Source organism: Oncorhynchus mykiss, chromosome 32 (assembly GCF_013265735.2).
Source record: "Oncorhynchus mykiss isolate Arlee chromosome 32, USDA_OmykA_1.1, whole genome shotgun sequence".
Lineage (NCBI taxonomy): Eukaryota > Metazoa > Chordata > Actinopteri > Salmoniformes > Salmonidae > Oncorhynchus > Oncorhynchus mykiss.
The window spans coordinates 16,469,621-16,757,978 of record NC_050572.1 but is presented as its reverse complement, the minus strand read 5'-3'; the positions used below and the strand labels follow the sequence as shown (position 1 = coordinate 16,757,978).

The following is a 288,358-nucleotide window of genomic DNA, read 5'->3' as shown; positions in this document are numbered from 1 at the left end:
AAGTGGGTGGGGTTATATCCTTCCTGTTTGGCCCTGTCTGGGGGTATCATCGGATGGGGCCACAGTGTCTCCTGACCCCTCCTGTCTCAGCCTCCAGTATTTATGCTGCAGTAATTTATGTGTTGGGGGGCTAGGGTCAGTCTGTTATATCTGGAGTATTTCTCCTGTCTTATCCAGTGTCCTGTGTGAATTTAAGTATGCTCTCTCTAATTCTCTCTTTCTCTCTTTCTTTCTCTCTCAGAGGTCCTGAGCCCTAGGACCATGCCTCAGGACTACCTGGCATGATGACTCCTTGCTGTCCCCAGTCCACCTGGCCGTGTTGCTGCTCCAGTTTCAACTGTTCTGCCTGTGGCTATGGAACCCTGACCTGTTCACCGGACGTGCTACCTGTCCCAGACCTGCTGTTTTCAACTCTCTAGAGACAGCAGAAGCAGTAGAGATACTCTCAATGATCGGCTATGAGGTGCTGACTTGTTGCACCCTCGACAACTACTGTGATTATTATTATTTGACCATGCTGGTCATCTATGAACATTTGAACATCTTGGCCATGTTCTGTTATAATCTCCACCCGGCACAGCCAGAAGAGGACTGGCCACCCCTCATAGCCTGGTTCCTCTCTAGGTTTCTTCCTAGGTTTTGGCCTTTCTATGGAGTTTTTCCTAGCCACCGTGCTTCTACACCTGCATTGCTTGCTGTTTTAGGCTGGGTTTCTGTACAGCACTTTGAGATATCAGCTGATTTAAGAAGGGCTATATCTCTGCTGCCCATGACTGGAACGAATTGCAAAAATGTCTGAAGCTGGAGACTCATATCTCCCTCACTAGCTTTAAGCACCAGCTGTCAGAGCAGCTTACAGATCACTGCACCTGCACATAGCCCATCTGTAAACAGCCCATCTATCTACCTACCTCATCCCCATACTGGTATTTATTTATTTATTTTGCTCCTTTGCACCCCAGTATCTCTACCTGCACATTCATCTTCTGCCGATCTACCATTCCAGTGTTTAATTGCTATATTGTAATTATTTCGCCACCATGGCCTATTTATTTCCTTAACTTACCTCATTTGCACTCACTGTATATAGACCTTTTCTTTTCTTTTCTTCTACTGTATTATTGACTACAGTGCCTTGCGAAAGTATTCGGCCCCCTTGAACTTTGCGACCTTTTCCCACATTTCAGGCTTCAAACATAAAGATATAAAACTGTGTTTTTTTGTGAAGAATCAACAACAAGTGGGACACAATCATGAAGTGGAACGACATTTATTGGATTTTTCAAACTTTTTGAACAAATCAAAAACTGAAAAATTGGGCGTGCAAAATTATTCAGCCCCCTTAAGTTAATACTTTGTAGCGCCACCTTTTGCTGCGATTACAGCTGTAAGTCGCTTGGGGTATGTCTCTATCAGTTTTGCACATCGAGAGACTGACATTTTTTCCGATTCCTCCTTGCAAAACAGCTTGAGCTCAGTGAGGTTGGATGGAGAGCATTTGTGAACAGCAGTTTTCAGTTCTTTCCACAGATTCTCGATTGGATTCAGGTCTGGACTTTGACTTGGCCATTCTAACACCTGGATATGTTTATTTTTGAACCATTCCATTGTAGATTTTGCTTTATGTTTTGGATCATTGTCTTGTTGGAAGACAAATCTCCGTCCCAGTCTCAGGTCTTTTGCAGACTCCATCAGGTTTTCTTCCAGAATGGTCCTGTATTTGGCTCCATCCATCTTCCCATAAATTTTAACCATCTTCCCTGTCCCTGCTGAAGAAAAGCAGGCCCAAACCATGATGCTGCCACCACCATGTTTGACAGTGGGGATGGTGTGTTCAGCTGTGTTGCTTTTACGCCAAACATAACGTTTTGCATTGTTGCCAAAAAGTTCAATTTTGGTTTCATCTGACCAGAGCACCTTCTTCCACATGTTTGGTGTGTCTCCCAGGTGGCTTGTGGCAAACTTTAAGCGACACTTTTTATGTATATCTTTAAGAAATGTCTTTCTTCTTGCCACTCTTCCATAAAGGCCAGATTTGTGCAATATACGACTGATTGTTGTCCTATGGACAGAGTCTCCCACCTCAGCTGTAGATCTCTGCAGTTCATCCAGAGTGATCATGGACCTCTTGGATGCATCTCTGATCAGTCTTCTCCTTGTATGAACTGAAAGTTTAGAGGGACGGCCAGGTCTTGGTAGAGTTGCAGTGGTCTGATACTCCTTCCATTTCAATATTATCGCTTGCACAGTGCTCCTTGGGATGTTTAAAGCTTGGGAAATCTTTTTGTATCCAAATCCGGCTTTAAACTTCTTCACAACAGTATCTCGGACCTGCCTGGTGTGTTCCTTGTTCTTCATGATGCTCTCTGCGCTTTTAACGGACCTCTGAGACTATCACAGTGCAGGTGCATTTATACGGAGACTTGATTACACACAGGCGGATTGTATTTATCATCATTAGTCATTTAGGTCAACATTGGATCATTCAGAGATCCTCACTGAACTCCTGGAGAGAGTTTGCTGCACTGAAAGTAAAGGGGCTGAATAATTTTGCACGCCCAATTTTTCAGTTTTTGATTTGTTCAAAAAGTTTGAAATATCCAATAAATGTCGTTCCACTTCATGATTGTGTCCCACTTGTTGTTGATTCTTCACAAAAAAATACAGTTTTATATCTTTATGTTTGAAGCCTGAAAAGTGGCAAAAGGTCGCAAAGTTCAAGGGGGCCGAATACTTTCGCAAGGCACTGTATGTTTTGTTTATTCCATGTGTAACTCTGTGTTGTTGTATGTGTCGAATTGCTACGCTTTATCTTGGCCAGGTCGCAGTTGTGAATGAGAACTTGTTCTCAACTAGCCTACCTGGTTAAATAAAGGTTAAATAAAATAAATAAATAAATAAAAATACATTTGATTTGATTTGACGAGTATCAAAACTGTCTCTTGTAACAAAACGAAGGGCACTACAGTAAATGGCATCCAAAGGTTTAACAGTAGTAGCAGGTGCACTTTGATAAATAATATCACCATAAACCACAACAGATAACAAGGTTGACTGAATAATCTTCATCCCACTGCTTAGAGAAAGGTACGATCTGTTTCTGTAGAAAAAGGCAACTTTAAAACGTAGCTTCTAAAGCGACTAATCTATATGTTTTTTAAACGTCAAATCCATATCAATCCAAATGCCTAAGTATTTATATGCGGGAGCACGTTCGATTGGAGAACCATCTAATGAGTGAAAACATACACAGACACAGTTCTGCAGCGTAGAGTTTTAAGCGAATCAAACTCCTCCTGACATTTCATTCTTCTTTTCTCTCCTCTGTTTTATTAAGCTGTCGCTTGCAAACAGTTCTGGCTCGTTGGCCTCTTTGAATAAAGCCAGAGTGGCACTTTATCAGTGGGTCGTATAATCTCCTATTGAGTCTAGAGAGTTTGATCACGTGTTACAAACGTCAAACAAGGGAGCTGTTTTCCCTCTACCAAACACTGTTAGATATTGCCTAATGAATATCTAACTCTGTTAAAGCTCACATCAGAAGACTGTTGTTACACAAACTAGCACAGAAGCTGTATGTCGTGTGCCCAACTCTTCTATGGCTTAACGAGTGATGGGGCTACAGCTTATACAGTATGGGACAAGGCTAAGTTGTATCTCATACAGATTTAGAACATGTATTGACCCAAGCCAGTGTCCAGCTGAGATGCCTGGGATGCCCCACATGTGCGTTGTGTGTTTGGGTCCTTCCAGTGCGTGTATTCATGGATCCCAAGGGAAGGAAAACATTTACCAAGAAACAAATAATTTAATATTTTGTCTCTCTGTGTTTCATACATTTCCTTAAATTCGCAAGAGGCTGAATGAATCTCACCGGAGAAAGCATCCGAGCGAGTGAAACAGCGCCTCTCTGTCTCTGTATGTGTAAGCCATCTGATGTTGTCTGGTCAAAAATAGTATGCCATTGTTGGCCTAAATCCAATCATAAATTCATACATTGTGCCCCTGGCCTGGAGGATGGAAGTTCAACATGTTCCTAGATTTTTATTTTATTTTATTTAACCTTTATTTAACTAGGCAAGTCAGTTAATAAGAACAAATTCTTATTTAGAATGATGGCCTAGTAAGCTAATGTTAACTAATGTTAACTAGCTGGCCTGGCACATCGTTGCCCATGAAAAGAAGTCAGGCTAGCGAGCAAACATTTTAGCCAGGTAGCCTAGGACAACAAAAGTTAAAAGTGTGTACTGTTTGACAGTCATAGATTGTTTAGGCAACATGAAAGAGGAGGATGTCATCGGTGTTTCTCTACAAGTAGGGTGAGTCAATATGATTTTTCTACTTGCACGCACACACACACACACACACACACACACACACACACACACACACACACACACACACACACACACACACACACACACTCAAATCACTACCATGGACTGCCACATCATATTTAGCTGATGTTGATTGGACTAAATTGTTCTTGGTATATTTTAGTTGTCACTTTAGACTAAGCAGAGATGATTCGATGATGTTGAAGTGTTGAAGTTGAAATGGTACTGGAATAATGGAGGCAGCTCTTGTTTTCTTTGTGACTTGTGGTAACTCTCCGTGGTTTTAAATCAATAGTTGTTTAACTTGCTTGACCTTGCTGTAGGTAATGTAACTGTTTGTTAAATGCTGGACAGAGGTTGCTCTCCGGTTCTGAGATTAAATAACGGTGTGGTTAAATTTATTCTGCTACTGTGTCTTATCTTGGTGTTGGGCCAATATATCACGGTCACAAGGCATATGAACTAACAGGTTATAAAGCACACAATGCAATTATCACAACCCAGGTTGTAATATGGCTTTTTTTATTTGGCTTTGCTTCCCCAGTGATTTTAACTACGCACTGCTACTGGGTCCATCTCTGCAGTATATACAGTGCATTCGGAAAGTATTCAGACCCCTTGACTTTTTCCACATTTTGTTACTTTACAGCATTAATTAAAAATGGATTAAAAAAATATACATACTCAATATATACTCATCAATGCTTTTACACCAGTGCCATGATTACTGTATATATGTGATAACCTTTGTATGCTTGCAATGCGCAATGGTGGAAAAGTACTGGGTAAATGGAGATGTACTGCTTTAGTTCTCAGACTGAGAATTGTCTGCACCTGCTGACAGTGACTATCAGCAGTCACAAGGATGCGATAGTAGAGTGAGAAACCACAGTCTAGACATGTTTTTCTCATCTTACATACTTTGTGTCTAATCCAGTGAAACAATGTTAAGATATGATTGACGGTAGGTTGTCCACACCAACTAGTATAAGGAGCGTTGTCTCCTGTTTCATTCACCACACAGATCTTTACTATAGACTACTGAGGTATTCTGTATGTTAATCTCTGTCTGTAATTGCATTTTATTACTAAAGAGTTTTATACCAAAGTTCCTGTGTCTGTGGCATCTATCTGGAAGACTGGTTGTTAAAGGAAACGTACATCACCCCATGCAAAGGACCAGCCAACAGTGCTTAGGGTCGTTGTCCCGTTGGAAGGCTAACCTTGGCCCCAGTCTAAGGTCCTGAGCGCTCTGGAGCAGGTTTTCAACAAGGGATCTCTCTGTACTTTGCTCCATTAATTTCTCCCTCTCCTGACTAGTCTCCTAATCCCTGCCGCTGAAAAACATCCCCACAACATGATGCTGCCACCACCATGCTTCACAGTAGGGGTGGTGCAAGGTTTTCTCTAGATGTGACGCTTGGCATTCAGGCCAAAGAGTCTTTGTTTCACCAAACCAGACAAAATTGTTTCCCATGGTCTGAGAGCTCTTTCAGTGCCTTTTGGCAAACTCCAAGTGGGCTGTCATGTGTCTTTTACTAAAGAATGGCTACCATCTGGTCACTCTACCATAAAGGCCTGATTGGTGGAGTGCTGCAGAGATAGATGGTTGTTCTTCTGGAAGGTTCTCCCATCTCCACAGAGGAACTCTGGAGCTCTGTCAGAGTGACCATAGGGTTCTTGGCCAACTCCCTGACCAAAGCCCTTCTCCCCGAATTGCTCAGTTTGATCGGGCAGCCAGCTCTAAGAAGAGTCTTGTTGGTTCCAAACTTCTTCCATTTAAGAATGATGGAGGCCACCGTGTTCTTGGGGACCTTCAATACTACATTTTTTGGTACCCTTCCCCAGATCTGTGCCTTGACACAATCCTGCCTCGGAGCTCTAGGACAATTCCTTTGACCTCATGGCTTGGTTTTTGCTCTGACATGCACTATCAACTGTTGGACCTTATGTTGACAGATGTGTGCCTTTCCAAATCATGTCCAATCAATTGAATTTACCACAGGTGGACTCCAGTCAAGTTGTAGAAACATCTCAAGGATGATCAATGGAACAAGATGCACCTGAGCTCAATTTCGAGTCTCATAGCAAAGGGTCTGAATACTTATGTAAATAAGGTATTGATGTTTTTTATTTTGAGGAGGGACTGAATACTTTCCGAATGCACTGAATAACGATGCAATTAGAAATGCCAGACGGGCTCATTTTTCTAACTTGATCACTATTATTCCAAATAATTTGAGAGTGCTCTTCACGACCATTGATGGCCTGATAAATCCTACCAGCACAAACCTATGTGAAATTTCCTCCACGTCTATTTAACCAGTCTAGAGGTTTTTGTCATCCTTGGTGAACATAAGTCATAGAAAATACATATCACGTGGCGTTTTCACAAAGTTCGATTCTGTTTTTTATTTTGAATACAATAACAATTATAAAAACCTGTTTTTTCTTCGTCATTATGGAGTATTGTGTGGTGATTGATGAGGAAAACATTTTATTTAATCCATTTTAGAATAAGGCTGTAACGTAACAAAATGTGGAAAAAGTCAAGGGGTGTGAATACTTTCCGAATGCACTGTATACAAACACACACACACACACAGATGTGTTTTGTGTGTTTGGGTCCGTCTCTGGAGGATATATAAAGACATCAGCCAACTGGACTTCACAGCCAGGATCGTAGAATAGCCAACGGGATCATCCAGATTCTTCAGGTCAAAGGTCATTTATAGGTTATACACTAGGATTTTGATTGTACTTGCCTTACTGTAGCCACACTGACTAATACAACACTAAGGGCATTCTGAGGTGAAGTTAGATAGGGCTGTATTGCTATGTCACAGGATATGGAGAGAACAAGGCAAACAATTTGTGTTGATACCAAACATTCAAAGTCCTTGAATTATCTGCCACCTCCCGTCAGTTGACTGGGCAGCTTCCTGAGACGTTAGATAAAGACGGGTCAGCTTTCTCTTGCCATACTCCTTTCCATTTTTAACATTACCAGATCCTGTTCCAGGGAATGGTGTTAGCGGTCGTGTAGCGCCACCGAGTGGAACATAATATGCTGCTGACACGTCTTCAAAAGTCCATCATGACCATGACAATCTAAACATCAATATGGAGAGTGGTTACAGAAAGCAGACAGAAACACAGGATACAAACGATAAGTCAATAAGACTTACTTTGATTACTCATCAACATGATATTGGTTCTTCTGTTGTGTTTATTTAAAAAAGATTTGGAAGGACACTTACTTGACTGAAATTTGACTGAGATCAATTGGACTTCTGTCATTCCCTTCCACACACAGTAAATATATAACAAAATACAACGTGTTCAAATAATGGAGATCATTCTGCTGTGTTTTCTTCTTTCTCTTGTTTATTGGATTTTTAACCAGAAGAGGAGGCTGCTCTCTCACTCATGGAGTCTGAGATACGGAGACCAGTCACTCCCAGAGTACTGGTGTTCACAGCGCTGCCTGCCTGCCTGGCCCTGGCTCTACCTACCTGTCCCTGCCTGCCTGGCCTTGGCTCTACCTACCTGTCCCTGCCTGCCTGGCCCTGGCTCTACCTACCTGTCCCTGCCTGGCCCTGGCTCTCCCTACCTGTCCCTGCCTGCCTGGCCCTGGCTCTACCTACCTGTCCCTGCCTGGCCCTGGCTCTACCTACCTGTCCCTGCCTGCCTGGCCCTGGCTCTGGCTCTGCCTACCTGTCCCTGCCTGCCTGGCCCTGTCTCTACCTACCTGTCCCTGCCTGGCCCTGGCTCTACCTACCTGTCCCTGCCTGCCTGGCCCTGGCTCTACCTACCTGTCCCTGCCTGCCTGGCCCTGGCTCTACCTACCTGTCCCTGCCTGCCTGGCCCTGGCTCTACCTACCTGTCCCTGCCTGCCTGGCCCTGACTCTACCTACCTGTCCCTGCCTGCCTGGCCCTGGCTCTACCTACCTGTCCCTGCCTGCCTGGCCCTGGCTCTGCCTACCTGTCCCTGCCTGCCTGGCCCTGGCTCTGCCTACCTGTCCCTGCCTGCCTGGCCCTGGCTCTGCCTACCTGTCCCTGCCTGCCTTCATGGCTTTGCCTACCTGTCTCTTCCTACCTGGCTCTACCTACCTGGCTCTGCCTACCTGGCTTTGCCTACTTTGCCCTGGCTATGCCTGGCCCTGCCTACCTGGCTCTGCCTTCCTGGCTCTCCCTGCCTGGCTCTGCCTACCTGGCCCTGCCTGTCTACCTGGCTCTGCCTACCTGGCTCTACCTACCTGGCTCTGCCTACCTGGCTCTGCCTACTTTTCCCTGGCTATGCCTGGCCCTGCCTTCCTGGCTCTCCCTGCCTGGCTCTGCCTACCTGGCTCTGCCTACCTGGCTCTCCCTGCCTGGCTCTGCCTACATGGCTCTGCATACTTTGCCCTGGCTATGCCTGGCCCTGCCTACCTGGCTCTGCCTTCCTGGCTCTCCCTGCCTGGCTCTATCTACCTGGCCCTGCCTGCCTACCTGGCTCTGCCTACCTGGCTCTTCCTTCCTGGCTCTACCTACCTGGCTCTGCCTACCTGGCTCGGCCTACCTGGCTCTGCCTACTTTGCCCTGGCTATGCCTGGCCCTGCCTACCTGGCTCTGCCTTCCTGGCTCTCCCTGCCTGACTCTGTCTACCTGGCTCTGCCTACATGGTCCTGCCTGCCTGGCTCTGCCTACCTGGCTCTGCCTACCTGGCTCTCCCTGCCTGGCTCTGCCTTCCTGGCTCTGCCTACCTGTCTCTGCCTACCTGGCTCTCCCTGCCTGGCTCTGCCTACCTGGCCATGCCTGCCTGCCTGGCACTGCCTTCCTTGCTCTGCTTACCTGGTCCTGCCTACCTGGCTCTGTCTACCTGGCTCTGCCTACCTGGTCCTGCGTGCCTGCCTGACTCTGCCTACCTGGCTCTCCCTGCCTGGCTCTGCCTACCTGGCCCTGCTTACCTGGCTCTGCCTACCTGGAGATGCCTACCTGGTTCTGCCTTCCTGGCTCTGTCTACCTGGCTCTGCCAACCTGGCCCTGCCTACCTGGCTCTGTCTACCTGGTCCTGCCTACCTGGCCCTGCTTACCTGGCTCTGTCTACCTGGCTCTGCCTACCTGGTCCTGCCTACCTGGCTCTGTCTACCTGGTCCTGCCTACCTGGTCCTGCCTTGCCATATCTGCCTCCTGACACAAAATTCTTCACCTTGCTGCTCTGCCTGGCTGGAATCACAGCTCTGGATAGGAGAAGGGACTAATTAAACAACACAGTCAACACACACACCAATATACACAGCTACTGTTAATTCCTAATGTTGTAGCTATAGGTCTTAGGTCTTTAGTTACACAACGGGCAAAGCCAACTTGTCATTTGAGGGAGAACTTCATATGGAACGCAAGTACTATAATAGTCTAGCACAAAAGCCCTTTGTTGACAGAGTAATGTCAAAAGTCTTTGTTTCTCACTCTTCTGAGTCACTGTTTGGTGATTTTCTTTCATTGTTTCTGTAATTTTCTACCTCTTATCCTCTCTGTTTATAGAAACTGTTCACTTTTTCCCCATCTCTTTTTTTTTTGTCTGATGAAATTTTTTGGGACGGACCAAGAATAAGCTGTGGATTTGAGAATGCTTCACGTTGAGGTTTTTAGTCATAAGCAGTGCGCATACTGTTTAGGTGTCTGCAACCTTAGTTGAGGCATTCTTTCGTACAGATATCCATCTAGATATTGTACTGTACTTACTAAGCTTCTGTTGCTAAGATTCTGTTGCTAAGCTTCTGTTGCTAAGATTCTGTTGCTAAGCTTCTGTTGTTTTTCCAAAATGGCTGCTCTTGCGTACAACCCTACCCATGTTTAAGCATGCTTTAGGTTAGGTTCCATTCCATCATGTTTTCATGACCCTGGAAAAGATTTACAAGCATTATTGTATATTTGACATAAATTTAAAAATACTTGCTGAAAGTTTTCTCTGAGGTGCTTTCATGCAGGCACGTGCACAGATAGGGTTCAACCGCTGACCTCTGCAGAGCACATGCCTCATTGCTCTTTCATTCCCTAAAGTACCCTTTTGTTTTGGGTAAAAACATTTAAGTCGTTGTTAAATTATTGTTCAATACGTTTAATTGAATTTGCCGTTAAGATATGGCCATCTATTGCTTCTATGGAACTAAATAAGGTCTAATAAAAGTCAGAATTGCCCAACGAGTCTGTGACCACGTTTACCTAAAAATATTTTTGGGGTGCCCTGTTTTGGGTTTGAGTACCTGCCTCCCAACAGGTCTGGGTACGACCCTGCTTTCATATGTTTCTTCATTGTTGCTTAAGAAATCCTTGAACTTCCCCGTTTCAGGGGTCATTAGCACAGAATATTGAAGAGCATGCTGCAATAGATAGTTACACAGAGCAAATGAATTGAAGAATGGAAAGAAAAGAAAGGAGGAAGCTGTCCCCTCAGGCTTGCTGTTGTTGACAGGCAATATCTCAGCGCTCTTAGGTGAGCAAATCACACAAAAATGCACCATGTTTCATTAGCTGAATCTATTTATTTGCACAGAGAAAGTGCAACATATGATTAAACAGAAGAGCAGAATACAGGTGAGCTAAGAAACTCTAATGGTTCTCAAACACTAAAGACTAGGATAGTAAAAGTAGAGTTTTATTGTGACTTAAAACAAACACCATAAAATAGGTGACCTCTAAACATTTGAGTTATTTGCTAAAAATAAAATGTTGGATATTTTATCCAAGCAGGTACTTAAATATATCATGTGACCTACAGAAGCCTTCAGGCCGTTGCTATGTTTCTGACTGCACAGGTATGTAGACAAGTTTGGACAAAACAGCAACCATATTGTACGAAGAAAAACCAGCCACAATGGAAGGCAGTGGAAAAGATTGGCCATATACTGTACGTGCACAATCATTTCACATACAGGCTGTATGCATGTCCCAATTTAGTTTTGTTTACAACATATAGTAGGTGCAGTGTTATATGTGTCAGAGCTCGCGTGAAAGAGGTCTTCTGATCTCACTGTGAGATCCTAGTTATGTAAAGGTTAAATAACCACACAAAACGCTATTTGTACTATTTTGGAATGCATTTGCTGCATGGTTTCTGTTTTTGTTGGTGGTATGCATGTACATCTTACAGAGTATGAGTATATCAACTATTTAAATGTCTCTTTAGAGAGAATGTGAAGACTCGACATGGGAACAGGTGAAGGTGCCATTTTACCTTGTTGAAGTCTCATATGACAGTGAAGCAAGGAGTCGAAGGACCTGTGACTATAGTCTAGTACAATGTTTTCCAACCCTGGTCCTCAAGTATCCCGAACAGTAAACATTTTTACTGTAACTCTGGACAAGCACCCTGATTCAACTTGTCATCTAATCATCAAGCCCTCAATGAGCTGAACCAGGTGTGTTTGTCAAGGACTACAACTAAACTGTGTACTGTTGGGGGTACTGGAGGACCAGGGCTGGGCTGTTGGGGGTACTGGAGGACCAGGGCTGGGCTGTTGGGGGTACTGGAGGACCAGGGTTGGGCTGTTGGGTGTAATGGAGGACCAGGGCTGGGCTGTTGGGTGTAATGGAGGACCAGGGCTGGGCTGTTGAGGGTACTGGAGGACCATGGCTGGGCTGTTGGGTGTACTGGAGGACCTGGGCTGGGCTGTTGGGGGTACTGGAGGACCAGGGCTGAGCTGTTGGGTGTACTGGAGGACCTGGGCTGGGCTGTTGGGGGTACTGGAGGACCAGGGCTGTTGGGGGTACTGGAGGACCAGGGTTGGGCTGTTGGGGGTACTGGAGGACCAGGGCTGTTGGGAATACTGGAGGACCAGGGTTGGGCTGTTGGGGATACTGGAGGACCAGGGTTGGGCTGTTGGGGGTACTGGAGGACCAGGGCTTGGAAACACTGGTCTAGTACACACAGCAAAAGTGAGATGTGTGACTTTCATTTCTTTATCCAAGTTGTGTCCCTCCAGTAGGGCAGTTTGACCGTAGGTCCTGTCAGTGACCTTCATGCAGCCGGCGCACTGTGGTTTCCAAGATGGCATTTAAGTTGTACTGCACACAGGAAACAACTCAGTTACACTGACCCTCCCTTCATCCCTGCAACAACCACATCATACACCTCACACTGCAGCAAGGGATGGACTACACAGGAAGGGCTGGACTACACAAAAGAGCTGGACTACACCGAAGGGCTGGACAACACAGAAGGGCTAGACTACACAAAAGGGTTGGACTACACAGAAGGGCTGGACTACACAGAAGGGTTGGACTACACAGAAGGGCTGGACTACACAGAAGGGCTGGACTACACAGAAGGGTTGGACTACACAGGAGAGCTGGACTACACAGAAGGGCTGGACTACACAGCAAGGACTGGACTACACAGAAGGGCTGGACTACACAGAAGGGCTGGACTACACAGAAGGGCTGGATTACACAGAAGAGCTGGACTACACAGAAGAGTCGGGCTACACAGAGGGGCTGGACTACACAGAAGAGCTGGACTACACAGAAGAGCTGGACTACACAGAAGAGTTGGGCTACACAGAGGGGCTGGACTACACAGAAGAGCTGGACTACACAGAAGAGCTGGACTACACAGAAGAGCTGGGCTACACAGAGGGGCTGGACTACACAGAAGAGCTGGACTACACAGAAGAGCTGGACTACACAGAAGAGCTGGACTCCACAGAAGAGCTGGACTACACAGCAAGGGAGAGGGAAAAGAAGAAGACAAACTCTGAGGGAAACGGGGAGCGAGAGAATGAGGAAGAGGCAGAAAAGAGAGAGAGAGACACGGAGGAGAGTGAGAGTAAGAGAGACAACGTGGCTAGATGTTTTTTCAGTGTAGTCTTTGGAGAGGGTGAGAGGACGGTGGGGTCATGTGAGGTAGTGGAGGAGCGTTGTGTACATGTACAGTATAATCACCTCGAATAGAGTGTAGGCCTGCTGTATTTACACAGCTTTTAGACATAGTAATCATAGGTGTATTTATATAGGCTATTGTATTCAGTACTGTTTCCTACTCGTTATGCATATATTATGTTAATCTGTATGTTATTATATGCTATGTAATACTGTAACACGTCTCTCAAGGTATGTTTTCTTTCGAGAGTAAGTATTCTGAATGATTGACTTTAAGCCAGTATATATGATGATCATAGAATTACATTTACTAGAATGTTAATTCTGACTATATCGCACCATTGCTATTGTCTGCACAGCAGAGGTGTTTATGTGTGCTAATGAACGCAGCTCTACTGAACTGACTAGAGCTCTCTGGTGGTTAGTCTTTACAGCCTGAATATATCACTGCTCTGCTTGCCCATGCCTGCCTGCCTGCCAAGCAGAGTTTCCTGTTTACGGACAAATAAGTGGCCTTGTGGCTATAGTGTCCGCCCTGAGATTAAACGGTTGGGGGTTCAATTCCTAGTCGAGTCATATTAAAGACTGTAAAAATGGCCCCCCATGCATCGCTGCTTTGAACTCGTGAAGGAGAAGACAGATATAGACTTCTCCTCAACCAACCTTCCAATGTACACGTTTATTACCACCAAAATGGTGGGGTTCTCTCAGCATGCAATTATGTCTCACGTGCCCATAAATAGCAGGTCAGCCACACTCTCGCTCAAGATGTGTAATTTACAGGTGTGCCCGGGCTAGGACAGAACTGTGTGTCTGGATCATCTAGTCTACCCTGGAGGCCTGGGGAGCATGACAACACTGTCTGACTCGAGTGACAAATATGTCTGCTTTACAAAATTGAGTCTATCAGTATTTTGAAAGTGTTGTTAGAGCTTTATTAATCCAAACCACTTTTAGGGAAATGGTTCCTCCCCTCTTTCAATGTATGTTATGTTTTCCCACCTCCTAAATGTAATACAGTATGTACATGTCACATGTAATATTAGATGTTCTGGACTTATTATCTTTGATAGGTTGGAGATATGAGATTTCAGCAGAAGCCAATAGGGTCAAGATTTCAACCAGTAAACCTCTCTTCCAATGGCGTTGAGCTTTTATCATATTTTCTGAGAGGTGGGAAAAGGAGAGAAAGTGCAAGAGAAAGAAGGATTAGGTGGAAATAGGAGGAGTGTTATAGGCCGTATGAGAAGGAGGAGTATGGAAGGGTGGGAGAGGAGAGAGGGGGTATGGAAGGGTGAGAGAGGAGAGGAGAGGAGGGGTATGGAAGGAGGGAGGGGTATGGAAGGGTGAGAGAGGAGAGGAGAGGAGGGGTATGGAAGGGTGGGAGAGGAGAGAGAGGGGTATGGAAGGGTGAGAGAGGAGAGGAGAGGAGAGGAGAGGAGAGGAGAGGAGAGGAGAGGAGAGGAGAGGAGAGGAGGCGTATGGAAGAGTGAGAGAGGAGAGGAGAGTAGGGGTTTGGAGGGTGAAAGAAGAGAGGAGAGGAGAGGAGAGGAGAGGAGAGGAGAGGAGAGGAGAGGAGAGGAGAGGAGAGGAGAGGAGAGGAGAGGAGAGGTATGGAAGGGTGAGAGAGGAGAGGAGAGGAGAGGAGAGGAGAGGAGAGGAGAGGAGAGGAGAGGAGAGGAGAGGAGAGAGAAAGCGAGAGAGGGGTATGGAAGGGTGGGAGAGGAGAGGAGAGGAGAGGAGAGGAGAGGAGAGGAGAGGAGAGGAGAGGAGGGCTATGGAAGGGTGGGAGAGGAGAGAGAGGGGTATGGAAGGGTGAGAGAGGAGAGGAGAGGAGAGGAGAGGAGAGGAGAGGAGAGGAGAGGAGAGGAGAGGAGAGGAGAGGAGGTATGGAAGGGTGGGAGAGGAGAAAGAGGAGAGAGTGGGGTATAGAAGGGTGAGAGAGGATAGGAGAAAGAGGGGTATGGAAGGGTGGGAGAGGAGAGAGAGGGGTATGGAAGGGTGAGAGAGGAGAGGAGAGGAGAGGAGAGGAGAGGAGAGGAGAGGAGAGGAGAGGAGAGGAGAGGAGAGGAGAGGAGAGGAGATAGAGGGGTACGGAAGGGTTAGAGAGGAGAGGAGAGAGAGGGGTATGGAAAGGTGAGAGAGGGAAGGAGAGGATTATGGAAGGGTGGGAGAGGAGAAGAGACGAGAGAGAGGGGTATGGAAGGGTGGGAGAAGAGAGGAGAGGGAGGGGTATGGACGGGTGAGGGAGGAGAGGAGAGGGAGTGGTATGGAAGGGTGGGTTAGGGATGGGTATGGAAGAGTGGGAGAGGAGAGGAGTATGGAAGAGCAGGAGAGGGAGGGAGAACTGAAGAAGGGTGGAAGAGAGATTGTAGATTAGATGGGTAAGAGATACCAAAGTCTTTCACTCCCTTCGTTTCATCAGTGAAATTAATTCACCCATGAAACAGAAGCCAGCTCTCCACCCCCTCCGTCTCCATCACTTCCCCCTGCAATGGGTTTTCCCCTCAGGCCAGGGATAGGATCCAATAAACCCCTCTAACACTGCCCAAGTAGTTCAGTCCTCAGCCTCCAGCCTGGACTCTGACCACAGGGGTAGAGACCATGGGGAGAGGATGGGGGATGATGGGAGGAGAGGAGTCACAACCAGGATCTTCTCCTCTTACATCCAGGCCACGGGATTCAATTCCTCTCCATTCCTTTGCTCTGCTCTGTTTTTTCCAGAGGCTGACATGCAGCAGGCTGACACAGTCCAGCAGGCTGACATGCAGCAGGCTGACATGCAGCAGGCTGACACAGTCCAGCAGGCTGACATGCAACAGGCTGACATGCAGCAGGCTGACATGCAACAGGCTGACATGCAGCAGGCTGACATGCAACAGGCTGACATGCAGCAGGCTGACATGCAGCAGGCTGACATGCAGCAGGCTGACATGCAGCAGGCTGACATGCAGCAGGCTGACACAGTCCAGCAGGCTGACATGCAGCAGGCTGACACAGTCCAGGAGGGGTGGAAGCGATCGCTCTGAGGGTGGGGGAGAGGGCGATAGGGGAGGGGAGGCCTTTTATGGGCTTTTAGATGTCTGTGGAAAATGAATCACAGAGGCCTGCAAAGGGGGAACGAGGAGAGAAGTAGAAACACATCTGGCCCTGAAAAACAAGAAAATAATAGTAATAGGAGAGCTTTGGATTTGTTCTGTTCCTAAGTGTGTATAGTGTAGGGCTCAGACACATCTGTATACTGTAGGGCTCAGACATATCTGTATACTGTAGGGCTCAGACACATTTGTATACTGTAGGGCTCAGACACATCTGTATACTGTAGGGCTCAGACACATCTGTATACTGTAGGGCTCAGACACATCTGTATACTGTAGGGCTCAGACACATCTGTATAGTGAAGGGCTCAGACACATCTGTATACTGTAGGGCTCAGACACATCTGTATACTGTAGGGCTCAGACATATCTGTATAGTGTAGGGCTCAGACACATTTGTATACTGTAGGGCTCAGACACATCTGTATACTGTAGGGCTCAGACACATCTGTATAGTGTAGGGCTCAGACACATCTGTATACTGTAGGGCTCAGACACATCTGTATACTGTAGGGCTCAGACACATCTGTATGCTGTAGGGCTCAGACACATCTGTATACTGTAGGGCTCAGACACATATGTATACTGTAGGGCTCAGACACATCTGTATACTGTAGGGCTCAGACACATCTGTATACTGTAGGGCTCAGACACATCTGTATACTGTAGGGCTCAGACACATCTGTATACTGTAGGGCTCAGACACATATGTATACTGTAGGGCTCAGACACATCTGTATACTGTAGGGCTCAGACACATCTGTATAGTGTAGGGCTCAGACACATCTGTATACTGTAGGGCTCAGACACATCTGTATGCTGTAGGGCTCAGACACATCTGTATACTGTAGGGCTCAGACACATCTGTATACTGTAGGGCTCAGACACATCTGTATACTGTAGGGCTCAGACACATCTGTATACTGTAGGGCTCAGACACATCTGTATACTGTAGGGCTCAGACACATCTGTATACTGTAGGGCTCAGACACATCTGTATACTGTAGGGCTCAGACATATCTGTATAGTGTAGGGCTCAGACACATCTGTATACTGTAGGGCTCAGACACATCTGTATACCGTAGGGCTCAGACACATCTGTATACTGTAGGGCTCAGACACATCTGTATACTGTAGGGCTCAGACACATATGTATTCTGTAGAGCTCAGACACATCTGTATAGTGTAGGGCTCAGACACATCTGTATAGTGTAGGGCTCAGACACATTTGTATACTGGAGGGCTCAGACACATCTGTATACTGTAGGGCTCAGACACATCTGTATAGTGTAGGGCTCAGACACATCTGTATAGTGTAGGGCTCAGACACATTTGTATACTGGAGGGCTCAGACACATCTGTATACTGTAGGGCTCAGACACATCTGTATAGTGTAGGGCTCAGACACATCTGTATAGTGTAGGGCTCAGACACATCTGTATAGTGTAGGGCTCAGACACATCTGTATAGTGTAGGGCTCAGACACATCTGTATAGTGTAGGGCTCAGACACATCTGTATTCTGCAGGGCTCAGACACATCTGTATAGTGTAGGGCTCAGACACATCTGTATACTGTAGGGCTCAGACACATTTGTATACTGGAGGGCTCAGACACATCTGTATACTATAGGGCTCAGACACATCTGTATACTGTAGGGCTCAGACACATCTGTATACTGTAGGGCTCAGACACATCTGTATACCGTAGGGCTCAGACACATCTGTATACTGTAGGGCTCAGACACATCTGTATACTGTAGGGCTCAGACACATATGTATACTGTAGGGCTCAGACACATCTGTATACTGTAGGGCTCAGACACATCTGTATACTGTAGGGCTCAGACACATCTGTACAGTGTAGGGCTCAGACACATCTGTATACTGTAGGGCTCAGACACATCTGTATACTTTAGGGCTCAGACACATCTGTACAGTGTAGGGCTCAGACACATCTGTATAGTGTAGGGCTCAGACACATCTGTATACTGTAGGGCTCAGACACATCTGTATACTGTAGGGCTCAGACACATCTGTATGCTGTAGTGCTCAGACACATCTGTATACCGTAGGGCTCAGGCAGGTCTCTATACTGTAGGGCTCAGACACATCTGTATACTGTAGGGCTCAGACACATCTGTATACTGTAGGGCTCAGGCAGGTCTGTATAGTGTAGGGCTCAGACACATCTGTATAGTGTAGGGCTCAGACACATCTGTACAGTGTAGGGCTCAGACACATCTGTAAACTGTAGGGCTCAGTCACATCTGTACAGTGTAGGGCTCAGACGCATCTGTATACTGTAGGGCTCAGACACATCTGTATAGTGTAGGGCTCAGACACATCTGTACAGTGTAGGGCTCAGACACATCTGTATAGTGTAGGGCTCAGACACATCTGTAAACTGTAGGGCTCAAACACATCTGTACAGTGTAGGGCTCAGACACATCTGTATAGTGTAGGGCTCAGACACATCTGTAAACTGTAGGGCTCAGACACATCTGTACAGTGTAGGGCTCAGACACATCTGTATAGTGTAGGGCTCAGACACATCTGTATGCTGTAGGGCTAAGACACATCTGTACAGTGTAGGGCTCAGACACATCTGTATACTGTAGGGCTCAGGCACATCTGTATACTGTAGGGCTCAGGCACATCTGTATACTGTAGGGCTCAGACACATCTGTATACTGTAGGGCTCAGGCAGGTCTGTATACTGTAGGGCTCAGACACATCTGTATACTGTAGGGCTCAGACACATCTGTATACTGTAGGGCTCAGGCAGGTCTGTATACTGTAGGGCTCAGACACATCTGTATACTGTAGGGCTCAGACACATCTGTATACTGTAGGGCTCAGGCAGGTCTGTATACTGTAGGGCTCAGACACATCTGTATACTGTAGGGCTCAGACACATCTGTATACTGTAGGGCTCAGACACATCTGTATACTGTAGGGCTCAGACACATCTGTATACTGTAGGGCTCAGACACATCTGTTGTCAGGTGTGTGGGAGCTCTCTTCCCCTTATTGTTCACCCACATAACCTGCAAAATCTATCGCACTACGTGGAACAAAACGGAGAGAGTGTGAGACAGGGAAAGAGAGAGGGAGGGAGAGAGAGAGAGAGAGAGAGAGAGGGAGAGAGCGAGAGAGAGAGATAGAGAGAGAGAGAGAGAGAGAGAGAGAGAGAGAGAGAAGAAAAGGAAGGATACCATATCCACTGTCATCCTTGGTCTATAATGCTATGTTATTCTAGGCTCTCCCTAAATTCTGATCCTTTTCCACAAAACCCGAGGAAGAGGTGGAAGGAGACGGAAATGCAATCTACAGCTGCCAGGTTCCAATCCATTCTGGCTAGCCGAGCTTGTCATTATGATTTTTCCCTTTTCTTTCTGGAATGGTTTGGAGGGACTTGCTACAGACCTTGTTTTAACCGAGCCACGTCATCTAACAGCCTGTGTGAACAGAGAAATCCTCTTGAGGAGTTTTTGTTTTGTAGTATCTTTTAAATTCATATTAATACTATTACATGCTTGAGAAAATACTCAGTGTCATATGTATAATATCACAAACTTGATTAAAGAAGAGGCAGTGAACCTTTTCCATGTGGTTTCAATGTGGCACCTATAACCTATAAATTAGATTATTTGCAATCAATAGCATGTGCAGTCATGTGCAGTCATGACTTTTTGTTTTTCAAAAAGCGGTATTTTTCATACTTGACTCAGCAATATGACATAGATGCAGAAAGTAAACAGTATAGAGGGTCAATCTTCGCAACAACTAAGAGCTTCTCAGCTGTTTATATAGCCGCGGGGGTGCTGAGGGTGCTGCAGCACCCCCTGATAAACACAAATAAGTAAATGTATATAAAAAGGTTTATAATGTTTCACAAAATGAGTGAACTAGGCCTGTATGAGCGGGCAGCAATACCGTATCTATCTGTGGTGCAGCTCTTGGCAACATCGCTGAGTCAACCTTTAAGAGAGGAAGTGGATTAAAGATAGCTGAATAAGGTGACACGTGACAGATAAAGAAATGGAGGACAGAGAGAAGAAGAGAGACCGAACGGGAGAGGGAAAGAAGGAGGGAGCATTCCAAACATAGAATTAGGAAGTAGAAGACTAGTAATTTGAAAAGATCTCTATGAAACTAGGCAGAACTTTGCTACTGCTGAAGAGAACTCGGTTGAATTTTGAGTTCAGAACACTTGGAGCTCTCTCTCTCTCTCTCTCTCTCTCTCTCTCTCTCTCTCTCTCTCTCTCTCTCTCTCTCTCTCTTTCCGTCTCTCTCTCTCTCTCTCTCTCTCTCTCTCTCTCTCTCTCTTTCCATCTCTCTCTCTCTCTCTCTCTCTCTCTCTCTCTCGCTCTCTCTCTCTCTCTCCATCTCTCCCTCTCTGTCTCTCTCTCTCTCTCAATTTCAATTCAATTCAATGTGCTTTATTGGCATGGGAAACATGTGTTAACATTGCCGAAGCAAGTGAGGTAGATAATATACAAAAGTGAAATAAACAATACAAATGTACAGTAAACATTACACATACAGAAGTTTCAAAACAATAAAGACATTACAAATGTTATATTATATATATATATATACATATATGTATATATACAGTGTTGTAACAATGTACAAATGGTTAAAGTACACAAGGGAAAATAAAAAAAATGTATTTATAATGGTGTTTGTTTTTCACTGGTTGCCCTTTTCTTGTGGCAACAGGTCACAAATCTTGCTGCTGTGATGGCACACTGTGGAATTTCACCCAGTAGATATGGGAGTTTATCAAAATTGGATTTGTTTTCAAATTCCTTGTGGATCTGTGTTATCTGAGGGAAATATGTCTCTCTAATATGGTCATACATTGGGCAGGAGGTTAGGAAGTGCAGCTCAGTTTCCACCTCATTTTGTGGGCAGTGAGCACATAGCCTGTCTTCTCTTGAGAGCCATGTCTGCCTACAGCGGCCTTTCTCAATAGCAAGGCTATGCTCGCTGAGTCTGTACATAGTCAAAGCTTTCCTTAATTTTGGGTCAGTCACAGTGGTCAGTTATTCCGAGGAAACAGTCCTGATTATCTTGGTACCTCTGGACACACAGTGGAAACAGATATGATTATCCTGGTACCTCTGGGACACAGAGGAAACCGTCCTGATTATCTTGGTATCTCTGGGACACACAGAGGAAACATTCCTGATTATCTTGGTACCTCTGGGACACACAGAGGAAACAGTCGAGATGATCTTTGTACCTCTGGACACACAGAGGAAACAGTCTGATTATCTTGGTACCTCTGGACACACAGAGGAAACAGTCCTGATTATATTGGTACCTCTGGACACACAGAGGAAACAGCCCTGATTATCCTGGTACCTCTGGGACACACAGAGGAAACAGTCCTGATTATCTTGGTACCTCTGGACACACAGAGGAAACAGTCCTGATTATCTTGGTACCTCTGGGACACACAGAGGAAACAGCCCTGATTATCCTGGTACCTCTGGGACACACAGAGGAAACAGTCCTGATTATCCTGGTACCTCTGGACACACAGAGGAAACAGTCCTGATTATCTTGGTACTGCTGTGTGTGTGTGTGTGTGTGTGTGTGTGTGTGTGTGTGTGTGTGTGTGTGTGTGTGTGTGTGTGTGTGTGTGTGTGTGTGTGTGTGTGTGTGTGTGTGTGTGTGTGTGTGTGTGTGTGTGTGTGTGTGTGTGTGTGTGTGTGTGTGTGTGTGTGTGTGGACAAGGGGTGAATGGTACTAGGAACTCTAAGCTCTATCCGAGTGTATGCATTAAAATGTGGAGGGTCAGTGTGTTGTAAGGGGAAAATCGTGGACCAGAGGCTCAGTGTGTTGTAAGGGGAACATTGTGGACCAGAGGGTCAGTGTGTTGTAAGGGGAACATTGTGGACCAGAAGGTCAGTGTGTTGTAAGGGGAACATCCTGGACCAGAGGGTCAGTGTGTTGTAAGGGGAACATCATGGACCAGAGGGTCAGTGTGTTGTAAGGGGAACATCATGGACCAGAGGGTCAGTGTGTTGTAAGGGGAACGTCATGGACCAGAGGGTCAGTGTGTTGTAAGGGGAACATCATGGACCAGAGCATCAGTGTGTTGTAAGGGGAACATTGTGGACCAGAGGGTCAGTGTGTTGTATGGGGAACATCATGGACCAGAGGGTCAGTGTGTTGTAAGGGGAACATCATGGACCAGAGGGTCAGAGTGTTGTAAGGGGAACATCGTGGGCCAGAGGGTCAGTGTGTTGTAAGGGGAACATCATGGACCAGAGGGTCAGTGTGTTGTAAGGGGAACATCATGGACCAGAGGGTCAGTGTGTTGTAAGGGGAACATCATGGACCAGAGGGTCAGTGTGTTGTAAGGGGAACATCATGGACCAGAGGGTCAGTGTGTTGTAAGGGGAACATCATGGACCAGAGGGTCAGTGTGTTGTCAGGGGAAGATTGTGGACCAGAGGGTCAGTGTGTTGTAAGGGGAACATTATGGACCAGAGGGTCAGTGTGTTGTAAGGGGAACATTGTGGACCAGAGGGTCAGTGTGTTGTCAGGGGAACATTGTGGACCAGAGGGTCAGTGTGTTGTAAGGGGAACATTGTGGACCAGAGGGTCAGTGTGTTGTAAGGGGAACATCCTGGACCAGAGGGTCAGTGTGTTGTAGTGGGAACATCATGGACCAGAGGGTCAGTGTGTTGTAAGGGGAACATCATGGACCAGAGGGTCAGTGTGTTGTCAGGGGAACATTGTGGACCAGAGGGTCAGTGTGTTGTCAGGTGAAGATTGTGGACCAGAGGATCAGTGTGTTGTAAGGGGAACATCGTGGACCAGAGGGTCAGTGTGTTGTAAGGGGAACATTGTGGACCAGAGGGTCAGTGTGTTGTAAGGGGAACATCGTGGACCAGAGGGTCAGTGTGTTGTAAGGGGAACATTGTGGACCAGAGGGTCAGTGTGTTGTCAGGGGAACATCATGGACCAGAGGGTCAGTGTGTTGTAAGGGGAACATCGTGGACCAGAGGGTCAGTGTGTTGTAAGGGGAACATCATGGACCAGAGGGTCAGTGTGTTGTAAGGGGAACATCATGGACCAGAGGGTCAGTGTGTTGTCAGGGGAACATTGTGGACCAGAGGGTCAGTGTGTTGTAAGGGGAACATCGTGGACCAGAGGGTCAGTGTGTTGTAAGGGGTCAGGTAGATCAGGTAAACACTGAGGAATAAAACGGTCATCTGAAAATAATTTATTAAACGTCCAAATGTATTCCCAGACTGGGAGACAGCTATAACTTTAATTTTAATGAAAATACATTACAATTTCAAACAAACCAGTCTATGCATTATTTTCGCAATGAAGTAGGTACTTAAAATGTTAAAGTTTCATTCACATACAGTATATGGTGAATTTATACTGAACAAAAATATAAACGCAACATGCAACAATTCCAACGATTTGACTGAGTTACAGTTCACAAGGAAATCAGTCAATTAAAATACATTCATTAGGTCCTAATCTATGGATTTCACATGACTGGGCAGGGGCTCAGCCATGGGTGGGCCTGGGAGTGTATATGCCCGCTTAGTTGTGAACCAGGCCCAGCCAATCAGAATGAGTTTTTCCCAACAAAAGGGCTTTATTACAGACAGAAATACTCTTCAGTTTCATCAGCAGTCTGTCTGGTTGTTGGTCTCACACGATTCGGGCAGGTGAAGAAGCCGGATGTGGAGGTCCTGGTCTCACGTGGTTATATCTGGTCTGCGGTTGGGAGGCTGGTTGGACATACTGTCAAATTCTCTAAAACGATATTGGAGGAGGCTTATGGTAGAGAAATTAACATTTCATTCTCTGACAGCAGATCTGGTGGACATTCCTGCAGTCAGCATGCCAATTGTACGCTCCCTCAAAACTTGAAACATCTGTGGCATTGTGTTGTGTGACAAACTGCACATTTCAGAGGGGCCTTTTGTTGTCCATGCACAAGGTACACCTGTGTAATGATCATGCTGTTTAATCAGCTTCTTGATATGCCACACCTGTCAGGTGGATGGATTATCTGGTCAAAGGAGAAATGCTCACTAACAGGGATGTAAACACATTTCTGCACAAAATGTGAGAGAAATAAGCTTTTTTTATGGAACATTTCTGGGATATTTTATTTCAGCTTATTAAACATGGGACCAACACTTTACATGTTGTGTTTATATTTTTGTTCATTATAGTTAGCATGACTTAGATAATCAAGTTACTATGACTACTGTGAGTGTTTCAATAACCTCTACTCAGTTCATTTCGTGACTTACTGTAGATGGTCATGTTTTAAAGTGCAGTGAATCTGGTCAAAAAGATTATCAAAGATGGTCAAACAACACCTTGGTCAAGTTTGTGACTGAGCTTTTATGATCAAGGCTGAAATAATATGATCCTCCTCACCATTGACCCTGCAGGGACATGTATTTCATATAACAGTAGCAAATCACAGCACATTTTAATCCCTCAACCATGACTGGCCAGCTACATAGCCACAGCCTCACCACAGCTAGCCTGAAATGATCTCAAATGAAGGACTGTGAACGAGAGATTGCTGGCGAGGAAGAGGAAGAGGGAAAGAGAAAGAGAAGGAGCGACGAAGGGAAAAAAGAAGGAAAGAGAGGGAAAGAGACAGAGCAATGAGACCACTGGATCTTTTGAAGTGATGTTAGATCACAGTTTTTATGCCTCTACCATCCTGGCAGGTATTACTAAAATAGTTTCAAAGTTTCTCTCCCAGTCTTATAACTTAACAAAAATATGAAATAGTTTGGGAGCCAGAGGCAAATTGTTAATTAGCGGTATAACTCTGCATGTGGAGCTATGGTCTCTAATAATGGTCTAGCAATTGAAGGGAGCGCCATACTTTTACTAGTCTCAGAGGATTCTAATGCTGGTCCTCCATGTGGTATTATATACACTGAAATACTGCGTTCAGTATAAACAGATGACTAAGAATTCAGGTCAAGTATGGAATGCTTCAACCTAAACTACTGATGCCACATACTGTACCCATAGGCTTATTTTTATTTATTTATTTTATTTCACCTTTATTTAACCAGGTACTCTAGTTGAGAACAAGTTCTCATTTACAACTGCGACCTGGCCAAGATAAAGCAAAGCAGTGCGTCACAAACAACAACACAGAGTTACACATGGACTAAACAAGCATACAGTCAATAACACAATATAAAAAAAATAAAGTCTATATACAGTGTGTGCAAATGGCGTGAGGAGGTAAGGCAATAAATAGGCCATAGTAGCAAAGTAATTACAATTTAGCAGATTGACACTGGAGGGATAGATGACCAGATGATGATGAGCAGATGATGGCGTAAGTAGTGATACTGGTGTGCAAAAGAGCAGCAAAGTAAATAAAAAGAATATGGGGATGAGGTAGGTAGATTGGGTGGGCTATTTACAGATGGACTATGTACAGCTGCAGCGATCGGTTAGCTGCTCAGATAGCTGATGTTTAAAGTTAGTGAGGGAAATGTAAGTCTCCAGCTTCAGAGATTTTTGCAATTAATTCCAGTCACTGGCAGCAGAGAACTGTAAGGAAAGGAAGCCAAAGGGGGTGTTGGCTTTGGGGATGACCAGTGAGATATACCTGCTGGAGCGCGTGCTACGTGTGGGTGTTGTTATCGTGACCAGTGAGTTGAGATAAGGCGGAGCTTTACATAGCAAAGACTTTTAGATTATCTGGAGCTAGTGGGTCTGGCGGCGAATATGTCGCGAGGGCCAGCCGACTAGAGCATACAGGTCGCAGTGGTGGGTGGTATAAGGTGCTTTGGTAACAAAACTGTCATGTATTGTCATGTTGTGTCCTGTTCCTGTTCTTTCTCTTCACCCTGTCTCCCTCTGCTGGTCGTATTAGGTTACCTTTTCTTCCCCTCTTTCCCCCAGCTGTTCCTTGTCTTCTCTAACTACCTCGTTCACCCCTTTTCCCACCTGTTCCCTTTTTCCCTCTGATTAGGTCTCTATATCTCTCTCTGTTTCTGCTTCTGTCTTTGTCGGATTCTCGTTTGTGTTACTCATGCCTGAACCAGACTATCGTCGTGTTTGCTGCAACCTTGTCCTGTCCTGTCGGAATCTGCCTGTTCATCTAACCTTGTCCTGTCCTGTCGGAATCTGCCTGTCCATCTGAGCCTACGTGTGTTTCGTCATTAAAGAAACTCTGTATTGTTAATTCGCTTTTGGGTCCTCATTCACGCACCTGACAGAAGAATCCGACCAAGAATGGACCCAGCGACTTCGGATCCTCTCCACTCAGCCGTCGAGATCCAGGGAGCGATGCTAGGCAGACACGAGCAGGAATTGTCTGCTGCTCGACATGCCGTTGAGACCCTGGCCACCCAAGTCTCCAACCTCACAGAACAGGTTCACCATCTCCGCCTCGATCCACCGGCCACTTCCAGGGCTTTCGAATCTCCAGAGCCCAGAATCAATAACCCGCCGTGTTACTCTGGGGAGCCCACTGAATGCCGCTCGTTCCTCACCCAGTGTGATATTGTGTTTTCTCTCCAGCCCAACACTTACTCCAGGAGCACTGCTCGTATCGCCTACGTCATATCTCTCCTTACGGGACGGGCTCGTGAGTGGGGCACGGCAATCTGGGAGGCAAGGGCTGAGTGTACTAACCAGTATCAGGACTTTAAGGAGGAGATGATACAGGTTTTTGATCGATCTGTTTTTGGGGAGGAGGCTTCCAGGGTCCTGTCTTCCCTATGCCAAGGTAATCGATCCATAACAGACTACTCTATTGAGTTTCGCACTCTTGCTGCCTCCAGTGGCTGGAACGAGCCGGCTTTGCTCGCTCGTTTTCTGGAGGGTCTCCGCGCAGAGGTAAAGGATGAGATTCTCTCCCGGGAGGTTCCTTCCAGCGTGGATTCCTTGATTGAACTCGCTATTCGCATTGAGCGACGGGTTGATCTTCGTCACCGAGCTCGTGGAAAGGAGCTCGCGTTCTCCGTTGCCCCCCTCTCCGCATCACTACCATCTTCCTCTGCCGGCTCGGGTGCTGAGCCTATGCAGCTGGGAGGTATCCGCATCTCGACTAAAGAGAGGGAACGGAGAATCACCAACCGCCTCTGTCTCTATTGCGGTTCCGCTGGTCATTTTGTCACTTCATGTCCAGTAAAAGCCAGAGCTCATCAGTAAGCGGAGGGCTACTGGTGAGCGCTACTACTCCTGTCTCTCCTTCAAGATCCTGCACTACCTTGTCGGTCCATCTACGCTGGACCGGTTCGTCAGCTTCCTGCAGTGCCTTGATAGACTCTGGGGCGGAGGGCTGTTTTATGGACGAGACCTGGGCTCGGGAACATGACATTCCTCTCAGACAGTTAAGGGAGCCCACGGCCTTGTTCGCCTTGGATGGTAGTCCTCTCCCCAGGATTCAGCGTGAGACGCTACCTTTAACCCTCACTGTCTCTGGTAATCATAGCGAAACCATTTCTTTTTTAATTTTTCGTTCACCTTTTACACCTGTTGTTTTGGGCCATCCCTGGCTAGTTTGTCATAATCCTTCTATTAATTGGTCTAGTAATTCTATCCTCTCCTGGAACGTCTCTTGTCATGTGAAATGTTTAATGTCTGCTATCCCTCCTGTTTCCTCTGTCTCTTCTTCACAGGAGGAGCCTGGTGATTTGACAGGGGTGCCGGAGGAATATCACGATCTGCGCATGGTGTTCAGTCGGTCCAGGGCCACCTCTCTTCCTCCACACCGGTCGTATGATTGTAGTATTGATCTCCTTCCGGGAACCACTCCCCCCCGGGGTAGACTATACTCTCTGTCGGCTCCCGAACGTAAGGCTCTCGAAGATTATTTGTCTGTAGCTCTTGACGCCGGTACCATAGTCCCCTCCTCCTCTCCCGCCAGAGCGGGGTTTTTTTTTGTTAAGAAGAAGGACGGGTCCCTGCGCCCCTGCATAGATTATCGAGGGCTGAATGACATAACAGTGAAGAATCGTTATCCGCTTCCTCTTATGTCTTCAGCCTTCGAGATCCTGCAGGGAGCCAGGTTTTTCACTAAGTTGGACCTTTGTAACGCTTACCATCTCGTGCGCATCAGGGAGGGGGACGAGTGGAAGACGGCGTTTAACACTCCGTTAGGGCACTTTGAATACCGGGTTCTTCCTTTCGGCCTCGCTAACGCTCCAGCTGTCTTTCAGGCATTAGTCAATGATGTCCTGAGAGACATGCTGAACATCTTTGTTTTCGTTTACCTTGACGATATCCTGATTTTTTCACCGTCACTCCAGATTCATGTTCAGCACGTTCGACGTGTCCTCCAGCGCCTTTTAGAGAATTGTCTTTTTGTGAAGGCTGAGAAGTGCACTTTTCATGCCTCCTCCGTCACATTTCTCGGTTCTGTTATTTCCGCTGAAGGCATTAAGATGGATCCCGCTAAGGTCCAAGCTGTCATTGATTGGCCCGTCCCTAAGTCACGCGTCGAGCTGCAGCGCTTTCTCGGCTTCGCGAACTTCTATCGTCGTTTCATCCGTAATTTCGGTCAGGTGGCAGCTCCTCTCACAGCCCTTACTTCTGTCAAGACGTGCTTTAAGTGGTCCGTTTCCGCCCAGGGAGCTTTTGATCTCCTCAAGAATCGTTTTACATCCGCACCTATCCTTGTTACACCTGACGTCTCTAGACAGTTCGTTGTCGAGGTTGACGCGTCAGAGGTGGGCGTGGGAGCCATTCTTTCTCAGCGCTCCCTCTCTGACGACAAGGTCCACCCTTGCGCGTATTTTTCTCATCGCCTGTCGCCGTCGGAACGTAACTATGATGTGGGAAACCGCGAACTGCTCGCCATCCGCTTAGCCCTAGGCGAATGGCGACAGTGGTTGGAGGGGGCGACCGTTCCTTTTGTCGTTTGGACTGACCATAGGAACCTTGAGTACATCCGTTCTGCCAAACGACTTAATGCGCGTCAGGCGCGCTGGGCGCTGTTTTTCGCTCGTTTCGAGTTCGTGATTTCTTATCGTCCGGGCTCTAAGAACACCAAGCCTGATGCTTTATCTCGTCTCTTCAGTTCTTCAGTAGCCTCCACTGACCCCGAGGGAATTCTCCCTGAGGGGCGTGTTGTCGGGTTGACTGTCTGGGGAATTGAGAGGCAGGTAAAGCAAGCACTCACTCACACTCCGTCGCCGCGCGCTTGTCCTAGGAACCTTCTTTTCGTTCCCGTTCCTACTCGTCTGGCCGTTCTTCAGTGGGCTCACTCTGCCAAGTTAGCCGGCCACCCTGGCGTTCGGGGTACGCTTGCTTCCATTCGCCAGCGTTTTTGGTGGCCCACCCGGGAGCATGACACGCGTCGTTTCGTGGCTGCTTGTTCGGTCTGCGCGCAGACTAAGTCCGGTAACTCCCCTCCTGCCGGCCGTCTCAGGCCGCTTCCCATTCCCTCTCGACCGTGGTCTCACATCGCCTTAGATTTTGTCACCGGACTGCCTTCGTCAGCGGGGAAGACTGTTATTCTTACGGTTGTCGATAGGTTCTCTAAGGCGGCTCATTTCATTCCCCTTGCTAAGCTTCCTTCTGCTAAAGAGACGGCACAAATCATCATCGAGAATGTTTTCAGAATTCATGGCCTTCCGTCAGACGTCGTTTCGGACAGAGGTCCGCAATTCACGTCTCAATTTTGGAGGGAGTTTTGCCGTTTGATTGGGGCTTCCGTCAGTCTCTCTTCCGGCTTTCACCCCCAGTCTAACGGTCAAGCAGAACGGGCCAATCAGACTATTGGTCGCATCTTACGCAGTCTTTCTTTTCGCAACCCTGCGTCTTGGTCAGAACAGCTCCCCTGGGCAGAATACGCCCACAACTCGCTTCCTTCGTCTGCGACCGGGCTATCTCCTTTTCAGAGTAGCCTCGGGTACCAGCCTCCGCTGTTCTCATCTCAGTTCGCCGAGTCCAGCGTCCCCTCCGCTCAGGCTTTTGTCCAACGTTGCGAGCGCACCTGGAAGAGGGTCAGGTCTGCACTTTGCCGTTATAGGGCACAGACTGTGAGAGCTGCTAATAAGCGTAGAACTAAGAGTCCTAGATATTGTCGCGGTCAGAGAGTTTGGCTCTCCACTCAGAACCTTCCCCTTAAGACAGCTTCTCGCAAGTTGACCCCGCGGTTCATTGGTCCGTTCCGTATTTCTCAGATCATTAATCCTGTCGCAGTGCGACTTCTTCTTCCGCGATATCTTCGTCGCGTCCACCCGGTCTTCCATGTCTCCTGTGTTAAGCCCGTTCTTCGCGCCCCCGCTCGTCTCCCCCCCCCCCCCCCCATCCTTGTCGAGGGCGCACCTATCTACAGGGTCCGTAAGATTTTGGACATGCGTCCTCAGGGCCGTGGTCACCAGTACCTAGTGGATTGGGAGGGGTACGGTCCTGAGGAAAGGAGTTGGGTTCCCTCTCGGGACGTGCTGGACCGTTCGCTGATCGATGATTTCCTCCGTTGCCGCCAGGTTTCCTCCTCGAGTGCGCCAGGAGGCGCTCGGTGAGTGGGGGGGTACTGTCATGTATTGTCATGTTGTGTCCTGTTCCTGTTCTTTCTCTTCACCCTGTCTCCCTCTGCTGGTCGTATTAGGTTACCTTTTCTTCCCCTCTTTCCCCCAGCTGTTCCTTGTCTTCTCTAACTACCTCGTTCACCCCTTTTCCCACCTGTTCCCCTTTTCCCTCTGATTAGGTCTCTATATCTCTCTCTGTTTCTGCTTCTGTCTTTGTCGGATTCTCGTTTGTGTTACTCATGCCTGAACCAGACTATCGTCGTGTTTGCTGCAACCTTGTCCTGTCCTGTCGGAATCTGTCTGTTCATCTAACCTTGTCCTGTCCTGTCGGAATCTGCCTGTCCATCTGAGCCTACGTGTGTTTCGTCATTAAAGAAACTCTGTTTTGTTAATTCGCTTTTGGGTCCTCATTCACGCACCTGACAAAAACGGATGGCACTGTGATAGACTGCATCAAATTTGCTCAGTAGAGTGTTGGAAGCTATTTTGTAGATGACATCGCCGAAGTCGAGGATCGGTAGGATAGTCAGTTTTACGAGGGTAAGTTTGGCAGTGTGAGTAAAGGAGGCTTTGTTGCGAAATAGAAAGCCGATTCTAGATTTGATTTTGGATTGGAGATGTTTGATATGAGTCTGGAAGGAGAGTTTACAGTCTAGCCAGACACCTTGGTATTTGTAGTTGTCCAAGTATTCTAGAGAGGTTGAACAGACTGGTAATAGGGGTTGCAACAATGGCGGCGGATAATTTTAGAAAGAGAGGGACCTGATTGTCTAGCCCAGCTGATTTGTACGGGTCTAGGTTTTGCAGCTCTTTCAGAACATCTGGATTTGGGTGAAGGAGAAGCTGGGGAGGCTCGGGCAAGTAGCTGCGAGGGGTGCAGAGCTGTTGGCCGGGGTTGGGGTTGCCAGGAGGAAAGCATGGCCAGCCGTAGAGAAATGCTTATCATGAATTTATCGGTGGTGACCGTGTCACCTAGCCTCAGTGCAGTGGGCAGCTGGGAGGAGGTACTCTTGTTCTCCATGGACTTTAGAGTGTCCCAAGTTAGAGTTAGAGTTAGAGCTACAGGATGCACATTTCTGTTTGAAAAAGCTAGCCTTTGCTTTGCTGACTGTGTGTATTGGTTCCTGACTTCCCTGAACAGTTGAATATCGCGGGGACTTTTCAATGCTATTGCAGTCCGCCACAGGATGTTTTTGTGCTGGTCAAGGGCAGTCAGGTCTGGAGGGATCCAAGGGCTGTATCTGTTCTTAGTTCTACATGTTGTTAATGGGGAATGCTTATTTACGATGGTGAGGAATTTACCAGGCATCCCCGACTGACGGGATGAGGTCAATATCCTTCCAAGATACCTGCGCCAGGTCGATTAGAAAGGCCTGCTCGCAGAAGTGTTTTAGGGAGTGTTTGACAGTGATGAGGGGTGGTTGTTTGACCGAGGACCCATTAAGGATGCAGGCAATGAGGCAGTGATCGGTGAGATCCTGGTTGAAAACAGCAGAGGTGTATTTGTAGGGCAAGTTGGTCAGGATAATATCTATGAGTGTGCCCGTGTTTACGGATTTAGGGTTGTACCTGGTGGTTTCCTTGATAATTTGTGTGAGATTGATGGCATCTAGCTTAGATTGTAGGACTGCTGGGGTGTTAAGCATATCCAAGTTTAGGTCACCTAACAGAACGAACTCTGAAGATAGATGGGGGGAAATCAATTCACATATGGTGTCCAGGGCGCAGCTGGGAGCTGAGGGGAGTCTATAACAGGCAGCAACAGTGAGAGACTTATTTCTGGAAAGATCCATTTTTAAAATTAGAAGCTCAAACTGTTTGGGCATGGACCTGGAAAGTATAACAAAACTTTGCATGCTATCTCTGCAGTAGATTGCAACTCCTCCCCCTTTGGCAGTTCTATCTCGACAGAAAATGTTGTAGTTGGGTATGGAAATCTCAGAATTTTTGGTGGCCTTCCTAAGCCAGGATTCAGACACGGCAAGGGCATCGGGGTTGGCGTAGTGTGCTAAAGCAGTGAGTATAACAAACTTAGGGAGGAGGCTTCTGATGTTGACATGCATGAAACCAAAGCTTTTTCGATTACAGAAGTCAACAAATGAGAGTGCCTGGGGACACGCAGGGCCTGGGTTAACCTTCACATCACCCGAGGAACAGAGGAGGAGTAGGAAGAGGGTACGGCTAAAGGCTAGCAAAACTGGTCATCTAGTGCGTTGGGGACAGAGAATAAAGGAGCAGATTTCTGGGCGTGGTAGAATAGATTCAGGGCATAATGTGCAGACAGGGGTATGGTGGGGTGCAGGTACAGTGGAGGTAAGCCCAGTCACTGAGTGATGATAAGAGAGGTTGCATCTTTGGACATGCTGGTTATACTGGGTGAGGTCACCGTATGTGTGGGAGGTGGGACAAAGGAGGAATCTAAGGCATGTACAGTGGGACTAGGGGCTCCGCAGTAAACTAAAACAATGACAATTATCCTAAACAACAGTATACAAGGCATATTGACATTTGAGAGAGACATAAAGTGAGGCATAAAGCAATCACAGGTGTTGATTGGGAGAGCTAGCTAAGTCAACAACAGGTAAGACAACAACGGTTAATCAGCTAAGTCAACAACAACAGGTAAAATGGTGATGAATGGGCAGAGAGGGTCGGTTAACTTTACACAGGGCCTGAGTTCAGGGCTAGGGCCGACAGATAAACAAAGGTAAACAAAGTGGAGTGCCGTGATAAATGAACAGTCCAGCAGGCATCAGATCAGCAGGCATCAGCTATGTAGCCAAGTGATCATAGGGTCCAGCTAGCTTCGGGGCTGGGACACTCAGTGGCAGCTAGCTAGCTGTGATGATCAATTGTCCAGGGTTTACAGCAGGAATCGGGTATTGTAGTGGAGAAAAACAGTCTGAGGCTGGCAGGTATTATCCAGGTTAAAAACACAGCTGGTGCCTGAGCAGAGGGTAAAGGCTCTGATGACTAAATACCTAGTAACTTAGCTAATTAGCTGGCTACCTTCTGATTAAATTTTGGCTATAGGGTCTAAAGAAATAGCGGATCCGTGTCACATTGAGTGAGGCGGGTTACCGGAAGGTATATTTAATTTAAAAATGGAAAAAGAGATTGAAAAATACATTGGAATATATACAAAAAAGACGAGCAATACAACAAGTAAACGAGAGGACAACACTGCTACGCCATCTTAAATAAGACAGGGGATTCGAATTCAACATGCAAAGGAATAAGTACAATCCAGCATGCAAAGTCAAGGTACGCGGGGCAATTTTCATGAAGAAAATATTTATAATTTCACACGGTACTCCCTATGCTGGGGTAGGAAATGGATAAACCACAATACGTAGGTAGGAAGTCAATGTTAACATGTTTATACAGTCCACCTAAGTGTTAAAAGACCAATGAGGTGCTTTAAAGTAATTACTGTAGTTAAGGATCCCTTTGAATTTGGGGTGGTTCACTACTAACCCATAACCTGGAATGGTACACCTCACACTCAAATGTCTCACGTTTCAGAAGGGCCCTCCAATATTAATTTGAAGCCAACCACAACCTTCAATTGAAATGTATAGTTCAGCAATTACATCATTTCTATGTTTGGAAAGAAAATAATTCAGCAAAAAGGCCATGATAATCTATGAGTGAGGTTCTGAGAAAGAGATGAACAGAGCGAGAGCGAGAGAGAGAGAGAAACAGACACAGAGAGACATTTTGTGAGAGCGGAAACGAGAGAAGTAGAAGTGAGAGAGCAGGGGAGAAAGTGCAACGTGTGTTCCAGGCTGCAGCAGCACCAGTCAGGGCCTGTCCTCTTCTCTCCACACACTCTCTCTCTCTCATCTATCTCTCCTCTCTTTCACTGTCTCTCTCTCTCTCTCTCTCTTTCACTCTCTCTCTCTTTCACTGTCTCTCTCTCTCTCTCTCTCTCTCTCTCTCCCTCTCCTCTCTCCTCTCTCTCCTCTCTTTCACTCTCTCTCTCTCTCTCTCTCTCTCCCTCTCTCTCTCTCTATCTCTCTCTCTCTCTCTCTCTCTCTCTCTCTCTCTCTCTCTCTCTCTCTCTCCTTCCTGACTGTCTATCTCACTCCATGACCTGAGGCAGCTGGAGCCCGTTAACCTCTGCTCTCCCAGCTTCCCGCCTGCCCTCTATCCCCCCACTATTTTCCTTTACTTACGTCTTGCAGGTCTCACTTGGAAAATAGGTTTGAACCATATTAGACTTCCTGGTTTAAATAAGAGTAAAACATTTTCAGGTTTAATAACGGTTAAATATATGTTACAAAAAACAACACATCTGTCTGGTTCATCTGAGACAGCAGACACACACCCCACCCTGGAGATAATGAGCAATGATTACAGTTTGATAGAAAATGAGTGTTGTGCTCTCAGTATCTCAGTCTTCATACCCCCAAATCCCATGTTGACACAGATACATAATGTATTATCATGCCAGCTGTGTTGCCATAGGTTACCATCCGACTTCTAACTCTCTTCTTCCTTATGGCCGTATCGTAGTAAGATCCAACAAAAGCGAACACTGTGTTTCCTCTGAACGCATGCCAGTATAAGGATAACAGATGTATCCCAATGTGAATATGAGAAACAATGATCGATAGAACCCAGGGTTTTCTATTATGATAATCATATTTGCCATCAAGATGTCTTCAGCACCCCTTCATTAAAACGAAATGTTCATTACTTCATTAACAGTCGGTTGCGTTAGGCAGGAGTTAATCTTGGTCTGGTCTGGTGAGACAAATTGCAGTATTTTACCCCTCCTACAGTGTACAGTAATGCACACGTGGAAGAAACATAAATTCACCAAGGTTTCTGATTCGGAGGGAAAAGGAAAAGTGGAAAATAACATACATTTAACACAGGCTCCACCTCTGCAAACACAAGCTCCGCCTCTGCAAACACAAGCTCCGCCTCTGCATTGTGACTGCTTCCAAATCCATGTGGTCAACAATCCAAAACTGAAGTTCGAAGGACACACCCTAAATCTGGGAAGAATGAGTAGTACTCTTTGATTTGGTATGAGAGAGAGAGATTTAAGAAAGCATGCACTTTCACATATTGAAAGTCTTGCTTATGAAAACACTTATTTAGCAGAATGAGTTAGAGAGCGTTTAGAGGAATTCAGGGGTTTGAGAATGACTGCAGTCGGAAGACAGCGCTCATACCCTTTTTCTTCATTTCAACATGGACTAGAAATGTGCCTGTAAGAACAAAATAGACAGACTAGCAGAAATGTCCTTTAACGTTCATTACTCAGGAATAATGACAACAACTGTTGATTACATGTGTTATTTCCACAAGCCTCAACATTAAGATGGCAAGTATTTTTTTGTGCAAATGAATCCCTCTGTTTCCACGTCACATCTGTTGCAATTGATATTGTCTCTGTTTGTCTTTGTTGGTGAGAGAGAGCGGAGAGGAGGAGAATGAGAGCAGGAGATTTTAACCAGATGCAGCCACAGTTTCACTTTGGACGGCAGCCAGAAAGCATGAACTCATGCTGAAGCTATGTCATGGGCAGGACTAGTTGCTCTAACCCCTCTCTACCTCTTCTCCTCTTTCCATCACGTTTCCAGTTCTCTTCCACCCCAACTCCCTTCCTTTCCTACACAGCCGACACAAAGGGAAAGGGGTGATGGACAGTGTCATTCAGATATAGAGGTGCCAACACTTCTTCAACCTTTTATTAAACAGTCCCTGGGGGCTAGGGACTGGGGGCTAGGGACTGGGGGCTTTGAACTGGGGGCTTGGAACTGGGGGCTTGGAACTGGGGGCTTGGAACTGGGGGCTAGGGACTGGGGGCTTGGAACTGGGGGCTTGGAACTGGGACTGGGGGATAGGAACTGGGGGCTTGGAACTGGGGGCTTGGAACTGGGACTGGGGGCTTGGAACTGGGACTGGGGGCTAGGAACTGGGGGCTTGGAACTTGGGGCTTGGAACTGGGGGCTTGGAACTGGGACTGGGGGCTAGGAACTGGGGGCTAGGGACTGGGGGCTAGGGTCTGGGGGCTTGGAGCTGGGGGCTAGGAACTGGGGGCTAGGGACTGGGGGCTAAGGGCTAGCGTTGAAACAAAATCCAGACATTATCTCAGTTAGAAACCTCCTCAGTTAGAAACCTCCAGGCAGCCAGTCTGACCAGTGATTATTAGTAATGTATCACACAGCCTTAGAAGACATCAAGAGGACCATGACAACCACAGGTGATGATATCACCAGATAAGTCCAAACACTGTGCCTACAGAGGGGTGCTCGCTCTGCTAATGACTAAAATGTGGTAAAGGCAGCTCCACACACACGCACGCACACACACACACACACACACACACACACACACACACACACACACACACACACACACACACACACACACACACACACACACACACACACACACACACACACACACACACCTCTTTAAGACTCAATGTGCCAACCACATGGTTCTACATGGTATAATGTGTTCCAGATGCGGTGGGAGGTGTGTTAAGGGTCCCGGGAGGGAGCTTAGGACTCCTGATCTTCAACTGGGTCAGAATTTACAGGCAAATCCATGGGGTCTCCCACCCCTCACACTGGATAACCTGATGAACACTGATCAACCATGGAGAAGCACAACAGTTTTGTAAATACCAATACAACACACACACATCTATACCTGTACATATTCTCACGGTACGCAGAATTCAGTTGAGACTGCATGTGAGTACACAAATGATTGTCCAAAATGTTCCTGTAACACTGGCTATTTCCTATAGCCAGAACAAAGTGACTTTTCACATAGGTAATAGTGAAATGTGGATTGTTTGGTAGACTCTGAGGGGTAGACATGAAAAATAAAGCATGTCTAGCAGGCCGTTGAGTCATGTGGAGTAGCAGTGTGTGAGCTTACTGGAGTGTCTGGTTACAGAGGAAAACATACATCAAGTTGGAGCAATTAGCTAATTACACCAACCTAGCCTCACCATGGTGCCCCATACTGTTCCACTATTACTGTAAGACAAAATGATTAGACCACTTAATGAACATGGCTAGTCCTGTATGGCTACTTTCTTTTCCCATCACGTGAGGATGAGAAACCTGTAAACCTATGCCATAACCAAAATGGGAAATAAAGCTATCCTATTCAAACATACAGTGCCTTGGGAAAGTATTCAGACCCCTTGACTTTTTCCACATTTTGTTCCATTACAGATTTATTCTAAAATTGATTAAATTGTTTTTTCCCTCAAGCTACACACAATACCCAATCATGACAAAGCAAAAGCAGGTTTTTATTATACATTTAAAAAACTGAAATATCACATTTACATAAATATTCAGACCCTTTACTCAATACTTTGTTGAAGCACCTTTGGCAGCGATTACAGTCTTGAGTCTTCTTGGGTATGAAGCTACAAGCTTGGCACACCTGTATTTGGGGATTTTCTCCCATTCTTCTCTGCAGATCCTCTCAAGCTCTGTCAGGTTGAATGGGGAGTATCGCTGCACCTTTATTTTCAGGTCTCTCCAAAGATGTTTGATTGGGTTCAAGTCCGGGCTCTGGCTATTCAGAGACTTGTCCCGACGCCACTCCTGTGTTGTCTTGGCTGTGTGCTTAGTGTCGTTGTCCTGTTGGAGATCTGAGATCCTGAGCGCTCTGGAGCAGTTTTTCATCAAGGATCTCTCTGTACATTGCTCTGTTCATCTTTCCCTCGATCCTGACTAGTCTCCTAGTCGCTGCCGCTGAAAAACATCCCCACAACATGATGCTGCCACCACCATGCTTCACTGTAGGGATGTTGCCAACGTTTCCTCCAGATGTGACGCTTGGAATTCAGACCAAAGAGTTAGATCTTGGTTCATCAGACCATAGAATCTTGTTTCTCGTGGTCTGAGAGTCTTTAGGCGCCTGTTGGCAAACTCCAAGAGGGCTGTCATGTGCCTCCGTCTGGCCACTCTACCATAAAGGCCTGATTGGTGGAGTGCTGCAGAGATGGTTGTCCTTCTGGAAGGTTCTCCCATCTCCACATAGGAACTCTGGAGCTCTGTCAGAGTGGCCATTGGGTTCTTGGTCACCTCCCTGACCAAAGCCCTTCTCCCCGATTGCTCAGTTTGGCCAGGCTCTAGGAAGAGTCTTGGTGGTTCCGAACTTCTTTCATTTAAGAATGATGGAGGCCACTGTGTTCTTGGGGACCCTCAATGCTGCAGACATGTTTTAGTACCCTTCCCTCTAGAAACAATATGTTCAACCTCAAGGCTTGGTTTTTGCTCTGACATGCACTGTCAACTGTGGGACCTTATATAGAAAGGTGTGTGCCTTTCCACATTATGCCCGATCAATTGAATTTACCACAGATGGAATCGAATCAAGTTTTAGAAACATGTCAAGGATGATCAAGGGAAACAGGATGCACCTGAGCTCAATTTCATGTCTCATAGCAAAGGGCCTGAATGCTTATGTAAATAAGGTATTCATGTTTTCACTTATGGGGTATTGTGTGTAGATTGATGAGGGGAAAAGGCATTTAATCAATTTTAGAATAAGGCTTTAATGTAACAAAATGTGTAAAAAGTCCAGCAGTCTGAATACTTTCCAAATGCACTGTATACACCTATGCCCTCTGGGATAATGAAGTTATTTATTGATCTATTCTATTATATTATATTCAAACAAAAGCTAGAAAATCTTGGCGATTTAATTGTTTATATCGGGCAACATCTATTTTGAGTCCAGTGCAATGCAGTGCCATCCATCATGTCAGTCAGCACAGCAGCCAGCAGCCAGCAGCCAGCAGCACTTACCTGTAAACCACAAGCCACCAAGGGGCTATGGCATCTCTGCCAAGTTATACACAAAGACATCCCTGGGCAACCACTAATTTCTACATAAATTACCCCTGTCTATACATTTGCCCAGGCCATAAACCTGTAATATAACACTAACCCTAACCCTAACCCCTAATCCTAACCGATAACCCTTATCCCTAACCCTAACCCTTACCGATAAACCCTAACCCTAACCCCTAACCAATAACCCCTAACCCAAACCCCTAACCCTAACCAATAACCCCTATCCCTAACCCCTAATCCTAACTGATAACCCCTAACCCTAACCCAAACCCAAACCCCTAACCCTAACTGATAACCCCTAATCCTAACTGATAACCCCTAACCCTAACCCAAACCCCTAACCCTAACTGATAACCCCTAATCCTAACTGATAGCCCCTAACCCAAACCCAAACCCCTAACCCTAACTAATAACCCCTAATCCAACTGATAACCCCTAACCCAAACCCCTAATCGTAACTGATAACCCCTAATCCTAACTGATAACCCCTAACCCAAACCCCTAATCCTAACTGATAACCCCTAACCCAAACCCCTAACCCTAACTGATAACCCCTAACCCTAACCCAAACCCCTAACCCTAACTGATAACCCCTAATCCTAACTGATAACCCCTAACCCAAACCCCTAATCCTAATTGATAACCCCTAACCCAAACCGATAACCCCTAACCCTAACGATAACCCCTAACCCTAATCCAAATCCCTAATCCTAACCCAAACCCAAACCCTAAACCTAAACCTAACCCAAATCCCTAATCCTAACCCAAACCCTAATCCTAACCCAAACCCCTAATCCTAACCCAAACCCCTAATCCTAACCCAAATCCCTAACCCTAACCCAAACCCGTAACCCTAAACCAAACTCCTAACCCTAACCCAAATCCCTAATCCTAACCCTAACCCTAACCCTAACCCAAATCCCTAATCCTAACCCAAATCCCTAATCCTAACCCAATTAGACTAGATGGTAACACCGGTGAATACATACCAGGGCATCAAATCAAATCTAATCAAGTTTTATTTATTCAGACACATTTCAGACATGGAGTGCAATGTGCTTTACAGGAAAAAAACCTAATAAAAATAATGAAAATAAAAGCTGAAATATTTACTACACAACAAACAAGATAAAAAATAAAATAATGACACAAATTGAACAACTTAAAAGCAACCTAAGGAAAAGCAAAGCAAAAAATGTGTTTTAAGATCTACTTAAAACATTTCCACAGTTTCGGCACCTTCGAGTTCTCTGGCAGGCTATTCCAAAGGCTGGGGTCATAGTAACTAAAGGCTGCCTACATGCCTCTTGGTCCTAGGATTTGGGATAGTTAAAAGGACAGTGCCAGAGGACCTGACGGACCTACTGGGTACATAACTTAAAAGCATGTCTGACATGTATTGGGGTGCACAATCGTGGATTGATTTAAAAACCAATAGAAGACAAGTAATTCTACAACTCACAGGCAGCCAGTGCAAACCCCTTCAAAGCATGTAATCTGTGCTCTCCGCCTGGTCTTGGTCAGTATGCGCGCCGCAGCATTCTATATGTTTTGCAATTGTCCAATGGCTTTCTTGGGTAGACCAGACAGGAGAACATTACAGTAGTCAAGACTGCTTGTAATAAAATCAGGCTTGCAGGCTTGTAATAAAAGCAGTCTCTATGTATAAGCCTGAGAGAGAAACGGCCACACCTTGGCAATGTTCCTCGGGGTATAAAGCTGTTTTTGTCACATTCCTAATGTGTGATTCGAAATTTTGTTCAGAATCTAAAATAACATCTAAGGTTTTTACCTGGTGTTTTATCTTTTTTGCCTGTGAATTCAATGTGCGGCTAGATTCTCTCTCTGTCCTTTGGCTCCAACAATAAGTACCTCGGTGTTGTCTTGATTTAGCTGGAGGAAGTTTTAAGCCATCCAAGTGTTTAAATCACTAATACAGTCCAATAATTTATTAGTGGAGCTAAAATCCTCTGGTGACACAGAAATGTAACACGGAACCCAAACCGGCTGCACGCGTGTGCCCTTGTGCGCCATCGTGCATAAATGTATTTTGTCCCACCACAACAAACGCGATCACGACACGCAGGTTAAAATATCAAAACAAACTCTGAACCATATTAATTTGGGGACAGGTCAAAAAGCATTAAACATTTATGGCAATTTAGCTAGTTAGCTTGCACTTGCTAGCTCATTTGTCCTATTTAGCTAGCTTGCTGTTGCTAGCTAATTTGTCCTGGGATATAAACATTGAGTTGTTATTTTACCTGAAATACACAAGGTCCTCTACTCCGCCAATTAATCCACACATAAAACGGTCAACCGAATCGTTTCTAGGCATCTCTTCTCCTTCTAGGCTTTTTCTTCTCTTGACTTTATATTGCGATTGGCAACTTTCCTAAATTAGGTGCATTACCACTACCGACCTCTTTCATCTTTCAGTCACCCACGTGGGTATAACCAATGAGGAGATGGCAAGTGGGTACCTGTTTCTATAAACAAATGAGGAGATGGGAGAGGCAGGACTTGCTGTACGATATGCGTCAGAAATAGAACTGATTTATATTTTAGCCCTTGGCAACGCAGACGCTTGTTGGTGTGCGCGAGCAGTGTGGGTGCAATAATTGAATAACATAGATTTCTAAATATATTTTACAACGCTCGCGCACGAGAGGCGAGCGGTGTGGTCAGCCTATAAGGTTGTGTATCGTCTAAGTAGCAGTGGAAATCAATGCTGTGCTTTCTGATAACGCTGCCAAGGGGTAACACATATAAACTGAAAGTACCGGACCCAGAATTGAACTGCCACGTGATATGTATTTTCTATGAGTTATGTTCACCAAGGGTATAAAGGTTAAATTAAAAAATAATAATAATAATTAAGATCCTAAACCTAATTAGAACTGGACTGGAGAGGCCAATCTACCTCTCCAGTCTGTCCAGGAGGACATCATGGTCAACAGTGTCGAATGCAGCACTTAAATCTAAGAGTACAAGGACAGAGAGCTGTTTGGCATCTGTGTTGGCTCTAAGCTCATTTATCACCTTAACTAAGGGTGTCTCTGTGCTGTGGTGGGAATCTAGATTATATTATATTCTCATCATGTCTTGCTTGACTGATTTCCAGCCTAATGTTCCAGTCTAATCTTATCTCTGAAATATGCCGCAAACTCATCAGATTCAGAAGTGGAGGAAATTTCACATAGGTTTGTGCTGGTAGGATTTATCAGGCCATCAATGGTCGTGAAGAGCACTCTCAAATTATTTGGAATAATAGTGATCAAGTTAGAAAAATGAGCCCGTCTGGCATTTCTAATTGCATCGTTATTCAGTGCATTCGGAAAGTATTCAGTCCCCCCTCAAAATAAAAAACATCAATAACTTATTTACATAAGTATTCAGACCCTTTGCTATGAAACTCGAAATTGAGCTCAGGAGCATCCTGTTTCCATTGATCATCCTTGAGATGTTTCTACAACTTGACTGGAGTCCATCTGTAGTAAATTCAATTGATTGGACATGATTTGGAAAGGCACACACCTGTCAATATAAGGTCCCACAGTTGACAGTGCATGTCAGAGCGAAAACCAAACCATGAGGTCGAAAGAATTGTCTAGAGCTCAAAGACAGAATTGCGTCGAGGTACAGATCTGGGGAAGGGTACCAAAACATTTCTGCAGCATTGAAGGTCCCCAAGAACACAGTGGAAGAAGTTTGGAACCACCAAGACTCTTCCTGGACTTGGCCACCTGGCCAAACTAAGCAATCGGGGGAAAAGGTTATTGGTCAGAGAGGTGACCAAGAACCCAATGGCCATTCTGACAGAGCTCCAAAGTTCCTCTGTGGAGATGGGAGAACCTTCCAGAAGGACAACTCCACCAATCAGGCCTTTATGGTAGAGTGGCCAGACGAAAGCCACTCCTGAGTCAAAGGCACTTGGAATTTGCCAAAAGGCACGTCAACAAGATTCTCTGGTCTGATGAACCAAGATTGAACTCTTTGGCCTGAACGTCAAGCATCACGCCTGGAGGAAAACTGGCACCATCCCTACGGTGAAGCATGGTGGTGGCAGCATGCTGTGGGGATGTTTTTCAGGGGCAGGGACTGGGAGACTACTCAGGATCGAGGGAAAGATGAACGGAGCAAAGTACAAAGAGATCCTTGATGAAAACCTGATCTCCAAATACAGGTGTGCCAAGCTTGTAACATCCTACCCAATAAGACCCAAGGCTGGAATCTCTGCCAAAGGTGCTTCAACAAAGCACTGAGTAATGTGTATGAATACTTATGTAATTGTGATATTTCTATTTTTTTATACATTTGCTAAAATGTCTAAAAACCTGTTTTTTCTTTGTCATTATGGGGTATTGTGTGTAGATTGATGAGGGGAAAAAGCTATTTAATCCATTTTAGAATAAGGCTGTAACGTAAAGAAAATGTGTAAAAAGTGAAGGGGTCTGAGGACTTTCCGAATGCACTTTATATGCCAAGTTGCTTTCCCAGAATATCATACTAGACCTGCAACTTTGACTTTCTCCAATTCCGCTCTGCCTTTCTGTATTTTCTCTTCAATTGATTAGTTTCCTCACCCATCCAAGGGCCTCTCTGTTTGGATGTGGCCTTTTTCAACATTACTGGAACTATGGCATCAAGGGTTGCCCTTCATTTTCTATTAAAGTTATCATCTAAAAAAATGTATTTTATTTATTTATTTATTTCACCTTTATTTAACCAGTAGTCCAGCTGAGAACAAGTTCACATTTACAACTGTGATCTGGCCAAGATAAAGCAAAGCAGTGCAACAAAAACAACTTAGAATAACACATGGTATAAACAAACGTACAGTCAATAACACAATAGAAAAATGTATATACCGAGTGTGCAAATGTGGTAAGATTATGGAGGTAATGCAATAAATAGGCCACATTGGCGAAATAATTACAATTTAGCATTAACACTGGAGTGATAGATGTGCAGATGCAGATGATGATGATGATGATGACTACCTGACATGATGACTCCTTGCTGTCTCCAGTCCACCTGGCCGGGCTGCTGCTCCAGTTTCAACTGTTCTGCTTGCGGCTATTGAAACCTGAGCTGTTCACCTGACGTGCTACCTGTCCCAGACCTGCTGTTTTCAACTCTCTAGAGACATCTCTGAATGATCGGCTATGAAACGCCAACTGACATTTACTCCTAACCTGTCGCACCCTCGACAACCACTGTGATTATTATTATTTGACCCTGCTGGTCATCTATGAACATTTGAACGTCTTGGCCATGTTCTGTTATAATCTCCACCCGGCACAGCCAGAAGAGGACTGGCCACCCCTCACAGCCTGGTTCCTCTCTAGGTTTCTTCCTAGGTTTTGGCCTTTCTAGGGAGTTTTTCCTAGCCACCGTGCTTCTACACCTGCATTGCTTGCTGTTTGGGGTTTTAGGCTGGGTTTCTGTACAGCACTTTGAGATATCAGCTGATGTAAGAACAGCTTTATAAATTAAATCAAATCAAATGTATTTATAAAGCCCTTCTTACATCAGCTGATATCTCAAAGTGCTGTACAGAAACCCAGCCTAAAACCCCAAACAGCAAGCAATGCAGGTGTATAAATAAATTTGATTTGATTTGATGTGCAAGTAGAGATACTGGGGTGCAAAAGAGCAAAAATAAATAACAATATGGGGATGAGGTAGTTGGGTGGGCTATTTACAGATGGGCTATGTACAGGTGAAATGATCGGTAAGCTGATCTGACAGCTCATGCTTAAAGTTAGTGAGGGAGATATGAGTCTCCAGCTTCAGTGATTTTTGCAATTCGTTCCAGTCATTGGCAGCAGAGAACTGGAAGTAAAGGCGGCCAAACGAGGAGTTGGCTTTGGGGATGACCAGTGAAATGTACCTGCTGGAACGCGTGCTACGGGTGGGTGTTGCTATGGTGACCAGTGAACTGAGATAAGGCGGGGCTTTACCTAGCAAAGACTTATAGATGACCTGGAGCCAGTGGGTTTGACAACGAATATGAAGCGATGGCCAGCCAACGACAGCATACAGGTCGCAGTGGTGGGTAGTATATGGGGCTTTGGTGACAAAACGGATGGCACTGTAATAGACTACATCCAATTTGCTGAGTAGAGTGTTGGAAGCTATTTTGTAAATTGCCGAAGTCAATGATCGGTAGGATAGTCAGTTTTACGAGAGTATGTTTAGCAGCATAAGTGAAGGAGGCTTTTTTGCGAAATAGGAAGCCGATTCTAGATTTAATTTTGGATTGGAGATGCTTAATTTGAGTCTGGAAGGAGAGTTTACAGTCTAACCAGACACCTAGGTATTTGTAGTTGTCCACATATTCTAAGTCAGAACCTTCCAGAGTAGTGATGCTAGTCGGGCAGGCCGGTGCAGGCAGCGATCGGTTGAAGAGCATGCATTTAGTTTTTACTTGCATTTAAGAGCAGTTGGAGGCCACGGAAGGAGAGTTGTATGGCATTGAAGCTCGTCTGGAGGTTAGTTAACACAGTGTCCAAAGAAGGGCCAGAAGTATACAGAAGGGTGTCGTCTGCATAGAGGTGGATCAGAGAATCACCAGCAGCAAGAGCGACATCATTGTTATATACAGAGAAAAGAGTCGGCCCGAGAATTGAACCCTGTAGCACCCCCAAAGAGACTGCCAGAGGTCCGGATAACAGGCCCTCTGATTTGACACACTGGACTCTGTCTGAGAAGTAGTTGGTGAACCAGGCGAGGCAGTCAATTGAGAAATCTAGGATATTGAGTGTGCCGATAAGAATGCGGTAATTGACAGAGTTGAAAGCCTTGGCCAAGTCGATGAAGACGGCTGCACAGTAATGTCTTTTATCGATAGCGGTTATGATATCGTTTAGTACCTTGAGCGTGGCTGAGGTTCACCCATGACCAGCTCAGAAACCAGATTGCATAGCGGAGAAGGTACGGTGGGATTTGAAATGGTGGTCGATATGTTTGTTAACTTGGTTTTCGAAGACTTTAGAAAGGCAGGGCAGGATAGATATAAGTCTGTAACAGTTTGGGTTGAGAGTATCTCCCCCTTTGAAGAGGGGGATGACCGCGGCAGCATTCCAATCTTTAGGGATCTCAGACGATACGAAAGAGAGGTTGAACAGGCTCGTAATAGAGGGTCCAGATTGTCTAGCCCAGCTTATTTGTAGGGATCCAGGTTTTGCAGCTCTTTTAGAACATCGGCTATCTGGATTTGGGTGAAGGAGAAGCAGAGGGGGTCTTGGGCAAGTTACTGTGGGGGGTGCAGACCTGTTGGCTGGGGTAGGGGTAGCCAGGTGGAAAGCATGGCCAGCCATAGAAAAATGCTTCTTGAAATGATCAATTATCTGAGATTTATCGGTGGTGACAGGGTTTCCTAGCCTCAGTTCAGTGGGCAGCTGGGAGGAGATGCTCTTATTCTCCATGGACTTTACAATGTCCCAAAACTTTTTAGAGTTTGTGCTACAGGATGCAAAAAAAAGCTAGCCTTAGCTTTCCTAACTGACTGACTGTGTATATTGATTCCTAACTTCCCTGAGAAGTTGCTTATCGCGGGGGCTATTCGATGCTAATGCAGTATGCCACAGGATGTTTTTGTGCTGGTCAAGGGCAGTCACGTCTGGAGGGAACCAAGGGCTATATCTGTTCTTAGTTCAGAACAGAACAGAGCATGACAGAACTCTGCAGACTATCTCTGCAGTTGATCATCACAAGGGGAAGGCAGAATAGGTGGTGCAGTATTGTTCATACGCTCAACAAAATCTGTAGCAACTTCATGTAAGAGAGTGTTTCTTTATAATGCGTTCAGTATTACCTTTGCTATGGGCAAGAAGGTAGTAAAAAATATGATAAAGCAACATCAACAATAGAGGATATGTCAATAAAAAGCCCCTTGGTTATAACAAGGTCCAGATTAGTGCTGCGGTTATGGGTGGGCCTAGTAACATGTTGGATAAAGTCCATAGAGCTCAAAAGAGTCCAATTCAGTGACCTTGGAGTCAGTCTCTTTGTCAACATGAATATTAAAATCACCCAACACAATGATCTTTGAATAGTTCAGGTAAATCAGTAAAGAAAGTGTGGCAGCTCTTTGGTGGCCTATACAGGGTTATGGCCAGCACTGGTGGCTGAAATTTTAACAGTGTCGCATGACGCTCAAAAATACCCAAAGTCGCCAAATGAAATGCCCTTACAGCTGAGAGCATCCCGCTATGAACTCACATCTTTTACTAAATGTATTTATCTAAACTATCCCATAAATGTTGAGCCACAGATCCCAAGCAAGGAAATTGAAATGGTAAAAGAGACCAAAAGTTGCTGCACTTTTTATTTGGGGATTATTTATTTGGGGATACTGTAATTAGCTCACCATTTGTTTCCTCTCAAACCCAAGAGGGGAGGGACTACAGGCCCCATATCTGATTGGCCCAATCCCATGTTATTTAGAAGGAAAAGCAGCAGCTCTCCCTTCTCTTCTTCTCTTCCCACACATGGTATAAATGGATGGTACCCAAGCATGCCACGTGTTTCTGCCTTGAAACAAAGCACCGTATACTCTTATTAAGTGCAACAGAGTTTAGTCTTCAATCTGCACCTCAAACTATACAGTGCAGAGGGGGTAACAGACTCCGCTGCCAGGGCCTCATTCAATCTTTTTCCTCCCTCTGCTAGCCTTGGCCCTGTAGGTTGTTTTTCTCTGGAAGCCAAACTCTAACATTTGGACTGGCTCTCCAAAAGCAAAAGATTCAGACACGTTGAGCAGTAGGGAAGGAAGAAAGACAAAGGCAACGGAGAGAAGAGGATAGATGGTTATGATATTCAACTAGCATCTTTGAAAAAGTTAAATGCTATATTTATAGGGTGAGAAAGAGACCAAGGAAATCAATGAGAGAGAGGATAGAGAAAGAGAGAGGGGGAGAGAGAGTGAGAGAGAGAGATAAAGGGAGGGAGGGAGGGAGGGAGGGAGGGAGGGAGGGAGGGAGGGAGGGAGGGAGGGAGGGAGGGAGGGAGGGAGGGAGGGAGGGAGGGAGGGAGGGAGGGAGGGAGCGAGAGAGCGAGAGAGGGGGGAGAGAGGGAGAGCGAGAGAGCGAGAGAGGGGGGAGAGAGGGAGAGAGAGAGAGAGAGAGAGAGAGCGAGGGAGAGGGAGAGAGAGAGAGAGAGAGAGAGATAAAGAGATAAAGAGAGGGAGGGAGGGAGAGGGAGGGAGGGAGGGAGGGAGGGAGGGAGGGAGGGAGGGAGGGAGGGAGGGAGGGAGGGAGGGAGGGAGGGAGGGAGGGAGGGAGGGAGGAGAGAGGGAGAGTGAGAGAGCGAGAGAGGGGGGAGAGAGGGAGAGAGAGAGAGAGAGAGAGAGAGAGAGAGAGAGAGAGAGAGAGAGAGAGGGGGGAGAGAGGGAGAGCGAGAGAACGAGAGAGGGGGGAGAGGGGGAGAGAGAGCGAGAGAGAGAAAGCGAGGGAGAGGGAGAGGGAGAGAGAGAGAGAGGAGAAAATAAAAGAAAAAGAGAAAATAAAGAGAAAGAAAGAGTGTGTATGAGGCAAATGATAGCAGTAACCCTACATGCACCCACAGCTTCAACCCTCAACACAAACCCTCCTCTTCCATCTGGCTTACAGGCTGGAAAAAATGACAGAGCAGCAGAGCAGACACTGGTGGTAACTCCTCACAGACTTCACTTCAGAGACTCTTCAGAGACTCTGATACTCATAGACTACGTACAGCAATCCTTAAACAGCATTAACAGTATAGTAAAACACTGAAATTGAAAAAGCATTACTAAAAAAAAATGTATGCCCCACACAGTTTTTCTTCCAGCCCTATAGGTCAGGCCTCTTTTACAGATCTAAACTCATATACACCTCCTTATACAAATAAACTATGCATTTCATCTTGACTTTTAAAAGGCATTGTTGACGCTTGAACGTGTTTTTAAACACTACAGTACATAGTTTTCTTTCTAGGCCTGAAGATTTTGTTTGAATGCCTCTACACTTCCTCTCCAGTCGGAGACAGAGAACAGAGACGTGAAGGATAAATAAAGAATCACATCCTTGACTGTGAAACCAAAACGTTCAGACGAACCTGCAGGCGTAAAGACAAACTGAGACAGACAGATGGGAGCTGAACTTCCTCCTCTATTGAAACAGATGCAGATACAACCACACATGCCAAGCTTGTCTTTGGGAACAGCACATTTTCAATGGAAGAAGATTATTGTATCAAAGAAATGGGGTCACAATTACAAAGTGATCCAGTGACTTCGCAGTGTATGAAAGCTAATGACTGAGGAGGACAACGTTTGGGATTACATGTGGACAGATTTGATCTGAGTCAAATATATTTTTTCCATACTCGGTTTAGGTAGGAGCTTTAGGTATGTACCCTGTGGGTCAGTTTCCTGGACAGAGATTACTCCTGGAATCTCCATTGAATGTGGTTTTTAGTCGAGGACTAGGATTAATCTCTGTCCAGGAAACTGCCCCTGTATGTTTACCAATCATTTGGTTATCACTATCTTGACACCAACATACCTGTGCAAGGCATTTCTCATAAAAATATCAAACAGGTACAATAGCTAAAAAAAAAGCTAACAACAACTTGCTAACAACAGTAGCAATGCTAACAACAATACACTATTAGAAAAAGGGTTCCAAAAGGGTTCTTCGACTGTCCCCATAGGAGAACCCTTTTTGGTTACAGGTAGAACCTTTTGGGGTTCCATGGTACTACACAAGTCTGCACTGGATCTGTCTAAGTGATAACTTTATCACAAGCTCAGAGATGTTTAAAACCAGAGTGTCCTCAACAAGTGCCCTCACAGGTTTTATATAGCTAGCAGGTGAGGGTTTGATTTTAAACTGGCAGAAGACGTTGGAGCTTCTAGTTTCAGCCCATAACCCTGAAATGGAGGGTCAGATGCATTCCAAACAGAGGGTTAACTTAAGCCAACTACACTCCATATGTCATAGTAATATAACAACAATTCGTCATACAATCAGTACAGACCTGGGTCTTCCCAAAACACCTGTGCCTGTTCCAGAGTGAGTGGTACTACCAGGGGTCTTTCCCGTTCATATGTCTCATTCTTGAGAGGCCATTTTCTTTCCCCCATCTCCGTCTGTAAAACTACTCACGCAGAGAGAGAGGCCTGGAGGAGTCATTTTCTTCCTGGGACGTAGGTGGCTACAGCAGGAGGCTGGATCCTCAACCCTCGGGGAGGGATACACACAGACTGCAACAGGAAACCTGGGATTCTTAACATTAATAATAGTTAGAAAATATACATTTAAGATAGATTGTGTTCAAACAAATCTATGTCTGAATTCCTTTAATTTGATAAATTGGTGAATTTGTGGTGATGTTGGATATCACTCTCAGCACTTTCAGATGGAGCTGGTGGAAAACAAGTAGAATTCTCTCAACTGTGGTCTTTCCAGTCTAAGCCACAAATTATACTTGACTTTTCTATAATGTTTCCTATGGTAGAATAGGAGTGAAGGGTGATGTGCTCCGGTCCATTCCAATGAAATCAGATCGCAACAGACAATAGAGTTTCTTCTCTGACTCCATTAATTATGCATGCAGAGTTTGACATGCTGTTAGATTGTGGGACAATTGATTAAATGACATCTGAGTGAAAAGGAAGAATTTACTCTAGATGGGATTGGTTGCTCAACCAAGAGAAAGAGAGAGAGAAAAAGAAAGAGGGGGAAATAGAGAGAGAGAGAGAGAGGCATGAAGAAAGCACAAGATGAGGGAGTTTATTTTAGGGTCTCCACGGTCTCCACGAACCCTTCAGTTGTGAACAGGAAGTTACAGAAGGGTGTCGGAACGTGAGCTGATGCAGGGGTTTCTTGTTGTTGTTTTTTCTCATCTCTGACCTCCCCTCCATAACTCCTGACGGTGACCCACCCTCTCCAGCTGTTTACATCTGGGTGCAGAGAAGAGACCCTCTGTGGGGGTGGGGAGCAGATTTGGTGTGTTTGCGTGTGCATGCTTGCGTGTGTGTGAGTGTGTGTTGGGGAGTGAGAAAAGATTAGGCTTTGAAAGGGGATGATCCTGAGACACCCCTCTGCTTTCTATTTTTTTCACGAAGGTACATTTTCACCATATTCCAACATTGTCTGAAGTAAATACGGGACAGCAGGTAGCCTAGTGGTTAGAGCGTTGGGCCAGTAACAGGAAGGTTGCTAGACCGATTCCCTGAGCTGAAAAGGTAAACATTTGGTGCCCTGCCCCTGAGCAAGGCAATTAACCCACTGTTCCCAGAGTGGTGAAGACGTGGATTTCAATTATGGCAACTGAAATGTGTCTTCTGCATTTAACCTAACCCCTCTGAATCAGAGGTGCCTGTGCAGAAGATACATTCAGTTAGACAACTGACTAGGTATCCCCCTTTCTCTAAAGGCTGAGTCTTTCCCTAAAGGGTCAGCAGCACTGCAGTTACAGTTGAAGTTGAGGAAAGGATATTATTGTGGTATGTGTCGCTGAGACGGCAACAACATTTTCCATATTGTAAAAAATAGAGGGGAAAACACTTAAACTCCATGAAAAGTGAGCCAATGAACAGACACACATTCCAGACACATGAAAAGAGAGCGGAGAAACCAAGGCAACCACTTAAAGGGGGAGGAGTTATCAAAGAGAATGAATATGAGGAGGCAAAGAGCAGGTTCTCAGATTCCCATCAACATTAATATGAATGATGATGCCATCTTTCCCTCTCATGATGTTTTGCGTACAGACGAAGAAGGCGGAGCCTGATGGCAACCTCCCTTCTACCTTTTATAAAAGACAGCACAGTTGCTGTGACACAACCAATGAGAACAGGCCCTTATGACTCATCCTAACCCCCTTAACAACCTCACCAGCTATCACTACCGCCCACATAATATTGGATCACAAATGGATGTAATTTAGCAAGTTTATGGAGTTCAATACAGTATTAGTCACTCATTTACAAACATCTACTTTACTCTACTCTTCTATGTCTATTGGACTTATCTTTTCAGCTCGAGATTATTTTTCATAAAAGCTGGTTACGGATAGAGCGCATTGTCTCTTCTCTCTCCTGTGTCTTCCAGCCCTATTGCCAGTGAGAGTCCGTGATCCAAATGGCACCCTATGTAGTGCTATGGGTCCTGGTCAAAAGTAATGCACTACATAGTGAATAGGGTGCCATTTGAGACGCTTTCAGAGAGACGCTCCAGACAGCTGGACTCACTTAAATCTGTTCCTCATGTGTGCCGTAATATGGAAAAAATGTCAGCGTTCGACTTCTCTCACACTGCCTTGGCTTGACTTAACCCTTTCATGGTACTGCAGACACACACCTATTCCATACCGAGGCCTATGTACAGTAAGTATATCCTACTGTAACCTACATTCATTTGACCATCCATTATAAATTGACTCATGAACAGACTCCTAATATTCTCCGAATTGCCAGTATTCCTCCAATAATTATTTCATCTCTTCCAGATGAAATAACTATATTCCATATCCAAAAGTTATTTCCTCTCTGCCAGCTGGCTATATCATGTGTGTAGTAATTAATGGGAGACAACAACTGGTACAATTGTTTGAGATTTTTTTTAGTATAGCCTATATGAAGGTAAAAGTAGCAATTTGTTTCAAGCAGCAACGTTTTACATAAACTTTTCTATGAACTTAAACTGTATCATTGACATGAACTTAAACTGAAACTTAAATGGTAAGCCAACAAGATCTCACGGTTTAACCAATTTGACTTCAGATCCAGACGTTTTTTACATGTTTATCCAAAAGTCACATTTTGAAGTTGCTGCAAATGTCAACATTTGAATTGTTTTAGACACGCTGGGTTGCTGCCCTTGTTGCAGCAGCCCCCTGGGTTGCTGCCCTTGTTGCAGCAGCCCCCTGGGTTGCTGCCCTTGTTGCAGCAGCCCCCTGGGTTGCTGCCCTTGTTGCAGCAGCCCCCTGGGTTGCTGCCCTTGTTGCAGCTGCCCCCTGGGTTGCTGCCCTTGTTGCAGCAGCCCCCTGGGTTGCTGCCCTTGTTGCAGCAGCCCCCTGGGTTGCTGCCCTTGTTGCAGCAGCCCCCTGGGTTGCTGCTCTTGTTGCAGCTGCCCCCTGGGTTGCTGCTCTTGTTGCAGCAGCCCCCTGGGTTGCTGCTCTTGTTGCAGCTGCCCCCTGGGTTGCTGCCCTTGTTGCAGCTGCCCCTGGGTTGCTGCTCTTGTTGCAGCAGCCCCCTGGGTTGCTGCTCTTGTTGCAGCTGCCCCCTGGGTTGCTGCCCTTGTTGCAGCAGCCCCCTGGGTTGCTGCTCTTGTTGCAGCTGCCCCCTGGGTTGCTGCCCTTGTTGCAGCTGCCCCCTGGGTTGCTGCTCTTGTTGCAGCAGCCCCCTGGGTTGCTGCTCTTGTTGCAGCTGCCCCCTGGGTTGCTGCCCTTGTTGCAGCTGCCCCCTGGGTTGCTGCCCTTGTTGCAGCAGCCCCCTGGGTTGCTGCTCTTGTTGCAGCAGCCCCCTGGGTTGCTGCTCTTGTTGCAGCAGCCCCCTGGGTTGCTGCTCTTGTTGCAGCTGCCCCCTGGGTTGCTGCCCTTGTTGCAGCTGCCCCCTGGGTTGCTGCTCTTGTTGCAGCAGCCCCCTGGGTTGCTGCCCTTGTTGCAGCTGCCCCCTGGGTTGCTGCCCTTGTTGCAGCTGCCCCCTGGGTTGCTGCTCTTGTTGCAGCTGCCCCCTGGGTTTCTGCCCTTGTTGCAGCAGCCCCCTGGGTTGCTGCTCTTGTTGCAGCTGCCCCCTGGGTTACTGCCCTTGTTGCAGCAGCCCCCTGGGTTGCTGCTCTTGTTGCAGCTGCCCCCTGGGTTGCTGCCCTTGTTGCAGCAGCCCCCTGGGTTGCTGCTCTTGTTGCAGCTGCCCCCTGGGTTGCTGCTCTTGTTGCAGCTGTCCCCTGGGTTGCTGCTCTTGTTGCAGCTGCCCCCTGGGTTGCTGCTCTTGTTGCAGCTGTCCCCTGGGTTGCTGCTCTTGTTGCAGCTGCTCGGGTTGCACCGCTTCTGTCACTCATTCCAAATGGTTGAGTTAAGAGTTAAGGTTTGGGACAGGTGTTACGCTCATCGATGGAAGGATCGGACCAAGGTGCAGCGTGGTAGGCGTACATCTTACTTATTTCAATGAACACCAAAAAAACAACAAATACAAACGAAACGTAAGGTTTAGTAGTGCTAAACAGCACAGTACCAAAACAAGATCCCACAAACTACAGGTGGGAAAAAGCTGCCTAAGTATGATCCCCAAACAGAGACAACGATAGACAGCTGCCTCTGATTGGGAACCATACCCGGCCAACAAAGAAATAGAAAACATAGATTGCCCACCCTAGTCACACCCTGACCTAACCAAATAGAGAAATAAAAGGATCTCTAAGGTCAGGGCGTGACAATACCCTCCCCCCCCCAAAAGGTGCGGACTCCGGCCGCAAACCTGAACCTATAGGGGAGGGTCTGGGTGGGCATCTATCCTCGGTGGCAGCTCCGGTGCGGGACGCAGACCCCGCTCCGCTCGTGGCTCCGCCAACTTCGTGGTGCCTCTGGTGCGGGGATCGCCGCTGGAAGCTCCGGACTGTGAATCAACGCCGGAGGAATCGAACCGTGGATCATCGCCGGGGACTCCGGATCGTAGATTGTCGCCGGGGACTCCGGACCGTAGATTGTCGCCGGGGACTCCGGACCGTAGATCGTCGCAGACAGATCCGGACTGAGAACCATCGCTGGAGGCTCCGGACTGGGGACCGTCGCTGGAGGCTCTGGACTGGGAACCCTCACTGGAGGCTCAGGACTGGGAACCCTCGCTGGAGGCTCCGGACTGGGCACTCTCACTGGAGGCTCCGCGCCATGGATCATGACTGGAAGCTCCATGCCATGGATCACCACTGTAGGCTCCGAGCCATGGATCATCACTGTAGGCTCCGCGCCATGGATCATCACTAGAGGCTCCGGGCCATGGATCATCATTAGAGGCTCCGGGCCGTGGATCATCACTGGAGGCTCCAGGCCATGGATCATCACTAGAGGCTCCGGGCCATGGATCATCACTGTAGGCTCCGCGCCATGGATCATCACTAGAGGCTCCGGGCCATGGATCATCATTAGAGGCTCCGGGCCGTGGATCATCACTGGAGGCTCCAGGCCATGGATCATCACTGGAAGCTCCGTGCCATGGATCATCACTGTAGGCTCCGGGCCATGGATCATCACTAGAGACTCCGGGCCATGGATCATCATTAGAGGCTCCGGGCCATGGATCATCACTGGAGGCTCCGGGCTATGGATCATCACTGGAGGCTTCGGGCCATGGATCATCACTGGAGGCTTTGTGCGTGGAGCTGGCACAGGACGTACCAGGCTGGAGACACGCACTGGAGGCCGGGTACATGGAGCTGGCACAGGATATACTGGACCGTGGAGGCGCACTGGAGGTCTGGAGCATAGAGCTGGCACAACACGTCCTGGACAAATGACCACCCTCGCACAGCAAGTGCGGGGAGCTAGCACAGGAGGCACAGTACGCATGGCCGGTGCAGGATATGCTGGGCCGTGGAGGCGCACTGGAGGTCTAGAGCGTAGAGCTGGCACAACGCGTCCTGGACAAAGGACCACCTTCACACGGCAAGTGCGGGGAGCTGGCACAGAACGCACCGGGCTGTGGATGCGCACTGGAGACAGTGCGTATCACCGCAAAACATGGTGCCTGACCGGTCACACGCTCCCCACAGTGAGTACGGGGAGTTGGCTCTGGTTCAAACCCTGGCTCCACCACCCCCCCCCCCCCCCCCCCCCCCCCCCATCCACAAAGCCCTAGCAAAACCAAAGCGTACTTAATGGTAATAGCTCTCAATGTTTCCCCTAGTGGCCCGTTTTGAAGGCATCTCCCAAAGTCCTCGAGACATGGATGGACATCCAATTTCGAAGTGAATCTTGAGCAACCTGGCTGAGGCTATAAGTGAGACTGACATGCTAATTTATGTTTTTGTGTCATGCCCTGACCTTAGTTATCTTTGTTTTCTTTATTATTTTGGTTAGGTCAGGGTGTGACGAGGGTGGTATGTGTGATTTGTCTTGTCTAGGGTTTTTGTACATCTATTGGGTTTTGGTATGTCTAGGTAAATGTAGGTCTATGGTGGCCTGAATTGGTTCCCAATCAGAGGCAGCTGTTTATCGTTGTCTCTGATTGGGGATCCTATTTCGGTTGCCATTTCCATTTTGGTTTTGTTTGTTATTGTCTATGTGTAATTGCATGTCAGCACTCGTGTCATAGCTTCACGTTCGTTTGTTTAGTGTTCTTCGTTTAAATAAAGAAGAATGTATTCATATCACGCTGCGCCTTGGTCTCATCAATACGACGAATGTGACATTCTCACAACCTGTAAGAATTTGGATTGATAAAATTGTAACATTCTATCTAGTGCGGGAACAAATCAAGCAAACTACCCTTATATCCAAAGAGTATGTGAACTTCATGTCTGTGGATGTACAGCAAGACAATAGTAAGGCTTTGAACCCTTGTAAAATCATTGACAGTCTTTGAACTTGAACTGAGACGCCCTTTTTGTATTTGTTCATGACCGCTAGACTTTTATAAATGCATCTTTTATTGGACAATCCCATTATGCGTTGCAGGTTTTCTCTCTGAAACCACAGACAGAGCTATCCACCAATTTGCCTGTTGCTCTGGACTCCAGTGACATTGTGTGGGGATATTTCTGTCACGTTTATTATGCCTTTGCTGACCAGACCATGAGTCATGTGGACACAGAGGAAGATAACTACGTGTTAGGCAGAACCAAGGGTGGTTCCCAACTTTGATTTTCTTTCACGACACACACGTTCTCTCACTAAAATTCAACTCTCACAGACAGGGATAGGGATAGGGATAGTTAGCATTTTGTTGTTGGATCACCATTGGATACCCTGGGTGGTATTTTGCCCAATCAAAGTGAACGATTTTCTCGATTTCACAGAAAAGCAAGCAAAGCAATGAGCAAAAAATCAGACAGCTGCAGGGCTCCGAGAGCCCTCTTAACATTGGGGAGGAATAACAACTGTGTTCTGAGCCTCCAACGGGACAATCAAGTGTTCCCAGTCCGCTCTCACCCATGTTTATGTATGTTGACTAATTTTTATACTCACAGGCCCTACCCCCACCTCATCCTACGGTAATAACTCCTCAATAACCCCAACCCCCCCACCCACTTAGAAACAGCGCTCTGAAGCATTTTAGAGAAATATGTTCCACTGGAACAGCCTGCAGATGTGGTAGCCACAAGCAGCAGAGAGAGGGAGAGGGAGAAAGAGAGGGGGAGGGAGAGAGGAGAGAGAGAGAGAGAGAATTGGGGAGGTAGAAGAGGCCACTTATGGACTTAGAGTAATTTGAAGCGTATTTGAATTTGAAGCGTATAAAGTAAATGAGCGCTCTTTAAAATGTGTGGCGTTTTTTTTACTAGTTTTTAACCCTGGTTCCTTCCTTCCTGGTCTATGTAGGTAGAGCTGGGAACAGAATTCCAGTGGCCCCAGCATTCTGATATGCGCTCAGGCCTGTTGGTCTAATGCGTTGAATTCTTTGACACACTGTTTGAGGTGCATGTGCCAGCAACCTCCTACAGAACAGTAGGTACGTTATCAGAGGACCTGCCTTACTGAACGGATAGCAAATGAATGCTGGGGAATATTGTACAGCTGATAATCTATTAATGACTTTTGGTCTATCTTGGGCAAAGACAACAAATCATGGTACAGTATAACTGTTAATTTAGACTTAAGTACCTAAAGTTGCATCTTGTTGAAATGTCATGCATTCTACAGTGCATCCAAGTACTGCCAAAAAGTTGCTGCCAGAAGAAATTTGAATGAATATTGCTTCAATACACAGTTTCACAGTAGACGCTTCCTTGCAGATTCTTGTCTTCAATATATCATATTGAAAGTTTATCACAACAATGTCCAGAGCAGAGAAAGATAATATATGTCTTGAAGCATAGCCTGGCATTTATAAACCTCAGCTGCCCTGGTTGTTTTTTACTCTCTCCCTCTCCCTCTCCCTCTCTCTCTCTCTCTCTCTCTCTCTCTCTCTCTCTCTCTCTCTCTCTCTCTCTCTCTCTCTCTCTCTCCTGCTCTCTTTCTCTCTTACTCTCTCTCCCTCTTGCTCTCTCTCTTTCTCTCTCTCTCTCTATTGCTCCAGTTCTCTCTCTCTCTCTCTCTTTCTCTTTCTCTCTCTCTCTCTCTCTCTCTCTCTCCTGCTCTCTCTCTCTCTCTCTCTCTCTCTCTCTCTCCCTCTTGCTTTCTCTCTTTCTCTCTCTCTCTATTGCTCCAGTTCTCTCTCTCTCTCCCTCTCAAGGCAGTGAAATAAGTCCATCATTATGGGAGTGTGTGCTCCTCCTCTTTAATCACTGACTCTCTCTCTGCCCTGTGTCTCTCTCATCACCCTCCCCCTATTGCGAACTTCTTTTCAGGACCAGAACTACATATGTGGTCCGGACCTCGGTAATAATAACAAAATGTTTTTAGGAACTCAGTCAGGGTCTCAACTTACTGTTGAGAATTAGAATAGTAGAATAAACATGGTACAATTTTGAAACTTAGTTTTGCAACAGCAGTTTTCCTCTTGTTACAGCCACTTAAAATTCCGAACCCTCATTGGTTTGAATGGTGCCAGCAATTGTTATCTTGTATTCCTTAACAACATCAATTGGGGATATTTAGAGTACTCTATGGGTATAGAACATTGAACAGAACAAGGCTACGCCAATAACTACATTTTGACAGAAATGCAGACAGAACCTTATAGTCTCAAGTTCTCGAAATGGCAAACAATGTGGGCTCAAAGGAAGAAATGAATCACACAATCAAAATAACTGTTCATGCTTTCTTTCATCCATTTCTTCTGAACATTGTGTTCTATGCATCACACATTTCCCCCAATGTGAAATTCTATTTTCTATCAATCTTAAACCAACATGATCTCACAAAGTCACTGCTATACACTCTTATCTAGAACCTAAAAGGGTTCTTCGGCTGTCCCCATAGGAGCACCTTTTGAAGAACCCTTTTTGGTTCCAGATAGAAACCTTTTGATTCCAGCTGCTCCTCTCTCAGACATATAGGAAGGGAGGGGCTGGGTGGGGTTATCTTGTTACCTTCCACAGGAAACAAAAACACAGTTTAACTGGTGTGTTTAAGACAGGCTACACTATTAGAAAAAATAGTTCCAAAAGGTCCCATATGAGAACCCTTTTTTTTACCTGTGGAAGGTAACAAGATACCCCCACCCAGCCCCTCCCTTCCTATATGTCTGAGAGAGGAGCAGCTGAGCAGCGGATAATGGTTCATGGGTTCATTAGGCATGCCTCCTTAGGGTGTGTCAATGAGTGTCAATCCCAGTGCTTAGAGGAAGGAGTATACAGGGGATACCCCAGGCTAAATATTCACTCTAACAACACAGTCAGGTTCAGGAACTAAGAATCAGCTCTACTGGCAGTCTTAAATAGGCCCCCTGCAGGCATCCTTTGTGAGTATGTCTTATGTGTGTATGAAAACATATGGGTGTTTCTAAACACACTATTGTATCCATTGTCAAGCAGAATGTGCTTTAAAACAGATCATAGGTTGATGCCTTGTTTCCTTTTACTAATGAAAGTTTGAGGCTGCAGAAGAAATGTTCCTACCCAATTAACCAGGTTGTTTTAGTAGATGCATATCAACGAGTCCAATGTCTTGGCATCCAAGCTACATCATCTAAAACTGATGAAAGTAATGTCTTATAAGATTTTCTCTAGCTTCTTTCTCGTGTCTCAACTGGCAGGTGTACAAACACCACTGACTTGGAGGTATTCATCCATCCCATAATCCTCAGCGCCTGCTTCTGGATCTGTGGGAAATATGAGACACCGTGATAGGGGCCAGCGAGACGAGAATGCTAGCCAATCAGAACACAGAACATCTGGAATCTGACTACAGGCAGTTCTGGCAAGCCTGACACAGAGATAGAGGTTGGAGGCAACATTGGAAAAGAAAAATAAACGTTTCAGCAAAACGTCCGACAGCAAGAAGAATAGAATGAGGGAATTCTCGATGTTAACTTATAGTAGGAGAGAATGTGGAGTTTAGCCTGGAACTCTTTAGCTAATCAATTACATTCAAGTGATCAATTATGTGCTACAAGGGGAAGAAGATCAGAGGGAGTTTTTCACCCATTCAAATGAAAGGGCAAAATCTATACTTTAAAATATATAATTTATACTGTGGACATTCAATTCCCATCTGTGACCAACATGTACCACACCCGGGAATTAAACCCAATGTTTAGTTTTCATGGGTCAGAGAAATCTTCACATACTCCTCAAACACAGACTGGACATAGTTGAGGGATGACTGATTGTTGCATTAATGTTTGAAGGGAAACAGTTGGGAATCCTGGGGAGATCTTCAACTGTGTGATAAACTCTCTGGCCCTCAGGATACCTCACATTCCAGTGCTTTAGGCTGGACCAGACAGCCACTATCCACTATCCAATAGAGACCTGAATTCAAATTCTATTTCAAATCTTTTTTTTAAATTCAGCGTTTGCTTTGGCTGCCTGGTGCCAGATGAGCGGGGTTTAATATTTTGGGACTATTCTATTGGACCATTAAGCCAGGAAAGCCCAGATAAGGTATTTGAAATGATTTGAAATAGTATTTGAATACAAGTCTTATCCACTAGTCCTCTGAGAAAGACTTTTGTCTGAACAACTATCAAGCCATGGTGACTCACTATTCGAATTTCACTATTGTTGAAAATAAATGTTAAGGTGCATTACCACCTATGGTGACTCATATACAGTACATTAGGTCTTGACTTAGTCCTTTATGAGCATCTCTTGATTCCACTACTGGATGTTGATGCTTGATGTTCAGACGGGTCAAACACTACACATAGATATCAACAGAACTCTTGTTCTAAGTACTACTCAAACGAGGAGTAATGTTTTTACACATAGACCTGTAATTGTTGTCAACTGCGGTAGAGTCGTAGCCACCATTGTTGTATGTGTCATAATGAAAAAATACTGGAGTCTTGCAGGCAGGGAGCATCTTTCATTTCATATTCATGGATGCAGCCTGGTCTCAAAGGAGTTCAAGATTTCCAGCGTCTCAGTCAGAGAACATGAGCCATGTTCAGCTGCAGTGCATTGGGCGTGCAGCCATCAACACATTTCATCCCAGCAGCACTCGCCCCTCCCCTCTCTGATCTCTCCTTTCACTCAGGGAGAGAGAGTTGAGTGTGGGTTGTCTGGCTAGTCCAGTGATGACTCATTTTTTTCTGGCACTGCTCAGGGAGGAGAGGGGAGGCCAATGGAGGAGGCCCACGGAAAAAGAAGAGCAGCGCTTCGGGCATTTTGAGGCAGACTAGGCAACTTCACGAGCTAGATTTGGGCCCCAACACTCATACCCAGTTAATTTTCTCTGTTTTAAGACTGTTGGCATCATTACAGTGCATGGTCCACATCTTCCTATATTGTTAGCACTGCCTGGGCTCATTAGGGATAGCACAGATATCAGAGGAGGTATTCCTAATTGAAAATAGGGCATCTTGTAAATTATATCTGCTTGGTTGAAAAAATAACTGTGTTCTTGTTTGACTTCTGGTTGAATAACGGTTTAACTGCATGAATCAATACATGAACACAATGAATAAACCAGCACATGAAAATACAAGTGGAATATTGTCAGGTTGGAGAAAGGCCACGGATGTCATCAAGAGAGAGTCAGGATATGGGCCGACACTTGTAAAACATATAACTGCCAAACCGTTGGCAACTGTGGTTAGTTAGATCAAGTTAGAACATATGAGTATTTCTAATATGAGAATCTGTGTAGATGTTACTGTAATCATTTTCCTCTCTGGTGAAGTTGAAAATGACGGCCATACGAAGTATTCCCTCATTTCTCTGAGGGGACATATGAAGTACATGAAGCCTTCTTTTGATTCTTTCCAAACTACATTAAACTAAGTATGTTTTACTTTACAGGGTATGCAGCTTCCATAAATGATATACATATATAGACTTTCACAACTTTGATGTCGAAAGGACATGTCGGTCTTTATAGTAACCACGTATTTACTATTCAATGTAAGATAATATCAACATCTTTAATGTGCAAAATCTTTAAAGAGGCCAAGTGACTGTGAGAGGTACAGATAGCAATATTGAGGTAGTAATGTGACTACTGACATGTCTGGTCATGTGGCCATCTGAAATTAGATCCCTCTCACCTGCCCTTTGTATACTCCCATCTAAGCTGTCGACTACCTCCATTTCATTCCATAGCAATGCACAGGCTCTTCCTAAATACAGGGCTTAGTACCTTTTGAGTACCGGATCCACCAACACCTGTGTTATAATGTATTAATTCATTAACAGATGTGTTATAATTTATAGCAGCAAAACTCATATACTCTACTGTAATGAATGTTGCTTGGGGGTGATCTGTCATTAAACATGGGATTTTATTCACTCAGATATACATGTCAAATGTTGGGAAACTAAATGCTATTCATACATTTTCTGTTTGGATTAGATGAAATTGCTTTGTTTTAGGTAGGAGTCATTTAGACCATTTAGGGAAGCTTTACAATGTTGTCAGGCAGGGAGAGGCCTGTGTGTGAAGTCAGTTAAATGATTGTGCAAACAGTAAATAGTGATTATAATAAACAAAACATAATTTAATTAAATAAAGTGAATACAGACGGCTTTTGTGGAAAATAAGTCAAATATAAGCTAAATCCGCGGTAAAGTACAACTTGAAGTAGAAACAGACCACTTCGACATGAAATGAGTTATAAAGAAAGAAACATCTCTTGCATCCTCTCCCTGTATGGCATTTGCTTCTTTAAATCCTATTGAAAGAGATGCAAGGCCCCGATGCCCATGCATTCCTGCGCGCACCCCACTGGACATAATACGCACCAGACCCGAACCGGGCAATGCGCAAGGTGACAGTCGAATGCCCAACGCGCCCTCACTCAGCCGCGACGCACTGACTGAACTTCCCTTTCCCTCTCGACTACACGTCCAGTGAGATGAACCACCTTACAAAAAGTCTGAAAAAATGCAGGTCTTGCTCCTTTTAAAACGTCTACATTGTCCACGTCCTCAAGAATGGATCTAATTAAACCGTTGCACTCGTCATCATCGCCGAAGCATTGCCAACGTTTCTGAGGGAAGGCTGGAGATGAAGGACCACATGACTTATTGGGGCTGGGATGGGATGGGAGTCATAGGATTTTACTTCTCCTATTGGTCCAGGGGCTAACTCTTGACACGCAGACAAAGGAACCTCCTGCCATATAAATAGGACTGATTAGTCTTTATTATTCTAGCATCACGGCAGCAGGTTTCCAAGCTTGGAGTTATTCTAGTCACCACAACTGTATGCCTGCTTGAAGTAGTTAAAACAGGGCACTGCAGCACAAGGAGTCTGCATGTCTGCTTAGACATGCTCAGCTTTGTGGATAACCGGATTCTGTTGCTGCTTGCAGTAACTTCATTGCTAGCATCATGCCAATGTAAGTTTGATATCTGCTTTTTGTCTTTTACCGAGGATTTTTGGTCCCGTTTTAAGAGTTCGGGAGGACTCTTATGCTTGGGTTTTTATTTGGAACTTACTTGGAAATCAACCCGAGGACAGCTAAAAGTTCTTTTGAGGGCTTCCCTCTGGCTATCCCGTATAAAACCGACCGGATCCTGGTCATTTCGGTGGATTCTTCATTATTCTTCCGTGGATACAATTGTCAATTTGATTAGTCTCAGAGAGAGAGAGAGAGAGAAACGCCCTGATGAGAAAAAAACAGCCTTGAAGGAAGTTGTTAATTTAGTGATTTTTGAATAGATTTTAGCACAGTGGAACTACCAACATTTAGACTACAAATGGAATTTATCTGTAAACTCCTAGTATGAAAAGTTTGGGGCGTTGTACATATTGTTTCAGGAGTCCAGGGAATTAACTTTTATTATAGGGAATTGAAAGGCCGCCCCCTAGTGGTCATATTGAACAGGATCCCTATTGGCATCAAGCCTCTTCGATATATTTTCTATAGAAATACATACAGATCTTTACAAAAATATAGATTTTCGATCCCATAATTATTTCTACATATTATTGAAGTTACTTAGTGCAATGTATGGCTTATTTTCTGGGCATTGTGGAAAATAAGGTTTTGCATAGTTAGGGTTAGGGCTAGGGCTATTTCGTTTAAAAAGTTATTATCAGTATTATAAGGATATAATGCATTAGTTTCAAGCAATACATGACATTTGATTTATATTTACAAGTAATATAAATTGAAACAATATTTTCCATTATTATTTTATTTTTAGTGTTCAAAGGCGCCTCTTAGTGGTGAGGGCCTGACACCGCAGTATTTCAGAGGAGGTGCAATGTCACTCCATCATCAGCAGGGCAGGACCAAATGTAGAATAAATAACCAGTTGTTATGCCACATCAGATTGAGGACACCACTGAGGCTTAGTCATTTAGACCAAATTGAACTCCAAAAATGAAGGTATTGTAAAAAAACAACTTCTCACTTGAGTTATAGTTGTGCATCCACACCTAAAAACACAATACTTTTTTCTGGTCTCTCCACCACAATGCCAAGTTGTTGTCCTTATGGGATGTGGCAGTACAGACCTGTGTTCACCTGACTGTTTGCTCGTTAGCTAGTGTTCGATTCACACTGAAATGAACAGTCAGTGGGATGTTGTGAACAATGCAGAAGATTCTAATGGTTTTTAGATACATTCCTGAGAGACAACTGCTGTTTAACTGTAAAGGCTAGTTTATTAGCAGTGTGTGTATTGAGCCAATGCTTACAGTACTATGGGCCCTAAAGAAAACTTCAGGCCTCCTGAAACCCACATGTGTTGACTAACTGAATTAGCACATGTATGTGGCCAGCTTCGATATCACTTTCACTTGTTGTTTATTTTGTCAGATAGGATTTTAGATGCATCTAATGTTAATCTTTATTCATACATTTTGATATAGGCTAATATCAGTTCCCTTGTATTTCATTGATTAGATCCAGTTCTGTGTATATTATACAGAATTGATAACAGTAATTTGCTCTGAAGGAAAAGAAGAGGGCAACTTGAATTGAACAAATCGTTGGAACATAGAAAGTGGATAAAAATGTAGACTGCTACAAAAAAAAACGATTGTACTTCAAATTTCAAACATTTGTTTTTCCTAAAGTTATCATGTTCTAACTGAGTATCATTTTTCCCCCTCTCCTCCTCTTCCTCCTCTCCTCCTCCTCTTCCTCCTTATTGCAACATCACAGCGGTTAGTACATGTGCATGATATTATCTATCAAGCAGCTTTTAGAAGATATTTTACCTTTTGCATCTTGTCTGTTCCAAATTCCAGCTGATATTCGGCGAAAAGATCCCTCTGTTGACAATTTGAGCGATCTCAACTATAGCAGACTGTTACAGTTTCATTTTAGGTTGTCCCTTTTTTATTCATTTTTTATTCACTTTCTGCCAATGAATAGGTGAGGGTCCTATTGGTCAGGGGTAGTGTCAGTGAAAGTTAAAACCGCCCGTGCTGGTGCTGCTTTACCCATGGGACCACTGGGCACAAGATGTCCTTTAATAGGATCAGGAAGAGGTTTGAAAGCTAAACATTGCAGATACATTCCAGGCCCGTATTCACTAGGTCTCAGAGAAGTGCTGATCTTGGGATCAGTTTATCCTTTTAAATCATAACAAAAAACATTATGTGGACAGGGGGGGGACCTGATCCTAGATCAGCACTCCTACTATGATAACTTTATTTTAGACATTTTTTTACAGTATGAAGGACGTTTGGCCTGTTCAGAATTGCCTGGTGTAGTTGAGATTGCTACAAATTGCTCACCTGGATATTGTATCTCAGCAGTTATATTGGCATTTTGATGTTTTAAAGGGGCAGTGGATCTATTAGGTGAATTGGTTATGATAGATTAGGGTTGATTGATTGACTGATTGGCCTATCCACCTGCATAGCCTACTGTCATCCAACATCAATCTGGATTTTGCATTCAGCCAGTTAAACCAGCTCCACAGTGCTCTTTTAAACATCTCTCAGCAATTGTGAATAAGATAACATTAGATCTGTATGTGGTGTTATGTGTTTGAAATTTGTTGTAGATATCTGCACGAGCATGTGGCTTATAATATACATGTATGCATGCAATAATGTTTTATGACACTGCAAACTAATATGCTTTGTTGGCAAATAAGAGGGATGAAAAAAGCTGATCTATAGTAGATATAGCCTACACGTTGAATGACATAAGAAATGTGGTGGAAAAGACGGAATAAATAAATCTTATATTTATTTATCTTATTTTCTATCCAGGGGGGACTCAAGGTGAGCAAACATGTTCTTATGTGTCATTTACTAGTATAGAAAAGTGTGGCATATCTGAACTTTGTGGCTCGGGCTCAAAGGTCAAAGATCAAATGTTGAGGCCTAGTCAGCATGCACTGTTGACTCATACAGTAAAGTTAATGTGTGGGTATGCTTGTCCTTAAACCGTAAGGTCAAGTTTATGTACACATTACGTACACATACGTACACATTATGACACATATTGTGATACTACCTTCAAATGCTATAAATGTATCAACATTGATGCAATCATTCATTTGAGATTAGGGTCTATGACCTGCTCTGCTAGAGGCACTGATAAGCTTTTAAAACATATATTTCAGTCATCTGTCTTGTATGTTTGTCTGATTGAGATATTTTCCCACCATAGGGCCCAAGAGGAGCTAAGGGGCCTCGAGGTGACAGGGTAAGCAAATTAAACCCAGCTGTTTTGTGTGAACTTTAAAATCCTTTGACATTTTCCTTGTTCAATAATTATTGTAATTTTACATTGGTGTGTAGAGATTGTATGTTATGTGTCTGTAAGTCACTACACTTGTTTAAATGCACATTTCTGAGAGGGCTACCCCGTGTGGCCACACCCCTTGTTGTCATGGCACAGAGACCTAGATCCTCGATGTTGACAACAATATTATTGGATGTATTTTTACCCAGCTATATTATGAACATATTAGCAATTACATATTATTTTATATGATTTTAAATAAATGATACATTATGTAAATCATAACAATTGTGTAATAATTTTGCTTATGTAATATGATTTCCCATTTCTCCATCGTGTAGGAGTATAGCACTTACAGTATGTCGCAGGACAGTGCAATCACACCAGAAAACAAAACTGAAATTGAAAGTCAACTACAGAAATATGTATAGAATATAAAGTATTTTAGCTCAGACTTTCTTTAATAGTAAGTATTTATTTCTGTCTGATAGGGTCCCCAAGGTCCTAATGGAAGAGATGGTAAAGCTGGACTCCCCGGCATTGCCGGCCCCCCTGGTCCCCCTGGACTTGGAGGAGTAAGTTCACCTATATTATTATTTTTACCACAAATGTCCACAAAATACCACAAAATACAACAAAATATCTGACAGATCTGTAACTGAAGATTACCCTCATTTTCTCACTCAAAAAATTACTGACAGTTCTGTAACTCAGAAAATGTCTTCCATTTTTTTCACTGGCTGTAATTTTTCCCTCAGAAGATGGCAGACATTTTTCACCCAACAAACACCCTTCTGCTCTGGTGTGTTTATCAGGCATGGCACTTGGTTCCTCTTTCAAATCAGCCATGTTAAGTGTTCAAAGTGTGCCTTACTCACTAGGGATGGGTTCAATTGGGTAGTCTTGACCCCATAAACTCATGCCCTGATGAACTCATACCCTGTTGACCTTTGACCCTGTGGCCTATGACCCTTTGACCCCACAATGACCCTGTGGCACAGTAAAACATAAACATAGCTGCCAGTGCTGTTGTTACATAGTTACTACCATGTTATTACACACGACATGGTGATTGTAGGTTCAGTGAGTTTAAATTATGAGATTATTTCGTTTTAGACCAAAAATAAATGTTCAATACTGGTACAGTTTGTCAATATTGTTCATTGTGGTTCATCATGCTTGACACTAAGGACTACTACTCTCATGTCTCAAGACCCTCAACCGAACATCTGGGATTAACCAATGGAATTTATGACTACTATGCAATTATTATTTGTCACAATACATGTATATTATCATAATTACCTAGACATGGCTTTTACTCCTTGTTCATTTGTGTGCTAATGATTTGTGTCCCTTTTTTCTTTTGCCAGAACTTTGCTGCTCAGTTTGATGGAGGAAAGGGCAGTGACCCCGGACCTGGACCAATGGTGAGGCCCCAAATACAAGAGGGAGAGGGTGACCATGAATTAACCCCAAATTAAACCCTCACCCCTAACCCCTTGGCACTATCTTGTAGCCACCACCACAAGGCACCAGCCCCTGGCACTGTCCCTGTTTAGCCCATAGGCATATTCCCTTGGCACTAGTCCTTGCCTAGCCCCCGGTCCCTAGGCACTTGTGTGGATCTGATAAGATGGATGTAAGCAAGTAATGTTGTGAAAATTCCACCTGGCCTATGAGAGGGCAAGGTAGAGTTAGGCTTCTACCTATTCCTAATCTTCTCAGTGCCTATGGGTCTATATTGGAATTCAGACAGAAACAACGTTGTGGAATAGATCATTGTAGATAATGCACTGTTATGCCACTGATCATAACCTCTTCATCGTCCTGCATGGAGCAGCTGCCAGAATATTACACCAAACTCTGGACATGATAGGTGCACTGCAGTTATTTATTTATCTGCTGTGACCCCTCTCATAGCTAAGTGTTAACCAATAGATACATAGATAGCTAAGTGTTTACCAATAGATACATAGATAGCTAAGTGTTTACCAATAGAATACTAATTGGGTAACCAATTACCCTTATATTCTCTTCAAATTGTATTCCCCTTCCTCCCAAATCCTTTAAGATTTCATTTCAGATAAGATCTCATACATTTCATTTCAGATAAGACCTCATACATTTCTCGATTTTTATAGGCATGCGTTCCCCGATTTTATGCAAACGTTTTTGGGTTGCCATATTTCCAATTGCATTCCCCCATACACATATGTATATCTACATTGGATGTGCACTTTCATTGAACAGCATTGAAATGATGTAGATCTTATTTGAATCTGATTTGTCTTTCTCTCCTCAGGGTTTAATGGGATCTAGAGGACCCAACGGACCTCCTGGAGCCCCTGTAAGTAGTTCACTAATGTAATATGTCAAATGACTCAATGTTGTGTCTTTCTCTCATATAAACTAAACACAAAGGCCAGGAGGTCTTCTTGACTAAGTGACCTGGTCAGATCACATGGTCAGGATGGAATAACTCCTGGTTCTGCTCCTTACACCTAACTGATATCATTGTTTTATTTCTGTCTCATTTGGACAAAATGGCTCACTGATGTGTCTTCCCATCAACAGGGACCCCAAGGATTCACAGGACACGCTGGAGAGCCTGGAGAGCCCGGACAGACTGTAAGATGAAACTCTAACCTAAACTGGCACACCTAATTTCATTAGTCAACTAATCATCAAGCCTTTTACTAATTGACACTACTGCACAGAAAAGCTATTTATAACTTAGAACCTAGAACTTAGAATGTGAAATTGACCTTAACTCTGAACCCTGACCTGTGACCTCTCTCTCATCCAAGGGCTCCATTGGTGCTCGTGGACCCACTGGATCCGCTGGCAAACCTGGTGAGGATGTAAGTAAACAGTTAAAATCATCTGCAATGTTTTGGTCTAACTTTTGAAATAATTAACTGTGGCACTACTTGCCTACTGGGGCGATAAGTGAATGTGGAAAATCTACAGACTACAAATGCTTTCATGATAGTGGACCTACAGTATACACATCTAATGCAGCTTGTCTGTTCACTTGTAGGGTAACAACGGCAGACCTGGCAAGCCTGGTGACAGAGGTGGCCCCGGAACTCAGGTAAGGGCAATGTCCGGAGCTGACAGATTTGTTACCTAAATATACATTTGACACTAAATATGCATGAACCCACTAAGTGTTATCACTTAAAATATGCAGAGAAAGAGTTTTTCTAACCTCTTCTCTCCCTCTGTAGGGTGCTCGTGGATTCCCCGGAACTCCTGGACTTCCTGGAATGAAGGGACACAGAGTGAGTATTTACATAAATACATGCTAGGCCCTGCCACTCCTAATGTCTTCCCAACGCCTTCAGGTGGTTGCAATGCTCTGAAGGTTACAGATAGAGGTGACTTATAAAGAGCTGATGTGATTCCCTATTCCACATGACAGAGAAGCGTGTCTATTCTACATAATACATTTCTATCTGGATGTTCTGTAATGTTGCACCTCACTGAATGTGACCCTGTCATGTTCTGAAAAGATGTATCTCACGGTATCCCACACATCTCCACCTGCTTCCTCTTGCACACATATCTCTCATTTCAAATGACACCCTATTCCCTATTTAGAGCACTACTTCTGACCTATGTGGCTCCAGTCAATTGCACTATGAAGGGAATAGCTTGTGATATAAAGGTAAAACTGTGGTGATTATGGGAAGTTAGGAGGAGTTGTATCCCATGAGGCTGAGCGAAAATGCATCCCATATCAAATAGAATGCAAGAAGCAGAGATCTCTAGATAATGATCAACCCAAAAAAACTCCCTCACCAGTTAATCAATATGCTCTGAATGATATGGGGGACAAAATTTAATTTGATATACATATTTTACAGTTTTAATTGATTTTAGACTATAATAGTTGTGTATTGTCTCAGGATGCTAACCTGTTCTCGTTGTGCTCCAGGGTTACAATGGTCTGGATGGACGCAAGGGAGAGTCTGGTACCGCTGGTGCCAAGGTAACGTTGCAGCCACACCTTCCTCAATCACAGTTTATTCTCTTATCGCTGGCAAATCTAACATATTTCACAAGAGGTCTAATACAGAGGTGTAACAGAGATTTAGCTTTCATCTTTGTGGGCTGGTTTCCCAGACGCAGATTAGGCCTAGTCCAGAACTAGGAAACACTTTCAATGGAGAGATCCATTGTGCACGCTTTTTATTCCACATATAGGATTAATCTGGGTCCAGGAAACAGGCCCCGTAACACCTAAAAGTAAAGTGAGTTTCACATACAGTAGCACACGTTTAGTCTTGATCACGCTACGTTGATAGCAGTTACTCAAAGGTCAGTTCTTGTTTAACCACTAACATACATAGTACTACGTATTTTTTCTAAATCTCAGAGAATACATTTTTTAGGACACTCATGCTTACCAATCTAGATATGTCCCAGAGTTCAAACTCATCGTAACTTTCTACCTCCTATGAGTGCCTGTCATCTGAATACGTGTTCTTCTGCTTCTCACATAGGGTGAGACAGGTGCCCATGGAGCTAACGGAAGCCCCGGACCAGCTGTAAGTTCACACACCACATCACCCTTGTCTTTTCCCTCGTATTGTTCCCTAGAGGGAAATGTCAGCATCAGCATGTTGTCAGGTGCCAGGCAAGGCATATGTATATGTATCACTAATGAAACATGTCACCTGCATAGAGTCTGAATGTACCTCACAATGATTCTTTACCATTTGTCACATTCAAAAGACATTGCATTCACATAGCTGATTGCAAAGGACACACACAGTGGAGATGAGGACATCAATTGTACAACCAGGAATACATTATATACAACACATTCTCAGTACATACAGACACATTGCAAAATCCCAGTGCACTTGTCCTCAACCATTCTCTCTCTCTCTCTTACCCTCCCCCCAGGGTTCTCGTGGTCTGAATGGTGAGAGAGGGCGTGCCGGCCCTGCTGGACCAGCTGGTGCCCGTGGTGCTGATGGAAGCACTGGACCCGCCGGCCCTGCTGTGAGTCCGGCTCCCCCTTTGACCCAATAACCTCTGACCCCTTAACCTAATGGATCACATACATGTGACCCCTCTGTTGTGTGATATAATGGCAGATAGAAGTTACTGTGCCTTTAGGCCCAGATCTGACCCCTCCCCTAATCATAACCTAAATCATTACAGATGGAAATGCTAAAACTGAAGTTAAATCATCTGCTTCTAGGGGTAGCTTCATCTAACACCCTTTACTGTAACCCTTGACCTCTATTTAACTATGTCCTCTCTCTATTTCCTGTTTCACAGGGTCCTCTTGGAGCAGCTGGCCCCCCTGGTTTCCCTGGTGCCCCTGGCCCCAAGGTAAGTGTGATGTCATCATGGTCATCTCCAGAGCAGTTCTTCATTATCACAATCCTTAGTATATCATCCTTGGAACGTCACCTGTAGAATGTCATCTGTAGAATATCATAGACGTTATTAGTGTGGACACCAAGGAAGATTAACAGATTCCCAGTACTGGGAACTGTAAAGACACATCTAATAAGCTTTCTCCACACACAAAACATCATGACACTCTAATTTGTTATCACTATCCGGTAATCTGATTGGTTTACTGTAAAGGGACCAATCACATTGATCAAACTACTGATTCCAAACATAGTATTCCCATGAGGATTTATATACCATAAAACATCTATAAATATCATAAAACAGCCCACTGGATGATGTGACTCTATTACAGGGAGAGATTGGAGGTGCTGGATCCAATGGCCCATCCGGACCTCAGGGAGGCAGAGGAGAGCCTGGCATCAATGGAGCTGTTGGCCCCGTCGGTCCCGTTGTAAGTATACACAGATACCAATAAACCACAACATTCTCACAGTGTGAAACATGTCGTATTGAAGGCTCTATCTTGTTTTCTGGTTATCTTTTCCTGATGTACTGTATGTAGCGTCATTATTTTGCATCATGGTTTCTTGTCATCTTGGCACCTCCACACACTTGTCTGCAACACTTTCTTTCCTTCTCCTCTCCTTGTAGGGTAACCCTGGTAACAACGGTATCAACGGCGCCAAGGGAGCTGCTGTAAGTATTCTGGCCATAGTTGCATTATGGGTAGACTAGATTGACAGTTCAATGGTAATTTAGGGCCAGACAAGGGTCAAGATGTAAAATCTAGTTCACTTGATCCTTGAACTTGTACAGGGATATGAGTTATGAATGTAGCACAACAGCAAATATCACTCAAATAACATCAACAATGAATCACTTTAGCTTTGGAATTCATGATGTACAGAACTTATTTCAGTTGTTCCCACATTACATACATGTGATATTAGCCATAAGTAACTGTTATAGTGAAACCATTGGATGTTGGGTAATGTGATTAGGTAATGGTATGGTAATGTTTTGCAGTAGGTCCTTCAGCTGTCTCCTTACTCATCATTTCTTCCATTCTGTGTGTGTGTTCTAGGGTCTCCCCGGTGTTGCTGGAGCCCCTGGTTTCCCTGGCCCAAGAGGAGGTCCCGGCCCCCAGGGCCCCCAAGGATCCACTGGAGCTAGAGGCCTTGGTGTGAGTACCGCTGGACCTAAAAACCAATGCAACAACACTTAACTTTATTCACAGAACATTCACTTTATTCACACAATCGGTATGAATATTGAGTGATTTGATCATGTTTCTGCGTTTCTTTGAATGCAGGGTGACCCTGGACCCTCTGGACAAAAGGGAGATTCTGGTGCTAAGGGAGAGCCTGTGAGTATCCATACTACTGCTATTTAGTAGGTATGCTCTAGCATTATGTCAGTACATGGTGTGTGTTTGTGGCAGTCTCTAATGTCTCTGCTTTCTCCTTCAGGGTCACTCTGGTGTCCAGGGTGCCGCTGGTCCCGCTGGTGAGGAGGGCAAGAGAGGCTCAACTGGCGAGGTTGGTGCCACCGGGCCCGCTGGTCTGCGTGGAGCTAGAGTGAGTATATTATCCCAGACCCAGTTTACCAGACCTAGGCTAGGTAAATATTTTGTGGTGTGTTTGATATAAGTTACAGATGAGTGGTTATGGTTGAATAATGTCTCTCTCTGTGTGTGTCGTAGGGAGGTGCTGGAACTCGTGGTCTGCCTGGTCTGGAGGGAAGAGGTGGTCCCATTGTAAGTTACCAAAAATATGATTTACCATGATGACAATTGTTCAAAGGCAGAAAAAAAACAGACTTTTACCTTTTAATTTAGTGACTGTTTTGTACTCATGGGTTGCTCTTCCTCCTTCTCTCTCTGACAGGGTATGCCCGGAGCTCGTGGAGCCACCGGCCCTGGTGGTATCCGTGGAGCCCCTGGTGATGCCGGTCGTGCTGGCGAGTCTGGTCTGACTGGAGCCAGAGTAAGTGTCACACACACCTGTCAAGCAAAATATTTGTATCAGATGTGCAATGGATTCTCTGATTGTCTAATCTCTGAACCAAATATAGCATGTGTTCTCTAGCTGTGATGCTGAATGACTAACAAGTTATGTCTGTTTAAAGGGCCTCCCTGGAAACTCTGGACAGGGTGGACCCCCAGGCAAAGAAGGCCCATCTGTAAGTGATCAAACACGTCATCTCCAATATTGATCCTTTCAAATGCTCTACATCATTTAAAAAAAAGTATACAATAAAACTGGTGCCATGGTAATGGATTGGTTTAAAGCACTTACATTGTGTTGGTGGTACGGTTACCCACCCCATCCACCACCAATGTTAACACCCACCTGGTGGTGGTGTGTCATATCTGATCCCCGTTGTTTTGTGTGTGTCCTCTTCCAGGGTGCTGCTGGTCTGGATGGCCGCACTGGTCCCCCTGGCCCAACTGGACCCAGAGGCCAGCCCGGTAACATCGGATTCCCCGGCCCCAAGGGACCTGGAGTAAGTAGAAACTGGAAGTAGAACCAGCAAGTAAAACCAGGAAGGAGATCTGCTAGAGGATGACTTGATAGCATGAGATTGGATCGTGAGAGAGACAGCTAGGGTCTTGTTGCACTTCGCTATGGACAGATTATGATCTAAAGAGTAAAAAAGAAGTGATATTGAAGGATAAAATAAAATATGGACAGAATGATTTTAGGAGTAGAAAGAGTTGTACTTATCCTGATGATGGTCTGTACATCAACATGATGTTCATCTGACATTTCCATGCTCTCTTCTTCCCTTTCACCCTCCAGGGTGAGGCTGGCAAGGGTGGTGATAAGGGACCTACTGGTGCAACTGGTCTGAGAGTAAGTACCCCCGCATCCGACAACATTCATTACATTATCAACTCTCTACTGGTCTGAGAGTAAGTACCCCCGCATCTGACAACATTCATTACATTATCAACTCTCAACTGGTCTGAGAGTAAGTACCCCCCGCATCTGACAACATTCATTACATTATCAACTCTCTACTGTAAAAGGGAATTAATTTACTGTTATGGTAGATATCTCTCAAATTTGCGGTTGGTAACGCTGAGTATCCTAAATCTGTGACCTCGTAGGACTGACAGGACGCTAGCCAAACAGTCCAAACAAATGTATTACTTACTCTAGATTTTTCGTCAGTCATTACAATAGAGTTGTGTTTCCTCAAATCATGAGTTCCAGTATAAACTCTGACCAAACTATCATGGATCATTGATCATTCACCTACCTCTCTCTCCCTGTCTCTGCTTAGGGCGGCCCCGGTGCTGATGGCAACAATGGAGCTCCCGGCCCAGCTGGAGTCGTTGTAAGTAGTCTGCACTATTTCATTTAAATACACACATGTAATAACTAGAATCTTATCTTACAGTGAACTGTATTTGATTTGATTGAACTTGATGCCATCCTCTTCTACAGGGTAACGCTGGTGAGAAGGGAGAGCAGGGACCCGCTGGTGCACCAGGTTTCCAGGGTCTACCCGGCCCTGCTGGACCTGCCGGTGAGGCTGGCAAAGCTGGCAACCAAGTGAGTAACCAAACCTAAAACCTGTAACACAAACCCAGTGTACATCCACAAACCTTGACCTGTAACACAAACCCAGTGTACATCCACAAACCTAGAACCTTGATCTGTAACACAAACCCAGTGTACATCCACAAACCTAGAACCTTGATCTGTAACACAAACCCAGGGTACATCAACAAACCTAGAACCTTGAACTGTGTACTTACACAAACCTAGAACCTTGACCTGTAACACAAACCCAGGGTACATCCACAAAGCCATAACAAACTAACATCCACAAATGCATATATATTTCCACAATCACTAACAGCAAAATATGTTTTTGTTTATAGAAATGTTACCTCTTACTGTTTATCTCAGTCTATTTTATTTTAATAGTATTCTCACTATGTAATATTTTGCACTAACAAAGCATTGTTTTGTAATATGTTTAACTAACAAAGCATTCATCTCTCAACAGGGTATGCCCGGAGACCAGGGACTCCCAGGACCCGCTGGTGTCAAGGTATATCCACTCATGAATCCCTCTCACAGAACATTAAGTATGATATTCTAACAGCTGGTCAACCAAACACATGTTGCTGTTCACCCATTTACCTGTACTCTTAAGTAGGACGAAGGCCCTATATAGGCCTTAACTAGACCCTATTTTTATACACAATTCACATCCACACACTTGTAATGTGTACATACTGTGGTGTGCCCATGACAGAGCCCTGGAGCTGACTGTTGCCCTCTCTCTCTATGTCTGTACCTAGGGAGAGCGTGGAAACTCTGGTCCTGCTGGTTCTGCCGGATCTCAGGGAGCCATCGGTGCTCGTGGACCTGCTGGAACTCCTGGCCCCGATGGTGGCAAGGTGAGCACAGCTCTATGAAGGGCTTAGTAAACAAGGCCCAGAGTTTGTCCTGTTCACCTGGTCAGGTCATGTGGTCTGGAAATCCTCCTGGCCCTACAGTCGGTATAAACAAAATATATGAACGATAGATCTGATAGTACTGGTGTATTCTGTATGAGAAATAGACCACTGTTCTTTTAAGCACTGCAGTCAGATGAAGCTCCTAACCACTCATGGTCTTGCTCCATGAGTTGGATAGCTTATAGGTGGAACCATTCTTCACCAATGTCTCTGTTTCAGGGAGAGCCTGGTTCTGTCGGCATTGTTGGTGCCGCCGGACACCAAGGACCCGGTGGTATGCCCGGTGAGCGCGGTGCTGGTGGTACTCCCGGACCCAAGGGTGAGAAGGTAAGTCCCCCCAGAATATGCCGCCTGTAAACATATAAAAAAGTTACATTTCACAAGAAGAACAGAAATCATGTGAAAAGTTGCATAAAAGCTATAATTGATGTCAATTATATTTTCTGATATGCTGATGTGAAATGCAGTGCTTGATAAAGTTGTCCTACAGTACAAGAATTTGAAATACTGATTTTATCTGATAGACCTAGACTAAAAACAACTGTATATGATGGCTATTTTAAAGGAGTGACTGTAACATGTCTTTTCCCCCTTTCCAATCTAGGGTGAGGGCGGACACAGAGGACTTGAGGGTAACATGGGAAGAGACGGCGCCCGTGTAAGTTCCTCTCTCATCTAATGTGGTCACAATGTGGTCACAATGAAAACAACATCCAATTCATTGTTATTCTGTCTCTATTCGGTTTTAGTCTGACTTTACCTTGTGTCTCTTTCTAGGGTGGTCCCGGACCAAGTGGACCCCCTGGACCTTCCGGTGCTAATGGTGAAAAGGTAAACAGCCTGAATATCGGCTCCTTTAACTTCAACACATGAAAGGATATCTAAGGATGAAGGAAATACGTTGGTTCAGATGATGAGAAATATTGTGGGGCTCACTTAGGGAAGATTTGTCAACGATTGTGCATTTCCAAGACATCCAAGATGGAGTAGGCCTAATGTTCACTGACCTTCAGAGGTGCAATGATGTCCATGGCCATTTCAAGACTCTTTGGCTTGACCTTCAGAGGAGCAATGATGTCAATGGCCATTTCAAGACTCTTTGGCTCTCCACAAGTGATCAAGATATGGACTGGACCATATTGTCGAGTGTGGTCATTCTGAATATTTGGACAACTACAAATGCCTGTCTACTCCAGACCAAAGAGAAGGACTATGAGCACACCACCTGCCCACAGCTTGTGAAGCTAGAATCTCAACCTCGCCATCTGCTGGGCAGTTTGCAGTTGCACACTGCTGAGGTCACAACAGCTGATGTCATCTCCAAAGGATGGAAACCAGGGTCATGTTCAGGAGGGTACACCATACCTCTCACCCATATTTTTTTTAACATTTTGCATCGGAAAACAGAAAGTAGCATTTCTAATTGGACAAGCACCATCCTGTTTCAAAACGTTTTCGCTGGACATGAACCTGGCAGAAAGCACACTGCCTGGACACCTGCTCCATTATACATCATCATACTTCAAACTCATCTACCAGCATATGGCAGTTGATGATGGTAGTCATAGTAACAACTATTTTGCCTTTTTTTGGAAACAAATAGTCAATACACTTAAATACTGGATATTCTGTGGAACTTGAAGGTCTAGGGTTGACTGATCAAAGTTATACAGACTGGATTGATATTTTGGATTGATTCAGCCCACACATTCTCATCTTTGCTCTCTTTCAGGGTGAGTCTGGCTCCTTCGGCCCTGCCGGACCTGCTGGTCTTCGTGGACCCAGTGTAAGTACCTACAAACACTTATATAACACATTATCACACATCTATAACACATTATAACACATTATCACACATCTATAACACATTATAACACATTATCACACATCTATGACACATTATAACACATTATCACACATCTATAACACATTATCACACATCTATAACACATTATCACACATCTATAACACATTATCACACATCTATAACACATTATAACACATTATCACACATCTATAACACATTATAACACATTATCACACATCTATAACACATTATAACACATTATCACACATCTATAACACATTACAACACATTATCACACATCTATAACACATTATAACACATTATCACACATCTATAACACATTATAACACATCTATAACACATTACAACACATTATCACACATCTATAACACATTATAACACATTATCACACATCTATAACACATTATAACACATAACACATCTATAACACATTATAACATATTATCACACATCTATAACACATTATAACATGTCTGCTCATCACCCCTCATCAAATGAATTAAGGACTAACATGATCTAATATTCAGAATGTCTACCCAATATAGACGCTATATCAGTCAACACTATCATGTTGTTAGGTTCTAAACAAACAGAGTAAAAACTCAAACAGACGACTAGAAAAATCTCATACCAAGTTCATTCAACCCACTGGGTGCTTCAGTAATAAACACAACATACAAGTCACACAAGCATATTTATGCCTTCTGACTAGGCGGAGTCACCTCCTAGTATGTCTAAGATAAACAATCTGTCTCTGTTGCTAGGCAGGAACTCAGCCTGTTCCTCTTACTGCTGTTGTCATAGCCGTGTGTGTGTGTGTGTGTGTGTGTGATAGCCCACCTAACTACAGTCCTTCGGGGAGGGCCCCTTTGGCCCCCCTCCCAGAGGTTTCTTCTCTCCAACTGTTGACCTTATCTCGAGTTGAGTTCCACATCCTAGTTCTACAGAAACTGGCCTGCCTTTATCAGGAACTGAGACTAGACTGTTGCTCTTTACCTCCTTCTGTAGAAATATTCATTTTCAGCAATAAAATGTTTGAACAGACAGAAACTTTCTGTACTGCCCCTTGTCTGACACAGTAACTTTCTGTACTGCCCCTTGTCTGACACAGTAACTTTCTGTACTGCCCCTTGTCTGACACAGTAACTTTCTGTACTGCCCCTTGTCTGACACAGTAACTTTCTGTACTGCCCCTTGTCTGACACAGTCACTTTATGTACTGCCCCTTGTCTGACACAGTAACTTTCTGTACTGCCCCTTGTCTGACACAGTAACTTTCTGTACTGCCCCTTGTCTGACACAGTAACTTTCTGTACTGCCCCTTGTCTGACACAGTAACTTTCTGTACTGCCCCTTGTCTGACACAGTAACTTTCTGTACTGCCCCTTGTCTGACACAGTAACTTTCTGTACTGCCCCTTGTCTCACACAGTAACTTTCTGTACTGCCCCTTGTCTGACACAGTAACTTTCTGTACTGCCCCTTGTCTCACACAGTAAATTTCTGTACACAGAGTTCCTATTCACCCTTCATTGACCCCAACATATACATTTCTTATAGATGTAAAGTAATCAATACATTCTAGTATGGAATAAGTATATTTCAAGATAGAATCCAACAATGTCATGTTATATCAGTGTCTAGTTGATGCTTGATTATCTGTCTGGATTGTTGGATGGATGGATGGTTGGATAGATGGTTGGATGGATGTGTATATCTCTACTGTACATGGATGGGCTCCTCTGACCGTTTGTCTCTGTGTTCCTGCTCTGATTTAGGGAGAGCGTGGAGAGGGTGGACCTGCTGGGCCTCCCGGCTTCGCCGGACCCCCTGTAAGTACTCATTCGGTTGATACCCTGAAACCACACACAAACATGTCACATACATGTATGCATCTAAATATAGTGATGTTCTTTAACATGGAGACATACACACAAACTCACTCCTTCACTGACCGATGCATGGAAACACACACGCAAACACACACACTAATTCACTGTCTGACAGACTAATACACACACATACACAAACTTGTGTGCACACACCTTTACACACATATACACACACCACCTTGTGTTTCTGCAGCCTTTGTTCTGTGGGCTCTGTTCTGACCCATGTCTGTGCATCCCATGCAGGGTTCTGATGGTCAGTCTGGCCCTAGAGGAGAGAAGGGACCCGCTGGTGGAAAGGGAGATGTTGGCCCCGCTGGCCCTGCTGGACCTTCTGGCCAATCTGGACCTTCTGTAAGTCACTTACTTAGTTGGTCCTCTTAATTCCAGTGTGCGACACACGACCCATTCTTACCACCTACTTCAATGGGAATCCACTGAATCATTCACACAGACAATTATATGCAGTACATGGTCCTGTTTGGTTTAGGTGGTAGAGAATGGTGCTTGCACTGCCAGGGTTGTGGGTTTGATCCCGGGGCCACCAATATGTAAAATGTATGCAGGCATGACTAAGTCGCTTTGGATAAAAGCCTCTGCTAAGTGGCAAATGTTATTATTACAAGATGTACATCCTCACTGGGAATGATATCCTCTACTTGTGAAGATGATGTAAACTGACTTCCTGTGCTTGTCTAGGGTGCTAGCGGACCCGCTGGCCCTCCTGGTGGTCGTGGTGATGCTGGACCTTCTGTAAGTACTGTCACTGATATCACACACACACACAACGACACCCCATATCTCTGTGACCTTGGCTGCTTTCTAACCTTTGATCTTTGTGTGTGGTCTTTCTCTTCAGGGTCTGACCGGTTTCCCTGGTGCTGCCGGTAGAGTTGGAGGCCCCGGTCCCGCTGTAAGTGCGGCAGTAGTCTTAACACACACACACAAACAAACGGAGGTGCCATTTTGTACAGATGTAGGATCTTAATTTGATCACCCTGTTGCAGAATAACTTTTACACATTTAAAACGTGTGGTGTGTTTGAGGTTTAAAAAGGCTTCTTAAGTTTGTAATTTAGACTTTGACATTCCCTTACAAAGAAATTATCAACCTCTACAAAAATGTGCATTCATAATAATCCACATTTCCTGTTGCTGCAGGTTTATTTTCTTGCTATAGCAAATTGGCTCGAATTAAGAGCCTACATCTGTACTTGGAAGCAATATTAATAACTACATCATGTAGTTATTCAAACCCCTTGTGTTCATATTTCACTCATGTCAGTCTCTTATCAGAGATAACATCCTGGCTGATTCTGAACAAACATACACAGATACTCCTCCCACTTTTTATTCTCAACAACCACCTGTCCTCTTCCCTACACACAGGGTATTGCTGGGCCCCCTGGCTCCGCCGGTCCCGCTGGCAAGGATGGCCCTCGTGGTCTCCGTGGTGATCCTGGCCCCGGTGGACCTCAGGGAGAGCAGGGAGTTGTTGGACCCGCTGGTATCACTGGAGACAAGGGACCCAGTGGAGAGAGCGGTCCTCCCGTAAGTCATCATAACTCCCATTGAGGCCTCTCAGTAAGCTTCTCCTCAATAAAGGATTTATGCTGTGGTTTTCACTAGCCTGGTTCCAGATCTGTTTGTGCTGTTTTGCCATAGGACCATAGGAGTTGGCAAAACAGCACAGAACCATTCTGGGACCAGGCTAGCTTTTCATTAGGTCTCAAAGCGTTTTACATTGTTTGGGCTGCATAACAAAACACCCCATTCACCACTAATGGCGATGACGGGGGAAAGTGATTGTGTTTCTTTCTCTGTTCTCTGCTTTTCTCCACTCTCACCTCCTGATCTCCTGTCCCTGTTCAGGGTGCTCCTGGTACCGCTGGACCCCAAGGTGTGCTCGGACCCTCTGGCTTCGTTGGTCTGCCTGGTTCCCGTGGTGACAAGGGTCTTCCTGGCGGTCCTGGTGCTGTGGTGAGAACATCACACCTTCTGTTTCAAAACATTATTCAAACTACACTAGCAGACACATCCGGCCACAGAACAAACAAGAGGGCTCTGTAAAAATAGCAATTTGTCATATTTTATGGGAATGATTTTGATCAAATGGGGCAAATCACAGTTCTATTCCAGACAGGTGGAGCCCAGACAACCAGATTTGTTTGCGCTGCGATCCATTGAGTTATGGATACAGTACATAGTTACTTACTATGGTATATGTTTGTACTGTGTTGACCCTGTGATACTCTGTGCCATTCAGGGTGAGCCTGGTAGACTTGGACCCGCTGGTGCCTCTGGACCCCGTGGTCCCGCTGGTAACATTGGCATGCCCGGTATGACTGGTACTCAGGGAGAAGCTGGACGTGAGGTAAGGTTTGATTGTTTGATGTGTTAAACAAGTACTCAGAGCCTGTATTCTAGACACATGGCCCAAATCTTACATTTTAGTTCACCCACAGTTCCCATGGCAACACAATTAACATGCTATTGTGTCACCCCACAGGGTAACTCTGGCAACGATGGACCTCCCGGTCGTCCCGGAGCTGCTGGCTTCAAGGTACCCTCTCTGTCTGTTATGCTGTAGGGTGAAGTTGCCCTTAGACCCTAATCTGGGGTCCGTTTAGCATTTTCCCCTCTAATGGTTAAGGTTACGATTGGTAGAGGGGAAGCTGATCCTAGATTTTTACCTTGGGAAAACTTCACCCCGGAGTGTAATTTATACCTCACAGTACTGAAGGCACCGTTCACCTGAGCTGAATTCAGGACTAAATCCATCTTGTAGTGGAGTGGAAATGTTCCCTTTGGCTTCCATTTTACAAACTTCATCTCAGGAACATGTTAAGTTCATATGAATATCAGTTAAAACTATAATGTCTTGAACTTTCAACTTTGAATCTTTAACTTTGCCCCCTTGCAGGGTGACCGTGGTGAGCCTGGTTCTCCTGGAGCCCTTGGAAGCTCTGGTCAACCTGGACCCAACGGACCCGCTGGCTCCGCTGGCAGACCTGGAAACCGTGGAGAGTCTGTAAGTGCTCCCCCCCCTACCCGAATTGGACCCCCTGAACAGGGTTAACGAAGGGCACGTTTTACCTGGTTTCTAGAAGGAGGACGGTGGAGTCCATGTTAGCAATGTCATGGTGTTACAGTATTTCCGCAAGCTTTCCCATGAGAGGCTCCTTCTTCACATACCCATATAACCCCTGTAACTATTCCCCATTACTGGAAATGAGAATGTGTTAAATAAATACAACAATAATTATGGAAAAAAAGCATTCACATGAAACAGAAACATCACTTCTACTCTACACAGAAGAATGGTTCCTGTGGTTCTATCTCTAGCATACTGATGTGGATATATCTTCTCCCTCTCTGCCTCTATAGGGCCCCACTGGAAATGGTGGTCCCGTCGGTGCTGCTGGTGCCCGTGGTGCCCCCGTGAGTACCCTGTCTAACCTCATCTTGACTCGGACTGCTGAATTAGAACTCCACTAATCATTTCAACTCTCTTAGTGCATCACCGTAGCCTAGTTGTGCCTATACTGTAGACTATACTGTAGCCATAGCCTAGTTGTGCCTATACTTTAGACTATACTGTAGCCATATCCTAGTCGTGCCTATACTGTAAGACTATACTGTAGCCATAGCCTAGTTGTGCCTATACTGTAGACTATACTGTAGCCATAGCCTAGTTGTGCCTATACTAAATGTGAAATAACACACCTGTGTTATGGTTCTGTGTCTCCTTGTGTTGTAGGGCCCCGCTGGTCCCCGTGGAGAGAAGGGTGGCGCTGGAGAGAAGGGAGACAGAGGCATGAAGGGTCTGCGTGGACATGGTGGTCTCCAGGGAATGCCCGGACCTAATGTAAGTCATGATGACTGCTGTGACCATCCATTCTCCATCCATCAAGATCAATTCAATATGATCTAATCTCATATCCTTAAATATCCCGTCCCATATGCCCAAGTTTGTATTGACTTCACCATTTCATTTATAGACGCCTTATATCCACTTCACATAAATATCAGAATAATTTGCAGTACGACAATGTTCTTATGCTGTAGCTACTCCTGAGCTAACCATATCTCTCCCCTACAGGGACCAACTTCAGCTACCCCTGAGCTCTCCTGTCTAATCATATCTCTCCCCTACAGGGACCATCTGGCGAGACTGGCTCTGCTGGTATCACTGGACCTGCTGGACCCAGAGTAAGTAACTATTACTATCCACATCAAACGCTTCCTCCATTGTATCTTCTTCCAACTAGACAGATAAATGTATTTGACACCTCTCCTTGTCTCTAGGGCCCCGCCGGACCCCATGGTCCCCCTGGTAAGGATGGTAGAGCTGGAGGTCATGGTGCTATTGGACCTGTTGGACACCGTGGTTCCCCTGGACATCTTGGACCTGCTGTGAGTATATCTAGTACTCACATAACTGCCTCAGTCAGCCAGTCAGCCAAATGCCACAGAATTGGTGACAAAGGGGACTGATTGTTTAAGGTGTGAAAGGCAGACACTAGCTGTTAACATAGCAACTCTCTTCTCTCGCCCACAGGGTCCCCCCGGCTCTCCTGGACTTCCCGGACCCGCAGGTCCCGCTGGTGGTGGATACGACCAGTCTGGTGGTTACGATGAGTACAGAGCCGATCAGCCCTCTCTCAGGGCCAAGGACTATGAGGTGGACGCCACCATCAAGTCCCTGAACTCCCAGATCGAGAACCTGCTCACCCCCGAGGGCTCCAAGAAGAACCCCGCCCGTACCTGCAGAGACATCCGACTCAGCCACCCCGACTGGAGCAGTGGTGAGTTGGTGGCACAAACATCAGTCTTTCTCTTCATTGATAGTTTGACTCACCGAGTTGCCACAGAACCCTCACACTCTTTTTGTAAACTCTTAACCACTAAAATCTGTAGTTCATTCTAGTCTCAACACAGACTAACTTTCCATATCTTTACCTATCACCCTACATGTCACTATCAATACTCTCCTTGAGCGATCAAACCCATACAATAGACAGTATCATGTTGAATAGTAATAATAACCTGAAACTCAAAACGCAAACAACACCTAAACACACGAAAACCCCAGTGAAGTATTACTAATAGAAATAATGACATTATCAATGATAATCAATGTCATTCTTTCTTGTACTCTCCTGCAGGTTTCTACTGGATCGACCCCAACCAGGGCTGCATCGCTGACGCCATCAAGGCCTACTGCGACTTCTCCACCGGACACACCTGCATCCACCCTCACCCCGAGAGCATCGCCCGCAAGAACTGGTACAGGAGCTCTGAGAACAAGAAGCACGTCTGGTTCGGCGAGACCATTAACGGTGGTACTGAGGTGAGCGGACTGAACCTGCACTGATTCTAACGACAAGAGCAGACAGTTTGAACATCTGAGAGGAAGTTAAATTGATTTGATTGGTACACCAGTTTGATTCTAGCCATATTTTAATAGTATTGTATTGTAATAGCCATGTTATTGGCTTACATTCATCTCCAGCACCATAAACCTGATTGCATTGGTTCCATTTGAAAGAGATCATCAGATCTATGATTCTTCACCCAGGTTTTTCTCTAAATGCTTGCTACTGCACCTTGACACTGATCCTGTCTTACTTCCTCCTATGTTGTTTCTCAGTTTGCTTACAACGACGAGACCCTGAGCCCTCAGAGCATGGCCACACAACTGGCCTTCATGCGTCTCCTGGCCAACCAGGCTACCCAGAACATCACATACCACTGCAAGAACAGCGTGGCGTACATGGACGGAGAGAACGGCAACCTGAAGAAGGCTGTGCTCCTGCAGGGTTCCAACGACGTGGAGCTGAGGGCCGAGGGCAACAGCCGCTTCACTTTCAACGTTCTGGAGGATGGCTGCACTGTAAGTCCCCTTTCTTTTACACTGCAATGTCTGGAACAAGGGTGGGTGAACTCAGGCTCAGGGTAGTTTTCTGTAACTTCCTGGTTAGTGAAAGAGTTAGGAACCTGACTCTTTATTTAAAGTATCATAGGTTTCTACTGTAGGGTGTTATTGTACATTTTCAAGATATGATATACTGAGTGCACTATTCTGATACATGATTTCTCTTTTTGTCCTACCTCTGCAGAGACACACTGGCCAATGGAGCAAGACAGTCATTGAATACAGAACAAATAAACCATCTCGCCTGCCCATCCTCGACATTGCACCTTTGGACATTGGTGAAGCTGATCAAGAGTTTGGTTTGGACATTGGCCCAGTCTGTTTCAAATAAATAGACTCATGATAAATTAAAAAAAAGGGAGAAAGAAAGAAAAAAAGAATCTCTGCCCTTCTTTGTGTGTTTTTTTTTTTATACTGAATGCTCATTTCCTCTACGCATCCACTTGCTTAAGCTGGGCTCTATCGGAGAGAACCAATGGACTGAACGGAGCGTTGTGCAATGCAAATTAATACAGCAGCCCAAAGAGACGCGGGAAAACACCATGTTGTGGAACATGTCAACATTTTGTAAAAAATCTAATAAGTGTAATAAAAACGCTGAAAGTATGCATCACTTTGTGGTCTTTGTATATCTTCCAAAGAGGAGGTTTAAAACCACAATTTTTTTTTTTTATAAAAAAAAAAAGGTTGAAGCTACCTCATGCCTGTGTTTTAGAAAATTCTATTGAGAAGCTGTCTGACCCACAACGTAGATGTTACGAACTCTACGGCTTCAAGCTCTGTCCTGTATCAAAGGTGCTGAATTACTTGAAGCAGAGATCTATGGTGCTAAACATGCAGCTGTGGAAAAGCAGGAAACCACTCATTCTCACTGTGTTACTTTGTATTGACTTTGATGAGTCTTGCACAGGTCCCCCTGATAAACCCCATTTTAAGCAGGTGGAACTTTCCTAAATCTGGTCTGATGTTTGTCTGGTTTTGACTTTGTTTCTGGTTTTTTAAATATTTTTTTTTTGTCTTGGAAGTTTTGTTTTGTTTTTGTTCAGACATTTTACTCCTTCAATTCCCCCTATCAATGCAGTGTTCATGCTGACAGCACATTATTTTATCCATTTTTAATGGATTTTAGGCGGCCTCTCTCTCTCAAAACCAAAAAGTTTATTGTACCTATTTTGTATATGTGAGATGTTTAAATAAAGTGTGACAGTTCTGAAATAAAGCATGTCCAATGTTCCAAAACGACACCATTCAATGACTAAAGTGCTTTCATGTTTTACGATGATGATATTATTAAATGAGGTTGGAGTTGAAAGATTGTTTTGTGTTTTTGGTTATATATAGAACTTATTAACTCTTCCTTCCACATATCATCTTCACGACCAAGAGGAGAATACAAAGACCCTGCCAGTATGCAAGTAGCTTCTTTAATCATCATTATGTATTTTCTATCAGCAAACCAAACACCTTTTTTCAATAGATTAAGAATCAAATAGCCCAACAAGTACATGAAAACATGTCTGTTTACAAATGCAGTGTTCACCACAGCTAAAACAGGCCTACAGTAGGCTACAACATCCACCACAGCTAACACAGGCCTACAGTAGGCTACAACATTCACCATAGCTAACACAGGCCTACAGTAGGCTACAACATTCACCATAGCTAAAACAGGCCTACATTAGGCTACAACATCCACCACAGCTAAAACAGGCCTACATTAGGCTACAACATTCACCACAGCTAAAACAGGCCTACAGTAGGCTACAACATCCACCACAGCTAAAACAGGCCTACATTAGGCTACAATATCCACCACAGCTAAAACAGGCCTACCGGTACATTAGGCTACAACATTCACCACAGCTAAAACAGGCCTACAGTAGGCTACAACATTCACCACAGCTAAAACAGGCCTACAGTAGGCTACAACATCCACCACAGCTAAAACAGGCCTACAGTAGGCTACAACATTCACCATAGCTAAAAAAGGCCTACATTAGGCTACAACATCCACCACAGCTAAAACAGGCCTATAGTAGGCTACAACATCCACCATAGCTAACACAGGCCTACAGTACTGTAGACTACAACATCCACCACTCTTAATACAGGCCTACAGTAGGCTACAACATCCACCACAGCTAACACAGGCATACAGTACTGTAGACTACAACATCCACCACTCTTAATACAGGCCTACAGTAGGCTACAACATCCACCACAACTAACATAGGCCTACAGTAGGCTACAACATCCACCATAGCTAACACAGGCCTACAGTACAATAGAATACAACATCCACCATAGCTAACACAGGCCTACAGTAGGCCACAATATCCACAACAAACACAGGCCTACATTAGGCCACAACATCCACCACAGCTAACACAGGTCTACAGTAGACTACAACATCCACCACAGCTAACAAAGACCTACAGTAGGCCACAACATCCACAACAAACACAGGCCTACATTAGGCTACAACATCCACCACAGCTAACACAGGTCTACAGTAGACTACAACATCCACCACAGCTAACAAAGGCCTACAGTAGGCTAAAACATCCACCACAGCTAACAAAGGCCTACAGTAGGCTAAAACATCCACCACAGCTAACGCAGGCCAAAAACATCCACCACAGCTAACACAGGCCAAAAACATCCACCACAGCTAACACAGGCCTAAAACATCCACCACAGCTAACACAGGCCTAAAACATCCACCACAGCTAACACAGGCCTAAAACATCCACCACAGCTAACACAGGCCTAAAACATCCACCACAGCTAACACAGGCCTAAAACATCCACCACAGCTAACACAGGCCAAAAACATCCACCACAGCTAACACAGGCCTAAAACATCCACCACAGCTAACAGAGGCCTAAAACATCCACCACAGCTAACACAGGCCTAAAACATCCACCACAGCTAACACAGGCCTAAAACATCCCCCACAGCTAACACAGGCCAACAACATCCACCAAAGCTAACAGTAATATGGTTACAATGAACTCAACTATGGATTGCCATTGGATAATGATGATTATGTCATGGTTCCACCTGTCACCAGAGCGCGGCAGAGACCGTTCTAGAGACATTAACGACACTCAGGTGAATGCTGTTTTCTCTTGATTTCCCTGTTAAAAGAGGTGTGTTTTCTGTAGTCCTTTGCAGAAGCTTGAATTGTTTACTGTGTGTGGTTGTTTCTTGAGTGAGTTTTTGAGATGTGGGGTTTATTGTTTTTCAAGTGTACTGTGATTGTGTGGCTACCGTTTCTCATTCAAGTATTACATTTATCCTTAACCACTGATTTCCTCGTCTGGTCTCTTCTCTGTACCTGGGTCCAACCTCACCACATCACAGACAAATTAAAATGTCTGTGCTTTGCTCACATCACTAGAGTAGGGAATTGATAATGCTTGGTCATGTTAATAATCCTTGTAAGAACAATTTTCTATAAATTTGTCAAAAATGTGTGCTTATGCTGCACTGTCTGGCGTGAGCAGGGCAGTGAGTTAAATGAGTGTCTTTTGGAGTCTGTTCCGCCTATTGTTATTAATGTGACTATCTTGCATACAAAAAAGTGTTATTTGGCTGTCCCCATAGCAGAGCACTTTTTGGTTCCAGGTAGAATACTTTTTGGGTTCAGGTAGAACCATTTTGGGTTCTATGTTGAACCCTCTGTGGAAAGGGTTCTACATGGAACCCAAAAGGGCTATACCTGTGTCGTGTCTTTGGCTATGCCGGATTAAGTGATATGACATGCTATTCTATAAAATAATTTCTCTATATTACCTGATTAAGCTAATCATGTAACTGTAATTAACTAGAAAGTTGGGGCACCACGAAATAATGTTTATAGAGCTGTTATCTTCCAAATAAACTCTTAAAGACCTGGTCATCTTTTACATCAATAGCAGTCAATATTTAATCGTCGCCTTATTCAGCCTCATCTGAAAGTTGTAAATTCTTGGTTATCTTCACAAACCCTGGCCAACAAAATTAATCAGCAATACAAAATTTGGTTTAATTATTTATTTACTTAATACCTAAATAATCACACAGAATTACATCTACACAGAATGGATCATACATTGATTACAAATGATGTCATAAAGGAAAACGTCCCTAGCGGACGGAACAGATATGACAGCTGGTTACACAAAGAAAGGGGGTTGAGTTTTGAATGGAAGAGCGGGAAGACTGAGTAACAAAGGGAGAAGCTATGCTATCGGGCCGTAGGCAGCTACTCTATCGTAAACACAGAATCTTATGCATTCTAAATAACCGCCCATTTGGAACAGGAAAATGCAATAAATATTTACTCGGAGCTGCGCTTTGATTGGTTGGTCGTAGATGGAAGGCCGGTTTTTCATTTGAAGAATGTCTGGTGGTAGAACGGATACTTGGTAGTACCGTCATCGTCTGGTGGGTCAGATACTGTGTCCATCCTCTCCTAGCCCACGTCTACAGATGCTGCTCTAACGCAACGGCTAGGAGGTATCACTTCTTTAGTGAATAAGAGTTCAAAGTTCATACCAAGTTGCCATACTTTAAGCTCATGCTATATTCTGGCTGGTATCATCGAAATTCATCCAACTTAAGGGACCTTCCCAACAATGCAGAGAGAAAGAAAATAGAGAAATAATAGAAAAGTAGTAACACGTAATAATAGATACACAATGAGTAACGATAAATTGGCTATATACACGGGGTACCATTACTGAGTTGATATGCAGGGGTACGAGCTGATTGAGGTAGATATGTACATATAACTTGGAATAAAGTGACAGATAGTAAACAGTATATGATGAGTCAAAGTTAGTGCAAAAAGGGTCAACGCAGTTAGTACAGGTAGCTATTTGGTGAACTATTTAACAAACTATTTAGCAGTGTTATGGCTTGGGGGTAGAAGATGTTCAGGGTCCTGTTGGTTCCAGACTTGGTGTATCGGTATAGCTTGCCGTGCGGTAGCAGAGAGAATAGTCTATGACTTGGTATAGAGATCCTGGATGGCAGGGAGATCGGCCCCAGTGACATACTGGGCCATATGCATTACCCTCTGTAGCGCATTTCAGTCGGATATCAAAGCAGTTGCCATAACAAGCGGTGATACAGCTAGTCAAGATGCTCTAAATGGTGCATCTGTAGAACTTCTTGAGGATCTGAGGGCCCATGCAGAATCTTTTCAGCCTCCTGAAGGGGAATAGGTGTGTTGGTGTGCTTGGACCATGATAGGTCCTTAGTGATGTGGACACCAAGGAACTTGAAGCTCTCGACACGCTCCACTACAGCCTCGTCAATGTGAATGGGTGCGTGCTCAGCCCTCTGTTTCCTGTAGTCAACAATCAGTTCCTTTGTCTTGCTGACATTGAGGGATAGGTGCACCTGAGTGGCGCAGCTGTCTAAGGCACTGCATCTCAGTGCAAGAGGTCCCTGGTTTGAATCCAGGCTGTATCACATCCGGCTGTGATTGGTGTTTTAGTCCTGCGTGGCCACTTAGTTGTTGGTGAACAGGGTCCTTAGTTTAGTGATGAGCTTGGAGGGCACTATGGGGTTGAACAGCAATCTCACATAGGTGTTAGTTTTATCCAGGTGGGAAATGGCAGTGTGGGGTGCAATAGAGATTGCGTCATCTGTGGATCTGTTTGGGCAGTATGCAAATTGGAGTAGGTCTAGGGTTTCTGGGATAATGGTGTTGATGTGAGCCATGACCAGCCTTTCAAAGCATTTCATGGCTACAGACGTGAGTGCTACGGGTCGGTAGTCATTTAGGCAGGTTACCTTAGTGTTCTTGGGCACAGGGCCCATGGTGGTCTGCTTGAAACATGTTGGTATTAAAGACTCAGTCAGGGACAGATTGAAAATATCTGGGAAGACACTTGATAGTTGGTGAGCGCATGCTCGGTGTACATGTCCTGGTAATCACTCTGGCCCTGCGGCCTTGTGAATGTTGACCTGTTTAAAGGTCTTATTCACATCGGCTATGGAGAGCGTGATCACAGTGTTACTTGCCTCGAAGCAAGCATAGAAGTAATTTAGCTTGTCTGGCAGGCTCGTGTCACTAGGCAGCTCGCGACTGTGCTTAACTTTGTAGTCTGTAATAGTTTGCAAGCCATGCCACATCTGACGAGTATCAGAGCTGGTGTAGTAAGATTCAATCTTAGACCTGTATTTACGCTTGACCTGTTTGATGGTTTGTCAGAGGGCATTGCGGGATTTCTTAGAAGTGTCCAGATTAGTGTTCTGCTCCTTAAAAGCGGCAGCTCTAGCCTTTAGCTCGATGTAGATGTTGCCTGTAAGCCGGTGACTGAGGTGGTATACTCCTCAATGCCATTGGATGAATCTCGGAACATATTCCAGTCTGTGCTTGCAAAACAGTCCTGTAGCTTAGCATCTGCTTCATCTGACCACTTTTTTATTAACCGAGTCACTGGTGCTTCCTGCTTTAGTTTTCGCTTGTAAGCAGAAATCAGGAGGATAGAGTTATGGTCAGATTTTCCAAATGGTGGGCGAGGGAGAGCTTTGTACACGTCTCTGTGTGTGGAGTAAAGGTGGTCTAGAGTTTTATTCCCTCTTGTTGCAAATGTGACATGCTGGTAGAAATTAGGTAACAAAGATTTAAGTTTGCCTGCGTTAAAGTCTCTGGCCACTAGGAGTGCCTCTTCTGGATGAGCATTTTGTTGAGTGCGATCTAAGTGCCAGTGTCGGTTTGTGGTGGTAAATAGACGGCTACGAAAAATATAGATGAAAACTATCTATTTGCCACCATGATAAGGGAATTTATATGTTTAAGGTAATGACTAAAGAATTCCACCCTGAAACGTAATTATTAGATTATGTAACACGTATAAGAATAATTAGACTAATGTAATTATTAGACTATGTAAAATGTATTAAGAATAATTAGACTAAAGTCTAATAAGGTTTGGTCGAGACAAGTAAGGGAGAGAAATGTGTGTGTGTGACTAAGAAAACACAGAGGACAATTAAACTATACATGACCTGACCTGGTTGGAAATTTCAGACAGGAAAGAGACACTGTCAAGGTCCCTCTAATCTCGGGAGGGAGGGAACAGTATGGAACTGCCAGCTTGGTAGTGATATACGAGGAATGTGAACTGTGGGGAAAGATACATCCCACCTACTGTTTGTGTGTCTGTGTGTGTGTGTAAACCCCTACTGTTTGTGTGTCTGTGTGTCTGTGTGTGTGTGTGTGTGTGTGTGTGTGTGTGTAAGTAGGTGGGGGGGGGGGGGGGGAGTTATAAAATTACATCTTTGCATTTTTTGACTTTAGAATGTTCTCTGAATAAACTTTACGGACCTTTTGCTGAAGCTGAGTCTTTGCCTAATTATTATTAAACCCAGGGTCTTACAAACCTTGGTGATTGGTCAAAGCTCAGATATATTGTTCAGTTATCATCATTGGGATTGAAAATTCTCGTGACACACCACAAACCGAAGCTGGCAGTAAGACCGCACTCAACGAGCTTTATAAGCAATCAAGAATAAGCAATCAAAAAAATGCCACTGTATTAAACTAAGCATAGGTGATTTGATGATGTTGAAATGTGTAAGTTGAAATGGTGCTGGAATAATGGAGGCATAATACTGCTTTCTCTTTGACTTGCGATATCTCTCCGCGGTTCTAAATCAATGGTTGTTTGGTAGTCCGAAAACGTTGGAAACATGAACTTGCTTGGCCATGCTGTAGGTCATGTAACCAGGGGCGCAACTTTCACTGAGGATGGGGGGACATGTCCCCCCCACACACACACACACATTCTGAAATTGCATTTTTGTCACTCCAAGTTTTGTCATTGGAATGTGATACAAAACGAGCCAAAGTGTGCTTTAAGACCATGTGGACGTCTCCGAGCAGTCGGGTAGGCTGTTTGAAGTGTTTAAAAAACACTTCTAAAACATAAGTTGCGCCCCTGCATGTAACTGTTTATTGTACTTTGTGGACTTCACTTGACAGATGTGGCTCTCCTGTTTTATGATGAAAAAAAGGTGTGGTTGAATGTATTTTGCCACTGTGTCTTCTTATTGTCTCGACCTTTGGCCTATATATTATTGTGGCAAGGCATAAGAACTAACAGGTTATAGAGCAAACAATGCAATTATCACAACACATAGGTTGCCATATGGCTTTTTTTCCCTGGTTTTGGATTCCCCAGTGATTTTTCTGATGATATAGGCTAAATCAAGTGTTATAAAGTGTTGATCAAATGTTATGCTGCTGTGGCAGTACTGTTGATATTTAAACTAGGTAGCTACCTACACACACTCTACCGGTGACCGCATCTCTCAAGCCATTCATGTTTGGATACCAGGCGCATGCAATCTCTGTGCAGGGCAGACTGGGAAACAGGCGCAACCGGGCCGTGCAAGCTCTGTAGGCGCAACCAACAAACGGGCGCAACCAACGGATGGGGTGGTGAACTTGATGATGATGTCATGACAACTTGTGGGCTCTGAACAATGCGGGAGGGATTATACCTTCGCCCAAGATGGCCCTTTAAATACTAGAAGAGCAAATGGGCATGTGCTCAAATGGGTAGAGCCCTATCTGTGCACCACAGGAGGTTGGTGGCACCCGGGCCCGTGGTAATAGATGAAGCGACTGCTTATCTGCCACTGCTCTTCTCTTTCCATCACCAGGACATTCCTATTACATTACACTACAACACCTGTGAACCTAGAACAACTTGTCAAAAGAGCCATGAAACAATACAGAGGACCCAGCAACACACAGAGGCAGAGCAGCTGAAAGGTCAAACTACATGTATATTTCAGTGTGATTAGTGTGCATTCGTTGGTTATGAACATGAATCAGCTGGGAAAAAAAGATCTGTGAAGCACATACTCAGTCATACATACAGCACCATTAGTAGGCCTACAATAGAGGATGGAAGTGATTGTATATAATATTTTAACAAAACTGCAAGTGCTATGCTGTTGTGCTTATTTGTTGTAAAAAGTAAAATATGTGTGTACAAATGTAAAGCAAATCACCTAACCCTAATGTGGAGGAGTTAAAGGAAAAATCCACTCAAAAAATCTATTTAGGAATTGTTTTCATTAGTCCACTGTTGATACAGTCCCAAAATGTTTTATATGTCAGCAGTCAAGTTTTCAGGATATAGTATTTTCAAGAAGCAAAGTGTCACTTGCCCCATCAACATGATGGTGTGTTCTTTTTATAAAAAAATAAACACAATATCACTTACAGTTGTGTTAATATATTATATACAATCATTTATTTGGGAAAGGAGTAAAAAAACGGCCAATTCTTCACACATAGGTCACTAAACCTAATTAATTGAATGAAACGCAGCAGAGTGCTCAATTGGCCTGCAGGCCGTCTGATCCAGACAATAGCACTAGACCAAGTTGCCCCACAAGTTTGACGGGAGTATTGATTAGGCCTACCGTCTCAGTGTATAACACAGGAGAAGCATTCAAGTTAAGTCACCCTCAAATGACTGTCTCTTTTTAGCAGCACTTGTCCTTCGGAAGGTAGACAGTTCTTATTAAATCGGTATCGCTTACATCACCGAGCAGTGCACGAGAAAGAGTTGAATCATGATGACGTCATTGATCTTCAGGTCGTAGCTCTAGAAAGAGGCCTGTGTTTCTGACTTACAATTCCGAGTTGGATGACCGTTCAAAACGTATTTCCCTGCTGGAGCTCGTTTTTCCAGAATTCCCAGTTGTCTTGAACTCACTGAAGTCAAGTTTTTCACAGTTCTGAGTTAACAGTAGTCTTGAGCGAGGCACAAATAATGCTTAATTGACAGCATGGCCCATGTTGAATGTTTATAATTTTAAACTTGGAAAAGAGACACTTAATCCCAGATTTGGGACCACACAGCCACTCCACTGAATAGCAGTTTGGAGATTGCTTTGCAATGCTTGCAGTTAGCCACTCTCACTGGTTCCTTCCAAACCACTCATTGTTGAATTTGCGATTTCCAACTTGTGTAATGTTTATGTCCAATGGCCGATGAGCACCGATACATTTTACCTATTACCTAAGGTAACGGAGCTAAATGACTACCCCCGTAGCACTCACTTCCGTCATCATGAAGTGCTTTGAAAGACTAGTCAAGGACCATATCACCTCCACCCTACCTGACATCCTAGACCCACTCCAATTTGCTTACCGCCTCAATAGGTCCACAGACGACGCAATCGCAATCACACTGCACACTGCTCTAACCCATCTGGACAAGAGGAATACATATGTAAGAATTATGTTCATCGATTACAGCTCAGCATTTAACACCATAGTACCCTCCAAACTCGTAATTTAACTCGAGACCCTGGGTCTCGACCCCGCCCTGTGCAACTGGGTCCTGGACTTCCTGACGGGCCGCCCCCTCCACTTCGCTGATCCTCAACACTGGGGCCCCACAAGGGTGCATGCTCAGCCCCCTCCTGTACTCCCTGTTCACCCATGACTGCGTGGCCAAGCACTACTACAACTCAATCATCAAGTTTGCAGACGACACAACAGTAGTAGGCTTGATTACCAACGGTGACACGACAGCCTACAGGGAGGAGGTCAGGGCTCTGGGTGTGTGGTGCCTGGAAAACATCTCTCACTCAACGTCAACAAAATGAAGGAGATGATCGTGGACTTCAGGAAACAGCAGAGGGTGCACCCCCCTATCTACATCAACAGGACCGCAGTGGAGAAGGTGGAAAGCTTCAAGTTCCTTGGCGTACACATCACTGACAAACTGAAATGGACCACCCACACAGACAGTGTGGTTAAGAAGGCGCAACAGAGCTTCTTCAACCTCAGGAGGCTAAAGAAATGTGTCTTGTCACCTGAAACCCTCACAAATGTTTATAGATGCACAATCGGGCTGTATCACGGCAAGACAGTGGTGCGGTCTGCCCAACACATTACCGGGGGCAAACTACCTGCCCTCCAGGACACCTACAGCACCCGATGTCACAGGGAGACCAAAAAGATTATCAAGGAAATCAACCACCTGAGCCACTGCCTGTTCACCCGCTATCATCCAGAAGGCAAAGTCAGTACAGGTGCATCAAAGCTGGGACAGAGAGACTGAAAAACAGCTTCTATCTCAAGGCCATCAGACTGTTAAACAGCCATCACTAGCACATTAGAGGCTGCTGCCAATAGACATAGACTATGAATCACTAGCCACTTTAAGGAATGGAACACTAGTCACTTTAATAATGTTTACATATCTGGCATTACTCCTCTCATATGTATCTACTGTATTCTATACTATTCTACAGTATCTTAGTCACTTAATAATGTTTACATATCTTGCATTACTCATCTCATATGTATATACTGTATTCTATACTATTCTACAGTATCTTAGTCACTTAATGTTTACATATCTGGCATTACTCATCTCATGTGTATATACAGTTTTCTAGACTAATCTATGGTATCTCATTCACTTAATAATGCTTAATAATGCTTACTTATCTTGCATTATATCTTGCATTATACTGTTTTTCTATACTATTCTGCTGTATCTTAGTCTGTTCTGCTCTGACATCGCTCGTCCATATTTAATTAATTCCTACATAGATTTGTGTGTATTGGGTATATGTTGTGTAATTTGTTAGATATTACTGCACTGTCAAGGCTAGAAGCACAAGAATTTCACTACACCCCCAATAACACCCACAATTTGATTTGATCTTCATTGCAGCCAATTGCTTTATGTGTCTTTCTGATCATTGTACCCTCAGTTGATATCAGTCTTTCAGATCATTGTACCCTCAGTTGATATCAAAAAGCCATGGCAATCCAGAAAGTCAAATCACCACAATTTCTATAGTTCCAGGAACGGAATGATTTTTAAATTTAACTAGGCAAGTCAGTTAAGAACAAATACTTGTTTACAAGGATGGCCTACCCCAGTCAAACCAGGACGACGCTGGGACAATTGTGCGCCACCCTATCCCTCTTGCACTGAGATGAAGTGCCTTAGACCGCTGCAGCACTCTGGAGCCCCTGATGACAACACAATGAATACAATTCAAACAACTGATACGATTTTGCAGCATACGTTTTCAGGATCCTTTAATTGCACTGTTGATTTATTTAAATCATGTTTGCATTGACGATGGAAGGTGAAAAGCAGATGCAGGTGTCTGGATCAACCGCAGGTTTAGTACAGCGTCGGAAATCGCGCACCGGCTATGCTCCACACAACAGTGCCAGACAGCGGATGCGTGGACGCGCGGGTGTACTCAGCCCCCGACCACCCCGCTGTATCCTATTTGTCTACTTGTTGTCATGGAGGAGCCAAGATGGCGGTCCTGGCCTATAGCCTAGGCAAACGGGAAATAAATCAGTATTTTTGCATTAAAAATGCTAAATTATTATCTCTCGTTGCCGTCATCCTACTCACCGTGTTTCACACCGTTTCTCGGTATTATGGAGGTAAGCGACTGGCTTAAATATGTTTGTTAGATAGCCAGGTAACGTTACGTTAGCTAACATACACTTGACTCAACTGTGTTCGGGGAACTTGTAGCTAGCTAACGATAGCTTCCCTCTTTGCTCGCTGTTAGGGCGTTTACTAACACAATCTTACTAGTTACAACAATATGGTATTTGCAAATTGAGAAAACATAATAAAACCGCAAGGACTTAGCTACAGCCAAGCAATTGCAAGGAAGCATGAATACACTTGCAGGAGCCTGACTTAACTACCTAACGTTAGCTACATCGTTTTAGCACAGATAGAACAATGATATATAACATATTTGGTGCATAGCTGTGATGCATTCAACCAAGAGACAGTCAAGCACAACGTGTAAAGTATCCTAGTGGCATCGTCGCGAGCTAACCCATGTTTAATTACATCATTGTAGTAGCTAGCTAGTAACGTTAAGCTCTTACTGGCAAACTAGCCTACTGTATTAGCTGATTGCAACTAACTTGTTAGTGAATATGTCTCTTATCTGTCATCAACCTAAGCAAACGTTAGTTAACTGGTCAGTTAACGTTAGCTAATGAGTTAACGTAAGTAACCTACTGCGCATGCGCATAACTAGCTAACGCTTGCTAGTTACTATAGAGCGTCATTTATTTTTAATTTTTACGGGAAGCTCAAATTTGACATTACTGTTGATTTGATAGTGGGGATAATAAAGCCATAGCCAACTGTATAATCTAATGTATCTTGTGTCTTATGTGTCTTATGATTGTCAAGTATGCACATACAGCCACAGAGGAGGCAGGAGCCTAGCTGGCCATTTATAAATTATTGTTTGTATCTGGCAGGCAAGCGCTCGCCTCCGGGATGATGGCTTGCATACAGTGATCTTTGTTTATGGAAGGCATAGGACACAGTGGGCTCTCTGTGTGTAGACTGAGAACAGCTGCTGCTGTTGTCTGGCTGGTGTTGACATTGGCTGCTCTTGACGCCTTCTCTTGTCACCCCACATCTTTTGCTCGTTTGCATTGATTAATTGCCAGATGGTTCTATTCAATTAGAACACAAGTGAACGTCATGAGATGTGTGTGCTTTAGTGGAAAATGTCGATGGCTTAATTTGTACTGCAGGCTGCAATGGTGTCTTGGCTGAACCTTGCATTGCGCACACTGCTGCATTTGTATTCTTGAAAGCTGTGTAGAGGCAGCAGGTTTCATTGTGTGTGTTTTTTTGTTATGGCTTACTGGAATGTTCTCTCTGTCTTCCCCTCAGGCGGAGACACATGTGAGTGGTTGCTGTCCAGTGGTCGGTTCTTAGGAGAAAACGTATGGCAGCCCTATGGCTGTATGATGCACAAATATAAAAGCATGTGAGTCACACCAATGGGGGGAATCTATGTATGTTGTGTGTGTGTGTGTAAAATGTGTTACATACTTTTGAGAGCATTTTAACCAAGCCCAAAACTACACAATTACCAAATTGTTTGTCAGTTGTTGTTACTATGTGCGAGTGAGTCATTAGTTGTTGTTTTTTCCCACAGTGAAGCAAAGACTTGCCTTGCTGAGAAAAGGGTGGCCTTCATTGGCGATTCCAGAATACGGCAGCTATTTTATTCATACATACAAATAATCGATCCTACACAAAAAGAGAATGGAAGAAAGGTAAGCTAAATCCCCCTGGCATAAAGCACACACAAACCTGAATCTCTGAGCTTATGGCTGAATCTTAACTTGAGATCTCTGCCCTTAAGTGACTCTCAAAGCTCCCATTGACATCAATGCACAATTCTTCAAAAGTCAGTTAAGCCAGGATTCACCTCTTAAGTGTGTAACTAATTACTCCTGGAGATTATTCTGGATAAGAGCGTATGCTGAATTGCTCAAATGTAAGTGTGTATATATATATATATATATATATATATATATACACATACATACACACACACAGTGGGGCAAAAAAGTATTTAGTCAGCCACCAATTGTGCAAGTTCTCCCACTTAAAAAGATGAGAGGCCTGTAATTTTCATCATAGGTACACTTCAACTATGACAGACAAAATGAGAAAAAAAATCCAGAAAATCACATTGTAGGATTTTTAATGAATTTATTTGCAAATTATGGTGGAAAATAAGTATTTGGTCATTAACAAAAGTTTATTTCAATACTTTGTTATATACCCTTTGTTGGCAATGACAGAAGTCAAACGTTTTCTGTAAGTCTTCACAAGGTTTTCACACGCTGTTGCCCGGGCGGTGTGTTTGGGGTCATTGTCATGCTGAAAGACCCAGCCACGTTTAATTTTCAATGCCCTTGCTGATGGAAGGAGGTTTTCACTCAAAATCTCACGATACATGGCCCCATTCATTCTTTCCTTTACGGATCAGTCGTCCTGGTCCCTTTGCAGAAAAACAGCCCCAAAGCATGATGTTTCCACCCCCATGCTTCACAGTAGGTATGGTGTTCTTTGGATGCAACTCAGCATTCTTTGTCCTCCAAACACGACGAGTTGAGTTTTTACCAAAAAGTTATATTTTGGTTTCATCTGACCATATGACATTCTCCCAATCTTCTTCTGGATCATCCAAATGCTCTCTAGCAAACTTCAGACGGGCCTGGACATGTACTGGCTTAAGCAGGGGGACTGCAGGATTTGAGTCCCTGGCGGCGTAGTGTGTTACTGATGGTAGGCTTTGTTACTTTGGTCCCAGCTCTCTGCAGGTCATTCACTTGGTCAACCCGTGTGGTTCTGGAATTTTTGCTCACCGTTCTTGGGATCATTTTGACCCCACGGGGTGAGATCTTGCGTGGAGCCCCAGATCGAGGGAGATTATCAGTGGTCTTGTATGTCTTCCATTTCCTAATAATTGCTCCCACAGTTGATTTCTTCAAACCAAGCTGCTTACCTATTGCAGATTCAGTCTTCCCAGCCTGGTGCAGGTCTACAATTTTGTTTCTGGTGTCCTTTGACAGCTCTTTGGTCTGTTTTAGGTTTGTGACTGTTTGAGGTTGTGGACAGGTGTCTTTTATACTGATAACAAGTTCAAACAGGTGCCATTAATATACGTAACTTGTGGAGGACAGAGGAGCCTCTTAAAGAAGTTGTTACAAGTCTGTCAGAGCCAGAAATCTTGCTTGTTTGTAGGTGACCAAATACTTATTTTCCACCATAATTTGCAAATAAATTCATTAAAAAATCCTACAATGTGATTTTCTGGATTAGTTGAAGTGTACCTATGATGAAAATTACAGGCCTCTCTCATCTTTTTAAGTGGGAGAACTTGCACAATTGGTGGCTGACTAAATATTTTTTCCCCCACTATATATATGATCTTTAGCCATGGTATTCCTAAAATAAGATGGGTAGTTGCTGCACTCAGTCAATGCTCTAATCTTGAGTAGAGAAATAGAGGGACAGTGACTGTTTTATCCCCTGTTGTGATGTCTGTCCACCAGCACGAGAACATTCCCTTTGAAGATAGGAGCTCTTCAGTCAATGTGGTGAGCTATTTGTGTATCTCTCTCTCTTCACATCTCCTCTGTCTCAGTCAACAATAACAATGTCAAAGCCCAACAATTCTTTTTTTTAATTTGACGATGTAGATTCACCTCCCAATTATTTTCTTTCTTCCTTCAAGGCAAACAGCATGTTTATTTTGGGGATTGTCCTGATAAGATTGATTGTTTCCTGTTTTGTTGTTAGGACTTCCTGTGGTATGCAGAGGTGAATAACTCTCTGAAGGAGCGCTTGATGTCATGGACAGAGGTAAAGGCAAGCACATGTACTGTACTGTGCCTTGCAAAAGTATTTTTTCCTATTTTGTTGCATTACAACCTGTAATTCAAATAGATTTTTATTTAGATTTCATGTAATGGACATACACAAAATAGTAAATATTAGTGAAGTGAAATTAAATGAAAAAAATAACTTGTTTAAAAAAAATAATAATAATTGGAAAAGTGGTGCGTGCATATGTATTCACCCCCTTTGCTATGAAGTCCCTAAATAAGATCTGGTGCAACCAATTACCTTCAGAGGTCACATAATTAGTTAAATAAAGTCTACCTGTGTGCAATCTAAGTGTCTCATGAGCTGTCACATGATCTCAGTATACAGTTTAAGTCAGAAGTTTACATACACCTTAGCCAAATACATTTAAACTCAGTTTTTCACAATTCCTGACATTTAATCCTAGTAAAAATTCCCTGTCTTAGGTTAGTTAGGATCACCACTTCATTTTAAGAACGTGTAATGTAAGAATAATAGTAGAGAGAATGTTTTATCACATTCCCAGTGGGTCAGAAGTTTACATTCACTCAATTACTATTTGGTAGCATTGCCTTTAAATTGTTTAACTTGGGTCAAACATTTCGGGTAGCCTTCCACAAGCTTCCCACAATAAGTTGGGTGAATTTTGGCCCATTCCTCCTGACAGAGCTGGTGTAACCAAGTCAGGTTTGTAGGCCTCCTTGCTCGCACACGCTTTTTCAGTTCTGCCCTCACATTTTCTATAGGATTGAGGTCAGGGCTTTGTGATGGCCACTCCAATACCCTGACTTTGTTGTCCTTAAGCCAAGTATTCTTAGGGTCATTGTCCATTTGGAAGATCCATTTGCGACCAAGCTTTAACTTCTTGAGAAGGTAGGCCTTGAAATACATCCACAGGTACACCTCTTGAGATGTTGCTTCAATATATCCACATAATTTTCCTACCTCATGATGTAATCTATTGTGTGAAGTGCACCAGCCCCCCGGCAGCAAAGCACCCCCACAACATGATGCTGCCACCATCGTGCTTCATTGTTGGGATGGTGTTCTTCGGCTTGCAAGCCTCCCCCTTTTTCCTCCAAACAGAACGATGGTCATTATGGTCAAACAGTTCTATTTTAATTTCATCAGACTAGAGGACATTTCTCCAAAAAGTATGATCATTGTCCCCATGTGCAGTTGCAAACCGTAATTTGGCTTTTTTATGTCCATTTTGGAGCAGTGGCTTCTTCCTTGCTGAGCAGCCTTTTCAGGTTATGTCGATATAGGACTTGTTTTACTGTGGTGCTAGATACTTTTGTACCTGTTTCCTCCAGCATCTTCACAAGGTCCTTTGCTGTTGTTCTGGGATTGATTTGCACTTTTCGCACCAAAGTACGTTCATCTCTAGGAGACCAAACAAGTCTCCTTCCTGAGCGGTATGACAGCTGCGTGGTCCCATGGTGTTTAGACTTGCATACTATTGTTTGTACAGATGAACGTGGCACCTTCGGGCGTTTGGAAATTTCTCCCAAGGATGTACCAGACTTGTGGAGGTCTGAAATTTTGTTTCTGAGGTCTTGGCTGATTTCTTTTGATTTTCCCATGATGTCAAGCAAAGAGGCACTGAGTTTGAAGTTAGGCCTTGAACACCTCCAATTGACTCAAATTATGTCAATTAGGCTATCAGAAGCTTCTAAAGCCATGACATACTTTTCTGGAATTTTCCAAGCTGTTTAAAGGCACAGTCAACTTAGTGTATGTAAACTTCTGATCCACTTGAATTGTGATACAGTGAATTATAAGTGAAATAATCTGTCTGTAAACAATTGATGGAAATATGATTTGTCATGCACAAAGTAGATGTCCTAACCGACTTGCCAAAACTATAGTTTGTTAACAAGAAATGTGTGGAGTGGTTGAAAAATGAGTTTTAATGACTCCAACCTAAGTGTATGTAAAATTCCGACTTAAACTGTATATACATCTGTTCTGAATGGCCCCAGAGTCTGCAACACCACTAAGCAAGGGGCACCACCAAGCAAGCGACACCATGAAGACCAAGGAGCTCTCCAAACAGGTCATGGACAAAGTTGTGGAGAAGTACAGATCAGGGTTGGGTTATAAAAAAATATCAGAAACTTTGAACATCCCACGGAGCACCATTAAATCCATTATTAAAAATGGAAAGAATATGGCACTACAACAAACCTGCCAAGAGACCCATTCAACTTGAAATAGCAGGTGCAGTTTTGCCTTGAAGAATGGGCAAAAATCCCAGTGGCTAGATGTGCCAAGCTTATAGAGACACCCCAAGAGACTTGCAGCTGCAAAAGATGGCTCTACAAAGTATTGACTTTGGGGGGGGGATAGTTTTGCACACTTGATCTACTTTCATGTTTGTTCCATAATAAAAACAAAAAAATTGCATCTACAAAGTGGTAGACAGGTTTAGTAAATCAAATGATTCAACCCCCCCCTAAAAAATATATTTTTAATTCCAGGTTGTAAGGCAACAAAATAGGAAAAATGCCAAGGGGGGTGAATACTTTCGCAAGCCACTGTATCTAACACAGGTTTGGGGTCAATTCAAAAAGTAAACTGAAATTCCAGTTTATTCATTTAAAAACAGACATCCATTTTCAATTACTTATCAACTACCAGCAATACTATACCTGCACCTGTCGACGACACAAGTTGTTCTGCTTCCACGAGCACATCCAATGCTAGCATCAGTAATTCTACATTTGTTGTTAGCCCAGCTAGCAGGGACACTGACAGTTGTGAATATGATGCAGCCGAAGAGCTACTGCTTACATATGTCCGTTACGTTTATGGGGGGTCAATTAAGGAAGACATCCTCTTCTGGAATCCAGGACAACAGGATAGGATATTTTTAAAGTACTGGACAGCTTTGTAACATCAAATGGACTTTGGTGGTCAAGATGTGTTGGTATCTGTACTGATGGTGCAAAAGGGAGGCATCGTGGAGTGGTAATGCAAGCAGTTGCTCCCGACGCCACTTGGGTACACTGTAGCATCCACAAGAGGCTCTTGCTGCCAAGGGAATGCCTGACCGCTTGAAAGACGTTTTGGACGGGCCTCCCGGGTGGCGCAGTGGTTAAGGGCGCTGTACTGCAGCGCCAGCTGTGCCATCAGAGTCCCTGGGGTCGCGGTCGTAACCGGCCGCGACCGGGAGGTCCGTGGGGCGACGCACAATTGGCCTAGAGCCCGGGTTAGGAAGGGCTTGGTCGGTAGGGGTGTCCTTGTCTCATTGCTCGCCAGCGACTCCTGTGGCGGGCTGGGCGCAGTGTACGCTAACCAAGGTGGCCAGGTGCACGGTGTTTCCTCCAGCGCATTGGTGCGGCTGGCTTCCGGGTTGGATGTGCGCTGTGTTAAGAAGCAGTGCGGCTTGGTTGGGTTGTGTATCGGAGGACGCATGACTTTCAACCTTCGTCTCTCTCGAGCCCGTAAGGGAGTTGTAGCGATGAGACAAGATAGTAGCTACTACAACAATTGGATACCACGAAATTGGGGAGAAAAAAAAAAAGAAAGACGTTTTGGACACTACCCACAGTAGTTACCCACAGTGAAAATGGGTAACTTTGTTAAAGCAAGGCCCCTGAACTCTCGTGTATTTTCTGCACTATGCAATTATATGGGCAGCGACCATGTAATGCTTTTACAACATACAGAAGTGCGAGGGTTATCAAGGGGCAAAGTATTGACACGTTATTTTAAATTGAGAGACAAGCTTAAAGTTATTTACTAACCATCATTTTCACTTGTCTGACCGCTTGCATAATGTTGAGTTTCTCACACAACTGGCCTATCTGGGTGGTGTTTTTTTTCTTGCCTGAATGACCTGAATCTAGGATTACAGGGACTATGCAACTATATATGTGAGAGTGGATTCTCGGCCCTCACTAGCATGACAACTAAATACAGGCACAGACTGTGTGTGGAAAATGATTTAAGACAGACTGTCCAATACAACCCAACATTGCAGAGTTATGGGCATCTTTTCAAGCACACCCTTCTCATTAACCTGTGATGAGTTAATCACCATTTTTGATGAACAAATAAAGTTTTATATGTAATTATTGATTTTTATTTGTGCCCTGGTCCTATAAGAGATCTTTGTCACAACCCGGCTCGTGGGAAGTGACAAACTCACACTCATTCTTATGTTTAATAAAGGTATCGTACAATGTGTGTGTGGCAGGCTTACAATGATGGCAAAAAACTACATTTGAGAGTGCGCTGACCCTGGTCCTACGCGGCTGGAGGTTGAATGTTTTGAAGGGGTACAGGACTATAAAAAGTTTGAAGCACTGATCTAATCCCACATAATCGTAATCACACCTCTTCTGTCATCCAACATCCACGTTTAATTCGTGAAAGTGTGTACTTAATGAGAGATTTTTACAATGTATTTTTTTGTTTGACAATGCATATGCAATATGCAAGAGAGATTATATTTAAGTGCTACTGTATAAATACTGTGATTTATTTAGGTTTGATTGAATTGAGCCCTTGGAAGAGCCCTCAGCAGTAAGCTATTTCTGTTGCCCGTAAGCAGACGATACATAGCAACAGTTTACTGCGATTTTAAAGATCATTCCAAAATAGTAACATGGCATGATTTAATATGACTTCTTGACTGTGTTTCAGGATCCTTCTGTAAAACCAGATGTCGTCATCATCGGAGCTGCCACTGTTAGTGAAATATGCTCACTCTCAAATCTGTTTACCACATATTTATCACATTTCCTCCTGCATAGTTTAGATGGATTCATCATAGAGATTTCAATCTTTCCCATAGTGGTCCATCAAGTTGCGTAGTGGCAGCAGCGAGGCGCTGCAGCAGTACAGGGCCAACCTCACAGCCATCTCCTTGCCTCTGGAACAACTGGCTGAGGATGGGGAGGTCTACTGGGTTTTACAGGGTTAGTTCTTTACTGTTCATCTACCAGTCAATCAAAAGGAGACATGTTGATGAGTGCTTTGAAAATGAGGAATTTATATTAATTAAACATTTCTCTCTCTCCCCTCCGCTCCATCTTTCTTTATTTTCTCTCTTCTTCCATCTCTTTCCAATCTCACTGTCCTCCTCCCCCTCCATTGCTCTCTTTCAACCCCCCCCCCTCTCTCATGCCCCCTCTCACTCCCTTTCTCTCTCTTCCAGACCCTGTCCATGAGGAAGTTCTGAGTGGTAACAGGAAGATGATTACTAACGAGCAGTTGGATCTGTACAACGAGGCGGCGCTCGGCACTCTGAACAGCAACAAGAAGAACGCCAAGGCCAGAGTCAGGTTCTTGGGCGCCTCGCGCCAGGCTGCCATGGAAACCATTGCCCAATCAGCTGATGGCCTGCACCTGCCCGAGAACACCCGGAACGTGGTAGGCTTTTAGGTGGTCTGTCTGGCCTGGCACCTCTACCTGCATCTGTATGATCAAATAACAGCTGGCTTAAGACTAAAATAGAAACAAAAATGAAATATGTATGGTTTGAAACAGTTTAGTGCTGAAAAACCGTCCGGCTTTATGACTCTCTTAACCAGCACCATGTCAAATTACACTGTCCATCCTGTATACCTTGCACTTTAATTCATTGAACATTTGACAGCTTCTATGTTCATCTGCATTTGCCTAGTTAGTAGATTGGTGTGCTCCCCTTTATATACAGTAGTGAGGCTGTATACAGGCACCGGTTAGACGGGCTAATTGAGCTAATGTGTACATCTAGGTGTGGTTGAAGTGACTATGCATATATGGTTAACAGAGAGTAAAAGAGGGGGTGGTGGGTGGCGGGACACAATGCAGATAGTCCGGGTTGCCAATGTGCGGGTGCACCAGTTAGTCGGGCTAATTGAGGTAGTATGTACATGAAAGAATAGTTAAAGTGACTATGCGTATATGATAAACAGAGAGTAGCAGCAGTGTAAAAGAGGCGTTGGACACACAATGCAGATAGTCCGGGTAAAAGCTGTTGAAGCCTTTTGGTCCTAGCCTTTTGGACTTGGCACTCCGGTACCGCTTGCCATGTGGTAGTAGAGAGAACAGTCTATGACAGGGGTGGCTGGGGTCTTTGACACCTCCAGGTGAAGAGGTCCTGGATGGCAGGCAGCAGCTTAGCCCCAGTGATGTACTGGGCCGTACGTATAAGGTTACATACCTTAAGACTGCGGTAACCTGCGAGTCTGTTACAGCACGAGCCGCGCATGGCTCATTCTAACCTGCCCTGGGTATGAAGTTTCCCAAAGGTACAGGTCTAGGATCAGCTTCTCCTCCCCATAATCCTAACCGTTAGTGGGGAAAATGCAAAACTGACACAAGATCCATGTCTAAGGGCAACTTCACCCTATACCTGATAACCCTGTCACAGTAAACCTAACCTTTACCCTTAATCCGGAGCCAGGACAAGGCTTGCACTGTGCTGGAGTCTGGCGCTCTATAATAATGTTCCTCTACCCTCCACCAGGGTGCCATGATCCTGATGAACGCTGTGTGCAACAAGGTCCTGCGGCCCATCCACGGCTCCTGCTGCCAGGCCCTGCCGGCCCCCAGCCTCCTCCAGAAACTGACAGCCTGTGTCTTCCTGGGCTCAACACTGGTATTCCTGGTGCTTCATGCTCTGGGCCACAACAGGTACACGCTCCCTTGTGGTTCATGGGTTCTATTCCCGCTGGGGCCACATATACTGAAATATATACACCTAGACTATTTTGTGTTGTTCAGATCCAGGGCTCTAAATGAAAACATTTCACTGGTGCTCCCAACGTAAACCATGTTAGGAGCACCCCATGAAATGTAGTAGCACCAGAAAGTGTTTTTATTGATTGAGATACAGCTTACATTGAGCCTATATGAATTCATGTTGTGCCCTAGAAAATATGTAACACTGTAAACACATGAGTTTATTATAAAAACTCAGTTGTTGATACGAATCCCTGTCATTAAAATGAAAGTCATTTGTAGAATATTAGGTTTCTACATTGTGTAAAAGCACTATTTTCCGATTGAGATGCATTACATTCAAATTTGTTCACTGTCTCTTTAAAAAAACGTCAGGTTTGTGATCGGGATGCACCAATATGACATTTTTGGTTGATACTGATATCCAATATTTGACTTGCCAAAAACAACAGATACAGATAGCGATATTTAAAAATGTATCAGCCTTTTAAGCATTCTAGTACAGCTAAATAGTTGAAACAAGGTGTCAAATGTTCATTTGTTCAGTTAGGAATAGATTGTTTAATAACTTGTAAATGAGAAAAATGACAAATCCATGAATGTATTTAATAGCACAACAGTTATTCATGACACAATTATTTTAGCTGCCCCGTATTACAAAGATGGTTAAGTTGTTGGTGGCTCTTCTTACTATCCCATCTTGACTGTGTGGACAAACTTAAAAAATAAAATATGGGTTGAAACTAAAATACACTTCATCAATTGCTCTAGGCTGTCATAACCTGCTATAACTTTTCAAATGTGCTTCACTGACTCGACTAGCAAATGCGAAATTTACAACACATCTCATCTTTCATTTAGGAAATTGTTATTTTTTACAAAATAACAAAACTGCTTAGTTTTAAATTCAATAAAAATCTTGACCATACCAGCCATGAATGAACAACAGAAAAGCAACTGGGCTTAGTCATTTGTTTCCAGTGCCATTAGATGGCTGGGTTACAATATGACTGCCCATTTACAATTTTAACATTTGGGGAGGTTTTTCTTCACAAAGAGGACCTGCTCAGCTTTGTCACGAGAGTCTGTTTCTTTTTTCGTCTACAATGTGTGAAGCTGCACTGAAAAGGCGCTCACTGTCCACACTAGTACAGGGAGAACCAAGATACTTGTGCACAGCTTTAGCTAGGATGGGGAAACGGTGCTTGTTACTTCTCCAGTATCTAAGTGCATCTTCATTCCTGGTAGATTCTGTCAGGTATCCTAGGATCTGCAAATAATTGGAAAGGGGGGGTTAGTACATTTAATACACCATATTGCATTATTCTTGCATTCCAAAGGATCATTAGGCATAGATCAACATTGGCAAATGTTGGCTGATGTAGTAACAGAAAATGAAAATACAACGCATCTCTCTCACAGAGACAGACACACACACTGACCAAAAAGTAATTTTGTTGGCATTTACGTATGTCCCCATTACTAGTAAAACATAGTCAAAACCTATTTCTTTCACTTACTTGCTGCCGCGCCATTTCGTTGTTCATTTGTTGAGTCGTTTCATTCTCACAAAGGATTTCATCATACATGTCAAGCAGTGAAGTTTAAACATATTAACAGGCACTGGAAGTCCCGGCCCACTCCCCCCGACGTGGAGAGTGGCGAGGAGAAGCCGGCCACGGCGGCGTCGCCTCTCAGCCACAAGGCTCCGTTCCAGGCCATGTGTAAGATGGGCCTCATCATGGCTTACTTCTACCTGTGTGACCGGGCCGACGTCTTCATGAAGGAGCAGAAGTTCTACACCCACTCCACCTTCTTCATCCCCCTCGTCTATATGTTTGTCCTGGGAATCTTCTACAGCGAGAACAGCAAGGAGGTGAGACGGTTTGGGATGGAATGTTTAAGGGAGTTGGGAAAAGTGGTATGTTTCTTGGAGGTGGAAGCCTAGGCCTACATGAATTCAGAGAGGTTTCTGTTTTAAATGAGTTGTCGTTGACTGCTAAACTCAATTGTCCATGTGTGACCTGATAGAGCCTTCTATCTCAGTGATTTTCTATTTCCCACTCAGACTAAGCTGCTGAACAGAGAGCAGACCGACGAGTGGAAGGGCTGGATGCAGCTGGTCATCCTCATCTACCACATATCTGGAGCCAGCGCCGTGAGTTTTACCATTACCTTTTGATTTATATTGATGTGTTAACTCTGTCGCTTTGAATGTAAACTCATTGACCACATGTATAATTGCATTAGAAAGCATTTACAGCCTCCCGGGTGGTGCAGTGGTCTAGGGCACTGCATCGCAGCGCTAGCTGTGACCATGTAACCTATTTCATTATTATTATTTTTTTTTTACTACGATGTGTGATCAAGTGAAGGGGTGTGTGTTTTAAAAGTCAATCTTCCTTCCCAGTTCATCCCGGTGTACATGCATGTTCGGGTCCTGGTGGCAGCATACCTCTTCCAGACAGGATATGGACACTTCTCCTTCTTCTGGCTCAAAGGGGACTTTGGACTCTACAGAGTGTGCCAGGTAAATAGGTTTTTATTAGAGTTAATAAAATTTTACTGTGATACTGATTCGAGCTGCTTAGTCCTAAGGGACTAAATGTAACGTAAAATACACAACTGCTGACATGTGGTGCCATAGAAACAATGACATTTCTTTAATCAAAAACCAAAACATGGATAGTTAGCAACAACTGTATTGATCACATATGTAAAGGTATTGATAAGGAACCCCTTGATAAGAGGGATCGGTATGGTCTGGCCCAAGCTTACTTCACACAGGTTGTACTTTGGTTATGCTGCAGTATCAAGTTCCTTATCTCAAGTCACCCTCTGTGTGTCATTGTTAAAAGCAATGTCTGTTCAACCATGCCAAACTATTTCTATTACATTGACATAAATATCATTCTTTTTTAAGCACGTTCCATGTCTGTTCTTTTAGAATGCTTTGTTAAAAGTGAGAATGGCCATTTCCTGTATCTGTATCTCCGGGGTGAAGATTCCCCTAGGTACAGAACAAGGATTAGCTTCCCTTCCCCCAATCCTAACCTTTACCATTAGTGGGGTAAATTATTGGACCAGGTCTCTCTTGGAAAAGAGATATTATCTCAATGAGGAAAAAAACAGTATAAATAAAGGTAAAAAGAAATCATAAAAAATAAATGCAAAACTTACCACAGATCAGCGTTTAGGTGCAACTTCACCGTATTCCTGTCTGTTTCCAGGTCCTATTCCGTCTCAACTTCCTGGTCATAGTTTTGTGTCTGGTGATGGATCGGCCGTACCAGTTCTACTACTTTGTGCCTCTGGTCACTTTCTGGTTCGTCATAATCTACGCCACCATGGCCATGTGGCCCCAGATACTGCAGAAGAAAGCCAATGGTCCGTATGGGTCAACCATTGTACTGGACAAGTAGTGGTAGAAGTAAAGATAGTAAATAAACCAGTGTTTTAAAAGCTAAGAAATGCTTTGATTTTAAAAGTGATTAATTCAGAAGTGATTCATACTAGTGTTGAATTGTGAAGAACTTCTGTCCAGCACAGTGAGTGTTTAGTCATTTGTCTTTTTACAGGTAGTGGGATGTGGCACATTGGAATTCTAGTGAAGCTGCTTGGGCTACTCCTGTTCATCTGCTTCTTTGCGTATTCACAGGTGAGTTCATAATCCGGTTTATTCACTCATTTAGAGCCTTTAACTCTCTTGAGATTTTGAATGGAAGTAAAAAGTTCTCAACTGGTATGGGTCAATGTTTAAGACCAATGGCTGTATTCATAAAGCGTCTCAGAGCAGGAATAGTGATCTAGGATCAGGGCCCCCATGTCCATGTAATCTGATCTTATTTTATCTAAAAGGCTAAACTGATTCTAAATCAGAGGATGTTTAACTGTCTATCTCTTCCAGGGGTTGTTTGAGAACATTTTCTCAGTCTGGCCCGTCTCCAAGCTCTTTGAGCTGAACGGAAGCATTCACGAGTGGTGGTTTAGGTGGAAGCTGGATCGATTTGTAAGTAGATATTTGAACATGTTTTTACACCCCTTAAGTGGCTCTCTCCTATCAGATTTTCTTGATAGGGTATCAAAATATCACAGTATCACATCTCTTTAGGAAGTTGCACCAATAACTTGTCAGATGTTTTTTTTATTGTCATATACACCTGATAGGTGCAGTGAAATGTGTTTTGTAGGGTCAGCCATAGTAGTACATTTCAACTTGGTGTTGCTGGTATTAGAACCAGCAACCTTTCGGTTACTGGCCCAACTCTCTAACCGCTAAGCTAACTGCCGCCCTAGATGAATCTGTTGGTCGATGTTTAATGTTGGTGATCTAGATGGTTCTATTGGTTGGTCAGTGTGAGTAAGTGGTAATGTGTGGTTCAGTTGGTAGAGCAGGGTGCTTGTAACATCAAGAGTGTGGGTTTGATTCCCACTGGAGACACCCATACAAAAATGAATACACACACTACTAAGTTGTTTAGCATCAAAGCATCTGTGAAATTGCATTTTTTATTGTTATTATTGTATATATTTGTATCTGAATGTGTGTGTTTTGACTTTGTGTGTGTGTGTGTCGTTCAGGCCATTATCCACGGGATGCTGTTTGCCTTTGTCTACCTGTTGCTGCAGAAGTACCAGGTCCTCTCTGAGGGGAAAGGAGAGTCTCTCTTCTCCACAAGAATCTCCAACATCCTACTCCTCATCTCTGTGGTCTCATTCATGGTAAGAATACAATTTTTGATGTATTTATTTAACCATTACTAATACTACACTCTAAAACCATATTCTAGTATTTACTTTATTAGTCCGTCAATCTCCAAACCACTGTGCTTGTCAGCAGTCCACTTTTGAAGAGTAAAAAACTGTCATGATGATGTGTTTTTGTAGTTTTCATTTTAATCAGTCAGGTGAGTGTATTGAGCACCTATTCTCATAAAGTTAACCTCATCATTTATTTTTTATTTGTGAACATTCACACTCAGAGGTCAATGCAAATCTCAGATGGAAGATGTCCCTTCTATCCCTTTCTGGTGCACATTGTGCTCCTTGTTACTAACCTTTAGCTTTTACCTTGTACTCCTTGAACAACACTTTCCTAACCTCTCCTTGTACATTGTGATCCTTGAACAACACTTTCCTAACCTCTCCTTGTACATTGATCCTTGAACAACACTTTCCTAACCTCTCCTTGTACATTGATCCTTGAACAACACTTTCCTAACCTCTCCTTGTACATTGTGATCCTTGAACAACACTTTCCTAACCTCTCCTTGTACATTGTGATCCTTGAACAACACTTTCCTAACCTCTCCTTGTACATTGATCCTTGAACAACACTTTCCTAACCTCTCCTTGTACATTGTGATCCTTGAACAACACTTTCCTAACCTCTCCTTGTACATTGTGATCCTTGAACAACACTTTCCTAACCTCAGCTTGTACATTGTGATCCTTGAACAACACTTTCCTAACCTCTCCTTGTACATTGTGATCCTTGAACAACACTTTCCTAACCTCTCCTTGTACATTGTGATCCTTGAACAACACTTTCCTAACCTCAGCTTGTACATTGTGATCCTTGAACAACACTTTCCTAACCTCGTTTCATCTGTTCCAGACCTACTCCATATGGGCCAGCAGCTGTAAAAACAAGACCGAGTGCAACGAGATGCATCCCTACATCTCAGGGCTCCAGGTAAATAGAGCAGGAAGTCAGGCCTTGCTTACTATTGGTCTCACAGACAAATCCATGCTCACAGTAGTTTTCCCATACACATACAGTGCCTTGCGAAAGTATTCGGCCCCCTTGAACTTTGCGACCTTTTGCCACATTTCAGGCTTCAAACATAAAGATATAAAACTGTATTTTTTTGTGAAGAATCAACAACAAGTGGGACACAATCATGAAGTGGAACGACATTTATTGGATATTTCAAACTTTTTGAACAAATCAAAAACTGAAAAATTGGGCGTGCAAAATTATTCAGCCCCTTTACTTTCAGTGCAGCAAATTCTCTCCAGAAGTACAGTGAGGATCTCTGAATGATCCAATGTTGGCCTAAATGACTAATGATGATAAATACAATCCACCTGTGTGTAATCAAGTCTCCGTATAAATGCACCTGCACTGTGATAGTCTCAGAGGTCCGTTAAAAGCGCAGAGAGCATCATGAAGAACAAGGAACACACCAGGCAGGTCCGAGATACTGTTGTGAAGAAGTTTAAAGCCGGATTTGGATACAAAAAGATTTCCCAACCTTTAAACATCCCAAGGAGCACTGTGCAAGCGATAATATTGAAATGGAAGGAGTATCAGACCACTGCAAATCTACCAAGACCTGGCCGTCCCTCTAAACTTTCAGCTCTTACAAGGAGAAGACTGATCAGAGATGCAGCCAAGAGGCCCATGATCACTCTGGATGAACTGCAGAGATCTACAGCTGAGGTGGGAGAGACTGTCCATAGGACAACAATCAGTCGTATATTGCACAAATCTGGCCTTTATGGAAGAGTGGCAAGAAGAAAGCCATTTCTTAAAGATATCCATAAAAAGTGTTGTTTAAAGTTTGCCACAAGCCACCTGGGAGACACACCAAACATGTGGAAGAAGGTGCTCTGGTCAGATGAAACCAAAATGGAACTTTTTGGCAACAATGCAAAACATTATGTTTGGCGTAAAAGCAACACAGCTCATCACCCTGAACACACCATCCCCACTGTCAAACATGGTGGTGGCAGCATCATGGTTTGGGCCTGCTTTTCTTCAGCAGGGACAGGGAAGATGGTTAAAATTGATGGGAAGATGGATGGAGCCAAATACAGGACCATTCTGGAAGAAAACCTGATGGAGTCTGCAAAAGACCTGAGACTGGGATGGAGATTTGTCTTCCAACAAGACAATGATCCAAAACATAAAGCAAAATCTACAATGGAATGGTTCAAAAATAAACATATCCAGGTGTTAGAATGGCCAAGTCAAAGTCCAGACCTGAATCCAATCAAGAATCTGTGGAAAGAACTGAAAACTGCTGTTCACAAATGCTCTCCATCCAACCTCACTGAGCTCGAGCTGTTTTGCAAGGAGGAATGGGAAAAAATGTCAGTCTCTCGATGTGCAAAACTGATAGACTTACAGCTGTAATTGCAGCAAAAGGTGGCGCTATAAAGTATTAACTTAAGGGGGCTGAATAATTTTGCACGCCCAATTTTTCAGTTTTTGATTTGTTAAAAAATATCCAATAAATGTCGTTCCACTTCATGATTGTGTCCCACTTGTTGTTGATTCCTCACAAAAAAATACAGTTTTATATCTTTGTTTTGAAGCCTGAAATGTGGAAAAAGGTTGCAAAGTTCAAGGGGGCCGAATACTTTCGCAAGGCACTGTATTTAAGTTTTGTTACTTGTCAAGTAGTTACCCCGAAGCTAAGGAGTTAGTGAACATCTTTAAACAGTTAATGCACACCTTCTACCTTTAAAAAGTACGGAACGTACTGTAGTTGACACAGACATGGATTTCATTATTAATGATTTTATAAATTCTTAGCCCTTCTCTGAAGGCCCATTGTTCCCCACTGTGTTTGGGTTAGTAATCATTTGTAGAGGTGCTATATTTCCCCCCAGCATGCATTTATTCACTATTCTGAATGTCTAAAGAATCCAGATGTTCTTCTGAAATATGAACACAGAAATAATGAACATTTTCAACTCTTATGGTGGTGATTTGACAAAATTACAATCGTGGTCTTGAATTGGACTTGCATTCTTCTGGTCTCGGTCTTCACTCGGGTCTCCCTCCCGGTCTTGACTTGATTTGCTCTGGTATTGAGCTTGTTTCGGTCTCACTTTAGGTGGTCTCGAACACAACACTGTGATATAAACTCAGCAAAAAAAGAAATGTCAGTTTTTCAGGATAATTCGTAAAAATCTAAATAACTTCACAGATCTTCATTGTAAAGGGTTTAAACATTGTTTCCCATGAACCATAAACTATTAATGAACATGCACCTGTGGCACAATCGCTAAGACACTAACAGCTTACAGACGGTAAGCAAATAAGGTCACAAAAGAGGACTCTAAAGAGTCCCCCCCCCACCCCCCCCACCCTTAATACAGTTGGTCCATGCCATGCACTGACTGGCTGGAATGTCTTTCTCCTCCTCTCAGATCCTAGCCTTCATCCTAATCAGAAACATTCCCGGATACGCCCGCTCTCTATACAGCTCATTCTTCGCATGGTTCGGGAAGATCTCCCTAGAGGTAAGATGGATGCCACTTGCAGGGATGCTGCACTCACTGTTCATCAGCAGAATCTCTGTATGATACTTGTGAATTTCCTTTATTGCATCGTACTCCCTCCCTTTCCCTCTCTTTCCAACCCCCAGCTGTTCATCTGCCAGTACCACATCTGGCTGGCGGCGGACACCAAGGGCATCCTGGTGCTGATCCCAGGCAACCCCTCGCTCAACATCATCATCAGCACCTTCATCTTTGTGTGTGTGGCCCATGAGATCTCCCTGATCACCAACGACCTGGCCCAGGTGGCCATCCCCAAGGACGGGGCCGCCCTGCTCAAGAGGCTGCTGGCTGCCGGGGTTTTCACCCTGGGTCTACTTCTGATGTCCAAGAGCGCTGAAGGGAACCAGGGAGAAGGCCACTGAGATGAGGGGAGGGGGTACCACTGTGGGGGAGAGGTAGACTGATTTCTAGACTAATGAGAGTGACTGACTGGTTAGTCTTCCATGACCCCAGGGTCGTATTCATTTGGCACCAAACTGAAGAAAATTGACTGATAGATGTGTTCCATTGCAAACCTTTTAAAACCTTTTGCTACGGTTTGCATCAATGAATACGACGGAGTTGAACAGGCCAAGTCAAGGATATGGCACTGCTGTCTGTTTCTCTTGACTGCTCTGCTCTGAGTACTGGGGTGAAAGTCATACACTGAAGAGGACGAGGTCCCAACTTGGGCCCACACGTCACTGAACAGCACATTAATAAGGTACTGACTCCATACTATAGAAGTTTACAATGGAAGAAGGGTGAGGTAGGGGTGGAGGATCGGGGGTAATGATGTGTGGATTTTTTTAACGAATTGCTCCCCAGATGACTCCCTATGCAGTGTATTAGCTTTGACTGGGCTCTGGTCTAAAGTAGTGCACTATATAGAGAAGGGTGCCATTTGGGATGCAGGTAGAAACAAATAAAGTTTGCCTTGTGCTGAAAAGTGAGGTCAGCAGTCACCTAGCTCTGAAATCTGTTTTATGCACATTATTTAATTATTTAAATGAAGCTTCTATTTTATACAGGGTTATTTTTGTTGTTGCTTTTGTTTTTCCATTTGTTGTGTGTGTGTGTGCCCATGACTGCTGTTTGTTTGTGAATGAAGTATTGCCTAGATATTTTCTGTTTATTTTGTCATCACCTCAGACCACAGCCAGGCCATGGAGAAGATGCAGTAATGAATTTTCATTGTAGAATCCTGTTGCATTCTGGGTCTGACACGAGCCTATCCTATCGGGGTGAACAACCACTGGTGTGTGTGTGCATCCGTTTGCGCAGGTTCAGTTTCACCAATTTCTACTAGTATGTTAAATGAGAAGTGTGGATGTTGTTTCTGTGTTAGTCATCTTAAAGCAGGCTTCTCAGAGCTACAATAGAACAGGCACTGCTTTGTAAATACATCGAACATACCGTGGCAGGACATCCGTCAAAGCATACTTACCACTATAACGAAGCCACTGCTAATGAGTGGATGGATGATATGCACCTGACTTAATGCCTTCGTTCTACTCCCTACAGTTTTCTCTTCAGTTGCCACATGGCATCAGTGCCAAGTTTGCATTGAAATCTGACGCTTCGTGATCAAGGTTGGAACTTAAGGATTTTGGGCAGTGGCTTGCTGGGCTAGTAGACTGTAATTTCTACTATCCCGGTTGGTATTCTGTGCTATATTGTAAAACACCTAATTTCACTCGCCGCCGGGCTAGTTAAGCACATTTTCTACTAGCCCAGTCTGAAAAGTGCTAACATCGGGGCTAGCTTAATTTCCATCCTTGGTCGTGATACTTCATGATGTATTTTAAAAAGGGGGGGGGGTGGGGAATTATTGCTAAAGAAAAAAAGCAGTACTTCATGTTGAGCCTGTCATTTACCTACAGATGGACAATATCCACCAACCGTTAAGCCTTCTTTCAGCCAACGAGTCAAACCCATGTTCTTTGTGTGTATTTTCCAATTATGCCATGTAAGGTTTTTACAAGGGAAGGTTATTTAATTTAACATTTTAAATGGCATAGTAAAACCAAGATGTTTGTATATCTGCTACTTCATCCATTTTGTACCTCACCTTGGCGGTAGCCTAAATACAACGGCCAAAATTGTATGGATTTAAGGCAACACTGAATCGCTTCATATCCAGTTGTTGAATCATTTAGATACCACTTTGATCCATTGGTTATAGTGCCCATTATTTAACACCCTTCACAATGTGTAACTCACCTGCTTAAAGCTGGATGTTAAGGCAACTTAGCAGATATTGTAAGTGTACATTAAGAAGACTGCAAATTAGTTAGTTATTTTAGTTTAATTGCATATTAATTTTATCTGTATATTTTCTGTGCCGTGGAAAGGTAACTGAATGGGGTGTACACTTTAGAATTATTACAGGTTGATGTAGCTTCTCAATTAAATTAATTCAATACCATAGATTGGTCTGACAGGTCTTGGCACTATTCAGAAGTCTGTATCCCAAATGGCACCCTATTCCGTATGTAATGCAAACCTCTTAAACCTGAGCCCATAGGGCTCTGATCAAAAGTAGTACACTTTCCAGGGAATAGGGTACCATTTGTTTGTTACAATTTGCTTGAAAGTCAAAACATTACACATTTTGATAATTGGATTGATCAAGGAGATTGACGAAATTGCACCGACTGTAAATGGACGGCAATTGTTCTGAATTTGGTTGTCAGGAAAATGGTTATCTACCTTGATTTAAAGTATCTTACAGTATGTTATTCACAATTTTAGATTTTTCTGTTTAAATTAGTTTTGGTCAAATTAAAAGAAGCAACAACTATATATACCCAGAGAAGTTTTATGTAAATTATTTTGTGACGTCTTAAAAATGTGAAATGTACCCATTTTATTTATAAATGCCTTTATTCTGTTGTACATTGTCAATAATACATACCTTCATAAAAATATTGTCGGACTTCTTTGTCCCTTCCTTGTCAACACCGTGAGGTTAATCACTAGGCTTAATCTGTGTCCGGGAAGCCGGCCCCGAATGTTTCGTTTTTGGTCTTTATGTTAACACTACTAAAATTGCCCTCAGGTGGACACCAGCAAGAAAGTGGAAGCGAGGCAGACTAAAAACGCGATGGCAGCGGTGGCTGAACTTTAAGAGATGGGTCTCTCTTAGAGGGGGACAGTGGTGGCTGAGCTGGAAGAGATGGGTCTCTCTTAGAGCGGGACAGTGGTGGCTGAGCTGGAAGAGATGGGTCTCTCTCTTAGAGCGGGACAGTGGTGGCTGAGCTGGAAGAGACGGGTCTCTCTTAGAGCGGGACAGTGGTGGCTGAGCTGGAAGAGATGGGTCTCTCTTAGAGCGGGACAGTGGTGGCTGAGCTGGAAGAGATGGGTCTCTCTTAGAGCGGGACAGTGGTGGCTGAGCTGGAAGAGATGGGTCTCTCTCTTAGAGCGGGACAGTGGTGGCTGAGCTGGAAGAGACGGGTCTCTCTTAGAGCGGGACAGTGGTGGCTGAGCTGGAAGAGATGGGTCTCTCTTAGAGCGGGACAGTGGTGGCTGAGCTGGAAGAGATGGGTCTCTCTTAGAGCGGGACAGTGGTGGCTGAGCTGGAAGAGATGGGTCTCTCTTAGAGCGGGACAGTGGTGGCTGAGCTGGAAGAGATGGGTCTCTCTTAGAGCGGGACAGTGGTGGCTGAGCTGGAAGAGACGGGTCTCTCTTAGAGCGGGACAGTGGTGGCTGAGCTGGAAGAGACGGGTCTCTCTTAGAGCGGGACAGTGGTGGCTGAGCTGGAAGAGATGGGTCTCTCTTAGAGCGGGACAGTGGTGGCTGAGCTGGAAGAGACGGGTCTCTCTTAGAGCGGGACAGTGGTGGCTGAGCTGGAAGAGATGGGTCTCTCTTAGAGCGGGACAGTGGTGGCTGAGCTGGAAGAGATGGGTCTCTCTTAGAGCGGGACAGTGGTGGCTGAGCTGGAAGAGATGGGTCTCTCTTAGAGCGGGACAGTGGTGGCTGAGCTGGAAGAGATGGGTCTCTCTTAGAGCGGGACAGTGGTGGCTGAGCTGGAAGAGACGGGTCTCTCTTAGAGCGGGACAGTGGTGGCTGAGCTGGAAGAGACGGGTCTCTCTTAGAGCGGGACAGTGGTGGCTGAGCTGGAAGAGACGGGTCTCTCTTAGAGCGGGACAGTGGTGGCTGAGCTGGAAGAGATGGGTCTCTCTTAGAGCGGGACAGTGGTGGCTGAGCTGGAAGAGACGGGTCTCTCTTAGAGCGGGACAGTGGTGGCTGAGCTGGAAGAGATGGGTCTCTCTTAGAGCGGGACAGTGGTGGCTGAGCTGGAAGAGACGGGTCTCTCATAGAACAGGACGCAAGCTGTGGCCAAAGACAGGCTCCAGTGCCTTATGTCCGACCCGGGACTAAGAGGATTAAGGAAGTACCTAATTCATACAACAAGCTGGAGAAAGATGAAGAGAGAGTGGGTCCTCCTGGCCTGCCACAGGCCTGGTTCTACAATTGACAGCAAACAGCAAATTTAAATAAAATGTATTTTTACTGTTATGTGACAGAAAATGAACAGTTACACATACATGGTCAGACATTAAACATAAAAGCATCTCTGTCTCTTCATCTAAAGAGTGCAAGGCCAGTAAAAATACAGATATATCGTTAATGGCATATCATTTCTAGAACAATATTTAAATAAAATCCTATAAACATAGCATTTTAATATTTATTATTAAGCTTGAATACACACATTCATAAACTCATCAACATGTATAGTTGACTACTGATAAATGCAACTGCTTGGCATTGTGGTGAAAGTGTGCACAAAAATATGTATCGTAAAGTAGGGTCAAGTGCCTTATTCACGGGCACATCAACAGATTTTTCACCTTGACAGCTCAGGTATTTGACCCAGCAACCTTTTGGTTACTGGTCCCAACTCTCTAACTGATAGGCTACCTGCTGCCCCAAAGAGCATATAGTGCAAGATCTGAAGTGTAATTGTTTTTTCAGGCCCAATCAATTGGTCATCTTTTTAACCAATACTACGTGCACTTATCAGGAGTCTACTGTACTCTGCAACACTCGCTCACATATATAAGTGCACACGGAAAGACAATAGCGTCGAGTATCAAAGCACTGCTTGGGCATGCAGATTGGCACAGATGTAGTGTTTGTTCCAAATGGCATTCTATTCCCTACATAGTGCACTACTCTATGGGCCCTGGTCAGAAGTGTGCACTATATAGGAAATAGTGTGCTATTTGGGACTTTGACATAGAAAAACACTTGGCTAAAAAGGATAGAGACAGACAGACAGCAGCTCCAGCACTCTGGGGCTTTTCTCTCGTCACAAATTCACTGCTTCAGCCACTTTCCTCTCCTCAGGAATACCATTTACCTAGTGTGGAGAATAAAATGCATGAATCAATATATTGCATAATATAATGTATTGGGATATAAGGGAAATATAGACTGTTTACAGGTTCTGAGAGGGAATATTGTAACTGCATGGGAATATGGTCACTATATTGTAACTGTGGAAAGATGAGGGCACTCAACCTACTTGAGTCGAGGTGAAACCCAAAAATGTGATCATTGAGTGAAGGCCAGAACGTCCAACTCATAATAGTTGTTTAAGTAAAATAATATGATTTGAATGCTGAGCGAGCGTAGCACCTTCTCTTTTTCAACTAGTCTACTACTGTTATATTAAGTGCAAAATAAAATATTCTCTCCTATAGTTGAGAGATTCCTTTAAACAAAACCAGACCAGTATACTTGCCTCCAGTCTCCGAAATGTCGACATACAATAATTCTCTCTATCTCCTTTGTTAGCAGTAAAAAGAACAACAGAGTAGTGATTTAGACAGAGTAGTGATTAAGACAGAGCAGTGGTTTAGATAGAGCAGTTAGACAGAGCAGTGATTTAGAAAGAACAGATATTTATACAGAACAGTGATTTAGATAGAGCAGTGATTTAGACAGAGTAGCTAGTTAGACAGCAGTGATTTAGACAGAGCAGTTAGACAGAGCAGTGATTTAGACAGAGCAGTTAGACAGAGCAGTGATTTAGAAAGAACAGATATTTAGACAGAGCAGTTAGACAGAGCAGTGATTTAGACAGAGTAGCTAGTTAGACAGAGCAGTGATTTAGACAGAGTAGCTAGTTAGACAGAGCAGTTAGACAGCAGTGATTTAGACAGAGCAGTTAGACAGAGCAGTGGTTTAGACAGAGCAGTTAGACAGAGCGGTGATTTAGAAATAACAGATATTTAGACAGAACAGATATTTATACAGAGCAGTGGTTTAGACAGTGTAGCTAGTTAGACAGAGCAGTTAGACAGCAGTGATTTAGACAGAGTAGCTAGTTAGACAGAGCAGTGGTTTATACAGAGTAGCTAGTTAGACAGAGCAGTTGTTTAGACATAAGTGGTTTAGAAAGAGCAGTTATTTAGACAGCAGTGGTTTAGACAGAGTTGTTAGTTAGACAGAGCGATGAATTAGACAGAGCAGTTAGACAGCAGTTAGAGGGCCCTCTTGTAGTTCATTGACATGCACACAAGCGGGAGCCATATTCTAGTTAGACACAGTAACTACAGAACAGTAGGTGGGTGGAAGAATATATTTGATTGAGGTGAATAAAAAGGAAAAATCAGGAAAGAAAACTATTGCAGTCAACATTAACTATGTTATCAGAAGTGAGCCTCCATGTTATTTAATCTAAAATGTGATAGGTTAGATAATTGAGGATGACCATGATGAATCTATGTCCAAAGTAGTTATGTTACTTAGTGAGGGCTTTACTGTATACATTTTCATTGGTCCATGAGATAATAGACCAATCGTACTAAAGCAGAACTCAATACTAACCTGATGGCTGTTGCTGTGGTATCTGAATCTGGTTCTGCAGGTTTCTGAAATTAGAGGTCAACAGATTATAAGGACATGTGCGCCAAGTCTAGGACCAAAAGGCTCCTTAACAGCTTCTATCCCCAAGCCATAAGACTGCTGAACAACTAGTCAAATGGCCACTGGACTATTTATATTGACCCCCCCCCTCAATTGTTTTTACTTTAGTTTATTTGGTAAATATTTTCTTAACCAACAGTGCAGTTCAAGAAGAGTTAAGTGCTTGTATGTAAGTAAGCATTTCACGTTAAGGTCTACAGTCGTGGCCAAAAGTTTCGAGAATGACACATATTCATTTTCACAAAGTTTGCTGTTTCAGTGTCTAGATATTTTTGTCAGATGTTACTATGGAATACTGAAGTATAATTACAAGCATTTCATAAGTGTCAAATGCTTTTATTTACAATTACATGAAGTTGATGCAAATAGTCAATATTTGCAGTGTTGACCCTTCTTCTTCAAGAACTCTGCAATCCGCCCTGGCATGTTGTCAATTAACTTCTGGGCCACATCCTGACTGATGGCAGCCCATTCTTGCATAATCAATGCTTGGAGTTTGTCAGAATTTGTGGGTTTTTGTTTGTCCACCCGCCTCTTGAGGATTGACCACAAGTTCTCAATGGGATTAAGGTCTGGGGAGTTTTCTGGCCATGGACCCAAAATATGGATGTTTTGTTCCCCAAGCCACTTAGTTATCACGTTTGCTTTATGGCAAGGTGCTCCATCATGCTGGAAAAGGCCTTGTTCGTCACCAAACTGTTCCTGGATGGTTGGGAGAAGTTGCTCTCTGAGAAAGTGTTGGTACCATTCTTTATTCATGGCTGTGTTCTTAGGCAAAATTGTGAGTGAGCCCACTCCCTTGTCTGAGAAGCAACCCCACACATGAGTGGTCTCAGGATGCTTTACTGTTGGCATGACACAGGACTCTGATGGTAGCACACTGGAAATGTTTTTTGGAGATTCAGTTCATTTGCATGGTAAAGAGGGACATAGCAATTAATTGCAATTCATCTGATCACTCTTCATAACATTCTGGAGTTTATGCAAATTGCCATCATACAAACTGAGGCAGCAGACTTTGTGAAAATTAATATTTGTGTCATTCTCAAAACTTTGGCCACGACTGTACACCTGTTGTATTCAGCGCATGTGACAAATAAAGTTTGATTTGATTTGTATAGAATGTGCGTTCTATAATTATCATAGGAAAGCATTTTTACTTGAAACCATTAACAGGACCCATTTGCTCTGGTTTTCCTGAGCCATGCCATACTAGAAATCATATGACAGATTTAGTGTTTAGAGTTTAAACCAGTTTTACTCGGAGAGCTTCGACAAAAGTCTCACTATGCTGGTTGTAAACATGGTATAGCTCAATACATACTGTATTAGAACAACATTGTGAATGCATGTGTGTGTGCGCACGTGTATTGTTTGTGTATGAGAGAGAGAGAGAGAGGTGCAGAGGAAATATAGTGTGTGTATCTGTCCTTGTATGTGAGTACCCCAGCCACTCTGTGTGCTTGGACGGACACCCCAGCCACTCGGTGTGCTTGGACGGACACCCCAGCCACTTGGTGTGCTTGGACACCCCAGCCACTCAGCCAGGACTCACGTCTGTGTCTGCATCAGGGGCATGCTTGTTGTCTCGTAGTTGTCTGGGTGTATGGGGGGCACCACCTCCCCACTTTGGCTGAAGACAGGCAGGGTGGAGAGGGGCCAGGAGATCTCCCTGTTCTTAGACATGCTCCGCAGCTCCTTGGTCGACTTCTGGATGGAGCTGTGATGCACTAACTGGATACTGAGGAGAGAAGAGACGGACAGAAAATAAATCAATCATATTTAAATAATACAGAAATAGATCTTAAGTCTTAAAGTGGTACTTTGGCAGTCAGATGTAGTCATGGATACCATTTGTATGTCTTTGTGTCCAGTATGAAGGAAGTCAGAGGTAGTTTGTTAATGCAATGACTGGAAGTCTATGGGTATCTGATAGCATTCAGTAGGCACCCATATACTTCCAGTCTTTGTGCTAACACTAATTAGCGTTGGCTTGCAAAACTACCTCTAACTATGAGACACAGAGACATACAAATGGTATCCATGAGTTCATCTGACCCTGGGGAAGTAGATATCCGGACTCATTGTATCCCTAATATTGTTGTATCCTTAACATCGCAGTCAACACGCACACTCTAGTGTAATGTACACACATGCATTAAGGTATATATTATATAGGAAATATTTTGTAGACCAACAGCATAAAGAGTGTTTCTCTTTGACAGGAGGGAACTGTTTTTTTTGTTACTATTGGTTATTTGGCTGCTGAGTCTAATGGAGTTTGTTTGAGAGTGTCTCCACTCCCCCCTCTCTGTTTCTCTCTCCCCCTCTCCCGATCTCTGTCTCTCTCCCTTCCCCCTTCTCTCTCCACCCTCCCTATCTCTCTCCTCCTCTCTCTCCCTCACCTCCTCTCTGTCTCTGTAAATAACACTGGTCTGATATTTCTCTGCTTCAGGTACAAAACTATATAAGTTCTCCTTAACCACAGATGTAGGATAAGATTACTGTATCTCCCAATCCTCCCCCATTAGAGGTGGTGAATCAATATCTGGCCCTGGATCAGTTAAGGTCGACTTCCATTCTAACACCTCCCTGCAGCTTTGAGCAGCTCATTGGATGACGGGATGTAAAACACACAGATGACAGTATGAATGGACATGAGGATGTCACCATGGCGATTCGAAAGCAGAAGGTGAAAGGGCAAATTATTTGAAGGGGGGATCCAAACTAAAAGGAACCAAAACTCAAAAGAAAAAAAACACAGGAGAGAATTAACACTTACTCTGGTGTTTGCATGTTTCTTTTATCCCTAGAAACAAAACAAAATGAATGAATTAAATACTAATATTAATAGTTAAAAGACATTCACACAGACGCGAATGGAGAGCACGTGATGTTGGATGGATGAATGGTGCGGGCGAAGGAACAAACAGTACTTCATGGACACACTGAGTGGTGGGTGGAGGGACACAGTCTCTGTCAGCCTGTAAATGAGGGTTGGAGGAGCAATATAATGGTTGATTGACCATCAATGTCATAATGATTATGCTAATAACCATCAAGATGAATATGAGAAATCAAAGCTGAGACAGAACAGTGTAACGTATGGAGAACATACATCGACCATGAGACTGGATGGTCATTGACAAGCTGTGCTTCCAGAATATTAAACCTCTTGACGTCCATCTATAGTGACTAAGTAGCACAACTAAACATCCCTTAACTGACTGGGTCTGTGACACTGCACTCAGAGTAATCAGTCTATCCCTCAGGATCTGAGAACCCCTATGTGACAACTAGAAAGAAAAGTGTCTGTGTGTGTCTGTTTCTGTCAGAAGTGAAAGCAGCACACTTACACCCCTTCCCGCCGGCAGCACATGGAGTAACCCAGGACGCTGAAGAGGACCATGGCCACGGCCGAGGGCACCGCCAACGTGATGAGGAAGTCGGCAAAGAAGTCCCTGCTCTTCAGAGACTCTGGCGGGGGGTTGTACCCCCCGATGTCAGGCAGGACCCCCGTCCCTGGGTCCGGACGGTTACTGTGGATCATGATCATCTTGGTGATGTCCACCTGGAGAAGACAGAGGTTCAATCAGCACTTCATTTACTATAGATATTAGGGTGGTAAATTCTGGTTATTTCCCCTAAATTGAGACGTTTTCCAGAAATCCCAGTTTGAGGATTCCCATTTCCTTCTTATTCCCTCCAGATTTCAGCCAAATACATGTTCAAATATACCTAACTGTCATTTTTCTTATGGCGAATGTGGAATGGCTTGTCCAAATACATGATGCTACTGTCAATGTAAAAAAGCACATGAACAACAATCAACAACACCTCAGAATCTCTGATCTATAAAAATGTGTGTGTGTGTGTGTGTGTGTGTTTGTCTGTTTGGCATAGTTTTGTGTGGGTTTATGTGTGTGTGTGCATATGACACTACAAAAACACACTACAATTTTTGAAAGGCATGGTCAGAGAACAGGTCAAGAGGTCACACCATGGTTCCAGGGTCCTGTCCAGTCCTCACCAGATTGATCTTACACCAGTCGATGTCGAACTGGGCTCTGAACTTCTTGTCACAGCTGATGACAGGCTCCATCTCCTGGCTGCAGCGGAGCTGGTTCTGGAAGTTCTCCACCTCCCTCAGGCAGGAAGAGAACTGCACGTCAGCTCCCACCATCACATACACACTGGAGAGGGAGGCAGTGACTTAGACACTGTCTTATAATACAGGTGGCTGGTGGCCCCTTTATTGAGGAGGACGGGTTCATTTTAATGGCTGGAACGGAATAAATGCAAGGGTACCAAGCAAATCAAGAATGTGTTTCCAGGTGTTTGATAACATTCCATTGACTCCAATCCAGGTATTATTATAAGCCGTCCTATCCTCAGCAGCCTCCTGTGGTTTACAGGTATAATGACAGACAGACAGTGGTATATCTGATAATACAGGTATAATGACAGACGGACAGTGGTATATCTGATAATACAGGTATAATGACAGACAGTGGTATATCTGATAATACATGTATAATGACAGACAGACAGTGGTCTATCTGATAATACAGGTATAATGACAGACAGACAGTTAGTGTTATATCTGATAATACAGGTATAATGACAGACAGACAGTTAGTGTTATATCTGATAATACAGTTATAATGACAGACAGTTAGTGTTATATCTGATAATACAGGTATAATGACAGACAGACAGTGGTATATCTGATAATACAGGTATAATGACAGACAGACAGTTAGTGTTATATCTGATAATACAGGTATAATGACAGACAGTTAGTGTTATATCTGATAATACAGTTATAATGACAGACAGTGGTATATCTGATAATAAATGTATAATGACAGACAGACAGACAGTGGTATATCTGATAATACAGGTATAATGACAGACAGACAGTGGTCTATCTGATAATACAGGTATAATGACAGACAGACAGTGGTATATCTGATAATACAGGCATAATGACGGACAGACAGTGGTATATCTGATAATACAGGTATAATGACAGACACACAGTGGTATATCTGATAATACAGGTATAATGACAGACAGTTAGTGTTATATCTGATAATACAGGTATAATGCCAGACAGACAGTGGAAATATCTGATAATACAGGTATAATGACAAACAGACAGTTAGTGGTATATCTGATAATACAGGTATAATGACAGACACACAGTGGTATATCTGATAATACAGGTATAATGACAGACACAAAGTGGTATATCTGATAATACAGGTATAATGACAGACAGACAGTGGTATATCTGATAATAAAGGTATAATGACAGACAGACAGACAGTGGAAATATCTGATAATACAGGTATAATGACAGACAGAAAGTTAGTGTTATATCTGATAATACAGGTATAATGACAAACAGACAGTTAGTGGTATATCTGATAATACAGGTATAATGACAGACACACAGTGGTATATCTGATAATACAGGTATAATGACAGACACACAGTGGTATATCTGATAATACGGGTATAATGACAGACAGACAGTGGTATATCTGATAATACAGGTATAATGACAGACAAACAGTGGTATATCTGATAATACAGGTATAATGACAGACACACAGTGGTATATCTGATAATACAGGTATAATGACAGACACACAGTGGTATATCTGATAATACAGGTATAATGACAGACACACAGTGGTATATCTGATAATACAGGTATAATGACAGACAGACAGTGGTATATCTGATAATAAAGGTATAATGACAGACAGACAGACAGTGGAAATATCTGATAATACAGGTATAATGACAGACAGAAAGTTAGTGTTATATCTGATAATACGGGTATAATGACAGACAGACAGTGGTCTATATGATAATACAGGTATAATGACAGACAGTTAATGTTATATCTGATAATACAGGTATAATGACAGGCAGACAGTTAGTGTTATATCTGATAATACAGGTATAATGACAGACAGACAGTTAGTGTTATATCTGATAATACAGGTATAATGACAGACAGTTAGTGTTATATCTGATAATACAGGTATAATGACAGACAGACAGTTAGTGTTATATCTGATAATACAGGTATAATGACAGACAGACAGTTAGTGTTATATCTGATAATACAGGTATAATGACAAACAGACAGTTAGTGGTATATCTGATAATACAGGTATAATGACAGACACACAGTGGTATATCTGATAATACAGGTATAATGACAGACACACAGTGGTATATCTGATAATACAGGTATAATGACAGACAGACAGTGGTATATCTGATAATACAGGTAAAAGGACAGACAGTTAGTGGTATATCTGATAATACAGGTATAATGACAGACACACAGTGGTATATCTGATAATACAGGTATAATGACAGACAGACAGTGGTATATCTGATAATACAGGTATAATGACAGACAGACAGTGGTATATCTGATAATACAGGTATAATGACAGACAGACAGTGGTATATCTGATAATACAGGTAAAAGGACAGACAGTTAGTGGTATATCTGATAATACAGGTATAATGACAGACACACAGTGGTATATCTGATAATACAGGTATAATGACAGACAGACAGTGGTATATCTGATAATACAGGTAAAAGGACAGACAGTTAGTGGTATATCTGATAATACAGGTATAATGACAGACAGTTAGTGGTATATCTGATAATACAGGTATAATGACAGACAGACAGTGGTATATCTGATAATACAGGTAAAAGGACAGACAGTTAGTGGTATATCTGATAATATTGTTATGACTAGGTGAATCTTAAGGCCAAGATGTAGATGTACAGTGCATGCACACTCACATGTGCACACACGTGCAGTCACACACACACTGGGGAGGAAGGATTTTAACGCCTTAATCTACACACAAACACGCAAGCGCATTATAGGTAGATGAGAGGACGATTTAACAGCTAGGTTACACAGTCATATCTTGCTAACCACTCACATACACTTTCACAATCCCACTATGAACCACATAGTGTTTTCCCCCTCCTGTCTCAGTCAGCATGGAGAGCTTCCTGATATTGTACTTACAGGGAATCTTAGCCCTGCTGGCCAAGTCTTTCTATGGGGCTCTCCTCTACCTTTATCTTCCCAAATGGGCCCCATGCATGTTACAATATATGAACAACATGACAATTCATGTGGGGATTCATTCTCTCTGACTGCTACAAACAGCCTGCCAGTGTCTCTCTGAGGCTGTAATGTCTAATACACTCAGTGTGTTGATCTGGATCGCTCCCTCTGTCTCCCTCTTCCTCTCTCTCTCTCTGCCTCTCTTTGCCTCTCACTCTCCCTCTTTCACTCTCCCTCTCCCTCTCTGCCTCTCCCTCTCTCACTCTCCCTCTCACACACACACTCTCTGCATTCCAATTAAAGGAAACCTCAGCAGGATGCGACAGTGAGACAGGCTGTAAAGTGAGAAGAAAGGATGGGAGTTTTTACATTAAGGTCATAAGCATATTTAAGTGCATGTTTGTTGCAACTGATGCACAAAATGTTATGAAGGTGCTTATTCAAAATACAAGACTTAGATCATGACTGTAGACAAGGCATTCTAAAGCTGCTATAGTACTTTCTGAGGATGAATATTTAGGTAACAAACCATCCTGTTATGTCTTACATCTACCAGGCAATATTTAAATTCATCATCAACCTCTCTCTTGTTTCTGTAAGGGCTGAAGATAATGTACTTGAAGTCATCATCTGCTTTCAACTGAAGATACTTGAATGAGTCATCCTCTATCAACTGAAGCTACTTGAATGAATCATCCTCTACCAACTGAAGATACTTGAATGAGTCATCCTCTATCAACTGAAGCTACTTGAATGAATCATCCTCTACCAACTGAAGATACTTGAATGAGTCATCCTCTATCAACTGAAGCTACTTGAATGAGTCATCCTCTATCAACTGAAGATACTTGAATTCATCATTCTCTTTCAACTAAAGATACTTGAATTCATCAATTCATCAAACTATGTATCAAACTGCTCTGGTCCTGTAAGGGCTGCAGAGGGTGACCCTGTCCCTCACCCCTCTGAGGTTGTTGATGGGCAGGGGAACATGTCGGCCCTGTCCAGGGCTGAGGTGATGTTGATATGTAAATTCATCCTCATACTCGGTTAAACCATGTTTTGAACTGTGCTAAAGAGGGTCACTCTCACCCATAGAGAGATGTGTTTCTGTTTCTATTTCTATGCCCTCACCCCTCTTTGAGGTTGTTTATGGGCAGGGGAACACGTCCGCCCCTGTCCAGGGCTGAGGTGATGTTGACGGCGTTGAGGCGTTCGGGCTGCCACACGTTCTTCACTGCCCCTAGGAAGTCTCCCAGAACCTCGCTTGCCAACATCTCCTCCACATTCATGTTCTTTATGTAGAACTCTGCCTGGTACGGCAGTGGGTACTCTGAGAGAGGGAGGGCGAAAGGGAGGGAGTAAGGGAGCGAGGGACGGAGGGAGACAGAGAGAGCGAGGGAGAGAGGGGAAGAGAGAGATTACAGATACAGAATCTGTTCATTTTCAGATGTGTGTTTATTAATTTACACAGATGTGAGTATCGTATTATAAGGTGTTGACTTGATTTAGAAATTGTCGGTTTGGTTGAGTGTGTTGTGTTGTCCTTTTAGGGGATGTCATTGTGGATATGTGAATGATATTCAGCCACTCTTGAAAGAAATTGAAATAGGAGCTTTTGGGCCTTTTAGTCTTTATCAGGAATTTAGGACTGTGGCGGTCATGAAATGTTGTCAGCTGGTGATTGTCAAGCAAATAACTGCCGGTCTCACATAAACACATTTAGCATTTACTGGCTTCCACGCATAGCCTACAAGCCACGGATACAGACCTCTACATTTTAAAATGTCTAATAAATCCATGTAATATAGCCTATACCATCACAATAAATCCATTATTTATTTTAGACAGGTCTAAAGAAACATGATATAAAGAAAATGTAGTCTATTTCAGAAGAAAATAATTGCATACTTTGAGTTGTCTTTACTCTGATGTAGTCCCATGTAGCTCAGTTAGTAGAGCATGGTGCTTACAATGCTGGGGTTGTGGGTTCAATTCCCACGGATGACCAATATGACTTTTTTTTTTTTATGTATGCACTCGCTCTGGATAGGAGTGTTATCTAAAATGTAGATGTTAGACCCTGATATAGCTGTAGACTACACAAGTTAATTTAGCAGACAAGATTTGCCTAGAATTCCATGTCATTCATTTATAGTATGAAGAATACAATTGAACAGAGCTGAATAAAATAGAAAGAATATTTTCTCCAAATGATTTGAGGGAGTGTCACATGTGGCTATTCTGTGTTGAGTGGTTAACAAAGAAGCAGGTCCTCCTTATTGCTTCATTTAGGGTTATTTATGCAACTTTAGTTGTGATACAAACATTGGGCTGTATGTTTTGATGTTTAATACATTCCAAGGCTGCATGATGCGACTCTAATGATGATTTGAAAACAGTTGCATGAAAGGCACGAGCTCTGCTTTGTTTCTTGTGCAGGCTTCACACACTTAAGGACTCAAATTTCCCAGTGGCATCCTCTTTCTGTGGCCACAATGCCCCCTAAAATAATCCATGCCTTTTGAGGCCATTAGCCGTTGTGCACTTTGGCTGAATATAATAATTATAATTCCCTTATCCCGGCTGCATGCCCCCGAAGCACTCACATGGCTCTCTCAGAAATCTAAGTTCTTATTAACCAATGCCCGTCGCGTGATTGGGTCCTTCTCACAGGCTACAAGTGAAGACAGACATATCGGGGACGTGTGTGTCCTTATCGAATTCCGAGGTGCATATTGAAGATGTTGGAAGAACTGTCCACGTTTACTTTTCGTCAGCCAACAAGATGAGTAAGCCTAACGAACAGCAAAAGCTCGAGCCTATGTCAATCTACTATCCCCCATAGTACAAAAGTTTAACAATTCTATTCTGTGCAAGAAATAAATATTCCAAACATAGTCTGGGACAGTTGTGGGATGCGATAGATCCCAAATTAATACAACCACTAGCATAAAAAAACCCCGGTTAAAATCAATTAGGTTGACGCAACAGGTTAGAACGTTTAGCTTAAAATGTTGCTAAACTATTAGGCTATTTCCTCACATTATAAGCACAGCAATGCACACACGGCAGCAGGCTATAAGCACAAATGTTCCAAAATGCAATCAATTAGCAGGAAAACACCATTCTCAAAAGTGACTGCAAATCTGATTATGCATGTAATGCTTTTATTAAAAAGGTGCATTTTTATGGTGAAAATGATCTTCACCAAACTTGAAACTCACATGCTGCTTATGTATACCAGTTAGGCTCTACACTCGTTGTAAAGCGGATTAATGTGCTTAATTTTAAGATTTTTTTTGGTTGTGATACAAACCTTATCAAAACATATAGGCCTATTGGCTAGGCTACATGAGGTGTGCAACTATGGTAGCCTAGGCGGCAGGTAGCCTAGTGGTTAGAGCGTTGGACCAGTAACCGAAAGGTTTCTGTATTGAATCCCTGAGCTGACAAGTTAAAAATCTGTTCTGCTCCTGAGCAAGGCAGTTAACCCTCTGTCTGCCGAAGACGTGGATGTCGATTATGGCAGCCCCCATCACCTCCCTGATTCAGAGGGGTCGGGTTAAATGTGGAAGACACATTTCAGTTGAATGCATTCAGTTGTACAACTGACTAGGTATCCCCCTTTCCCTATGATGTGAAAAAGTTGTAAAAAAAAAGGCATGCGATATTTCTTGCCTTACTGCACACAAGCTGGGCATCATTCACAAGTGATTAATTAATATTGTCACCCATCAGACTATTCTTGATTTAATCTTGTCTTAACATATATTAAATAGTATATGTTTGGAATTTGTTTTGATTTAGAATGGACTGTTATCATGCACCAGTCTCGGAACAAGGACAGGGGAAAAAGACATGTTATCTATGCACCAGTCTCGGAACAAGGACAGGGGAAAAAATACATGTTATCCATGCACCAGTCTCGGAACAAGGACAGGGGAAAAAAGACATGTTATCTATGCACCAGTCTCGGAACAAGGACAGGGGAAAAAAGACATGTTATCTATGCACCAGTCTCGGAACAAGGACAGGGGAAAAAAGACATGTTATCTATGCACCAGTCTCGGAACAAGGACAGGGGAAAAAAGACATGTTATCTATGCACTTAAATAGGGAATGGAGGACATTCATGCCAGCCAGGTAGGCTATACTGCTGTTGTAAAGAGAAGCAATGTGCATAATGTTAGGAAAGTTGACAAATACATATAGTTGATCTAGCCTAAACAAAGCTGATGCGCTCCTCCTCTTTTTAATCGAGGCCATCGAAACTCTGTTTTTTTGTCACGCAATTGCATAGCCTTTAGAAATGTTGTACAACATGAACTCATGGCTCTAATGAAGTGTTTGATTAGATTTTTGATTATATTTGCATCGATGTCAGAGTGATTAGAGGGACAATAGAGTGCTGAGTATCAGGCAGTTAGCAAGTTTGGTAGAGCTTGGAGAAGCCTGATTACTGTGACTAAACGGTCACGTGGAATTTGACTGCCATCATGACTCGTGACCGCCGGTGTGGCAGTAATACGGTCACCGTAACAACCCTAATCAGGATTCATGGGGGTGTCATCATTGAAGGTGACCCTTTAGATTTCAATAAAGAACATCCTGCTTAATCATCTCCTCACTAAGCCTGTCCTTTGTCTCTCTCTCTCTTTCTTACCTTCTGTGGACATGATGTTTATGACCAAGTTGTGCCGGGCCGTTTCGAAAGTGCGTCTGTTATAGGCAATAATCTGGAACACATAAGGGGAAAAGTTTAAGCCCAGATCAGTGCAGCTTACGCCCCAGGCTGAGGCTCGCTGGCGAGGTCTGAGCCAGATGCAAACATATACCATAGTAGAAGGCTCAGAGGAAAGCGGGACTTGGGGAACTGCCATCCTATACGAACATTCCTACTAGGAACATAAAGCCTTTGGGAATATGCTACAGTAGGTTAGGTACAGATAAGCCTGAAACACATAATGGTCTAAGCCTGCCTGTACCTTACAGACTAGACATGTCTAAAACCCTATCTATATCACAACCGTATGACAGCTACTATGAGCAAAAAACACATTGTTCTACCTGCTGGACTATCTACTGTAAATAATAACTAACCACTACTATGATTATTACAGGTTGTGCCGACATACAGTACCAGTCAGAAGTTTGGACACACCTACTCATTCCAGGGTTTTTCTTTATTTTTACTATACATTCTACATTGTAGAAAAATTGTGAAGACATCAAAACTATGAAATAACACATATGGAATCATGTAGTAACCCAAAAATCAAAATTTTTGTAAACCCACAAATCTAAATAAACTGAAACTTTTCAGGACCCTGTCTTTCAAAGATAATTTGTAAAAATCCAAATAACTTCACCGATCTTCATTGTAAAGGGTTTAAACACTGTTTCCCATGCTTGTTCCCATGCTTGTTCAATGAACCATAAACAATGAATGAACATGCACCTGTGGTCATTAAGACACTAACAGCTTACAGACAGATGGCAGGCAATTAAGGCCACAGTTATGAAGACGTAGGACACTAAAGAGGCCTTTCTACTGACTCTGAAAAACACCAAAAGAAAGATGCCCAGGGTCCCTGCTCATCTGTGTGAACGTACCTTAGGCACCCTGCAAGGAGGCATGAGGACTGCAGATGTGGCCAGGGCAATAAATGGCCATGTCCGTACTGTGAGATGCCTAAGACAGCGCTACAGGGAGCACGGACAGCTGATCGTTCTCGCAGTGGCAGACCACGTGTAACAACACCTGCACAGAATCGGTACATCTGAACATCACACTTGCGAGACAGGTACAGGATGGTGGCAACAACAACTGCCCGAGTTACCCCAGGAACGCACAATCCCTCCATCAGTGCTCAGACTGTCCGTAATAGGCTGAGAGAGGCTGGACTGAGGGCTTGTAGGCCTGTTGTAAGGCAGGTCCTCACCAGAAATCACCGGCAACAACCCACCGTCGCTGGACCAGACACAGGACTGGCAAAAAGTGCTCTTAACTGACGAGTCGCGGTTTTGTCTCACCAGGGGTGATGGTCGGATTCGCGTTTATCGTCAAAGGAATGAGCGTTACAGCAAGGCCTGTACTCTGGAGCGGGATCAATTTGGAGGTGGAGGGTCCGTCATGGTCTGGGGTGGTATCTCACAGCATCATTCGACTGAGCTTGTTGACATTGCAGGCAATCTCAACGCTGTGCGTTACAGGGAAGACATCCTCCTCCCTCATGTAGTACCCTTCCTGCAGGCTCATCCTGACATGACCTTCCAACATGACAATGCCACCAGCCATACTGCTCGCTCTGTGCATGACTTCCTACAAGACAGGAATGTCAGTGTTCTGCCATGGCCAACGAAGAGCCAGGATCTAAATCCAATTGAGCACATCAGGGGCCTGTTGGATCGGAGGGTGAGGGCTAGGGCCATTCCCCCCAGAAATGTCTGGGGATTTCCAGGTGCCTTGGTGGAAGAGTGGGATAACATCTCACAGCAATAACTGGCAAATCTGCTGCAGTCCAAGAGGAGGAGATGCACTGCAGTACTTAATGCAGCTGGTGGCCATACCAGATACTGACAGTAACTTTTGATTTTGACCTCCTCTTTGTTCAGGGCCACATTATTCCATTTCTGTTAGTCACATGTCTGTGGAACTTGTTCAGTTTATGTCTCAGTTGTTGAATCTTGTCATGTTCATACAAATATTGACACATGTTAAGTTTGCTGAAAATAAACACAGTTGACAGAGAGAGGACGTTTCATCGTTTGCTGAGTTTATATTCTATATTTGATTCTCCAAAGTAGCCACCCTTTGCCTTGATGACAGCTTTGCGCACTCTTGGCATCATTACAACACTGTATATAGACATATTATGACATTTGAAATGTCTTTATTCTTTTGGAATTTTTGACATTTTTGTAAGTGTAATGTTTACTGTACATTTTTTGTTGTTTATTTCACTTTTGTTTATTATCTACTTCACTCTCTTTGGCAATGTAAACATACAGTTGAAGTCGGAAGTTTACATACACCTTAGCCAAATACATTTAAACTCCGTTTTCACAATTCCTGACATTTAATCCTAGTAAAAATTCCCTGTATTAGGTTAGTTAGGAACATCACTTTATTTTAAGAATGTGAAATGTCAGAATAATAGTAGAGAGAATGATTTATATGAGCTTTTATTTCTTTCATCACATTCCCAGTGGGTCAGAAGTTTACATACACTCAATTAGTATTTAGTAGCAATGCCTTTAAAATGTTTAACTTGGGTCAAATGTTTCAGGTAGCCTTCCACAAGCTTCCACAATAAGTTGGGTGAATTTTGGCCCATTCCTGACAGAGCTGGTGTAACTGAGTCAGGTTTGTAGGCCTCCTTGCTCGCACACGCTTTTTCAGGTCTGCCCAAACATTTTCTATAGAATTGAGGTCAGGGCTTTTGTTGTCCTTAAGCCATTTTGCCACAACTTTGGAAGTATGCTTGGGGTCATTGTCCATTTGGAAGACCCATTTGTGACCAAGCTTTAACTTCCCGACTGATGTCTTGAGATGTTGCTTCAATATATCCTTATCATTTTCCCTCTTTATGATGCCGTCTATTTTGTGAAGTGCACCAGTCCCTCTTGCATCAAAGCACCCCCACAACATAATGCTGCCACCCCCATACTTCACGGTTGGAATGGTGTTCTTCAGTTTGCAAGCCTCCCCCTTTTTCCTCCAAACTTACAGTGCCTTGCGAAAGTATTCTGCCCCCTTGAACTTTGCGACCTTTTGCCACATTTCAGGCTTCAAACATAAAGATATAAAACTGTATTTTTTTTGTGAAGAATCAACAACAAGTGGGACACAATCATGAAGTGGAACGACATTTATTGGATATTTCAAACTTTTTTAACAAATCAAAAACTGAAAAATTGGGCGTGCAAAATTATTCAGCCCCCTTAAGTTAATACTTTGTAGCGCCACCTTTTGCTGCGATTACAGCTGTAAGTCGCTTGGGGTATGTCTCTATCAGTTTTGCACATCGAGAGACTGACATTTTTTCCCATTCCTCCTTGCAAAACAGCTCGAGCTCAGTGAGGTTGGATGGAGAGCATTTGTGAACAGCAGTTTTCAGTTCTTTCCACAGATTCTCGATTGGATTCAGGTCTGGACTTTGACTTGGCCATTCTAACACCTGGATATGTTTATTTTTGAACCATTCCATTGTAGATTTTGCTTTATGTTTTGGATCATTGTCTTGTTGGAAGACAAATCTCCGTCCCAGTCTCAGGTCTTTTGCAGACTCCATCAGGTTTTTTTCCAGAATGGTCCTGTATTTGGCTCCATCCATCTTCCCATCAATTTTAACCATCTTCCCTGTCCCTGCTGAAGAAAAGCAGGCCCAAACCATGATGCTGCCACCACCATGTTTGACAGTGGGGACGGTGTGTTCAGCTGTGTTGCTTTTACGCCAAACATAACGTTTTGCATTGTTGCCAAAAAGTTCAATTTTGGTTTCATCTGACCAGAGCACCTTCTTCCACATGTTTGGTGTGTCTCCCAGGTGGCTTGTGGCAAACTTTAAACAACACTTTTTATGGATATCTTTAAGAAATGGCTTTCTTCTTGCCACTCTTCCATAAAGGCCAGATTTGTGCAATATACGACTGATTGTTGTCCTATGGACAGAGTCTCCCACCTCAGCTGTAGATCTCTGCAGTTCATCCAGAGTGATCATGGGCCTCTTGGCTGCATCTCTGATCAGTCTTCTCCTTGTATGAGTTGAAAGTTTAGAGGGACGGCCAGGTCTTGGTAGATTTGCAGTGGTCTGATACTCCTTCCATTTCAATATTATCGCTTGCGCAGTGCTCCTTGGGATGTTTAAAGCTTGGGAAATCTTTTTGTATCCAAATCCGGCTTTAAACTTCTTCACAACAGTATCTCGGACCTGCCTGGTGTGTTCTTTGTTCTTCATGATGCTCTCTGCGCTTTTAACGGACCTCTGAGACTATCACAGTGCAGGTGCATTTATACAGAGACTTGATTACACACAGGTGGATTGTATTTATCATCATTAGTCATTTAGGTCAACATTGGATCATTCAGAGATCCTCACTGAACTTCTGGAGAGAGTTTGCTGCACTGAAAGTAAAGGGGCTGAATACTTTTGCACGCCCAATTTTTCAGTTTTTGATTTGTTAAAAAAGTTTGAAACATCCAATAAATGTTGTTCCACTTCATGATTGTGTCCCACTTGTTGTTGATTCTTCACAAAAAAAAACAGTTTTATATCTTTATGTTTGAAGCCTGAAATGTGGTAAAAGGTCGCAAAGTTCAAGGGGGCCGAATACTTTCGCAAGGCACTGTAATGATGGTCATTATGGCCAAACATTTCTATTTTTGTTTCCTCAGACCAGAGGACATTTCTCCAAAAAGTACAATCTTCGTTCCCATGTGCAGTTGCAAACCGTAGTCTGGCTTTTTTATGGCGATTTTGTTCCATGTTATTTCTTTGTTTTACTGTGGATATAGATAATTTTGTACCTGTTGCATCCAGCATCTTCACAAGGTCCTTTGCTGTTGTTCTGGGATTGATTTGCACTTTTCACACCAAAGTACTTTCATCTCTAGGAGACAGAGCAGGTCTCCTTCCTGAGTGGTATGATGGCTGCGTGGTCCCATGGTGTTTATACTTGCGTCCTATTGTTTGTACAGATGAAGGCATTTGGAAATTTCTCCCAAGGATGAACCAGACTTGTGGAGGTCTACAATTTTGTTTCTGAGGTCTTGGCTGATTTATTTTGGTTTTCCCATGATGTCAAGCAAAGAGGCACTGAGTTTTTTTAAAAATGTACCTTTATTTAGCCAGGCAAGTCAGTTAAGAACAAATTCTTATTTTCAATGACGGCATAGGAATGGTGGGTTAACTGCCTGTTCAGGGGCAGAACGACACATTTGTACCTTGTCAGCTCAGGGGTTTGAACTTGCAACCTTCCGGTTACTAGTCCAACGCTCTAACCACCCCGCAGTTTGAAGGTAGGCCTTGAAATACATCCACAGGTACACCTCCAATTGACTCAAATGATGTCAATTAGCCTATCAGAAGCTTCTAAAGCCATGACATCATTTTATGGAATTTTCCAAGCTGTTTAAAGGCACAGTCAACTTAGTGTATGTAAACTTCTGACCCGCTGGAATTGTGATACAGTGAATTATTGTCACGCCTTGACCTTAAAAAGCCTGTTTATTTCTCTATTTGGTTAGGTCGGGGTGTGATTTGGGTGGGCATTCTAGTTTTCTATTTCTTTGTTGGCCGGGTAGGGTTCCCAATCAGAGGCAGCTGTCTATCGTTGTCTCTGATTGGGAATCATACTTAGAAAGCCTGTTTTCCACCCTAGTTTGTGGGAATTTGTCTTTGTATAGTTGCTGTTTAGCACTACAGAGCTTTACGGTCGTTTATATTTTGTTGTTTTTTGGTGTTCATTTAATGAAGTACGATGAACACTTTCCACGCTGCGCTTTGGTCTCTCATTCAACGAAGGACGTAACAATTATAAGTGAAATAATCTGTAAACAGTTGTTGGAAAAACTGATTGTGTCATCCACAAAGTAGATGTCCTAACTGACTTGCCAAAACTATAGTTTGTTAACAAGAAATTTGTGGAGTGGTTTTAAAAAACGAGTTTTATTGACTTCAACCTAAGTCTATGTAAACTTCCGACTTCAACTGTATGTTTCCCATGCTAATACAGCCCCTTCAATTGAATTGAAATTGAGAGCGAGCTCTGCAGACAATATACTCCAGCTGCATTAGCAGTAAATGGAGCCACACACCTCTATGATGGTGGCCTTGCCCACGTGTTCGGCAGTGGGGGATCCGTAGAGCACCCCATCGCTGTGGGAGGTTCTCTGGATGTAACGCAGCCAGCCTGGCCGGTCTGGGTAGCCCATCAGGTTGGTGTTGAAAGTGATGGGGTCGTTGCTGGAATCCCCTGTACGGACAGACGTTGGTACATGTACAATAAACACACCCAGCCTAGTAGTTAGTCAACTAGACCCTGATAGTGTGAGATGTAAATGCTACTCTGACACTGACATTTATGCATTTACTGTATTGTAGCTTAGCTAAATATATGTTATTACTGAATAGATGAGTATTTATTATTAGTATTAATAATAACTAGGTACTAGTAGTAATAGTAAAATAAGTAATCTGGTTATTATTATCTGGTTATTATTATTATTGAATTGAGTGATCCAATAAGGAACACAGACCAGGTTTGGGATAGGGGGGAAACTCTCCTTTGAAGTGCTCTCTCTCCAGGACGTGGACAAACAGCACACCTGCAGACGGGTAGACGTTCCGGTCAGCGTGCAACGTCGACAGGATGGTGACCACTGTAGCACAGAGAGAGGACACCGAGGTAATTAGCTGGGGGTCCTGTGTGTGGAGGAGGCAATGCGTGTGTGCGTGTGTGTCTTCATCATTACAGCCCCTACCAACGGCATTCAGGAGGGAGAAAATGTCCCTTTCCTAGGTGAAAATCTCCATCATGTGTACATTGTTCAAGTTCTTTGTTTCTGGCCATATTGAGCCTGTAATCGAACCCACAAATGCTGATGCTCCAGATACTCAACTAGTCTAAAGAAGGTCAGTTTTATTGCTTCTTTAATCATAACAACAGTTTTCAGCTGTGCTAACATAATTGCAAAAGGGTTGTCTCATGATTAATTAGCCTTTTAAAATTATAAACTTGGATTAGCTAACACAACGTGTCATTGGAACACAGGAGTGATGGTTGCTGATAATGGGCCATTGTACACCTATGTAGATATTCCATTAAAAATCAGCCATTTCATTCTACAATAGTAATTTACAACATTAACAATGTCTACACTGTATTTCTGATGAATTTGATGTTATTTTAATGGACAAAAAAAAATAAACATCTTTCAAAAACAAGGAAATGTCTAAGTGACCCCAAACCTTTGAACGGTAGTGTATGAGCTTAGTTCAACTATCGTACCCCATCAGAACCCACATTTTTGTCAACAATGTACATGGTTAAAAGTATAATCTTAGTGTAATGGATGGTCAGTCCTTTCATCCATACCTCTGTCTATTCATTTGAGAGTGGTTATATTTCACAAGCCCCATTCCTCAGCTTTTTTATTGTTTCAACCCGATTCCCACTTTAATTGATCTAGAAATCTATTTGGAGGCTGCTGGCTAAATTGGGAGAGCTGGTACATATGTTTTGTTTCCTTGCCAAACAAGGCCAGTAGTATATAGCCAGAGAAGTTTAAGCTATTCAGTCTGGTCTTTGATATAGGCCGAGCCTAGTGGTGATGAGTGCAGGAACAGTCAGCCAGGCACCCAGGCCACAGTTGACTTGTCAGTAGTTATTAAAGGCCTATGATATCAGGAACCAGAGTGCCAGAGCAGTGAATGGTTGTCAACAGCAGTAGGGAGCTGCAGTACTGGGACTCAGTCAGCCTCTTAAAGATACAGTCTGGGATTCCAACAACCAAACAGCCGCCACGCCCCGCCTCTTATTTTGGTAAACAGCTGTCGGATGGGGGTTCTGAAAGGGTAAGACAGTTTTGCTCAGCTCATTTATAAGTTATGTTCCACAATAATGAATGGCTATATATAATTAATTTAAAAGTTTTAAAAAATGATCCCAATCCCAGACTGTTCTGGAACCTAGCGTACCTTCTTCTCTGTCTCATACTCCCTGACTCCATTATACCACAACCTACTGTTTAGACCCTCTCCACTTAGAACACAAACACACATATTCTTTATTCAGGAAGTGTTGCAGAGGCAAATGGAAGCTCTTAAGATGGTTTATGCAAGAGAGAGCTGGAGGTGTTGTGTGCCATTACTCTCTTTCTCCCCCTCCTCTCTCCTCCCCCTCTTCTTCTCTGGTTTGACAGTGTTTCTCTTTCTCTACCTCTTCTACCTCCCCCTCCTCCCCCTCTTCTTCTCTGGTTTGACAGAGCGTTTCTCTTTCTCTATTTTTCCCCTCCCTCCTCCAGTGGAGCTACGTCTTTTATCACTATGGGAAAGGGAGGGCGCTGGGAAGGGAGGGAGGGGGTAGAACTGCAGTACAGTGTGTGTGTGCGTGTGCGTGTGTGTGTGCGAGAGAGAGACAGCTCCACTGTTCATGACTGCAGACAAATAACTTAAATTCCATTAGCAGGAAATAGAGCCTGGAAGAGATGAACATATACTACATGACCAAAGGTATGTGGACACCTGCTTGTCAAACATCTCATTCCAAACTCATGGGCATTAATATGGATTTGGTCCCTCACTTTGCTGCTATAACAGCCTTCACTCTTCTGAAGGCTTTCCACTAGATGTAGGAACATTGCTGCGGGGACTTGCTTACATTCAGCCACAAGAGCGTTAGTGAGGTTGGGCACTGATGTTGGGCGATTAGACCTGGCTCGCAGTCAACGTTCCAATTCAAATCAAATCAAATTGTATTTGTCACATACACATAGTTAGCAGATGTTAATGCGAGTGTAGCGAAATGCTTGTGCTTCTAGTTCCGACAATGCAGTAATAAACCAACGAGTAATCTAACCTAACAATTCCACAATAACTACCTTATACACACAAGTGTAAAGGGATGAAGAATATGTACATACAAATATATAAATGAGTGATGGTACAGAACAGCATAGGCAAGATGCAGTAGATGGTATAGAGTACAGTATGAGATGAGTAATGTAGGGTATGTAAACATTACATTAAGTAGCATTGTTTAAAGTGGCTAGTGATACATTTTTCCATACATTTTTCCATGATTAAAGTTGCTGGAGTTGAGTCAGTATGTTGGCAGCAGCCACTCAATCTTAGTGGTGGCTGTTTAACAGTTTGATGGCCTTGATATAGAAGCTGTTTTTCAGTCTCTCGGCCCCTGCTTTGATGCACCTGTACCGACCTCGCCTTCTGGATGATAGCGGGGTGAACAGGTAGTGGCTCGGGTGGTTGTTGTCCTTGATGATCTTTACGGCCTTCCTGTGACATCGGGTGGTGTAGGTGTCCTGGAGGGCAGGTAGTTTGCCCCCGGTAATGCGTTGTGCAGACCTCACTACCCTCTGGAGAGCCTTGCGGTTGTGGGCGGAGCAGTTGCCGTACCAGGCGGTGATACAGCCCGACAGGATGCTCTCGATTGTGCATCTGTAAAAGTTTGTGAGTGCTTTTGGTGACAAGCCAAATTTCTTCAGCCTCCTGAGGTTGAAGAGGCGCTGCTGCGCCTTCTTCACCATGCTGTCTGTGTGGGTGGACCAATTCAGTTTGTCTGTGATGTGTACGCCGAGGAACTTAAAACTTACTACCCTCTCCCCTACTGTCCCGTCGATGTGGATAGGGGGGTGCTCCCTCTGCTGTTGTTTGATGGAGTTGAGGTCAGGGCTCTGTGCAGGCCAGTCAAGTTCTTCCACACCGATCTCGACAAATCATTTCTGTATGGATCTCACTGTGTGCACGGGGGCATTGTCAAGCTGAAACTGGAAAGGGCCTTCCCCAAACTGTTTCCACAAAGTTGGAAGCAAAGAATCATCTAGAATGTTATTGTACTGTATGCTGTAGCATTATGATTTCCCTTCACTGGAACTAAGGGGCCTAGCCCGAACCATGAAAAACAGCCCCAGACCATTATTCCTCCTCCACCAAACTTTACAGTTGGCACTATGCATTTGGGCAGGTAGCGTTCTCCTGGCATCTGCCTTACCCAGATCTGTCCGTCGGACTGCCAGATGGTGAAGCATGATTCATCCTTCCAGAGAACCCGTTTCCACTGCTCCAGAGTCCAATGGTGGCGATTTATGCCAAACCAGCCGACGCTTGACATTGTGCATGGTGCATTGTGCATTGTGCTTAGTCTTGTGTGAGGCTGCTCTGCCATGGAAACCCATTTCATGACACTCCTGACGAACAGTTATTGTGCTGACGTTGTTTCAGAGGCAGTTTGGAACTTGGTAGAGAGTGTTGCAACCGAGGACAGATGATTTTTAAGCGCTTCAGCACTTGCTTGACGGTCCCATTCTGTGAGCTTGTGTTGCCTACAACTTTGTGGCTGAGCCGTTGTTGCTCCTAGACGTTTCCACTTCACAATAACAGAACTTATAGTTGCCCGGGGAAGCTCTAGCAGGTAAGAAATTTGACGAACTGACTTGTTGGAAAGGTGGAATCCTATGATGGTGCCATGTTGAAAGTCACTGAGCTCTTCAGTGCAGGCCATTCTGCTGCCGAATGTTTGTCTATGGGGATTGCATGGCTGTGTGCGCGATTTTATATACAGTGGGGAGAACAAGTATTTGATACACTGCCGATTTTGCAGGTTTTCCTACTTACAAAGCATGTAGCGGTCTGTAATTTATATCATACGTACACTTCAACTGTGAGAGACGGAATCTAAAACAAAAATCCAGAAAATCACATTGTATGATTTTTAAGTCATTCATTTGCATTTTATTGCATTACATAAGTATTTGATCACCTACCAACCAGTAAGAATTCCAGCTCTCACAGACCTGTTAGTTTTTCTTTAAGAAGCCCTCCTGTTCTCCACTCATTATCTGTATTAACTGCACCTGTTTGAACTTGTTACATGGATAAAAGACACCTGTACACACACTCAATCAAACAGACTCCAACCTCTCCACAATGGCCAAGACCAGAGAGCTGTGTAAGGACATCAGGGTTAAATTGTAGACCTGCACAAGGCTGGGATGGGCTACAGGACAATAGCAAGCAGCTTGGTGAGAAGGCAACAACTGTTGGCGCAATTATTAGAAAATGGAAGAAGTTCAAGATGACGGTCAATTATCCTCGGTCTGGGGCTCCATGCAAGATCTCACATCGTGGGGCATCAATGATCATGAGGAAGGTGAGGGATCAGCCCAGAACTACACGGGCGTACCTGGTCAATTACCTGAAGAGAGCTGGGACCACAGTCTCAAAGAAAACCATTAGTAACACATTATTCCGTCATGGATTAAAATCCTGCAGCGCACGCAAGGTCCCCCTGCTCAAGCCAGCGCATGTCCAGGCCCGTCTGAAGTTTGCCAATGACCATCTGGATGATCCAGAGGAGGAATGGGAGAAGGTCATGTGGTCTGATGAGACAAAATTAGAGCTTTTTGGTCTAAACTCCACTCGCCGTGTTTGGAGGAAGTAGAATGATGAGTACAACCCCAAGAACACCATCCCAACCGCGAAGCACGGAGGTGGCAACATCATTCTTTGGGGATGCTTTTCTGCAAAGGGGACAGGACGACTGCACCCTATTGAGGGGAGGATGGATGGGGCCATGTATCGCGAGATCTTGGCCAACAATCTCCTTCCCTCAGTAAGAGCATTGAAAATGGGTCGTGGCTTGGACTTCCAGCATGACATCGACCCGAAACACACAGCCAGGGCAACTAAAGAGTGGCTCCATAAGAAGAATCTCAAGGTCCTGGAGTGGCCTAGCCAGTCTCCAGACCTGAACCCAATAGAAAATCTTTGGAGAGGGCTGAAAGTCCGTATTGCCCAGCGAAAGCCCTGAAACCTGAAGGATCTGGAGAAGGTCTGTATGGAGGAGTGGGCCAAAATCCCTGCTGCAGTGTGTGCAAACCTGGTCAAGAACTACAGGAAACGTATGGTCTCTGTAATTGCAAACAAAAGTTTCTGTACCAAATATTAAGTTCTGCTTTTCTGATGTATCAAATACTTATGTCATGCAATAAAATGCAAATTAATTACTTAAAAATCATACAATGTGATTTTCTGGATTTTTGTTTTAGATTCCGTCTCTCACAGTTGAAGTGTACCTATGATAAAAATTACAGACCTCTACATGCTTTGTAAGTAGGAAAACCTGCAAAATCGGCAGTGTATTAAATACTTGTTCTCCCCACTGTACCTGTCAGCAACGGGTGTGGCTGAAATAGCCTAATCCACTAATTTGTAGGGGTGTCCACATTAGAGGTCGACCGATTATGATTTTTCAACGGCGATACCGATTATTGAAGGACCAAAAAAAGCCAATACCGATTAATCGCCCGTTTTTTAAAATGTATTTGTAATAATGACAATTACAGCAATACTGAATTAACACTTATTTTAACTTAATATAATACATTAATAAAAATCAATTTAGCCTCAAATAAATAATTAAACTTGTTCAATTTGGTTTAAATAATGCAAAAACAAAGTGTTGGAGAAGAAAGTAAAAGTGCAATATGCCATGTAAAAAAGCTAACGTTTAAGTTCCTTGCTCAGAACATATGAAAGTTGGTGATTCCTTTTAACATGAGACTTCAATATTCCAAGGTAAGAGGTTTTAGGTTATAGTTAATATAGTATTTATAGGACTACTTCTCTCTATACCATTTCTATTTCATATACCTTTGACTATTGGATGTTCTTATAGGCACTTTAGTATTGCCAGTGTAACATTATAGCTTCTGTCCCTCTCCTCCCCCCTACCTGGGCATGAACCAGGAACACATCGACAACAACCACCCTCGAAGCAGCGTTACCCATCGCTCCACAAAAGCCGCGGCCCTTGTAGAGCAAGGGGAACAACCACTCCAAGTCTCAGAGCCAGTGACGTTTGAAACGCTATTAGCGCGCACCCCGCTAACTAGCTAGCCATTTCACATCGGTTACACCAGCCTAATCTCGGGAGTTTATAGACTTGAAGTCATAAACAGCGCAATGCTAAAAGCACAGCGAAGAGCTGCTGGCAAAATGCACTAAAGTGCTGTTTGAATGAATCCTTACGAACCTGCTGCTGCCTACAGTCAGACTGCTCTATCAAATATCAAATGATAGACTTAATTATAACATAATAACACACAGAAATACGAGCCTTTAGTCATTAATATGGTTGAATCTGGAAACTATCATTTTGAAAACAAAACGGTTATTATTTCAGTGAAATACGGAACCGTTCCATATTTTATCTAACGGGTGGCATCCCTAAATCTAAATATTCCTGTTACATTGTACAACCTTCAATGTTATGTCATAATTACGTAAAATTCTGGCAAATTAGGTCGTAATGAGCCAGGTGGCCCAAACTGTTGCATATACCCTGACTCTGCGTGCAATGAACGCAAGAAGTGACACAATTTCACCTGGTTAATATTGCCTACTAACCTGGATTTATTTTAGCTAAATATGCAGGTTTAAAAATATATACTTCTGTATATTGATTTTAAGAAAGGCATTGGTGTTTATGATTAGGTACAGTCGTGCAACGATTGTGCTTTTTTCGCAAATGAGCTTTTGTTAAATCATCCCCCTGCGTAGCATCGATTATAGCAGGACGTGCTAGATAAACTAGTAATATCATCAACCATGTGTAGTTAACTAGTGATTATGATTGATTGATTGTTTTTTATAAAATAAGTTTAATGCTAGCTAGCAACTTACCTTGGCTTCTACTGCATTCGTGTAACAGGCAGGCTCCTCGTGGAGTGCAATGAGAGGCAGGTGGTTAGAGCGTTGGACTAGTTAACCGTAAGGTTGCAAGAATCCTGGAGCTGGCAAGGTAAAAATCTGTCATTCTGCCCCTGAACAAGGCAGTTAACCCACCATTCCTAGGCCGTCATTGAAAATAAGAATGTGTTCTTAACTGACTTGCCTAGTTAAATAAAGGTGTAAAAAAAAAAAAAATCTGTGTCCAAAAATACCGATTTCCGATTGTTATGAAAACTTGAAATCGGCCCTAATTAATCGGCCATTCCGATTAATCGGTCGACCTCTAGTCCACATACTTTTGTAAATATAGTGTAGGTCCCTACTCCCTACTGGAAAACATGTTACCATCATCATCTTCCTTCTTCATCATCGTTATGACATACTGGGAGATTTGGGCTGCTTTCCCGGACACAGATTAGGCCTAGTCCTAATTGGACTAAAAATCACTTTCAATGGAGAATGAACATACTTTCTAGTCCAGTACTAGACTTAATCTGAGTCTGGGAAACTGGAGAAAAATAAACACAAGAGTCCACATAAAGGGTTAAACCACTCTGGGACAGAAGAGATTACAGACAGCACAGTCAGATTACGCTAGCCTACATCCTATCCAGTGCACACAGTTGTCTGAAGCCCATTCAAAATCAGACTGTGAACAAATGTCTCAATGGACTTTGACTACTTTAACCAAACAGATCTAGGATCCCCTTCTGAATCAAAACACTAAACATTAAAGTGTCCCAGATGTCCTTTGTCCCCGGGGACCTGGTCACAGAAAAAGGCGGTCAATGATCTAAACGGTTGTATAGATGTGAAATAATCACACGCTTGGGATCAGTGGACTGTGACGAAGCCATAGAAATAGAACCGGCCCAGCAACCGCTAACCTGCCCGGCAACCACTACTGCACATTGAGCTATGATCTAGGCTACTCCTATAGTTGGCTGAATGTTCCAATGTCAGTACACCATAAAACTAATGTTGCATCCCAAATGGCACCATATTCCTTACATAGTGTGCTGTCCCTATGGCCCCTGGTCAACTGTAGTTCATTATATAGGGTATAGGGTGACATTTTGGGAAGCAGCCCAGGTCTGTCAGTGACCTTCTCTTAAATCACACTTAAGTATATTATTCTATTAGGCGTCACACTACAAACCCCATGGTGGTCACAGCCGCAGCCAAGGTCAAGCATCGACCCTTCCTTTCAGAGATGCTTGATGCGGTTTAATTAACACACATTGCCCACAGACATGTCAGCCCATAGAATGAGACTTACTAGAATGGAAATCCCCATTCAAGTCAACATTCCAAATTAAATTTCTATGTGTCAGCCCAGATGGCCTTTCCCAGGTCGCCGTCAGTCTATTTCTTAGAGGCTCCAAGAGGGCTGCATCCTAACTTGCACCATATTCCCTACATAATGCAATACACTCTTAGAAAAAAAGGTGCTATCTAGAACATAAAAGGGTTCTTAGCTGTCCCCATAGGAGAACCATTTTGGTTCCATGTAGACCTGGAACCCAAAAGGATTCTACTTCGGGAACAGCCAAATAACCATTTTGGAACCCTTTTTTCTGAGAGAATACTTTTGACCAGAGCCACATGTGCCCTGGTAAAATGTAGTGCAGTAGCCTATATTGGTAATAGGGTGGCATTTGAAACGCATTTGAGAGACTCCAGCCAAAGAAAGCAGATATAATTTGCTAATTTAATGACAGGCCGTGCTAATAGCATCAGATCTGCTTACACCTGGATCTGTGGGCACAGCAAGTCCTTCTGGAGATGATGAACCAACAGCCTACTCTAATACATCACCCATTAATGGTTAATGCTAAACTCCCTAACCACGAGATAATCCCGCGGGAGCCATCACACGCACACACATACAAACATACTAACACACACACACTCACATGCATATAGGCTAGTGTACACACACACAAAACACACACACACCTTGCCATGTTCCCTTGCTGCAGATCACTAACAGAATGGATAACCCTTCTTTTATGCATTTATGGACCAACCCGACCTTGGGCACACAGCAGCCTTAGCCAAAAATAGTCTTTATTAATGTCATTGGCCACACATAGAAAAAAGAGCTTGTCTCCTGAAAGGCTGGCTAGGCAGCAAGGGGATGTCCTCTGTCCTGTTATTCTTTCCAATCAGCAGTGTAAGGTGGAGGAAGGTGGATCAGTCTGTAATTTCCGGTCAGGGGGAATGCATGTGCATTTAGTTCTCATTAAAACTACACAGACTTATGGGAGCGCTATTAGATTTGATCTAGCCTTTGGTCTCTCTCTCTAGACCGGAGTGATCCTACATGGAAGTGAAACTGTGCTCTGTGTCTGCCTCTATAGGCAGTGATCCTACCTGGAAGTGAAACTGTGCTCTGTGTCTGCCTCTATAGGCAGTGGTCGCTAGCAGGGGAAACTGTGCTCTGTGTCTGCCTCGATAGGCAGTGGTCGCTAGCAGGGGAAACTGTGCTCTGTGTCTGCCTCTATAGGCAGTCTATAGGCAGTGATCGCTAGCAGGGGAAACTGTGCTCTGTGTCTGCCTCGATAGGCAGTGGTCGCTAGCAGGGGAAACTGTGCTCTGTGTCTGCCTCTATAGGCAGTGATCGCTAGCAGGGGAAACTGTTGCCTGTGTCTGCCTATATAGGCAGTGGTCGCTAGCAGGGGAGGACCACAGCAAACTCAGACGTCCCTACTGTACCTAACCTAAACTTGGAGCACAACCATTCTGGACTAAGGTAACAATGAGCATATTTTTTTCGTTGCAGCTGTGATTAAATAATATTAACGTGGTGAGGAAAGATGTTTTCACACGTGATTACTATAGTATTCAATATGGCTTTTGTAGCCTAGGCTACATATAGCAGACTAAACTCCACTCCAGGCTACATGTCATGCAAAAATATGAGAAATGCATTGAGAAATATATGAGAAATGCAAGATGAAGAGTAACATCTTCTCATGAATTGCAGGACTGATGACATACTGTAGCATAGACGTACTAGGTGTAATAATATTGGTAGTGTATTATACATGTGTAACACCTGAGCTAAATAAGGTGATACGTTGTGTCAGTGAAACAGAATGTTGGAGGAACATGCTAACCAACAACACATCCTTGGAGGAATAGCAACATTGTTGCAAAATAACGTTAATAGTAAAATAGTTATATTGTAGCTACTAATAACTAACAATACCATATCCTAAATAGCGCGTTTTCTATCTAGATAAATACAAGTAGATTTAAACGACAAGGCACCTTTTCCCTGAATAACTTGATAGCAAGTTAACGTTAGCTATTTGTTCCATGACAGTGTGAAGAAATGACCAGCCCACCAACCACATAGCTGTACCATGCTAGCTTGCTAATAGCTAACATTCATAACATGAAAAGGCGTGCCTATTTCTCAATATTTCCATTTTAAATCTATACATACCCATATAAATCCATACAGGAACAACCGTTGTGTCCATTTTTCATTGGAGTCGGGTGAATTTTACATGGAAAAATATGTTTTTCTCATCGCTAGTGGTTTGACAGCCATAACAAGCATCCCTGAAATTCCAGCCTCCGCCTCCTCCTTCCCGAGCGCTTTCATTGGTTGGAACATCTGGCGCAGAAACTGGAAAATAAAATGAGCAGTCAAATGATAATCTATAGCAAATTATGCAAATCAGTGGGGCAACTCCTATCATAAAAATGGGAATGATGCAATTTTATCTAAATTAAAAAGCATCACAATTTCAATTTACATAATCGAGTCACTAAAACAACGATCTGTCCGTCTGTGTTTCTGTCTGTCTGTCTGTCTGTCTCTCTCTCTCTCTCTTTCTCTCACTCACTCCCTCCCCCCTCTCTCTCCCTCTCTCAATTCAATTTCAATTTAAGGGGCATGGGAAACATATGTTATTGGCATGGAAAACAGATGTTTACATTGCCAACCAAGTGAAATGGATAATAAACAGAAGTGAAATAAACAATAAAAAAATAACATTAAACATTACACTCTCAAAAGTTCAAAAATAATAAAGATATTTCAAGTGTCATATTATGTCTATATACAAATCGTTAAAGTACAAAGGGGAAAATAAATAAACATACATTTCAGTTCTATTTAGAATGGTTTTGGTTCTTCACTGGTGGCCCTTTTCTTGTGGCAACAGGTCACAAATCTTGCTGCTGTGATTTCACATTGTGGTATTTCACTCAGTAGATATGGAAGTCTATCAAAATTTTATTTGTTTTCGAATTCTTTGTGGGTCTGTGTAATCTGAGGGAAATATGTGTCTCTAATAGGGTCACACATTTAGCAGGAGGTTAGGAAGTGTAGCTCAGTTTCCACCTAATTTTGTGTGCAGTGGGCAAAAAAATAGGTGGAAACTGAGATGCACTTCCTAACTGCCTCTCTCGCTCTGTGCCTTGCTTCTAAAATTATGTAGATGTGATATTGACCCTGCGTGACCAACACAACCCCTCCATCCCTACCACCCCTCCTTGCAATGTGTAAGTCCAGCTGTAAAGAGGGCAGTGAGATGTCTGAGAAGTCTATTAAAATCTGTTCTCCCCCTGTGGTGAACCAGAGCAGACAGATGGCCATGCTCAGCCCCTCAGCCCCCTTTCCTCTTTGGGCTATTCAGCTCAGACAAGGGTCCTGAAGAAGGAAGAAAGGGTCAGTCACTCTTAAAGGCCCAGTACAGTTAAAATTAATGTTTTTCTGTGTTTTGGATCATATTATGAAACAGCTGATGTAACTAACACTGTCTGAAAATATTTGATCAGTGTTATTTTCTGGTTGAAAATCCAATCTTCACAGGACCGTCTAATTAGCAGGTTTGCATGGGCGGGGGTTTCGGCTATCCATGGTGACATCATCATGCAGTAAATTAGTTAATAGTCAAATAAAAAACGTAGTTCCAAACCTTTCTACCAATGACAGAACGTTTTCAGCCCCCCCCCCCCCCCCCCCCCCCCCCACTCAGATCAGTCCAACAAAATTATTTTCTGCCCATTTTAATGGAAATCTATTACAGTAAGGTACTTAATTGTTACCCAGAAATGATTTGATATTGATATAGAAACAGCTGCGTTGGGCCTTTAAGTCTCCATCTTTGCTCCCTTGGAGTTTATTATGCTGGGCACAGATACAGCAGGACACACTGGTAATGCTTTTTCCACCACAAGTCTTTAGAAAGGTTCTGTTCCGGCATATATGATCAACGAGTGTGATCAACGATACGGTAGTATATTAAATGTGTAGAGATTTTTTATAATGATTTTGATTGGGTGCATTCAATGCACTGTGAAGAATAGCATAGCATCTCCTGTTCTCTGCAGTTCCGGGATGTTTTTCTTTCTCAATTTCCAATAAAAAAAAATTGGTTGCTTAGCAACATGTAGAGATTTGAGGTGCTAGTAATTGTGGGTGGAGATGGTGAGTGTATTTCATAATATAGCCTATATACTGTAGTCTATATGGGGATTCCCATTCATTGGCCAGTTGAGGACTAAACACTGTAGTCAGTGGGGGAAACCATGTTGGTCAATACAAGCCTTCTAGAATTGTGCTGTATTAGCGCATGCCTTTACTCTGCCCGGGATCTCATTTTCTAAACAGACAAGCCTTTGATCCAGGTGATCATCATGCCAATGTGAAATCTATTTATCTCATAATGAACTGCATCAAATCTGATCCTCTCCCCTTTCTTCATTGCATCCCCAATATGATCATGTCAAGTGAAGTGTACTAAATACAAAATATGACTATAATAATACCACAGTGAGAACTTGTTGTGATAGTGAAGTGTCCATGATGTTGACATTAGTAAAACGGCATCCCCACATTAAAAATGGAATAATGAGCCCCTTTCAGATCCCAAAGATCCCTAGGTTCTTAATCACATGGCCCAGTCAGCTGCATATGCTATAAGCTGGCTCCTTTGACGCAATACTTTTATTCTAATATGTTGTGTTCTTAGATTCATATGGTGTGTGGTGGTACATGTAACCCATTAGGTACTGTAAATGGTAGGATAAGTAAGTTTAACCTAACACTAACCCTAACCTTAACCACACTGCTAACCTTAAGCCTAACCCTAACCTTAAATGAAGACCAAAAAGCACATTTTTGTTTTCATAAATTTGTATGATCATGTCAATTTTGACTTTGCGGCTGTGGTAACTAGTGACAACCATAGTAAAGCCAGTGAAGTTATTTGTGGTGGTATTTTTGCCAGACTGCACTTTACTGGACCAAACCATTACTGCGATAAGGTTAAACACCTGCCACATGTGTATGCCATTTGCAAAACGTCATATTTCCTAAATGTAAAATATGTTTTTGTTACTAGTTGATTAAGATATATAAGATGTTTTCACCTTAGAAAACATCCAGTTGCGCACCCTTCATTGAGATGGAATATTTAATAGCGTCGGCTCCCACATTGTGCACACGGCAGCATCACCCATTCATTGCCTGCAATGGCGTTGTTTAGCGGTGTGTAGACCACGGCTTGTGTGTCAAAGTGTCAATAGGGCGACATAATACTGGACTATCGACGGGCTTGAATGGAAATGTCGTATTGGAGGGGATTTATAACGATAGCAGAGTATTTCATGTGAATTTTTACTGGACTATTTTATGTCGCGGTCATTCATCACATGAATCAATGAACGAACGTAAGTCACTCTTTTGTTTTGTGCTTTGTGAAACATCGAGAGTAGCCTGGTAGAAACAGTTAACTTCTGCTTTTTCTATACATGATAAACAACACTATGCAGTAGCCCTATCGTTTTCCTTTACATGGGCTACTGAAATTAAATAATGTATTATAATATATAGAGTTCAAGTGGAGCTGACAACCATGCCTGTGTGGGTGATGCGCGTCTATCTGTTCGACGTAGGATAAAGCTCGAGCGGGCGGAAACAATGTTACACGTTCGAGTTTTATCTTCTGCATCTAGAAGTTTACCATTTATGTCCGACGTTGATAAAATGGCTGGGCGGATAGGCTACTGCTTTCCGAAAAATATTCTAGCACGTTTATCTTGTTTATCATAGCAGCAACGGGTGCATTTGCAGAACGTTGCAATTTTGCATTTTTGTTGACCAGCTGATGATGAAAACATTTTGTAAAATTTATCCGATATCTTTTCACTTTGCAACATTTAAAAATGTATCTTTGTTCTCGTGTATCCTAGTGTTTTCCACCTGATACCCTACGTAGCCCATGTGGGATTTTTTTTATTAGCAAATGTGAATTTCACAAACAGGGTGGTATGATGAAATTACATTAATATAATAGTAATAACACATACAAACACATTTGAAATAAGGGCATTTTATATTGAAATGAAAATTGCGTTGTTCATACTAAATTATATAAACATTATGTAAACAAATGGAATCCACAGTGTATTTGGATCGTTTTTATCAATGGATTATATCACAGTTATGTGTGTGGTGTGTAAACAACTCCCCCTTGCACCCTTTCCCAAAAACCCTCCGTCTAGCCTGCATTTTTCTGCCTGCCTGTCTTTATGAGCTGAACTGTCCTTCAGTCCTTGACTTAATCGAGATGATCATGCAGAATGCCTCGGGCCGGGGCGGTGGGGAGACAGTAAACTACATGGTCAGACCTCGGGTTTAGGATAGGCTTCTATCCTACACGGAAAATATTAACATTAGCTACATAATGGAGAGAAGGCATGTCTCTATCACACAAACATTGAATTTATGTTACAAGATGCTATAGTTCACATTTGTTCATGTATTCAACAATGTTCAAGATGTTTCATGTTTAGTTGAGTCTCTATCTTCAGATGGCCCACACATGATTTCAATCACCCATATTGATCAGTGCTTGTTTTAGCTTACACGTGAGGAAGTGAGTATTGATTAGATAAATGGGTCAACTCACTGCTTTCTAAACAGAGGCATCTTTACCATCAGAATGTGTTTTAGTATTGATGGGTATAAATCCATACAGTTGAATATCGGGATATTCTTTTTGACAATATTTCGTATTGTATCGTTTTGACAATATTGCAATATTTTTTGGGGCACTAGTAAAACTCCAGTACTTTTCCTTCATAGATTGTTCTCCATCTTATTTTTAAATAGGGAGCCAATTTGTTTTCAGCACTTTTATTTCCATGACTGATCAAAAATAGTTTTCTCATGGCTCTCTCTTGTTCCTCTGCAGCAAACATATGGTGATCAATATGTTTGGACTACGGAATCGCAATAAAATCACAGTATTGAATCGCAATACATATAGAATCGTGATAATCTCAATACATATCGTATTGGCACCTAAGTATCACGATAATAACATATCGTAAGGTCCCTGGCAATTCCCAGCCCTAGCTTTTAGAGGGCAAATATAATTTATATTCAGTGCATTTCTTGTGCTAAGATTAAGTTAATTCATGCTAGGAATGGTGTTTATGAAATGTTCTGATGCTTGATTGCAATTGATCTTCACCTCATATTGTAGTGTAAAGCATAATTATGACAGTTTGGTTGGTATCTCTTGTATCTAACAGGCATCGCCTTTTCTCTCCCAGGTGTCCATGGCCCCTAATGAAGTGTGAAATCAAATCACAGTGATAATCACACAGGCAGGAAACTCGCTGGATACTACAGTAGTATATGTGAGATGAAGGCCCAGCGATGCTGCTGAGATCCCCTCCACCTCCTCATCTCTGACGCCATCATGCTGAAGACGGAGGCCTCAGGGGAGAGGAGCAATCTCCGGAGCGCCTCTCCCCACCGCAACGCCTACAGGACCGAGTTCCAGGCCCTAAAGAAGGCCTTCGACCAGCCAACCCGGCAGGACAGCAAGGAGCCCCAGCTCAAGGACACTGAGCGGGTCACCCAGCGCCGGGGACGACAGTATGGTGCCCATGTTAGCCGCATCAAGGACATGTTCATGCAGATGCAGGGCACAGAGAGCTCTGGTACTTCCACCAGGCGGGAAGACCCGTCGCCTCAGAAGATGACCAAGCCCACCAACTTCATCAACAAGGTTGATGGCTCAGTCATCAAGCTCACGCAACACCCTATAACGGACCGGACCAGCGCAGGGTCAAAGGTCGTAGAGGCCAGGAAGTTGTTTGAGCAGCAGTCACGTGATGCGTCCCAATCGCCTGTCTACTCCTATGGCCGGGAGAAGAGGGGTTCCCATGAGCACCTGGATGACTGGCGAGGGTCGCGCTCCAACAGGGGCAGCACAGACTCCCTGGACTCACAGTGTTCCAGGACGGAAGCCCAGTCGCCCACCGTGAGCCAGCTGAGTGCTGTGTTTGAGAACGTCGACCACCAGGGAGGGGGAGGAGGGGGCCCATTCCGGCGAGGACGGGCACTCTACTCCCCTGATAACTTCCACCGGCACTGCGACCTCAGCGAAGATGACTCGCGCCAATCCCCGGTGCGTGGTGGAGGGTACAGGAACCGCGTGGGGGGCAAACTTCCCGTGTCCTCATCCTCAGAAGACCTCCTCAGCCCTAGCCCGCTGTCAGAGACGGTGGAGCTAAAACCCTTCCTGCATGAGGAGGAGCCCCAGGAGAGAGAGGAGACAGCAGGGGAGTTAGGACAGAGGGACAGAGAGAGACATCCCGTAAGGGCCACCACCAACGGAGGGGAAGTGAACGGATCGTATGAGGAGAAGCAGGCGGAGGAAACCGACAGCTCCAGAGAGACGTCAGGAGTCTGCACAGACTCAAGGCCCCCAAATGATGCCACCGTCGGGGACAAGACTTCCGAGGACACCTATGATACCCCAGGTACCCCAGCCCAGGATGAAGCCCAGGATGAGGCAGAAGCCCGTGGGGAGGAGGTGGAGGTGGAGAATGCCTCCTCCAGGCCCAGGGTCTTTCCAGAGGACCAGGCAGAAGAGCCCAATGAGGAATACAGTGGGAACGAGAGGGTGATTTTTAACGCGGACGGAGACGCTTGCTACCAGGGATGGGGGGAGAGCTGTACTGACCCTGAGGATGACCTTTACGGTGATGATGACGTCATCTATGACCCTGGGAATGATCTTACTGAGATCCCTGGTCTACCAGAGGAAGAGAAGGAGGATATCCCTCCGAAGAGGAAACTACGCTTCAGCACCAAACCCATGATGGTAAGTCTGTTTTTTCATGTTGTGGCCTTTGACCTCATCAGTGTTGGGTAATATTTCTGGCTGTAAGGTGCTGGGTCAGTTTCATATTTCCCCCACTAATGCTTAAGGTTAGGATTGATGGAGGAAAATGTGACCCTAGATCTGTTAACATTTAATGTTTTTCGGGTCATATAATTATGATGAGATAATCTGAGTTTAGCCGACTCCCTTCATGTCCCAAAATACCATTTATAATACCATTAGTCAGGTAATACCATCAGTCAGATGATACCATTAGTCAAGTGATACTATTTGTCAGGTGATACCATCAGTCAGGTGATACAATCAGTCAAGTGATACCATTAGTCAAGTGATACCATTAGTCAGGTGATACCATTTGTCAGGTGATACCATTAGTCAGGTGATACCATCAGTCAGGTAATACCATTAGTCAAGTGATACCATCAGTCAGGTGATACCATCAGTCAGGTGATACCATTAGTCAGGTGATACCATTAGTCAAGTGATACCATTAGTCAGGTGATACCATCAGTCAGGTGATACCATCAGTCAGGTGATACCATCAGTCAGGTGATACCATTAGTCAGGTGATACCATTAGTTAGGTAATACCATTCGTCAGGTGATACCATCAGTCAGGTGATACCATTAGTCAGGTAACTTGTATTTGGAGATTTGAAAATAGAACACTCCTCAACCTACAGCACCAATGGTAGCTATGCCTCTCTGATGAAGAGGATGATGATGATTATGAGCAGTAGAGCGTAACAGCCATAAACTTATTTAACTATCTAGACAAAGCCTGGGGGTCTGGTAGCAATGTGGTATTCGGGGTCACACTGCTGCCTTCTGGGTAATGTGTGCATGAAAAGCTAACCGTAATCATTCTGGCTCAGCGGCCAGTCGGTCTTCACACCGGTAGAGACGTTGATGTGTTTTAACCTCCATTCCATGAGTCTGTCAGTCAGTTCATCAATGTTCTTGGTATTATTCACTAGCCACAAAACGGAAGCAAAGTGGCTGAAGTGGGCAGGGGCTACCTGAACTTGTTTTGGTTTAAGTTGTAAATGTTTTGCTACGGTGTGAACTAATGAATACGACCCAGGTCTCCAAGTGGGAAATGGTGTGGATTGATTGGGTAACATTGTGAGCTGTGCATTAGACGTGTGTATCCTGCTGAGTCATGTAAAGTACATTTCTCAGAATATGAAACAGGACAAGGAATTACATTGATGTAGATTTTTAGAATATGTTTGCATCACATTTATCCATAGCAGGTCAGATGAATTCAGCAAATGTATTCTGAATATATAAAACTCTTTATGTTATTACAGTTCTTTTTTCAAGGGATTACATCCAGTTTATAATGGGTGCGTCTCGATTCAAATTCCTCCAGTTGGTTTATTTCCTTGTTCTTGAAGATCTGTTAACTCTCTGGGAAACAATGACTTCCCTGTCTGTGTTATTGCTACTGATATGAACAATAACACTGATCAAGAACTGTGTGTGTGTGAGAGAAGGGAGTGTGTGTTGTGTGTTAGTGTGTGTGCGTGTGCGCGTGCTAGTGTGTGTGTGTGAAGGGAGTGTCTATCAAGATCAGAGGCTAGCTAAGACAAACATTCCACAGGTTTGGGATCGATCCTATTAACATGCTGTAACGGAGTAGAACAATTACCCCAGTTATATGTGATGTTGGACCGCTAATCTTCCTTACACACACACACAGGAGCAGCCGGAACACACACTCATGGAGGCACATAAACGCACACACCAGCACACACACATATATACACACGTGTGTGCTGTTGCCTTTCCCTTACCGAAGAGGATAGGATCAGCGAGGTTTACGTTTTCGTACAGAATGAAGTATATCATCTTCTTTGAATACCATTATCAGATCACATCCCCACGCTACGCAAAAAGGTTATTCTCAGATAAGCCAGCTGATCGTAAACGTAATACTGTATATAGGTCTGCCAGCCGTGCTGCCCAATGTATTATAATGATGCAAATAAACCATAACCAGCCATCACAATATGTAACAGTGACTGCTTTTAAAACATGAATATTGGGTTAAGAGTTCAACCATTTCATCCCACTGCTCCTATTAATATACAATATAAGAACTCAAAACATTTCCAAAGAGCTATAAAGAGGTTATTGTTCCAAGACAGTCTGTGTTTGTGCATGTGTGTGATACAATAATAGAAAATACAAAAACTACACATTGTGGACCATTCAAATTGAGTTTTGAGACTCTAAAATCAATCATGGTCAAATGTGTGTGTGTGAGAGTAAATGTTAAGCAGCTCCAGACATCTGTTCTCCCAGAGAAGGTATTACCTCTTGCTCTTTAATCATATATAATATTAAACCGAGGCAGTGTTTCTTTCTCCTTCTCTATCTCTCCCCTCTCCTTCTCTATCTCTCTCCCCTCTCTCTCTCCCCTCTCCTTCTCTATCTCTCTCCCCTCTCTCTCCCCTCTCCTTCTCTATCTCTCTCCTCTCCTTCTCTATCTCTCTCCCCTCTCTCTCTCCCCTCTCCTTCTCTATCTCTCCCCTCTCCTTCTCTATCTCTCTCCCCTCTCTCTCTCCCCTCTCCTTCTCTATCTCTCTCCCCTCTCTCTCCCCTCTCCTTCTCTATCTCTCTCCCCTCTCTCTCTCCCCTCTCCTTCTCTATCTCTCTCCCCTCTCTCTCCCCTCTCCTTCTCTATCTCTCTCCTCTCCTTCTCTATCTCTCTCCCCTCTCTCTCTCCCCTCTCCTTCTCTATCTCTCTCCCCTCTCTCTCTCCCCTCTCCTTCTCTATCTCTCTCTCTCCCCTCTCCTTCTCTATCTCTCTCTCTCCCCTCTCCTTCTCTATCTCTCTCCCTTCTCTCTTCCCTCTCCTCTCTCTCTCCCCTCTCCTCTCTCTCTCCCCTCTCCTCTCTCTCTTCCCTCTCCTTCTCTCTCTCTCTCCTCTCCTTCTCTATCTCTCTCCCCTCTCTCTCTCCTCTCCTTCTCTATCTCTCTCCCCTCTCTCTCTCCTCTCCTTCTCTATCTCTCTCCCCTCTCTCTCCCCTCTCCTTCTCTATCTCTCTCCCCTCTCTCTCCCCTCTCCTTCTCTATCTCTCTCCCCTCTCTCTTCCCTCTCCTCTCTCTCCCCTCTCCTCTCTCTCTCCCCTCTCCTCTCTCTCTTCCCTCTCCTCTCTCTCTCCCCTCTCCTTCTCTATCTCTCTCCTCTCCTCTCTCTCTTCCCTCTCCTCTCTCTCTCCCCTCTCCTTCTCTCTCTCTCTCTCTCCTCTCTCTCTCCCCTCTATCTCTCTCCCTTCTCTCTCTTCCCTCTCCTCTCTCTCTCCCCTCTCCCCTCTCCTCTCTCTCTCCCCTCTCATTCTCTATCTCTCTCCCCTCTCTCTCTCCCATCTCCTTTTCTCTCTCTCCCACAGCGAACAAACAGTGTTCTGTCTTTTGTTCCGGCTCATGAAAGAGACCGAGATATTTCTCCCTGAGCTTGGCCCTTCACTGGGGCTGACCACGCAGGAGACCCGCTTGACCCCGAGGCAGGCAAACTTACAATGAAGAACATTGAAAAGAATAGATGTAGTCAGTTAATCTTACTTAAAAAATATATGTAATATGTCTTGGTGCCTCTCAAAGCGGATAAAATGATCTTGACATCCCGTTTCTAAACCTGCAGTTGCTACATACATTTTTGGAGTTATAAATGAATTATATTTACCTATTGATTCTTGAAGAATTTAACTTATGAATAACTCATGAGTTTAAAGTACTACTTGATATTGGTATTTTGTTAGGATCCCCATTAGCTGTTGCGAAAGCAGCTATTCTTCCTGGGGTCCACACAAAACATATCATACCGCATCAGAACCCAAAATGTTTACTCCAATGTTTGTAAACAAAGTAAATGTAAACACGCACTATATAGACTATAAACATGGTTAAAACTATAATCTTGATATAATGGATGGTCAATTCTTTCATTCACTCTCAGTCCTTTTCATGTCTATTCATTTGAGAGTGGTTACATTTCTCGTGCTCCAGTCCTCAGCTTTTCTGTTGTTTCAACCTCTGATTCCTGCTTTAATAGATCTGAGAATCTATTTGGAGGCTGCTGGTGGCTTGGGGAAAACTGGTACATAAGCTTGTGGCGGCTGGCGATATAAAAACACACTTTGTTTGTTCCTTTCTGCATTGATGCACACAGATGCAGAAATATCTATTTATGCCAATATACGTCTCTATACAAACAGAATGCTTGTTTAACTAACTGATTTTTATTGTATATATCTAGGCACCAGATGATCTCCATACACCCATTTATCTGTCAGTGTGTGGAGGGACATTGCTCGGCTCGTCTGAGGCAGAGCCAGCCTCTTTTCATGGAGGGTCTGGGTCTGACACATAGGACATCAGTCTTACTGGTCATTGGAGCCACTCAGCTTATCCTTGGCATCATGGCCTCCTCAGCCAGTCATTGGTTGCATCCAAAAAGGCAGCCTTTTGCCTACTTAGTGCACTACTTATGACCAGGGCCCATTGGGCTGTAAAGAGAATAGGGTGCCATTTAGGGCGCATACATGGCCAGGCTACGGCACATCTCAAGACTCTGCTGTGCTGCTGTGTTACTGTGCAGCTCCCTCTGTAGCTTCCAGGTTCTACAGTCACAGTTCATATCATATAGGATTAGAATGGTCAATCCAGAACATGAGAAATGGGATGCTTTAGGATTCTTTGATCTATATAGCTCACCCTTAATCCACATTGAATCATTCTGGGGAATAGCAGAATACTTACACAGAGAAATACAGTACTATGTGCCATTGCACCAAGGACTTTTCAACATTACCCTTAGTAACTAACTGTCTGTTCTAATTGAATGGTCATTTGCTCTTGTTCAGGATACTGGTAATCCTAACAAGGGCCTCTACCACCTCTTTCTGAGATTCTCTCCCTGTCACTGTCCCCTCTCCTCTTCATTGCCTTTAGTAAATACTGGCTCTTGTGACAGCTTCCTTGCCTGAGACCTAGAAACCTATGTGAGCTCTCCAAGCTATCACAGAGGCTTTAGCTCAATGGGCCACCACAGTCATGTGGTCTGAAGGAGACTCTGGTTCAAACCCAGTGGGTCACACCTACTGATGTGTGGGACATATAGTCCCTTGCTTTCTCTGATTCCTTCCCTATCGTCCTCCACTTGAATGGTGTTTATAGCAGCTGTAATGAAATGTTTGTGTCTAATATGGAAAAGTTGTTTTTGCCTCAGCTGTGACATCTTGATTTCCTAATGGAATGAAGCACATGTGAAGGACTGACTGGTAGGCAAAGGCACTAGTGAATGAACATTGAAGTGATTGTGTAATTGTATCCTCTCTGTGCTGCACTTACATCAAATAGGCTAGTGTTTAGTCCGTTAGGGTTTTTGCTCACCGTTTAGCCTACTGTACTCAATCAGTTACATGCTGAGTAGTGAAGAATGTAGCTCTGAAGAACCAAAGGCATATTAAATCAATGTGGAGAGGAGTAGGTCTATTCTGAGAGGGGCTGAATTTATTGAACAGTCAGCATTACGGAGAAAGTATGGACAGTTTTATGTTGTACTCTACCTTTGTTTTCATTTGACTCTGATAAAGGGTTGGGATTGTCTAGGTCAGGGTGTTAGTGTGTTAGTGTGAATTCCTCTACAAATGAATCCAACCACTTCACATGATTTGACAGTCCATGAAATAACATCATCATCTGATTTTTTCCCCATTTTAAAAAACAAAAATGTTTATGGTATGCAATTAATTGGCAGTTGCTTTGCTGCAACTCCCATCCTCCATAACACAACCAAGCCACACATAACCCGGAAGGTAGCCGCATCAATGTGTCAGAGGAAACACCATATACCTGGCGACTGTGTCAGCATGCATTGCATCTGGCCCGCCACAGGAGTTGCTAGAGTGTGATGGCACAGGAACATCCCTGCCAGCCAAACCCTAACCTGGATGATGCTGGGCCATTTGTGGGTCTCCTGGGAACAGACCGCTGCGACAGAGCCTGGACTCGAACCAGGATCTCTAGTGGCACTGCGATGCAGTGCCTTAGACCACTGTTCCACTCGGGAGGCCCCTTCATGTTAGCCTCCTAACAGGATTAGGTCCTCTAGCCTGGTTACAGATCTGTTTGTACTTGAGCCTACAATGCAGACTATCAAAGGTAGTCAGAGGATTAATTGTCTAAAGCACATCTGGACAAGGCTATAGCATAGGGGCTAAAGAGCCTCCGGAAGAGGCTGATATTCAGTGGGACAGAGAGACTGAGGATTTTGTTCGTATACAGTTGAGAGGTTGTTTTCCCTTCTAAATATTCAGAGAGAATTTGGTGGTATTCTTGTGTGAACAAAACCACAGGTCTATGACAATGTCTCTCTCTCTCCATCCCCACCCTCCCTCTGACTGAACTCAGCGAAGCAGTGTGACTCCCTCCCGTCAGACTGAACAATCTGTAATCTGTGTTGGGCTGTAATGAGACCGACCATGTAATCTGTGTTGGTCTGTAATGAGACCGACCATGTAATCTGTGTTGGTCTGTAATGATACTGAATATGTTATCTGTGTTGGTCTGTAATGAGACCGACCATGTAATCTGTGTTGGGCTGTAATGAGACGAAACATGTAATCAGTGATGGGCTGTAAGGAGACCGATCATGTAATCTGTGTTGTGCTGTAATGAGACTGAATATGTAATCTGTGTTGGTCTGTAATGAGGCTGAATTTGTAATATGTGTTGGGCTGTAATGTAATCTGTATTCTTCCACATTTTGTTACAATACAGCCTTATTTTACAATGGATTAAATTAACAAATGATCCTCAGCAATCTACAAACAATATCCCTTAATGACAAAGCAAAAACAGATTTTTAGAAATTTGAGCAAATTTATCAAATATTTTAAACAGAAAGACCTTATTTGAATAACTATTCAGACCCTTTGCTATGAGACTCGAAATTGAGCTCAGATGCATCCTGTTTCCATTGATCGTCCTTGAGATGTTTCTACAACTTGACTGGAGTCCACCTGTGGTAAATTAAATTGATTGGACATGATTTGTAAAGGCACACACCTGTCTATATAAGGTCCCACAGTTGACAGTGCATGTCAGAGCAAAAACCAAGCCATGAGATCAAAGGAATTTTCCGTAGAGCGCCGAGACAGGATTGTGTCGATGCACAGATCTGGGGAAGGGTACCAATTTTTTTTTTTCAACATTGAAGGTGAACACGGTGGTCTCCATCATTCTTAAATGGAAGAAGCTTGGAACCACCAAACTTAGCAATCGGGGGAGAAGGGCCTTGGTCAGGGAGGTGACCAAGAACCCGATGGTCACTTTGATAGAGCTCTAGAGTTCCTCTGTGGAGATGGGAGAACCTTCCAGAAAGGTCGAACTCTGAAGCACAACACCAATCAGGCCTTTACGGTAGAGTGGCCAGACGGAAGGCACTCCTCAGTAAAAGGCACATGACAGCCCGCTTGGAGTTTGTCAAAATGCACCTAAAGACTCAGACCATGAGAAACAAGATTCTCTGGTATGATGAAACCAAGATTGAACTCTTGGCCTGAATGCCAAGCGTCACGTCTGGAGGAAACCTGGCACCATCCCTACGGTGAAGCATGGTGTTGGCAGAATCTTGGGGATGTTGGGGATGTGTTTCAGTGGCGAGGACTGGGAGACTAGTCAGGATCGAGGCAAAGATGAATGGGTCAAAGTACAGAGAGATCCTTGATGAAAACTTGTTCCAGAGCACTCAGGACCTGAGACTGGGGCGAAGGTTCACCTTCCAACAGAAAAACAACCCTAAGCACACAGTCAAGACAACGCAAGAGTGGCTTCAGGACAAGTCTCTGAATTTCCTTGAGTAGCCTAGCCAGAGCCCAGACTTAAACCTGATTGATCATCTCTGGAGAGACCTGAAAATAGCTGTGCAGCAACGCTCCCCATCCAACCTGACAGAGCTTGAGAGGATCTCAGAGAGGAATGGGAGAAACTCCCCAAATACAGGTGTGCCAAGCTTGTAGCGTCATATCCAAGAAGACTTGAGGCTGTAATCACTGCCAAAGGTGCTTCAACAAAGTACTGAGTAAAGGGTCTGAACACTTATGTAAATGTTTTAATTTTTAACAAATTAGCGGACATTTCTGAGGTATTGTGTGTAGATTGATGAGGGGGAAAAATCTATTGAATACGTTTCAGAATAAGGCTGTAACCTAACAAAATTAGGAAAAAGTCAAGGGGTCTGAATACTTTCCGACCGCACTGTTTATCCCTCTGTGTGTATTATTCATGATGTGGTGTTTTTGTTTGCTTGTTTCGGTGACACCCAACCCTTTGGGGTTACATTTGTAATGATCCAGGAAACCTGAGCCGAGGCCTGTGGTTATGGAGGCCTCCTGCCCAGTCCGTCGTCAGTTGTTGGTCGATGATGTGTAGAGAGGTCCGTGTCAGTCGCCTCTCGTCCCCTCCTGTGACTTCACTGTCCTCTCACAGAGGCAGAGCGCGTCGTATTGTCCCGATGCCCTGTTCTTACAGAACACCAGAGGAACATCCCAAATTGCACCCTATTCCCTAGTGCACTACGTAGGGAATGGGGTGCTGTTTGGGACGGAACCTAGGAGGCCTCTTAATAGTGACACAGTGTTCAGTGTTGTGCAGAGCCACCCAGGCAAGAGTGTTACTGCCATCTCACTCCGTGCTCTCGCCCGTTGTGGGTCAGACACTAATGCTTCAGAGATTCTCGGAGGCCAACACGTGGAAAGTTAAAAACACATACAATACAGTATGTTGCGCTGTATACAATGTTCAAGTGAGCTACTGTCATCAACCGAGTGAAGGAATGATGGAATGGTTGAAATTCTCTATGACAGTTTCCATGATATTGTCAGTGTAGCTCACAATCTATCAGGCAACCAACCCAGTCATTCTAAGTCATTCTAACTAGCCTAATGAATAACATGGGATTTGAGAGGGCGTATGGATTGAAGAGACACATTATAGTAGTTAGTGCCTTAACAACCATGGTGCTTTTGTTAGCATGGAGAATGTATGCCCCTCCTGCCCACACATTGTATGCGTTCCAAATGGCACTCTATTCCCTATATTGAGCCCTATGGGCCCTGGTCAAAAGTAGTGCACTACAAAGGGAATAGGGTGCCATTTGGGATGTTACCATTGTATGAGAAGGAGGCGAATGTATGTCAATGAAGGAGACAATTATTGACTTCCCATTCAGGGTCTGTCATTCTTTCTTGGGCAGATAAGCTGCCAACAGGGTCAGCGATTTGGTTCATGTCAAGTAACAAGCCAAGCAAGAAAAAGTAACCTGGATGGATTTATAGGCCTGTATGCAAACATTTCTGGATGGGTTGTCTTTATAGAAATGTCTACCGCTGTGCTTGTCAAGCTGGAGATCTGTTGTTGTGTGTCCCAAATGGCACCCTATTCATGATGTAGTGCACTACTTTTGACCAGGGCCCATAGTTCTGACTCATCACATTCTGTCTCCACAACAACATGCTCTTTTCACAGAGGCCAATGTTACTCTGCTCTGCTCTGCCTGCAGGTTTTGGAAAAGACTGAGGAGGAAACATCTCCCTTCTCTTTCTCTCTTCCTTAGTTTCTCTCTCTCTCTCTCCATTCTCTGTTTCTCTCTAACCCCCCTTCTCTCTCTCTCTCGCTCTCTCTCACTCTCTCTCTCTCTAATGACGAGTAGGCCATCTTAGGTCAGTTAGGATCACCACGTTATTTTAAGAATGTGAAATGTCAGAATAATAGTAGAGAGAATGATTTATTTCAGCTTTTATTTCTTTCATCACATTCCCAGTGGGTCAGAAGTTTACATGCATTCAATTAGTATTTGGTAGCAATGCCTTTAAATTGTTTAACTTTGGTCAAACGTTTCAGGTAGCCTTACACAAGCTTCCCACAATAAGTTGGGTGAATTTTTGTCCATTCCTCCTGACAGAGCTGGTGTAACTGAGTCATGTTTGTAGGCCTCCTTGCTTGCACATGCTTTTTCAGTTCTGCCCACAAATTTTGAATAGGATTGATTTCAGGGCTTTGTGATGGCCACTCCAATACCTTGACTTTGTTGTCCTTAAGCCATTTTGCCACAACTTTGGAAGTATGCTTGGGGTCATTGTCCATTTGGAAGACCCATTTGTGACCAAGCTTTAACTACCTTACTGATGTCTTTAGATGTTGCTTCAATATATCCTTATCATTTTCCTGCCTCATGAAGCCATCTATTTTGTGAAGTGCACCAGTCCCTCCTGTAGCAAAGCACCCCCACAACATGATGCTGCCACCCCCGTGCTTCACGGTTGGGATGGTGTTCTTCGGCTTGCAAGCCTCCCCCTTTTTCCTACCAAACATAATGATGGTCGTTATGACCATACAGTTCTATTTTTATTTAATCAGAGCAGAGGACATTTCTCCAAAAAGTACGATCTTTGTCCCCATGTGCATTTGCAAACCGTAGTCTGGATTTTTTATGGCGGTTTTGGAGCAGTAGCTTCTTCCTTGCTGAGCGGCCTTTCAGGTTATAAGTCGATATAGGTTTTACTGTGGATACTTTACTGTGGATACTTTTGTACCTGTTTCCTCCAGCATCTTCACAAGGTTATTTGCTGTTGTTCTGGGATTGATTTGCACTTTTTGCACCAAAGTATGTTCATCTCTTAGAGACAGAACACGTCTCCTTCCTGAGCGGTATGATGGCTGCGTGGTCCCATGGTGTTTATACTTGCGTACTATTGTTTGTACAGATGAACGTGGTACCTTCAGGCGTTTGGAAATTGCTTCCAAGGATAAACCAGACTTGATGAGGTCTGCAATTTTTTATCTGAAGTCTTGAATGATTACTTTTGATTTTCCCATGATGTCAAGCAAAGAGGCACTGAGTTTGAAGGTATGCCTTGAAATACATCCACAGGTACACCTCCAATTGACTCAAATGATGTCAATTAGCCTATCAGAAGCTTCTAAAGCCTTGACATAATTTTCTGGAATTTTCCAAGCTGTTTAAAGGCACAGTCAACTTAGTGTATGTAAACTTCTGATCCACTGGAATTGTGATATAGTGAATTCTAAGTTAAATAATCTGTCTGTAAACAATTGTTGGAAAAATGACTTGTGTCATGCACAAAGTAGAAGTCCTAACCGACTTGCCAAAACTATAGTTTGTTAACAAGACATTTGTGGAGTGGTTGAAAAACTAGTTTTAATGACTCCAACCTAAGTGTACGTAAACTTCCGACTTCAACTGTACATACCCAGCGTGCAACAGAGCTGCAGGAGTTGCGACCTGTTTTTGTTGGTTATGTTGTCGTAGTTGCCTAGTGGGGGCATATGTGGGAGGGAATGCTGTCACCTCCAGGTAGGTGTTTGGCCCCCTGTGTGCTGAGGGTGTCAGGTTCTTGTCCAGTTCTGGCATTTAGATCATCCCAGAATAGTACATGCCCCTCGGCCTGGAAATGATTGCTCTCCCCCTCTAGGATGGAGAAGCTGTTTTCATTAAAGTACTGTATGGGGATTCTAGTGGGGGTATATACAGTAGGTAGACCACAGGAGGACATGTTTCTCTGTTGAGATCATTTCCTTTTGAATTTCTAGCCAAATGTAAAATGTTCCTGTTTTGATTAATTTAATAGATTGAATTAGGTCTACCTTATATCAAATGAGCATACCCCCTGAGTCCTTTCCCTGTTTCACACCTGGTAGTTTGGTGGATGGGACTACCAGGCCTCTGTAACCTTGAGGGCAACCAGTGGGCCCATCACCTCTATACCATGTTTCTTGTAGGATGACAATGTCTGTATTTATTTTGTGAAGTCCAGGTTCCTGCTCTTTAGGCCAAAGGCAGATGACCTCAGGCCTCAGGATGAGATGGTGAAGGCTTGGTGTTCTATAAAGGGTCCAGTGTTGTTAGTGGTGTTGTTTGGCCTCAGACCAGTAAGTGTGAGTGGTGCCTGCTGAGCATCTGGTACATTCTATTGGCTTGGGCTAGTGTAAGAGTGGGGGTTTGGCATGTTTGCCTGCTCACGGCCTGGGCTTATGTGTAACTTTCATGTTGAGGCCCTTTTTGCAGGAGTTGGGAGCATGGGGTGGGCAGGAGGGGCAAATGTCAGATCTGAGGGGGCCTATATGGGGTGTGGGCATGGTTGGTTTGGGGGGAGGTATTGATTGCTGGTGGTGTGGATGGGGATGTGGCTGGTGGTGCTGTGGTCTGGGTTTACAGTAGGTCCTCTAGGTGTAGGCTTGTGGGGGGGGGGGTCTGGTGGCGTTGTGGCCTGGATATACAGTAGGTCCTCTAGGTGTAGGTCTGTGGGGTGGGGGGGGTCTGGTGGTGCTGGGGTCTGGATATACAGCAGGTCCTCTAGGTGTAGGTCTGTGGGGGGGGGGGGGGGGGGGGGGGGGGGGGGGGGTGGATATACAGTTTTGCCAGCAGCTCTTCATTGTGCATCAAGCATTGTGCTGTTTATGACTTCAAACCTATCAACTCCTGAGATGAGGCTGGTGTGACGGAAGTGAAATGGCTGGCTAGTTAGCGTGCGCTAATAGCGTTTCAAACTTCACTCACTCTGAGCCTTGGGGTGGTTGTTTCCCTTGCTCTGCATGGGTAACGCTGTTTCGATGGGGTGTCTGTTGTTTTCATCATAGGTACACTTCAACTATGACAGACAAAATGAGAAAAAAAATCCGGAAAATCACATTGTAGGATTTTTAATGAATTTATTTGCAAATTATGGTGGAAAATAAGTATTTGCTCAATAACAAAAGTTTATCTCAATACTTTGTTACATACTCTTTGTTGGCAATGACAGAGGTCAAACGTTTTCACAAGGTTTTCACACACTGTTGCTGGTATTTTGGCCCATTCCTCCATGCAGATCTTCTCTAGAGCAGTGATGTTTTGGGGCTGTTGCTGGGCAACACGGACTTTCAACTCCCTCCAAAGATTTTCTATGGGGTTAAGATCTGGAGACTGGCTAGGCCAGTTTTTTGTTATCTCTGGACCTTTTTTGGAATATCATTATATTTGTTTTTTTTAGGTTAACGGTCAGAGCCCAGGTCTGACAGAACCTGTGAAGATGATCTAGGTGCTGCTGTAACCCATCTTTAGTGGGAGACAGCAGCACCAGGTCATCTGCGTACAGCAGACACTTAATTTCAGTGTCGTGTAGGGTGGTACAAGGTGCTGCCGATTCTTCTAATGTTTTTGCCAATTCATTAATGTAGATGTTAAATAGTGTTGGACTTATTGGCCAGCCCTGTTTCACTCCCCGTCCCTGAGAGAAGAAGTCTGTTTGCTTGTTGACAATTTTAACCGCACATTTGTTTTTAGTGTACATTGATTTAATAAAATCATATGTTTCCCCTCCAATACCACTTTCTATTCGTTTATAAAAAAAACTTTGTGCCAAATTGAATCAAATGCTTTCTTGAAATCTACAAAACACGAGTAGATTTTGCCATTGTTTTGGTTTACTTGTTTATCAATTAGAGTGTGGAGGGTGTAAATGTGGTCTGTTGTACGATAATGTTTTAGAAAGCCAATCTGGCTTCTGCTCAGGATGTTGTGTTCGTCAAGGAAATGATATAGTCTGCTATTTATAATACTGCAGAGAATTTTCCCCAAGTTGCTGTTAACGCAAATTCCTCTGTAATTATTTGGGTCAAATTTGTCTCCATTTTTATAGATTGGTGTGATCAATCCCTGGTTCCAAATATTTGGGAAAATACCTGTAGTGAGGATAATGTTGAAGAGTTTGAGTATAGCCAATTTTAATTTGTGGTCTGTATATTTGATCATTTCATTTAAAATACCATCAGCACCACAGGCCTTTTTGGGTTGGAGAGTGCATAGTTTTTCCAATAATTCTTCTTCTGTAATTGGGGTATGCACAGGATTCTGATAGTCTTTAACTGCTGATTCAAGGATTTGTAATTTTTGTTGTATATCTTTTTGTTCTGTTCTCTTAGTTATATTGCTGTAGAGGTTTGCAAAGTGATTTCTCCACATATCCCCATTTTGGATAGCCAATTCCTCATGATGAGGTTTGTTTAATTTATTCCAATTCTCCCAGATGTGGTTTGATTCTATGGATTCCTCAATTCCATCCAGCTGATTTCTAATGTGCTGTTCCTTTTTTGTTCTTAGGGTGTGTTTGTATTGCTTCAGTGTTTCCCCATATTGAAGGCATATATTTTTGTTGTCTGGTTCTCTGTGTTTTTGATTAGATATATTTCTCAATGACTTTCTTAGATTTTTGCAATCATTATCAAACCATTTTCAATATCTGTTATTTCTGGTTTGCTCTTATGCTTCTTTAAATTAGCCTAGGAGGCTAATTTGTCAAATATAAAGTTTATGTTTCAAACAGCCAAATTTACACCTTCATTGCTGTAGGAGAATGTTAAGGCTAAGAAGTTGTCCAGGAGAGATTGTATTTTTTGGCTACTAATTGCTTTTTGGTAGATGTCTGTACTGTTTGCACTCCATCTATAGGCCTGTTTTGTACCATGTAATTTATTGGGCCGTGATGCTTCATGGTTGGATTCTGCTCTTCTCAGATACACTGTGATTTTACTGGGGTCTGAGAGAGGTGTTAGTGGGCTGACTGTGAAGGCTCTGAGAGACTCTGGGTTTAGGTCGGTGAGGAAGTAGTCTACAGTGCTGCTGCCAAGGGATGAGCTGTAGGTGTTCCTACCAAAAGAGTCCCCTCTCAGCCTACCATTGACTATGTACAGACCCAGTGTTCGACAGAGCTTCACGAGCTGTACTCCGTTTTTGTTTTTCACTTTGTCATAGTTGTTTCTGTGGGGGTATATGGGGAGGGAAAGGTTGTTGCTTCCTGGTAGGTGTTTATCCCCATGACTGTTAATAGTGTCTTGTTCTTCTGCTGTTCTAGCATTCAGGTCTCCACAGACCAGTACGTTGTCTTGGGCCTGAAAGTGACTAATTTCCCCCTCTAGAATGGAGAAACTCTCTTCATTGAAGTAGGGTGACTCTGATGGGGGAATGTATGTGGCACAGAGGAAGATGTTTTTATCTGTCAAGATAGTCTCCTTGTTGATTTTTAACCATGTAAAGAAATCTCCTGTTTTGATCAATTCGATTGAATGAATTATTTCAGATTTATACCATATTAGCATTCCCCCTGAGTCTCTGCCCTGTTTGATTCCTTTTAATTTAGTGGATGGTATGATTATCTCCCTAAAACCTTTTTATTTAATTTTTTATTTCACCTTTATTAAACCAGGTAGGCTAGTTGAGAACAAGTTCTCATTTACAACTGCGACCTGGCCAAGATAAAGCATAGCAGTGTGAACAGACAACAACACAAAGTTACACATGGAGTAAACAATAAACAAGTCAATAACACAGTAGAAAAAAGGAGAGTCTATATACATTGTGTGCAAAAGGCATGAGGAGGTAGGTGAATAATTACAATTTAGCAGATTAACACTGGAGTGATGAATGATCAAATGGTCATGTGCAGGTAGAGATACTGGTGTGCAAAGAGCAGAAAAGTAAATAAATAAAAACAGTATGTGGATGAGGTAGGTAAATTGGGTGGGCTATATACCGATGGACTATATACAGCTGCAGCGATCGGTTAGCTGCTCAGATAGCAGATGTTTAAAGTTGGTGAGGGAGATAAAAGTCTCCAACTTCAGCGATTTTTGCAATTCGTTCCAGTCACAGGCAGCAGAGAACTGGAAGGAAAGGTAGCCAAATGAGGTGTTGGCTTTAGGGATGGTCAGTGAGATACACCTGCTGGAGCGCGTGCTACGGGTGGGTGTTGCCATCGTGACCAGTGAACTGAGATAAGGCGGAGCTTTACCTAGCATGGACTTGTAGATGACCTGGAGCCAGTGGGTCTGGCGACGAATATGTAGCAAGGACCAGCCGACTAGAGCATACAGGTTGCAGTGGTGGGTGGTATAAGGTGCTTTAGTAACAAAACGGATGGCACTGTGATAAACTGCATCCAGTTTGCTGAGTAGAGTATTGGAAGCTTTTTTGTAGATGACATCGCCGAAGTCGAGGATCGGTAGGATAGTCAGTTTTACTAGGGTAAGTTTGGCGGCGTGAGTGAAGGAGGCTTTGTTGCGGAAAAGAAAGCTGACTCTAGATTTGATTTTAGATTGGAGATGTTTGATATGAGTCTGTAAGGCGAGTTTACAGTCTAGCCAGACACCTAGGTACTTATAGATGTCCACATATTCTAGGTCGGAACCATCCAGGGTGGTGATGCTAGTCGGGCGTGCGGGTGCATGCAGCGAACGGTTGAAAAGCATGCATTTGGTTTTACTAGCGTTTAAGAGCAGTTGGAGGCCACGGAAGGAGTGTTGTATGGCATTGAAGCTCGTTTGGAGGTTAGATAGCACAGTGTCCAAGGAAGGGCCAGAAGTATACAGAATGGTGTCGTCTGCGTAGAGGTGGATCAGGGAATCGCCAGCAGCAAGAGCAACATCATTGATATATACAGAGAAAAGAGTCGGCCCGAGAATTGAACCCTGTGGCACCCCAATAGAGACTGCCAGAGGACCGGACAACATGCCCTCCGATTTGACACACTGAACTCTGTCTGAAAAGTAGTTGGTGAACCAGGCAAGGCAGTCATTAGAAAAACCGAGGCTACTGAGTCTGCCGATAAGAATATGGTGATTGACAGAGTCGAAAGCCTTGGCCAGGTCGATGAAGACGGCTGCACAGTACTGTCTTTTATCCACCTAGTGGACAGCCAGTGGAAACACTGCACCATGTTTCCTGTAGTACTACAATATCAACATCATCAATTTCTTTCAGGAAGTCTGGGTTTCTGCTCTTTAGTCCAAAAGCAGAGGACTTCAACCCTTATAAATTCCAACATGCAAAGTAAAAAGATTTCATAACTTTTTTTTCCCTTCTTTACCTTCAAAATGAGACAAACACTCACAATCCAACAAGAACTATTAAAATAGGATTTTTCAATTAAAGTAAACTCTTATTATGCAAATGTGATTTGTTTATCATTTAAGATTTGTGTCATGCCACTTGGGTGGGTGTAGTGTGAGGATGGTGGAGTTATTGTGGTCATCTTACCAGGACCCTCGGCCTATCACGTGAGCATAGTAGACTCAGCATTTGTTTAATGTCACTCATTTGGTTGGTGGGGGCTGGGCCAGTTGCTCCTCTCACAGCCTGTGCGTAGCTCTGCCTGCTGGGCTGTGGCTCCTCCAAGTGTGGGTCTGTGGTGGGGGGCAGGGGGGTGGGAGGCCTCGTCTGGGTGGCTCTGAAGCTGGGCTGGGGTGGTCTGTGCTGCGCTGGCTGTGGTGGGCATTAAGGTTGGTGGTGCTGTGGTCGTGGCTGGGGGTTCCAGGGTGCTGGTCCGGGGTGTTGTCTCTGTGATCTTGGCGGGGTGGAGATTGCTCCGCTGTTCCTGGGTGGAGAGGTCGGACTGCGGTTTAAAGCGACGTCCTTGAGAGTCTTGGCAAGGATGGCAAGGTCTTGGCAAGGTCTCCCTGTACAAGTGAACATGGTCATAGAGACAGTCCAGATCGATGGTGGGCCAGGTGTACATTGGGTCGCAGGGCACAGTCCCGGGAGAGGCTGACGTTTATTCTTTGGATTGTGGCAGGGTGGAAGTCCTTCCTCTGTAGAAGGGTTGACACCACTATTCTTGAGTTGGGGAAGATTGCGGAGGCCTTCTCAATCACTCCCCGTAGTGAAGTCGCCACCCTCTCCTGCTGAGCACGCAGGTCGTTGCTTCCGGTGTGAATGATTATGTGGCTTGGCGACCCGAGATGGGCCTTATCAAGCAGCTCCATGGCACTCTGCGTTGTTGGGCACCACACCTTTCTCGTTTTGTGTCTAGGGAAAAGTTTCTTCTCCTGAACAAACTCTCTCTCTCTTTCTCTCCCCCCCCCCCCCCCCCCCCCCTCTCTCTCTCTCTCTCGCTCTCTCTCTCTCTCTCTTGCTCTCAGACATGTATAGTTACTGTTTGTCTCTCTCCCTCACTCTCACTCTCTCTCTCTCTCTCAATTCAATTCAATGCAAGGTGTCACGTTCTGACCTTAATTTTTTTGTTATGTCTTTGTTTTAGTATGGTCAGGGCGTGAGTTGGGTGGGTTGTCTATGTTCTTTTTTCTATGTTGTGGTTTTGTGTTTGGCCTGGTATGGTTCTCAATCAGAGGCAGGTGTGGTTCGTTGTCTCTGATTGAGAATCATACTTAGGTAGCCTTTTCCCACCTGTGTGTGGGGTGGGTTATTGTTTTCTGTTATGTGTATGTCACCTTACAGAACTGTTTCGTTTCGGTCTCCTTTGTTATTTTGTTCAGTGTTCTCTGTTTAATAAATATAATGATGAACACTCACCACGCTGCTCTTTGGGCCTCACCTCATTCCAACGACGAGCGTTACACAAGGGGCTTTATTGGCATGGGAAACATTGCCAAAGCAAGTGAGGTAGATAATATACAAAAATGAATTAAACAATAAAAATTAACAGTAAATATTACGTTTCAAAACAATGAAGACATTACAAATGTCATTATGTCATACAGTGTTGTAACAATGTACAAATGGTTAAAGTACACAAGGGAAAATAGATAAGCATAAATATGGGTTGTATTTACAATGGTGTTTGTTCTTCACTGGTGGCCCTTTTCTTGTGGCAACAGGTCACAAATGGCGTGATGGTGCACTGTGGTATTTCACCCAGTAGATATGGGAGTTTATCAAAATTGGATTTGTTTTCGAATTCTTTGTGGATCTGTGTAATCTGAGGGAAATATGTCTCTCTAATATGGTCATACATTCAGCAGGAGGTTAGGAAGTGCAGCTCAGTTTCCACCTCATTTTGTAGCCAGTGAGCACATAGCCTGTCTTCTCTTGAGAGCCATGTCTGTCTACGGCGGCCTTTCTCAATAGCAAGGCTATGCTCACTGAGTCTGTACATAGTCAAAGCTTTCCTTAAGTTTGGGTCAGTCACAGTGGTCAGGTATTCTGCCACTGTGTACTCTCTGTTTAGGGCCAAATAGCATTCTAGTTTGCTCTGTTTTTTGTTCATTCTTTCCAATATGTCAAGTAATTATCTTTTTGTTTTCTCATGATTTGGTTGAGTCTAATTGTGCTGCTGTCCTGGGGCTCTATGGGGTGTGTTTGTGTTTGTGAACAGAGCCCCAGGACCAGCTTGCTTAGTTAAGGGACTCTTCTCCAGGTTCATCTCTCTGTAGGTGATGGCTTTGTTATGGAAGGTTTGGGAATCGCTTCCTTTTAGGTGGTTGTAGAATTTAACTGCTCTTTTCTGGATTTTGATAATTAGTGGGTATCGGCCTAATTCTGCTCTGCATGTATTATTTGGTGTTCTACGTTGTACACAGAGGATATTTTTGCAGAATTCTGCATGCAGAGTCTCAATTTGGTGTTTGTCCCATTTTGTGAAGTCTTGGTTGCTGAGCGGACCCCAGACCTCACAACCATAAAGGGCAATGGGCTCTATGACCGATTCAAGTATTTTTAGCCAGATCCTAATTGGTATGTTGAAATGTATGTTCCTTTTGATGGCATAGAATGCCCTTCTTGCCTTGTCTCTCAGATCGTTCACAGCTTTGTGGAAGTTACCTGTGGCGCTGATGTTTAGGCCACGGTATGTATAGTTTTTTGTGTGCTCTAGGGCAACAGTGTCTAGATGGAATTTGTATTTGTGGTCCTGGCGACTGGACCTTTTTTGGAACACCATTATTTTGGTCTTACTGAGATATACTGTCAGGGCCCAGGTCTGACAGAATCTGTGCAGAAGATCTAGGTGCTGCTGTAGGCCCTCCTTGGTTGGTGACAGAAGCACCAGATCATCAGCAAACAGTAGACATTTGATTTCGGATTCTAGTAGGGTGAGGCCGGGTACTGCCGACTTTTCTAATGCCCGCGCCAATTCTCTCTCTCTCAAACACGTATAGTTACTGTTTGTAATGCAGTGTCCCCTGAGCCGCCCTCCTTCTCATCACTAGTCAGCAGTAGCGGTGGTGGCGCTGTGTGTGTGTGTGTGTTGGTTGTGGTGTGTGAATGTGTTAGTTGTGGTGTGTACAGTGTTGGTGGTGTGTGCAGTGTGTGTGTGTGTGTGGTGTGTGTGTGCATAGCCACAGGTAGCTGTAATGGAATGCTAATGTGCTGAGCTGAACTTGTCTCTGCAGTGTTACTACACAACAGAACAGACAGGGACATGGTGCGTTGCGTTGCCATGGCTAATCTGCTACTGCAAGGCCTTCTGGGTGTGTGCCGTGGCCCTCTCCTCTCTCTTGGGAGACTGGTAAGGGGCTCTGTCCCAAATGGCACCCTATTCCCTTTATAGTGCACTACGTTTGACCCATAAGGCTTTGGTCAAAAGTAGTGGACTATATAGGGAATAGGGTGCAATGGGCCTTGGTCAGAAGTAGTTCTCTATAAAGGGAATAGGGGGCCATTTGGGACATAACCTCAGTCTGGTCTGGGTCTAACCTGGGTCTGGTCTGGATCTGGTCTGGGTCTAACCTGAGTCTGGTCTGGATCTGGTCTTGTTCTAACCTGGGTCTGGTCTGGGTCTAACCTGGGTCTGGTCTGGATCTGGTCTTGTTCTAACCTGGGTCTGGTCTGGTCTATGTCTAACCTGGGTCTGGTCTGGGTCTAACCTGGGTCTGGTATGGGTCTAACCTGAGTCTGGTCTGGATCTGGTCTGGTTCTAACCTGGGTCTGGTCTGGGTCTAACCTGGGTCTGGTCTGGATCTGGTCTGGGTCTAAACTGAGTCTGCTCTGGATCTAGTCTTGGTCTAACCTGGGTCTGGTCTGGGTCTAACCTGGCAGGATCCACCCGTCTTCTGGCTGGGTGGTTAGTTGGCACTGTGTGGTCTCTGGCACCGCCACACCAAAGGGCCATTTAATGCGATCAGCGGCGGTTGGCCCCAGAGCGAACAGAACAGAACAGAACCCCTCCTCTCCTCCCTCTCTCCCTCTTCCATCTGATAACCCATCCTTCCTTCTTTCCCTCCTCCTTTTCATCCCTCCCTTGCTGCTTAGCGCCCCCCAGGCTAATCCCTCGACTGTGCCCTGGAGAAAAGGCAGTCTGACACAATTTGACTAAGAGGCTGTCGGCCTGGTCCCCTGTAGATGAATACTGAGCAGGCGAGACTCCAACACCCAATCTCTCTCTCTCTTTCTCTTTCTCTCTCTCTCTCTCTCTCTCTCTCTCTCTTTCTCTTTCTCTTTCTCTTTCTCTTTCTCTGTTACTGGAATGAGATGAGAAGTGGACGGTGAATAGTGGGATCAAATCACATGCGCTGAATACAACAGGTGTAGTCCTTACAGTGAAATGCTGACTTACGAACCCCTAACCGACAGTGCAGTTAAAAAAAATACGGATAAGAATAAGAGATAAAAGTAACAAGTAATTAAAGAGCAGCAGTAAAATAACAATAGAGAGACTATATACAGATACCGAGTCAATGTGCGGGGCACCGGTTAGTTGAGGTAGTATGTACATGTAGGTAGAGTTATTAAAGTGACTAGCGATAGATGAAAACAGAGAGTAGCAGTGGTGTAAAGAGGGGGGGCACGGCAAATAGTCTGGGTAGCCATTTGACGAGATGTTCAGGAGTCTTATGGCTTAGAAGCCTCTTGGCCTTAGACTTGGTCGCTCCGGTACCGCTTGCCGTGCGGAAGCAGAGAGAAAAGTCTATGACTAGGGTGGCTGGAGTCATTGGCAAATTTTAGGGCCTTCCTCTGACACCGCTTGGTATAGAGGTCCTGGATGGCAGGAAGCTTGGCCTCAGTGATGTACTGGGGCCAGTGATGTACTGGTGTGTGTGTGTGTGTGTGTGTGTGTGTGTGTCGTCGTTCAGCCACGACTCCGTGAAGCACAAGATGTTACAGTTTTTAATGTCCCGTTGGTAGGTAGTTTAATCTTCCGCGTAACTCTGCGATGTTATTGTCCAAAGATTGCACGTTTGCAACTAGAATGGAGGCAAGTGGGGGTTTATTCGATCGCCTACGACTTCTCGGCCTCTCTTTTTCCGCCTCTTCTTCAACCAGATCACGGGGATTGGGGCCTGTTCCCGAGGAAGCAGTGTATCCTTCGCGCCGGGCTCATCAGAGTCGTGAAAGGGAAAAAAGGATTCTGCCAGTCTGTGGTGAGTAATCGCAGTCCTGATGTCTAGAAGTTATTTTCGGTCATAAGAGACGGTAGCGGCAACATTATATACAAAATAAGTAAAAAAACTAGTTACAAAAAATGCAAATAAACGAACAAAAAAACAGAATTGGCTGGGGGCACGTAAAACGTCTGCCATCTTCTCCGGCGCCATCTTAAATCAGAGGCGAGAGGAAGATGGGGAGATTGTGATGGAGGTGTTATTTGTCCTACAAGCCCCATCTCTATCCAGTAGAGTAACATCATTCCTCCTTAAACAGACACACATAGGTAAATACACACACATCTGCATTCACTCACACACCAGTAGAAGAAGTGAGCTGGGATATGAGAATCATAAAGAGATGGAGGTTCCATGAGCAGCAGATGAAATGTAATTTCCAATATGAAAAGCCATCCTCCAACAACCCTGGACTTTCATGTAGAACAGAACAGCACTGTGAACTTACAGCCCAACAGCAGCAGTAGTAACAGCTATAGGTCTGCAATAGGACGTCTGCAAGAGGACGTGGCCTTGAACATCCCATTTTGATTCCTCTCTACACTCTTAGAAAAAAAGGTGCTATCTAGAACCTTAAAGGTTCTTCGGCTGTCCCCATAGGAGAACCCTTTATGGTTGCAGGTAGAACCCTTTTTGTTTCAGGTAGAAACCTTTTGGGTTCCATGAAGAACCATTTCTACAGAGGTTCTACATTGTACCCAAAAGGGTTCTACTTGGAACCAAAAAAGGCTCTCTTATGGGAACAGCGGAAGAAAAACTTTTGGAATCCCTTTTTTCTAAGAGTGTACACTAGCACAGAATACAGGCTAGCTTTATCTGGGGTAAAAGAAGGCTGGTTTATGAGGGAAACTTGGAAAGACAAAAGCGCTGTGCTGCATTGTGTTGTGTGGGGTGTCGCCTGACAGCTCTGTTGACTGGAGGATCCTGTGTTTGGATGAGAGATGGATAGCAGTGAGAGAGTGGAGGAAGAGGAAGCCGGACTGATAGAGCAAGAGAAGATGAAGAGAGAAACAATGAGAAAGGGAGCCATGCTGTTTCTGTTTTCCATCAACACACACACACACTCTCACACACACACACACACACACACACACACACACACACACACACACACACACACACACACACACACACACACACACACAATGATCTCTGAGAGGCTTGTCTTGTTGAGGAGTAGTGACTTAGTTTTTGTACAGATCCAATGATAGAGTACATAACTATACTTGTACCTGTTTGTCGCTCTTAAGTGTGATCATTATTTCCCCATAGGTCCTTTTCAAATAAAGCAGCATGGGTTGTCCTTGAAAGTGTGTGGGTCAGGGCAGACATCTGGGTTACGACCAGGACATAGACTTAGAAGTGATTACAGTTTTATTACGTACAAAAAAATATATAATTTACAGTATGTAGGTCTTTTATAGGTGTTGACCAAGGGGCAGAGAGAGAGAGCCTCAACTCTGTCATTGTCTTGTGTTAATATTGTTCTTTATGTAGCTGTTGTTTTTAACAACTGTTTCATGTAGAGTACCAGTCAAACGTTTAGACACACCTACTCATTCAAGGGTTTTTCTTCATTTGATTCTATTTTCTACATTGTACAATAATAGTGAAGACGTCAAAACTATGAAATAACACATATGGAATTATGTCGTAACCAAAAAAGTGTTAAACAAATCAAAATATATTTTATATGAGATTCTTCAAAGTAGCCACCTTTTGCCTTGATGACAGCTTTGCACACTCTTGGCATTCTCTCAACCAGCTTCATGAGGTAGTCACCTGGAATGCATTTCAATTAACAGGTGTGCCTTGTTAAGTTCATTTGTGGAATTTCTTTCCTTCTTAATGCGTTAAGAATCAATTTTAAAAATATATATTTTGATTTGTTTAATACTTTTTGTGTTACTACATGATTCCATATGTCTTATTTCATAGTTTTGATGCGTCCAAACTTTTGACTTGTACTGTAGGTATTTTCCCTGTAAAGATGGATGAATACAGCTGTAGAGCTGAAGAGTTTGTAGACAGCAGGTACACTGAAGGGCAGGCACCAGGTACCAGGCACCAGACACCAGACATCAGACATCAGACACCAGACCTCAGACACCAGATGCTTCTCTACCACTGTAGTGCTCCCCTTTGGAAATTCCTCCATGTGCGCGTGCGCACACACTCACACACACACACACACACACACACACACACACACACACACACACACACACACACACAAAGCTCCTCTCGCTCTCTCTCTCCCTGCCACTTTCACCGCTCTTGTGCTTTCTGCTGTCTCACGCTCTCTCTGCCTGCCCATTCCTTTCTCTCTTTAGCTCCATCCATTTCTCTTTCTATGGTATATTATATATCTCTCTGGTCTGCCTTAGCCTAGGTCCCATGGACATAGTGCCTCTACTGTATGGCATCTTATTGTGCTAGTCCTCATGGACCTGTCAAAGCTTTGTCAAACACACAGCAAGCTGAGCAGGAGTTTATTAGGCTGAAAACAACAGGATACAATGATACACTGCCGTGCTCTGGCCTGGCCTCTGTCAAGGTTAAACAACACACTCACTCACAGTCTCTCTCTCTGTGTCTCTCTCTCTCTGTCTCTCTCTCTCTCTCTCTCACTATCTGTCTCTCCTCTCAATCTCACTCTACATTTATCGCTCTCTAGCTCTTTTGCTTCCAACTCCTCTCTCCTTTTTATATTTTTCTCTATTTCTAACCCTCCTTCTCCCTCTCTGTTCCTCCTCTCTCCCTCTTTGTTCCCCCCTCCTCTTCTGCCTCTAGTTATGTTGATGTTTTTCCATCCTCTCTCTTCCCACCTGTCCTTTCCCACTCCCTCTCTCTCCCTCCCACTATCCCTCCTTCTCACTCCCTCTCCCTCCCTTCTACCGTGCCCTAGTCAGGTTGATGTGTGAATACAGAGGGTGACTGTGGAGAGGCCATTATGCGTTGTTACTGCCAGTCAGCTGTCCTGGCGTCTGACCAGTGGCGTGACCGTACACTTTAATAATGTAAGGCTGTTGATCACTCTAAATGATTGATGATGGAGAGGTCTCAGTGATAACACACACCGCAGAACACAACACTACTCATAGTATCACTCAACTTTTTCTTTCTCTCATGCTTTCATCCTCTTTTAAATGCTTTCCGCTCCACTCTCTCTTTGGTTTGATATCATCTTGCCAGTGAACTGTTGTGTGGTTGTGTGTAATGCACTGTAATATAGTCTACTGGACACACATCCAAACATGGCATAGGAGCTGGATAAGAAAGGTATACAGATGTGTCTCACTCTGTCTCTCTATCTCTCTGTGTGGTGTCATCCTGCCAGTCAACCTTTGTGTGGTTGTGTTTATTGGTCTAAAACGATGGAAAGAGTAGCCTATATGTGCACTGGCAGGCCTGATAAACGACGACGATGACACTGCCTATAGGGAGGAGGTCAAAGACCTGGCAGTGTGGTGCCAGAACAACAACTTCTCCCTCAACGTCAGCAAGACAAAAGAGCTGATCGTGGACTACAGGAAACGGAGTAGCCAAGCACGCCCCCATTCAGGCTGTAGTAGAGCTGGTCGGAAGCTTCAAGTTCCTCGGTGTCCACATCACTAAGGATCTATCATGGTCCCCACACACCAACACAGTCGTGAAAAAGGCACGACAATGCCTCTTCCCCTTCAGGAGGCTGAAAAGATTTGGCATGGGCCCTCAGATCCTCAAGAATTTCTACAGCTGCACCATTAAGAGCATCTTGACTGGCTGCATCATCGCTTGATGTGGCAACTGCTTGGCATCCGACCGAAAGGCGCTACAGAGGGTAGTGCGCACGGCCCAGTACATCACTGGGGCTGAGCTCCCTGCCATCCAGAACTTCTATACCAGGCTGTGTCAGAGGAATACCCCAAAAATTACTCCAGCCACCCAAGTCACAGACTGTTCTCTCTGCTACAGCACTGCAAGCAGTACCGATACACCAAGTCTGGAACCAACAGGACCCTGAACATCTTCTAACCCCAATGCATAACACTGCAAAATAGTTAAATAGTAATAGTAGTAATATAATAATAATGATAATGATGATAATAATAATAATGTTAAATAGTTCACCAAATAGCTTCCCATACTGTCTGCATTAACCCTTTTTTACTGTTTTGACTCATCACATACGCTGCTGCTACTGTTTATTATCTATCCTGTTGCCTAGTCACTTTATTCCAAGTTATATGTACATATCTATCTCTTTACCTCGTACCTCAGCACATCGACTCGGTACAGGTAACTCGTGTATATAGCCAAGTTATTACCTCGTACCTCAGCACATCGACTCGGTACAGGTACCTCGTGTATATAGCCAAGTTATTACCTCGTACCCCTGCACATCGACTCGGTACAGGTACCTCGTGTATATTGCCAGGTTATTACCTCGTACCCCTGCACATCGACTCGGTACAGGTACCTCGTGTATATAGCCAAGTTATTACCTCGTACCTCAGCACATCGACTCGGTACAGGTACCTCGTGTATATAGCCAAGTTATTACCTCGTACCTCAGCACATCGACTCGGTACAGGTACCTCGTGTATATAGCCAAGTTATTACCTCGTACCCCTGCACATCGACTCGGTACAGGTACCTCGTGTATATTGCCAGGTTATTACCTCGTACCCCTGCACATCGACTCGGTACAGGTACCTCGTGTATATAGCCAAGTTATTACCTCGTACCTCAGCACATCGACTCGGTACAGGTACCTCGTGTATATAGCCAAGTTATTACCTCGTACCTCAGCACATCGACTCGGTACAGGTAGCTCGTGTATATAGCCAAGTTATTACCTCGTACCCCTGCACATCGACTCGGTACAGGTACCTCGTGTATATAGCCAAGTTATTGCCTCGTACCTCAGCACATCGACTCGGTACAGGTACCTCGTGTATATAGCCAAGTTATTACCTCGTACCCCTGCACATCGACTCGGTACAGGTACCTCGTGTATATAGCCAAGTTATTACCTCGTACCCCTGCACATCGACTCGGTACAGGTAGCTCGTGTATATAGCCAAGTTATTGCCTCGTACCCCTGGACATCGACTCGGTACAGGTACCTCGTGTATATAGCCAAGTTATTACCTCGTACCCCTGCACATCGACTCGGTACAGGTACCTCGTGTATATAGCCAAGTTATTACCTCGTACCTCAGCACATCGACTCGGTACAGGTACCTCGTGTATATGGCCATGTTATTACCTCGTACCTCAGCACATCGACTCGGTACAGGTAGCTCGTGTATATAGCCAAGTTATTACCTCGTACCCCTGCACATCGACTCGGTACAGGTACCTCGTGTATATAGCCAAGTTATTACCTCATACCCCTGCATATCGACTCGGTACAGGTACCTCGTGTATATAGCCAAGTTATTACCTCGTACCTCAGCACATCGACTCGGTACAGGTACCTCGTGTATACAGCCAAGTTATTACCTCGTACCTCAGCACATCGACTCGGTACAGGTACCTCGTGTATACAGCCAAGTTATTACCTCGTACCTCAGCACATCGACTCGGTACAGGTAGCTCGTGTATATAGCCAAGTTATTACCTCGTAGCCCTGCACATCGACTCAGTACAGGTACCTCGTGTATATAGCCAAGTTATTACCTCGTACCCCTGCACATCGACTCGGTACAGGTACCTCGTGTATATAGCCAAGTTATTACCTCATACCCCTGCATATCGACTCGGTACAGGTACCTCGTGTAAATAGCCAAGTTATTACCTCGTACCCCTGCATATCGACTCGGTACAGGTACCTCGTGTATATAGCCAAGTTATTACCTCGTACCTCAGCACATCGACTCGGTACAGGTACCTCGTGTATACAGCCAAGTTATTACCTCGTACCTCAGCACATCGACTCGGTACAGGTAGCTCGTGTATATAGCCAAGTTATTACCTCGTAGCCCTGCACATCGACTCAGTACAGGTACCTCGTGTATATAGCCAAGTTATTACCTCGTACCCCTGCACATCGACTCGGTACAGGTACCTCGTGTATATAGCCAAGTTATTGCCTCGTACCCCTGGACATCGACTCGGTACAGGTACCTCGTGTATATAGCCAAGTTATTACCTCGTACCCCTGCACATCGACTCGGTACAGGTACCTCGTGTATATAGCCAAATTATTACCTCTTACCCCTGCACATCGACTCGGTACAGGTACCTCGTGTATATAGCCAAATTATTACCTCGTACCCCTGCACATCGACTCGGTACAGGTACCTCGTGTATATAGCCAAGTTATTACCTCGTACCCCTGCACATCGACTCGGTACAGGTACCTCGTGTATATAGCCAAGTTATTACCTCGTACCTCAGCACATCGACTCGGTACAGGTACCTCGTGTATATAGCCAAGTTATTACCTCGTACCTCAGCACATCGACTCGGTACAGGTACCTCGTGTATATGGCCATGTTATTACCTCGTACCTCAGCACATCGACTCGGTACAGGTAGCTCGTGTATATAGCCAAGTTATTACCTCGTACCCCTGCACATCGACTCGGTACAGGTACCTCGTGTATATAGCCAAGTTATTACCTCATACCCCTGCATATCGACTCGGTACAGGTACCTCGTGTATATAGCCAAGTTATTACCTCGTACCTCAGCACATCGACTCGGTACAGGTACCTCGTGTATACAGCCAAGTTATTACCTCGTACCTCAGCACATCGACTCGGTACAGGTACCTCGTGTATACAGCCAAGTTATTACCTCGTACCTCAGCACATCGACTCGGTACAATGTAGCTCGTGTATATAGCCAAGTTATTACCTCGTAGCCCTGCACATCGACTCAGTACAGGTACCTCGTGTATATAGCCAAGTTATTACCTCGTACCCCTGCACATCGACTCGGTACAGGTACCTCGTGTATATAGCCAAGTTATTACCTCATACCCCTGCATATCGACTCGGTACAGGTACCTCGTGTAAATAGCCAAGTTATTACCTCGTACCCCTGCATATCGACTCGGTACAGGTACCTCGTGTATATAGCCAAGTTATTACCTCGTACCTCAGCACATCGACTCGGTACAGGTACCTCGTGTATACAGCCAAGTTATTACCTCGTACCTCAGCACATCGACTCGGTACAGGTAGCTCGTGTATATAGCCAAGTTATTACCTCGTAGCCCTGCACATCGACTCAGTACAGGTACCTCGTGTATATAGCCAAGTTATTACCTCGTACCCCTGCACATCGACTCGGTACAGGTACCTCGTGTATATAGCCAAGTTATTGCCTCGTACCCCTGGACATCGACTCGGTACAGGTACCTCGTGTATATAGCCAAGTTATTACCTCGTACCCCTGCACATCGACTCGGTACAGGTACCTCGTGTATATAGCCAAATTATTACCTCGTACCCCTGCACATCGACTCGGTACAGGTACCTCGTGTATATAGCCAAATTATTACCTCGTACCCCTGCACATCGACTCGGTACAGGTACCTCGTGTATATAGCCAAGTTATTACCTCGTACCCCTGCACATCGACTCGGTACAGGTACCTCGTGTATATAGCCAAGTTATTACCTCGTACCTCAGCACATCGACTCGGTACAGGTACCTCGTGTATATGGCCAAGTTATTACCTCGTACCTCAGCACATCAACTCGGTACAGGTACCTTGTGTATATAGCCAAGTTATTACCTCGTACCCCTGCACATCGACTCGGTACAGGTACCTTGTGAATATAGCCAAGTTATTACCTCGTAGCCCTGCACATCGACTCGGTACAGGTACCTCGTGTATATAGCCAAGTTATTACCTCGTACCCCTGCACATTGACTCGGTACAGGTACCTCGTGTATATAGCCAAGTTATTGCCTCGTACCCCTGGACATCGACTCGGTACAGGTACCTCGTGTATATAGCCAAGTTATTACCTCGTACCCCTGCACATCGACTCGGTACAGGTACCTCGTGTATATAGCCAAGTTATTACCTCGTATCTCAGCACATCGACTCGGTACAGGTACCTCGTGTATATAGCCAATTTATTACCTCGTACCCCTGCACATCGACTCGGTACAGGTACCTCGTTTATATAGCCAAGTTATTACCTCGTACCTCAGCACCTCGACTCGGTACAGGTACCTCGTGTATATAGCCAAGTTATTACCTCGTACCCCTGCACATCGACTCGGTACTGGTAGCTTGTGTATATAGCCAAGTTATTACCTCGTAGCCCTGCACATCGACTCAGTACAGGTACCTCGTGTATATAGCCAAGTTATTACCTCGTACCCCTGCACATCGACTCGGTACTGGTAGCTCGTGTATATAGCCAAGTTATTACCTCGTAGCCCTGCACATCGACTCAGTACAGGTACCTCGTGTATATAGCCAAGGTATTACCTCGTACCCCTGCACATCGACTCGGTACAGGTACCTCGTGTATATAGCCAAGTTATTGCCTCGTACCCCTGGACATCGACTCGGTACAGGTGCCTCGTGTATATAGCCAAGTTATTACCTCGTACCCCTGCACATCGACTCGGTACAGGTACCTCCTGTATATAGCCAAGTTATTACCTCGTACCCCAGCACATCGACTCGGTACAGGTACCTCCTGTATATAGCCAAGTTATTACCTCGTACCCCAGCACATCGACTCGGTACAGGTACCTCGTGTATATAACCAAGTTATTACCTCGTACCCCAGCACATCGACTCGGTACAGGTACCTCGTGTATATAGCCAAGTTATTACCTCGTACCTCAGCACATCGACTCGGTACAGGTACCTCGTGTATATAGCCCAGTTATTACCTCGTACCCCAGCACATCGACTCGGTACAGGTACCTCGTGTATATAGCCCAGTTATTACCTCGTACCCCAGCACATCGACTCGGTACAGGTACCTCGTGTATATAGCCAAGTTATTACCTCGTACCCCAGCACATCGACTCGGTACAGGTACCTCGTGTATATAGCCAAGTTATTACCTCGTACCTCAGCACATCGACTCGGTACAGGTACCTCGTGTATATAGCCAAGTTATTACCTCGTACCCCAGCACATCGACTCGGTACAGGTACCTCGTGTATATAGCCAAGTTATTACCTCGTACCTCAGCACATCGACTCGGTACAGGTACCTCGTGTATATAGCCAAGTTTTGTTTGTCATTGTGTATCTATTATTACATGTTTTACTTTTCCTCTTCTATTATTTTTCTCTTTTCTCTCTGCAATGTTGAGAAGGGCCTGTAGGTAGGCATTTCACTGTTATTCTCCACTAGGGCTGTGGCAGTCATGACATTTTGTCAGCTGGGGATTGTCAACCGAATAACTGCCAAGCAAATAACTGCCGGTCTCACAGTAATTGAACTGTAATTAGCATAAACACGTTTAGCATCTCCTTGCTTCCACGCATAGCCTACAAGCCACTGATGAAGACCTTTGGAGCATCTATATTTTTAAATGTCTAATAAATCCGTTTCATACAGCCTACACCATCACAATAAATATGTTATTTATTCTAGACAGGTCTAAAAAAACATGATATAAAGAAAATGTATTTCAGAAGAACATAATAGCATACTCTGAGTTGTCCTTATGTTAGGCCCAGATATGGCAATGACATATTGCTGTGGGCTACACTAGTTCACTTAACAGACTTAACAAACTTAAAGATTTGCTTAGAATTCTGTGGCATTATATTTTATTATTTTTATAGTATGAAGAAAATTGAACATAGCTTAATGCTTCTTAAAATAGAAAGGATATTTTATCCAAACGATTTCAAAGGAAGTGCGCACGTGTGGCTATTCTGTGGCTATATGTTTTGATGTTCAATACATTCTAAGGCTGCATGATTGGACTCTAAAGAGGATTTGAAAAAAAGTAGCAAGCTGCATACACTTCATCAGTCTCTCATTCACAATTTGACAAGCAATTGATAATATTCTCTCCAGGCCTCGAATTTCCCGGCGACATCCCCCTTGTGTGGCCGTAATACCCCCTAAAAAATCCATGCCTTTTGCAGCCAAAGTGACTGTTGTGCCCTTGGGCTGAATATAATAGGCTAATTATAATTCCCTTCTCCCAGCTGACGTGCTCCAAAGCACCTCTCACTCACATGGCTCTCTCAGATGTAGCCAATGCCCATCACGTGATTGGGTCCTTCTCACAGGCATTTCAGCTAAGTAGGCTACAAGTGAATGAAGACAGACACATTGGGGATGCAACTGCACACATCCCTGTTATGGAATTCCCAGGCGCATATTAAAGATGTTAGAACTGTCCACATTCAGCCTACTTTACTTCAGGCAACAGCGCAACTCTAGCATATGTCAATCTACTATGTCCTATAGTACTCTGGGACTGTTGTGGGATGCGATAGATCCGAAATTAATACAAAAACATTTTAAAGCAACGAGGATGATCGTTTAGCCTGTAATGTTGATAAACTATTAGGGAATTTCTTGACATTATACATTATAGCACAGCAATGCGCACATGGCCGTAGGCTATAAGTGCGAATGTTCCAAAATGCAATCAATTAGCGGGGAAACAGTGTTCTTGAAAGTGACGGCAAATGTGATTATGCATGTATGGTGCTTTTTTATGGTGAAAATGATCTTCCCTAAACTTTAAACTTACTCGCAGCCTATGTTTGCCATTTAGGCTCTACACCAGTTGTTAAGCAGATTAATGTGCTTAATTTTAACCTCTACAGGATCGTGGGTTTCCCGCGGGATGGTTGAGCTAAAGTAGGCTAATGTGATTAGCATGAGATTGTAAGTAACAAGAAAATAGACATATCTGATATTGGCAGAAAGCTTATATTCTTGTTAATCTAACTGCACTGTCCACTGTACAGTAGCTATTACAGTGAAAGAAAACATGCTATACATGCTAACATGTTTGAGGAGAGTGCACAGTTATGAACTTGAAAATGTATTAATAAACCAATTAGGCACATTTGGGCAGTCTTGATACAACCTTTTGAACAGAAATGCAATGGTTCATTGGATCAGTCAAAAACTTTGCACAGTTAATTTTTTTTATTTTATTTGTATTTCACCTTTATTTAACCAGGTAGACAAGTTGAGAACAAGTTCTCATTTACAATTGCGACCTGGCCAAGATAAAGCAAAGCAGTTCGACACATACAACAACACAGAGTTACACGTGGAGTAAAACAAAAAAACATTAAAAAACATACAGTCAATAATACAGTAGAAAAATAAGTATATATGCAATGTGAGCAAATGAGGTAAGATAAGGGAGGTAAAGGCAAAAAATAGACCATGGTGGCGAAGTGAATACAATATAGCAATTAAAACACTGGAATGGTAGATTTGACAGTAGATGAGTGTGCAAAGTAGAAATACTGGGGTGCAAAGGAGCAAAATAAATAAATAAATACAGTAGGGGAAGTGTTACGTCCATCGTTGAATGAGTGAGACCAAAGCGCAGCGTGGAAAGTGTTCATGATAATTTAATTGTGAAACACAGACAAAACATAAACAAACGTAAAGTTCTGCAGGGCTAGACAGCTACTGTGCAAAAACAAGATCCCACAAACTCAGGTGGAAAACGGGCTGCCTAAGTATGATTCCCAATCAGAGACAACGATAGACAGCTGCCTCTGATTGGGAACCATACTCGGGCAACAAAGAAATAGAAAACTAGAATGCCCACCCAAATCACACCCTGACCGAACCAAATAGAGAAATTAACAGGCTCTCTAAGGTCAGGGCGTGACAGGAAGAGGTAGTTGTTTGGGCTATTTATAGATGGGCTATGTACAGGTGCAGTGATCTGTGACATACACTTACTATATCACATACATTATTATATTATATTATATATTATTACATTATATTATTATATCACATACACACACCGCTGCTATCTAGTGGCAAAAATATAAAAATTGCGCCTGGGCTGGAATAATACATTATGGCCTTTCTCTTGCATTTCAAACATGATGGTACAAAAAAATACACAAAAATGCATGTTTTTTTCTTTGCATTTTCTTTTGTTGGTGGCAGAGTAGCCTAGTAGTTAGAGCGTTGGACTAACTGACTTGCCTAGTAAAATAAATATATATTTTTTAACCTGATCTAATGTGTTATATTCTCCTACGTTAATTTAACATTTCCAAAAAACTTCAAAGTGTTTCCTTCCAAATGGTATCAAGAATATGCATATCCTTGCTTCTGGTCCTGAACTACAGGCAGTTAGATTTGGGTATGTCATTTTAGATGAAAATTGAAATAAAGGGTCAGATCCTTAATTAAGAAGTTATTTTGCCAATTTAGTGATACAAACCGTATCAAAACAATTAAGCCTATGGGCTAGGCTACAGCAGCTAATGGGGATCCATAATAAATACAAATAAATACTTGAGTTGCGCGGCTATGATTGGAAAAATAAGGTATGTGCTGTTTCTTGCCTTAATGCACAAGCTGGGCATCATTCACAAGTGATAGGCTAATATTGTCACCCATCAGACTATTCTTAGTTTAATGTTGTCTTAACATATATTAAATAATATATGTGTGATATTAGTTTTTATTTAAAATGGACCATTATCATGCACCTGTCTTGAAACAGGGAGATACATCTATGCACTTAAATAGCGAATGGAGGACGCTTTTCCCATGGTTCATTTTCATGCCAGCCAGGTAGACTATACTCTTGTTATAAAATGAAGCAATGTGCTTAATTTTAGGAAAGTTGATAAATAAATATAGTAGATCTAGCCTGTAGAAAGCTGATGGGATCCTCCTCTTTTTAATAGAGGCCATCAAAACTCTGTTTTCTTACACAATCGCATAGCCTATAAAAATAGCGCAACATGATCTCATGGGCACTAATGAAGTGTTTGATTATATTTTCAATTAAATTTGCTTTGATGTCAGAGTGATTAGAGGGACAATAGAGTGCTAAGTACCAGGCATTTAGCAAGTTTGGTAGGCTGCTAATGACCATCAGCAGCATCAGAGCTTGGAGAAGCCTAATTACTGTGACTAAACATTGGACAGGAGCTGTCGATGCAGTCATCATGTTTGTTTGCGTACTGGGAGCATTAGAGAATGTGTGGACATTACTCTTACTTTAGTCTGTCATAAACTATTTCCTATTTGGTGAGCTGACCACGTATGTAGTGTTATGGCCTGCCATGCTCATAGACTATATATTAGACTTTATCATACTCATAGACCATATCATACTCATAGACTATATAATAGACTATATCATACTCATAGACTATATCAAATGCATAGACTATATCATACTCATAGACTATATCATAGACTATATCATACGCATAGACTATATCATACTCATAGACTATATCAAATGCATAGACTATATCATACTCATAAACTATATCATACTCATAGACTATATCATAGATTATATCATACTAATAGACTATATCATAGATTATATCATACTCATAGACTATATTATAGACTATATCGTACTCATAGACTATATCATAGATTATATCATACTCATAGACTATATCATACTCATAGACTATATCATAGACTAGATCATGCTCGTAGGCTATATCATAGACTATATAATACTCATAGACTATATCATACTCATAGATTATATCATAGACTATATCATACTCATAAACTATATCATAGACTATATAATACTCATATATTATACCATACTCATGGACTATATCATAGACTATATCATACGCATAGACTATATCATACTCATAGACTATATCATACACATTGACTATATCATACTCATAAACTATATCATACTCATAGACTATATCATAGACTATATCGTACTCATAGACTATATCAGATTATATCATACTCATAAACTATATCATAGACTATATAATACTGATAGACTATATCATAGACTACATCATACTCATAGATTATATCATAGACTATATAATACTCATAGACTATATCATACTCATGGACTATATCATAGACTATATCATACTCATAAACTATATCATAGACTATATAATACTGATAGACTATTCATAGACTATATCATACTCATAGACTATATCATACTCATAGACTATATCATACTAGTAGACTATATCATACTCATAGACTATATCATAGAATATATCATACTCATAGACTATTTCATACTAGTAGACTATATCATAGACTATATCATACTCATAGACTATTTCATACTAGTAGACTATATCATAGACTATATCATACTCATAGACTATTTCATAGACTAGATCATGCTCGTAGGCTATATCATATATATAATCCAAGAAAAATCTCAAACCCGAGATGCAAAAACTTCCAAATGCAATTTCCCAATAAGGAAGTCCCCCTACCTAAATAATGCAAAAGTTACATGTTAACTTCATTCATGACGAGAGAGAATACAGGAGACAGTCATATAATAAAGCAGGCAGCGGACCATTTTGTGGTGCTGAAATGTAAAGCTGCAACCGCAGTGCAATCAATAGGAGGGGAACAGTGCCTGGTGCTGAAAATATAGCTAACTTGTTATGCAAGTGTTGCACAGCAACAGATGGAGAAAACCTATACCAGTCAAGTAATTCATTTCAACAATAAACTTCATTTTAATTTGACTTTACAAATAACAAGAGGGCTTTATTAGAGTCTATTTTTCCGAGCCTAGGCCTATATAAAATAACTTAACTGGCTGAGGTAGGCTATGAGGCTTAACAGCATCTTTTACAATAAAAAATATTTGTCCTAATATAAGTGTGATACTTCCATATAGGCCACTAAGTGACTTACTCAATGGGAAAGTTGCTTTTCCCCTCGGACACGATCTTGTGGATGTCGCGTGAGATGGATGTGATTTTGAATGCACAGGCTGTCCTCATTTGACTTATGCAAAAAGCCAGTTGCTGTCGTCAATCTACACTGCGTTCATAGAGGAAAATGCGGACTCGCAGGTGTAAGTCGATCCAAACATTGTTCGTACATGAAATGCAAGATTCTTTATTGTGCTGTATTTCCCTGAGCATGCCACCCAAAACGCACACAAGGACTCGGCACTCCTGAGTACATCCCTGAGATGACTCGATGTCTGGAATTCAATCAGCTCAGTTTGAATTATGGCCTCATCTGTGTTTCTTCCCCTGAAAAAGGCAGTTAACCTAGGTTGTCATTGAAAATAAGAATTTGTTTTTAATTGACTTGCCTAGTTAAATAACAATTCTGAATAAATATTGAAAACAATAGTATAGGCTACATATACCTGTTTTTCCCCATCAATCAATGCACAGAGAAATAGACAAAAAAAGTAATTGAATGGAGATGTTGATTTTATGAGTGTATTCAGATCGAATTTATTATGTTATTGTCACTGAGTTTATTATGTACTAATCTGATGTGTTAAAATGTTACATTTTAGTGTAGGCCAATTAATTGTGCTAATATTATACACTAATTATGTTCTGGCCCGCCGACTATTAGCTCAGATTTTTTGGGCCTGAGGCTAAACCTATTTGACGAACCCTGTCATAGACTATATCATACTCATAGACTATATCATAGACTATATCATACTCATAGACTATATCATAGACTATATCATACTCATAGACTATATCATACTCATAGACTATATCATACTCATAGACTATATCATAGACTATATCATACTCATAGACTATATCATAGACTATATCATACTCATAGACTATATCATAGACTATATCATACTCATAGACTATATCATACTCATAGACTATATCATAGACTATATCATACTCATAGACTATATCATAGACTATATCATACTCATAGACTATATCATAGACTATATCATACTCATAGACTATATCATAGACTATATCATACTCATAGACTATATCATAGACTATATCATACTCATAGACTATATCATAGACTATATCATACTCATAGACTATGTCATAGACTATATCATACTCATAGACTATATCATAGACTATATCATACTCATAGACTATATCATAGACTATATCATACTCATAGACTATATCATAGACTATATCATACTCATAGACTATGTCATAGACTATATCATACTCATAGACTATATCATAGACTATATCATACTCATAGACTATATCATAGACTATATCATACTCATAGACTATATCATAGACTATATCATACTCATAGACTATATCATAGACTATATCATACTCATAGACTATATCATAGACTATATCATACTCATAGACTATATCATAGACTATATCATACTCATATACTATATCATAGACTATATCATACTCATAGACTATATCATAGACTATATCATACTCATAGACTATATCATAGACTATATCATACTCATAGACTATGTCATAGACTATATCATACTCATAGACTATATCACAGACCATATCATACTCATAGACTATATCATACTCATAGACTATATCATAGACTATATCATACTCAGACTATATCATAGACTATATCATACTCATAGACTATATCATAGACTATATCATACTCATAGACTATATCATAGACTATATCATACTCATAGACTATGTCATAGACTATATCATACTCATAGACTATATCACAGACCATATCATACTCATAGACTATATCATAGACTATATCATACTCAGACTATATCATAGACTATATCATACTCATAGACTATATCATAGACCATATCATACTCATAGACTATATCATTGACTATATCATACTCATAGACTACATCATACTCATAGACTGTATCCCACAGGGAATATGTTTTTGTGAGACAGACAGACATACTATCACGTTTCAGGAATGACCCAGATGCAGACAGTGTCAAAGAAACAAAAGTTTAATTCTAAAACAGAGGCAGGCAAATGACAGGTCAAAGGGAGGCAGGGGTCAATAATCCAGAGAGGGTGTAAAGGGTCCAGAACGGCAGGCAGTCTCAGGGTCAGGGAAGGCAGGGGTGGGTCAGGGTATAGAACGGCAGGCAGTCTCAGTCAGGGGAGGCAGGGGTGGCTCAGGGTATAGAACGACAGGCAGTCTCAGGGTCAGGGCAGGCAGGGGTGGGTCAGGGTATAGAACGGCAGGCAGTCTCAGAGTCAGGGCAGGCAGGGGTGGGTCAGGGTATAGAACGGCAGGCAGTCTCAGGGTCAGGGCAGGCAGGGGTCAATAATCCAGTGAGGTGGGTCAGGGAATAGAACGGCAGGCTCAGGGTCGAGGCAGGCAGAATGGTCAAAACCGGGAAGGACTAGAAAACAGGAGCAAGAAACCAGCAGGATCAGGGGAACAAATGCTGGTAGGTTTCACAAACAAAACATACTGGCAACAGACAAACAGAAAACACGGGTGTAAATACACAGGGGATAATGGGGAAGATGGGCGGCACCTGGACGGGGGTGGAGACAAGCATAAAGACAGGTGAAACAGATCAGGGTGTGACACAGACAGCATCTTTCTGTTATTGTAGCTTTCTGTTAATGGCTGTCTTCATCAGCCACTTCTGTTCTGTTCTGATGAATGTGTTCTTCACAGATGAGATATTCTGGAATATTAATCATGACATATTATCATTAATCATGACGCGTTGTCATTCTCCTGATGTTACTTATTATGGAGAGTCGAAGACTGACACAGAGACACAGACACGGCTGAATCTGCTAAATCTGACATGTCTTGTCACTGCATGTCTGCAAACAAATGACAACAATCAACACACAACACCTGTAACCTGTTCTGCAGAAGCCGGACCACTTGGATGAAGCCAGGTGTGTGTTCAGTTAGAAATGCGTTATGTAGAACAGATATGACGGTCTGTCGTGTTGAATAGGGGATCCTGTGAGGCTATTTCCACTGTTCCTTTCACCTTACTGGTTAACCCTACTGAATACACCATGCCAGGTGTTTGTTAGTTTGTCACCAGGATGGGTGTTGGCAGTGCAGAGCTCAGAGTAGGAATGCTGACCTAGGATCAGTTTAGCCTTTTAGATAATAATGAATAAGATTACATAGGCGGGCACTCCTACTCTGAGAAGCTGTGTGGGCCTAGGTGTGTGTTTGTCACCCGGCTGGGTGTTGGCGGTTCAGAACTGAGCTGACACAGAGACCTTGTATCAGTCTGGGATGTGGTCCGTGGTCAGTGACAGGAGTGCGTGCATCAGCCCCTTCACACCAGAGTGAGCAACAGAATCTCTCAGGCTGAAGGGGAGTGGAAGTGACTGGTAGTGTTACAGAAGATGACCATCACTATGCCCACGCTCAAGGACGAAAACTCTGCCCCTTTTCTCCTCTGTCTCTATGGACCTTATACTCCTCCAGGGTGATGATGTGTTAGTGCTAATGTAATATATCATATATATAATAATAGTAGAATTAAGCAATAAGGCCCTAGGGGGCGTGGTATATGGCCAATATACCACTGCTATGCACTGTTTCACTGCACGACGCAACGCGGAGTGCCTGGATACAGCCCTTAGCCGTGGTATATTGGTCATATACCACAAACCCCTGAGGTACATTATTGCTATCATAAACTGGTTACCAATGTAATAGGAAGAGTAGGAAGAATAAAAATAAATGTTTTGTCATACTCGTGGCATAGGGTCTGATATACCACGGCTGTCAGCCAATCAGCATTCAACGCTCGAACATGCCGGTTTCTAATAACATATATGACATTAAAGTAGATACACCAGTAGTTATGTAGCCTATACTCCTAAACTCCCTGGTACAACACGGCCAGGCATCAGTATACTGAACTTCACATATCCACCAAAGCTCTTCACTGGACTGGATGACAATATCATCTTTATTAACATATTTCAAACACTTGTAGTACCACTCATCTAAAGACATGTGGTCTTGCACAATATACTTATAATACTGTATATGTCTTGTTACCAACTACAAAATATGATTCCCTAAAACATAGCTTGTGTAAAAAGTGTAAACTCAGTGTGGTAGCTAACAAGTGTGTTTCTATGTGTCTGCAGGTGTTCAACACCTACTGTAACGAGGACTATGACAGGAGGAATGAGGAGGTGGACCCGGTGGCCTCGTCAGCAGAGTACGAGCTGGAGAAGAGGGTGGAGAAACTGGAGCTGTTCCCTGTAGAGCTGGAGAAAGGTACATAGACCTGGGGCCGATCCCAAATAACCATATCCTCTAAGCACTATCTCTTCACTCCCTACCCCCTACACACTTCATGTACAGTGCTTTCAGAAAGTATTCACACCCCTTGACTTTATTCACAGTTTGTTCAGTTACAGCCTGCATTTAAAATGGATGAAATGTAGATTTTTTGTGTCACTGGCCAACACACAACACCCCGTAATGTCAAAGTGGAATTGTTTTTAGGCATTTTTACCAAGTAATACAAAATTAAAAGCTAAAATGTCTTCAGTCAGTAAGTATTCAACCCCTTTGTTATGACAAGCCTAAATAAGTTCAGTAGTGGAAATGTGCTTGACACAAGACTTACTCTGTGTGCAATAATAGTGTTTAACATGATGTTTTAATGGCTACCTCATCTCTGTACCCCACACATACAATTATCTGTAATGTCCCTCAATCAAGCAGTGAATTTCAAGCACAGATTCAACTACAAAGACCAGGGAGACTTTCCGATGCCTAGTAACGAAGGACACCGATTGGTCGATGGGCCAAAAGAAAAAAGCAGACAGCGGCTGTGATAGGAGAAAACTGACAATGGATCAACAACATTGTAGTTACTCCACAATACCAATCTAAATGACAGAGTGAAAAGAAGGAAGCCTGTACATCATTTTTTTCCTCCAAAACATGCATCCTGTTTGCAATAAGGCACTGAAGTAAAACTGCAAAAGATTTGGCAAAGAAATTAACTTCATGGCCTGAATACAAAGCGTTATGTTTGGAGCAAATCCAACTCTTCACTAATTACCTCTCTTCATATTTTCAAGCATGGTGGTGGCTGCATCATCTTATGGGTATGCTTGTCATCAGCAAATACTAGGGAGTTTTTTAGGATAAAAATTAATGGAATAGAGCTAAGCACAGGCAAAATCCTAGAGGAAAACTTGGTTCAGTCTGCTTTCCACCAGACACTGAGAGACAAATTCACTTTTCAGCAAGACAAAAAACACAAGGTCAAATCTACACGGGAGTTGCTTACCAAGATGTCATTCCTAAGTGGCCTAGTTACAGTTTTGACGTAAATCAGCTTGAAAATGTATGTCAAGGCTTGAAAATGACAGTCTGGCAATGATTAACAACCAATTTTAAGAATTTTATACAATCCAGGTGTGCAAAGCTCTTAGCAACTTACCCACAACTGTTATCACTTCCAGAGGTGACTCTAACATGACCTGATTCAGGGTGTTGAATACTTATCAAATAAAGATCTATATTTTTTTTCATATTTTTTAAAACAATGCCGTTTTAGCAACAATAAAATAACAATAATGAGGCTATATACAGGGGGTGTATATATATATATATATATATATATATATATATATATATATATATATATATATATATATATATATATATATATATATATACAGAGGGCTGACATTAAGGATGGTATTGACTGAAACACACACACAGGGCACGCCCCCCCCCCCCCCCCCCTTCTCTATGACACAAACACATACACACTTGCCATTGTATAACCCCTGCCTCCTCTCTGCCCAGATGACGATGGCCTTGGTATCAGTATCATAGGAATGGGAGTGGGTGCTGACGCCGGTCTGGAGAAACTTGGCATCTTCGTCAAGACTGTCATCGAGGGCGGGGCAGCTGAGAGAGATGACAGGTAAGAGCTCTCTGCATCCTGAGAAGGTGCCAATTCAATCCCTGTACACACACACACACACACACTAGTCCTCATGGCCCAGAGAGATTTAGCAGCAGGGGTCTGGGATTACAGTGAGGAGGGAGGCACGGCCTGAAATTTAAGCAACAGCTCTGGGATGTTATCACACTCTGCAGCTGCAGGAAACAGTGTGTGCATGTGGGTGGGTGAGTGGGTGAGTGTGCACGCATAATATAATATAACATAATATACTCTATGGGCATATCAAAGTTCCAGGGATCTCTGCTAGTGTTAAAGTTATGGCCCGTTTTATAAAGAGAAATTGGGATAGTAGACAATGTAACCAATCACAGCGCTCCTCTTACTTGTAACATTGCACATCCTGCAAGTCACCAGCAGAGGGCGACCATTTTAAATCCATTTTCACATTCAATCTATTGGTAAGGCTTAAAAATTGGATAATAACTCTAGAAGTAGCAGAGATCCCAATCTGGAAATGTCATATGCACATAAACTATATTATGTTCAACAATATATTTAAAAATATATATATATTCATGTTAATATTTATTTTTAAACTAATATAAAACTATGAAACAAAATTATCAAAATACCCCTTGTATTACAGAGCAAGCGGTAAAGCTTCAAATGACACCAATGTTTGCTTTGTAGCACCTACAGATGAAACACTATAGAGTCTTAAAGGAGGACTGGGTAAGGCCAAAATGTCCTAAATATGCCAACTTTGACCAATTATTTCTCAACTATGCTTTTAGATACACATGTCAAATATGTCCACGATCCTTCCTCCAAAGGACTATTCTATGGATTACATTTCGTGAAAATCCCCCAAATCATGTTCTTTTTTGTCTGGGTTTCGTGAGGAATCACTCAACACAGAGATCAGGTTTCATAGTCACACATACACGGACGCATGCAGACACAGGGAGAGAGAGAAAACCCCTCTGCATCATCTTCCACTGAGCCTCTCAGTCTCACCCCACACCTCACTTAAATCTGAGGGTTAATCGGAATGTGGTCTTGGTGAGAGATTTAATGTGAGACAGAGAGACCTGTGTGTGTGTGTGTGTCAAATCAAATCAATAAATCAAATCAAATTGTATTTGTCACGTACTTTGTAAACAACAGGTGTAGACTAACAGTGAAATGCTTACTTACGGGGCCCTTCCTAACAATGCAGAGAGAAATAACATGTAATAATAAAAGTAATAATGAATGCACAATGAGTAATGATAACATGGCCATATACACGGGTACCAGTACTGATTCGATGTGCTGGGGTATGAGGAAATGAGGTAGATATGTACATATAACTTGGAATAAATTGACTAGGCAACAGGATAAATAATAAACAGTAACAGCAGCGTATGTGTTGAGTCAAAAGGTTCATGCGAAAAGGGTCAATGCAGACATTCCGAGTAGCTATTGGTTAACTATTTAACTATTTTACTTCTACCCCCAACTATGGCTTGGTGGTAGAAGCTGTTCAGGGTCCTGTTAGTTCCAGACTTGGGGCATTGGTACCGCTTACCATGCGGTAGCAGAGAGAACAGTCTATGACTTGGGTGGCTGGCTACCGCCGGGTATAGTAGTCCTGGATGGCACTACCCTCTGTAGTGCCTTGCAGTCGGATGCCAAGCAGTTGTCATACCAAGCGGTGATACAGCCAGTCAAGAGGTTCTCAATGGTGTAGCTGTATATCTTTTTGAGGATCTGAGGCCCCATGGGAAGAGGCATTGCTGTGCCCTCTTCATGACTGTGTTGGTGTGTGTGGACCATGATAGATCCTTAGTGATGTGAACACGAGGAACTTGAAGCTCTCGACCTGCTCCACTACAACCTGGTTGATGTGAATGGGGGCATGCTCGGCCCTCCGTTTCCTGAAGTCCACGATCAGTTATTTTTGTCTGACTTTGAGGAAGATGTTGTTGTCCTGGCACCAGACTGCCAGGTCTCTGACCTCCCTATAGGCTGTGTCATCGTCATCGGTGATCAGGCCTACCACTGTTGTGTCGTCAGCAAACTTAATGATGGTGTTGGAGTCGTGCGTGGCCAAGCAATTGTGGGTGAACAGGGAGTACAGGAGGGGACTAAGCACTCACCCTTGAGGGGCCCCCATGTTGAGGGTCAGCATGGCGGATGTCTTGTTACCTACCCTCACCACCTGGGGACGGGCCGTCAGGAAATCCAGGATCCACTTGCAGAGGGAGGTGTTCAGTCTCAGGATCCTTAGCTCAGTGATGCGCTTGGAGGGCACTATGGTGTTGAACGCGGAGCTTTAGTAAGTGAACAGCATTCTCACATTGGTGTTCCTCTTGTCCAGGTTAGAGAGGGCAGTGTTGAGTGCATTAGAGATTGCGTCACCTGTGGATCCATTGGGGCGGTATGTAAATTGGAGTGGGTCCAGGGTGTCTGGGATGGAGTTGATGTGAGCCATGATCAGCCTTTCAAAGCATTTCATGGCTACAGATATGAGTGCTATGGAGCGATAGTCATTTTGACAGGTGACCTTGGCTTTCTTGGGCACAGGGGCTATGGTGGTCTGCTTAAAACATGTAGGTATTACAGACTGGGTCAGGGAGAGGTTCAAAATATCAGTGAAGACACTTGCCAGCTGGTCAGTGTGTGCGCTGAGTACACATCCTGGTAATCCGTCTGGCCCTGCGGCCTTGTGAATGTTAACCTGTTTAAAGATCTTCCTCATACCGGCTGCAGAGAGAGTGATCACACAGTCGTCCAGAACAGCTGGTGCTCTCATGCATGGTTCCGTGTTGCTTGCCTCGAAGCAAGCATAGAAGTAATTTAGCTCGTCTGGTAGGCATGTGTGTGTATGTGCGTGTGTGTGTGCTTGCGTGCGTGCATGCGTGCACAATGCTTAATAGTCTGGTCTCGCTCTGACAGGAAGGCACTGCTTCGGCCTACAGAGGTCTGTCTGGGGAGCCAATGTCTTCTCCGCCGGGGTCAGAGTCAGGATCAATTCCATTTAAATTCAGTCAATTCAGAAAAGTAAACTTATTTTTGACTGAATTGAAATGGAATTGACCCCAACCGTGTCCGGGCTTTGATGATTACTGTTGTCCTAGGCCCTGTATGAAAGAAAAGCCCTTAAAAGTGTCATATGCAACCACTCAATGTCACATGAAGTGGTTGACAGTGTTGCAATGCTGATAGTTAGTCTGTCTGTCTGTGTTAGGTGGTTTGTATTCTGTCTGTCTTAAGTGGTTTGCATTCAGTCTGTCTGTCCCGACACCATACAGTATGTCAGTAATCATATCTGTGTTTGTCCACTGAGTTGTGGATGTGATGCCACAGTGATTCAGACTGTAAACTGCTGTTAGGTCAGACAGTGTTAGGTTTGACACGTTTTAAGGGTACGTTTAAATTCTCAGAATAGCTTGGACATCCACTGTATTGATGCTTTGTTACGTGGGTATTATAATGTTATTGCGACCATAGACGATCTATGAATAGAAAAGTGGGACTTAGGAAAAAAAAATGCCCTGGACTTTCACGCTAATGTTATCTAAATGAATTATTATATTTGAATTGTTAAATCAAAATGGAATTTTAAAATAGGCAGCCTATTCATTATTGTTTTGTTAAAGAACTGTCACCACAACAGCCTTGTCACAGGCTGTGACTGCGTCCCAAATGGCACAGAGTTCTCTATGGGCCCTGGTCAAATGTAGTGCACTAAATAGGGAATAGGGTGCCATTTGGGGATACAAACATTCTGATAACCTTGTTTCCTCTGTTGACCAAATTGGTGTTGGCTCACAAGCCCTGGGCGCTATCAAGCAGCGATAGCTACACATCCTGTCATGTCCAAGCTAACCCCACAGTGTGAATGTAATGCTTTCTGTCTGTTCGGCAATAGTGCTGCTCCACTCTTGTAATGGAGAATGGTTGCCTCAAGACACGTCTAGCTGTACTATATTCAGTAGTTTGATAATTAGCTATTGCACCATTTTGCACCACTGAACACTCAGCTCACATCATGTGATAATACATTTTCAAAAGCAGATTATGAAATCTGACTTCGATTAGATATTTTCTAAGCATCCCTTACTCAACATTTACTTTTTTTTGTATCACTCTGCAAAGCACCACATCAGTGCATACTCTACTACTGCACAGTGGATCGTTTTATATACAGTGCCTTGCAAAAGTATTCGGCCCCCTTGAACTTTACGACCTTTTGCCACATTTCAGGCTTCAAACATAAAGATATAAAACTGTATTGTTTTGTGAAGAATCAACAACAAGTGGGACACAATCATGAGTGGAACGACATTTATTGGATATTTCAAACTTTTTTAACAAATCAAAAACTGAAAAATTGGGCGTGCAAAATTATTCAGCCCCTTTACTTTCAGTGCAGCAAACTCTCTCCAGAAGTTCAGTGAGGATCTCTGAATGATCCAATGTTGACCTAAATGACTAATGATGATAAATACAATCCACCTGTGTGTAATCAAGTCTCCGTATAAATGCACCTGCACTGTGATAGTCTCAGAGGTCCGTTAAAAGCGCAGAGAGCATCATGAAGAACAAGGAACACACCAGGCAGGTCCGAGATACTGTTGTGAAGAAGTTTAAAGCCGGATTTGGATACAAAAAGATTTCCCAAGCTCTGTATGTATATACACTACCGTTCAAAAGTTTGGGGTCACTTAGAAATGTCCTTGTTTTTGAAAGAAAAGCAATTTTTTTGGTCCATTGAAATAACATCAAATTGATCAAAAATTCAGTATAAACATTGCTAATGTTGTAAATGACTATTATATCTGGAAACGGACGATTTGTTATGGAATATCCACATAGGCGCACAGAGGCCCATTATCATCAATCATCATTCCAATGGCACGTTGTGTTAGCTGATCCAAGTTTATAATTTTTAAAGGCAAATTGATCATTAGAAAACCCTTTTGCAATTATGTTAGCACAGCTGAAAACTGTTGTTCTGATTAAAGAAGCAATAAAACTGGCCTTCTTTAGACTAGTTGAGTGTCTGGAGCATCAGCATTTGTGGGTTCGATTACAGGATCAAAATGGCCAGAAGAAAATCACTTTCTTCTGAAACTTGTCAGTCTATTCTTGTTCTGAGAACTGAAGGCTATTCCATGTGAGAAATTGCCAAGAAACTGAAGTTCTTGTACAGGGCAATGTACTACTACCTTCACAGAAGAGCACAAACTGGCCCTAACCAGAATAGAAAGAGGAGTGGGAGGCCCGGATGCACAACTGAGCAAGAAGACAAGTACATTAGAGTGTCTTTTGGCCCATTCCCCCTAACAGAGCCGGTGTAACTGAGTCAGGTTTTGTCGGCCTCCTTGCTCGCACACACTTTTTCAGTTCTGTCCACAAATGGTCTATAGGAATGAGGTCAGGGCTTTGTGATGGCCAAATTTGGAAGTATGCTTGGGATCATTGTCAATTTGGAAGACCCATTTGCGACCAAGCTTTAACTTCCTGACTGATGTCTTGAGATGTTGCTTCTATATAACCACATACTTTTCCTTCCTCATGGTTCCATTTATTTTATGAAGTGTACCAGTCCCTCCTGCAGCAAAGCACCCCAACAACATGATGCTGCCACCCCCGTGCTTCACAGTTGGGATGATGTTCTTTGGCTTGTTTTCATATACATGTTTTTCTCCATAGAACATAACAGATAGAGAGAGAATGACAAGTAGTTGGCCTGATTCAAACCTATGCCGCAGCCATGTGTACCAGAGGCTACGGCTTTACCACTAGACCAGCCAAGCCACAGCTCAGTAGATCCTACAGTAACCTGTATCTCTTACCTGTGTGTGACCTTTCTGTGACCTCAGTATGTTGTGTCGTAGGATCAAGGTGAACGACCAGATCGTGGAGGTGGACGGCACCAGTCTGGTGGGGGTGACACAGAGCTTCGCTGCCTCCGTCCTGAGGAACACCCAGGGAGTGGTTAGGTAAGATCAACTGCCACATCCGTAACATTTTATTTTCATTTATTTATACAGATGAGTCCACGGTACCATAAAGTGGCATAAACCACAGCCGTCATGGGCATCAGCCATGGTCTGTTTAGTTAAAACGGCATTGTTAGGGGGGATAACTCAATGTATACTGCTACACTTTATATATTAGTCTGCCAGATAGTCAACCTTTCTGCACATGAGAAATAATGCATGGGTCGTCCTTTTGCGTGGATTTGATATTTTAAATAGAGATTGTGTACCGATATTGAATAAAAGCCTCTTCTATTAAATGAAGTTCCCTTTAATACAGACCACGTGGAGAAATCAATAAATCAGATTTTTAATATGAATAAAGGCTTGCTAAAGTGTCTTTAAACTTAACCCAATTTACTGTTAATGTTTTCAAACTGCAGACCACCAAAACCGCTACCCGAACACACAACATAGCCTGCATGTGAAAACTGTTTTGGCAGACCCCCATTCATGCATTCATTAGCATAATATCAATAGTGTGGAAATGTATCATTGTAAGAGAGTAGCAGTGGACAGCAGGCCTCCACTCTACAGAGCAGAACAGTCAATATAGGAGCACAGCATGGAAGAGACACAGACATGGTCAGAGGAGAAGCCGTATCTACTTACTGGTGTGATTGGTGCTCAGGGGATGAGGGCTGGAGAGGAAGGACATGTCAAACTTTATTGCAGCATATTGTTCCCATGAACACATGGCTGTTTGATGAGCAAATATTGATTGAAGTATGTACAGCAGCAGCAAAGAGATTTGGCTGGCTATAAGAGAACGTTTGGCTGGCTATAAGAGAACGTTTGGCTGGCTATAAGAGAACGTTTGGCTGGCTATAAGAGAACGTTTGGCTGGCTATAAGAGAACGTTTGGCTGGCTATAAGAGAACGTTTGGCTGGCTATAAGAGAACGTTTGGCTGGCTATAAGAGAACGTTTGGCTGGCTATAAGAGAACGTTTGGCTGGCTATAAGAGAACGTGATATTAAACACTACCATTTCTCTGCTGTTCTTTCCTCTTCTCTCCTATCCTCTCCTCTATCGCTCCTTTTTCATTCACTTTCTTCTTCCTCCTGTCCAGTAAATCCCTCTCTCTCTCTCTCTCTATCCTACCTGGGTTTGATCACCCTGTGCCCCAGATTCGCCATTTCAACTAAATTTAACTGACGACGTCACCCAGGTCTCTGAAACCAAGTGCAAGTTCACAGGTCCCCAGCATAAGGCAAAAAAATAAAGCGTATCTTTGCCACCAAATTTACAGTTTAAGTCAGAAGTTTACATACACCTTAGCCAAATACATTTAAACTCAGGTTTTCACAATTCCTGACATTTAATCCTAGTAAAAATTCCCGGACAGTTAGGATCACCACTTTATTTGAAGAATGTGAAATGTCAGAATAATAGTAAAGAGAATGATTTATTTCAGATTTTATTTCTTTCATCACATTCCCAGTGGGTCAGAAGTTTACATACACTCAATTAGTATTTGGTAGCATTGCCTTTAAATTGTTTAACTTGGGTCAAACATTTTGGGTAGCCTTCCACAAGCTGAGTCCCAAATAGGGTGCCATTTGGGACTCAGGCCCAGTAAGTTTGTCAGCATACTGTAACAGCTCCTAATGGACAAGACATGTCGGTATTATGGCTGTTGTTCCCAGAAGCAGGGTAGGCCCCCCCCCTGCATGTTGCTTTGCCGGGAAAGAGGAAACTGTTTCCAGGTCAGCTGCTAGATGGAGAGATGGAAGAGCACGCTCCTTGATTCTGATTTCTCTCAGTTGTTAATTCAGATGTAGATCAAAGTTAACTCTGGAATGTAGCCAGCCTAGCTCTGTAATCAGCATGCCCACTCCGGATGATTGGAGACACAGTCAAATATGCTCTCCCACTGAGATAGAGGGATCCATCTTGGAGTAAATGAGAGAGAAACCAGAGAAATATGTGTTTTTACCTCCTGTATACTGGGTATTTTATTTTGTATTTTATTAATTTAAGCTTTATTTAACTAGACAAGTCAGTTAAGAACAAATTATTATTTACAATGACGGCCTAACCCATCATTGTATACTGGGTGGTAGAGAGGGAACATGGGGGAAGAAAGCCTGCCCCTCTCTCTCTCTCTCTCTCTCTCTCTCTCTCTCTCGCTCGTGCGCTATATGTCTCTCTCTCTCTCTTTGTTTCTCTCCCTCTGTTTCACCCTTTATCAAATTAAAATGGCTTTATTGGCATGGAAAGTGTTACCGCATACATTGCCAAAGGAAACATATATTGTAGACCCATGATGACGCAGATAGATATGAATAGGAAAAATAATACTACTCAATGAGTAACAATTAACAGGACACTACAATTTAAAATATATATATATATATTTCACCTTTATTTTACCAGGTAGGCCAGTTGAGAACAAGTTCTCATTTACAACTGCGACCTGGTCAAGATAAAGCAAAGCAGTGCGACAAAAACAACAACACAGAGTTACACATGGAGTAAACAAATGTACAGTCAATAACACAATAGAAAAATCTGTATACAGTGTGTGCAAATGAAGTAAGGCAATAAATAGACCATAGTGACGAAGTAATTACAATTTAGCAAATTAACACTGGAGTGATAGATGTGAAGATGAGGATGTGCAAGTAGAAATAATTGTGTGCAAAAGTACAGAAAAAAGCAAAAACAAATATAGGATGAGGTAGGTAGTTGGTTGGGTGGGCTATTTACAGATGGGCTGTGTACAGCTGCAGCGATCGGTAAGCTGCTCTGACAGCCGATGCTTAAAATTAGTGAGGGAGATATGTCTCCAACATCAGTGATTTTTACAATTCGTTCCAGTCATTGGCAGGAAGGAAAGGCGGCCAAAGAGGTGTTGGCTTTGGGGATGACCAGTGAAATATACCTGCTGGAGCCCGTGCTACGGGTGGGTGTTGTTATCGTCACCAGTGAGCTGAGATAAGGCAGAGCTTTACCTAGAAAAGACTTATCGATGACCTGGAGCCAGAGGGTTTGGCGGCGAATATGTAGCGAGGACCAGCCAACGAGAGCATACAGGTCGCAGTGGTGGGTAGTATATGGGGCTTTGGTGACAAAACGGATGGCACTGTAATAGACTGCATCCAATTTGCTGAGTAGAGTGTTGGAGGCTATTTTGTAAATGACATCGCCGAAGTCAAGGATCGGTAGGATGGTCAGTTTTACGAGGGTATGTTGGCAGCTTGAGTGAAGGAGGCTTTGTTGTGAACTAGGAAGCCGATTATAGATTACATTTCAGATTGGAGATGCTTAATAAGACATGAATGAAGTCCGTTATTGTAAATAAGAATTTGTTCTTAACTGACTTGCCTAGTTAAATAAATAAAATAAATGCTCGAAATAGACAATCATGAAATGGTGAGAAGACACAGGTAGAAATGGTATTGTTCTGGTTGTTTGTTCTCTCTATCTCTCTCTCCCCCTTTCTTTCTCTCTCTCCCTCTCCGTCTCTCCCTTTCTTTCTCTCTCTCCCTCTCTCTCTCCCTCTCTGTCTCCCTCTCTCTCTATCCGTCTATCAACATGGAACTCCTTGGCTCTGTAGGGTAGGGTGTGAGAGAACGGCTGGTACAGCTGTAGCCCAGAGTCTGTGCCAATGTGCCTGTGCCAGTGCCCGATGTGCACAATCCAACCTGGACGGCTGCATGCCATTGTCACGTTATTGTGTTAGCGCTGAAAGCCCCATCCCTCTCCCTCTCCCCCCTCCACTCCCCTATAATCAGATCCTGCTATTGAGTCCCTGCGAATCACACAGACTGCCTGTTACAGCCTCAATCACACAAACAAATAAACATACGTAGTGGAAAATGGCACCTTTTCTAGTCCACAAATTAAAAGGAGGAAGTTCTGTCATGTTTTAGTTCAGCTGAAAATATCTCAGGAAAAAGTATATTGAAGTGAAGCCCTAATTCATAATTGAACCAACATGCACAGTGGTTCAAAGCATATTGTAAAGTCACCCCTTGAGTGAAATACAACTGATTGGCTGTGTTGCTGTCCGTTTCCAGGTTTGTGATTGGTCGAGAGCGTCCGGGTCAGGTGAGCGAGGTGGCTGCTCTGATCCAACAGACTCTGGAGCAGGAGAGGAGACAGAGAGAGTTGCTGGAGCAGCAGTATGCCCAGTATGACGCTGATGACGATGAGGTGGGTAGCCTACTGCCCCGCTGTCTCACCCTCCTACTGATACACCTATAAGTGTGGCCAATCAAATCCTATACAGTTTTATTAACTCATTCATAGGAGCTAGTAACCTACAACAACGTCTAACTTACCGACCCACTAGTACTCTCCTCTACTTATCAGGTATTCACAAAGTATCTCAGAGTGCCTTTTCGATTATAATGAATATACAGTATATGGACAGGGGGGACCTGATCCTAGATCAGCCAGTAGCGGTGCATGGGTAAAATCACTGGGGAAGCCAAGCCAGAAAAAAAAGCCATATTGCAACCAATATGTTGTGATAATTGCGTTGTTTGCTCTATAACCTGTTAGTTCTTATGCCTTGTGACCATAATATATAGGCCAAAGGTCGAGAAAATAAGAAGAATACATTCAGCCACACCTTTGTTTCATCACAAAACCGGAGAGCAACATCTGTTCGGTGAAGTCCACAAAGCATTTAGCATGTAACAAGCAGTTACATTACCTACAGCATGGTCAAGCAAGTTAACATTATTGATTTAGAACCACAGAGAGTTACTGCAAGTTACAAGGAAAACAGTAGCTGCCTCCACTATTCCAGCACCATTTCAACTTCTAATCACCTCTGCTTAGACTAATACAGTGACAACTAAAAGATTCCAAAAACGATTTAGTCCAATAAGCTAAATATCATGTGGCTGGCCATAGTTCAGATTTCTCTGTGTGTGTGTGTGTCTATGCGTCTATGCGTGCGTAAGTATAAAAAAAACATGTTGACCTTTCTTGTAGAGAAATACCAATCATATTGCTGAAACGGTCTATGACTCGTTTTTGTTGTGTTATTTTATTTATTTTTTGTGTGAATTTTACCCCTTTTTCTCCCCAATTTCGTGGTATCCAATTGTTTTAGTAGCTACTATCTTGTCTCATCGCTACAACTCCCGTACGGGCTCGGGAGAGACGAAGGTTGAAAGTCATGCGTCCTCTGACGAACCCAACCAAGCCGCACTGCTTCTTAACATAGCGCGCATCCAACCCGGAAGCCAGCCGCAATGTGTCGGAGGAAACACCGTGCACCTGGCAACCTTGGTTAGCGCGCACTGCGCCCAGCCCGCCACAGGAGTCGCTGGTTCGCGATGAGACAAGGATTTCCCTACCGGCCAAGCCCTCCCTAACCCGGACGACGCTAGGCCAATTGTGCGTCGCCCCACGGACCTCCCGGTCGCGGCCGTTACGACAGAGCCTGGACGCGAACCCAGAGTCTCTGGTGGCGCAGCTGGCGCTGCAGTACAGCGCCCTTAACCACTGCACCACCCGGGAAGCCTTTGTTGTCCTAGTTTTTGTTGCACGTTAGCCTAACTTCCTTTCATGGGCAATGATTAGCCAGCTAGTTAACATTAGCCTACTACATATAGCTTCCATCCTCTAAGGCCAGAGGCATAATGTATGAATTCATGGTCGGATCAGAATCACCGTTATAATCATTGTACGGAAAATGAAGTAAAACCAGTCCAAATCCATATATCCGTCCATGCCTAATTTAGGAAAGGGACAATTTTAGCTAGCTAGCCACCGGAGGACAACAACACAACGCGATGCAGCAATTCAAGTTTTTTCTGTCAAATGACATTTGGCTTGATGTGATGTGATTGGTGTGAAGCCATATCCAAACTGGCTTGACACTTTTTTTTGGTGCGTCAGGACCATTCACAGTTGAGCTTACTCAGTTTAGCTCAATGCTGAATGGCCATTATTCTTTTTACAAAATTTTATCAAGGAAGTACAATTGCTCGCTGGCTTCCCTTGCATTCAATTATACGTGCGGCAGCAATATCATCCTCTTTTTGGCTAGACAGCATCAGATAAATGGATTACACATACAGAGACACAGGGGCGCTGTTTCGCTCACTCAGATGCTTTCTCCAGTCAGATACATTCAGCCTCTTGTGAATTGAAGGAAAATTATGAAACACAGAGAAACGAAAGATGTTTTTGTATGTTTTTGTATTTTATTGGTACATTTTTGGGGGAAGCCTGGCTTCCCTTGGCATCCATGAGTACACGCCACTTAGATTAACACTCCTACTCTGAGAAGCTTTATACATACGGCCCAGATATGTTTCACCATACTAACGACAGACCTGTGTGGTCACACTGCACTCCAATCTTCTACAACAGGTCAATCTTGGTCATGAGTTGTGGTTGTGGTAGTCGTTATGTCATGTCAAATCAGGCATTGCTAAACATAGTTCAAGAATAATGTGGCCGTTCACTTAAAAAAAAAGCCTCTAGGGCGGTTTTCCTGTGTTTGATGGACTGCCAACATGTTTTCCTGCCTGTGTTTGTTCTAGCACACACTAAAGCCCATTACCATACACTCATCATTAGTGGGTCAGGAGGCTGGAGGACAATAAAGCCACCATTTCCATAATGGTAGCGCGTTGCCATGGCTGCGAGGCTGAGGGTCTATATTTAAGCCCCATTTAGAGGCGGAGGTGGGAGACGCCGGGTTAATCACCATGTATCTAAGTGGAGTGATGCACATCCTATAGGCTCAGGTCTGGTGATATATGTATGAAATATGTATGGTAATATACTGTATATGTCTGATATATGTATGGTAATATACTGTATATGTCTGATATATGTATGGTAATATACTGTATATATCTGATATGTATGGTAATATACTGTGTATATCTGATATATGTATGGTAATATACTGTATATGTCTGATATATGTATGGTAATATACTGTATATGTCTGATATATGTATGGTAATATACTGTATATATCTGATATATGTATGGTAATATACTGTATATATCTGATATATGTATGGTAATATACTGTATATGTCTGATATATGTATGTAACCCCGCCATCCAGCACATCATGATTAGATAGATAGAAAATCAGAGAGGAATTTAGAATGGCATTTGGCAGTGTTGTGAAGTAGTATCACGTTTCAGGTGAGACCCAGGTGCAGATAACATCAAATTAACAACAGTTTATTAATTCAACAGGGGCAGACAAAAGACAAGTCAAGGCAGACAGGGGTCAGTAATCCTGATAGGTGATGCAAAGGTACAGGACAGCAGGCAGGCTCAGGGTCAGGTCAGGGTAGGCAAAGGTCAGTAATCCAGATAGGTGATGCAAAGGTACAGGACGGCAGGCAGGGTCAGGGTCAGGGTAGGCAGAGGTCAGTAATCCAGATAGGTGGGGCAAAGGTACAGGACGGCAGGTAAAAACCGGGAAACTAGAAAACAGGAACAATCGCGTGACATGAACAGAGGGAAAACAAAACGAACTGGCAACAGACAAACAGAACACAGGTATAAATACACAGGGGATAATGGGGAATATGGGCGACTCCTGGAAGGGCATGGAGACAATCACAAAGACAGGTGAAAAATAAAGTTATGGTTCCAACAAAGAAATGGTTATTTTCTGTTCCTTTTTAAACCTCTGAAATCGATATCATACTCAATGGGTGACATGTCTGGTATGTATGCAGGCCATGGAAGAACTGGGACATTTTCAGCTTCCAGGAATTGTGTACAGATCCTTGCGATCCATGCTGAAACATGAGGTGATGGCGGTAGATGAATGGCACGACAATGGACCTCAGGATCTTGTCACTGTATCTCTGTGCATTTATACTGCCTTAGATCAAATTCAATTATGTTCGTTGTCTATAGCTTATGCCTGCCCTTACCATAACCCCACCCCCATGGGGCATTCTGTTCACAACGTTGACATCAGCAAACCGCTCAGCCACACAACACCATACACGGGGTCTGCGGTTGTGATGCCAGTTGGACGTACTGCCTAATTCTCTAAAATGACATTAGCTTATGAGAAATTAACATTAAATTATCTGGCAACAGCTCTGGTGGACCTTCCTGCAGTCAGCATGCCAATTGCATGCTCCTTCAAAACTTGAGACTGTAAGGATCGATGCTGGAGATGAGAAGCAAGTACAGTGAGTGAACATTTACTGGAAAACGGACATCAAACCAAAACAAGAACATTGTCTGGACAGGGGGAACAAATTGACATAAGGACAATAATGCTGACACAGGGTACCAACTGAGGAACATACAGATATAGAAGGGCAATCAACAAAGTAATGGAGTCTAGGTGATTCCAATATTGCGCAGCTGCGCGTAATGATGGTGACAGGTGTGCATAATGAAGGGCAGCCTGGCGCCCTCGAGCGCCAGAGAGGGGGAACGGGAGCAGACATGACAGCACCCCCATCTAGGGGCGCCACCCAGCTTCCCACCTGGGCGAGCCTGACAGGCTGGCCAAGGCATGGGAGCTGGACAGCTGGCTGAGGTAGAAGCCCGACTAGCCGGCAGAGGCGTGGGAGCCCGACGAGCCGGCAGAGGCGTGGGAGCCCGACGAGCCGGCAGAGGCGTGGGAGCCCGACGAGCCGGCTGAGGCGTGGGAGCCCGACGAGCCGGCTGAGCCGTAGAAGCCCGACTAGCCGGCAGAGGCGTGGGAGCCCGACGAGCCGGCTGAGGCGTGGGAGCCCGGCGAGCCTGACGATCCCACTGAGGCGTGAAAGCCTGACGATCCCGCTGAGGCGTGGGAGCCTGACAATCCGGCTGAGGCGTGGAAGCCTGATGGGCCGGGTGAAGGATGACGTGGGGTGGGCATCTGCCGAGCCAACCGGGGCAAGAAGACCTCTCAAGCCAGCTAAGGTGTGGAAGCCGACGGGCTAGCTGAGGCACCCCTGGTTCCATCGACGACGGCACCCAGACCCGACATCACCAACCAAAACAAAAAACAAAAACTCCCTGATGCTTCCTTTAGTGGTGTCAGCATTCTATAAGGCTCGACCCTGAAGACCAGAAGCAAGTACAGGGAGTGAACATTAATGGAAAACAGCCATCAAACCAAAACAAGAGCAGTGTCTGGACAGGGGGAACAAAACAACATATGGACAATAATGCTGACACGGGGAACCAACTGAGGAACAGACAGATATAGAAGGGCAATCAACAAAGTAATGGAGTCCAGGTAAGTCCAATATTGGGCAGATGCATGTAATGAAGGTGACAGGTGTGCGTAATGAAGGGCAGCCTGGTGCCCTCGAGCGCCAGAGAGGGGGAGTGGAAGCAGGCGTGACAGAGCCTTTTATTTTCCTCAGCATGAGGTGCACATATGTAATGATCATGCTGTTTAATCAGCTTCTTGATATGTCACACCTGTCAGGTGGATGGATCTGGGATTTTTTATTTCAGCTCATGAAACATGGGACCAACACTTTATATGTTGCGTTTATATTTTTGTTCAGGGTATTCTTCAAGGAGAACAAATAATTACTTTGAAGGTGGCTACAACTATTTGAATACAGATCCCCAAAAAGTAAAACTTTTTAAAACTATTTGAATGTTGCTATTGTAATAAATCACAAAGTTACTACAACTTGATGTTGTCACGGCCGTCGTAGGGAGGAGACCAAGGCGCAGCTTGGTATGCTTACATTCTCTTTATTATAAGAATGAACACTGAACGAACTAACATAAAAACAACAAACTGAACCGTGACGCTATATAAACAAGTGCTGACAGGCAACTAACTACACATAGACAAGAACCCACCAAACCAAAAGGGAAAATGGCAACCTAAATAGGATCATCACTATTATACTGTGTGCTGTCAGACTGTAAGACTTAATGGCACCCTATCCCCTATATAGTGCACTACTTTCGACAAGAGAGAGAGAGAGAGACCCCCCCCCCCCCCCACCCACCCCCCCACCACCACATGGAAAACACACAGGGTTAAATCTCTGACTGGTCAGCCCTGAGTAAGTCAACTAGGCTTTAGATGTCTGTCCAGATCGTCAGCCATGTAAACACACACACACTATAAATGCACTATAGCAGATATGTGTTGAGAGTAGCAGGAGAGAAATCTTCTGCTGTACCATGACAAAGCAAGCACCAGATGTTTCTAATAATGTGTGTCTATGTTTGTTTGCTCGCCATCTCTGTAAGCTCCAGCACCAGTGTTTCTGAGGTGTCAATCACCCAGTGTGATTCTGGCAGGAGGACCAGAGAGAGGATGCCAGGATGGGTCATTCGATCCTGGGTAGAGCAGGCCCTGGGTCTGCTTGGCTCTCCCTGCCTGGCTCTCTGCAACCAGATCTGAGGCTGCTGCAGGCTGCAGCAGAGCGCAACTCCTCTTTATAAGCATGTCTGTCTGGATCACTTTAGTGAGGCTGCCAGGCTGTAGGGAAGAGAAGCACATAGAGTATCCTGCTGTGGCTGTGTTCTAGACCACTCATACTGCACAATCATCCCTCTTCCTTACTTACCCCCCTGTAACCCTAACTCTGACCCTCTCCTCATCCCCCATCCCTCAATCATCCCCCAGCTTTACCTACACCCCCCCTAACCCTAACACTGACCCTCTCCTCATCCCCCATCCCTCAATCATCCCCCTTCCTCACCTTACCTCATCCCCCAGCTTTACCTACACCTCCTTAACCCTGACCCTGACCCTCTCCTCAACCCCCATCCCTCAATCATCCCTCTTCCTCACCTTATCCCCCAGCTTTACCTACCCCCCCAACCTTGACCCTCTCCTCAACTCCCCATCCCTCAATCATCCCTGTCCCTCTCACTTTGACAGGACCCCTGTCATCCTGTACCCAGACCGGACAACTGGTCTCTCGCTCACTCTCGCTAAGTCTATTTCGCTCTCTCTCCTTTCCTCATAATAACACAGCCACCTCTCTAATTAGTTATGGAAAAACATCAGTTATGAACTTAACCATCCTCTCAGTGCTGTTGAGTTTTGGAGGCATTATTGTGAGCTTACAGAGCCTCTGCCTTCCCCCTCCATCCTGAGAAAGAGCGCTGAATTTACAACCTTGGCTGAGAGAAAGCTTACACTGGTGTACTTGTTGTCCTCACTGTAAAAAATATTAATCGTTTTCATTATCAAATGCAACATTGGAGTGGCAGGCAGCGCTTCTTAAAATAGGAAGGGATAACTCAATGAAAGTTAGACCAAGTCAGAACAACAAAAGAGAAGAGGAAAACAGGAAACGAGCTTTAGATACATAACACTGTGTTCCCAGTGACATGTACGACTAGTTATGGAATGTGTTCTCATTTCTCATGTTGTGTGTGTGTGTCTGTGTGTGTCCTCAGACTGGGGAGTACGCCACTGATGAGGAGGAAGAGGCGGGGCCGGCCGCAGACGGTGGGGGGGATGAGGAGGGTGACGGGGAGAAGAGCATCGAGGTGTTCGATTTGCCAGAAACAGATGACATCATTTCCCCCTCAGAGTTGGACGCTACCAAACTCTACCAGACATTCAGAGAGGTCACTCAAACATCCCTTTCATTTGTCTATTGTATTTATTTGATTCTATTCTTCTGTCTATTTCATTAGTCTAAATATTCCAGCACTCTAAAAAATACAGAAGTTCCAACAAAAACGTCTTGTGTATTTTCCTCACACTAAAATCACTAATACTGTGGCCCGGAACTTTGTTCAACAACTCTTTCTCCTTCCTGATTGCAACAAAGTCAAAGAGTAACAAATGACTGAAATGTAGTTTTTGGCCGTTACTTTCTTCTAGAGCCCATTTTCTTTTTTAAAGGACCCAACCTGCTAGTAATATTGATTGAAACGCCTTACTAGCACTGCTGGCACCAGAACATTTTGTCCCTCACTCCACACTTGTGTGACACATTTAACAAATTGCCTGAGCTGCACTGCGGTGTTTTGGATATTGAGTGAGAAATCATGTAATCTCTACTGTCCCAAGACCTCTCTCTCACTCTCTCACTCTCTCTCACTGGGACTCTCTCTCTCTTTCACTTTCCTCAACTCTCTTTCTTCACTTCTCTCTTACTATAGCAGATATGTCGTTCCTATATCCCTTTCACTTTCTGTCAATCACTCTCCACGTTTATCTATCTGCCTACTGATCTCCTCTCCCTCTATTTTGGACCTTTCTCTCTCTCTACTTTGTACCTTTCTCTCCCTCTCTACTTTGGACCTTTCTCTCTCTCCCTCTCTATTTTGGACCTTTCTCTCTCTCCCTCTCTACTTTGTACCTTTCTCTCTCTCCCTCTCTATTTTGGACCTTTCTCTCTCTCCCTCTCTACTTTGTACCTTTCTCTCTCTCCCTCTCTATTTTGGACCTTTCTCTCTCTCCCTCTCTACTTTGTACCTTTCTCTCTCTCCCTCTACTTTGTACCTTTCTCTCTCCCCTTCTCTCCCTCTACTTTGTACCTTTCTCTCTCTCCTTCTTTACTTTGTACCTTTCTCTCTTTCCCCCTCTACGTTGTACCTTTCTCTCTCTCCCTCCCTACTTTGGACCTTTCTCTCTCTCCCTCTCTACTTTGGACCTTTCTCTCTCTCCCTCCCTACTTTGGACCTTTCTCTCTCTCCCTCTCTACTTTGGACCTTTCTCTCTCTCCCTCTCTACTTTGTACCTTTCTCTCTCTCCCTCTCTACTTTGTACCTTTCTCTCTCTCCCTCTCTACTTTGTACCTTTCTCTCTCTCCCTCTCTACTTTGGAACTTTCTCTCTCTCCCTCTCTACTTTGGAACTTTCTCTCTCTCCCTCTCTACATTGGACCTTTCTCTCTCTCCCTCTCTACTTTGGACCTTTCTCTCTCTCCCTCTCTACTTTGTACCTTTCTCTCTCTCCCTCTCTACTTTGGAACTTTCTCTCTCTCCCTCTCTACTTTGGAACTTTCTCTCTCTCCCTCTCTACATTGGACCTTTCTCTCTCTCCCTCTCTACTTTGTACCTTTCTCTCTCTCCCTCTACTTTGTACCTTTCTCTCTCCCCTTCTCTCCCTCTACTTTGTACCTTTCTCTCTCTCCCTCTCTACTTTGTACCTTTCTCTCTCTCCCTCTCTACTTTGTACCTTTCTCTCTCTCCCTCTCTACTTTGGAACTTTCTCTCTCTCCCTCTCTACTTTGGAACTTTCTCTCTCTCCCTCTCTACTTTGGAACTTTCTCTCTCTCCCTCTCTACATTGGACCTTTCTCTCTCTCCCTCTCTACTTTGGACCTTTCTCTCTCTCCTTCTTGGTCTCCTGTTCTGTGAGTCTCTCCCTGTCAGTGGTAGAGAGTGCTGTCATGCATGGCCTGGGCTGTGTGGCTCTTCTCAGTGGTTGTGTGTGTGCACGAGGCTAGCCCAGAACAGAGGCTGCGCAGCAAATTGTTTGATCATCAGATCGACCTCTTCCCTTTCTACTCCCTCAGCTGCAGATCAAGCACACTGTCACCGAGGCAGAGATACAGAAGCTCAAAAACAAGGTAAGAAATGTCCCCTGCTGTCATCTCTAAGATGAATGGTATAAAAGGCAAATTAAGTGCAATATACGCATGAGAAATATACATATGTTTGGAAAAAGGACGTCATTGGACAGTGCAGGGTATAATAGTTTCTATTTTAAGGTAGTAATGAATAGTTAAGGCAATTGCATGTATATTTGATCAGTTTAGCTTCACTGCAGAGTTGCCTCTTGCAGTTTCATGTCAAAGGTGTCTGGGCAGTGAGAGAGCCAGTGGTTAAGTGAGAGTGACATGCAAGCAGGCACAGCTTTCTAACAGTTTCTTCTTCATCCTCCCTCTGCATCCTCACGAGGACAGCTTAGCTCAAACTGCAGGAAATGATTTAGAGATATTAACTGAATTCAATGAGTGGATTTAGTGAAATTGAAAGATAAGCTTGTTGGTGTAATACTCTGAGCATGAGCTGCTCTGGTGGTCCTTGGGAGAGGGTTGCCCTGAGGAGTAGAAGGACTTAATACAATAACAATGTTTAGAAGGAGGTCACACCAATAAACTAAGCTCAACGAAGGGACATGGTCTGTTAGTTTCTCTCCGTTGTGAAGTCTGGATTAGCCTTAAGTCAAGTATATTATGGTGCTATGTGTTTTATGTTATGTGTTTAACCCATAGCACAGTCTCTTTTTTAGTGTTGACTATCATACTGTACCTGAGTTTCCATGGCAAAAAGACAAACACAAAGCAGACTCAAGTCTTTGTTTTTTTAAAACCTACTTTTGTCAAATATTGTGTGCTACAGCTTGAAAAATTAACAAACGTTTCTTCCAACATTAGGACTATTTCCAAAGAAATGTTGTCATCGTGTTTTGTTTGCTTCGTTGCTTCCTCGTATCAAAGTACTGGTATCGTGACAACACGTAATACCATAGTGTGTCTAGTCAGTCAGCTGGCCTGTACATTACAGTATTTGGAAATCTGTCAATACTGTATTTGTGTTCCACTGTTTGTTTTTAATGATGTACCTAGTGGTGGGTGTAGGCCGTGTTGGTGTGTGAGTGTAATACCATGCTTATCTGTGCTTGTCTATCCCAGCTTGCTGTGGTGGAGAGGGAGAAGGCGCGCTGGGAGAAGGAGAAGAGCCAGCTGAAGGCCAGCATGGAGGAGAACAAGGAGAGGATGCTGAAGCTGGAGAGTTACTGGATCGAGGCCCAGACCCTGTGCCACACGGTCAATGAGCACCTGAAGGAGGCCCAGTGCCAGTACACCACCCTAGAGAAGAAGTACAACAAGGCCAAAAAACTCATCAAAGACTTCCAGCAGAAGTGAGTCAAAGTCTGGTACTAAACTGGTCTAAATTAGACAATACACTGGTTCAATATATTCTGGTTCAATATATTCTAACTAACCAGACATTTCAGATCTGTTGCTCTGGTCTAGTAACTAGCCACACACTCCAGACGTGTTGCTCTGGTCTATTCAGTAACTAACCACACATTTCAGATCTGTTGCTCTGGTCTAGTAACTAGCCACACACTCCAGACGTGTTGCTCTGGTCTATTCAGTAACTAACCACACATTTCAGATCTGTTGCTCTGGTCTAGTAACTAGCCACACACTCCAGACGTGTTGCTCTGGTCTATTCAGTAACTAACCATACATTTCAGATCTGTTGCTCTGGTCTAGTAACTAGCCACTCAGATGTGTCCATGTCATCTGTTGCTATGAGTGTTAAACTGGTTGTTTACAACTGAAAACCTGAAAATGTATTACTACATTATTCAGACTACTTTGGTTCATATGGACATGTCAAACCTTATTATTGTAGCTTTGTTTTTGAATTCAAGTCCAAGTTTAGAGGCCATTTCAAATTGTTGCTTATTTTAGGTAATACACTATATGTTATTCAAACCCTGTTGTTTTCCTATAGTATGTTTATCAAACAATTTCACAAACAAATTCCACCCATTAGTCTGGAGGACATTTTAACCAAGTGGCACTCAGTTGAAGGATTGCTTTAGAGAGAGAGAGCTGTGTTGACTTCCTTCCTGTGCAGTTCTCCTCCACACCACAGCCGCGTTCTCAGCAGTGAGTTGATCTCTATGGTCATTCAGAACCTCTTTGTCCCTCTCCGCTCTGAATGCCTTTAATTGCCCTTGATGCGACATGTCCGTATTGGGTTTGTTATGGTTGTGTGTGTGTGTGTGTGTGTGTGTGTGTGTTTGTGTGTGTGTGTGTGCGTGTGCGTGCGTGCGTGCGTGTGTGAGGGAGCCTTGCGTCCTTCAGCCCTGCTGAAGAGAGAGGCAGGTCTGTGTCTGACTGTCTCTCTGAATTAAGTTCACTGAGCTCCTATTCTCCCTGGGATTCTCTCCTTTTACCATCTCACACACACACACACACACACACACACACACACACACACACACACACTGCACCCTTTCCCTTTCCCTTACCCCTGTACACTCCTGTTAAAGGAGACAACACAGAGATGAGCTCTACCCATCCCTTCACATCCTTGTCCTCAACCACTAACACTCTGTCCCTGTCGTCACCCCTCTGAGAGGAGCTGTCCCCAACCACCTAACACTCTGTCCCTGTCCTCACCCCTCTGAGAGGAGCTGTCCCCAAACACCTAACACTCTGTCCCTGTCGTCACCTCTCTGAGAGGAGCTGTCCCCAACCACCTAACACTCTGTCCCTGTCCTCACCCCTCTGAGAGGAGCTGTCCCCAACCACCTAACACTCTGTCCCTGTCCTCACCCCTCTGAGAGGAGCTGTCCTCAACCACCTAAAACTCTGTCCCTGTCCTCACCCGTCTGAGAGGAGCTGTCCCCAACCATCCAACCACCTAACACTCTGTCCCTGTCCTCACCCCTGTCAGAGGGCCACCAACATACCCTTCTAACCCCACCCCTGTCAGAGGGCCACCAACACACCCTTCTAACCCCACCCCTGTCAGAGGGCCACCAACACACCCTTCTAACCCCACCCCTGTCAGAGGGCCACCAACACACCCCTGTCAGAGGGCCACCAACACACCCTTCTAACCCCAGCCCTCTGTTTCTTCCAGAGAGGTGGAGTTTGTCCAGAAGGAGGAAGCAGAGAGGAAGAGGCTGGAGGATACAGAGAAGGCCCACCTGGAGGAGATCCAGAGACTGCAAGTCAGGGTAACTATACTTTCTCTGTATATTCCCTCTCCCATTTTCTCAATGCTGCTGATTACACCCATTCCTTTTTAGGTGAGCATTCAGCACATACTTGCCACAGTACATGGCTTTGATGTACATGTATACGCTTACAATGCTGACTGTGTACAGTGCAAAGCTGTCTAAGTACAAGATAAATCCCTTATGTAATTACCCCAGTTCAACATTAGTCCACTACCTTGATTAGACATTTCCCCTGCTGGTACATGACGTTGCCAGTGGAGGGAGCCACTGGACAGCCACACTGCATGGGTCGCTAAGCCTGAAACTCATTTGAAACGGTTTCTACGCAGATTGCAGCCCTGGAGTCTGAGCTGATGCAACTGATGAAACAAAATGGCATCCAGATGAACAACAACAACAACAGCGCCCAACAGCAGAGTCCTGGGATGGCCGGCCCTGCAAGAGGTGAGTCTCAGGGAGATGGAGAGATCCAGAAATACAGTGGTCATATTCTAGTCTAGCTCCCTCCCTAGGCAGTAATACCCACAATGTGGAAATAGAATACACATTACTGGTTATGCTCAGATGATTGACCCTGAATCTTCCATCCATTCTAATTGTACATTTTTTGTCAGTTAGCAGACGTTCTTATCCAGAGCAACTTACAGGAGCAATTAGGGTTAAGTACCTTGCTCAAGGGCACATTGACAGACTTGTCATCTAGTCGGCTTGGGGATTCGATCCAGCAACCTTTCAGTTACTGGCCCAATGCTCTTAACCGCTCATCCCCCACTTCTCACTTCTCTTCCCTATGGGCCCTGGTCAAAAGTAGTGCACTATATATGGATAGGGTACCATTTGGGATGAACCTACTCTGTAGATGATGCATTGTTTAAGCTTGTACTGTGAGAAAGATTCAGTACACTATTTCCATAACGTGCCAGTTTGTAGTCCTAAAACCCGGAAACAAGTTACCTCTGGTTCGTTCAGCCATCCCTATAGAGAAATGAATGAGGAAATAATGGGGTTCTGTGATAAACGCTGAAAATACGGCCAGAGTTTAACACATGCTTAGGAGATTTTAATTATTTTGTTCTGTGAGATAATATCAGTCAGTTAACATGACCTTTAAAGAGTCATTAAGCCTGTGATTTTATGACCTTTTTATTATTACTCAAATTCTTCAAAATTCACAAAGTGACATTAGCTGATGAAGGTTATCTCATAGAACAAAACATATAAGATCTCCTAAGCCTGTGTTCCCCACAGACCTTATTTTCGCCGTTTATCCAAAACGCCATTCATTTTCCTCATAGGCTCTGTCCAATGAACCATGGCGGAGTTAGTGCCGACAAAGACGCCATTACTATTTCTCTCTATTGCCAATGAAACAAGGACAGCTTGTCCCCCCCATCACCGTATCCCTGTCTTAGCTATAAGTCTCTATCAGGGTATTTCAATACAGGGCAATAGAGGCTGTAGAGAGAAATGACACATCCTTAGGAGGGGTTGATGTGTCAGTGTCACTCAAACCCTGAGATACACCCTACATCTGTCCTATCAGCTCCTTTCCTATTTCCTTTGCCCTCAAACTCTGCTGTTATTACCTTATTAGGGACATGGGGGGGGGGGGGGGGGGGGGCAAACAAGGACTGTGTCTCACTCCAAATGGTATCCGATTGGCTCTGGTCAAAAGTAGTGCACTATGTAGGGATTCGGGAATAGGGTGTCATTTGGGAAGCGGCTTGTATTAATGCATACTGTCATCACTAGCTCTAAGACTAACAGTACCCAAAGGCTTGAGACGTGTCCTTGTATTAATGCTTGTTTTGCTTGATGCTTCTCTTTTGCAAATCCCTCTTATTCTTTTTTTCACCCACCGTGCATTACCTCTGAATGCACTTTGAACTTTGACCTTGTACTCCAATGCCACTTCAGTAAACAAACAAACAGTAAACCATTGCAAACTAAATCTGTCCTTCAGACACATGGTTTGGGTCCCAAATAACACCCTTCTTCCTATTTAGTGCACTATGTAGGAACTAGGATTCCATTTGGGATCCATACTATCACTGGCCTTTTTTTCTGGGCTCCTCTGGCTTCTTCCAGTCCATTATAATGGATGCAGTGACCCTTAATCTGCCATCTCCGGGATCCATAAAAGACCTGATGAGGGGACAGTGGGCAGTCTCCGAATACTGATCCAGATCTGGAGAGACTGAATGAGGCAGTTGATTAAGCAATATCAGGGAGCGAGAGAGAGGGAGGGAGGTAGACCGAGGCGGAGGCAGGGGGAGAGAGGCGGAGGGAGGGAAAGAGAGAGCGGGACAGAGAGGGAGGGAGGAGAGCGAGAGGGAGGGGTGGGAGGGAAGGAATGAGGGGTGGAGGGAGGGACCCTTCTGTGATTAGGCCTGTTCTGTGAATAGTGGTGTGGGATTTGATTTGGATGTTTGTGTGTGTATTTACATACCGTTCATACAGTCCTGTAAATCCATCCATAGTGAAGTAAGTAGCCTTGGCTTGTGGGACGCAGAACGGCTCATAGGAGCAGGAGCCTATCTCCTGTTTCTGTAGCGTGAGGCAGCTTGATGTACAAGGACATCCCCTAGACAGGACGCTAGTCTAAGGAGATTGGGGGTAAAGGCCTGCGATAGATCTACACATGTATGGTACCTAATGACCAACAGCCTCTCTTTTATCACAGATTTCATCTATACAGTATGTTCATGTAATTCTATAGCAAGAGGACCTTTGTTAGCCTGGTCCCAGATCTGTTTGTACTATAATGTCAACTCCTTGTCATGCCAAAAATAATACCACAAACCGATCTGAGATCAGTGTTGTGTTGTGTGTTTTTCCAGAGCTGAGTGAGGTGGTTCCCCACGCTGGAAGTAGACAGAGACTCTCCAGAGGACTACTACAGGACAGCATCAGCTCTACAGAGGGAGAGGTTAGAATGGACACACACACACTCACACACAGCACCAGTTCTGTTGACTCACACCATTTTAATACATACAACAGACTTTAGTCTCATTGATGATATCATCAGTCTGCTATAATCACTACCAGATGTTGAATCAACATTACTCATTGAAAATGAATTGAGCTGTTTTCATACTTCTATGATTTATTTAAGTTAATCAGTGTGAGTGTGTGTGGTTAGTCCTGTCTGTCCTCTGCCCGTATATAATTAAGCAATAAGGCACGAGGAGGTGTGGTATATGGCCAATATACTACGGCTAAGGGCTGTTCTTGCGGAGTGCCTGGATACAGCCGTTAGCCGTGGTGTATATATATATACCACAAACCACTGAGGAGCTTTATTGCTATTATAAACTGGTTACCAACATAATTAGAGCAGTAAAAATAAATGTTTTGTTGGTCTGATATACCACGGCTGTCAGCCAATCAGCATTCAGAGTTCGGATCACCCAGTTTATAAAAGCCTTTATGTAATATATTCATTTCTGGCTACGAGTCTGTGCCCTGCGACACACCTATTTAATCCTGAGTGGTGTCAAAGCCTCTTCTCCTTCCTTACTGAGTTCATTTCTGGTAAAGTCTCTTTTGGAAAACACTCTTTCCCAGGTACTCAGCAATAATATTGAGCAGGGCTTCGCCCCAAATGCCACCCTGTTGACCAGGGCCCTTTTGACCGGGGCCCATAGGACTCTGCACTATACAGGAAATAGGGTGCCATTTGGGACGCAGACTCCGACTACAGTATATAGGCTTAGAAAAGCAGGAAGACAGACAGTCACCAGCGACTACACTGAGGACAGACATTCACCAGACACTATATAGAGGACAGACAGTCACCAGCCACTATATAGAGGACAGACAGTTACCAGCCACTATACTGAAGATTGACAGTCATCAGCCACTATACTGAAGATTGACAGTCACCAGCCACTATACTGAAGATTGACAGTCATCAGCCACTATACTGAAGACAAACAGTCACCAGCCACTATACTGAAGATTGACAGTCATCAGCCACTATACTGAAGACAAACAGTCACCAGCCACTATACTGAAGACAAACAGTCACCAGCCACTATACTGAAGATTGACAGTCATCAGCCACTATATTGAAGACAGACAGTCACCAGACACTATACTGAAGATAGACAGTTACCAGCCACTATACTGAAGACAGACAGTCACCAGCCACTATACTGAAGACAGACAGTCACCAGCCACTATACTGAAGACAGACAGTCACCAGCCACTATACTGAAGACAGACAGTCACCAGCCACTATACTGAAGACAAACAGTCACCAGCCACTATACTGAAGACAGACAGTCACCAGCCACTATACTGAAGACAGACAGTCACCAGCCACTATACTGAAGATAGACAGTCACGAGCCACTATACTGAAGACAAACAGTCACCAGCCACTATACTGAAGACAAACAGTCACCAGCCACTATACTGAGACAGACAGTCACCAGCCACTATACTGAAGACAGCCAGTAACCAGCCACTATACTGAAGACAAACAGTCACCAGCCACTATACAGTCCAGGCCAAAAGTTTTGAGAATGACACAAATATACATTTTTACAAAGTCTGCTGCCTCAGTGTCTTTAGATATTTTTGTCAGATGTTACTATGGAATACTGAAGTATAATTACAAGCATTTCATAAGTGTCAAAGGCTTTTATTGACAATTACATGAAGTTGATGCAAAGAGTCAATATTTGCAGACCTCTGCAATCTGCCCTGGCATGCTGTCAATTAACTTCTGGGCCACATCCTGACTGATGGCAGCCCATTCTTGCATAATCAATGCTTGGAGTTAGTCAGAATATGTGTGCTTTTGTTTGTCCACCCGCCTCTTGAGGATTGACCACAAGTTCTCAATGGGATTAAGGTCTGGGGAGTTTCCTGGCCATGGACCCAAAATATGGATGTTTTTTTCCCTGAGACACTTAGTTATCACTTTTGCCTTATGGCAAGGTGCTCCATCATGCTGGAAAAGGCATTGTTTGTCACCAAACTGTTCCTGGATGGTTGGGAGAAGTTGCTCTCGGAGGATATATTGGTACCATTCTTTATTCATGGCTGTGTTCTTAGGCAAAATTGTGAGTGAGCCCACTCCCTTGACCTTGTCTTCTCCGGACAAGCTTTTTTCCGGATGCCCCAAACAATCGGAAAGGGAATTCATCAGAGAAAATTACTTTACCCCAGTCCTCAGCAGTCCAATCCCTGTACCTTTTATAGAATATCAGTCTCTGATGTTTTTCCTGGAGAGAAGTGGCTTTGTTGCTGCCCTTCTTGACACCAGGCCATCCTCCAAAAGTCTTCGCCTCACAGTGCGTGCAGATGCACTCACACCTGCCTGCTGCCATTCCTGAGCAAGCTGGTGGTGGATCCCGCAGCTGAATCAACTTTAGGAGACGGTCCTGGCGCTTGCTGGACTTTCTTGGGCTCCCTGAAGCCTTCTTCACAACAATTGAACCGCTCTGCTTGAAGTTCTTGATGATCCGATAAATGGTTGATTTAGGTGCAATCTTACTGGCAGCAATAGTCTTGCCTGTGAAGCACTTTTCGTGCAAAGCAATGATGACGGCACGTGTTTCCTTGCAGGTAACCATGATTGACAGAGGAAGAACAATGATTCCAAGCACCACCCTCCTTTTGAAGCTTCTAGTCTGTTATTCGAACTCAATCAGCATGACAGAATAATCTCCAGTCTTGTCCTCGTCAACACTCACACCTGTGTTAACGAGAAAATCATTGACATGATGTCAGCTGGTCCATTTGTGGCAGGGCTGAAATGCAGTGGAAATGTTTTTATGGGATTTGCATGGCAAAGAGGGGCTTTGCAATTCATCTGATCATTCTTAATAACATTCTGGAGTATATGCAAATTGCCATCATACAAACTGAGGCAGCAGACGTGAAAATTTATATTTGTGTCATTCTCAAAACTTTTGGCCACGATTGTACAGAGGACAGACAGTCACCAGCCACTATACAGAGGACAGACAGTCACCAGCCACTATACTGAAGACAGACAGTCACCAGCCACCAGACAGACAGTCTTCAGTATAGTCCTCAGATTTTTGATAGCATTGTTAAAGTAAATCTCTCTTTCTCTGTGTTCATCTTTCTGTCTTTCTATCTCTCCTTCTATCTTTCCCCTTCTTTATTGATCCCTCCCTCCCTCCTTACTTTGTCCCTCCTTCTCCTTTCCCCTCTCTCTGCGTCTCCTCTCTCCCTCCCTCCCTCCCTCCCTCCCTCCCTCCCTCCCTCCCTCCCTCCCTCCCTCCCTCCCTCCCTCCCTCCCTCCCTCCCTCCCTCCTTACTTTGTCCCTCCTTACTTTGTCCCTCCTTCTCCTTTCCCCTCTCTCTGCGTCTCCTCTCTCTCTCTGCCTCCCTTTCTTCTCGCTCTGTCTCTCTGTCTCTCTCTCTCTCCAGGCATCAGAGGGCCCTGGCAATACTCGTTCATCCATGCGGAGTGCAGCCTCCAGTACTGTGGATGAATCCAGAGCCTCCAGGGCCCCTGGCAGTGCTGAGGGCTCCCCCAGACACACCCTCCTCCAGCAGGCAGCAGACAACAACGGTCAGTGTAGAACCACATCATAAACCATTATACTTAGTGTTACCCACATCAATAACTCATATTTGAGTATTTTGTTCATTAGGCCCGTGTTAATATAATTCCCCCAAAATGGTACATGCCTTAGGTCCAGTTTTCAAGATAGAGCGCTTTCAGTACAGAGCAAAAACTGTAATGATGATGAGGGCAGCATCTTACAAATATGAATGCAGAACATACATTGTCTTCAAAGATGACTTCAGAGAAAGTCACGTCCTTGATCACAATGTAGTGATGTTAATACTTGTTGCTGGAGGTTTGCATCTATTTCTTGAACCTTTCTGATGATGTGTGCAGGATCTCAGTCTCCTGTGGTGTCCAGCCCCTCTCTCAGCCTGGACGAGAAGATCACCAGGAGCGGTCTGGACCCACTGACACGAAGCAAAGGGAAGGACCCCAGAAGCTCACCAGGAAACAGGTACTAACCACCTCTCTGCCACTGTGTTCCTCTGGCTACGGGGTGAAATTTCCCCTATGTACAGATCTGTGTGTGTCTGTGTCTGCACTCTTTGAAAAAAAGGTAATATCTAGAACATAAAAGGGTTCTTTGGCTGTCCCCATAGGAGAACACTTTGAAGAACCCTTTTTGGTTCGCGGTAGAACACTTTTGAGTTCCATGTAGAACCCTTTCCACAGAGGGTTCTACATGAAAGCCAAAATAGTTCTACCTGGAACCACAAAGGGTTCTGTTATGCGGTGTTCATCTAAATCCCCACTGTGGCTGGCAGCCGCTGCTGTGACTGCAGACAACAATACAGCTGGGTCCCCTACACAACGCACAGAGATCACTGCACACCTCTCCCACCCCTAAAACTCACCCGTCCATCCCACCAAACCCACTCCTCCATCTCACCCAAACCCACCCACCCATCCATCCCACCAAACCCACTCCTCCATCCCACCCAAACCCACCCATCCATCCCACCAAACCCACTCCTCCATCCCACCAAACCCACTCCTCCATCCCACCAAACCCACTCCTCCATCCCATCCAAACCCACCCATCCATCCCACCAAACCCACCCCTCCATCCCACCCAAACACACCCCTCCATCCCACCAAAACTCATCCGTCCATCCCGCCAAACCCACCCCTCCATCCCACCAAAACCACCCCTCCATCCCACCAAAACCACCCCTCCATCCCACCAAACCCACCAAAACTCACCCCTCCAGCCCACCAAAACCCCATCCTCCATCCCACCAAAACCCACCCTCCAGCCCACAAAACCACCCCTCCATCCCACCAAAATCCACCCCTCCATTCCACCAAAACCACCCCTCCATCCCACCAAAATCACCCCTCCTTCCCACCAAACCCACCCCTCCATCCCACCAAAACCACCCCTCCATCCCACCAGAACCACCCCTCCATCCCACCAAACCAAACCCACCCCTCCATCCCACCAAACCACCCCTCCATCCCACCAGAACCACCCCTCCATCCCACCAAACCAAACCTACCCCTCCATCCCACCAAAACCAACCCTCCATCCCACCCAGACCCACCCCATCAAACCCACCCACCCCTCCATCCCACCCACACCCACTTTTTACTGGTGTGATTCTCTCTGGAGGTTCAGGGGTTTTACTGGTGTGATTCTCTGGAGGTACAGGGGTTTTACTGGTGTGATTCTCTGGAGGTTCAGGGGTTTTACTGGTGTGATTCTCTCTGGGGGTACAGGGGTTTTACTGGTGTGATTCTCTCTGGAGGTTCAGGGATTTTACTGGTGTGATTCTCTCTGGAGGTTCAGGGGTTTTACAGGTGTGATTCTCTCTGGGGGTACAGGGGTTTTACTGGTGTAATTCTCTCTGGGGGTTCAGGGGTTTTACTGGTGTGATTCTCTCTGGAGGTTCAGGGGTTTTACTGGTGTGATTCTCTGGAGGTACAGGGTTTTACTGGTGTGATTCTCTCTGGGGGTGCAGGGGTTTTACTGGTGTGATTTTCTCTGGGGGTACAGGGGTTTTACTGGTGTGATTCTCTGGAGGATCAGGGATTTTACTGGTGTGATTCTCTCTGGGGGTACAGGGGTTTTACTGGTGTGATTCTCTGGAGGTTCAGGGGTTTTACTGGTGTGATTCTCTCTGGAGGTTCAGGGGTTTTACTGGTGTGATTCTCTGGAGGTTATGGGGTTTTACCGGTGTGATTCTCTCTGGAGGTTCAGGGGTTTTACTGGTGTGATTCTCTCTGGAGGTTCAGGGGTTTTACTGGTGTGATTCTCTCTTGAGGTTCATGGGTTTTACTGGTGTGATTCTCTGGAGGTTCAGGGGTTTTACTGGTGTGATTCTCTCTGGGGATGCAGGGGTTTTACTGGTGTGATTCTCTCTGGAGTTTCAGGGGTTTTACTGGTGTGATTCTCTCTGGAGGTTCAGGGGTTTTACTGGTGTGATTCTCTGGAGGTTCAGGGGTTTTACTGGTGTGATTCTCTGGAGGTACAGGGTTTTACTGGTGTGATTCTCTCTGGGGGTGCAGGGGTTTTACTGGTGTGATTCTCTCTGGGGTACAGGGGTTTTACTGGTGTCATTCTCTGGAGGATCAGGAGTTTTCCTGGTGTGATTCTCTCTGGGGGTACAGGGGTTTTACTGGTGTGATTCTCTGGAGGTTCAGGGGTTTTACTGGTGTGAATCTCTCTGGGGGTTCAGGGGTTTTACTGGTGTGATTCTCGCTGGAGGTACAGGGTTTTACTGGTGTGATTCTCTCTGGAGGTTCAGGGGTTTTACTGGTGTGATTCTCTGGAGGTTCAGGGGTTTTACTGGTGTGATTCTCTCTGGAGGTTCAGGGGTTTTACTGGTGTGATTTTCTCTGGAGGTTCAGGGGTTTTACTGGTGTGATTCTCTCTGGGGGTACAGGGGTTTTACTGGTGTGATTCTCTCTGGGGGTTCAGGGGTTTTACTGGTGTGATTCTCGCTGGAGGTTCAGGGGTTTTACTGCTGTGATTCTCTCTGGGGGTACAGGGTTTTACTGGTGTGGTTCTCTCTGGGGGTTCAGGGGTTTTACTGGTTTGATTCTCTCTGGAGGTACAGGGGTTTTACTGGTGTGATTCTCTCTGGGGGTACAGGGGTTTTACTGGTGTTATTCTCTCTGGGGGTACAGGGGTTTTACTGGTGTGATTCTCTCTGGAGGTTCAGGGGTTTTACTGGTGTGATTCTCTGGAGGTTCAGGGATTTTACTGGTGTGATTCTCTGGAGGTTCAGGGGTTTTACTGGTGTGATTCTCTCTGGGGGTACAGGGGTTTTACTGGTGTGATTCTCTCTGGAGGTTCAGGGGTTTTACTGCTGTGATTCTCTCTGTGGGTACAGGGTTTTACTGGTGTGGTTCTCTCTGGAGGTACAGGGGTTTTACTGGTGTGATTCTCTCTGGAGGTACAGGGGTTTTACTGGTGTGATTCTCTCTGGGGGTACAGGGGTTTTACTGGTGTTATTCTCTCTGGGGGTACAGGGGTTTTACTGGTGTGATTCTTTCTGGCGGTTCAGGGGTTTTACTGGTGTGATTCTCTGGAGGTTCAGGGGTTTTACTGGTGTGATTCTCTCTGGGGGTTCAGGGGTTTTACTGGTGTGATTCTCTCTGGGGGTACAGGGTTTTACTGGTGTGATTCTCTCTGGTGGTTCAGGGGTTTTACTGGTGTGATTCTCTCTGGGGGTTCAGGGGTTTTACTGGTGTGATTCTCTCTGGGGGTTCAGGGGTTTAGTAACTCTGGCACTCTGTTTGTAGTTGTTTGTCCCAGTCTGTTGTTCCCAATTTATTTTCACACTGTTTTTGTATCTCAATGTTTGATATGTGTTTTCTCTACTAACCCATATCTCTTTTCCCTAGTTCTACAGAGCCCTCCGCTGAGAATAGCCCAGAGAGGCTCAAGGCCAAGGTATGTGTGTGAAGAGAAACCCAAACTGTGTGTCTGTAGTGGTACTAGACTAGCCAGGTCCCATGATGTACAAACAGTAACTCTTCTGTCGTTGTGTAGATGATAGGCTGATAGGCTGATGTTTGGCTTCAGCACAGACAGTATGGTTACCAGGCTAGTACTGGACCATGTGAGTTTAAACTATTGACATTGATTAAATACTGTAGACTCTGGTTGTGTCCAAAATTGCACCCTCTCCCCTACATAGTGCCCTGGTCAAACGTAGTGTACTATGTAGGGGAGGGTGCTATTTGGGAAACCAACATTAATTCAAAACTGTTGGCATGGTGATCAGAATCAGGGCATCTACATGATAATACGTATTGACAGTGCTCACTGATGTGTTCTAATGCAGATAATACCTAAAGGCTATTTATTGTGTTGCATATTGTTTGTTCACGTTGCATTGATTTAACCTGTGTCTGGTTTTGATGCGTTTAACAGAAATCTCTTACTTGGCCCCACTTCTTCTCCTATTCATATGACTTGGTATTGTATTTATTCTTGTTTGCTCCAATCATACCCAATCAAACAGAATACGAACAAGTACTGTACATAGCAGGGCATGACACGGTCTAATTAGCATATCCATATTGTACTTCATCAAAGTTAATTTCAGTAATTTACACAAATATAGAGGCATGTTGGATTAGACTGAAGTGAATTAAATCCAATGGAAATCTGAACAGTAATGAATCATTCATCATTTCTTCAAGAATGTGAATCAGCATTTATTTTGTTATTTTCATTTCAGAGGTTGGGTTTTTGCGTAACAGCATTTCTCTTTCAATCACTGGCTGTTTGATTTGTCCATAGTAATGGGGAAATCACTTCAATATAATACCACATTTTTTGCATAGTATCTAGTCTTTCATCCTTGATACATAACCTTAAGGCAGAGATCGGCAACAGTCGGCCCGTGGGCCAAAACCGGCCCGCAAGTGATTTTGTTTTGCCCCCCAAAGTTTATAGTAAAAGAAATACTTTAAAATCAGCTGGAATTCAGCTTAAAATGTGTTTAATTTAGGAAATCTGTTCCCAAGTATTCACACAAATAAAAGTAGAGACGCAATTGTGTCTCAATGTAATCAAGGTATAAAATTATTGTTATTTTTGAAATACAATCTCTTTCTGGGCTTAGTTGTGGTCAATTTGTAGTGTACAAATTGTTATAATTATTTTCTGGCCATCCCCACCAACAAAAGTCATTCCGGGGCTGAATCTAGCTGCCTACCGCTCCCCTAAGGTGAGGTTCAAGTGATGTATCTCTCTCTCTTCTCACAAACCTCAAGGCTGCACAACAGGGAATCACTAATGGATGGTGTGCATCTGGCTCAAGCTTTTCACCCCCAAAAAAGCAGCTAGTTACCGAGCTCAGTGGATCCAATCTGGCCACAGACAAGAGAATCAGACATACTTACAGTACCTCACTGATGTGTTCTAATGCAGATAATACCTCAAATCACAAGGAGGGTTATGTTTGTGCAGACATCTAATGAAGGCTAACGCTGACACCATGTTGACTAAGGAAAGCCCACCTTGGGCGGAAGGTAGGTAGGTCTGGCCAGCTGTAAGCTTCAGAGATTAAGATGCCCCCAGTCTGTCTGCCAGACAGAGTTTATTATTGTTTTCACTGGGGACAGGGAGAACTACTGAGGTCTCGCAGGTAAACACACACATAAACACACATGCATGCGCACATGCCTGTTCGTCACACACACACACTCACACATGCACATACACAGACCGACATATGCGCATACACACACACTCACCCACACTCTCTCTCACACACACTGCTGAGAGAAGATGACTCAGTTCAGCTACAGATCCCCAAACAACAACTCAAACCACAGTAAAATTGCTTAATTATGCAGTATAATATCAAAGTTATATTTCATTACGTCACATCATTGAATAATGCAATATGTCTCTGAATAGTCCACAGAATATGTATGTAACAGTCCGTCCTGTCTAGTCCATCTATTCATTTTGTAATCAGCAGCAAATTACATCAACAATGGAATTTAGTTGCTTTGGATTAAAAACATCACACAACAAAAATGAATTTCTGTGTGTTGAGAGGGGAATACAATATGTGAGATGGGCTCCTGAGTGGTGCTGCGGTCTAAGGCACTGCATCTCCATGCTAGAGGTGTCACTACAGACTTTGGTTCGATTCCAGGCTGTATCACAACCGGACGTGAATGGGAGTCCCATAGGGCGGCGCCCAGGTTTGGCCAGGGTAGGCCGTCATTGTAAATAAGAATTTGTTGTTAACTGACTTGCCTAGTTAAATAAAGGTAAAAACAAAAAGTCTGGGCATGAAATGGCCCACAAACTGTTGACCAGGGCCCATAGGACACTAAATAGGGAATAGGATGCCATTTTGGATGTAAACAATGTTTTGACTAAGGACTAATAGACTTCTGCATGGTGTTGTTCTCCATAGGTTCCTGTGGTGAAGGATGATCTGAGTGTCAGCAGTAGCAGCTCAGTGGAGGTCAGTGGTCTGCTGACTGAAGCCAAGATGTCCGGTCGCTCACACACCCTGGTGCTCTCCTCAGACGAGGTGAGAAACAAAGATTTGATCTCACATAAAGTATCAACCCAGTATCAACAAGCAGTAGTTATTGAACTATATTTTAAGTGCTTATATTTCACCACATAGTGCTCCTGTCATGCCAAGTGTCCGGACTGTGTAACAATGGTGTTCGAATGACCTGTTTCCTTCCATACAATTCCTTACAACTTATATTACATTTAACTAACTTTGATGTAAGCAACGGTAGGTTCACTATTCAGCCATTTTGTATCTTGTATGTACCCTGTAGCAGGGTCTCCCAAACTCGGTCCTGGGACCCCCCTGGGTGCATGTTTTGTTTCTTTCCTAGCACTACACAGCTGATTGAAATAATCTAAGCTTGATGATGAGTTGGTTATTTGAATCAGCTGTGTAGTGCTAGGACAAAAGAACAAAACATGCACCCAGGGGGCCCAGGACAGAGTTTGGCAGACCCTGCCCTGTAGGCCTGTAAAAGGGCACCATTGCGTGCTACTGTGTTTTTGTATTGACTGGCCTCTCCTGTCCCGTTGTCCCCCGTGCTGCCATGTTCAGAGTCTGGATATGATAGATGAGGAGGTAGGATCTGGCTCTGAACGGCTAAAAGGAAATGTGTTTACATCACACGCCTCCATCCATCAATAATTCTCATATTGTTTTAACATACCGGTAGATACTCCAAAACCTTGGGACTGCATGTTTCTTATGTGATGTTCAGTCTTCAGCATGCTGTCAACACCTATTCTAAACATTTCGAAATTATTCATTTTAAATCACCCATCACTATGTGTTCGCTCTCGTCACTTCATGTGGAGAGAGAAATAATGGTTTAAGAAAGCTTGGATCTTTGTATACCTCCAAACGTGTGTGTGTGTGTGTGTATCTAGATCCTAGATGGGGGCCAGTGCCCCAAGCAGCACCAGTGGCAGAACCTCATTGTGACTGAGTGGACCTCCCAGCAGGTGTCCCGCTGGCTCATGGGACTAAACCTGGAGCAGTACATCCCAGATTTCATGGCCAAGAACGTAGACGGAGACCAGCTACTGCAGCTGGACAGTACTGAGCTCAAGGTAAAGAGCTGAAACCTGTGTAAATGTGCATATCCAGCTGTGTTAGTTACTTTGGGATTCAATCTGAGGTGCGCTATAGGGCACCACACTATACAGTTGACCCTGAAACTTTGGGCCAAAGATATTAACTGTAAAAAAACAGGCTAAAATTGTTACAGCTCGTGATGTATTTTATTAGACCCTAGCTGCTGCGTTCAATTCCCTGCATGTCTATCTCTTCACTCACATCCCCCCCGATCTCTGACCCTTGCCCTGTGTGTGTGTGTTGGTGTACAGACCCTTGGCGTTGCCTCCTCCCAGGACCGGGCTCTGATCAAGAAGAAGGCAAAGGACCTCAAGGTCCTGATGGAGAAGGCTCGGAGGAACCGGGAGAAACTGGACAAACAGCGAGAGAAGCTCCGTAAGAAAGAGCTGGAGCAGCAACAGAAACAGGCCCACGAACCCAGCAGCAAGGGCCACTCCGAGACAGCAGAGGGTGCAGCAAAGTAACCCACGGCTTTAAGACCTACCTCTCCTTGTCTGTCTACCAACAACCACTACAAAGTAGCATCTCCAGGGATAGAAACAGTCACCAGAACCACTGAGCTAAAATACCAGATGTATTATGTGATATGTCAATTGATATAACCAGAGATACTTTTAAGGAGGAGATGGGGAAATTCCAGTGGAATCGTATTAATGCTCATTGTGTACGTTGCCCATGTGTCGTCAATGGGCCCGCGGTGCATTCTCGGGGCGATTCTGGGACAAGGAGAGCTCAATTGGGTGCTGGGTCAAAAACCCAACATTACAAATATTTTCCCGAGATGTGAGATAAATAACTTGTTCTGTGTAATATCGTATAGCTTTGGAATCGTGACATTACGTACTTTTGAGGAAGATAGGCAGGTTTCTCGATTCATACCCTGACTTTGAGAATTGCGTGACGATTTGCTTAGCAACAGCGTGATGCAGCATGACAACGTGAATGCGATTGGTTAACAGTCTGCTGTTATACGTTCCTCCATTCATAGCCCAATGCGATTCCCATCTCCTCCTTTCTGTAATATCTCTAGTATAACACCTAACAGGACTTGAGTTCAGGCTATGGAGTTCAGTGCACTACTATTGGAGGCTGTAGCGCTGGAGGCCGTCACGCTACTGTACCACCAAACAAATACCAAAATGACCAGACAGTTGGATAGTAAAGATGCTGCCCACCCACCTGCCTACCTTTCATCTCATTGTACATCCTCGTAGTGCAGCGTTTCCCAAACTCAGTCCTACGGATCCCACGGGGTGCACATTTTGTTTTTTGCCCTAACACTACACAGCTGATTCCAATAATCAAAGCTTGATGATTAGTTGAAACCAAAACGTGTACCCTTTGGGGTCCTGAGGACCATGTTTTGGAAACCCTGTCATAGTGTTTCCAAACCTCCACCTCCATTACATATTATTTATTTTGCTGTAATTCAGGTTTATTTATTCATTCGGAAAACAGAAACCCCCAAATATATCAGCTTCACACCCGTCTGTGTTCCTCCTCTTTTTATGATGTGTTATATAAAACACCTTTAGACATCATGACAATGTACATATATTATCATATAGAGAAGTCTAATGTGCCATTTTTTATCAAATGAACATGTGCAGATAGATCGATGGATTTATGGAATCTGAATCTTCCCATCATAGTTCTGATGAAGCACATACTCTACAAATGACCTGTGTAGGGAATAGTGAATGCAATACCCAGATCTCACCACTAGGTGGGGCAACCAACACCTAGATCTCACCGCTAGGGGTCAGGGCTGTGTGGTGGATGATGGGGCAATACCTAGATCTAACCACTAGGGGTCAGGGCTGTGTGGTGGATGGTGGGGGCAATAGCCAGATTTAACCACTAGGTGGGGCAATACCTAGATCTCACCATTAGGGGTCAGGTCTGTGTAGTGGATGGTGGGGCAATATCCAGATCTCACCACTCTAGGGGTCAGGCCTGCTCCTTGACTCCTACTACTTGAGAATGATGGCAACACTGGAGCTACTCAAGAGGAACTGAAGTCTATTGAATAGACAAGTTTTACTGGAATAAGAATCAAGTTTGTGGGAGGAAAAAAGTATTTATACTCCTTACTGGAACTACAATGGAGATCTCAACACTGGAATTCCAACTACTGTATGAACTAAACTCTTTAGTTTGCTAACAGTAAACTGGCCTCTGCATCGCATTAGAGCACTTCACACTATGAATGACTAAGGACTTAGTGAGTGGACTGATTCCTCTTAGTGTGAAGTGAACAGTTCCATGAATTTGTAACATACCAGACCCTGCTCCAAAAACAGGACAATGACATTTCAAAGAGAACATAGTTTCATCAACCTGTTTTCAACCTCTTTCTGATACTCTCTAAATTGGGTTCTCAAAGTGGGGTTGCGGAGGTACAGTAAGGTTTAAGAGGACAGATCTAAAATATATACAGTACCTGTCAAAAGTTTGGACACACCTACTCATTCAAGGATTTTTCTTTATTTTTACTAGTTTCTACATTGTAGAATAATAGTGAAGACATCAAAACTATGAAATAACACATATGGAATCATAACCAAAAAAGTGTTAAACAAATCCAACTATATTCTATATTCTAAAAAAGTAGCCACCCTTTGCCTTGATGACAGCTTTGCAAACTCAACCAGCTTCACCTGGAATGCTTTTCCAACAGTCTTGAAGGAGTTCCCACATATGCTGAGCACTTGTCTTGAAGGAGTTCCCACATATGCTGAGCACCAGTTCCATCATAACGCTTGATGGTTTTTGCGACTGCACTTGTAAGAAACGTTTTCTTCGTTCTTGACATTTTCCTCATTGACTGACCTACATGTCTTAAAGTGATGATGGACTGTCGTTTCTCTTTGCTTATTTTAGCTGTTCTTGCCATAATATGGACTTGGTCTTTTACCAAATAGGGCTATATTCTGTATACCCCCCTACAAATGTCCCAAAACAACTGATTGGCTTAAACGCATGAAGAAGGAAAGAAATTCCACAAATGATCTTTTAACACGGCACACCTGTTAATTGAAATGCATTCCAGGTGACTACCTCGTGAAGCTGTTTGAGAGAATGCCAAGAGTGTGCGAAGCTGTTATTAATTAAGGCGAAGGGTGGCTACTTTGAAGAATCTGAAATATAACATATATTTTGATTTGTTTAACACTTTTTTAACACATGGGCATGTGAGGCTCACAGGGATATTGGTATCCACAGTACTCTACCAATGATACATTTTTCAACTCATTACTATTCCCCCAAACTGTTTTATTTAAAACCTAAATGCACTGTAATTGAAGCTTTAAAACTGCTAAGTTTTCTCTCTGACTCATGGCAAATTGTGTAGACTTGCAGGATATTCGTTTTAAAGTTGCAAAAAACAATTATATCGCTGCCTCATGGCAAAATGTGTAGAATTGCAGGAAATTAGCTTGAAAACTGCAAAAAAAATCTCTCCGATGAGAAGAGGTGGGCCTTTGAAATGTTATTTCCCATGGTGCTTTCAAGACAACCGGGAACTCTGAAAAGAACTAGGTCAAATCGTGACGTCATTGATCTTCAGATCGGGAAGTCAGAGCTCTAGGAGGCCCGAGTTTCTGACTTGGAACTCCGAGTTGGATAACAGTTCGGAGCTAGTTTTTTTCAGAGTTCCCAGATGTCTTGAACGCACTGAAGTCTGAGGTCGGAGATTTCCGAGTACAGAGTTCTGAGCTCCCAGTTGTCTTGAATGCAGCATTTGTTCATCCAGCCGTGGAGACTACTGCAGATGTCTCTGATGAATTTGCTAACACAAAAGGGGTCCCCGACCCCAAAAAGTATGAGAACCCCTACTCTAAATAACTCAAGTAAAACCCACCCGCTGCCTAGATTTTCGCAACCCTACCAGCTTCTACCCGATTGTCTCAAAGCTGGCAAATAATATGGCCATATCTTTTCAGATGATTCTGTTTGTGTTTTATGCCCTGTGATTACGAAATGGCTCGTTTTCCATGATTGGAAAATTTATCCCACTACCTGTGTACACTGAAACATGTGAAGAAAGATACAGAATCCGAAAGAGAGGATTGCATTTGTGTGCAGGTTCATCATTGACTCAGTTTCGCCACAGTGCATACACAATTACTGAGATTACAAACATTCCACTAGAACAGATACATACACGCAATACAGTCCAACCGTTTTGGATTTCATATTTCTGTTTCACAGATACCTTTACATCAGTTTTTTTAAAGGACATTGACATACAGTACCAGTCAGAAGTTTGGACACACCTACTCATTCCAGGGTTTTTCTTTATTATTTACTATTTCTACATTGTAGAATAATAGTGAAGATATCAGAACTAACACATATGTGAAATAACACATATGGAATCATGTAGTAACCAAAAAAGTGTTAAACAAATCAAAATATAAAAGTAGCCACCCTTTGCCTTGATGAAAGCTTTGCGCACTTTTGGCATTCTCTCAACCAGCTTCATGAGGAATGCTTTTCCAACAGTCTTGAAGGAGTTCCTACATATGCTGAGGACTTGTTGGCTGCTTTCCCTTCACTCTGCGGTCCAACTCATCCAAAACCATCTCAATTGGGTTGATATCAGGTGATTGTGGAGGCCAGGTCATCTGACGCAGCACTCCATCACTGTCCTTGGTCAAATAGCCCTTACACAGCCTGGAGGTGTGTTGGGTCATTGTCCTGTTGAAAAACAAATTATAGTCCTACTAAGCGCAAACCAGATGGGATGGCGTATCGCTGCAGAATGCTGTGGTAGCCATGCTGGTTAATTGTTCCTTGAATTGACCGTGAAGGCCTGATTGTTTCCTCTGAACAGTTGAGGTTGAGATGTGTCTGTTACTTGAACTCTGTGAATCATTTATTTGGGCTGCAATCTGAGGTGCACTTAACTCTAATTAACTTATTCTCTGCAGCAGAGGTAACTCTGGGTCTTACTTTTCTGTGGCGGTCCTCATGAGAGCCAGTTTCATCATAGTGCTTGATGGTTTTTGCGACTGCACTTGAAGAAACTTTCAAAGTTCTTGACATTCTCCGCATTGACTGACCTTCATGTCTTAAAGTAATGATGAACTGTCGTTTCTCTTTGCTTAATTGAGCTGTTCTTGCCATAATATGGACTTGGTCTTTTACCAAATAGGGCTGTCTTCTGTATACCCCCCTACCTTGTCACTACACAACTGATTGGCTCAAAAACACTCCAAATGTACTTTTAACAAGGCACAACTGTTAATTGAAATGCATTCCAGGTGACTACACCATGAAGCTGGTTGAGAGAATGCCAAGAGTGTGCAAAGCTGTCATCAAGGCAAAGGGTGGCTACTTTGAAGGATCTCAAATATAAAATATATTTTGATTTGTCTAACACCTTTTTGGTTACTACATGATTACATATGTGTTATGTCAAAGTTTTGATGTCTTCAATATTATTCTACAATGTAGAAATTAGTCAAAAGAAAAACCCTGGAATGAGTAGGTTTGTCCAAACTTCGACTGATACTGGTGTAATTACATTTTATGCAATATGTGTTTTGAATATATTTTAAGCTCATTTGAGTCATTATGTTCCATTATCTTACCCAGGAATCATCATTTGTTCATGTTTACATACATTGTATAGCCATTGAAATGTCTCCATGATGGTGATGCTGCTGTTGTAATGGAGTAATGTGGGGTAGGTGCAACATAAGACAAAACAATTACAAAGCTTTGAGTGAGAGGACTAACCGGTGTCTCCAAGTGGACACACACCTCTCTGAAGTGTTCACAGTTCCTAAGTAAATCCAATGCACTTTTATGACTCAAAAAGTCTTCAACTATAAGGTAGGGCGTTCAGCCACTCTGCCCAGAAAACGTGCTTTGGTGATGAAATGTCACTTCCTTATGTTACATAATACATTTGTACCAAGACAAATATGATTATTCATGTTCTGAATCTTTCAGTGGGGTCTTTCTCTAACAAATCAAAGAGGTTGAATTTCATAACCTAATACATCTGTCAATAAACACCGAGCTCTGTTGACACAGCGGTGCAGGTTTCTCATAACAACATTTTAGGATTTTACATTTTGTGGTTGTCTTCGTCAAAGTTGTTTCTGCGGGTTGCAAAAAGTTAAATTGGCGTGACACGAACTGAATTAAATGTAAAATAAAAAGCTTGATGTATGCTCGGCGCTCCGTTGACATTTCAAAGATATACGATTGTTTTTTAGAGAAATCTACTAAGACCAAGAATTAATATGAAAAGTCTATAATAAAATATGAAAATACTACATGTTATGTTTCAAAATCGATATCCATCTGACTTCTATATTGTTTTATGTCCCGTGGTTTCGAGAAGAAAGATGAGTTCAACGGGAAAGTGAGCTTGTCAAGTAGACAGTAGCCTTCATTTTTGCACAGAATCCAGCCGAGCTGATGTGATGCAATTTTCCAGATTTTGTCAAACTTTTTTTCTCTGGCCTCCATTGATTGAGTCACCGCAATTCTGGACATCCTACGTGGGTAAAAACTCCAATAACTTCTTAGAGGATTATCTATACATTTACATTTACACATTATATATCCAGTGTTCAAAATATGCCTTTTTAATTGGACACCCTATATAACGTTCTTTGTTTTGCTCTCCTACCTGTGCTAGAGGAACTAGAGCAAGCACACTTGTTTCGTTTGGAACATATCCCTGCATCCGGCCCTCGCAGAATTACTGTTTACGCAATCCAAAAACGGTCCATAAATCGCAATCTGGGCCAAGTGGGCATAATTTGAAAGCCTGTTCTATTGCCAGCATGACTAGCTAAATTATGAAATGCGACATTACAGTGTTAGGCTTTCACAATGCAATTCAGGGACACAGATCAGCATTTTGGTGCACATAGAAAGGGGTCGTGTGCATTCAGGTGCCTGTGCTGCTGTACATTTACTTCACAACAGACATAGGCTCAGTCTGTTCAGGACAACCCAGGGTATAACGCCATGTCATCTTGTAACTGTACATCAAACATAGTGATCATAAACATTGACACTGTATAGTTTAGTTTTATGATATGGAAATGTGAAGTGCACATTTGGACTCTGGTGTTTGGCTTGCTTGTTTGACATCAAGGCAGTATTTATAATCCTCAATGTGTCATCTTTCAGAATACATAGAGTTCTCTTAATTTACAGCATCTCCCTCTCTCGGACAACAAAAACGTTGCCCAATTAGCTGCAGGGACGGGGCACGAGTTAGGACACCTGCCAAACCCATACAGAGCTGTGAAGTGTAGAACCGGAGGTCTGACATCATGTATAGCATGTTACTGTACAACCACTGCGTTCCAATTTAGCCATTTATCAGCGCCCAAATCTGCCATTTTCAACCCATATGAGGGTTAAAAGTATAGTTCACTCTCCCCAAAAAATACATAATCATCATCACGTTTTTTTCTCTTTACTGAAAGTGCTCTGTCTTAACTTGACTGCTGAGTGAACTACCCTTTTAAAGGCAAGTGTGTTGGTGGATGTGATAAGAGCCAGAAATATGATACCTTCATGCAATGCCACTTAGATCACACTGGTATTAATGTTTATATGGTATGATTTATTATTTTATGTTAAAAACAAGGCATCTTGTATATCGTTCATAATAACTTATGCAACATTAGTGTATTAACGCATCATTATAATATCAAGTAATTGTATGATTACCCTTTTGCCAAAAAGTTCTAAAACAAATGTTCATAAAATGTTGTAAAAAGGAAAATGATGATCATCAAATCGAGTGATTACCAATGATTGAAGTTTGTATATTAACCTGATTTTAAATTGCATAACCTGAGCAAATCTCCCTCCTCTTCCATTGTTATTGTAGTTGCGGCATCCTTTCTCTCAATCTAGTCCAGTACTACTCTTATAACAGAGCGTCTGGGCTTATGACGAAACACTACTCCTATTCCCAACGCTCACCTGCCCAGTCTACCGTTGGACAGCACTCTATGACTTTTCTATGTACAGTAAAAGTTGAAAGCAATATGCTGTATTATCCCTGAAGAAGCCTTGTTTTCTACTGCGTCAGTGTGCAGCTTGTGTACAGTTTGTGTGGGGCTGAGGGGGTGTTGATCTGTCCATGAGAATGTTCTGAGAGATAACCATGACTGCTAGGCTAGCTGCATTAGTTCACAAAAAAAGGCTGTGCTTCTTTTTCCCCTCTTTTTTCTAATTTTCTTTGCTCTTCCTCTTTTGCATTTTGAAAAGTTGAATGGGCAGCTATCTGTCACACGGAATAAAATGGAACAGAGTCACTGTCATTGTTCTATCTTTTTCCATTTCCTCTTTTTTACTGTGTTTAGCCTCGTGCAGTCGTCCAGTTATTCATGTTGGAACCGTACTATGAAACCCCGTACAAAAAAACAACATGTTGAAGGTAAAGCTTTTACATATTTTTCTCATGTCCCTTCCTAGCTTTGGTCCAGGGCGATAGTGCACGTTCCTCTAGTCTAGTACACTCGGAGGCAACTCGTCGTTGTTGTCATAGCGTGATGGACCAGAGCTAGTCCTGTAGCTGTATGAAGAACCCCAGGATGTCTGTGTAAGCCTAGTACGATGCACCATTTATGACATCATCAGAAGGTGCCTCCATGCCTTGGTGAGGGCAGTAGTAACACCAGGAGAAGAGAAGGAACAGTGAGGAGCTGCTGACCCACAGACAGCAGACTGTTAGGAGGATCAAGGCCGTTTCTTGGAGGCCCTACAGACCAACAACAAAGTGGAGGTCCTGGAGATACTCTACACTGCTGCTGGAGGTGGAGGACAAACACATGGTCCTGGCCTCATACAAGCAAGGCAGGGTTGTGCTAGCTTATGGTTGTCCTAGTCAGGTTTGATTCCAGACTAGGGTTGTGCATGGTAGGTAAGGTAAAGGCATGGTTGTGATCAAATTCACGCATGGTAAAGGTGTATCCTACTGACACTGTTGACTGACTAATGTAGGCCTCCATGTGTGGTTGGTTGGGGATTTGATAGATCACACATATCAGCTTGTAAATAGTAGGGGCATTGTGTTAACTCTAGCACAGGAGGCTGGTCGCACTTCATTGGGGAGAACGGGCTCTGGTAATGACTGGTGGATTTCAGGTGTTTGCTGCCATTCCATTTGCTCCATTCCAGCCCTCATTCTTTTATTATTTCACCTTTATTTAACCAGGTAGGCCAGCTGAGAACAAGTTGTCATTTACAACTGCGGCCTAGCCAAGATAAAGGCCATCCTCCCCTCAGCAGCCTTCTGTGGACTCTATACACACCTAATGAACAGTCTCCAACTGCTACATCTGATACTCAGGGCATTGGTAGCAGCTTTGTGGCTACCTTGTTCTTTGCATTTGTTTAGATAGGGTGTGGTGGGTTATTTAACTGTCAACAGTGCTTACACAGGCAAAGAGGAGTACTGTAGGATACCACCCACTGGAGGGCGCTAGACCTCCACCAGACCCACTTAGAGTACACTGAGTAGGATGCTTTTACAGAGATATAAACTGTGAACAGGGAGAGTTTATAGAGTTGGAAAGGGATGTAAAGATGATAGACTTCTTGTTGTCATTCTCCTCATGCATGCAGGTATATTCACTCCTGCACTTTGTGCCACCTTATATAACAATGTAAAGGAACATACAGTTGAAGTCAGAAGTTTACATACACCTTAGCCAAATACATTTAAACTCAGGTTGTCACAATTCCTGACATTTAATCTGAGTAAAAATTCCCTGTCTTAGGTCAGTTAGGATCACCACTTTATTTTAATAATGTGAAATGTCAGAATAATAGTAGAGAGAATGATTTATTTCACCTTTTATTTCTTTCATCACATTCCCAGTGGGTCAGACGTTTACATACACTCAATTAGTATTTGGTAGCAATGCCTTTAAATTGTTGAACTTGGGTCAAATGTTTCAGGAATTCCTTCCACAAGCTTCCCACAATAAGTTGGGTGAATTTTGTCCTATTCCTCCTGACAGAGCAAGTGTAACTGAGTCAGGTTTGTAGGCCTCCTTGCACGCACACGCTTTTTCAGTTCTGCCCACAAATTTTCTATAGGATTGAGGTCAGGGCTTTGTGATGGCCACTCCAATACCTTGACTTTGTTGTCCTTAAAGAGCCATTTTGCCACAACTTTGGAAGTATGCTTGGGGTCATTGTCCATTTGGAAGACCCATTTGCTTTAAACTGATGTCTTGAGATGTTGCTTTAATATATCCACATTTTGTGAAGTGTACCAGTCCCTCTTGCAGCAAAGCACCCCCACAAAATGATGCTGCCACACCCGTGCTTCACAGTTGGGATGGGGTTCTTCGGCTTGCAAGCCTCCCCCTTTTTCCTCCAAACATAACAATGGTCATTATGGCCAAACAGTTCTATTTTTGTTTCATCAGACCAGAGGACATTTCTCCAAAAAGTATGATCTTTGTGGCTTTTTTATGGTGGTTTTGGAGCAGTGGCTTCTTCCTTGCTGAGCGGTCTTTCAGGTTATGCCAATATAGGACTTGTTTTACTGTGGATATAGATACTTTTGTACCTGTTTCCTCCAGCATCTTCACAATGTCCTTTGCTGTTGTTCTGGGATTGATTTGCACGTTTTGCACCAAAGTACGTTCATCTCTAGGAGACAGAACACGTCTCCTTCCTGAGCGGTATGACGGCTGCATGGTTCCATTGTGTTTAATCTTGTGTACTATTGTTTATACAGATGAATGTGGTACCTTCATGCATTTGGAAATTGCTCCCAAGAATGAACCAGACTTGTGGAGGTCTACAATTTTCTTTCTGAGGTCTTGGCTGATTCTTTTGATTTTCCCATGATGTCAAGCAAAGAGGCACTGAGTTTGAAGGTAGCCTTGAAATACATCCACAGGTACACCTCCAATTGACTCAAATGATGTCAATTAGCCTATCAGAAGCTTCTAAAGCCATGACATCATTTTCTGGAATTTTCCAAGTTGTTTAAAGGCACAGTCAACTTAGTGTATGTAAACTTCTGATCCACTGGAATTGTGATATAGTTAATTATAAGTGAAATAATCTGTCTGTAAACAATTGTTGGAAAAATGACTTGTGTCATGCACAAAGTAGATGTTCGAACCTACTTACCAAAACTATAGTTTGTTAACAAGAAATTTGCGGAGTGGTTGAAAAACGAGTTTTAATGACTCCAACCTAAGTGTATGTAAACTTCCGACTTCAACTGTACATACTCCTGCTATTAGGCAGTGTGAATGAATGTGCAAGAGACATTCAGACACTCTTGGTGGAAAATGTAGGCTCAATAATGATTGCAACAAGTTCATATTTTTAATGTATGTTTTCACTGCTCTATGTTTCTGTTTGCCGGACTACTAGCTGGAGTGTTCATTAGTGATGGCCTTTCCCTGTGTGATGTACAACTCACTGGAGAAAGCCCTGGTGCTGCTGCAATAACAGGAAGCCCAATGGGAAGACCCAGCTTCACGTGGCCCGTATGGTCGCTCACTGCCACTGTGTGGCCCTGTAATTGAGGGTCAACAGCCTGCCTCTGAGTGGACACACACCACTACTGTACTGTCCCACTGGGCACACACTGGTTGAATCAATGTTGTTTCCACGTCATTTCAATAAAATTACGTTGAACCAACATGGAATAGAATGAAGCATACTAGTGTTCAGTGCAGGTCAAATCGTGTTATGTTCAGGTTGCCATGTCTTTGGATAATGCAAAATCAGATGATTCTGAAGGCATTTTCTACTTCCATGCCTCCCTGCCTCCATCCCTCCCTACAGGGGTCATTGTGAACAAGCCCAGTCAGAGCAAAGATGGGGACACACCTTTACACACGGCAACGCGCCTGGGTATCCCTGAGCTGGTGGTTCTCTACATTTCCCACGGGGCCAAGGTGGACGCGGTCAACTCCCTCCAGGAGATTCCCCTGATCACTGCAGCCTTCTGGGCCCTGGACAGTCCACCACCAGGTCTGTGGAACCTGGACAGTCCTACTGTGAGGACCGCCACCTGGTCTGTGGAACCTGGACAGTCCTACTGTGAGGACCGCCACCTGGTCTGTGGAACCTGGACAGTCCTACTGTGAGGACCGCCACCTGGTCTGTGGAACCTGGACAGACCTACTGTGAGGACCGCCACCTGGTCTGTGGATCCTGGACAGTCCTACTGTGAGGACCGCCACCTGGTCTGTGGAACCTGGACAGACCTACTGTGAGGACCGCCACCTGGCTGTAGAACCTGGACAGACCTACTGTGAGGACCGCCACCTGGTCTGTGGAACCTGGACAGTCCTACTGTGAGGACCGCCACCTGGTCTGTGGAACCTGGACAGACCTACTGTGAGGACCGCCACCTGTTCTGTGGAACCTGGACAGTCCTACTGTGAGGACCGCCACCTGGTCTGTGGAACCTGGACAGACCTACTGTGAGGACTGCCACCTGGTCTGTTGAACTTGGACAGTCCTACTGTGAGGACCACCACCTGGTCTGTCGCGTGCTGCAGGATCATGGAGCAGGTGAAAGGGAATTGGGTGTTCTGGCCAGGTCACCCCTGACGGATGAGGTTTGGGACCGTATCAAGCGTCTGAGTCCTGATCCAGTATCAGATCTCCCCTGTCCTTGTTACCTTATTGATTGTGATCTTAAAGGCAAAACTGATCCTAAAGCAGCACTACACTCGGAGACGCTTGACACATACGGCCCCTCATGAGGCTTGGGTTCATATGATTGTTCACCCAGTTGAATATGATCTGATTGAAAGGTTGAAATTGCAGGATGGTTCACCTTGTCGGATGCATTGTCATTAGGATGCAAATTGCTTTGTTTTGCTGTGTCTCATCTAAGGTTGCAAAGGTAGGGTATTACTGGAAACTCAAAGTTAACCAGTAAACTACCAGAATTTTGGTAATTTTTTATATTTTTTATTCTATAAAATGACATCTATTGGCAGGCATGCCATGAGTGTCCCAGTGCTGTGTAAATCAGGACAAGCACATCAAACCACCAACCAGTGGAAATCATCCATTCCTGAAGCCTTCTACAAGGTAACCCACAAAATACAGTATCAAATCCTTATTGTCGGATTATACAGTATTAAACCAATCGAAATGGTGCTAACTTTGTTGCACACAAATCAGGCACCATGTATCAGGACCAGTCTGAGATAAAACATAAATAAAAAGGATTCAAGATGATATCATCACTCTCAAAGGGATTATGCACTGACATTCATTTATCCTCCATATTATAACGAATTGGAACACGGATCCGCGACTGTTACGCCAAGAGATCCGAACATTTTAACGAGATCGCTATGTGTTGGGTTAAGGTCGCTACAATGTGTAGCCTAGCGGTTAGCCTGGTGTGCTCCTTCTTCAGTCTATTGTATTGATCTCAGTAGCATACCACTGCCTTACAGTCGAGGTTAGCACTGGGTAAAACACACTAACTGGATATCCTGATCTTAGACTGGTGAGTCTATTGTGATAATGACATATGAGGGCGTTGGTCTTCTTTGGTCCCACATGGTGGATTGTCTCAGTCTGACAGCTTGATTAATGTATGTCACAGTCTGGCAGCAGAAGCCTCACCAGAGCCTCCATACTACCATAGCCCCTCACCAGAGCCTCTCCACTACCATAGCCCTCACCAGAGCCTCTACACTACCATAGCCCATACCAGAGCCTCTATACTACCATAGCCCTGACCAGAGCCTCTACACTACCATAGCCCTCACCAGAGCCTCTATACTACCATAGCCCTGACCAGAGCCTCTCCACTACCATAGCCCTGACCCGAGCCTCTCCACTACCATAGCCCTGACCAGAGCTTCTCCACTAACCATAGCCCTGACCCGAGCCTCTCCACTACCATAGCCCTGACCAGAGCTTCTCCACTAACCATAGCCCTGACCAGAGCCTCTCCACTACCATAGCCCTGACCAGAGCCTCTCCACTACCATAGCCCTGACTAGAGCTTCTCCACTACCATAGGGGAAATAGACTGGGTGGATTCTGTACTTCCCCAAAGCAACTATCAGTGATGTGTGTACTGTGCTTGTGTGTGTGTTTAAAAATTATATACTCCCCCTCAGCAACAGTCACTGAATATGCAGGTCGGTGTGTGTGTGTGGCAAAGGAGGCTGGTGGGAGGAGCTATAGGAAGACTGGCTCATTGTAATGGTTGGAATTTAATAAAATGAATAGTATTAATGGATGTCTAAGTCTGACAACTGGATTAATGGATGTCTCAGTCTGACAGCTGGATGAATGGATGTCTCAGTCTGACAGCCTAATGAATGGATGTCTCAGTCTGACAGCTGGATTAATGGATGTCTCAGTCTGACAACTGGATTAATGGATGTCTCAGTCTGACAGCTGGATGAATGGATGTCTCAGTCTGACAGCTGGATGAATGGATGTCTCAGTCTGACAGCTGGATTAATGGATGTCTCAGTCTGACAGCTGGATTAATGGATGTCTCAGTCTGACAGTTGAAGCCTCTTTCAGACATTAATACTGGATGTCCTTGCCTATGATCTCACCTGTTGTTGTGACAGCAAGGATTCACTGCAGCTTCAGACTCTCCCTCCTTCCTTCTCTCCCTCCTTCCCTCTCTCCTTCTCTCCCTCCTTCTCTCCTTCCCTCCCTCCCTGGGTGACTCACCACTGCAGTTTCTTTTTAGAAGTTTGGATTTCACCCAGCAACTAGCACATGCTCTCATGTGCTCTTATCAAAAGGACAACTACTTGGCAGTTCACTCAACAAGACATTTCTGTGTGTTTCCACTTCATTGTGAAGTGTTGCACAGACATCATCACAGGAACTTGCTATCTTTAGTTCTAAGAATACTCTGATAATGACTGCGTTATCTAAGATTGTTTTATTTAGTATTATTTGTGTATCTAATTTAGGCTACTGCAATCTGTGTTTACATTTCCCCATAGATAGACAATAGAACATTTTGGTGGGAATGTATGAGTCCTTGAGTCCTGTCAGTCACGGTAAGAGAGTTAAATTAGCATAAATGTGCAGTAGCCTAGAGCATGCACTTGGACACTTACATACGCTGCCTTCAGAAAGTATCCACACGACTTGACTTTTTCCACATTTTGTTGTGTTACAGCCTGAATATAAAATGTTGATTTTGTGTCACTGGTCTACACGCAATATTGTAAAAGTCGAATTATGTTTTTCTAAAAACTGAAATGTCTTGAGTCAATAAGTATTCAACCCCTTTGATATAGAGGGCCTAAATACATTCAGTTGTACAAATGTGCTTAGTTCATTTTAATTTCACCTTTATTTAACCAGGTAGGCCAGTTGAGAACAAGTTCTTATTTACAACTGCGACCTGGCTTAACAAGTCACATAATAAGTTGCATGGACTGATGACTACCTCCTCTCTGTACCTGACACATAGAATTATCTGTAAGCTCCTTCAGTCAAGCTAATAATGTGCAAATACAAAGACCAGGGAAGTTTTCCAATGCCTTGCAAAGAAGGGAACCTATATTATATATATATATATATATATATATATTAGGTAAATATAAAAAAGGCAGACATTGAATATCCCTTTGAGCATGGTGAAGTTATTAATTACACTTTGGATGGTGTATCAATACACCCAGTCACTACAAAGATACAGGCGTCCTTCCTAACTCAGTTGCTGGAGAGGAAGGAAACTGCTCAGGGATTTCACCATGAAGCCAATGATGACTTTAGAACAGTGAGAGTTTACTGGCTGTGATAGGAGAAAACTGAGGATGGATCAACAACATTGTATATATTCACAATACCAACCTAAATAACAGAGTAAAAAGAAGGAAGCCTGTACAGAATACCAATATTCCAAAACTTGCATCCTGTTTGTAATAAGGCACTGATGTAAAACTGCTAAAAATATGTCCTGAATACAAAGCGTTATGTTTGGAGCAAATCCAACACAACACATCAGTGAGCATGATGATGGCTGCATCATGTTATGGATATGCTTGTCATTGGCAAGGGAGTTTTTTTAGGATAAAAATAAATGGAATAGAGTTAAGCACAGGCAGAATACTAGAGGAAAGCCTGGATCAGTCTGCTTTCCAACAGATACTGGGAGACAAATGTACCTTTCAACAGAACAATAACCTAAAACACAAAGCTTACCAAGACGGCATTGAATGTTCCTGAGGGGCCAAGTTAGTTTTGACTTAAATCGGCTTGAACATCTATGGCAAGACATTAACATTTCTGTCTAGCAAATGATCAACAACCAACTTGACAGAGCTTGAAGAACTTAAAAAGAATAATGTGCAAATAGTGTAGAATCCAGGTGTGCACAGCTCCTAGAGACTTACCTAGAATGACACACAGCTGTAATCCCTGCCAAAGGGGATTCTAATTGACTCAGAGGTGTGAATATTTTAGACTATTTTGAATATTTTTGACTCAGAGGTGTGAATATTTACAGTACCAGTTTGGACACACCTGCTCATTCAAGGATTTTTATTTATTTTTACTATTTTCTAGTGTGCAAAGCCGTCATCAAGGCAAAGGGTGGCTACTTTGAAGGATCTCAAATATAAAATATATTTAGATTTGTTTAACACATTGTACAATAATAGTGAAGACATCAAAACTATGAAATAACACATATGGAATCATGTAGTCACCAAAAAATGGTGACTACATGATGCCATATGTGTTATTTCATAGTTTTGATGTCTTCACTATTATTGTACAATGTAGAAAATAGTAACAATAAAGAAAAGCCTTTGAATGAGTAGGTGTGTCCATACTTTTGACTGGAAGTGACTGTGTTTTAATGTTGTCTAGGGGTGGCACTTAACTGTGTCTCAAGGTCCTCTAGGGTGGGTACTAGACTGTGTCTAAAGGTCCTCTAGGATGGGTACTAGACTGTGTTTAAAGTTGCTCTAGTTGTAGTGTGGGTACTAGACTGTGTCTAAAGGTCCTCTAGTTGTAGGGTGGGTACTAGACTGTGTCTAAAGGTCCTCTAGTTGTAGGGTGGGTACTAGACTGTGTTTAAAGGTCCTCTAGGGTGGGTACTAGACTGTGTCTAAAGGTCCTCTAGGGTGGGTACTAGACTGTGTTTAAAGGTGCTCTAGTTGTAGGGTGGGTACTAGACTGTGTTTAAAGGTCCTCTAGTTGTAGGGTGGGTACTAGACTGTGTTTAAAGGTCCTCTAGGGTGGGTACTAGACTGTGTCTAAAGGTCCTCTAGGGTGGGTACTAGACTGTGTTTAAAGGTCCTCTAGGGTGGGTACTAGACTGTGTTTAAAGGTGCTCTAGTTGTAGGGTGGGTACTAGACTGTGTCTAAAGGTGCTCTAGTTGTAGGGAGGTGTCATGACGTTGGCCTGGGGGGTTGGTTTATGACAGTAATAAATACCTCTTCCCCCCTTTTTCCTTCTCTAACCTACTGAGGTTACATTTAAAAACCCTTGGTTAACATAAATATTCTGGGAACATCAGTATGTGGGGGGAAATTAACTATATTCTGGTAATCCGACCAATTGAACATATGCAGTGGTACTTAATGAATATGATGTCAGTTTGGTTGTCATCTGAGACATTCTCATCAATGATAAGATGACAAACTCTACAGTGGAAAGTCTACACATCAGAGTTATCATTCACATGGAATTGTTGTTCAATTTAAATGTTTGAATATGAAATGATTTGTGATGGGATGAAATGTGATTTTAGCTTCTAAAATGTGAGATTACAATTTTCATAAAATAGGGCTGCTCATTCAGTGGCCCACCCCTGTGAAGGGACAAGGGCTATAAAACTTTTCAAACACACCCTCCTCTCCCTTCCTATATAAGCCCTTGACGACAACATAACTTCCTATTCCAATGAGGTAGGATGACGATCCTATGTCAGAATGGTTCAGATAAAATTACAGAACGAAGCCAACATCAGCATGAGCTGTGGTTGCGAATGGTATGAACTTTGACCTCTTATTCACGACAGAAGTGATACCTCCTAGCCGTTGAGTTAGCGACCGCAGCTGCAAACGCAGGTTAGGAAGGAACAGACAGAGTATCCCATCTACCACACAACGACGTTACTACAACTTATCCAAGTGACCACCAGAGACATTCTTCAAAGGACAGAGGACTCAGTTTGGCAACAAGGTCTTCCATCTACCACCAACCTACTGAAGCGCAGCTCAGAGTAAATATTTTCCTTTTCCAAATGGGTGGTAATTTAGAATGCATAAGATACTGTATTTACGATAGCACAGCTTCGCCTTTGTTCCTGTCTTCCCGCTCTTTCACTCAACCCAGCCCCCTTTCCTTTGTGTAACAAGCTGTCATATCTGTTCCACCCGCTAGGGACGTTTTCCTTTATGACGTAAAGAATTTTCCAGGTATAATTCATTATTTGTATATGTAGTTATGTGTGATTGGTTAGGTATTTAGTAAATCAATAATTAAACACAATTTTGTATTGCTGATTCAAACTGTTAGCCAGGGTTCTTGCAGATAACCAAGAATTTACAACTTTCAGATTATGAGACTGAAGTAAAATGACGATTGATATTGACTGCTATTGATGTAAAATATTACTGGATCTTTAAGAGTTTATTCGGAAGATAACAACTCTATAAATATTATTTTGTGGTGCCCGACTCTCTAGTTAATTACATTTACATGATTAGCTCAATCAGTTGATATTAATTACGGATAAATTATTTTAGAGAATAGCATGTCTTAGCAATTAATCCGGCATAGCCAAAGACACGACAGTGGGTACTAGACTTGGTCTAAAGGTGCTCTAGTTGTAGGGTGGGTACTAGACTGTGTCTAAAGGTGCTTTAGTTGTAGGGTGGGCACTAGACTGTCTAAAGGTCCTCTAGGGTGGGTACTAGACTGTGTTTAATGGTCCTCTAGGGTGGGTACTAGAATGTGTTTCAAGGTGCTCTAGTTGTAGGGTGGGTACTAGACTGTGTCTAAAGGTGCTCTAGTTGTAGGGTGGGCACTTGATTGTCTAAAGGTCCTCTAGGGTGGGTACTAGACTGTGTTTAAAGGTCCTCTAGTTGTAGGGTGGGTACTAGACTGTCTAAAGGTGCTCTAGTTGTAGAGTGGGCACTAGATTGTCTAAAGGTCCTCTAGGGTGGGTACTAGACTCTGTTTAAAGGTCCTCTAGTTGTAGGGTGGGTACTAGACTGTGTTTAAAGGTCCTCTAGGGTGGGCACTAGACTGTGTTTAAAGGTGCTCTAGTTGTAGGGTGGGTACTAGACTGGGCAGGGTGCCCCATATCCCATCGTCTATTTTAAAGCTTATTGGGCATTTGACATCTGACTTCTCCCTGTGGGCCACTGCCCTCACAAAAACTATAGAAGTTACTAAAAGGGCTTATCAAGAAAAACGTACTCCTCTCTGCCTCAAATTATTAGTCCTTTTGTATGTTTTTGTTGGTGAGCCCTTTTGTTGAATTTCTGTCATTGTTGTAGAGCACCCCTCCCCCTGGTGGTTAAGTTCAGGATTGGGGTAGGATAATATGATCCTGGATCTGTGGTTCTCTATGAGGAGCTTCTATCTTAAGTATTCATCAGTTGGGTGTTCTAGTTACGTACTGTTATATCTTATAGCACATGATGTCTTTCTGATGGAGTAATTGCAGGGGATTGAACTGTAATTGTCTTGTCGCATGTGAGTTTGGAGTGTCTCGTAGCTAGCTACCCACACACGCACACACACACGCACACACACAAACACGCATGCACGCACGCACGCACACACACGCCCTCACGCACGCACACGCACACACACAAACATATCCGGTTCTTTCCCACCCCCTGTGTCATCTGGGAGTAATGATTCTCCCAGGCCTGCCGCCCATATTTCCACTCGTTATCATCAGGCACTGAAACAGAGAACAATACCCATGAACACATAACCTTCACCACAGCCTCTCCTCTACCATAGCCCTCATCACTACCATAGCCCTCACCACTACCATAGTCCTCACCACTACCATAGCCCTCACCACTATCATAGCCCTCACCACTACCGTAGCCCTGAACCACTACCATAGCCCTCACCACTACCGTAGCCCTGAACCACTACCATAGCCCTCACCATAGTCCTCACAACTACATTAGCCCTCACCACTACCATAGTCCTCACCACTACCATAGTCCTCACCACTACCATAGCCCTCACCACTACCATAGCCCTCACCACTACCATAGCCCTCACCACTACCATAGCCCTCACCACTACCATAGTCCTCACCACTACCATAGCCCTCACCACTACCATAGTCCTCACCACTACCATAGCCCTCACCACTACCATAGCCCTCACCACTACCATAGCCCTCACCACTACATTAGCCCTCACCACTACCATAGTCCTCACCACTACCATAGCCCTCACCACTATCATAGTCCTCACCACTACCAGTCCTCACCACTACCATAGCCCTTACCACACCCCTCACCACTACCATAGCCCTCACCATAGCCCTCACCACTACCATAGCCCTCACCACTACCATAGCCCTCACCATAGCCCTCACCACTACCATAGCCCTCACCACTACCATAGTCCTCACCACTACCATAGTCCTCACCACTACCATAGTCCTCACCACTACCATAGCCCTCACCACTACCATAGCCCTCACCACTACATTAGCCCTCAACACTACCATAGCCCTCACCACTACCATAGCCCTCACCACTACCATAATCCTCACCACTACCATAGCCCTCACCACTACCATAGTCCTCACCACTACCATAGCCCTCACCACTACCATAGCCCTCACCACTACATTAGCCCTCACCACTACATTAGCCCTCACCACTACCATAGCCCTCACCACTACCATAGCCCTCACCACTACCATAGCCCTCACCACCACCATAGCCCTCACTACTACCATAGTCCTCACCACTACCATAGTCCTCACCACTACCATAGTCCTCACCATAGCCCTCACCACTACCATAGCCCTCACCACTACCATAGTCCTCACCACTACCATAGTCCTCACCACTACCATAGTCCTCACCACTACCATAGCCCTCACCACTACCATAGTCCTCACCATAGACCTCACCACTACCATAGCCCTCACCACTACCATAGCCCTCACCATAGCCCTCACCACTACCATAGCCCTCACCACCACCATTGCCCTCACCACTACCATAGACCTCACCACAACATTAGCCCTCACCACTACCATAGCCCTCACCACTAACATAGTCCTCACCACTACCATAGCCCTCACCACTACCATTGCCCTCACCACTACCATAGTCCTCACCACTACCATAGCCCTCACCACTACCATAGTCCTCACCACTACCATAGCCCTCACCACTACCATAGCCCTCACCACTACCATAGTCCTCACCACTACCATAGCCCTCACCACTACCATAGCCCTCACCACTACCATAGTCCTCACCACTACCATAGTCCTCACCACTACCATAGTCCTCACCACTACCATAGCCCTCACCACTACCATAGTCCTCACCATAGTCCTCACCACTACATTAGCCCTCACCACTACCATAGTCCTCACCACTACCATAGCCCTCACCACTACCATAGTCCTCACCACTACCATAGCCCTCACCACTACCATAGCCCTCACCACTACCATAGCCCTCACCACTACATTAGCCCTCACCACTACATTAGCCCTCACCACTACCATAGTCCTCACCACTACCATAGCCCTCACCACTATCATAGTCCTCACCACTACCAGTCCTCACCACTACCATAGCCCTCACCACACCCCTCACCACTACCATAGCCCTCACCATAGCCCTCACCACTACCATAGCCCTCACCACTACCATAGCCCTCACCACTACCATAGCCCTCACCATAGCCCTCACCACTACCATAGCCCTCACCACTACCATAGTCCTCACCACTACCATAGTCCTCACCACTACCATAGTCCTCACCACTACCATAACCCTCACCACTACCATAGCCCTCACCACTACATTAGCCCTCACCACTACCATAGCCCTCACCACTACCATAATCCTCACCACTACCATAGCCCTCACCACTACCATAGTCCTCACCACTACCATAGCCCTCACCACTACCATAGCCCTCACCACTACCATAGCCCTCACCAATACCATAGCCCTCACCACTACCATAGCCCTCACCACTACCATAGCCCTCACCACTACCATAGCCCTCACCACCACCATAGCCCTCACCTCTACCATAGTCCTCACCACTACCATAGTCCTCACCACTACCATAGTCCTCACCCTAGCCCTCACCACTACCATAGCCCTCACCACTACCATAGTCCTCACCACTACCATAGCCCTCACCACTACCATAGTCCTCACCATAGTCCTCACCACTACATTAGACCTCACCACTACCATAGCCCTCACCACTACCATAGCCCTCACCATTGCCCTCACCACTACCATAGCCCTCACCACCACCATAGCCCTCACCACCACCATAGCCCTCACCAGTACCATAGTCCTCACCACTACCATAGTCCTCACCACTACCATAGTCCTCACCACTACCATAGCCCTTACCACTACCATAGTCCTCACCACTACCATAGTCCTTACCACTACCATAGTCCTCACCACTACCATAGCCCTCACCACTACCATAGCCCTCACCACTACCATAGTCCTCACCACTACCATAGCCCTCACCACTACCATAGCCCTCACCACTACCATAGCCCTCACCACTACCATAGCCCTCACCACTACCATAGTTCTCACCACTACCATAGCCCTCACCACTACCATAGTCCTCATCACTACCATAGCCCTCACCACTACCATAGTCCTCACCACTACCATAGCCCTCACCACTACCATAGCCCTCACCACTACCATTGTCCTCACCACTACCATAGTCCTCACCACTACCATAGCTCTCACCACTACCATAGCCCTCATCTTTATGTTCAAACACTCCCTCCATCTTATGCCCATATCAGTTATGTTTAAGTCTTGTTCCAATAATCAGTTGGATAGGCTTTCTCCAAGGTGGTCTATATCTTACATATCATAGGAATATATTTTTCTGACTCAAATAGCATTCCCTTGACGTTGCTCTGATGTCCAAAAGCTTTCAAGTCAAAATGTTATGATATAAAACTTTTAAGTTGCCTATATTTAAAATTCAAAAGGCACTTGCACATCTGAGCTATCTATCTTTGTTGCAGGTGCATGGTAACAGTTGAATAACATGAGAAAAATGTGAAACCCGCACACTGCTCTTGCTAGTACCACTGCTCTTGCTAGTACTGTATCACTGCTCTTGCTAGTACCACTGCTCTTGCTAGTACTGTATCACTGCTCTTGCTAGTACCACTGCTCTTTATTAACCTTTACATATTGGCCTCAATATCAGAGCTTTTGTGAGTGTTTATAATTTACACCCTTATGTAGACATCGCATTGAACGGATGTGGGTGGACTGGCAAGAGCCATGATACTAGCAACAGCAGTGATATAGTACTAGCAAGAGCAGTGATACTATCAAGATCCGTGATACTAGCAAGAGCAGTGATACTATCAAGAGCAGTGATACAGTACTAGCAAGAGCAGTGATACTATCAAGAGCCATGATACTAGCAACAGCAGTGATATAGTACTAGCAAGAGCAGTGATACTATCAAGATCCGTGATACTAGCAAGAGCAGTGATACTATCAAGAGCAGTGATACTATCAAGAGCAGTGATACTAGCAACAGCAGTGATATAGTACTAGCAAGAGCAGTGATACTATCAAGATCCGTGATACTAGCAAGAGCAGTGATACTATCAAGAGCAGTGATACTATCAAGAGCAGTGATACTAGCAACAGCAGTGATATAGTACTAGCAAGAGCAGTGATACTATCAAGAGCAGTGATACTATCAAGAGCAGTGATACTAGCAACAGCAGTGATATAGTACTAGCAAGAGCAGCGATACTATCAAGATCCGTGATACTAGCAAGAGCAGTGATACTATCAAGAGCAGTGATACAGTACTAGCAAGAGCAGTGATACTATCAAGAGCAGTGTGCGGGCCTCTGCTCATTTGCGTGAATGTGCCTTAGGCATGCTGCAAGGAGGCATGAGGACTGCAGATGTGGCCAGGGCAATAAATTGCAATGTCCGTACTGTGAGACGCCTAAGACAGCACTACAGGGAGACAGGACGGACAGCTGATCGTCCTCGCAGTGGCAGACCACATGTAACAACACCTGCACAGGATCGGTACATCCGAACATCACATCTGCAGGACAGGTACAGGATGGCAACAACTGCCCGAGTTACACCAGGAATGCACAATCCCTCCATCAGACTCAGACTCTCCACAACAGACTCTCCACAACAGGCTGAGAGAGGCTGGAATGATGGCTTGTAGTAGGCCTGTTGTAAGGCAGGTCCTCACCAGACATCACCGGCAACAACATCGACTATGGGCACAAACCCACCGTCGCTGGACCAGACAGGACTGTCAAAAAGTGCTCTTCACTGACGAGTCGCAGTTTTGTCTCACCAGGGGTGATGGTCGGATTTGCATTTATCGTCGAAGGAATGAGCGTTACACCGAGGCCTGTACTCTGGAGTGGGATTGATTTGGAGGTGGAGGGTCCGTCATGGTCTGGGGTGGTGTGTCACAACATCATCGGACTGAGCTTGTCATTTTAGGCAATCTCAACGCTGAGAGTTACAGGGAAGACATCCTCCTCCCTCATGTGGTACCCTTCCTGCAGGCTCATCCTGACATGACCCTCCAGCATGACAATGCCAACAGCCATACTGCTTGTTCTGTGCATGATTTCCTGCAAGACAGGACTGTCAGTGTTCTGCCATGGACAGGAAAGAGCCCTGAGCACGTCAGGGATCTGTTGGATCGGAGGGTGAGGGCTAGGGTCATCCCCCCCAGAAATGTCTGGGAACTTGCAGGTGCCTTGGTGGAAGAGTGGGTAACATCTCACAGCAAGAACGGGCAAATATGGTGTAGTCCACGAGGAGGAGATGCACATGTACTTAATGCAGCTGTTACTTTTGATTCCCCCCCCCCCCATTTGTTCAGGGACACATTATTCCATTTTTGTTAGTCACATGTCTGTGGAACTTGTTCAGTTTATGTCTCAGTTGTTGAATCTTATGTACAAATATTTAAACAAGTTTTCTGAAAATAAACGCAGTTGACAGTGAGAGGATGTTTCTTTTTTTGCTAAGTTTAGATCAACTGATTGCACTCTGTGAAATGTAAGCAAAAGGTTTGTGTGTGTTGTCAACACTCTCAGACACACATGGGAAGTGGGTAGCCTGGCAGTACAGCACTGGAGAGGCCTTTAGGATGCAGGTTTGGTCAGGGTACCAGAGGTCAAGTTCACTACTGACTGTCAGTAAGAGGAGACAGGGTTAGTTCCAGAACGGTCAGAACAGGGGTTAGTCCAATAATAACAAGTGAAAGTGTTTTAAATGTGTTTTATTATGCTGTGTTCAGCGATGGTAGTTGATACAGTTGGTAGTTCTTATCAGTTATTCACATGGTAAACTTGACTGTACTGTCAGAACCTTCCCCTCTGATTCAGTTTGTAACAAATCGGCCTTGACAACATGATAGGATCAAATAATAGCGATGAGGGAAAACATTGATCATCAACCCTTAAAAATCAGGTCCTTTTTTAATGAAAAACGAATCTAAAAAACAAATGAATACAGGAGTGAATCAATACTGTAGTTAGTAGAGAGAAATTGTTGTTACCATAATCACTTTCTGACTGAAGCTGAAGCACTTGCAAAGGCTGCTAAATGGAAGCACTGCAGGCACATACAGCGCATTCAGAAAGTATTCATACCCCTTGACTTATTCCACATTATGTTGTTACAGGCTGAATTAAAAAATAATCAAAATATGTTTCTCATTCATCTACACACAATACCCCATAACGATGAAGTAAAAACATGTTTTTATACATTTTTGGAAATTTATTGAAAATGAAATATAGAAATATCAAATTTACATAAGTATTCACACCCCTTTCCACACACTCCAGATTGAGCTCAGGTGCATCCAAATGTCCTTCCATCATCCTTGAGATGTCACCTGTGGCCAATCCATTTGTTTGGACATGATTTAGAAAGAAACACACCTGTCTATATAAGTCCCACAGTTGACAGGGCATGTCAGAGCAGAAACTATACCATGAAGTCCAAGGAACTGTCCGATCGCTGAGATTGTTTTTAGGCATACAGTAAGCTCAAAGTCTTGAGATAATGAAATATTGGTGGTTTTGGCTCTGTACTCCAGCACTTTGGATTTGAAATGATACAATGACTAAGAGGTTAAAGTGCCGACTGTAATTTGAGGGTATTTTCATCCATAGGGTGAACCGTTTAGAAATTACAGCACTTTTTGTACATGTTCCCCCAATTCTAGGGGACCAAAAGTATTGGGACGAATTCACTTGTGTATTAAATAGTCAAAAGTTGAGTATTTGGTCCCATATTCCAAGCATGCACAAATATCATACCCCCAACACATGCTAACCTTTCACCATTACAATATCAGGGGAGGTAAAACATGTTAGGATGTTTAGAAACATATTCTATTCTTATTTAAAATAAAAGTGACTCCAAAATGACACAATACATTTACCATTATTTTCCAATGGGCACAAGATAATCAAACAACTAAAACAAATAGCAAATGCATCCAGCCAGTTTGAAGAGCTTGATGTAGTCATTGCATGCTATGAATATGGGCCGGTTCACCATATGTAGATTAAAATACCTTCAACTTAAACCTGACAGTCTGCACAGAGCCAAAACAACAAAATGAAGCTCACTGTATATCTGGTGAAGGGTATAAAACAATTTCTAGAGTGTTGAACGTTTCCAAGAGCACAGTGGTCTCCATCATTGGGAAATAGTTCCATATTTTTTTCCATCTAGACTAGAGCTGACCAAACTGATCAACTGGGCAAGAAGGACCTTGGTCAGACATTACTTCAGAGTTCAATGGCTGTGATGGGAGACCCTGCCACCAGGACAACAGTCTCTACAGCACTTCACCAAGCTGGGCTTTATGGGAGAGTGGCCAGACGGAAGCCACTCCTGAGAAAAAGGCATACGACAGCACGTGAAAGACAGGTCATAAGGCTGAAGGATGATGTGGTCTGATGAGACACATTTATTATTTGGCCTGAATGCAAAGTGCTATGTGTAAAAGAAAACCATCCCTATTGTGAAGCATGGTGGTGGCAGCATCGTGCTATGGGGGATGCTTTTCAGTGGCAGGGACTGGGAGACTTAAGGATATACAGGGAACAATGAATGGAGCCAAATACAGTCAAATCATTAAGAACCTGCTTCAGAGTGCAAACAACAGACTGGGGCGAAGATTTACGTACCAACAGGACAACGACCTCAAGCATACAGCCAAAGCAACGCTGCAATGGCTTCAGAACAAGAATGTGAAAGTCCTTGAGTGTGCCAGCCAAAGCCCAGACTTGAATCCTATTGAAAATCTTTGGAAAGACTTGAAGATTTCTGTTCACCGCCTTTCCCCATCTAACTTAAGAGTTTGAGAAAATCTGTAAGGAAGAATGGGAGAAAATCCCCAAATCCAGATGTGCAAAGCTGATCAGACATACCCAAGACGACTCAAAGCTGATACAGACATACCCAAGACGACTCAAAGCTGATACAGACATACCCAAGACGACTCAAAACTGATACAGACATACCCAAGACGACTCAAAACTGATACAGACATACCCAAGACGACTCAAAGCTGATCAGACATACCCAATATGACTCAAAGCTGAAATCGCCGCCAAATGTGCTTCTACAATGTATTGAAACATGGGTGTGAATACCTATGTAAATGAGATTTTCCTGTATTTCATTTTAAATACATTTGCTAAACTTTCTACAAACATGTTTTCACTGTTATCATGGGGTATTGTGTGTAGATGGGTGAGATGTTTTATTTATTTAATGCATTTTGAATGCAGGCTGTAACTCAACAAAATGTGGAATACGTCAAGGGGTATGAATACTTTCTGAAGGCCCTGGCAGAGGGACAAAAGGCAGAGTGAGAACTACATAAAGAGCTGCATTTTATTGAACAACCTAAAGATGCTTAAAATAAGCAGATAACCACTATTGTTATTCAGTTAGAATTCAATTAGACTGAAGTCCTGACATTAGATGGTTGCCCATAACCCAAATAATGTATATTGGTAAATCATCTATTCACGGCAACAATAATAAATGATGTGCAATAATCTCAAGTTAGGACTCCGCCCACCGTGTGAGGTCCAATCAGCAACTTCCATTGATAGATAACTCCTCCCAGGTCGGTTAAATATGACATCACAGCACTTACTGGGTGGGTGGGTGATACATTGAAAAATATGAAATGCCTTCAACATCCCGAGATCGTGTGATTTAAAACCATACATGTTAAAAACCAGAAAGAGAGAAATAAAAGTTGGCACTTCAGTGTTAGTCTCAAACTATTTTTATTTTGTTTCAATGCACATACAAATATTGACTAGTTACAAATACTTAGCTGTTATTGGATTAAATGGTAGTAAGTGTACATAGTCTTTTATGTGATTTCTTATTGCTAAGGAGTGTAATAATAGTGACTATTTAGTGTATACCAGGAAATTAAATGTTGTAATGACTGCTCCAGTTAACACATCAAAGAATACCCACACTGGGCACCAGTCAAACATTTGATTCAACTCAGTCTTACCGTGTCCCTAATGACAGAAATGTGATAATACTCCCATTTTGCTCTCTGGCACACAACGTTATTCAATAAATACTTAATGTATAAAAGACCTAGCCGGCCTCTAAAATGCAATCGTTTTAGTCATTGAAAAATATAACAGAATGATAGAAAATGTATCTCAATATTCACATAACTTATACTTAAACTCAGTTGGACTTGGTTTAGAGTAAATGTACTAGATACCTCAATGTCTTCAATATCTATTTTCTGTCTTCATAGGAAACCTTGAATGAATGTTTGAGCTCTTGTCTTATTCAACAAGTGAGGGTAGAACAAAAAAATGAGTCACCAAGATTTACAGTTGATTCTACTAAATTCCCTTTAGGCCCCAAAAAACATTGGAGATAAACGTCTGTCTAAACTTCCGAGATTGACGAATATTTGTAAGCAGTAAAAAACAAAAAGGTGAAATGCTCAGAGTTGAAACTATATGGAATCTACATAGTATGTTGAAAATAACATTTGTTGACCACTATGTACCCATAGAACATCCAGAGGTCCTCCATCGACTGACAGCATGGCCTTGACATGTCTCTGACTGACACACTATATCTATCTGCGTCCATGGAGCTCAGTGTTCTAGCTGCATACTGTAGCCGTAAGTGAAGAGTTTAGAGAACACTAGATACAAAACCTAAAATGTAGTATCACAGACAATACTACTGTGATAGTGCAGCTTTTTATTTATTTAACCATTATTTAACTAGGCAAGTCAGTTAAGAACAAATTCTTATTTTCAATGAAAGCCTAGGAACAGTGGGTTAACTGCCTGTTCAGGGGCAGAACGACAGATTTGTACCTTGTCAGCTCGGGGATATGAACTTTCAACCTTTCGATTACTAGTCCAACGCTCTAACCACTAGGTTACCCTGCCGCTTATATCACTGTATAACCAAATTCAGGCGTTTAATAAATTAAATGATCAGTTACAAACTAAAATACACCTTTTAAACAAAATGCTAGTTTTTTTTACACTGATTCAGTGTCATAATGTTAAAATAAGTGAGTGAAATGAATACCTGAAACGTGTGGCTAAATGAAAGCAAAAGGTGAGATGTGATTGTGAGTAGTTTATGGCCCTGTTTCTGACTGTAACATTCACAAAGTCACTTATTGAATAGAGATCCTGGTATTGAATAGAGATCCTGGTATTGAATAGAAATCTTGGTATTGAATAGAAATCTTGGTTTTGAATAGAGATCCTGGTTTTGAATAGAGATCCTGGTTTTGAATAGAGATCCTGGTTTTGAATAGAGATCCTGGTATTGACTAGAGATCCTGGTTTTGAATAGAGATCCTGGTTTTGAATAGAGATCCTGGTATTGACTAGAGATCCTGGTTTTGAATAGAGATCCTGGTATTGACTAGAGATCCTGGTTTTGAATAGAGATCCTGGTATTGAATAGAGATCCTGGTATTGAATAGAGATCCTGGTATTGCCATTGAAATGCCTCCAACCTGAATGTGTTTTTCCACTTCAAGTGCTGGATGAGAATCTCCATTGCGAAGAATCCAGATATCTCACACACGCGCACACACACAGTACAACTGGGTACCTTCTGTCAGTTTCTGATTATGAATCATCATTCCATTCCTCCTTTCAGTCATCCTCCTCTTCTTCTTTCTTTCCTCCTGCTCCTCCGCTCTTCATGTTATCTGAGCTCTCTCTCTCCATCTGTTTGGTTAACTTCTCCTCTCATACTTCCCCAGCTTCTTGGGATCCTTGCTGGGCATGCACCAGTCATCTGCCTCATTGCTCGTCTGGTAATGCCTTATGGCTGACTGGTTGTAAACAGGAAGTCTTTCCACAGACTCTGAGGACAAGGCCTGTTAATGGAGCACAGAGTGGAGTGGTAGGTTATATAAGTACAAGGCCTGTTACTGGAGCACCTAGTAGAGTGGTAGGTTAGGTTATATAAGTACAAGGCCTGTTAATGGAGCACAGAGTGGAGTGGTAGGTTAGGTTGTACAAGTACAAGGCCTGTTAATTAAGCACAGAGTGGAGTGGTAGGTTATACAAGTACAAGGCATGTTAATGGAGCAAAGAGTGAAGTGGTAGGTTAGGTTATATAAGTACAAGGCCTGGTAATGGAGCACAGAGTGGAGTGGTAAGTTAGATGATGAGGATATGGCTCTATCACAAGCTGGTCACATGAGGAGTCTTCCATCATGACCCACATTCAGATGCATCAGATGGAAGTTATTTAAGTGGGTAATGGAATTACATGAGAAGTGGGTACTAGGTAGCCATGTTTAACATAACGGTATGTTTTGAATGAATAGGACAGAGTGAGCTTACATTATAACTCTGTGAGCCATACTGTTGCACGTGAACCAATATTGAAAATGAACCTACATACTTCAAAAACACCATCATTGTTTAGATGTAGAACAAGACAACAAGTTAAGGCTGTTGAACTAATAAATTCCATGCGTAGAAGTGTTACCTTCAGGTAGATGACAGCTGACGTCCCATATCCCTCCATGGAGTAGAGCTGCAGGTCTCCCTGGAAGTACTTGGCATAGAGACGGGAGATGGGAAGACCGTAGCCAAAACCAGCCTACAGAGAACCAGAGCCAGGGACACAAAGAGTTAAACTCACTCTGAACAATCACAGTACAGAAGTAGACAAGAACTCAGTTACACTTTTAACCCAGGGCAATGAATGAACAGTCCAGTCCAGTTTGTAATTCTGATTATTTACAACCGTGTTCACTACTGTTGGCTCACAGATGACATTTTAGTCAGTATTGACTTGGTTGCGGTTTACATTTTAGAGATAAAATAGAGGTCCTAGAGATAAAATAAACAGCAGGCGCTTGATTCAATTGAAAAATAAATGTCTCTCTAACATGTGACCAAACTGCCAAAGTCATAGGCTTAAATCAAGTAGTCAGTAGTTTAGGTTAATTGTATACATTATATAGTATACATTGTATACAGTGCATTCGGAAAGTATTCAGACCCCTTCCCCTACACATTTTGTTACGTTACAGCCTTATTCTAAAATTGATTAAATAAATAAATGTACGCCTCAATCTACACACAATAATAATGACAAAGCGAAAACAGGTTTTTTGAAATAAAAAACATAAATACCTTATTTACATAAATATTCAGACCCTTTGCTATGAGACTCGAAATTGAGCTCCGGTGCATCCTGTTTCCATTGATCATCCTTGAGATGTTTCTACAACTTGATTGGAGTTCACCTGTGGTAAATTCAATTGATTGGACATGATTTGGAAAGGCAAACACCTGTCTGTCTATATAAGGTCCCATAGTTGAAAGTGCATGTCAGAGCAAAAAGGAAGCAATGAGATCGAAGGAATTGTCCGTAGAGCTCCGAGACAGGATTGTGTCGAGGCACAGATCTGGGGAAGAGTACCAAAACATTTCTGTAGGATTGAAGGTCCGCAAGAATACAGTGGCCTCTATCATTCTTAAATGGAAGAAGAAGTTTGGAACCACCAAGACTCTTCCTAGAGCTAGCCGCCCGGCCAAACTGAGCAATCAGGGAGGTGACCAAGAACCTGATAGTCACTCTGACAGAGCTCCAGAGTTCCTCTGTGGAGATGGGAGAACCTTCCAGAAGGACAACCAGCTCTGCAGCACTCCAACAATCAGGCCTTTATGGTAGTTGCCATACGGAAGCCACTCCTCAGTAAAAGATACATGACAGCCCGCTTGGAGTTTTCCAAAAGCAACCTCAGACCATGAGAAACAAGATTTTCTGGTCTGATGAAACCAAGATTGAACTCTTTGGCCTGAATACCAAGTGTCACATCTGGAGGAAATTTGGCACCATCCCTACGGTGAAGCATGGTGGTGGCAGCATCATGCTTTGGAGATATTTCTCAGCAACAGGGACTGGGATACTAGTCAGGATCAAGAGAAAGATGAACGAAGCAAAGTAGAGAGAGATCCTTGATGAAAACCTGCTCCACAGCGCTCAGGACATCAGACTGGGGCGAAGACAATGTAGGATCTGTTTCGGGACAAGTCTCTGAATGTCCTTGAGTGGCCTGAAAATAGCTGTAAAGCGATACTCCCCATCCAACCTGGCAGAGCTTGAGAGGATCTGCAGAGAAGAATGGAAGAAAATCCCCAAATACAGGTGTGCCAAGCTCATAGCGTCATACCCAAGAAGACTCAAGGCTGTAATCGCTGCCAAAGGTGGTTCAACAAAGTACTGAGTAAAGGGTCTGGAGTGGTAGGTTAGGCTATATGACTATGTGTATGTGTATTCCATGTGTAACTCTGTGTTGTTGTTTGTGTCACACTGCTTTGCTTCATCTTGGCCAGGTCGCAGTTGTAAATGAGAACTTGTTCTCAACTAGCCTACCTGGTTAAATAAAGGTGAAATAAAAAATAAATAAATAAATGCCTGTTGATGGATCACAGAGTGGAGTAGTAAGCTAGGTTATGAGGACTGGGCTCTATCACAAGCTGGTCACATGATGAGTCTTCCCACATTCAGATGCATCAGATGGATGTTATTTAAGTGGGTATTACGTGTAGATTGATGACGGAAAAAATGATTTAATACATTTTAGAATAAGCCTGTAACGTAACAAAATGTGGAAAAAGTCAAGCTCTGAATACTTTCCGAATGCACTATTCAACTATATAGTTTAAATGGCACCAGGACAGGGTGTTACCAGTGGTGCATTGCGGCTGTTGTCAATATCGACGGGGCTGGGGGCGGTGGAGTACATGTAACTGAACAAACGCTCTATCTTCCTCAGGGGAACTCCGCCTCCTCGATCTGATATCTAGAAACAACAACAACAACGTTACAGATCTGATCCACTCTCGGTTCCAGCCGATCTTCCTGTTGTCTCCCCAAATATCATATTAGGACCTAGCAGGAAATCTATAGTAATACTGTACGTATTCATAGACAAATATACACATTCAACTGTACACACTAGGCGTCTATGTCCCATGGTATTATTTCCAACCTGCATGTGTGGAAGGATGTTGGATGTGCATGCACTACCTTTTGTATGCTGTGAATGTAATGTGTCATGTCTCATTGTGATGGTGGACGGTTAATACTCTCTGAGCCTTTGTTTACCTTGATTGTTAGGTCCTCACTGCCCAGTGAGACTCGGACTTTGACCGGCGGGAGATGCAGGGCCATTTCATGAGTCTCCACTGTTGCTCTCATGGCGTTCTGGAAACAAAACAACCATTGCTTGAGAAAATGACAAAGTAATATGAATCAAATTGAGGTCATATAAATAAAAGTGACATAGTAAGGACATGTTTGGTGTACCTTGAAGAGCTCAAACAGCATGTGGTAGAGATGGGAAGGAACATAGACAATACGAAGAGGCTGGTCAGGACCTTTGGCTGAGGAACACTGATCATTACTCCAAATGACTCCAAACCAAACATGACTTAGACTTATTGAAAATGTATAACATACACAACTGAGAATAGAAGTTACTAGAAACTAAAAGCAACTTTCACATCTTATTGCAAATGCATAACATGCACAACTCAACTCAATAACCACTATCAAATTCAGAATTTACTCTTCTGCCAAACTAATCTCGTTACCAGCCATTTTTGTTGGCTAGGGCCCAGTTTTAAAAAAAATATTGTCTATATCGGACAGGATTCAATGCATATAAATATAATGGGAGTCCCCATTCAAGTCAACAATTTGTTCCTTCTATTCATTCTATTTTTATGCATTGAATCCTATTCGATAGGGGAAATCCAGACAGATGACTTGGAAAAACTGGGCCCTGGGGACAAGGCTACTACCAACCAAGCCCATGAACAGACCTTGTTTTCCTTTTTTATGGCTCATTTAACATGGTGACTATTAAAATAGCTGAATTTGGGTGAACTGAGGTTTATTATTAAGAGTTGGACTTGGACGCTTCCCTGAGAGAAATCTGCCCGGCGACAAGACTGAGCATGTAGCAAGGGTCTTGTTGCTGTTCTGTTCCACTGCTGCTGACTGGAGACAGATAAACTGGTGGGGATTGATTTGGTGCACATTGACCAAAGGCAAGCTATGATGAATCATTAATTCTAATGTGATTGTTCAACACCCCAATGTAATGTATTAGATGTAGGTGATGCTATTTTATGGCTGGGATGTATGTTTGGGCACCAAATCACATCTGGATTTGATCTAGTTTAGGCAAAGGTGATTATTTGTCATGGTTAGACTTTTGAAGTGGTGCTATTGGCTGTTATCCTGTTCATGCGACACATATAACCTACACAGGGGCGATACACAGGTATACATTCAATACTTATTGACTTCTATGTAACTGACATGTATGAATGAATGGTTCTCTGTAGACATGGCTGCCTGTGGTTCAAAGTCTGTGTGCCTCAGATACAGAAAACACAATCTCTGAACACCACTAAATATCTCTGAACAACACTTACACAGTCTAGCCTGTGCAAACAAACACACACACTTAGCAAATTGCGCCCCAAATTGAGTAGACAAAGAGGAATTGAATGCGAGATCAAGAATACCCAACCCACTCGCAGATAAATAAACTTAACTGAAACCTAGCAAAACCTCAAATGACTCACAATGCAAATATGACCTTGCAGATTGTTTCTGTAAACCTAATCTTACATTTAATTGTTGGTCATTTAGCAGTCTCTCTTATCCAGAGCAATTTACAGGAGCAATTAGTTAAGTGCCTTGCTCAAGAGCACATCAACAGATTTTTCACCTAGTTGGCTTGGGGATTCGGACCAGCGACCTTTAGGTTACTGGCCCAACGCTCTTAACTGCTAGGCTACCAACCCCCACTGGCTTCCCAAATGTTACTATTTTAGAAATAGGAGAACTAGAAACAGCTTCAAGATTCTCTGGCCATTCTCCTTTCGATTGGCACAATACAACATGTGACTGCATAATGTTGTATCAAACAGACCTGACACCAAATAGTATTTGAAAGATTTCAAATACTTTGTGCATTTGATTGAGCCCATCAGCAGTGCCAGCTGGGCTGGTTTATACTTCTGGGACTATTCTATTGGATCAATTGAGCCAGGCAAGCTCAACCAAGCACAGCTACTACAGCTCAATCAAGAGCAGCTAAAGTATTTGAAGGGAAACAAATACAAACTGAACCAAGGTCTGTTCAGCCCGGTATAGAATGTGATTTACCGTTGACTTGTGTGAGGTCAATCTCTGGCGAGGTCATGTAGTACTGTTCACAGAGCATCTTGGAGCTATCAAAGGCATCTGGGAACAGACAGACAAAACTAGGACTGTAGTACACTGACATTCAATCTAGTTACCATAACAACTAAATGTAATAACCGTTACAAAAGTAGAATAATAAACTAGACAAAATGACATGTAGCAACAGGGACAGGTGGAGAACCGTCTGTCTCTGTATCCATTTAAAAATGATTACGTTTACACACATCTTCTACTGTGTTTAAAATTACAGGAGAATTTATATTCTGTGCAGATCTCAAGGTGAAAAGGTTGCCTGGCTACCAATCCACATCGCTCTGGCCCAACGCCACGCCCACTAACGTTTTCCTCTCCAAGAGGAGTCTGGATTTGCCTCCCTCCTCTGCAACTTCTTCTTCAAACCGTTCTGATTGGTCACAGAAACTGATGGGTTGGGCCAGAGCCGGCCTACACGAATCGTGAATTATGTTATTTTGATGTCAGCTCAAACGACTTCTAGGATGACATGTTCAGACATGTTCACAACCACCTACTGTAGCAGTGAGAAAGATGGTGAGATTACTCCTGTAAATCAAGTTTGTTATCTCGGGACTAAGTATAGTGTGTGTTTGTGTGGCATGTTGTAGCTGATGAGGGACAGCACCTTTTACCACCTCCGTCACGGCGCAGTCAGGGTCGATGGTGCCAATGTGCTTGGGATGGGCGGGGTTGGCGCTTCCATCAAAGATGAGAGCTGAAGAGGTACATGAAATTCATGTGGTAATAACCACACCTGGATGCCGATTCAAAAACACGTCACAATGGTACTTTTGAGTATGGTATACAGTGCATTCAGAAAGTATTCAGATCCCTTCACATTTTCCACATTTTGTTAGGTTACAGACTTATTCTAAAATTGCTTAAAAATATATATATAAAAAAAAATCTAAATAAATACCCCATAATGACAAAGCGAAAACAAATGCATTGCATAAGTGTCATGGTTCCTCCGGGTACCAGAGGGCGGCAGAGACGCCCCTAGAGACTTTGTTTGATACCCAGGTGTTTCTTTTTATTTCATTATTGCTTCCCCTTTAAGAGAGGTGTTTTCTGTTCCCTTTTGTTAGCTCATGGATTTAGTTTCTTGTATGTCTCCCCCGTGTAGATTGAGTACTAGTGTTTATTGTTTTGTTTTTTGAGTTTCCTGTATTGTTCTGTTTATTTTTTCCAAGTAAAGTCTTTACGTTTTCTCAGGTCGCCGTTTCCTGGTCTGGTTCATTCTCTGTTCTTGGGTTCAACATTACCACGTTACAATAAGTATTGAGACCCTTTGGTATGAGACTCGAAATTGAACTCAGGTGCATCCTGTTTCCATTGATCATCCTTGAGATGTTTCTACAACTTGATTGGAGTCCACCTGTGCTAAATTCAATTGATGTGACATGATTTGGAAAGACAGACACAGTTGAGGTCGAAGGATTGGTCCGTATGGCTCCGAAACAGGATTGTGCCGAGGCACAGATCTGGGGAAGGGTACCAAAAATTGTCTACAGCATTAAGGTCCCCAAGAACACAGTGGCCTCTATCATTCTTAAATGGAAGAAGTTTGAAACCACCAAGACTCTTCCTAGAGCTGGCCGCCTGGCCAAACTGAGCAATCAGGGGAGAAGGGCCTTGTTCAGGGAGGTGACCAAGAACCCGATGGTCACTCTGACAGAGCTCCAGACTTCTTTTGTGGAGATGGGAGAACCTTCCAGAAGGACAACCATCTCTGCAACACACTACCAATCAGGTCTTTAAGGTAGAGTGGCCAGATGGAATCCACTCCTCGCTGAAAGGCACGACAGCCCGCTTGGAGTTTGCCAAAAGGCACCGAAAGGACTCTCAGACCGTGAGAAACAAGATTCTCTGGTCTGATGAAACTAATATTGAACTCTTTGGCCTGAATGCCAAGCGTCACATCTGGAGGAAACCTGGCACCATCCCTACGGTGAGGCATGGTGGTGGCAGCATCATGCTGTGGGGATGTTTTTCAGCAGCAGGGACTGGGAGACTAGTCAAGATCGAGGAAAAGATTAACAGAGCAACATAGAGAAAGATACTTGATGAAAACCTGCTCCAGAGCACTCAGGACCCAAGACAACAACCCTAAGCACACAGCCAAGTCAACGAAGGATTGGCTTCGGGATAAGTCTCTTAATTAATGTCTTTGAGTGGCCCAGCCAGAGTCCGGACTTGAACCCGATTGAACATCTCTGGAGAGACCTGAAAATAGCTGTGCAGTTATGGTCCCCATCCAACCTGACAGAGGATCTGCAGAGAAGAATAAGAGAAACTCCCCAAATACAGACGTGCCAGGAAGACTCGAGGCTGTAATCGCTGAGTAAAGGGTCTGAATAATGAATATGATATTTCATTATTACATTATTTTTTTTTTTTTCTAAAAACCTGTTTTTGCTTTGGCATTATGTGGTATTGTGTGTAGATTTACGAGGGGAAAAAACCATTTAAACCATTTTTGAATAAGGCTGTAACGTAAAAAGTCAAGGGGTCTGAATACTTTACGAATGCACTGTATATTAATATATTATTATAGTAGTATGGTATACACTGAGTGTACAAAACATTACACCTGCTCTTTCCATGACTAAGACTGATCAGGTGAAAGCTATGATCCCTTATTGATGTCACTTGATAAATCCACTTCAATCAGTATAGATGAAGGGGAGGAGACAGGTTAAAGGAGGACTCTTAAGCCTTGAGACAATTGAGACATGGATTGCATATGTGTGCCATTCAGAGGATGAATGGGCAAGACAAAATATTTAAGTGCCTTTGAATGGGGTATGCCTGGCGCACCGGTTTGAGTGTGTCAAGAACATCAACACTGCTGGGTTTTTCACACTCAACAGTTTCCCGTGTGTATCAAGATAATCCACCACCCAAAGGCCATCCAGCCAACTTGACATATTGGAGTCAGCATCCCTGTGGAAGGCTTTCAACACCTTGTAGAGCCCATACCTCAGCTAATTGAGGCTGTTCTGAGGGCAAAAGGGGGGGGGTGCAACTCAATATTAGGGAGATGTTCCAAATGCTTGGTACCCTCAGTGTATATTTAGTATTGTATACTGACAGTGCTGGTTCATGATCATGCGTGTGGAGATGCGGCTCATGTAGAAGCGATCCAAGAAGTACTGGACGTTCTGATTGGTCACAGGGTCGGAGCCAAAGGCATCCTTGTACTCCACCACTCCCTGTGCCATGGTGGTAACCACGTTGTTGTGGCGGTTCCTGATGTTCACCAGCGTCTCAGTGAACCTGAGGGGAGACAGGACAGGAAAGGGGTTTTAATGCTGGGTCTTAGGTTCACAACTCGGCACATTCCAACACGCTACCATGAAAGGAACCTAAGATACGTAGCTGGGTGGATAGATGTCAAACTTCATTCATTCATCATCCAGCCATCCGTTCATCCAGTCATTCACTAACACCTGCAAGGTTGCTACCAACTCAAAACCATATTTTGCAAAAGCCTGTAAATCATTCTATTCTGTATGCAGTAGAGCCAGAGTTATGGTTGAAGTGTTTATCCATCAGATCACGTTCCATTCCAGATTAAGATTACAGATAATAATCAATCTATTATTCAGTTAAAGGAAGTAGCTATTAATGGGCTGAGCTTAGAGAAAGACTATCTTTCCTTTCCTGAATGAACTATGATTCAGTTATCTAATGAGACGTGCTGAACAGTAGCAAGACAAGGCTACTACCTATCTGCTGGATGTCACTGTGTGTAATTGACTTACTTCTTCAGGATCTTTTTATCATCGGGATCTTTCTCCAGGAAGCCCACTATCTCCATCAGACTTGTTGCATACCTGTAGGAATACAACACAGAAGACTGGTTAGATTACACAGGGAAACACTAATACATCAGGCTTTATAGAGTATTCATACAGCGTATTCTTAAAGCAGCCTCCAGTATCTATATTGCAATAGTCTATGTGCTGGGGGGCTAGGGTCAGTCTGTTATATCTGGGGTAATTATCCTTTCTTACCTGGTGACCTGTGTGAATTTATGTATGCTCCCTCTATCTCCCTCTTCCTTCCCTCCGGAGGACCTGAGCCCTAGGACCATGCCTCAGGACTACCTGGCCTGATGACTCCTGGCTGTCCCCAGTCCACCTGGTCATGCTGCTGCTCCATTTTCAACCGTTCTGCCTGCGGCTATGGAACCCTGACCTGTTCACCGGACGTGCTACCTTGTCCCAGACCTGCTGTTTTCAACTCTCTCTCTCTACCGCACCTGCTGTCTCGACCTCTGAATGTTTGGCTATGAAAAGCCAACTGACATTTATTCCTGAGGTGCTGACCTGTTGCACCCTCTACAACCAGTGATTATTATTTGACGCTACTGGTCATCTATGAACGTTTGTACATCTTGAAGAACAATCTGGCCTTAATGGCCATGTACTCTTATAATCTCCACCCGGGATAGTCAGAAGAGGACTGGCCACCCCTCAGTTCCTCTCTAAGTTTATTCCTAAGTTCCTGCCTTTCTATTGAGTTTTTCCTAGCCACTGTGCTTCTACATCTGCATTGCTTGCTGTTTGGGGTTTAAGGATGGGTTTCTGTACAGCACTTTGGGATATCAGCTGATGTAAGAAGGGCTTTATAAATACATTTGATTTGATAGAGCATTCATTAAGCATTTATAAGAAATGTGCTTGGAAGTGTAGCAAGACATTTTCTTATGAATGAATGATTTATGAAGTATCTACAAGCATAATAAAAGGTTATATTAATGCTTCATTAAACTTTTGAAGTTTCTTTCAAAGTGGGGCCGAAATAAAGGTCTTCATTGAATTCTGCCCTGAGAATGTGGCCAATAGAAGCCAAAAACCAGGGCACTTCTTTCCTTCAGCTAATCCCTTTGGACTGTTCGGTTCCTCGTTGACTCCTGGAGTTCCTCGTTGACTCCTGGCGTTCCACTGTTGGAAATCTCAGAATTCTATTTGGGAACGGCCTCTGACTCTCTTGTAGTGACCATGGAAACCAAAGGGTGTGTTTATACATGCTATAATAACTAGGGCTACTTGTGACTGGAGATAGGGTGCCATTTGGGACATGCAGACTAGGCCTATTCCCTATATAGTGCACTACTTTTGACAAGAGCCATATGGGCCTTGGTAAAAAGTAGTGCACTAAATAGGGAATAGGGTGCCATTTGGGCCATCATGTTCCCTCCGATGTAAAAACATTCCTCACAATTTTCATCCTCTCAAAACCTAAATATTCTCTCTGTACAGCAAACCCTAAATACTTCTGACCTAGTGGAAGAAGGCCTCCTAAGTTAAACCAGTAAGCATTTTAGTAGCCTACTTATCAGCCTACTAGTTTGGTCAGAGAAGTCACTATTAAGGCCTAGTTAAGAGGCTGTGAAGCTGTAAGTTAAATTGTACTGACTTCAGTGACTTGAAGATAGTCAGGAAGGTAGGTGAGAGATCAGAGTGGCTGACTGTTTTCAAACCCTCTGTCCACCAATTGACCTTGAACCCTCCCACTCTACTAACACAGCTGTTGCATTGGCTACATACTTTAACAGATACATTAGGCTAACTATCTTGAATTACAAAGTTTACCTGTAACATTTGTTGATGCCAGTCACCACTACCCAAGCTAAATAAATGCCAAATCAATATTGTTGATGGAAAAAGCCACAGCCTGGATATGAAAATAGCCTCAATAGAGTAGCGATGACGTAGACAGCTACATTTAGACCCAGTTTATAAATATCTGCCGTACCATGACATTGCCAATAACGTCGGCACATACAGTATGGTTCTGTACTGGTCATCTATCACAGCGGTAGTGTCCCAAATGTTACCCTATTCCCAATATAGTGCACTACTTTTGACAAGGGCCTCTAAGGCAATGGTCAAAAGTAGTGCACTAGGTAGGGAATAGGGTGCAATTTGGGACTAACATTTAGAGGTAGACCGATTATGATTTTTCAACGCTGATACTGATACCAATTATTGGAGGACCAAAAAAAGCCGATACTCATTAAATCGGCCAATTGTTTTTATTTATTTGTAATAATGACAAATACCAAATTAACATTTATTTTAACTTAATATAATACATCAATAAAATGAACTTAGCCTCAAATAAATAATGAAACGTGTTCAATTTGGTTTAAATAATACAAAAACAAAGTGTTGTAGAAGAAAGTAAAAGTGCAATATGTGCCATGTAAGAAAGCTAACGTTGTAAGAAAGTTCCTTGCTCAGAACATGAGAACATATGAAAGCTGGTGGTTCCTTTTAACATGAGTCTTCAATATTCCCAGGTAAGAAGTTTTAGGTTGTACTTATTATAGGAATTATAGGACTATTTGTATTTCATTAACCTTTGACTATTGGATGTTCCTATAGGCACTTTAGTATTGCCAGTGTAACAGTATAGCTTCCGTCCCTCTCCTCGCTCCTACCTGGGCTCGAACCAGGAACACATCGACAACAGCCACCCTTGAAGCAGCGTTACCCATGCAGAGCAAGGGGAACAACCACTCCAAGTCTCAGAGCGAGTGACGTTTGAAACGCTATTAGCACGCACCCCGCTAACTAGCTAGCCATTTCACATCGGTTACACCAGCCTAATCTCGAGAGTTGATAGGCTTGAAGTCATAAACAGGGCAATGCTTGAAGCACAACGAAGAGCTGCTGGTAAAACACACAAAAGTGCTGTTTGAATGAATGCTTACGAGCCTGCTGCTGCCTACCACCGCTCAGTCAGACTGCTCTATCAAATCATAGAATTAGTTATAACATAATAACACACAGAAATACGAGCCTTAGGTCATTAATATGGTTGAATCCGGAAACTATCATCTCGAAAACAAGACGTTTATTCTTTCAGTGAAATACGGAACCGTTCTGTATTTTATCTAACGGGTGGCATCCATTAGTCTAAATATTCCTGTTACATTGCACAACCTTCAATGTTAAGTCATAATTACGTAAAATTCTGGCAAATTAGCCGGCCCAAACTGTTGCATATACCCTGACTCTGCGTGCAATGAACACAAGAGAAGTGACACAATTTCACAAGGTTAATATTGCCTGCTAACCTGGATTTCTTTTAGCTAAATATGCAGGTTTAAAATATATACTTCTGTGTATTGATTTTAAGAAAGGAATTGATGTTTATGGTTAGGTACACATTGGAGCAACGATACGCACTGCATCGATTATATGCAACGCAGGACACGCTAGATAAACTAGTAATATCATCAACCATGTGTAGTTAACTAGTGATTATGATTGATTGATTGTTTTTTATAAGATAAGTTTAATGCTAGCTAGCAACTTACCTTGGCTTACTGCATTCGCATAACAGGCAGGCTCCTCGTGGAGTGCAATGTAATCAGGTGGTTAGAGCGTTGGACTAGTTAACTGTAAGATTGCAAGATTGAATTCCCGAGCTGACAAGGTAAAAATCTGTCGTTCTGCCCCTGAACAAGGCGGTTAACCCACCGTTCCTAGGCCGTCATTGAAAATAACTGACCTGCCTAGTTAAATAAAGATTAAATAAAAGGTGTAAAAAATAAATAATAATAAATAAATAAATCAAAATCGGCCAAATCGGTGTCCCAAAATACCGATTTCCGATTGTTATGAAAACTTGAATTCGGCCCTAATTAATCGGCCATTCCGATTAATCGGTCGACCTCTACTAACAATAAGTTATTGCCCTATTTCAGAGGTTCAACTGACATGCCATTACATAGTAGTTATCTGATGGTTTTACCCATCTAGGAAATAGACAAATTAATTTCTCGAAAATGGTGAAGTAACATATCATAGATATCACTAGCACCATTTATTTTAGGAAAGTATGTTGTTTCAATAAGAGAACACAATTGCAAGTAACCATTTTTCCAAATGACAAATCCCTCTGACTGTCACTCACTCACTAATCCAGACGATGCACATTGTCCATCATCCCAGAAAACCTAGACCCACTCCAATTTGCATACCGCCCCAACTTATCCACAGATGACGCAATCTCTATTGCACTCCACAAAACCCTTTCCCACCTGGACAAAAGGAACACCTACGTGAGAATGCTGTTCATTGACTACAGCTCAGCGTTCAACACCATAGTGCCCTCAAAGCTCATCACTAAGCTCGGGACCCTGGGACAAAATACCTCCCTGTGCAACTGGATCCTGGACTTCCCGACAGGCTGCCCCCCAGGTGGTAAGGGTAGGCAACAAGACATCTGCCACGCTGATCCTCAACACGGGGGCCCCTCAGGGGTGGGTGCTTAGTCCCCTTCTGTACTCCCTGTTCACCCATGACTGCGTGGCCAAGCATGACTCCAACACCATCATTAAGTTTGCTGACGACACAACGGCGGTAGGCCTTATCACTGACAACGATGCGACAGCCTATTGGGAGGAGGTCAGAAACCTGGCAGTGTAAGGCCAGGACAACAACCTCTCCCTCAATGTGATCAAGACAAAGGAGATGTTCGTGGACTATAGAAAAAGGAGGGCAGAACATGCCATTTTTCATGGCGGCTATATTTCTGATGACCCTGTCTCACACGGCCCCCTGTTCCACTGTGATGATACATGACAATGTTCCAGGCCACATTGTCTCTCTGTACACATTTGCAGCCTAACTGACAGACAGAGATCTGAGACACAGACAGCTGGCACCCTGCCTTGTAGGCTGCAGGCTATGCACTCATACCTCTCACTGGGCCAGAGTAGTTCAGTAAGATAGTCTACATGCTGGTGTGCCCGGCCGGATAATAACATCCTACAGAGTCTGTTGGAATAGGCAATAAGGCAAATAAGCAATCACCTACATATGGTTGTTCAAGATAAGGCATTTATCATATATATTTCAGACTAGCACAGAGAGTAGTGCTTGAATTGGGAAGGAGCTCACCGGAACCTCAAATGTTCTACAGCTTGAGTTCCTGCACCACTTAAAGAATATTAGCTCAAAAGTATTGTGGAGTTCCTTCACCTAAATAAAAACTGTACCGTCACCCAAAATGGGTACCGGCACCTATTTAAGTCCAATTCAAGCACTGGCAGAGAGCAATGATCAAGTTCAATAATCAATTTCAACAAAGGTGAGGTGAAAGGAGTCTAGCTAGCTGATGAATACTTCAACAGAGTGAACCATTTCCTTTGGCACAACAAACAACAGTGAACATCAACACCTTACCATCTTAATCTCTAGCCTGCAGCTCAACTCCAAGGTAACCTAGACTGGTCCCAGATCTACAGATAATGGACATGAGGGACACAAAGTATATTGAAAGCAGGTGCTTCCACACAGGTGTGGTTCCTGAATTAATAAAGCAATTAACTTCCCATCATGCTTAGGGTCATGTATAAAAATGCTGGGCAGGCCATAGGGCACTGTATAGTTTGATGAGCATGAAAATGATGTAAACCATATGCCATGGCTGTCTCAGTCAGATCTCAACCCAACTGAACACTTATGGGAGATTCTGGAGTGGCGCCTGAGACAGCTTTCTCCACCACCATCAACAAAACACCAAATTATGAGATTTATCTTGGAAAAATGGTGTCCTATCCCTCCAATAGAGTTCCAGACACTTGTAGAATATAATAGCTAATGTACTAGCTCTGTAGTAACTGTAGTGAGGGGTGTTATAACGTCACTGTACCTGCTCTGTAGTAACTGTAGTGAGGGGTGGTATAACATCACTGTACCTGCTCTGTAGTAACTGTAGTGAGGGGTGTTATAACATCACTGTACCTGCTCTGTAGTAACTGTAGTGAGGGGTGTTATAACATCACTGTACCTGCTCTGTAGTAACTGTAGTGAGGGGTGTTATAACGTTAATGTACCTGCTCTGTAGTAACTGTAGTGAGGGGTGTTATAACATTACTGTACCTGCTCTGTAGTAACTGTAGTGAGGGGTGTTATAACATCACTGTACCTGCTCTGTACTAACTGTAGTGAGGGGTGTTATAACGTTACTGTACCTGCTCTGTAGTAACTGTAGTGAGGGGTGTTATAACATTACTGTACCTGCTCTGTAGTAACTGTAGTGAGGGGTGTTATAACGTCACTGTACCTGCTCTGTAGTAACTGTAGTGAGGGGTGTTATAACATTACTGTACCTACTCTGTAGTAACTGTAGTGAGGGGTGTTATAACGTCACTGTACCTGCTCTGTAGTAACTGTAGTGAGGGGTGTTATAACGTCACTGTACCTGCTCTGTAGTAACTGTAGTGAGGGGTGTTATAACATTACTGTACCTGCTCTGTAGTAACTGTAGTGAGGGGTGTTATAACGTCACTGTACCTGCTCTGTAGTAACTGTAGTGAGGGGTGTTATAACATTACTGTACCTGCTCTGTAGTAACTGTAGTGAGGGGTGTTATAACGTCACTGTACCTGCTCTGTAGTAACTGTAGTGAGGGGTGGTATAACATTACTGTACCTGCTCTGTAGTAACTGTAATGAGGGGTGTTATAACGTCACTGTACCTGCTCTGTAGTAACTGTAGTGAGGGGTGTTATAACGTCACTGTACCTGCTCTGTAGTAACTGTAGTGAGGGGTGTTATAACGTTATTGTACCTGCTCTGTAGTAACTGTAGTGAGGGGTGGTATAACATCACTGTACCTACTCTGTAGTAACTGTAGTGAGGGGTGTTATAACGTCACTGTACCTGCTCTGTAGTACCTGTAGTGAGGGGTGTTATAACATTACTGTACCTGCTCTGTAGTAACTGTAGTGAGGGGTGTTATAACATTACTGTACCTGCTCTGTAGTAACTGTAGTGAGGGGTGTTATAACGTCACTGTACCTGCTCTGTAGTAACTGTAGTGAGGGGTGTTATAACGTCACTGTACCTGCTCTGTAGTAACTGTAGTGAGGGGTGTTATAACGTCACTGTACCTGCTCTGTACTAACTGTAGTGAGGGGTGTTATAACATTACTGTACCTGCTCTGTAGTACCTGTAGTGAGGGGTGTTATAACATTACTGTACCTGCTCTGTAGTAACTGTAGTGAGGGGTGTTAAAACATTACTGTACCTGCTCTGTAGTAACTGTAGTGAGGGGTGTTATAACGTCACTGTACCTGCTCTGTAGTAACTGTAGTGAGGGGTGGTATAACATTACTGTACCTGCTCTGTAGTAACTGTAGTGAGGGGTGTTATAACATTACTGTACCTGCTCGGTAGTAACTGTAGTGAGGGGTGTTATAACGTCACTGTACCTGCTCTGTAGTAACTGTAGTGAGGGGTGTTAAAACATTACTGTACCTACTCTGTAGTAACTGTAGTGAGGGGTGTTATAACGTCACTGTACCTGCTCTGTAGTAACTGTAGTGAGGGGTGTTATAACATTACTGTACCTGCTCTGTAGTAACTGTAGTGAAGGGTGTTATAACATTACTGTACCTGCTCTGTAGTAACTGTAGTGAGGGGTGTTATAACATTACTGTACCTGCTCTGTAGTAACTGTAGTGAGGGGTGTTATAACGTTATTGTACCTGCTCTGTAGTAACTGTAGTGAGGGGTGTTATAACGTTAATGTACCTGCTCTGTAGTAACTGTAGTGAGGGGTGGTATAACATTACTGTACCTGCTCTGTAG

At 43.7% G+C, this 288,358-nt stretch overlaps 5 protein-coding genes across 16 annotated transcripts in view; 3 read left to right on the top strand and 2 right to left on the bottom strand.

Annotated features, from left to right (window-relative positions):
- Positions 1–64,058: 64,058 nt before the first annotated feature.
- Positions 64,059–87,412, top strand: LOC100135811 (collagen, type I, alpha 2; the record flags this gene model as incomplete). Its single annotated transcript, NM_001124207.1, is given in 50 exon segments — positions 64,059–64,231; positions 66,008–66,009; positions 67,069–67,080; positions 67,472–67,507; positions 68,038–68,121; positions 68,920–68,976; positions 69,852–69,896; positions 70,124–70,177; positions 70,357–70,410; positions 70,590–70,643; positions 70,780–70,833; positions 71,490–71,543; positions 72,058–72,102; positions 72,464–72,562; positions 72,845–72,898; positions 73,281–73,379; positions 73,580–73,624; positions 74,013–74,111; positions 74,241–74,294; positions 74,398–74,505; positions 74,631–74,684; positions 74,815–74,913; positions 75,056–75,109; positions 75,335–75,433; positions 75,730–75,783; positions 76,217–76,270; positions 76,381–76,488; positions 76,949–76,993; positions 77,247–77,345; positions 77,625–77,732; positions 78,010–78,063; positions 78,183–78,236; positions 79,138–79,191; positions 81,011–81,064; positions 81,368–81,475; positions 81,821–81,874; positions 81,981–82,034; positions 82,510–82,671; positions 82,993–83,100; positions 83,387–83,494; positions 83,630–83,683; positions 84,044–84,151; positions 84,508–84,561; positions 84,881–84,988; positions 85,279–85,332; positions 85,429–85,536; positions 85,682–85,928; positions 86,289–86,473; positions 86,774–87,016; positions 87,243–87,412. Coding segments are annotated over 50 exon segments (4,071 nt in total). The 3' UTR covers positions 87,390–87,412.
- Positions 87,413–99,229: 11,817 nt separating this feature from the next.
- On the top strand, positions 99,230–121,152 carry LOC110488018 (N-acetylneuraminate 9-O-acetyltransferase). 2 transcript variants are annotated; one of them, XM_021559973.2, is made up of 19 exons: positions 99,230–99,507; positions 100,778–100,874; positions 101,046–101,166; positions 102,958–103,002; positions 103,205–103,267; positions 107,924–107,968; positions 108,075–108,198; positions 108,438–108,652; positions 109,734–109,900; positions 111,569–111,824; positions 112,017–112,106; positions 112,359–112,478; positions 113,179–113,335; positions 113,527–113,606; positions 113,856–113,957; positions 114,530–114,670; positions 115,566–115,643; positions 118,112–118,204; positions 118,330–121,152. In XM_021559973.2, the coding sequence occupies exons 1-19, from the start codon at positions 99,264–99,266 to the stop codon at positions 118,603–118,605; spliced, it is 2,514 nt and encodes an 837-aa protein (XP_021415648.2). In that variant the 5' UTR covers positions 99,230–99,263; the 3' UTR covers positions 118,606–121,152. The 2 variants fall into 2 exon arrangements, with proteins under 2 accessions (XP_021415648.2, XP_036827243.1); XM_036971348.1 differs by lacking the exon at positions 99,230–99,507 and adding an exon at positions 100,391–100,589.
- LOC110488017 (epsilon-sarcoglycan) lies at positions 121,090–154,380 on the bottom strand. Of its 4 annotated transcripts, XM_021559969.2 has the most exons (12): positions 154,216–154,380; positions 143,549–143,671; positions 143,108–143,265; positions 136,952–137,024; positions 133,420–133,618; positions 129,192–129,354; positions 128,518–128,732; positions 127,944–127,970; positions 126,717–126,902; positions 125,063–125,106; positions 123,975–124,018; positions 121,090–123,590 (listed from the first exon to the last, which is right to left on the bottom strand). In XM_021559969.2, exons 1-12 carry the CDS (start codon positions 154,250–154,252, stop codon positions 123,540–123,542), a joined length of 1,320 nt encoding a protein of 439 aa, XP_021415644.1. In that variant the 5' UTR covers positions 154,253–154,380; the 3' UTR covers positions 121,090–123,539. The 4 variants fall into 4 exon arrangements, with proteins under 4 accessions (XP_021415644.1, XP_021415645.1, XP_021415646.1 ...); XM_021559970.2 differs by lacking the exon at positions 127,944–127,970; XM_021559971.2 differs by lacking the exon at positions 123,975–124,018 and having other exon boundaries at positions 154,216–154,379.
- Positions 152,877–242,188, top strand: LOC110489394 (neurabin-1). 5 transcript variants are annotated; one of them, XM_036971344.1, is made up of 19 exons: positions 152,877–153,516; positions 159,345–160,906; positions 202,127–202,259; positions 203,811–203,931; positions 209,787–209,906; positions 213,970–214,105; positions 221,279–221,452; positions 223,352–223,405; positions 224,474–224,703; positions 226,449–226,545; positions 226,878–226,992; positions 229,389–229,477; positions 232,962–233,106; positions 233,440–233,560; positions 236,956–237,004; positions 239,496–239,615; positions 240,162–240,185; positions 240,494–240,676; positions 240,953–242,188. In XM_036971344.1, the coding sequence occupies exons 2-19, from the start codon at positions 159,494–159,496 to the stop codon at positions 241,163–241,165; spliced, it is 3,537 nt and encodes a 1,178-aa protein (XP_036827239.1). In that variant the 5' UTR covers positions 152,877–153,516; positions 159,345–159,493; the 3' UTR covers positions 241,166–242,188. The 5 variants fall into 5 exon arrangements, with proteins under 5 accessions (XP_036827239.1, XP_036827240.1, XP_036827238.1 ...); XM_036971345.1 differs by lacking the exon at positions 152,877–153,516 and adding an exon at positions 157,228–157,454 and having other exon boundaries at positions 209,802–209,906; XM_036971343.1 differs by lacking the exon at positions 152,877–153,516 and adding an exon at positions 157,228–157,454.
- A 27,835-nt stretch (positions 242,189–270,023) lies between these two features.
- LOC110488016 (pyruvate dehydrogenase (acetyl-transferring) kinase isozyme 2, mitochondrial) overlaps positions 270,024–288,358 on the bottom strand; it is a 24,393-nt gene continuing 6,058 nt past the window's right edge. For 2 of the 4 annotated variants that reach the window (XM_021559967.2, XM_036970995.1), the window contains 9 exons: positions 280,505–280,576; positions 279,832–280,016; positions 277,363–277,452; positions 276,684–276,761; positions 274,809–274,885; positions 274,608–274,706; positions 274,189–274,302; positions 271,974–272,087; positions 270,024–271,353 (listed from right to left, as the gene is read on the bottom strand). In XM_021559967.2, the coding sequence (XP_021415642.2) occupies positions 271,210–271,353; positions 271,974–272,087; positions 274,189–274,302; positions 274,608–274,706; positions 274,809–274,885; positions 276,684–276,761; positions 277,363–277,452; positions 279,832–280,016; positions 280,505–280,576 (973 nt within the window). In that variant the 3' untranslated portion in view covers positions 270,024–271,209. Of the gene's footprint in view, positions 271,354–271,973; positions 272,088–274,188; positions 274,303–274,607; positions 274,707–274,808; positions 274,886–276,683; positions 276,762–277,362; positions 277,492–279,831; positions 280,017–280,504; positions 280,577–288,358 lie in introns of those variants that run through there. The other 2 variants (XR_005041306.1, XM_036970996.1) reach the window with 2 other exon arrangements.

Coding starts and splice junctions, on each gene's coding strand:
- LOC110489394 (XM_036971344.1), top strand. CDS start 159,494: ATGCTGAAGACGGAGGCCTCAGGGGAGAGGAGCAATCTCCGGAGCGCC. Junction 209,907..213,969: donor AACACCCAGGGAGTGGTTAG/GTAAGATCAACT, acceptor GTCCGTTTCCAG/GTTTGTGATTGGTCGAGAGC. Junction 214,106..221,278: donor ATGACGCTGATGACGATGAG/GTGGGTAGCCTA, acceptor GTGTGTCCTCAG/ACTGGGGAGTACGCCACTGA.
- LOC110488017 (XM_021559969.2), bottom strand. CDS start 154,252: ATGGACACAACGGTTGTTCCTGTATGGATTTATATGG. Junction 137,025..143,107: donor GCAAGGCCACCATCATAGAG/GTGTGTGGCTCC, acceptor TATGTGTTCCAG/ATTATTGCCTATAACAGACG. Junction 129,355..133,419: donor ATAAACAACCTCAAAGAGGG/GTGAGGGCATAG, acceptor CTCCCTCTCCAG/TGTGTATGTGATGGTGGGAG.
- LOC110488018 (XM_021559973.2), top strand. CDS start 99,264: ATGCTCCACACAACAGTGCCAGACAGCGGATGCGTGGACGCGCGGGTG. Junction 108,199..108,437: donor GGTCTACTGGGTTTTACAGG/GTTAGTTCTTTA, acceptor TCTCTCTTCCAG/ACCCTGTCCATGAGGAAGTT. Junction 118,205..118,329: donor TCGGGAAGATCTCCCTAGAG/GTAAGATGGATG, acceptor TCCAACCCCCAG/CTGTTCATCTGCCAGTACCA.